Source organism: Bos indicus x Bos taurus, chromosome 1 (assembly GCF_003369695.1).
Source record: "Bos indicus x Bos taurus breed Angus x Brahman F1 hybrid chromosome 1, Bos_hybrid_MaternalHap_v2.0, whole genome shotgun sequence".
NCBI classification, from domain to species: domain Eukaryota; kingdom Metazoa; phylum Chordata; class Mammalia; order Artiodactyla; family Bovidae; genus Bos; species Bos indicus x Bos taurus.
Window position 1 is genome coordinate 99,506,407 of NC_040076.1, and position 288,358 is coordinate 99,794,764.

General features: G+C 37.6%; 1 protein-coding gene across 3 annotated transcripts; it reads left to right on the forward strand.

Annotated features, from left to right (window-relative positions):
* Positions 1 to 1,207: 1,207 nt before the first annotated feature.
* ZBBX (zinc finger B-box domain containing) lies at positions 1,208 to 125,859 on the forward strand. 3 transcript variants are annotated; one of them, XM_027542043.1, is made up of 21 exons: positions 1,208 to 1,278; positions 3,356 to 3,461; positions 10,645 to 10,758; positions 15,652 to 15,765; positions 17,197 to 17,287; positions 24,491 to 24,539; positions 25,420 to 25,529; positions 33,256 to 33,351; positions 59,100 to 59,258; positions 65,395 to 65,569; positions 80,792 to 80,912; positions 87,455 to 87,564; positions 87,925 to 88,025; positions 90,675 to 90,757; positions 93,058 to 93,197; positions 101,095 to 101,402; positions 105,211 to 105,364; positions 106,103 to 106,219; positions 113,570 to 113,827; positions 123,611 to 123,749; positions 125,581 to 125,859. In XM_027542043.1, the coding sequence occupies exons 3-21, from the start codon at positions 10,691 to 10,693 to the stop codon at positions 125,705 to 125,707; spliced, it is 2,520 nt and encodes an 839-aa protein (XP_027397844.1). In that variant the 5' UTR covers positions 1,208 to 1,278; positions 3,356 to 3,461; positions 10,645 to 10,690; the 3' UTR covers positions 125,708 to 125,859. The 3 variants fall into 3 exon arrangements, with proteins under 3 accessions (XP_027397844.1, XP_027397854.1, XP_027397865.1); XM_027542053.1 differs by having other exon boundaries at positions 90,678 to 90,757; XM_027542064.1 differs by lacking the exons at positions 1,208 to 1,278; positions 3,356 to 3,461 and having other exon boundaries at positions 15,588 to 15,765.
* The last annotated feature ends 162,499 nt before the right edge of the window (positions 125,860 to 288,358 follow it).

Consider the following 288,358-nt stretch of genomic DNA (forward strand, 5'->3'; position numbering starts at 1 on the left):
ACTTAACATAGTTTCATTCAATCTTTCATGTTACATGATATGTGGGTTAAACCAATAATTACCTTATGTAACCAGTTAACTGGGCCTTACAACTCACTCAAGGTCCCACAGCAGGTGAGTTATGGCAGGACCAGGACTCAGACTCAGCTCTGCCCTTATTTCTAAGCCCAGTCATAGCCGCATGGCTATCATTGTCCTTTCTCATCTATGCTGGTTATAATCTTATACAGTTGAATCTACCAGGTGAAAACATTTGATGTGTTCTTAAATAGGTATTGACAGGCACATTAATGTGGAAAGCAGTGGTGCAAGAGTTAGTATCTCAGCTATTGCTTAGCAGTTGAGATTATTAGTCCAGTAATAAGATTCAGTGTGGAGTCTTAGCTTAGACATTTTTTAGACTGACTGCAGAACAAACCCCTGATGGTTCAGACAAAAGAGTTTGCCTGCAATGCAGGAGACCTGAGTTCAATCCCTGGGTTGGGAAGATCCCTGGAGGAGGGCATGGCAACTCACTCCAGTATTCTTGTCAGGAGAATCCCCATAGACAGAGGAGCCTGGGGAGTTAAATCGTCCATGGGGTCGCAAAGAGTCGGACATGACTGAGACTAAGCCCAGCTCAGCAGAACAAAGCAGATATCCTACTTGCAGTGTAAGTAAAAACAGAGATTAAAAACTACAGCCTATTTAGGAATCCAAAAATAAGTTCACTACAGGTGACTCTCTGGAAGGGAAAAGTTGAGAAGTGTGAGTAGATTGTGAGAGAAACGTCTCTCTCAACTCTTACACCCCCGCCCCCCATGTGTCGTATATTTGATATAAGGAAAAGAGCGTTTTAGGCTTGTCAAAGACTTAGATTCTAGTTCTGACTGCCTATTGTGACCTTTGGTAAGCCACTGAACAGTATGTATGTGAGAGTTCTGAACTGCTTGGGTTAATTCTTCGTGGGTCTGCCATTTGCTAGCTCTGTAATTTTGTGTTGTTATTCAAACTTTCTAGAATATAGCAGGGGCTCAGTAAGTGTTAGCCAACTGTTACCCACTCGGGCACAAAGCTTCCAGCACCCGCCCTTTCCCTTTTCTCTTTCTCTTCCGCTCTCTCCTTCTTCCTCCCATTCTAAAGGGCTCCCTTGCTCCCTCTGCGGGCCGACGGCCACAGTACCAAGCCTTCTGGTTGCTATGGGTACCGAGGTAACGCGGTAACCAAGGAGACCAAGGCGGAAGCTCTGGGCTGCTGGCTGCGGCTTGCTAGAGTGACGCCGACGTCTGGGGGCTCCAGGTGGGTCGGCTGGTTGCGGTGGCGGCGGGCGGTGGGCTTCGCAGTCGGCTTAGCGGGCAGCGCGCTGGGTGTGGGTGGTGCAGGAGCGGGTGGGACAGCAGGAAAGGAGACTGGACTCCGGGGGAAGCTGGGGGTGCAGGTCCAGCAGGTGTTAGTTGAACACCTGCCGTGTGTCTTACACTGGGCCAGGCACGCGGGCTGCAGGAAGTGGCTTGACTTCCGGAGTTGAGCGTCTTTTCTCCAAACAAAAGACTTTACAGGCAGTGATGCTATTGGATTCATGAACGAGGGTGAACCCCAGATAGTGAAACGTGGGGCTTCTTCACATCACTTGTACCCTTTCTATAACGCAGACTTTTGGAAAGAAGTTTTTGAATCTTGAAAAATTTGGTGCCCTGACAAATCATTTTCACGCCCCTTTTGTAACCTTCCTTCTTCCCAGGCAGCCACATGCAGGCACTTCATTCTTAGAAGTCAACTCTTCCCAAGTAAAGATCTCGGTGAGGGGTGCCAGATTCCTGAGAAATCTGAAGCTGTGGGAGTTTTTTCTTCCTCGTCAGCGTTAGAGGAGCTCAGATAAATATTTCACTTACGTGTGTTTATATATGGAGGTAGCAAGACGTTAAAAAAGTACAAAGTTAGCTACCCAGGATTAGAACATGCTAACTGTATGTTTATGGAAGATGAAACACACACACACACAAACACACACACACACACACACACACACACACACACACACACACACACACACCCCTACCTCTACTTCCCTCTAGCACCTTGCCTAGAGTCTGCTAGAGGTCTGTCCTGACCTCCCATAGTATTGCCAGTTGTGTCACAAATTAATTATTTGAAAGAATCTCAGTCCTTTATTTCCTTGAAATCACTAATACTTCCCACAATTACTTGCTTTTAAATTTTTTCCTACCTCCATCAGAGTGTAAGTTTAATGAGGGTTAGTACTATCCTTGCCTGGTTCACTTTGTTCCTCAGTGCTTTACCTGGTATATGACACATGGAAAAAAGAAAACAAAATGGGTGTGTTTGGTTTAATTTTTTTTTTCCGTTGGGTAGATTGTTCATTGAATTTAAAGCAGTGGGAAAAAATTAAATACTAAAAACTAGCACATTATTGGAGAAGGCGATGGCACTCCACTCCAGTACTCTTGCCTGGAAATCCCATGGACGGAGGAGCCTGGTGGGCTGCAGTCCATGGGGTCGCTAGGAGTTGGACACGACTGAGCGACTTCATTTTCACTTTTCACTTTCACGCATTGGAGAAGGAAATGGCAACCCATTCCAGTGTTCTTGCCTGGAGAATCCCAGGGACAGGGGAGCCCGGTGGGCTGCCGTCTATGGGGTCGAACAGAGTCGGACACGACTGAAGAGACTTAGCAGCAGCACGTTATTACTGATAGTACACTGTGTGTGGGCACTGTACTAATTGCTGGGGATTCAAAATTCAATGGTAGGTCTGCCTTCAAATATTTGGGATACTTGGGGAAATAACCTTTATATAAGCAAAGCAGAAAATAAATAAATAAAAACACATGACAGCATATAGTAGTAGCAAATGAGTGTAATACACATTATTACACATGTTCTTACAGGAGAGAATCTCATTTCTAATGGAAGAAACCTTCATGATAGAGGTGGCCTTTGAACTGGGCACTGACAAAATAAAAGTTGGTGAGCTGAGAAAGTGGAAAATAAGGCATAAGGCTTAGGAAGATTGGAATGCATAATGCAGGATCTTAACTACTAAGCAGAGTAGCTAGGTATTTTTCCCCTGTGTTTAGGGGGAACCATTTAGAGACTAAATACATGGGAGCAATTTGTTATGCACTAGGGTTTCAGTGGTGTCTAAATAAATTGCTGTAAAATTTAGAAAATAGTTTTGGTCAAACAGTTCTTTTTATGACAGGTTAAGTGTACAACAGTGGGAAAAATCTGAATGATATAGATTAGTTATTTTAAGTTGTAGATTTTAAATCCAAAGAGGATCTAACAGGACTGAGAATAAAATCATAATTTCTGGTTTGTCACCAATCTTTGATGGGTGCCTTAATTTTTCCAGGCCTGAAAGATGTTCACAAGAGAACACCTTGGATAACAGTGGCATGTATGAGAACGGATGGGAGAAATAGACTATCAATATATAAAAGGACTTAAGTTTCTAAAAGGTATGGTTTATAAATTTAGAACTTATTATATGTAATCACATAAAGTTTTAGTTGATATAGAGGTAATAGTAATTATATATTACTTTATTATTATGCCTTTCAAATGACTTTTTAAGCTCCAGAAGAGTTTAAGTCTGACCCAGAGGCTCATTATGTTAAAAATAGACTTGAAATCAGAGCAGCTATGAATAAAGCAGAGCCTTGCTGCTCCCCTCACTTACTTCTCAAGGTAGTTTCTAAGACTACCCCTTTCCCTGAACCCTGAACTCTCTGAAGCCCTTTAGGAGCTCACAGCTTTATAGCCATGAATCAAAGACCTTTTGTTTGATATTCTGCAAATTAGGGACGAGGAGGCCCACAGCATCTTACAATGGATAAACAAAGAGGCTCAGACCCCTCTCACACAAAGGTCTCTTGAGTGTAAACTTGGTATCTTTTAATATTATCATTTTTATTTTATTGAAAAAATATATTAAAATGTAGTTCATTTACAGTGTTGTGTTGATTTTCAGGTATACAGCAAAATAATTCAGATATATATATATATATATATATATATATATATGCTGTTTTTTAGATTCTTTCCATTATAGGTTATTACAAGATATTGAGTATAGTTCTCTGTGCTATGCAGTAGGTCCTTGTTGGTAATCTATTTTGTATATAGTAGTCTGTATATTTTATCCTTTCTCCTACCCTTTCCCTTTTGGTAACCATAAGTTTGTTTTCTATGTCTGTGGGTCTCTTTCTGTTTTGTAAGTAAGTTCATTTGTATCATTTTTTTAGATTCCACATATAAGTGATATCATATGATATTTGTCTTTATTTTCCCCTGGTGGCTCAGACAGTAAAAATTCTGCCTGCAAAGCAAGAGATCCAGGTTCGTTCCCTGGGTCAGGAAGATTACCCCAGAGAAGGGAATTGCTACCCACTCCAGTATTCTTGCCTGAAGAATTCTATGGCCGGAGGAGCCTGGTGGGTTACAGTCCATGGGGTCGCAAAGAGTTACACACTACTGAGCAACTAACACTTTCAGTACTTCACTTAGTATTATAACCTCTAGGTCCATTTCATTCCTTTTTTATGGGTAGTAACATCCCATTGTCATTTTCACAGGACTACTTTTCAGTTTTAGTTAGAAATTATTTTAAAAGGGTATCTTACCCCTTGATGTAAAGCTGAACTTTTTCAGTTTTTTGTAAATGAACCTGCACATAGAAGGTAAAAAGTGGGTGACTTAGGTACCATTTAGTGCTGTGAGGGAGTGCTTAATTATCTTAATTGGCTGAAATATTGAATGCAGCCATGATATTAATCCCTGGTTTACTTTCAGGGCCTATGGTAGGAGAAAATGACATGTGCTTATTTAGTAGGCCACTCACAAGCACAAGATATTATGCTATGGATCATGTGTTTATAGTCCTTTCTTTAGCTTTTAAAAAAGATGTTAATTTTAAAATATTATATATAGCATAATATTATATTTTAATATTAAAATATATTGCATATGTAATACATATGCATTTAAAATAAGGATCATATCAGACAGATAAAATATTACCTTTTTTATTAATTTAAGCAGTTTTAATTAAATTCATTTTCATTTAACATTTCTTGCTTGGGTCTTTAATTTCTTAGTACAATGGTAAACATTTTAATCTATTCAAAATAGCTTGCTTATTAGACCCCTTTAGTATGTGTTAATGGAGAAGGCGATGGCACCCCACTCTAGTACTCTTGCCTGGAAAATCCCATGGATGGAGGAGCCTGGTAGGCTGCAGTCTACCGGGTCACTAAGAGTTGGACACGACTGAGCGACTTCACTTTCACGCATTGGAGAAGGAAATGGCAACCCACTCCAGTGTTCTTGCCTGGAGAATCCCAGGGACGGGGGAGCCTGGTGGGCTGCCATCTATGGGGTCACACAGAGTCTGACATGACTGAAGCGACTTAGCAGCAGCAGTATGTGCTAAAGCAAGGAAAAATCCTTATTTATTGACTTTTAAATCTTCAAGTCTAAGATTATCTGGATGGTTAGAAGAATCAACTAACCTTAGAAAAGATAAGTTTTCCATTACATGAAAACAGTGGTTTCCCAAATAGCGCATTCTGCCAATGGTGTGATGGTAAATTGTCTTTGCCTAGGGCAACTTTTGAATACTTTGAATTTCCATTAGTAAATTTCTTGTTTCCATTTTGTGATGGCAGGCCTCGATCTTTGGATTGCTTTCCCAAAGTGGGAACTTATGAAAAAGGATGATTTAGAACATCATAGGCTGGGGGGTTCCCTTTTCTCCACACCCTCTCCAGAATACATTGTTTGTAGATGATTTTGATGATGGCCATTCTGACTGGTGTGAGGTGATACCTTCACCGTTGTAGCTTTGATTTACACTTCTCTAATAATGAGCATTATTAATCATCTTTTCATGTGTTTATTGGCCATCTGTCTATTGGTGAGAATGTCAACTGATGCAGTCATTATGGAAAACAGTATGGAGATTCCATAAAAAACTAGGAATAAATCTACCATATGACCCAGGAATTCCTCTACTGGGCATATACCCTGAGAAAACCACAATTCTAAAAGACACATGTACCCCAGTGTTCATTGGAGCAATATTTACAATAGTCAGCACATAGAAGCAACCTAGATGTCCGTGAGAGATGAATGGATAAAGAAGTTATGATGCTTTTATACAATGGAGTGTTAGTCAGCCATAAAAAGGAAAGAGTTTGAGTCAGTTGTAATGAGGTAGATGAGCCTAGAGCCTCTTATACAGAGTGAAGTCAGAAAAACGAGTATCATATGATAACACATATATATGGAAGCTAGAAACATGGTACTGATGAACCTAGCAGAGAACAGACTTGTGGACACAACAGAGAAGGTGAGGGTGGGATGAACTAAGAAAGTAGTATTGAGATACATACACTGTCATGTGTAAAATAGTGGGAAGTTGCTAAATAACACAGGGAGCCCAGCCTGGTGCTCTGTGATGACCTAGAGGGGTAGAATGGGGAGAGGCTCGGGAGGCTCAGGAGGGAAGGGACATATACATATAATTATGACAAATTTGCATTGTTAGATGACCCAAATCAACGCAATACTGTTAATTGACTTTTCACCAATTAAAAAATAAAATGAGAAACAAAAACAAACAAAATACATGAGCCATTCTGGGTCATATTTTGTATTTGTATCGGGGGATAACAAAGTTGAGGACAGAAAAATGATGCAGTCTAGTAAATCAGGGAACAAGAAAACTTTCCAAGCAACTACTGAACTTTTGCTATTCAGTTATAAGAAAAAAAAAAGATCAAAGGACGTATGGAATTATGAGGTTTGCATAATAGTTTATCTGTATTTCCCTGGTTCCATTAGGAGACTAAAGTTTTGTGCTTTGGTAGTCTTCCTACTCGCGTTGTTATATCCTTATTGTCCAAAGAAAGGTGACTAATTCTCTGTTGGTTTTAGGAAAGGAAATAGGCAGAACAGCATGACTCACAATTATAATTTTCCTTTTTTCTTCATGCAAGAAAATTGACTCATGTGTGTGACTTGATAAAACCTTTAATTGAGAAGAAGCCTTACTAATTGCATTCAGTGAAGCAAAATGCCCACTGAATAAGACTATTTATTGGTTAAGTAACATTATCAGCAGAGCTGTAAATCTGAATTATCTCACCCTAATGAAATTTACAGATTTTTCTTTCATTCATTTCAGTCTTCATGTATCCATTCAGCTTTATGCATAATGTACATACACATATAAAATTGTATTGTATATATCAATGCATAAATGAAACTAAGTCAATTTAAGTTATTGTAATTAATCAGACATATTAATTTGGGGCATTCTTTTTTTTTTTAATGATAATGATAATGATTGCATTATGGAACTTTTCATGGAAAACTTACTGACAGTAGACTGAGGATCTGGCAGTTGGGTTTCTGATAAAAATCAAAAAGGGATACATAGACTATGTTACTCTATGTTCTAGAATTTTTTAAAAGGTATCTTTTGTAGCCTCTGTTTGATAGAAATGAGACGAAAAGTTTCACCTACAAAGAAAGGATAGGAGCAAACCAAATTTGGTTTTTCATTCCTGTGATTTCTTTAGTTCTCTTTGACACTGATTTCAGCTTTGAAAGACAGGACTGGGTGGTGGAGAAATGAGTCTGAGTTTGATGTCTCTCCTAGTACTTTCTCCTTTCAAAATGTCCCACGGTGTTGTCTTTATTTGTGTGATTTTTCCCTTTGATTGTGAGTTCTTTGAGGGAAGAAGCCATGTCTTATTTACCATTGTGACTTCAGGACTCGCAATATGCATCAGAAAGGAGCAGCTGAATAACTGTTGATTGAAGGCACAAATAAACCTAGTCTTATTATATAGCCATTATGTTACTTACAATGTAAAATTATTTTGTATAATTCCGTTTTGGAATTCTCTTCAAAGAATAAATTCCTTCAGAATTTTTCCAAAGTAGTAAAAATCTATCCTTCCAGGCTTGATTTGATTTCTGGAAGCAAGTAACTTGAAACTAGATTTGAGTGAACAGAACAGTTGCTCCTGCTGGACAGTATAATTTTTAGTTTTGAATGAGGAATAGCAAAGTAGATTTGTGTGTTTGTGGACTCAGCAGACAGTCTCAGAAGAGACATTCCAAAAATGTTTTATCAGTGGTTGCATCATTGAAATTATAAAATAATCCCCCAGAGATTTGATTCATTCGATTGTGTGGACAATAGATTTACACTTAATTATTCCTATTTTGTTATACTTGATAGTGTATTTACTCAGGGTTGGGAAGATCCCCTGGAGAAGGGAAAGGCTACCCACTCCAGTATTCTGGCTTGGGAAATTCCATGGACTGTATAGTCCATGGGGTCGCAAAGAGTCAGACGTGACTGAGCGACTTTCACTTCACTCACTCCTATTCTGATGTCGTCTCTCCTGAGTCTTTGAGCAAAGCTTCCAGATTTATTTCCTCTTCTTCCTTATAAAATTTTCATACTGAATTAAGTAAGTCAGACAAAGGAGAAATATCATATAACATCCTTTATACGTGGAATCTAAAAAGAAATGATACAAATGAACTTACTTACGAAATGGAAAGAGACCTACAGACTTGCAGAACTAACTTATGGTTTCAGGGTTGGGGAACAGATGGGAGAAAGGGATAGTTGGGGAGTTTGAGATGGATATATACACACTGCTGTGTTTAAAATTGATAACCAACAAGGATCTACTGTATAGCACATGGAGCTCTGTTCAATGTTGTGTGGTGGCCTGGATGGGATGGGAGTTTGGGGGAGAATGGTTACACGTATATATGTGGCTAGGTCCCTTCGCTGTTCACCTGAGGGTGTCACAACATTGTTTGTTAATCAGCTATTGAAGAAAGTGAAGGAAGTGAAGTCACTCAGTCGTGTCCGACTCTTTGCGACCCCATGGACTGTAGCCTGCCAGGCTTCTACATCCATGGGATTCTCCAGGCAAGAATACTGGAGTGGGTTGCCATTTCCTTCTCCAGGGGATCTTCCCGACCCAGGAATTGAACCCAGGTCTCCCGCCTTGGGCGCAGATGCTTTACTTCAGTACAAAATAGAAAGTTAAAAAAAAAAAAGTTTTGTAAGGAACTCTCATTAGCTACATTCTGTATTCTGCTTTCCAAATGCTTTTTAGGCACTTAAGTCACCCATACTGGGCCTCAGCCTACATTTCCAAATTTACACCTACTTTCCCCTCTCCATTCAAGAGCTGCTTTCCCCCCCGCAGTGAGGAAAGTTCATCCAGTCCACATGTTCATATATTAGCCTCCTTTCACATTAAAGCCCCAGGTTAAACGCTAGCCAGCTTGAATTCTCTTCTTTGGCTCCCTTCTTATATCTGTAAATTTTATAGCCTCTGTAATTCCTACCTTGTTTTATGGTGTTTATATATAGGTCTTTTGTGCCCTGTTTGACTCTACACTATGGGAGCCAGAAAGCAGATCTTCTCCTTGAGTCCTTCATATCTCTCAGTTTAGTGCTGTGCATATAATAGAGCCTTAATAAATATTTGTAGGGGTTATAGCACATATATAAAATGATGGTATCAGATAGTTTGAGTCTTTATACTATGGACTCCATGATATTGCCTCTTATATTTAAAAGTGTCTGAACTTTGAAAGTTTTTATTCATATAAAAATCTAATAATTGTGCATATGCTGTGATTAGTTTCTCAGTTGTGCCCAACTCTTTTGCGACCCCATGGACTGCAGCCCGCCAGGTGCCTCTGTCCTTGGGGATTCTCCAGGCAAGAATACTGGAGTGGATTGCCATGCCCTCTTCCAGGGGATCTTCCCAACCCAGGGATCGAACCCAGGTCTCCCGCATTGTGGGCGGATTCTTTACCAACTGAGCCACCAGGGAAGCCCAATAGTTGTGCATGCGATTCAGTAATTCAGCGTTACAGAGTAAATGATTCTAGAACCTCGAATAACTTGGATACTCAGGAAATAGGGTGTTCTGAATAACTTAATTTTCTGGTTAACTTGAGTTAGGCAAAAAATCTTTTTTTGTTTCATTTCTTGTTGAAAAATTCTTTCTCAATATGCTAATTTCTGATGGTAGCAGAGTATTGTTACAGTTTTTTGATAAATGAGATTATTAGACTGCCTTAGGGTAATTACTGCATACCTTAATTCTTATTTTACATTAATATATATATATATATATATATATATATATATATAAAGTTTTTGAGCTTGAATTGTGTTTCTAAGGTTCTTTTCACTATATTTAGCTCTGGATTTTATTTTTGGCTGGGAACAAATATCTGATATATATTTTTGTAATCTTAATCATAGAAAGAGTCAGAATATGTGCTTTTTTTGTTTTAATGATTTTATTCTTCATTTTCAGTTGAATGTTTCCGCAGTCTTGTGCTATGTAATTTTTGGTAAAATTTTTGTTCCATCAGATATGTTATAGCTATAGCTATATTAGTATGTAGTTATTTGTATAACTTATATATAGCATATATAATAATTTCTTGTTGCTTAACCTTTGATTTGACCTCTTCTCTTAAAATTATTTCTGGTTTAAAATTTTTCCTGAATTATATGTAGTTTCAAATCTTTAATGTAATCATTTTACCTCTGAAGTAATTCTTTTGCCTTTGTTACTTTTTCAGAAGTTTTCACAAATCACAATAATTTTTAGGTAATACTAAGAAAATCATGAACACCAAAGATTTTGTGGTTCTTCCATGGGGAAAACCTGGAAGTTCTGTAAAGCTAAAATATAAGTAAGTGCATATATGTTTATTACTTAAGTAGAAGAAGTTGCAAAAGTTTCTATGTATTATAATTTAAATACTTTTCATGTGAAGCTGTTAGAGTTGAAGTAAAATTTTGTGAATTCTCATCTCCATTTTCTTCACATTGCTATATTTTTATAAGAGAATAGATTTGAAAGATTATAAATCTATTATGGTTTAAAATGAGACTAAAAATATTTATGGCACAAGAATCTATGCGAATTGGGACCATCAACTATTGAAGCAATTTAACAGAAAGTTACTAATTTTACTAACACGTATTCAAAATTATAAAAGAATCACCCTGAAGAACTGAAAGCAATTGAAATTGAGAGAGACTGTCAAGGTGAGAAACCTTTAAACGGGGAAAAGAAATCACTAACTAAGCTGAGTTCCCTGCACTCTACAGCAACTTCCCTCCCATTAGCTATTTTACACATGGTTCAGTTCAGTTCAGTCGCTCAGTCGTGTCCGACTCTTTGCAACCCCATGAATCGCAGCACGCCAGGCCTCCCTGTCTATCACCAACTCCTGGAGTTCACTCAAACTCATGTCCATCAAGTCAGTGATGCCATCCAGTCATCTCATCCTCTGTCATCCCCTTCTCCTCCTGCCCCCAATCCCTCCCAGCATCAGAGTCTTTTCCAATGAGTCAACTCTTCGCATGAGGTGGCCAAAGTAATGGAGTTTCAGCTTCAGCATCATTCCTTCCAAAGAACACCCAGGGCTGATCTCTTTTAGAATGGACTGGTTGGATCTCCTTGCAGTCCAAGAGACTCTCAAGAGTCTTCTCCAACACCACAGTTCAAAAGCATCAATTCTTTGGCAATCAGCCTTCTTCACAGTTCAACTCTCACATCCATACATGACCACAGGAAAAACCATAGCCTTGACTAGACGGACCTTTGTTGGTAAAGTAATGTCTCTGCTTTTTCATATGCTATCTAGGTTGGTCATAACTTTGCTTCCAAGGTGTAAGCGTCTTTTAATTTCATGGCTGCAGTCACCATCTGCAGTGATTTTGGAGCCCCGCAAAATAAAGTCTGACACTGTTTCCACTGTTTCCCCATCTATTTCCCATGAAGTGATGGGGCCAGATGCCATGATCTTTGTTTTCTGAATGTTGAGCTCTAAGCCAACTTTTTCACTCTCCTCTTTCACTTTCATCAAGAGGCTTTTTAGTTCCTCTTCACTTTCTGCCATAAGGGTGGTGTTATCTGCATATCTGAGGTTATTGATATTTCTCCCGGCAGTCTTGATTCCAGCTTGTACTTCTTCCAGCCCAGCATTTCTCATGATGTACTCTGCATATAAGTTAAATAAGCAGGGTGACAATATACAGCCTTGATGTACTCCTTTTCCTATTTGGAACCAGTCTGCTGTTCCATGTCCAGTTCTAACTGTTGCCTCCTTACCTGGATATAGGTTTCTCAAGAGGCAGGTCAGGTAACGTAATGTATCTATTTCAGTGCTACTCTCTCAGTGAGTATACCTATGGCTAATTCATGTTGATGTATGGCAGAAACCAACATAACATTGTAAAGCAATTATCCTCTCATTAAAAAGAAATAAATTTTAAAAAAAATTATAAAAAAATATATCAATGACTACCCTTGCACTTTTCAATGTTAAAGGACATTACCTTGAGTCAGTTCTCCTAGGAAGGGTACCTTCTGTCCTAGATTGCCTGGAAGATGCATTCAGCCTGAACCAAACAATTCTGGGTATTGTGGGAATTTCAGGACTTGTAGGGGTACCAAAAGGTTCAATGTACTCTTTCCCTTTGAGGTCATCTAGAATCACTGGAAATTTCCAAGGCCTTTGTCTCAAATATTATTCAGAACCAGCCAGCATGGGCTAGGGGCAGAGTATTGATATTTTAATTTTAGTTTCTGAGTTCCTTGATCCAGATCAATAGTACTGTGGTTACTTAGTGTCTTCAGAACTTTCCTAACTGTCACTTCACCTTTGAGATATTGTGTGTAAAAGCGTTGTGTCAACTGGAAGATGTTATATGGCATTATCATTATTAGGTTTATTAGCTTTTGGTAGGGAATGGAGCTATCTAATTGCTAGTATTGCCAATTTTCCTTTTTTTAATGCAAAAGAAATGGGCCGTGCATTTTGGTGATATGTTTTAAGTCTGTGTGTATTTACCTTTAAACATTCATTCAACGTTTGTTAAGTACACATATTCTACACACTGTGCTAAGGAATGATGGATACAAAAGAAAGAAGTCACAGTCTTTGCCCTCAGGTAGCTTGTGGAGGATGCGAATATATAGAATTGTATCTACAGAGTCATATGAAACATGGTGTGATATTAAAGCACAGGCAGTTATGAGAATATAGCCCAAACTGCTAGGGCAGATGTGAGGAGGTCTTGTCTGAAAGATGCAGTTACTTGGGTGGTTACTGGGTGAAATGTGTGCAAAGGCACACAGACACGTAGTCTGGCGACTTTCAGGCATAGCCAGTTCGCTAAGATTTATAGAAAAAAATTGGAGAGAATTGCAAGTCACCTAGTTAATAAATTAATTTGTATGCCACACTAAGGAGTTTAGGATTTGTCTTGGAGATGAGGGGGAGTCACTGTTCCCTGGCCTGTATGTCTCCTTGATTCATCCATGATTCACAACCTATAGAAACCAGGCTTGGATCCCCCATTCTAAGGTCATTGCTCTGGAGTTTCTTTTCTTGCTCTTTCCTTGTTCCAAGTTTTTTTTATTTTTGTTTGTTTGACATTGTCTTCACAGGTGTCTTAATATTGTCTGACATGTTAGAGTTCTCCAACTCCTGTCTCTGTTTCCCAGCCTCCACACAGTTTTAGTGGGTTGTTTCTGCCTCTCAGATTTGCTGTGTTGACATGGTCTTTGTAGGATCAACTTCAGGGTCTGCCCTTCTGGGTCTGCTGTCTCCAGGAGGAATCTTCTATCTTGTTTCAGATCCACAGAAGCCCACAGAATCAATTTGACCACTTGGTCAGGAGGCTAGTTCCTTTTTTACCACAGTGAGATTTTCCAAAACATTAAGATTTTGTAAGCAAATAAGTGACACAGTCACATTTGTGCTTTTTGAACTCTTTCTCTGGAGGCCATGTGGAAAGTGTTGTAAGCTACTGAGACTTTGGGCCAATAATTCTGAACTGTGCCCACAGCCTACCCAAGAGTGACCTCGTTCAGGAAACAGCTCCTAGGGTTAGCTCAGGTTTCTTCCTTTTCCCTTCCCTGATCGGTTTTTAGGTCCAGTTAATTCTGTTTCCTTATAGTCCTCGAATGTTGCCATTTTTGTCCCCACTGTCTCCATCTAGTCAGACCAGCACAATATTAATAGTCTCTTAACTGGCTTCCTTACTCAGCTTTGCACCCTCTAATTAATATTCCATGTGAAGAAGGCTGAGCCCCGAAGAATTGCTGCTTTTGAACTGTGGTGTTGGAGAAGACTCTTGAGAGTCCCTTGGACTGCAAGGAGATCCAACCAGTCCATTCTGAAGGAGATCAGCCCTGGGATTTCTTTGGAAGGAATGATACTAAAGCTGAAACTCCAGTACATTGGCCACCTCATGCGAAGAGTTGGCTCATTGGAAAAGACTCTGATGCTGGGAGGGATTGGGGGCAGGAGGAGAAGGGGACGACAGAGGATGCGATGACTGGATGGCATCACTGACTCGATGGATGTGAGTCTGAGTGAACTCCGGGAGTTGGTGATGGACAGGGAGACCTGGTGTGCTGCAGTTCATGGGGTCGCAAAGAGATGGACACGACTGAGCAACTGAACTGAACTGAACTGAACTTTCCATTTATCTCCCTGGACTTGGGGTCATATCTTTGACTCACTTGCTCTTTGGTGACTCATCGCTATCTCTGAATTATTTCCCTTTCTTATCTTCTTTATTTTTATTTTGGTTCCTTGCCATAGCACACATACCCAAGTGGCCCACATTGCTTAATTATAATAAAGCACCAATGAAATAATGAAAAGATTTAAACTCATGACAGATAATGAAAACTAGAGAACTAGGTTGCTTTACTTCTACAAAGCAGAGAGAGTGAGTGACTAATGCTGACAAGAGAACAGAGTTGTAAGACAAAGGAAATCAAGCTGTCAAAAGCTTGATGAGACTCAGACATTATTACAGAATCTTCTGTACAGGAATCTGTTAGGGGGCTCTGCTCTATCCTCAGAAAGTTTTCTTTTTGTTGCTTTCCTTTGTGGAAACAATCAGTGGTGCTTGCCTCAGTTTCCATTTATCCCTTTGATGGCTCCTCAACCAAAACTCTTAACAGGTGCTTTTTGCCTAATAGGCCCCAAGCAAACTCTTCTCTCTTTCTTTCTTTCGTATTGTACATGCATGGCATAAAGGTAGAAATTTATTGAAGTTTTCCAAGATGATTTATTTAGCAAAAATATGTATTCTGCCTATACAGAATAGTTATTTTAAACACTGTGATTCAAACTACTTGAATCCTTTGAAGGCAGTATGAAAATTAGAAAATGATTTTTAGTTTATTTTCTATTTGTGTGTCATGGATATTTGTGCATATATAAAGACATAGCTCATGCATAAAGTGAATATAATTTGAAACTTCTAGCAATGTATTATGAAAAACAAAAGTCCAAGATTTGAAGTTGTACCTTGCTTGAGGAGAATATTAATTGATGGCAAATGCTAGCTTTAAAAACTGTATTTCAAAGACAAAAAAGGAAGTAGTTAAAATATGCTATCACATATTTATTACTCCTAATTTTAATTAAATTTTTTAGTAAGGACAAATAGGACTATAAAATTATTTTGCCTTTTTTCTTTTTTTTGGAAGGGTTTGTTTGTTTACCTCAAATGAAATTTTACATTTAAATCATCTGCACTTAAATCTTGTTCAGAAATGCTCAAGAACTGAGAATGGAGAAAGTGCAACTAGAGTTGGAGAACCAAGAGATGGAAAAAAAACTACAAGAGTTCCAATTAACAAGGAACAAAGAAAAGGAAGAACGAGGGTAGGTGACACTTTTAAAGAATTTTAGAGAAATAAACTGATCTCCTCATTATAAGCTGAGGTCCTTATGTCAACAACTGTTTTATGTTTATGTCAAGAACTTCCAGTTCTTCCCTGGTGACTCAGACAGTAAAGAATCTACCTGTAATGCAGGAAAGCCGGTTTCGATCCCTGGGTCAGGAAGATCCCCTGGAGAAGGGAATGGCAACCGACTCCAATATTCTTGCCTGGAGAATTCCATGGAGAGGAGCCTGGCAAGCTACAGTCCCTGGGGCAGCAAAGAGTCAAACATGACTGAGCAATTAACACGTTCACATCTAATAAGCAGAGCATTGGCTTTTTTTTTTTTTTTTTTAAGAAAAACTATTTTTATATTGGAGAGCATTGGTTTAATCAAAGATATTTCAATGAGGTACATCATCCCAGGTGACAAAGTTTATTGTGTGTCTTGGTGTTCTTATCCTAATGATCCAATGGCCAGTTCTCTCTTTTTTATTGTTGTTTTGGGGGTTTTGTTTTCTCTTGTCTTTTTATTGTTTTGTAAACTTCACTGCTTTGGACTTAGTTTGGGCTCCTCAGCGGACTATGAATATATCTGTGAAATGGAGTTCCTGAAATTAGCCCCCAAGAGTGGTTTCCATTAGTGGAGGAACCTTTTCTAGGTGTTTTCAAAAATGTTCTAAAGCTTGACTGGGTTTTCAGAATACTAAAATGCTTTTCTAAGGTCACATAGATAGTAAATGTCGTAGTCCAAATGAGAACCTGCCACTCACTGGTCAGGAAGATGAAAGTTTGGTTTTCCAGTCTTGGTTTTATTATTTATTAACTCTGTGATCTTGAGCAACTTTTTTTCTTATTATTATTTAAAATGGGACTTGAGGTCCCTGCTGTTGACTTCAGAGGATTTTGTGAGGCTCAAATGAAAGTGCCTTGAAACTATAAAATGAAACCTTTTGCCTTCTTAGCAATCTCTGTTACCTTTCACTGTGGGAACTAATTTGAAGTCTTAATAAGGCATTCATCACGTAGTCGATCTGCTGAATTTGGGTCATATTGCTTTGTTTCGTTTTTCTCTTTACATTTGTGAACACTTAGCTTTTAAAAGTACATGGCAATCTGTAAAATTTCTTATAAATCAGTAAAACTATCTTTAGTCATTGTAAATGTCTTTAAAAATGAAATTCTTCATCTGTGTTTGGACATTTCACTTTTATTCATTTCTTTTCAAATCTTCCAAATATAGTAGAGTTATATATTAGAATTACTGAGGCTATTGTGGCATTATTGATATTTCATTTTCATTTTGTGGTGGTCTGTTACATGTTAACAACTGAATTTCCATTTCCTGAAACAGGGAAAATATATTTGTTTTCATTAAAAGGAGAAATGTATTTAGTAATTACATTTTGTCTTCCATTGATATATATTGAAGGTCAAGTGGATACCATTGGAAATCTGGACAAGTAGGCAAATTGGGTAATCAATCATACACAATGTCACAAAATAAAGGAAATGTTATTAAGGTAAGAGAACACTATTTGAGTCTCAAGCAGTTTGCTAAGAATATATAAATTATTTTTTAAGATCTTGCCTTCCCTTCCATACTTAAGAACCTACAATTCTTATTTTTAAAAGCTTTACATATTATTGGATTTTGATTAAATTTTATGGGTTAATATGCAACTTTCACTGTTCAGATATGTTTTTGGTTTTCATCTGCACATTGAATTTTAAAAATTCACCTTCAGTTGAATTTTTCTAAATTCAGTTTCTCCTTTCAGTTCGGTTCTGGTTTTCAAGTATGGGAAGCAGAACAACATAGTTCTGTATTAAAGTGAAAGTGAGGTTATTTGATATAACAAATGACAGACTTTTTCTGCCTTTTTATTGTATCACATTTATTTAATATGTTCATGTTCTGCTTGAATAATAATTATTCTTAAGTTGTTGATTCCATGTGTGAAGATACCCGAGGGAAAACTGCTTTAAAATTTCCCAGCTATAGCATTTCTTTATCTTTACTATGTATTGTAAAATATAACATTATATTTAAGGTTAAAAGAATAGGAGTATCCTTATGTAATGAAAACTGTTTTGCTTCTCTATTCTTTAGTACAAGATCCGTGACTTTGTAAGTTTTAACTTATAGAGCTTTTTCCTTTTTATGTACCTATCATTAAACTTTCATTGGACCAGTTGGCATCTACAAATACCTTATTTGGCACTTCTAGCCTTTTTGGCTTTGAAAAAGCTTTTTATTCTTTACTGTCTTTCTCTTACTGAGATATGTGACTTTAATTTTTGAGTTAAAAGTTTTATAATCCACTTTGCATTTTTCATTATCTTTCTGAGACATTGTTCCAGGCTTTAGATGTTGTTGTAAATATATTAAAAGTGCTGACTCTTTGTGATTATTGATTTATTTATTCAATAGCATTTATAAGTTCCTTCTTTGTCTCATAGTGAATTGTCCTTGTTCTCAAGGAGATCCTTATGTAATGTAGAAGACAAGGCACATATGAAAATATCTACAGGAAAAGTCACTATGTAATTTTTGCCATTTAGTGTATGAATCCTTTGTGCTTGGGAAATAATAGTTTACCTCTAAAATATGTGAGAGTGTGCTAGATATATTTGTTAGGAAAATTGATGAATAAGTCATAATGCCAGTTCCCATAAACCTCATAATTGAGTAGGAGGGTGAAAGCCTGGGGTAGGGTGGGGAGGCACAGAAGGTGGGAGATAAAGGAAGATTGGACAGGATGGGAGGAGGACTGAAAACCAGACTCTGAGTCTTGACTTTTTTCACTGGGTGAATGGAATTCCCTAAGAGTTTTGAAGGCAAGTTTAAGGTAATGATGTGTACTGGCTGATCTTCTCAACATCCAGTGCATTTGGAGTTTGTAAGTAGAGTAGAGAGCAAGTGATATTCACATTCTTTTGATCATGTACCATATCAATAAAGAATTCATTTTGAGAATGAACTTGCTATCCACAATTTTTTATTTGCTTATAGATATAATCTATTTATATGCATACTAATTTACTAATATGTCATGTGCATTGTAAAACAAAATATGGACATTAATCAGGGATGATATAAATATGAAGAGATGTTTCTTTTTCTCTCTTTGGTCTTCTCCTGAGCTCCCTCAGGCATGCATGTATGCTACTTTTACCACTGGTACAGAGACAGAGAGACTACTTACAAGACTATTAAAAGGTCCGATGAGAAGAGTTTGAATTAGAATGTAGCGAAAGAAATATAAAGGAAACATGGAACCAAACACAGTGAGAAAGGAAAGGAGAAGTAAAATATATAAGTGATATTCCAGAATGAATTGCCTAGGAGATAGAATAAATGATGGAGCTGGAGAAAAATTTCTGGTGTTTACATTTAGGCTTCTTCCTTCCTTCCCCCTTTTTCTTTTCCCAGACCTATTGAGGTCTGGTTGGCTAATAAAATTATATTTAAAGAGTACAACATGATGGTTTAATATACATATACATTGTGAATGGATTTCCCCCACTGAGTTAATTAACATATCCACATTTGCTTTAGTTTTTATAAGAACATTTAAGTTCTACTTGTAACAAATTTCAAAGACTTAGAGTTTTGTTTATACTCTAATGTGCTGGCTGAAGCTGAGAGAGTAAATGTGCCACCTAAGAATTTATAAAAAAGGAGAAGAAGGGTGTGAAGGATAAAGGGCAGGTATGAAGGATAAAGCTCAGAAAATATGGAGGCAAATAAAACTTTAATATTTGCTCACTACCTGTTTTTTACCAACCAACAGTGCTTATCCTGTTTTATCTCTTTGAGTGCTTATATCACTCTTCAGAGACAGTTGCTCTTTTTTACAGTTCCACAGATGAAGTAATTTAACACCGAAAGTTGAATAACTTGCTCATGTCAAAGGTCAGGGCCAAGATTTGGAATGCAGGTTTTCAGGTGGCTAGTTTGGCATCCCACTCCAGTACTCTTGCCTGGAAAATCCCACGGACAGAGGAGCCTGGTAGGCTGCAGTCCATGGGGTCACTAGGAGTCAGACACGACTGAGTGACTTCACTTTGACTTTCCACTTTCATGCATTGGAGGAGGAAATGGCAACTCACTCCAGTGTTCTTGCCTGGAGAATCCCATGGACAGAGGAGCCTGGTGGGCTGCCGTCTATGGGATCGCACAGAGTCAGACATGACTGATGTGACTTAGCAGCAGCAGCAGTTCTAAGATAATTTGCCAGCCCTCTAGCGAAAGGAGCCTGAGAAGAGAAAGAATGGGAGAAATAGAGTCAAAGTAATGTAATTTCATAGGAGATAAAAGTCAAAGAGAACATCTTTAGAAAAAAATGGAGAAGTCAGCTTTGACTGATGTATTTGTAATGAAAAAAGTTGAATATAGTTTTATTCCAATGTTTTTCAGCTGGGGGCAATTTTGTCCCCCAGGAGACACTTGGCAATATCTGGACATATATTTTGCTATCACCACTGAGAGGGATATTTTTGGCTAATGGTGTGTAGTGGCTACCAGTCAGGAGTACTGCTGAACATTAGACAATGAGCTGGGCAGCCCTCATAACAGAGAATTATTTGGCCTAAAATAGTGGTACCAAAGTCACAGAATCCTGTGCTAGACAATATAGATTAAAATCCTGACTCATGTAATTAGTTTTGTGATTTTAGACAAAAATTTAACCTTTTTAGACAAAAATCTAACCTGTAACCTTTCTTGGTCTTATGTTACCATGTTTGTAAACATGTGTAACAGTACTTGCTGACTACTTCACAGAGTTTCGAGCAGTGCATGAGATAATATGTGTGAAACCAATGTAACATGAACTGAAAATCATGTTAAAATGGTTATTTACGGAGAGTGAGAATTTTTAAAAACAATACATTTGATTTGATGGTTGGGTTGTCATCAGATGTAAGAATTTATTTCAAGTTGTTGAAAAAGAAAGACAGGTGGAAATGAGTAAAGGCTAAAGTTTCAGTGAACATGAGAGCAGAGGGCGATCTGTCAAGGGTTTAAGAGGCTCAAGGAAATACTTTATTATGTGGAAGACGATGGAGCCAGTTTGTAGCTGAGGGATAGGTTGACTAGTGGAGGAAACACTGAAGATTAAATCAGAGAGGTGTCAGTTGCTTGGGGCTTTGAAGAGGTGGCTCCTTGAGGAGGGCTTGACCAAAGGAAAGAAGGCACATTTCCTTGAGACAGGAAAGATGGAAAACAGGTGATAGTAATGGTACATTTTTTAGAGGTTGCTTTTGACAGGCAGTTGGAGAAGGCAATGGCACCCCACTCCAGTACTCTTGCCTGGAAAATCCCATGGATGGAGGAGCCTGGTGGGCTACATTCCATGGGGTCACCAAGAGTCGGGCACGACTTCACTTTCACTTTTCACTTTCACTTTTCACTTTCATGCATTGGAGAGGGAAATGGCAACCCACTCCAGTGTTCTTGCCTGGACAATCCCAGGGACGGCGGAGCCTGGTGGGCTGCCGTCTATAGGGTTGCACAGGGTCGGACACTACTGAAACGACTTAGCTAGCAGCAGCAGCAGCAGCAGTTTGACAGGCAGTGAGGCAGGAAGCTGCGGAAAAAGTCTTTTATAGGAAAACCTCAACCTTCTTAGTAAATTTGAAGGCAAGATCAACTGTTCATATTAAGGAAGGGAAATGGGGGTGAATTTGAGTTATTGGGAATGGAGAAGATCTGGAGTTGCCACTGTGGGAATTACGTTTGAGGTTTAGTAGCAAATGAGCAAATAGGTTGCTGAAGAGCCATAGGAGCCCAGTAGGCTTGTTCAGCCTGGATTTGTAGAGGACCCAGTAACTTAATGGGGCTGCCCTGGTGGCTAACATAGTAAAGAATCTGCCACCTGTGTGGGAGATCCAGGTTCAATCCCTGGGTCAGGAAGATCCCCTGGAGAAGTGAATGGCAACCCACTCCAGTACTCTTGCCTAGAGAATTCCATGGACAGAGGAACCTGAAAGGCTACAGTCTAAGGGGTCACAAAGAGTCAGATACAACTGAGCAACTGACACTTTCAGTTGCTATTATTTCATCACAGTGATAGGTAGTTATGGGATGTTTAAAAGGGAGGAGGTAAGGAGATTGTGGTTAGCGCTCAAAGAAAGTCTGGGATTTTGAAGGTGTGGTCATTCAGCTTGCTGCTTAGGTCCAAGGTTTGGTCATAATGGTCAGGGGGCTGAAGAGGCACTTTAAATATGCATAGCAGTCAGCGTGTAGGAGGGTTTTCAGCATCAGGATGTTAGGTGAACACAGACATTGAGTCTCCAAGACCATCACCTTAGAGAAGTGATGGAGAGAAATACTGAGCATACTGCTGAGGTTCAGGTGGAAGAGGATTCTGGGTACTGGTGAAGGCAGTGAGTGGATGGTGGGAACTTCAGTAGAGGCAACTTGGCTGAACGATGAGAGCAGAGCAGTGTTCTGGAAGCAGCACCGAGGAGCAAACAGGTAGAACATTTTCCTTCTCTCTGGGTAAGTGCAAGGGAATAGAAATGTAGCTAGTCCCTCTGGAGAGTCCTGTGGAGAAGGTTGTGTGTGAGAAAGGTGGGTCCAGTTACTGTGACCTGTTGGAAGAGATATGTTAAGGAAAGGTTTAAGGCATAATACAGTTAAATGACTAGTTAATAAGGGTTTCATGGAAGGGTGGGGCATCCTGGATGGAAGGAAAAGTAGTGGAGAATGGCAAAGGTTAAATAGCTAATTGGATTAAGAATGAGACTTTTGGAAAAAGTGGCTTGTAGAAGGCGCGAGGACCCAGCATGGCAGTTTTAGGACATTAGTGGCAGTTTGCAGGCATTTGTGAATGCTAGGGAGGCGGATGAAGACAGCATAGTCTGACCCCAATGGCCCAGAGGATATGTCTGAGCCGCTAAGCTGTCCTGGCCCCTGATGGGACCCCTTTAGCATCTCTTGGTGGAGGCATAAGTTGGCTAATGAGGTATATAGCTTCAGTATATTGAATTCCTGATGTTTTATGTATATACACATATATATCCTGGATGTATACATAAAACATCAGGAATTCAGGATATATCCGTATATATATATGGATATATGTATATGTGTATGTGTATGTGTTCTCAGTCATGTGAGCATTGAGTCCTGTGAGCATATAGTCCATGGGGATCACTGTTTGTGACCCCCATGGACTGTAGTCCACCAGGCTCCTCTCTCCATGGAATTTTCCAAGCAAGAATACTGAAGTGGGTTGCCATTTGCTACTCCAGGGGATCTTCCTGACCCGGGGACTAACCCATGTCTCATGTACCTCCTGCATTGGCAGGCAGATTTCCACTTTGCTACCTGGTAAGCTTTTGGAGTAGGGTTGGACCAGGGATACACACACACACACACACACGCATGAACAGCATGTGTTTGCGTATGTGTGTGTGTGTGTGTGTGTGTGTCCCTGGTCCAGCCCTACTCCACCCTCATCTTTTTCCCCAATAGATAAAAATCAGACTTAGGAGGAAATTCTATTTACCTAAAAATAGCAAGCTAGCAGTTTGTTCATTGAAATATTGTATGCAGTTTGATTCATTTGAAGTAAATATGGCTGTATTCACAGAGCTGAAAAATATTCACAATAACAAGAACAAGTTACAATATGTCCCTAATAATGGGTTCATTCAGCTTTAGTATGTCCATTCTGCCCAGGTAGCCTATAACCACATTTCAGTATATCATTAAGGTAATAATATTGCAGAATTTGGTTATGAAAAATGGGATTAAATTATCTGTAACTTGTATAACACTGCCAGTTTACAAATAAAAGTGTTATTCACATTAAAAATGATTATTTCAATTCTATTTTCTAGTCTGTTGTGTTTGGTACATAGCATCTGAGCAGCTCTTTAAAGAATGTGAGAAAACAAATGCTCTTCTGAAGCAAAACCACTGGATTTACTGAGAATAATTAGGCCTAAATTTTCAAAGATAACTGCAGTGGTACAAGCTGTAGACATAGAGGCAACCATTGTTCTCATATTCTCATGTGTGAATTGGGCAATTGAGCATGGAAATTGAAAACTGAAAATAAGGCATGAATCGACAGTGTGTGTGTAAGTGTGCACCATGCTCTGTGAATGTCTTTGTACTTCAGGTGTTGGTTTTAATAAGACCGAAGCAGGTACTTGCAATCAGCAAGTCTGTTTCATTTCTTAAAATCTGAAGATCCAAGGATTTAGGGAAAGTCTGGGATAACAAATAATATATTTGAAAAAGGCTATGTCTATGATGCTTAAATGCATAGTTTTCTAAATTGGGCAAATACAGATAATAATGTTAGCATTTTACAGTTTTGTGAGCAGAATAGCTCAGTCAGAATTCAGTTTAGATTCAGTCTACACAAATATTAGACTTTGTGTGTTTCAGAAAGATCAGAGATGGAAAAGGCATACTGAGCCTTTATAATATTTAAAAGCTAGTGCTTTCCTAAAATCATTTCATAGAGATGTGTAACTTTTGTTTAAAGATAATTTATGACTTTTTTTTCTGAAAATATATTTTCCTTTTGTGAATTTTCTCTTGACTTAATATATATTTGCAGTAAAGATGATCTATTATATTATTCTTTGAAAATGTTTGTTTTGTTCAAGATGCAGCAAAATGTTATGGCTTTATAGTATTTTTGTTAGTCACTTAAGCTTTGAATTATACCTGAAAAATAGTATCTATTTTGTTAATACAGTTTTCTGCTGGAAAAGTGAAATTAAAATTACTGAAGGAGCAGCTTCAAGGTAAACAGTTTACACTGTATTATTAGGTATTATAGATATAATTATTTTTTAACCTTTGACTTACATAGAAAGTTGAAGTTCTAAGACTATTCATGCAGTATAATGACTCTAAACCCCAAAATGTTGACTCTTTATCTGTGATATTCAAAATATATTTTATCTGTGTTTTGGGGAAGGGCATTTATTTTATATCAAAAACCAACTTATGATATGACTATAATAATAGTATTTTTGAAAGATGAAGACTTACATAGCATTGCTCCTTAAACTTTATTAATATAATATCTTAAACAGGAAGAAAATCCTAGCAGTATAAAATTATAAACTGAAATTTTACTCTAGGAAATTAAAAGAACATTGAAAATTGCTTTTTAAAAGGAATTTAAAAATAGCAAAAACAAAATTTGAATTTATGGTAATTCTAAAAGAAATGAGATTTCTAATATAGAGGATAAACATTTAACTTGAATAATTAAGATAATTTGATAGAATATGTTCTAGAAATACATATAACATTTATTGTAGACATTGTTCTGTATTGGCTTCAGTTTCATCCAGAAATGGGACAGAACGCTATAGGAATTCTATCCAAATCACAGTTTTTAGCATTCTGTAATTTTATGTGTCTAGTTCAATTGAGCTTACAGCAGAATGTGTATGGGTGGCTGTTTGTGGCCCCTGGTCACAGGGGGTGGGAGGGAGACTGTGGGCTCGCCAGTACTGGGGAGATTAAACTTGGCTACATGCCATTCTTATTGGGCACCTGATATGTATACACTATTTGAGAATATAGAAATGTTCATAATTTCCTTACTTCATCAATCAGAAAACTGAACATTGTATTTTAATGTGATTGGTCTTTGTTTATTTTTCCTTTCAGGACCAGTGAAACAACCACTAAATTATAAAATGGCAAATTCTTCTGAAAGTGACAAAGCCAAGATAAAAGGGAAGGTTTGCGGGCAGTGTGAGAACAAAGCTGCTCTGCTAGTACGTACACTGGGATAAAATCTTGGAGCAGAACTCTCACATGGGCTCATACACTTGTCCCGGCTTAAGCTGCTTTGGTAGCCACGCACTTTTCCTTCATGACCCTTGCTAAGAGTGAATTGTGCAGGCTGCTGGGAAAGGCCAGTGCTAAATGATGTGCTGAGTCTCAGCTCCTCATTCCTGTTTAAGAACATGACCTAATTCTTGTCTCTCTCCCTTGATCAAGCCTATCAGCACACAAATATGCTGCATTATTTCCCAAACCAAAGAAGAAATTCTTCTTTGATCCCCAGATCTGCTCTTGCATCCCTTTCAGTAACACTTCTGAAGAGTTGTCTGCACTTACTATCATTGTATTCTCTCCTCCCATTCTTTTTTTTTTTTTAATTAAGTTATAATTTACCTACTCTGAAATGGGAAGATCATAAATGTATATGTCCCCATCAAGAAAATATAATACCCCAGAAGGTTCCTTTGTACCTTTTCCAATTAATTCCCTTTACAAAACCAACTACAATTTTGATTTTTAGCAGCATACCTTTAGTGGTGCTAAATTTATTCTTGGAATTTATATAAATGGAATGATATAGTATATTTTTTCTGTGTAAGGCTTTGTTAGGTTTTTTTGTATTCTTGACCGCTGAGTTTTTGGAGTGCCACAGGGCTTAGTCCACAACCTCTTCTGTAGTCTATTTATGTGGTTCTTTAGTCATTTAGTCATGTTTGACTCTTTAGCGACCTAGTCCATGGGACTTTCCAAGCTAGAATATTACAGTAGGTTGCCATTTCCTTCTCCAGGGGATCTTCCTGACTCAGAGATCGAACTTGTGTCTCCTGCATTGACAGCCAGATTCTTTACTACTGAGCCAGCAGGGAAGCCAGTCTATTTGTACTTACTGTTTGAATAGTTTCATCTACTCTCTTGGCTTTAAAGACCATCTCTATTTTGATGGTTCCCAAACTTATTAGCACATCTCTAATTAATATTTCCCCCCTGAACTTTCAACTCAGATACTTGGATGGCTAGCAAAAATCACTAATTTAACATGTTCAAAATTCAACTCTTCAGATCTCCCCAACAAAATTTTTCCTTACCAAGGTCTCATATCAATTAAGGTCAATTCAAACTACAGCCTTTTATAAAACACAAACAGCTGAGTTGTACTGTCTAGTTCTGTGAAGCTGCCTCATACATCAGTGCAACATTTATCACTCTTTCAGTTCAGTTCAGTTCGGTCTCAGTCGTGTCCGACTCTGCGACCCCTTGAATCGCAGCACGCCAGGCCTCCCTGTCCATCACCAACTCCTGGAGTTTACTGAGACTCACGTCCATCAAGTCAGTGATGCCATCCAGCCATCTCATCCTCTGTCATCCCCTTCTCCTCCTGCCCCCAATCCCTCCCAGCATCAGAGTCTTTTCCAGTGAGTCAACTCTTCGCATGAGGTGGCCAAAGTACTGGAGTAGTGTATGTTTATTTTCTGTTTACCTATGATGTAAACTTCATGAGCGCATGGACTTTAGTTTTCTTCACTGCTCCACCACCTAGAATTATGCCTGCCATTTATTAGGTACTCAGCCCATACTTGTTGAATGTGTTTATTTCTTTAGGGCTTCCCCAATGGCTCAAAGGGTAAAGAATACGCTTGTAATTCAGAAGACATAGGAGACGTGGGTTCAGTCCCTGGGTTGGAAAGATCCCCGGAGGAGGAAAAGGCAACACATTCCAGTATTTTTGCCTGAAAAATTCCATGGACAGAGGAGCCTGGCAGGCTCCACAAAGAGCCATGGGCCCACAAAGAGTTGGACACGATTGAATGACTAAGCACAACACACAAGCATACACATTTCTTTAAAACGTTTCTGTTATTGAAAACCTTGTTATCATTGAAGCTAACTGAAAGAAAGATATCCAATATCTTTTGCAATTAAAATATCACACACACTTTGGAAGCAGTTTTTTCTCCAAAGAATGTAATGGTTATAACTAATATTTGTGGGTTACTATAACTAATATTTATTATATTTTCAGAGAATTTAGCTGTAATCACTTCTGATTTAAGATTGTATTACTGGCCTTATTTCATGGCAATTTTAAGTGAACTCAGATTTAGAATTCTTTCTAGTAAAGAGCTAATAATACTAAATGTAAAACCCTGGCTCTTGGTATAATGCTGTTACTATTTTATAATACTTCTTTTCTTCTTACTGATGTAATGGTGGACAACAATTTGAGGAATTTTAGAAAGTTATACCTACCCAGAAATGTTTAGAAAATATAAGCAAGTGCTAATATTCCTGAAGCTTGAGATATGAAAGCTAAAAGGGACTTAAGGGCAGAACTGAATTGTTTGAATCCACTGTTCATGATCTGAAAATCATTTGGCATAGGAGCTATGAGTCAATATTTCTTATGACTCCTTTTCTATGTTGAAGAGTGTATAAATACCATGGAATTTGAAAAAAATGGCACATGTAGATAAGACTTGACTTGGAAATAAAAACTGTTTTTCCAGGGAGAAGGAAAAGCAAGCAAAGGACATTCCAGACAGTATAAATGGCACCTGCTTTGGCTGGAAAGCAGAGAGTGACAGTATACAGTGATTACAAAGCTGATCTGCCTGAAAACTGTTGTAAATAGAAGCCAGGATTTAGGCTCTAACTTAAGAAAGGATATTGTTTGATTTTAAATGAAAGTAACATCCCATCATGCTTTCTAAAGCACAATGCTATTTTTTTAAAAAAAATTTCAAGCTTGGCAAATGTAATGAACTCTATAGTGTTGAATTCTAAGGTTACTTTATGTTCTTAGCTTCCATCATTCTAGATGGTCATGGTGATTGGATAATCAGAGTCAACCTCTCTATATCTTATGGCATGACCTTCATCAGGGAAGATTGTATAGGGATGGGAGGTAGGGATTAAGAGCTTGCCTTTTGGAGGTTGGCATTTCAACTTTACCTGTTGTTAGCTCTGTGACCTTTAGCAAATGACTTAATTCTTTTATATTTCTGTTTTCTCATTTGTAAAATGGGATAAAACGGATAACAGTAGTCTAGACCTCAGAGTTATTGAAGATAATGGTTAATGCATGTGAAGTTTTTAGCATTGTGCCTAGCACATTAAGAGAAGGTACTAAATTGTATGCCTTTTTTTTTTTTGGCACATTTTATATATGTTGTCTTCATATATATTGGTAGTAAAAATAAACTCCTCAATTTGCAGATGTCTTATTTTGAAAATAAATTCCAGAGGCTTTTGGCTGTTTCTTTATGGCAAAAGGGAAATGGATAGTTGAAAATTACTTATTTGGCAAATGTGGATAATTTAATTAAACTCGGATTCTGAAGTCATAGCATAACTGACCCAGCCTTCATCAAATTAAAAAGTGATATGCTAGAACTGCACTTGGGTATTCCATCATTGACGAATCATCTGTGGTGGAATGAAGTCCTTATCTGTGTTTTTGCCAGCTATACAAACTGCCTAAAAAGATTTTCCAGTTGTTGGTCATTTTCTCCCATTTTTAAATCCATTGTGGATTTAAATTCATTATTTTAAATCCATTTTTTAAAATCCAAATATGCTTGTATAACAAAATATATAAGCTTGCTATGTGACTCTAGCTTTGATCTTCCAGTACAATATCCCTTTGGTTACTTTCATTAAAAATCTATTGTTAGCAAATATTTGGCCTAGAATTATATGCTCAAGGCTTCCCTTGTGGCTCAGATGGTAAAGAGTCTGCCTGCAATGCAGGAGACCCCGGTTTGATCCCTGAGTTGGGAAGATCCCTAGAGAAGGAAATGACAACCCACTCCAGTACTCTTGCCTAGAAAATCCCATGGATGGAGGAGCCTGGCAGGCTACAGTCCATGGGGTCGCAAAGAGTTGGACATGACTGAGCAACTTCACTTTCACTATATGCTCAGACTGACACTCAGTCGTCTATTGTAAAAATGGTGCCCAATATTTATGAGACATTAATTAAAATATCAGCTGGTATGTTGTAGAATACATTTTGAAACCATTAATACAATACTACTTCCATATGTGTATGTGAAATTATAGCTTTTAATTTGGTACTTAAAAATTATGGATTTAGTTGTATCTTCATTTATTTGAGACTATAGCTCTTGAAACAAGAATTGACAGGCTATAACCATTTCCTGTACCAGGGATAGTACTTATTTTTCTTCCACTAAAATTATAAATCCAATTTTGTGTAGCTATAATCACACTTGACAAATGCACTTGAATTTTGATAAATACGAGACCATGCCATCATTTGACATATTGGATTTATTTTATTGCAGATTTTATCAAGGTTTTCCCATAAATGATTAGTACTGCAATCAATGGTCAATGATTAATCATTAGTAATGTGGGTATGGGTAAGAGTTTAAGTTTTGAGTCAGACCCTGGGGTTGAAATCCTGGCTCCACTAGCTATATGATTGGACAAATTCTCAATCATTATGTTCCTTTGTTGCCTCATCTTCACAATGGAGGTACAATGGTCATGACAACCTTATGGGGTTCTTGTGAGAATTAAATGAGATGGAACACATGAAGCCCTTAGAACAATGAGTAAGTGCTCCCCAAATGCTGTGAATATTGTTATTTGATTTGACTCTTCCTTTTTAGTTTCATTTTAGTTACAAAAAATTAGTTGCTCTTTTAACATTTTTTGGGTAGTTTTCCTAACCATTTCATGTTTAATAAACATGGCTACATTATTGTAGGTAACTGCATCATCATATGGGAATTTGCAATACAATTTTAAAAAATTAATGGACTCCTTTTGAGTTTTATTTTACTTATTTTTCATTGAGGTATAGTTGATTTACAATGTTGTGTTAGTTTCAGGTATACAGCAAAGTGATTCAGTTAAATATATATATATATATATATATATATCGGATCAGATCAGTCGCTCAGTTGTGTCTGACTCTTTGCCACCCCATGAATCGCAGCGTGCCAGGCCTCCCTGTCCATCACCAACTCCCGGAGTTCACTCAGACTCACGTCCATCGAGTCAGTGATGCCATCCAGCCATCTCATCCTCTGTCGTCCCCTTCTCCTCTTGCCCCCAGTCCCTCCCAGCATCAGAATCTTTTCCAATGAGTCAAGTCTTCGCATGAGGTGGCCAAAGTAATGGAGTTTCAGCTTCAGCATCATTCCTTCCAAAGAAATCCCAGGGTGATCTCCTTCAGAATGGACTGGTTGGATCTCCTTGCAGTCCAAGGGACTCTCAAGAGTCTTCTCCAACACCACAGTTCAAAAGCATCAATTCTTCAGCGCTCAGCCTTCTTCACAGTCCAACTATCACATCCATACATGACCACAGGAAAAACCATAGCCTTGACTAGACGAACCTTTGTTGGCAAAGTAGTGTCTCTGCTTTTGAATATGCTATCTAGGTTGGTCATAACTTTCCTTCCAAGGAGTAAGCGTCTTTTAATGTCATGGCTGCAGTATCCATCTGTAGTGATTTTGGAGCCCAAAAAGAATAAAGTCTGACACTGTTTCCACTGTTTCCCCATCTATTTCCCATGAAGTGATGAGACCGGATGCCATGATTGTCGTTTTCCGAATGTTGAGCTTTAAGCCAACTTTTTCACTCTCCACTTTCACTTTCATCAAGAGGCTTTTGAGTTCCTCTTCACTTTCTGCCATAAGGGTGGTGTCATCTGCATATCTGAGGTTATTGATATTTCTCCCTGCAATCTTGATTCCAGCTTGTGTTTCTTCCAGCCCAGCATTTCTCATGATGTACTCTGCATATAAGTTAAATAAACAGGGTGACAATATACAGCCTTGACATACTCCTTTTCCTATTTGGAACCAGTCTGTTGTTCCATGTCCAGTTCTAACTGTTGCTTCCTGACCTGCATACAAATCTCCCAAGAGGCAGATCAGGTGGTCTGGTATTCCCATCTCTCAGAATTTTCCACAGTTTATTGTGATCCACACAGTCAAAGGCTTTGGCGTAGTCAATAAAGCAGAAATAGATGCTTTTCTGGAACTCTCTTGTTTTTTCCATGATCCAGCGGATGTTGGCAATTTGATCTCTGGTTCCTCTGCCTTTTCTAAAACCAGCTTGAACATCAGGAAGTTCACGGTTCACATATTGCTGAAGCCTGGCTTGGAGAATTTTGAGCATTACTTTACTAGCATGTGAGATGAGTGCAATTGTGCGGTAGTTCGAGCATTCTTTGGCATTGCCTTTCTTTGGGATTGGAATGAAAACTGACCTTTTCCAGTCATATATGTGTATATATATATATATATATTTTCAGATTCTTTCCCTTTATAGGTTATTAAAAATACTGAGTATAATTCTCTGTCTATATAGTAGGTCCTTGTTGGCTATCTATTTTATATATGGCAGTGTGTATCTGTTAGTACCAAGCTCCTAATTTAACCTCTCACCTTCTTCTAAGTTTAGTCTACTTTTTTTCATCCGTACACTCTAACCCCTTTTTACTCACTGTGTGGTCTGTATCCAACAGCTGGTGGACATCACCTGGGAGCTTGGTAGAATGCAGGATCTCAATCCCATTCAGACTTCCCAAACCAGAGTGTGCACTGTAGCTAATTCCCAGGAGATTCATATACATGGTGCAGTTTGAGAAGCATCATTGCTGAATTGCACATCAGGCTACCGCTGAACCGAACGAGGCAGAAGACCCTGACCTGTCACTCCCCAGTCTGCTCCAGCTGCTTTATGCTTATTGTACCCTAATACAATGAGAGAAGAAGGAGGGGAGAAGATTGGTGGGCATCCTAAAGGGGGAGGAAATGAAAGAAAGCTGACGGGAATGTGAGCTTCTTGACACAGGCTTCCTGACTATCTCCAAGTCTCGTGCTTTCTCATTTGTGCTATCAGTTATTCCCAACCTAGGCCAAACTCAAGGAAATGAGGGCTATTAGCCATTTGCACTGTTTTTTTTATCATACTGTAAGAGGTGTCGGGGTGCCTGTACATCTACACAGTAGTAATTACTCTTGCAGTAAAAATTTCATTTTCTTTCTTCACTTTCACCCTTGCTCAGCACCATCATAAGTAGAAGTATATCACATTTTCCGACTTGTCCACAAATTAAAAAAATTACATTTTAACAGCATATAGCATTTGCTAGACAAATACACATTTGTGCATAAACATTTCATCAGGCATAAGCATTGCTGACATGTTTTTTCTTGTACTTTTTTTTTTTTCCTTTGAGGAATCTTCTAAGTATGCTTTTAAAAATCACATTTTGAGAATCACCAGTGAAGCAGTGCCATTCAAAGAAGTCTGGGGGGATTTTTGGAGACAAATTATATATGCATCCTTTGAAACAAATTATGTCATGTAAATCCATACAGAAAGATAAAAGAACTCATAATGAAGTAGTTTTGACTCAGAGATAACACTTAATTTTTACCAGGTTAAGAAATTTGATCTGAGGTTGCTGGGTTTTAAAAATTGCACATATGTACATGCAACTAGCACAGAAGCCTACTTGCAGCTGTTATATTTATTTTGTCATGAGAATAGTTAAAGTTTTCAAGTTAATTTTTCTCAATTACAACTTAACTGGCACAAATGTCCTATTTCCTTGGGATTTTCAATTTCTTGGTGTGTAGTTGGAGAAATAAAGATGATAGCAATGAGTTCTTTACACATATGTTTTTTCAAAGTCATATTTTATGAGACTATGATTTTTCAATATTTTTTAAGGTATGCCTTGAATGTGGAGAAGATTATTGTTCAGGATGCTTTGCTAAAATCCACCAGAAGGGGGCACTAAAACTCCACAGAACAACTCTTTTGCAGGTATGACATCTTAAAATGCTCTACTTGTGTGTTTATAAAATGTTTCACCAGGAAGACATTTAAGACCTGTTTAATTATGTAGAATTTAGGATGATTTGCATTAATTTCTAAAATTCTATTATGTACAGTCTTTACATGTAACTTAAAATTACTTGACAATGGTAATCTGGATTTTATTTTGCTGTTTAAACTCTTCTTTAATATAGCTCCTGAAACACTTAGCTTGATTAGAATTTTTACGTTAGGCATTCTAACTGTGAACTTGACATTTAAAACTTAGACAATATTTTTTTCTATTGTGGTTTCAAATGAACATATGATTTAAGTATTATTCCTATCTAGTTTATAAATAGAAATCTCTTGCTTTCTTCTCATGTTTATTTAAAAAAATAGTCTTTTATTTGTCTTCCTTCATTGTTGTTTAAATAAGCTTATTTCTCATGTTTCTACTTTTCCTCCTACATATCACCAGCGTTTATTATCCTCGTGTAATCTTTTTTTTTTAATGCTTAAACTCAAACTCTGTCAGATGGCTTTAAGTTTCTAATACTTAAACAATAAATATGGCTAAATATAGACTTAACATTTTATGCCAGATACATTTGATGATGCACTGGTTTGTCAGATTTCACTTATTGTACAGAGTCAGTGCGAGGCAGTGACCCTATAAGATGAGTACTACTAGGATCCTGCTCCTAAGGACCTGGAGGTAAAAGTGAGAACCCAGGACCTTGGGGTTAAGGGATTTAATATTATCCTGTATATTTTATGATTGTCTATATTTGGAAACATCACTGGTAGACTTCAATCATTACATGTCATTCAACATATATAAATATCAGTAGCTCTCACAGAGGCTGAAGACCTGAGTCATAACGGGCACAAAGCATAACACTGACCTTCCTTTTATCAGTATTTACCAAAGTCAGTTACTCACTTACTTTTGAGTTTAGAGCCTTCTGGCAGAAGTGATGGAGGGAAAACAAAAAGCCACTGTCTATTCCCCTGCCTCAGGAAGTATCATACCACTGGACAGTTATAGGAAATTAAAATGAATGTACATAAAAGTGAGTGTAATAGTTAACAGATAAATCATATAGAATTTAACTAAAGGCAGTCCACTGTGAGGGTAAGGAGCATAATCACCCCACTGTGAATTCACATTAGAATTTTCCATTCAGCGATTTATTCAGCATGTTTTCCTAATTGTCGGTCAGTAAATTTAGGCACTGTGCTAGCTGTACGAAGTATCAGTTCACTTCAGTTCAGTCCCCAGTCGTGTCCAACTCTTTGTGACCCTATGGACTGAAACCTGCCAGGCTCATCTGTTCATGGGATTTTTCAGGCAAGAATACTGGACTGGGTTGCATTTTTCTCCTCCAGGGAATCTTCCTGACCCAGGAATCAAACCCCCATCTTGTCTCTGTGTCTCCTGCATTGGCAGGCAGATTCTTTACCACTAGCGCCACCTGGGAAGCCCTTCTTGCCTTTAATCAATTGTCCCATTGACTATCTGTCATTTTCTTACTTTTTCTCTACACTGTTTAGTTCTTTGATTTTTTATTTCCATCATTCTTCCCTGTGCATTAAGGTAATGTTTTTGATGCTGTTATATGTTGACCTGATGGTCATTGTTAAGCAGTGAGTATATATCTCTTTCTGCTTGGTGGTTTAGTCATATTAATCAGCCATAGTGTTTTTAGTTCTTTACCATCTTTGGTAAAAGTCATGAGACTCTTTTTGGTCATCTGTAATTCACATGCTATCGTACATCAACTGTATCTTAATTTAAAAATATACATATTGTGGAAACAAAAAGAAGTAATGAGATTTTTTTCATTGACTGTTGAATTCATACCTAATCTGAGAATATATCTGAATATTAAGCAATACTATATGAAAAGCAAGCATTCTAGGCTAATGGCTGCTGTACTTTATATTATTTAACCTATGTTGGCATTTAAGAATGACCTGTTTTGAGTGTTGTAAACCATTTCAACCCCAGCCTACAGATCAGTGAGTCTTTACAAAATTCACAGTCAGTAGGGACCATTTTGTTCTGGCCTATCTTGTTTCATTTAAGAGATAAATCCCTAAAAAATATCGAAGGCAAACTATTACGATTTCCATGTTGAATAAAATAGTTTCAAAGGGTCTGTCTTTTGATTTATGATTGATTTATACTTAGAAGTGATTTCAGCACAAGTTTATTTATTTTTTACCTTCTCCAAACCTATGTGAAATAGTTAATTATCTGCAAAATAATGTGTAAATGCATAGAGTTACAGAGGATGAAAATTCTACTTCTATATTTAGAATAAATTTTCAACAATAAAGGTTGAAATTAAAGATTTTTTCCACTGGGAAAGCCTCACATTGGTGAAAAATAAGGTCTTAATATATCAGGAATTTGTATTTCCTTTTAACAACAAAAGATCAAGCAGAAGAGAACAAGGTTAATTAGAAATAAAGGAAAATAGGGGGCAAAACAGATGAAAGGCATTCCATTTTGAACTATGACATGCACAAAGGGAGGCTGGATTGAGTAAATCATTACTATACTCTGGTATGTATATTTTAAAAATTGGAATGGAGATTTTCTTAACTGGAGGAGAAACCTTGGGAAGAGAGTTGGTTAGTAATGAGACAAGAGATAATTGAAGTAGAATTTCCATGTTTTCTAGTATGAAGCATTTATGTTCATCCTTTTTATCTACAAGATAAGGTATGCCTATATAAATATGGATTATAAGTGGGAATATTTGTTCGTTTGAACATACTTACAGGAGAATAGTTACCAGGAAGAACCTCAGTTGTCATCAGAATACTATATGTTTTCTGACTTAGTGGTAGAGTGTTTTCTTTCGTTTGACAATGACCAGTATCAGCTTTTAGATTCACACTATCATTATTTGTTAATGTTTAGAATAATACAGTATTTTTCGACCATAGCTAGTCATTTAGATAATAACATGGTTACTTACTTGATGATCTTAAGGTAGCAATTTTAAATGCTATGTGCAGACATACTGTAGATGCTATGTTGTGACACCCAGATCCTCCTCTTTAGAACTGAGAAACTCACTTCCCTAACCTCCTGGAATGCTGTCTACAGGTAGATCATAGCAGAGTTTCTTCCCAGGAATTGTCTTTGCCTAAAGAGAACTGCTGAGCTTCTCTTGTGGCTCAACTTGTAAAGAATCCACCTTCGATGAGGGAGACCTGGGTTTGATCCCTGGGTTGGGAAGATCCTCTGGAGAAGGGAAAGGCTACCCACTCCAGTATTCTGGCCTGGAGAATTCCATAGACTGTATAGTCCTTGGGGTCTCCAAAAGTTGGACACGACTGAGCGACTTTCACACAAAGAGAACCGCCACCTCCAAGTTTACACTCCATTTCTGGAGGCAGCCCATCCTCTGGTCAAATATCTGGTCTAGGTTAGGGCACAAATTCTCAGAAACCCATTGTCTCAATTGAGGACAACTCAGATGGACTATTATAGCTCCTCTTTGGGGGCTGACAATTGCATCAAATTCAGCTTTCCTCTTTGCCCAGTTCTGCTATCTTCACTCTCCCACAGCCCACAGGTATTATTCTCAGAGCACACCCCAGTAGAAGTCAGGCAGGCAAATCTCAGAATTTGTTTCTTGGTGAACTGGAAATGTGACAGTATGTAATGTAGAGTCAGATTATAGATGATTGTTGGCCAATTTTAGAATGTATTGAAATTTTTGAAGGGCAATATATCACATCTCCTTCACTTTCCAGATTCTAAACCACTTGAGAAATAGGTATTAGAGTCAGAACGTATAAATCAAAATATCAGTTCTATTGTTGATACAATCAGAATTAGTGGTTGTAGCACAGGTGTTCGGATAAATTCAGCTTACTGATGCTTCCTGAAATTTAGCTTTTTGTCCCTTCTCCCAGCCCTCATATTTTAGACATTTCCCTTTGGCAGGGCAGGCTCAGTCTCTAAGTCCTACTCTTTGTGACTCCATGGACTGTAGCCCACCTGGCTCTTGTGTCCATGGGATTCTTCAGGCAACATTACTGGAGTGGGTTGCCATTTCCTCCTCCAGGGGATCTTCTCCACCCAGGGATCAAACCTAGGTCTCCATTGGCAGCTGGATTCTTTACCACTGTGCCACCAGGGAAGGTGGCATCGCTGGATTCACCCAGAAAAAGCCCTTAGTGGAGATCTAGATTGGAAAACATCTTTCTCAGGGCAGGCAGCCCTTGGAGAAACCAGGATAGGCAGAGGTGAGCATGCTCTCTTTTTCTTCCCAAAGTCTCACAGACAAGAATAGAAATAGAAGGATGGGGAGTACATGTTCCCTCAAATTAAAGTCCAGGTAATGTCAATATCTTGACATTATATAGCAATATATACATTTGTTATTTATGACTATAGTTAGCACTATACAAAAGAAAAAAAATAAAATATTTAGAATGTATATATAAAAAACTGACTATTAGCTCAGTTTTTCTTTTCTTTCTTAAATATGAATAATTCCATATAATTTTGAACTTCTGTCAAAGGATTTTTTAAAGTGTTTTCCTATTGATCATTTTCTCCTCTATATCTTCTGTTAAATTTCAGATCTTCTAAGGAGAGGAACTATTTCTATCTTGTTCATCATTATATTCTTAGTGCTTAACATCATAGCTGGCATGTAAAAATCACATTTTTGAATGAATGAAATAAAACATGAATAAATCCTAATGGATACAATCAAGCTCATGAAATAATTTAAGACTACATTTTAAGTGGCACAGTTTCTTTTTCTCTGAATTTTGAAAACCAAAAATTGCATAATTAATTACATGGTACGTTAGTAAGTTATGTTGGTGAAGGGTTAAGAAAAGCCTTTCCTCTTGTGTCTGAGATTTGACTTTTAGTTACCTTTCTAGCTCTTCCCCCCACCCTATCCCCCGGGAAACAGATAAAAATCTTAATATCAACTATGTTTCTAGACCATATATTCATAGAATGACTCTGGGTTGGCAGATTGCTTCTAACAGGAGGGCTGTAGTTATTAATACCTGGGGTAAGCCACAGCTCTCCCAGTGCAGTGTGGGAAGCTCTGTTACCGAAGCCCCTGTGGGGCTTCAGAACCATCAGAATGGGAGGTCTGTCCCTCACCTCTCTGAGTGATACTTCTGTGTGAGCTATTGCAAGACTCCCACCAAAAAATAACAGCTGATGCCATCTCATGGGCAAACTGTTGTTCCTGTCCTTAACCTTCTGAGCAGACTGTTGCCAAGAGTGGTTTGATGACAACCTGGTGAGTCTGAAAGTTTAATTTACTCAGGTAGACTCCAGGAAGGATGGTCAATTAAGTCTTTGATTAACTGAAATTTCAGAAAACGGAATGATGCTATACCCAAAAGATAAATAAAGGACACATATATAGACATCACTGACAAGAATTTTTTTAAAAAGTTTTTGTTAAGATGTAACTCACATACTCTACAACTCCATGTGAAGTTTGCGATTCAATGGATTTTAGTATATTCATGGATGTGTGGTCTTTGATGACTAGCTGCTCTTTAGGTTCTATCTATGTTGTGGCATGTATTAGTGCTTCACTTATTTATGGCCAAATAACATTCCATTGTATGGATATACCACATTTTTTTTAAATTAATTTTATTTTATTTTTAAACTTTACATAATTGTATTAGTTTTGTTTATCCATTCATCATTTGATGGACATGTAGCTATTTCCACCTTTTGGCCATTATGAATAATGCTGCTGTGAATATTTATGCACAGGTTTTTATGGGGATATGTTTTAATTTCTCATTGCTATCTCTCTAGTATGGAATTTCTTGGTTGTAAGATAACTCTAATCTTTAATTGAGGAATGGCCAGAGAGTGACTGCTCCATTTTATACTCCTATCAACAGAGTATGGAGGTTCTGATTTCTCTATGCCCTAGCCAACACTTACATCTGACTTTTTGATTCTAGTAGCCTAATGGGCATGAAGTAGTATCTCACTGTGGTTTTCATTTGCATTTCCCCCAATTACTAATTATGTTGAACATCTTTTCATGTGCGATGGCACCCTACTCCAGTACTCTTGCCTGGAAAACCCCATGGATGGAGGAGCCTGGAAGGCTGCAGTCCATGGGGTCTCGAAGAGTCGGACACAACTAAGCGACTTCACTTTCACTTTTCACTTTCATGCATTGGAGAAGGAAATGGCAACCCACTCCAGTGTTCTTGCCTGGAGAATCCCAGGGACGGGGAAGCCTGGTGGGCTGCCGTCTATGGGATCGCACAGAGTCAGACACAACTGAAGCGACAGCAGCAGCAGCAGCAGCAGCAGCATGGCCATTTTATATCTTCCTTGGAGAAATGTTGATAAGGATTTTGTGAAGACAGTTTCAGAATACAGGGCATGTTTTAAATATGGGTACATTTTAATACCCTCTACCTCAGTGAAGTTGTATCTGTGATGATGATATTTTTAGATGCCATACTAAGAAAAGCAAGGGAAAGGGAAGAGACTAAATTTGAAAGCGGTGTGAAAAGTGAGAGTAAGACTTCTGCTATCACCAGGGAAGAATTGGAAGAACATGAGTGGTTTAGAGAGTATATTACAGAATAAAGTGACAGAGTAACAGATGTAGTGGAGAACAAATAAGCAGTGCAAGGGTTTAATGCCGTGATGGCCCAAAGCCATCTCAAAGGGAAATGAGGGTGTTTCTATAATATTTAGGCTAAAAGAATCTGTAAGATAAAACTCATATATGCAAGCTCAGGAACTTACAAAAATATTGGGAGGATCAGATTAAATGACAACAAATATGAAAGTATCCTGTTCATAGGAGGTGCTCCATACATTCGGTTTTATTAGTCAGGATATAGTATTTAAAGAAATTCAATGTTAATTCTTAGACCATCCAAATTTAGAACCTAGGAAACAAGGTATATTAATGCTAACAAGTCAAAAGAGGGATAGTTTGAGGGACATTTTCAGAAGTATTAGAGTAATATATATCTTGGAAGACTTTTATGGAAATACAGTGAAGTAAAATTTTAGAGAAATACAGGCTTCCTCCATATCCAAACAGAGAATAATTAATCTCAATAATTCGAGGGGGCGGTAAAGATCATTAATCTGAGAACCCATGACTTACCAATAGAATATGACCAAGGTGGAGGGGTTTTGCAAACATAATTATGGTTCCAGATAAGTTGTTGTTGAGTTATAAAAAGAGAGCTGATTTTGGATGGACCTGACTTGGTCAGATGAAAGCCCTTAAAAGGGAAACTAAGGCCCTTCCTAAGTCAGAGAGATCCTCTTGTTGGCCTTGAAGAGTAACTTGCCCTGGAGTGAGAGGGTCTGGGAGAGGCCTCTCCCAGTGACAAAGTATGAGCAGCCTCTAGGAGCTGACAGTAGCCAGCCAGAAAATGGAACTTCAGTTCTGTAGCCTCAGGAACTGAATTTTGCCAACAACCTTGTAAGCTCAGAAGAGAACCCTAGACTCAGGAAGGAACGTGTCCTGGCCCACACCTTGACTGCTCTCTTCTGAGACCCTGAACAGAGCATCTAGTTAAGCTGGACTTAGACTCTGACCCATGGAACCCATGAGATAATAAATGTGTGTTGTTTTTAAAAAATCATTAGTCTAATCATATGTCTGAACCTTTAGCCAATCACAATGATGCTGATTATTTGAGGAGTCTTTATAATTTGCAAGTACTACTTATATTGTCTTAGTTTTTTCATGGAGTCTGATAAATTTTACAATAATTTTTTAATTTTTACTCTATTTTATGTTCATTTGTATTTATAAGATAAAAATCATCAGTTGTGAGGTAACAGTATTACTATTTACAATAAAACAAGTGGACAATTATTGATTGTTATTTATTGGTGAGTTTATTCTGATATGCCTAAGTGTGTTAGTTGCTAGGTCATGTCTGACTCCTTGCGACCCCATGGACTGTAGTATGCCTAAAAATCTGTTTTTCAAAGTATTGCATATTAAATCACTTTTTCTTCATGTATCTCAAATATGCATAATTGCTGAAAGCAGCTAAGTCATCTGGATGCATTGTACACGTAATATTAGTTGAAAACAATAGTACTTGCTAAGATAATTAATATAGTGCATAATTATATGGCATTGAAACTGCAAATAGAAAGCAGATTGCAGGTGTGACTTTCCTACGTTGTTTTCTTGTTGCTATTCTGGCTCTTTTAAGATTGCTCTCTAAATAGAATTTTTAATGTTGCAATAAAATTTGAAAGGCTGAGATCACATTTTGTTATTTTTTTTAAGTGTCAAGTGATTTAAAATTTTTGAAAATATATTATCTTTCGTGCTATTACGTTTATATGCTATATTGTCTTATTTTTAAATAGTTTAACTGCATTTAGTATTTTATTTCATTATTCTCACACTTTATTATAGTACTAAATATTGAGTCCAGATTACTTTTATTTGACATTTACTGTCTACTGAATAGTAAATTGCATTTATAATCAGAGGCATGTATCCAGGTGCTTGCTTATTTTTTATTATGTCTTTATGTGTCAAGGAGGAATAATAATACATAAATCTTTGATTAATAAAACCTATAGTTTCCATTAGACCTTTAGAGGAAAGGAAAATCTAAGGGTTCTTTAAGTTCTGCTTAAAGTTATACCGAAAGAGTGCTAGAATAAGCAATAAACTTCAGTCACATGAATGTCACACTTTCAGGATTTGATTCCTATCTAGCTTGCACTAAGTAGTTCTTTATACCACTGACATTTTTGTACTACTCATGCAAATTCCATATCTGTTTTTAGAAATATGATGAGCAGTGGATTTGAAACATGATTCTGTTGTGAGTCCCTCTGCTGCAGTTTTCTTTCATCCTACAAATAATTTACTTTTCTCCTACATATATTTCTACATATATTTATATGGGGACTTTTATTCAAACTCTGTTCTTCTTTCTGGTGTCTGCTAAATGGAAATTCTTTTCCTTGTTTCTTTACCTTTTAGCTGGCCTGAAGTTGACCCTTTTCTCTCTTTCTTTTGATCCTAACAGTAGATGAAAACTTTGCTCAAGCCATTTATTTAGGTATCTTTTATTTCAAGTTTCATAGAAAATTCAGAATTGACCCTATGGCAAAGCCTATTTTTAGGAGAAGACTCTTGAGAGTCCCTTGGACTGCAAGGAGATCCAACCAGTCCATTCTGAAGGAGATCAGCCCTGGGATTTCTTTGGAAGGAATGATGCTAAAGCTGAAACTCCAGTACTTTGAACACCTCATGCGAAGAGTTGACTCATTGGAAAAGACTCTGATGCTGGGAGGGATTGGGGGCAGGAGGAGAAGGGGACGACAGAGGATGAGATGACTGGATGGCATCACTGACTCGATGGACATGAGTCCGAGTGAACTCCGGGAGTTGGTGATGGACAGGGAGGCCTGGTGTGCTGTGATTCATGGGGTCGCAAAGAGTCAGACACGACTGAGCGACTGAACTGCACTAAACTGAAGACTACCTGTAAAGATGGATTCATTAAAATAACAGTTTTCCCTAAGAAAAGAGTATATATTTTAATTGAAAAGACTGGGAGATAAATTTCATCTTGATCTTGGAAAAACAGCAACAGGGTCTTTGTTCCCTGCCCAGGAATTGAATCTGGGTAACCTGAATGAAAACTCGGAATCTTGGCCACTAGACCACGACGGGCTAGAGGCTGGAAGCAAAGTTCCCCTGGCTCTTCTTGCCCTGTTTGAAAAACGAATTTCTCAAGGAGGCAAAAACTGTAAAAACAGGCACAAAGTTTATTACTAGAGACACAGCACAACATGGGGGGAGCTCACAGAGAAAGACTGTTTATTTAGGACAGAAGCAAGGCAGAAATAACACCACAGGAGAGAAAGGGTGTGGGCATCTTTCCTAATGAGGAGAAGTGTAGTAAAGAAGCAGTTAGATCATTGATACAGGGCAGTTCTTCTGGGTCTTTGCTTACCTTTGGCCAGTTATCTGCATTCTCTTCTCACATCTGACCTGCTCTAGGACATGCCCCAACATGAAAAAGTGAAAGTGAAAATGTTAGTCACTCAGTTGTGTCTGACTCTTTGTGATCCCATGGACTGTAACCTACCAGGCTCCTCTGTCCCACAGGATTCTCCAGGCAAGAATACTGGAGTGGGTTGCCATTCCTTTCTCCAGGGATCTTCCCAACTCAGGGATCTTCCCAACTCAGGGATCAAACCCGGGTCTCCCACATTGCAGGAAGATTCTTAGGACACTCCCCAACATGAGTGCGTGTCTTTTTGCCAACATGGATTCCAGCATAGAGGGTAGTGGAGGTTTGACAGCACCTATTATGGGTTGGTGCCTCCTCCCTTTTGACCCCCAAGGAACCTTTCTACACAGATGCAGTCCAGGAGGTCTCTTTGACCTCAGGAGTGGTCGTCTTATCTCTTTACTTCAGCAGCTCGCAGCTCCTGTCAGTAACTTGGTCCTTAAAGTGTCTAGCAAAATCAAAGCTCCAATTTTCCTCTGTTTGACAAACAGCAGCTGTCTAGCCCAGGGGCCCATTTACCATCTACCTCAAACTTTTTCATTCCTGTTTAATGGTTAGGATGTTCATAATTATGCATTTTTTATAAATAATTTTTACTTTGCAAAGATATTTTTACTAGGTGGAAATTTAATGGGCTTGTTGCATCTTATTATTGATACATGATAATTTGAGAAAATTTATCTGCTTGATGTGGTTAGTAGTCCTTTTTTACGTAGCTCCTGACTCAGAGAGGTTTAGTCTGGTTTGATAGTGTTGATTTTAGATAACAGGATCCTTATACTATCATGATGCACTGTATTTAATGTAATATATAAATATAAATATGCTAGCCACATTAATCTGTGGAGGAGATTTCTTTGGGTAAATATACCTTGAGCAAATACTTTGATGATTTTTAATAAAAAGTATATTTTACTCTAAAGCATAATTCTTCAGTGTACATGTATTACTGCCATAACACAATATATGATTTCTTTTTTTTATTATTTTATTTTTAAACTTTACATAATTGTATTAGTTTTGCCAAATATCAAAATGAATCTGCCACAGGTATACATGTGTTCCCCATCCTGAACCCTCCTCCCTCCTCCCTCCCCATACCCTCCCTCTGGGTCATCCCAGTGCACCAGCCCCAGGCATCCAGTATCGTGCATCGAACCTGGACTGGCATCTCGTTTCATACATGATATTTTACATGTTTCAATGCCATTCTCCCAAATCTTCCCACCCTCTCCCTCTCCCACAGAGTCCATAAGACTGTTCTATACATCAGTGTCTCTTTTCCTGTCTCGTACACAGGGTTATTGTTACCATCTTTCTAAATTCCATATATATGCGTTAGTATACTGTATTGGTGTTTTTCCTTCTGGCTTACTTCACTCTGTATAATAGGCTCCAGTTTCATCCACCTCATTAGGACTGATTCAAATGTATTCTTTTTAATGGCTGAGTAATACTCCATTGTGTATATGTACCACTGCTTTCTTATCCATTCATCTGCTGATGGACATCTAGGTTGCTTCCATGTCCTGGCTATTATAAACAGTGCTGCAATGAACATTGGGGTACACGTGTCTCTTTCCCTTCTGGTTTCCTCAGTGTGTATGCCCAGCAATGGGATTGCTGGATCATAAGGCAGTTCTATTTCCAGTTTTTTAAGGAATCTCCACACTGTTTTCCATAGTGGCTGAACTAGTTTGCATTCCCACCAACAGTGTAAGAGTGTTCCCTTTTCTCCATACCCTCTCCAGCATTTATTACTTGTAGACTTTGGATCGCAGCCATTCTGACTGGCGTGAAATGGTACCTCATAGTGGTTTTGATTTGCATTTCTCTGATAATGAGTGATGTTGAGCATCTTTTCATGTGTTTGTTAGCCATCTGTATGTCTTCTTTGGAGAAATGTCTATTTAGTTCTTTGGCCCATTTTTTTGCCATTCTGGATAATCCCCTACCTAACAGGGCTCCACATATAATTAGATTTAGGGAAAGGCCATTCAAATTCTATGAGACTCTGTAATCAAAGCCCTAACAAAAACAGTAAACTCTCCGTATAAAACCACTGATGCATGGACCTTGAGGACTTTTGCTTCTTTTTCTGTGATACAGGTCCTGGTAGCAATTCACATCTAATGTCATCATTTTGCTTAAATGAAAACTCTGAATCAAACTGTTGTCTCCTTTATTAATCCATTATTTAAAATCAGAGAGTATCTTTATAACATCTTTACCTGATCAGTTGTGTCTGACTCTTTGCTACGCCATGGACTGTAGCCTGCATGGAATTCTCCAGGCAAGAATACCAGAGTGGGTTGCCATTCCCTTCTTCAGCGAATCTTCCTGACCCAGGGATCAAACCCAGGTCTTCCTGCATTGCGGGCAGATTCTTTAATGTCTGAAAGTGAAAGTGAAATGAAAGTCGCTCAGTCTTGTCTGACTCTTTGCGACACCATGGTCCAAACAGTCCATGGAATTCTCCAGGCCGGAATACTAGAGTGGGGAGCCTTTCCCTTTTCCAGGGGATCTTTCCAACCCAATGATCAAACCCAGGTCTCCCGAATGCAGGTGGATTCTTTGCCAGTTGAGCCACAAGGGAAGCTCATTTCAGAAGATACTGTCTGAAAGTATCTTTATAACTTCTTTATCTGCACTCACATTCTTTCCAGATAGCTTAACTTAGTGGAATGTATGGTCATTAAAGTCATTAAAATAGTCTGTATTCCCACTGTGGGGGGAGGTATTTTTATAGATTTTCAGCTTTTTCCTAAGGTCTTTATATATTGTTTAGATTTTGGCTTTAATTGTGAGACAGCTTGCCCCTGATTACTTCAGAACAGTAATGTTGCTGGAAAGGAAAACTTAAGAATCAATACAACTCCACAGTTATACTGACATCATTCCCCTATTTACCAATTGCATATGAGGTAATTCACATCAAAGAAACCAGAACAGACTGTACTTTTGAAAAATATTCTCAATGTGGGAGAAACATGTTTTCTCAAAAAGTAAGGCCAATAAAACCAATATGCATACACATATTCCCTTAAAAAATTCCATTAGTGCATAATTGGATCTTCCTGAAGTGATTTTTATAATTAAAAGCTATCTGAATTCCAACTGTGTTCAACAATCCTTGTAACCAGTGAATCCATAATGTTTTATTGGGTTCTGTGCATTTGGAACACGTGTTTTCCCCCTGTGTTTCTGCATATGTGTATATTTCTGTCTCTACCTCTATTTTTTGCTTCTATTGTGCTGTACTCAGTTGCTCATTCGTGTCTGACTCTTCTCACTCCCTGGACTGTAGCCTGCCAGACTTTTCTGTCCATGGAATTTTCCAGGCAAGAATACTGGAGTGGGTTGCCATACCCTCCTCCAGGGGATCTTCCTGATGCAGGGATCGAACCCACCTCTCTTGCATCTCCTGCACTGGCAGGCAGATTCTTTACCTCTGCGCCACCTAGAATACAAATGACATAACATCTCTTCTGCAGCTATTAGAGTTTTCGTTTTTAATACAAGGCTGTGGTTGCAGTAAATCTCTTCTAAAATTTTGGAACTGGAAAATCAATGAAAGTTAGCACCATGAAAAGAGAAATTTGAACATTTTTTTTCAAACTTAGAAAGTAACATAGATCGAAACCATGTGTGAAATTCATTGACCTGGAACTTCTGGATCATATAAAGAGGCCTGGCTATGTCAACATGATCATTAATATTTATTGCTGGAGAGATGATGCTGGTAGTTAGAGTTCTGAAGCACTGACACTACATAAAGTATATCATTTTTCTAACTAAACTAAAACTTTTACTCTTGTACCTTAACTTCTATAAGGTGCCATCCATTCTAAAATGCTGTAAAATATCAGCCCTCTTTACTTTGATTAATGATACATTGTCAGAGTGATAAATTCTTCTAGAGTGTAATTTGAAAGATAATATCATTCTCGGGAGAAAAAAAAAGTTCAAGTAAGAATTTAGAACAGTTACCAGATGAAATCCTTACCATCATGGAGTGTAGCGAAGGATGTGGGGGAATCTGGAAATGCTGGCAGTAAATCACATTCTTTGGCTTTAGTTTAAGCTTCCATCTTAAAGTGAGATATATGATTTACTATGTGTCCTGAAGGCTGTTTTAGTCTGATTTTTTTTTTAACATTTTTAGTATGTGGAGAAGTTGCACAGATAAATTTATTCAATTTCAGTCTCCTCTGCCTCCTGTTGCTACCTATTAGTACTACTGTAGGTAAATTTCCATATTTAAAAGATGGAAATACAATTATCTTTGAGTTTTAAAATGTGAAAAGACCTTAATAGATATCTGATAGCATTATGACACTTGATATTATAGTTATCTATTTTAAATATTTTATAATAGTAACCTTTACATTCTTATTCATTGGTTACTTATTACATAAAATGATAGTTGTCATGTTGTTAAATGGAAGATAATGTGTTTTGTGTTGCAAATCTAGATATATCCTTGTAAGCAGAGACAAAAGGCTGCAGGATATATGTGTGTTCTCAGTTGCTCAGTTGTGTCCAACTCTTTGAGGCCCTATGGGTTGTAGCCTGCCAGGTTCCTCTGACCATGGGTTTCTCCAGCCAAAAATACTAGAGTGGGTTGTCATTTCCTTCTCTAGCAGATCTTCTCAACCCAGGGATCAAACCCAGGTCTCCTACATTGCAGGTGGATTCTTTACCACTGAGGCAGTCAGTGATGCTCTCAATGATTGCAAAACCCCAAAACACCTCCCATGTTTCCAAATCTCCTTGCCTCAGTTGGGAAGCACTGGTCTTTGTATTAGTTAGGTCTCTTTACACTAGCTTGGGCAGAAAAGAATTTTTTATTGTTGCTAATGACCTCACAGATGTCTTATTATGTGGGAGTAGGGGTGATGTAGCTGAGTCATGATAAGAACCAAAGCTGATATTTTAAATTGCTGAAGGCTCAGGCAAACTCCTTCTTCCACCTTTATTATTTTTTCTTGTGTGTCTTCTCTAACTTTTAATTGTAATTAGCAAATTACAAAGATACATAATTGAGGATCAGTGACAGGGAGAACAATGTTGCTTTCTTGATTTTTAGATCTAAATCTTGATGAGCTCAACCTGGTGCTCATTTCTTGTCCAATGAACCATGGCCCAGAGGGCAGAAATATGTTGAGTGATTGTAACCTCCTTGCTGGGACTGGTGATGATGAACACTGCTATGGGTCAGGAAGAAATTGTGATAGAAGGGGACATGACAAGAGATTGAGCATTCACCCTAACGCAAATCTCTGATGTAGTCAGCCTAGTGAAAAAAGAAGCTTCCTGTCTGTTGATTTATTTTTTAGTCCAAATTCCATTTATTGAAATTTAATTTACAAGCTATGAAATTCACATTGTAATGCACAGTTTAATGGTTTTTAAAGTAAATTTACAAGTCTGTGTAATAATCACCACAATTGAGTTTTAGAAAATTTCCGTCACACCAAAAATTTCCTCGTTTTTTTTTTTTTGCAACCAACTCTTGCTACCACTTCTTGTCCCTGGCAACCACTGGTCTGTTTTTTGTTGCTTTAGATTTGTCTTTACTATAAATTTCATAGAAATGGAATCATTCCTATGCAGTCTTTTGTGTCTGATTTCTTTCACTTAGCATAAGATTTCCGAGGTTCTTTGGCAGGGTAACGTGTTCATTGTAATGGTTTATTGCATTCTGACTCTGAATGATATTCCATTGTATGGATGTATCATATTTTCTTACTGCAGTCATCAATTGAGGGGCATAGATATTTTAAAGACTTTTGGCTGTTAGAATAACGATGATAGGGATATTTGTGTACAGGTCTTTGCACAGACTTGTATTTTTATTGCTCTTGTATAGATACCTAGGAGTGGAATAGTTGAGTTCCAAGGTTAGTATTTGTTAACTTTTCAAGAAACTACCAAAAGAACAGAATACAGGTATTTCCTTCTCTGTTTTCTAAAAGTGTTTTTTATTGGATTGGTTTAATTTCTTAACTGTTGGATAGAATTTGCAGGGCAAGCAACCTGAGTCTGGGCTTTTTTAAATGGGAAAATTTAAATTGCTAATTCAATTTCTTTACCATATTATTCTATTTTTTTTTCCTTGAGTCAGTTTTGGTAATTTATTTCTTTCATTGAATTTGTCCATTCAGTGTAAGTTGTCCAGTTGTTGGCATAAATATTTCAAATTCTATTATAATCTGGAAATTAGTGTAGGTCTATAGGAATGTTTCTTATATCATTATAGATTTGTTAATTGATATTTCACTCTGTCCCCCACCCCACCCCTTGGTCAGTTTAATAAAGGTTTACAAATTTTTATAAATTTATATTCAACATTGATGTTGGAGAAGATAAATTTATCTCCAACTGTGGTGTTGGAGAAGACCCTTGAGAGTCCCTTGGACTGCAAGGAGATCCAATCAGTCAATCCTAAAGGAATTCAGTCTTGAATATTCATTGGAAGGACTGATGCTGAAGTTGAAGCTTCAGTACTTTGGCCATCTGATGCGAAGAACTGACTCATTGGAAAAGACCCTGATGCTGGGAAAGCTTGAAGGCAGGAGGAGAAGAGGACACAAGAGGATGAAATGATTGGATGTTATCACTGACTTGATGGACATGAGTTTGAGCAAACTCTGAGAGTTGGTGGTGGACAGGAAAGCGTGGCATGCTGCAGTCTATGGGATTGCAAAGAGTTGGACACAACTGAGTGACTGAATTGAACTGATAAAGTTTTAAGTCTTTTCAATTTTAGTTGCATTGATATTTTGCAATTGTTCTTATTTCATCGATTCTGCTCTGATCCTTATTTTCTGAATTCTACCTCCTTTTGGACTTTTTTCTTTTCTTTTTCAATCTTCTTGAAGTGAAGCTTAGATTGTTGATTTTAGATCTTTATTGCTTTCCCAAAAGCTGTAACTTTCACTCTAAACACTGCTTTTCCTGCATACCATACATTCTGATATGTTGTGCTTTTATTTCCAGTCAATTTTCTAATTTTCCTTGTGATTTATTTTTCATCCAGAGTTTATTTAGAAATAGGTTGTTCAGCTTCTAAGTATTTTATGATTTCCCCAAGTTATTTATTCCTGATTTATATTTGTTTGTTGAGATCAGTGAACATACTTTCTATTTCAATTCTTAATGAATTATTAATACTTATTTTATGTGGAGCATATGTTTGTCTTGGAAAATGTGTCACATGATCTTGAAAAGAATTTGTGATCTGATGTTGTAAGGTTGAGGGTTCTTTAAATGTCACTTAGGTCAAGTTACTTGAGATTATTAAAGTTTTCTAAGTACTGATTCTCTGCCTAGCTGTTTCATAAATTTATGAAAAGGAGATATTGAAATTTCTAATGAAACAGCTCGGCAGAAAATCAGCAAGTCCATAGTGTTAATTACAGTGTTAATAATGTTGCTATATATGATTTTATGCTTTCAAAAGAAAGACAATAAAAGACAAAAAAATTAATGCATCTTTTCCATTTACTCATATATTTATGCTTCTGGGTTGCTGTCTTTCTTCTGGTAGATTTAATACCTTTCAGTCTTAAAACCTTTCTTTAGTATTTCTTGTCAGGCTGATATGCTAGAAATGAATGATCCTTTTACTTTATCTATTGAGAATGTCTTTATTTTTGCCTTCATTTTTAAAGGACAGTTTTCTGAATGTAAAATTATCTTTGGCAGTTTTTTTTTTTTTTTTTTTTCCTTTTGCAGTTTTTCCTTTCAGGACTTCATATCATTCTACTACCTTCTGGGTCTCCATTTTTTCAGATATGAAATCAGCTTGTTATTCATATTGATGCACCCTTATATGTAATGAGTCCCTTTTCTCTTGTTCCTTTCAAGTTTTTCTGTTTGTCTTTGGCTTTCATAATTTGATTATGGTATGTCTTGGTGTAGATCTCTTATGTTTGTCTTTCTTGAAGCTTGTTGAGCTTTGTAGATTTTTTGCAGTAATAGTTTTTCATCAAATAAGAGAAGTTTGGGGCCCTCATTTCTTCTTATTTTTTAATGCTCATTTCTTTTCCTCTGATATTTCCACTAAATGTATGTTGGATGCTTGATGCTGTCCCATAAGTCTCAAAAGCTGTGTTCATTTTCTTTTCAATTTAGGTGATTGATCTTGTTTGGTCTTCAATTTAATTGAGTTTTTCATTTCGAATCTATTGTTAGTTTATATAGGTCATACTCAAGAATTTTCTTTTTGTGTGTGATTTCCATTTTTAAGTCAGCCCTTGTATAGCTCTCATTTCCAGGTTTATCCCATGTAATGTTTACTATCCACTCCTCATCCCAACTGGGACCAAAACCTCAGGTTGTTGGAGCCATAGGTTTTCCTCATTCATTTATAACCAAATGTTCTAGTTCACTGATAATGCCAATGTAACTTCAAGACTCTCTCCTCCACTGGAATCAGGCACACTCCCTGTTCGCAAGGCCAGTCTTGACTTAGGAATAGACAAACCTGGGAAGGAACATTTAAGATAGGAGCAACCCCATGCAAGTAAGCCTTACACTTCGGAAAATTCAGAGTAGTTTTTTAATTTTTTTAAATAAATATTTATCAGTTTGTTCACTTTTGGTTGATTTCAAGAGTTCTGAAATAGTTTTTTTAAACAAATTTATCCAGTTTAGTATTTGTTTTATGGTTGTAGAATTATGTACTGACTTCTTCTTTATTCCATAGCCAGAGATCTATTGAATTTGGCAGGAATTCTATTCTCTGGATATTTGAATTATATTTCTTATTTACAGAAAAATAGTTTGCTATTGTGATCTATAAAAAGACAGCAGTCATTTGAATGTCCTGTTTTATGCCATCCCTTCTGCTAAGTGTTTTTCATATAAGATATGTATTCACAACAGCTATCCTAGGTAGAGACTGTCTTCATTTTACAGTGCAAACATTTAGGCTTAGAGAGGTAAATAATTTGCCCTTTTCTGGTGTTATTAAAAGTGCCACTGATTTTACCTGTATTGACTTTGATTCAGGTCGCTTGAGTATAGACATGAATGTTCAAATGGAATTTTTAGTCATTTTTATCTCAGTGAGTCAGTTAAATTAGACTCAACCACCATTTCTCAAGTATTTGTTAGCATCAAATGATGTCCTAGTTGCAAAGCATGAAGGACAGGGCAGCAGAAATATTACATGGTCCCCTCTCTCAAGGAATCAAGGGATTCATCATCACAAAAGAGAAGATAGATATTTTCAAATAACTGTAACACAATTGACTGATAAGTGTTCTTACACAGTGATTGTCAAACCTAATGTATGTTCAAATTACAGATTAAACTGTAGATTTTGATTCAGTGAGTCTGAGTAGGGCATGAGATTTCATATTTTTAGCAGGTTTTCAGATGATAGTGATACTGCTGATATATAGATCACAGAGTAAACAGCAAAACTCTAGCATAGATGTAAGCTGGGAGTTATTAGAGCACACAGAATTCATGGGTTTTAAAAAAAATTTGCTGTGGTTAGTTGAGGAAGAAAACTTCATCTCTGAATGATAAATAGTTTGCTCTTGGAGTGATGTCACCATCATGGTAGCAAAAATCCACAACAAAGTATTAGCAAACCAAATATAATGCATTAAAAGGATCATGCAGAATGATGAGCTGGGATTTATTCCAGGCTTGCAAAAATGATTCAACATTTTCAAATCAACCAACATGATACAACAGAGTAACAAAATGAAGGATAAAAATCAAATAATCATCTCAGTAGACACAGATAAAGCACCCAACAATATTCAACATCCATTTATGTTAAAAAATATTTAATAAAATGGTGAAGTGGGAAATGGGTACCCACTCCAGTGTTCTTGCCTGGGAAAATCCCATGGACAGAGGAACCTGGCAAGCTATAGTCCACGGAGTCTCAAAGAGTCAGACGTGACTTAGTGACTAAACAACAACAACAAGTAATATACTTCAACATAATTAAGGCCATATATGACACATCCACAGCTAACACCACATTCAATGTTGTTCGATCACTCAGTCGTGTCCAACTCTTTGCGACCCCATGGACTGTGGCATGCCAGGCTTCCCTGTCTTTCACCATCTCCCGGAGCTTCCTCAAACTCATGTCCATTGAGTCAGTGATGCCATCCAGCCATCTCATCCTCTGTTGTTCCCTTCTCCTTTTGCCTTCAATCTTTTCCAGCATCAGGGTCTTTTGCAGTGAGTTGGCTCTTAACGTCAGGGGTGTGTGTGTGTGTGTGTGTTTGTGTGTTAAATTGCTTCAGTCATGCCAGGCTCTTTGTGACTCTATGAACTGTAAGCCCACCTATGGGGCTCCTCTGTCCATGGGATTCTTCAGGGAAGAATACTGGAGTGGGTTGCCTTGCCCTCCTCCAGGAGATCTCCCTGACCCAAGGATTGAACTCGGGTCTCTTAACGTCTCCTGAACTGGCAGGCAGGTTCTTTACCACTACTGCCACCTGTAAAGCCCTTTTCACATCAGGTAGCCAAAGTATTGGAGCTTCAGCTTCAGCAGCAGTCCTTCCAATGATATTTAGTGTTGATTTCCTTTAGGATTTACTGGTTTGATTTCCTTGATGCCAAGGGACTCTCAAGAGTCTTCTCCAACACCACATTTTGAAAGCATCAATTCTTTGGCGCTCAGCCGAAGAATTTCATACTCAATGATAAAAACCTAAAAGCGACCCCTCTAAGATCAGAAACAAGACAAGGATGGCCACTCTTACTACTCTTATTTAATACAGTATTGGAAGTCCTAGTCAGAGCAATTAGGTAAGAAGAAGAAATAAAAGACGTCTAAATTGGAAAGAAAGACATTAAGCTGTCACTATTTGAGGATGACATGATTTTATTCAGAGGAAACCCTAAAGACCTCACTGAAAAGCTATTAGAATAGTAAACAGAAAACATGCAGTAAATTTGCTATCAGTATAAAAAAGTTGTGTTTCTATACACTAACAACAAAATTAAAGAGAGAAATTAAGGAAACAATTCATTTACCATTGTAAGAACAGCAAGAAATACCTGTTGCTGTGAAGTTGCTCAGTCGTGTCCGACTCTTTGTGACCCCAGGGACTGTAGCCTGCCAGACTCCTCCTTCTGTGGGATTTTCCAGGCAAGAATACTGGAGTGGGTTGCCATTTCCTTCTCCAATTTAACCAAGGAAATGAAAAACCTGTGTATGAAAATTATGAAGATCTTGTTGAAAAAAATTGAAGAAGACACACCCCAAAATTGGAAAGGTATTCTGCACTCATTGGAAGAATTAACATTATTAAAAATAACATACATATGATATATTTTTCACATAGCTAGGAACTTTGAAGTATTATGGTGAATTTCCAAACTTAATGATTCTGTTAAATTTTTCACCTCTTTAGGAGATAGATAGTTTAGGTTTGTTCTATAATTCTGCTTTTATAGAATATTTTTAACTTTGTTGCTAAAAATCTTGTGCTTTTTTCCAAAGTCCACATTACCTTTCAACTCTCCTCTCCCCTGCAATATGTAGGTGAAATGAGCAAAAGGAGTATGTCTGTTCCTCTCTTCATTATGCTTGTGCTTGGTCAAACATGGAAATAAATAAGTACAATAAAGAAAAAACAAAACCTCAGTCTCACACCTCCCACTCCATCCCACCCCTCTAGTTTGTCACAGAGTACTGGTTTGAGCTCCCTGAGTCAATTATCCAAATAAATTAATTAAAAAAAAAAAAAAAAACAAACCAAACACTCACATTGAGTTCTAACCACTGGGATGCTAGGGGATTCATCAGTTTTTGTAAATAAAATTTTATTGTAACACAGCCACAAGATAAAAAAAAAAAAAAGCCCAAATTCAACCTAATCTCCACACAAGTGATTGTATATATGTATATTATATATGAAAGTTGTTAAGAGAGTAAATCCTAAGAGTTTTCATCATAAAGAAATTTTTTTTCCTATTTCTTTAATTTTATATCTACATGACATGATGGATGTTCACCAAACTTATTGTGGTAATCGTTTCATGATGTGTGTAGTTTTGTTTAATGGAAGGAACAATGTTCATGTCTATTATTAGAGATACAATTTAATAATTTAAGTTTCAGGAAACCAAAAATAAAGCACATTTTCTGTGTAAGGTGGTCTCCCCTGATAGTTCAGCTGATAAAGAATCTGCCTGCAATGCAGGAGACCCTGGTTCGATTCCTGGGTCGAGAAGATCCGCTGGAGAAGGGATAGGCTACCCACTCCAGTATTCCTGGGCTTCTCTGGTGGCTCAGCTGGTAAAGAATCTGTCTGCAACGTGGGAGACCTGGGTTGGGAAGATCTCTGGGTTGGGAAGATCCCTGGGTTGGGAAGATCCCTGGTTGGGAAGATCCCCTGGAGAAGGGAAGGGCCCCATGTATAGTCCATGGGGTTGGAAAGAGTAGGACACAACTAAGCAACGTTCACTTTCACTTTTTCTGTGTAAGGTAAGACATTGTGGGAAAGAAAATTTACATTGGCATTTTGTTTATATTGAATTAACAGAATTTTAAGATGTTTAGATGTAGGGTTCCAATGTTTCAGCTATTCATGACATTTACTTTATCTTTTAGCAGTAAATTTAACTGAAAAATAAAATTATTTTTTGGCCATTTTGTGATCTCTTAATATGTTACCTAAAAATATTATAAAGGTTGTTGAATTATTGTTAGCAAGATTCATTTTAAGACAGGAATAATCTTTGTTCTGTGTTACTTAAATATATATGCTTGAATGATAATTCTGTCTTGGTAATTTTATATAAAATTAATACTATTGCTTTCTGATATTTTAAAGAATATAAGGTATAAACTATAAATTTTAACCACTTTTGAAATAAATAATATTTTGTTATAGGGAATTTAAAATTAGGTTAAGTTGGATTACTTTGCTTAAAAAGATATTTTTAAAATACAGGTGTTTCTGGAAAAATGAAACATCACCATTGGCTTAATTTCCTTTTTCTTTTTTTTGATAAATCAATGTTATTCAGGTTTAATTTATGAACCACAAAATGCACCCATTACTTCTGTGTTCACATTGTTTAAAAATTGTAACATATAAACAATATAAAATGTTACCATCTTAACCATTTTTAAGTGTACAGTTCAGCAGTGATCAGTATGTTCATATCATTATGTAAAATGCACTCTTTTGAAGTATGGAATTTAATTAGTTCTGTGTTTGTCAATACACTTGTGTAACCTTCAGTATAAATTAATACACAGTCTTTCTATCACTCCCCCCAAATTTTCCTTTGTGCCTGTTTATGATCTTCACTAACTGCAAACCAAGTAATAGCATCAAGAAGGCAACAGGTCCTGGCAAGGATTTGGTGTAAATGAAACCATTGTACACTGCTAGTGGGAATGTAGATTGGTTCAACTACTATGGAAAATAATATGAGGTTTTCTCAAAATATTAAAAATAGATCTACTGTTCAATTAGACAGTTCTACCCCTGAATATATACCCAAAGAAAATTAAAAGAGGGTTTTGAAGAAGTAGGTACAAGCCTATGTGGCATCACTCACAATATGGAAACAACCTAAATGCCAGTCAGTGGGTGAATGGATAAAAATGTTGTGGTTTATATACACAATGAAGTATCCTGCAGCCATGAGAAAGGGGGATTATCCTTTGGCCACTGTGACAACATGGATGGACCTTGAACAGTTTACGCTGATATATGTCAGACAGAGACAGAAAAATACTGTGTGATATCCCCTATGTGTAGAATCACAAAAGTCAAACTCATAAAAAACAGTGAGTAAGGTGGTGTTTACGAGGGTATAGTGGAGTGGGAGGATGAGTAGTGTTGTTTAAGGTACAAGCTCATAACAAGCGGTGAATAAGCCATGGAGATCTAATGCACAGTATAGTCAATATAGACAACAATTGTGTATTATAAATATGAATTTATTTTAAAAAATGAGGACTGCTTAAGTCTATAAAGGCTTTTTGATAATCCTTGGGAAAATTTAGAGCTGGTGTCATAGGTCTGTATATGGCCAGTAATATGTGTGCATAGGTCATATTAGTCATTTTTCATAGATAAATTTATTCAGTGTGAAATAACACTGGTTAATTTGATGTTCACTGATTTATTCCAAAGCCAGATTGCAATGAATCTTAATAAATTTACAAAAGGTCATAACTGGAAAGTGTCAATGTAGTCTTAGCTATTTAAATAGGTAACTAGATGAAAATTTTAGAATAGGGATATTTCCATGGGAGAGTATAAAATAACCATTTCTGATCCCTGCTGAAGTTTGCTTCTGTCTTGAGAACATTTGTTTAAGAAGCAAGACCTATTCCTTGTGTACCTAATACCAGGTTTTCAGCAAGTCTCTGAAGGGTTTGCGTCTTCCCTCGAGAGTTTATCTGGTTCAAGCTCAGATGCGATCCAGACTCCTGCAGTGTCCTTGGGCAAATCAGGGTTATTGCAGCTAGAAAGCCCTTCAGAAAATAGGACCTTCCTGGGATTTGCCTGTTTTATTCTTCCAGCCATGTGAAGGCATTTGACAAGGTCTTTGAATTCTTTTTTTCCCCCTTGTTATTTATTTTAATTCTGTAGCTCTCTCTGTCCCCTGCAATGCCTTATTTTTATGTTATTTTGCTCTATTACTATTTGCCAGGCACTGTAGTAACTGTACAGAGACTTAAGAAGACATGATGTTTTTTCTTCTGTGAACTTTTATGGTATAGATAGACATCAAAAAATGATTCAAAATCAATATTTGTGTGGGGTTGTAAAGATCTCAGAATAAGAAGAGGATACAAAGAATGGACACTTCATGCAGCTAGGGGAGGAAGGCAAAGAGGGGTTCCTGAAGCTGTGGGAGTAATCTGGGGTGAATCTAGAAGGGGAGGTAGGGGTCTGCCAGGCAAAGGAGGTAATAAAGGAGGGAGGGCCTTCCTGGTATCTTATGAGCAAAGGCATGACAAAAAGAACTTGGAATTTGATAGGGCACTTCCTGATGTGCACTTTGAGTAGTTAATACTTTCTAAAGATATTTTATCACCAAGAAAATACTCACTACTGCTTATTCAGACTCCCTCTACATCAACTATATTTAGTTCTTTAGCCATGATGTGCACAAAATAGCTCATCTATCTATTTGGGGTCAATATAATGGAAAGGCTATGAATTATTAGTGGAGAAGGAAATGGCAACCCACTCCAGTGTTCTTGCGTGGAGAATCCCAGGGACGGGGGAGCCTGGTGGGCTGCCGTCTCTGGGGTCGCACAGAATTGGACACGACTGAAGCGACTTAGTAGTAGTAGTAGTAGTATGAGTTATTAGAATTATACACACCTGGGGTCACTTCCCAGCTCTGCCACCCACTCACCTTGTAACCACGATCAAGTTATTTAAACCCTCAAAACTTTATCACTAAAACAATGATAAAAATAGTTAACACTTTAGAGTTGACTTGAGGATTAAAAGATATGTTTTTAAGATACTTAAGATAATGTGAGCCCAAACTAGGCATTCAGTAGATGGCAACTGTCACTATTATATGGCTGATATAAATAGCAATTTATATTTTTAAATATTGAACAAAATGCATTGAATTTTGCTAGTCATAGAATAATGAAAACATGATTTAATATATATAAATTACTTAGGCTGACAATGGGCTTTTTATTCCTATCTTCTTTTTTTTTATAGGCAAAATCGCAATTACTATCCAATGTATTGGATGCTGCCCATCGGTTTATAAAGGAAGTTAATCCAGATGAACCCAAATGGAAGAATTGTTCTACAAAAGAGATTAGTAAAAGCCAGCAGAAAACCAAGTCTCCTATTCTGCAGGGGAGCAGCTCTCAGGTAAATGGAGAAAAATACAGTAGACATTTTCTGTCATACATGATCATGGAGACTGTCATTCACATACTAGAGGTTTAGAGTTTTAAAGATTATTTGATCACATTATTGTTTAGTATGAATTTGTTTTCTTATTAATCAAAAGCATTTTTACTGTAAAATCCTTTTGAGGAGATTGCTTTGATTTCACCGGCTGCTGGTTTTTTGAGGAATGATCTTTTGACTATATTGCTTTCCAGGCATTTTCACCACATCCGGAAATGAATATTTGAGAGAAACATAAGAAAATAACACAATGCAATATGGCAATTTTATTTTAATCAGAATCTCAGGGAGACTAAAAGTACAAAACCTTTCCAAGTGTTTTAAGTGACAGGCAATTTCACAGTTATTTAAAATCAGATTTATAACAAATTTTATGGTTATTCAAATTGATTACTGATCCTAGATAAGCTTATATCTACTCATGTTGGTATTTTAATAATAGACTTGTATTGATTCTTTAGCAGGAAACAAATTTCCTCAAATTTTGATCCTTGTAATAATTCTCATTCTTTTAGATGTCACTCACCTTTTCACATGGGCTTTCCTGATAGCTCAGATGGTAAGGAATCTGCCTGCAATGCAGGAGACCCAGGGTTCAATCCCTGGGTCAGGAAGATCCCCAGGGGAAGGTAATGGCAACCCACTCCAGTATTCTTGCCTGAAAAATTCCACGGACACAGAAGCCTGGTGGCCTAGAGTCCATGGGAATACAGAGTCAGACATGACTGAGTGAATAACACTTTCACTTTCACCTTTTCAGTGTAGTTCAGAAATAGTGACTTGACAAAAGTCACACACACACAGCTTGTTACTTTATGACAGAGTCAGGCTTGAACTTCAGTCTGTTGAGTTTCAAACCCTTGCTCAGAGAACATAAAAGAAAACTATCTGTGTTAGTAGGGTCCCTTTACAGCAGAGAAACTATACTTGAGTTGTCTAGAAAGAGTAGCATTCTGGTGGGGATTTTGCTTAGTAGACCTGCCAAGAGTGCTTGTGAAGAATCATTGAATGAGTTACAGCCTTATGATTAGAATAATAATATGCTGAGGACCTGGAGAAGGCAATGGCACCCCACTCCAGTACTCTTGCCTGGAAAATCCCATGGATGGAGGAGCCTGGTAGGCTGCAGTCCATGGGGTCGCTAGGGGTCAGACACGACTGAGCGACTTCACTTTCACTTTTCACTTTCATGCCTTGGAGAAGGAAATGGCAACCCACTCCAGTGTTCTTGCCTGGAGAATCCCAGGGACAGGGGAGCCTGGTGGGCTGCCGTCTATGGGGTCGCACAGAGTCAGACACGACTGAAGCGACTTAGCAGCAGCATGCTGAGGACCAACCATGTGCCAAACACGGTTCTATGTATTTTATGTGTATTATCTCTTTTTTCATCCTTTTTTAATTGTTTCTTTTTCTCAAATGAGAAAATTATGTCAAAATATAGTTTTTAAATTGCCTGAGATATCATTGATTGTGCAACTTCAGTTTCAACTCAGACCTTATAACTCCAAATTACCTGTTTTTAATCACTACCCAGAGGCTGAGATTTTAAGGGTTTCGCCTTCATGCTTGTCATTTTATCTAACTTATCCTACCAATAAAAATAGTAATAAATCAATATCCTCACATTTATTAAATATTATATGCTAGGCATTGAGCTTAATCCTTTAGTTTCTTTATCTTATCCAATAATGACAATAACCCTATAAGTTTTGTATTATCATTATCTCATTTAACAGATGAGAAAGTCAGAGAGGATTTAAGTTACTAGGTGTACTAGAAAGCTATAGGGCTTACTCCTTTGCCTGAACTTTTAATCCCTAAATTAAATTCTGCCTCTTGTCCCCATCAGTAACTGTGTCTGCTCTATAGACCCTCCACCTCTGGTCTTAACCTAGAAACTATTAATTCAGTGGTTTCATCCAGGATTGCACAGTAGAATCAACTGGAGAAACATTAGGGAAACACCTGTGACTGAGTTCAGCATCTCTGTGGGTGGTCCAGTCATGTGCCTTTAACACCTGCTTATTCTGTTGAGTACTCCTGGTTGGGCATTATTTCTGCTGTCAACCTGTATACAGTGCACATATTAAGAAGTACCCCTGTCGAACGCTTGGTACTCCTCTGTGCTGAAGAGCAGAGTTTTTCCAACTGCAATAAACATCACAAGTACTGCGTGAGCTTTTTGAAAATGTGTACTCCTGTCTTGCCACTCAAATTTGGATTTTTTTACATTTAGGTTAGGGCCCAGGAATCTGATTTTTTATTTATTTACTTTTTAGAACTAAACGTTTTAATTTTTTTTAAACTTTAAACTTTTTATTTTGTATTGAGATATAGGCAGTTAATAATGTTGTGGTAGTTTCTGATGAACAGTGAAGGGACTCAACCATTCATATACACGTATCCATTCTCCCCCAAACTCCCCTGCCATCCAGGCTGGCACATAACATTGAGCAGAGTTCTATGTGCTATAAAAAAAGGTCCTTGCTGGTTAACCATCTTGAATATAAGTGTATACATGACCTTCCCAAAGTCCCTAAGTATCCCTTCCCGCTGCCCCGGACAACCATAAGTTCATTTCCTAAGTCTATGCGTCTCTTTCTGTTTTGTAAGTAAGTTCATTTGTATCACTTCTTTTTAGATTCCACATATGAGGGATGTCATATGATATTTCTCCTTCTCTGTCTGACTTATTTCACTCAGTATGACACTCTCTAGGTCCATCCATGTTGTTGCAAATGGCATTATTTCACTCTTTGTAACGGCTAATAAGGAATCTGATGTTTAATTGGCTTACCCAGCAACTTGAATGCCTGGAAGAATCAAGATAGTGGATTCAAGCCAGTGGATATCCTTGGAAGGGAGTGCAGTTCATGAAAGCTTTCATTTTAGACTGAAACCTGAGCTTGAAATACTGACTCTGGTTTTCTTACAGCTTATAGTTTTGTAACATTGGGCGATTTGCTTAGCTTTCCTTTCCTTTTCTGGAAAGTGGGGATATTAAAACATATTTTGCAGTGGTATATTTGGCCTAGAGGGGCCACATATGACAGCTGAAACATTTAAGAGTGAATATACCATCCTCTGGCTTTTTCCTATCCTGTCACTGCTGTGTGGAAACCAAGTATTCCATAGGCATAGCTGTGAAATGCAAATGTCTTATATCTCTTATTCACTGCTTGAAAGGGAGCTGCCCTGGAGAGCGTCTGTAATCATTGGAACACTCAACTCATTTTGTATAAAGCACTGAGTTTTTAGTGCTTCTTCATGAGTGTAGTGTGCACGCGCGCACACACACACACACACACACACACTGCTTACTACTGAATACCTGTAAATACCTTCTCACATACTTCTAAGGCTCAGTATTTCCAAGCTAAATTCATCACCTCTTCTCCCAACCTGTAGATATTACTGTTGGTGACAGCTCTCTTCAAGCTTTTTAAACTGGCAAGAACAGTTATTTTCTATAATCATTTATCTTCTTCCTTTGTACTTCCAATCAGTTACCATATCTTAAAACCATCCGAAAACCCTTGAGTATTTGGTCACTTCTATTCTTACTGCTCTTCCAGATAGTAAAATTAACAATTTCTTAAAGAGCAAAAGGTTTATAAAGTGAAAAGGGCATTTAATTCTCTCCCCTAAGTTAATAATATTTTCAATTTTGTAGGTATGCATTAACAGAAATACTAATATGTTGTATGCTGCTATGCAAACAGACTTTTTACCCTTAACAATATACTATTGTTATTCATATATCCCACAGCCTTCTCATTCTATATGAAAGTGAAAGTTGCTCAGTCCTGTCCCACTCTTTGTGAGACTTTTTGCAAAGCCCTGGATTGTGGCCCTCCAGGCGCTTCTGTTCATGGAATTCTCCAGGCAAGAATATTGGAGTAGGTAGCCATTCCCTTCAGGGAATCTTCCCGACCCAGGGATTGAACCCAGGTCTCCTACATTGCAGGCAGATTCTTTATTGTCTGAGCCACCACGGAAGCCCAGGAATACTGGAGTGAGTAGCCTATCCCTTCTCGAGGGGATCTTCCAGACCCAGGAATAGAACCGGGGTCTCCTGCATTGCAGGTGGATTCTTTACCAGCTGAAATACTCCATTTATTAGATATGAGATAACTTTTTAAGCTGTTTTCTGTTGCTCAGTATTTACACTGTTTCAATCTTTTGCAAGTATGAACTATAGTATAAAGAATAATTTTGAAAAATATTGTTTTGTATATGTATGTGTGTGTGTGATAAAATCCTAAAATTCCTAGGTGAAGAGGGTTATGTGTTTGTAATGCTGATACTGACAAATGGATGTGGATTTTAATTGGTTTCCTTGCATTTGAACTCACTATTCTCCAATTTCTTTCTCTCCCACACTACTGTGTGGGATTCTACAGTAGCTTTGCATTTCCAATATACTTAAGTGTAATTTTCTCTGGATAGTGGGGGGATCCTTCACAATCTGCCTCTGTTCATCTTTCTACCCTTAATATTTTCTCATATCTCACTTTTTGCTCTGTGAATTTCCCTGGTGGCCCAGATGGTAAAGAATCTGCCTGCAATGCAGGAGACCCAAGTTCAATCCATGGGTTGGGAGGATCCCCTGGAGAAAGGAATGGCTACCCACTCTAATAGTCTACCCACTCTATCATTCTTTTGCTCTAGAATACTGCCCTTGCCACTTTTTGCCCATGGGATTCTTGTTTCTCTGAGTTAAATTTTTGTTCTTTGCTTCTGTTTCTATTGTGGATTTAGTAACCTGTGTTTCATGGCAATGACTAGCATAGTGTTTGTAGGTTCCAGACGGTTTTTGTTTATGTTGAATTTTATATATGCACATATTTAACAATCTTCTCTCAATTGTTCTCTAACAATGTGCCTATTTATTTTGCAAATAAGTGCTGAACATAGTGGATTCTACTGTTGTATCTAGAAGGTACACATGGAGCTTTAGCAATTTGATCAGTGTAGGTAATCCACACTTTATAATTCAGAACTGTTGTGGAACTTATTTTGCTTTAGTTCCCCAATTTTGCTGTTTTCTCTGATTCACTGGATAACTGCCAAGCCGTACCTTCATTTTCTTTTGTGTATTCACAGTAAATCTATATTTTGTACTGCATTCTCCTTTCTCTCCAGCATTATACTGAAAAGCAGACAATGTTTCATATACATTAATTGATATGTCCATTCATTCAACTGACTTTTAATGAGCACCTGCTTTGTGCCAGTTACTACTCTTGGCCCTGAAGAAACAGTCAACATTCTTGATCCCATTACATTCTAATGGGGAGAGATCAGCAGTAAACACACATGTAGAGTAAATTCACATGGATGTAAATTACTGGGAGAAAAATAAAACAGATAAGGGATCTGAAAGTGGGGGAAATGACTTTGTTTTTATGTCATCAGTAAGGTCATTGCTTATTCTCTGAGCAGGTGACATTGATCCAAGACTGAATGAAATGAGTGGAATGACTGTATGAAAATATGGAGAAGGATCATTTCAGGCATTAGCTACAGCTAGTATGAGGCCCTCGAGTGGATATGCTTGATGGGTTCCTAGAATTGCAAGAAGAGAAGTTTGGCTGGAACACGGTGAATGAAGGGGAGAACTGGAGGAAGTGGAGTGAAAGGCAGGGGAAGACAAGCTTGTGTACAACCTTGTAAGTCCTGGTAGGAACTGAGGGTTTCAGTCTTGGAGGGTTTGGAGCAGAGGAACCATCTCAGATTTACATGGTAATGAAACTGCTCTTTCTGCTGTGGGGAGGTTGCAGGGAGCAGGAGATTGGAGAAGTAGGGTTAAATGCAAGGCTGTCACTGCTTTCCAGAGAAAACCCTCATGAATAACATAGTGACAAATCCTCAATCCTGTAGGCTTTAGGTTTAATATTTCCAAAGATACCATATATAACTGTCTGTAGAGTTTTAAAGAAATCAGAAAAGCACATAAATAAGTACAAATAAAAAAACATTTGAAGTAAAAAAAAATGTGTGATTTCACAATGCTCAATAATTAGTGTTACCTGTATTTTAAGATACAGAACATTTGGTAAAGCACACTTAGATATACTTTTAATTGGTTTAGGTAGAAGATCCAACAACAAAAAAAGAAGAATGTGCGAATCCAAGAGACAAGCCCTTGAGTGAAGTGCCTTTCAATGAAGAAGCTTCTGCCCAATCCTTTCAGAAAGTTTTAAGTCAGTGGAGAACTGGACATCATGATGACAAAGAGACACAGAACTTACATGCAGCAAAATCAGGTACAGTTTTTTTTTTTTTTTTAAATAAAGTGAATGCTGTGATGTATGTCGGAGAGTGTTTTGCCTATGTTCTCCTCTAGGAGTTTTATAGTTTCTGGTCTTACATTTAGATCTTTAATCCATTTTGAGTTTATTTTTGTGTATGGTGTTAGAAAGTGTTCTAGTTTCATTCTTTTACAAGTGGTTGACCAGTTTTCCCAGCACCACTTGTTAAAGAGATTGTCTTTAATCCATTGTATATTCTTGCCTCCTTTGTCAAAGATAAGGTGTCCATAGGTGCATGGATTTATCTCTGGGCTTTCTATTTTGTTCCATTGATCTATATTTCTGTCTTTGTGCCAGTACCATACTATCTTGATGACTGTGGCTTTGTAGTAGACCCTGAAGTCAGGCAGGTTGATTCCTCCAGTTCCATTCTTCTTTCTCAAGATTGCTTTGGCTATTCAAGGTTTTTTGTATTTCCATACAAATTGTAAAATTATTTGTTCTAGCTCTGTGAAGAATACTGTTGGTAGCTTGATAGGGATTGCATTGAATCTATAAATTGCTTTGGGTATTATACTCATTTTCACTATATTGATTCTTCCAATCATGAACATGGTATATTTCTCCATCTATTAGTGTCCTCTTTGATTTCTTTCACCAGTGTTTTATAGTTTTCTATATATAGGTCTTTAGTTTCTTTAGGTAGATATATTCCTAAGTATTTTATTCTTTTCATTGCAATGGTGAATGGAATTGTTTCCTTAATTTCTCTTTCTATTTTCTCATTATTAATGTATAGGAATGCAAGGGATTTCTGTGTGTTGATTTTATATCCTGCAACTTTACTATATTCATTGATTAGTTCTAGTAATACATCACAGCAGGATTCTCTATGACCTATCTCCCAGAATATTGGAAATAAAAGCAAAAATAAACAAATGGGACCTAATTAAACTTAAAAGCTTCTTCTGCACAACAAAGGAAACTCGAAGCAAGGTGAAAAGACAGCCTTCAGAATGGGAGAAAATAATAGCATTTGAAGCAACTGACAAACAACTAATCTCAAAACTATACAAGGAACTCCTGCAGCTCAACTCCAGAAAAATAAATGACCCAATAAAAAAATGGACCAAAGAACTAAATAGACATTTCTCCAAAGAAGACATACAGATGGCTAACAAACACATGAAAAGATGCTCAACATCATTCATTATCAGAGAAATGCAAATCAAAACCACTATGAGGTACCATTTCACGCCAGTCAGAATGGCTGTGATCCAAAAGTCTACAAGCAATAAATGCTGGAGAGGGTGTGGAGAAAAGGGAACACTCTTACACTGTTGGTGGGAATGCAAACTAGTTCAGCCACTATGGAAAACAGTGTGGAGGTTCCTTAAAAAACTGGAAATAGAACTGCCTTATGATCCAGCAATCCCATTGCTGGGCATACACACTGAGGAAACCAGAAGGGAAAGAGACACGTGTACCCCAATGTTCATTGCAGCACTGTTTATAATAGCCAGGACATGGCAGCCACCTAGATGTCCATCAGCAGATGAATAGTTAAGAAAGCAGTGGTACATATACACAATGGAGTATTACTCAACCATTAAAAAGAATACATTTGAATCAGTTCTAATGAGGTGGATGAAACTGGAGCCTATTATACAGAGTGAAGTAAGCCAGAAAGAAAAACACCAATACAGTATACTAACGCATATATAATGGAATTTAGAAAGATGGTAACAATAACCCTGTATATGAGACAGCAAAAGAGATGCTGATGTGTAGAACAGTCTTGTGAACTTTGTGGGAGAGGGAGAGGGTGGGAAGATTTGGGCGAATGGCATTGAAACATGAATAATATCATATATGAAATGAGTCGCCAGTCCAGGTTTGATGAACGATACTGGATGCTTGGGGCTGGTGCACTGGGACGACTCAGAGGGAGGGTATGGGGAGGGAGGAGGAAGGAGGGTTCAGGATGGGGAACACGTGTAAACCTGTGGCGGATTCATGTTGATATATGGCAAAACCAATACAATATTGTAAAGTTAAAAAAAAAATCACATCTGCAAAAAAAAATAAATAAAGTGAATGCTTTAAAATAAAACTGATTTTATCTCCATTCTCTGTGAATATAAATGCAGTGTTCAGAAGCTATTAACATTGGGATAATAGTTTGATATAACTCTTAAAGTAGTCACACAGTAGTCACTGTGTGACCATTGGTTTAGTGGTTTAATATTTATAGAACCCTGAGTGGGCTTCTTTGCCTTTTCATAAGTGTTTTTTACTTATGGCAGAAATCCAAGAACAAAAGAGCCTCTTGATGAAAGTGAAGGAGGGGAGTGAAAAAGTTGGCTTAAAACTCAAAAAACTAAAACATTCAGAAAACTAAGATCATGGCATCTGGTCTCATCACTTCATGGCAAATAGGGAAACAATGGAAACAGTGGCAGACTTTATTTTTCTGGGCTCCAAAATCACTGCAGATGGTGACTGCAGCCATGAAATTAAAAGACGCTTCTTGGGGAAAAAAGCTATGACCAACTTAGACAGCAAATTAAAAAGCAGAGACATTACTTTGCCAACAAAGTTCTGTCTAGTCAAAGCTTTGGTCTTTCCAGTAGTCATGTATGGATGTGAGAGTTGGACTATAAAGAAAGCTGAGTGCCAAAGAATTGATGTTTTTGAACTGTGGAGTTGGAGAAGACTCTTGAGAGTCCCTTGGACTGCAGGGAGATCCAATCAGTCAATCCCAAAGGAAATTAGTCCTGAACATTCATTGGAAGGACTGATGCTGAAGCTGAAACTCCAATACTTTAGCCACCTGATGCGAAGAACTGACTCACTCGAAAAGACCCTGATGCTGGGAAAGATTGAAGGCAGGAGGAGAAGGGGACGACAGAGGATGAGATGGTTGGATGGCATCACAGACTAGATGGACATGAGTTTGAGTAAGCTCTGGGAGTTGGTGATGGGCAGGGAGGCCTGGCGTGCTGCAGTTCATGGGGTCTCCAAGAGTCGGACACGACTGAGTGACTGAACGGAACTGAATTGAATGGGCCTTGGGGATATATTTGCCTTTGTTTCCTGCATAAATTCAGACTGTCAAGTGAATAGAGAATTGGATTCTTTCAGCTCCTCCTGTTCTAGCAGAAAGTTTTTGTTAGAACAACTGTTCCTTTATTGAACTGTAATTACAACATATAAAACAAGAGGATCTATGAGACAGTAAAGTAAATAACTTTTTTTTATATGTGTCTTGAGAAATATATTTCAAGGACTGCTGTGAAGTTCAGGGGGATAATTAATTTTTCTTGTTTTTCTTTCTTTTTGAAGAAATATTTCTTGTTTTTATTTTTCCTTGGTTATTTTTACAACCATATTCTAGACACTGAAGACCTGGATGACTGAAGTGTGCAGAGTCTTTGCCTTGTTTGCCAGGTTCTTTTGAGGGAAATTATACTTTTAGAGTATTTAATTTATTAATTTTATTACTCAGAATCTTTTTGAGCTTTCCAACTGCTTTTCATTAAGGACAAAATGCTAGATAATAAATTTAAATCATGTAGCTTAGTTGAAAGTGTTTAATTTTGTGGTTTCTATTTTCATTCTTTTTTCCAATGAGGGAACTCTCCTGTTTACTGCTCTTTTGAAACATAGTTTAATTCCTAATGTCAAATATCATGCACCTTCTTCACAATTAGAATTTGATTTTCTTCTTAATGATGTTCTTTCTTTCAAATATATTCCCTATGTTGTTCATGATACATCAATTTTGTTAATATTTCCAAGATTTTGTTTGAATACCCTGTTTTAGTATGTACCCCAGTATTACTCTCAATGACTCTTATTTTATGTGCCCTTTTTTTGTGTTTTCACATTTTTATTTATTTTTTTACTCTTCTACTTTGAAAGGGACTAAGTCTTCTATAGAAATACCTTTATGATTGGTGCACTTTGAAGACATAGTATTTAAAAAATGATAGAAGAACTGATGTGTTGTAGCTTTCCTCTATAGGCTAAAGATTGCAGATGGAGATACTTAGATGGAATTGACTGCCTAATTTCAAAGGAATCATAGCAACCTGGAATGGTAGAGGCCAGAAGTTGGTATATAATTATCAAAGTTTTAGTGAAAAAATTACCAAAATAAGGGGTAAGGAAGACTAGTAATTGATTGTTTCAGTTCACAGAGATCTGTGATACTAATTGGGGTACATAGGAATGAAAAAATTTTGTATACTCTCCTGTTTTTTTCTGAGTAGAAAATTTCTATCTGATGCAGAGACCCGTCTTAAGCTACTGTATTGGGAATTCAGAGTTTTTATAAAGTTCCCAGCCCTAAGCCAGGCCACAGATCTGAGGCCCCTTGAGATAGATGCTGGGTCCTTTTGCAAAGTTTTGTAGTGTAGCCACAGGGTATATGATGCATCTTCCTCTATAATTTCACTACAGAATTTACAGCTATTTACCAGGAAAGTAAAAGTGTGAAAGTGAAAGTGTTAGTTGCTCAGTTATGTTCGACTCTTTGGACTGTAGCCTGCCAGGCTCCTCTATCCATGGAGTTCTCCAGGCAAGAATACTGGAATGGATAGCCGTTACCTTCTTCAGGGGATCTTCCTGACCCAGGGATTGAACCCTGGTCTCCTGCATTGCAGGCAGATTCTTTACTGTGTGAGCCACCAGGGACACCACCAGAATAAACATGCAGTGAGGAAAGACAATGCCCAAACTTCCAGAGGGTTTATTAGACCCTGGGTCTGAACTGACAGTTATCTCTGGAGACCCTTAGTACCATCATAATCCACCAGTCAGTGTTAGAGATTTATAGAAGTAGAGTGATAGATGGAGTCTTGTCTTTATTCTGTCTTGTCCATGGGCCAGTGGGACCATTATGTGGTTATTTTCCCAGTCTTGATTATATAATGGGAATGGATATACTTAGTAACATTAATAATGCCTATATTGATGGTCTGACCTGTGGCATGGCGATTGTTATGGTTGTACATAAGTAGAAGACCCTAGAACTGTCTTCCTTCTTTGTCAGTGTGCATGCTAAAATACCATGCTGGAAGCAAAACCAGGGGGTTGCAGTTTCTGGGAATTGCAAAGATTAATGGCAACATCAAAGACTTGAAAGATGCAGGAATACTGCTTTTTATTATGATGGTTTAGTCGCCAAGTTGTGTCTGACTCTTGGCGACCCCGTGGACTGTAGCCTGCCAGGCTTCTCTGTCCAGAAGAATTTCCAAGCAAGGATACTGGAGTGGGTTGCCACATCCTTCTCCAGGGGATTTTCCCACCCAGGGATTGAACCTGGGTCTCTTGCATTGTAGGTGGATTCTTTACCAGCTGAGCTAGCAGGGAAGCACATTTCCATTTAACTTGTGTATTTGGTACAAAAGCCAATGATCTTAGAAAATGACTGCAAGTTAGAGTAAACTTGATCAGATGATGATGATACAGGTCATAGTTGCTTTACTGGATGCAGCATCTTTACTGGAGAAAACCAACACATTCTCTATGGTTGGAGGAGAGACAGCTACTAACCTAACCCAGCGGCTAATTTTTCTATAATTTTCTATATCCGTCACTTTAAATATTTTAAGCTTTGAGGTCCACTCATAAGGGTCATACAACTCTGCCATTGTAACATGAAAGACAATATATTAAGAAATGAGTGTGACTGTTTTTAAAAAGAATCTTGTCTTTGAATGCAAATTTGAATTTTATGTAATTTTCACATGTTGCAATATATTATCTTTGTTTTGACTTTTTTCAACCATTAAAATATGTAGAAACTACTCTTACCTTGAAAGCCATACAGAAATGGTGGGCCACATTTGGTGCAAAGGTTGTAGTTTGCTGCTCCAATATCAAATATTATTCTTTTCTGTTTCTATCAATAAATATAATCAGAAATAGTTTGATATCATATGGTAGATGTCATGGTATACATTCACAATCTAGCTCCAGACCTCCATTAATTCTCCAGCTTTCTAGCATTATATAGTCCCAAAGAACCTTGATTGTCTTGCTATTGCACAGAAGATAATGCTTGATTATTAGATTGATGTCATGATGCTAAGTGGATTTGGTGAACAGGGAGTATCTGTTACAGAATGATTATATTGGACCCTTTCCATCATGGGCAGTAATTTGTTCTCACAGAAAGAAGCTATGTATTTCAGAAAAAGATTTGCCTTCTCTTCCTGTAGTGTGTCTGCCAGCAGAAGCTTTGTCACCATGGTATCTCACACAATGAGTGTCTGAGAGCAAGACACTCATTTTGTTATGAAAGAGGTATAGAAATAGGCTCATACCCACGAAATTCACTCATCTTACCATGTGCAGCACTATCCAGCAGGCTTGATAGTTTTATAGAACGGCCTGTATGGGTTCAGTATGGGTTCCAGTTGAGAAACAACATCTTGTGAGTTTGGGGTGTTTTTCCTTCAGGGTACCGTGCATTACATGAAACTCCAGCAGAACCTCCATTAAACAGGAAGCTGAGACTACCCCTTGCCATTGAGGGCTCATCACACTGAATTAATAGTCAGCAAGTGTCACTGTACTGACCATGTTGTTTCAGCACAAGCATGAAGGAACGCTTGGATTGTTATCATATAGTCAAGAAAAGGTAGACTTTATCTGCAAACAAATCAGCAGCAAACTTAATTGTTTTCCTGTGTTCAGTAATAATGTTCATTGGGAAAAAAATGTGGTAGCCCAGTGAAAAGAAGGGTATGGTCTTGAATCTTTGGCAATGAAGATTTGAGACACTCCACCAGCTAAAAGTTATCAGCAGATAGGAAGGTGAACATCGAATAGGTGGTGAAAGAAGGAAGCTATGGTAATCAAATCAAGGTAGGATTCAGTTGTTATTGTTTAGTTGCTAAGACTCTTTTATGACCCAATGGATTGTAGCCTGCCAGGCTCCTCTGTCCATGGGATTTCCCAGACAAGAACACTGGAGTGAGTGCCATGTCCTTCTTCATGGGATCTTCCCAACACAGGGATTGAACCTGAGTCTCCTGCATTGCAGGTTGATTCTCTACAACTGAGCCAAAACCAGCTACAAAATGAAGAATGATGGCAGCTATGTTTTATGTTGAGTAATTATTTTTTTCCCCTGTTTTTCCTCCATACTAATATGACACTTACTGATGGTATCTAACATTTAAATTTAGTTGGAATTATCACTACATTGAAATCTGGTGGCTCAGCTGGTAAAGAATCCGCCTGCAATGTGGTAGACCTGGGTTCGATCCCTGCATTGCGAAGATCCCCTGGACAAGGGAACAGTTACCCACTTCAGTATTCTGCCATGGAGAAGTCCATGAACCATATAGTCCATAGGCTCACAAAGAGTCAGACACGACTAAGTGGCTTTCACCATGATACCCAGTGAAAACTTTGTATTTTCTATGCGCTTCATACTATAGAACTTTGTGTTTTCTATGTGCTTCAGACACGACTCAGGTTTTTTGTTGTTTTGTTTGCTTTTTTTGCTGGTGGTAAAGAATCCACCTACCGATGCTGGAGACGCGAGACACGGGTTCTATCCCTGGAGTAAGAGGCGGCAAACCACTTCAGTATTCTTGACTGAAAAATACCATGGACAGAGGAGGCTGGTGGGCTACAGTCCATGGGGTCTCAAAGAGTCAGACATGACTGAGCACACTACTGCTCTTCCTTGCTTTTTGCAGAGAAACAGACATACAAATGGAGGTTTAGATGCAAACTTCGTAGACTGTCTCTCTGCATTCATTTTCTCTTATTTTTACCTGATTCTATGCCTCTTAAATTGAAGAAAGTAGGGAAAACCACTAGACCATTCAGGTATGACCTAAATCAAATCCCTTATGATTTGTACAGTGGAAGTGAGAAATAGATTTAAGGGCCTAGGTCTGATAGAGTGCCTGATGAACTATGGACTGAGGTTCATGACATAGTACAGGAGACAGGGATCAAGACCATCTCCATGGAAAAGAAATGCAAAAAAGCAAAATGGCTGTCTGGGGAGGCCTAACAAATAGCTGTGAAGAGAAGAGAAGCGAAAAGCAAAGGAGAAAAGGAAAGATATAAGCATCTGAATGCAGAGTTCCAAAGAATGGCAAGAAGAGATAAGAAAGCCTTCCTAGCAATCAATGCAAAGAAATACAGGAAAGCAACAGAATGGGAAAGACTAGAGATCTCTTCAAGAAAATTAGAGATACCAAGGGAACATTTCATGCAAAGATGGGCTCGATAAAGGACAGAAATGGTATGGACCTAACAGAAGCCGAAGATATTAAGAAGAGGTGACAAGAATACACAGAAGAACTGTACAAAAAAGATCTTAATGACCCAGATAATCACGATGGTATGATCACTCACCTAGAGCCAGACATCCTGGAATGTGAAGTCAAGTGGGCCTTAGAAAACATCACTATGAACAAAGTTAGTGGAGGTGATGGAATTCCAGTTGAGCTATTTCAAATCCTGAAAGATGATGCTGTGAAAGTGCTGGACTCAATATGCCAGCAAATTTGGAAAACTCAGCAGTGGCCACAGGACTGGAAAAGGTCAGTTTTCCTTCCAATCCAAAAGAAAGGCAATGCCAAAGAATGCTCAAACTACTGCACAATTGCACTCATCTCACACGCTAGTAAAGTAATGCTCAAAATTCTCCAAACCAGGCTTCAGCAATATGTGAACTGTGAACTTCCAAATGTTCAAGCTGGTTTTAGAAAAGGCAGAGGAACCAGAGATCAAATTGCCAACATCCGCTGGATCATGGAAAAGCAAGAGAGTTCCAGAAAAATATCTATTTCTGCTTTATTGATTATGCCAAAGCCTTTGACTGTGTGGATAACAATAAACTGTGGGAAATTCTGAAAGAGATGGGAATACCAGACTACCTGATCTGCCTCTTGAGAAATTTGTATGCAGGTCAGGAAGCAACAGTTAGAACTGGACATGAAACAACAGACTGGTTCCAAATAGGACAAGGAGTTTGTCAAGGCTGTATATTGTCACCCTGCTTATTTAACTTCTATGCAGAGTGCATCATGAGAAACGCTGGGCTGGAAGAAGCACAAGCTAGAATCAAGATTGCCAGGAGATATACCAATAACCTCAGATATGCAGATGACACCACCCTTATGGCAGAAAGTTAAGAGGAACTAAAAAGTCTCCTGATGAAAGTGAAAGAGGAGAGTGAAAAAGTTGACTTAAAGCTCAACATTCAGAAAACTAAGGTCATGGCTTCTGGTCCCATCATTTCATGGGAAATAGATGGGGAAACAGTGGAAACAGTGTCAGACTTTATTTTTGGGGGCTCCAAAAATCACTGCAGATGGTGACTGCAGCCATGAAATTAAAAGACGCTTTCTCCTTGGAAGGAAAGTTATGAACAACCTAGATAGCATATTCAAAAGCAGAGACATTACTTTGCCAACAAAGGTTTGTCTAATCAAGGCTATGGTTTTTCCGGTGGTCATATATGGATGTGAGAGTTGGACTGTGAAGAAAGCTGAGCACTGAAGAATTAACGCTTTAGAACTGTGGTGTTGGAGAAGACTCTTGAGAGTCCCTTGGACTGCAAGGAGATCCAACCAGTCCATCCGGAAGGAGATCAGCCCTGGGTGTTCTTTGGAAGGAATGATGCTGAAGCTGAAACTCCAATACTTTGGCCACCTCATGTGAAGAGCTGACTCATTGGAAAAGACTCTGATGCTGGGAGGGATTGGGGGCAGGAGGAGAAGGGGATGACAGAGGATGAGATGGCTGGATGGCATCACTGACTCGATGGACGTGAGTCTGAGTGAACTCCAGGCATTGGTGATGGACAGGGAGGCCTGGCGTGCTACAATTCATGGGGTCGCAAAGAGTCGGACACGACTGAGCGACTGAACTGAACTAATGCCTCTAGAGGCTGACTCTAGAGACTGCATCACATAGCTCCCTTGTTCTCTGGCTTCTAGTTGGGTTTGGCTAATTGGAGACACTAGCAAAACATTGAAGGTGAGAAGAAAAGGGAGAGGTATCACTCTCCCTCTATTTGTTGATGTACTCAGATTTTGCAGTCACTGCCTTGTCCGCCTATGTTATTAGCAACACTCAGATTTCCTTTTGTTCACAATTATTGCTTTCCATAACTACTTACACTTTGTCCTCTCAAGCCTAAGGTTGGTAACAGCTTTCCACTATTTTTGGTCTCTGAGTGCTTCAACATCCCTTGTTTCCTCAGCTCTACTCCCTGATTATAAGTTAGTTCCCTCATTTGGCCTTCTTCTAATTACCCCTTTGAGTTTTCTCTTTCCTGTTAGGACTTTGACTTATACTAATGATCAAAAAAAGGATTTCTAAGAAGCCAAGGTTCAAGTTGAGGTCTAGAAAATGAGTTGAAATGTAGAGACAGATTAACATGTGCAAAGCGCTCCATGACAGAGAGTTCCATATTGTGTTAATGCAACTGAAGGGAGATGTGTGTGGCTGGATCTTAGAGAACAAGGGAAACTGTTGTAGCACAATAAGCTAGAGAGGAATCACAGTGTGGTTGTTGTGGAGAAATCATCAAGATGAGAACTTCTGTTGATAAAATATGTGATTATTTTGCCTCAAAGTATTATAAATATTACTGTTTTTGTGTATGTATATTGTATGTATACGTTTATAAATATTTTCCTTTTTCTAAGATAGTAGATAAAAAGAATATTTATAAAATTTATATACTTTATAGAGAAAAACAATGCAGTAAGAATCTCTTCTCGCCCTCTTCCCTCCCTCTAAGAGATTATCACTAGCTTGGATTTTGTATTTCTCATTCCCTTAATTTCCTGTGGTTTATTGCATGTATGCTTCTCTAAACAATATATTGTTAAACTAGCATGTGTTTAAACATGGTGGCAGAAAGTGAAGAGGAACTAAAAAGCCTCTTGATGAAAGTGAAAGTGGAGAGTGAAAAAGTTGGCTTAAAGCTCAACATTCAGAAAACTAAGATCATGGCATCCAGTCCCATCACTTCATGGCAAATAGATGGGGAAACAGTGGAAACAGTGTCAGACTTTATTTTTCTGGACTCCAAAATCACTGCAGATGGTGACTGCAGCCATGAAATTAAAAGACGCTTACTCCTTGGAAGGAAAGTTATGACCAACCTAGACAGCATATTCAAAAGCAGAGACATTACTTTGCCAACAAAGGTCCGTCTAGTCAAGGCTATGGTTTTTCCGGTGGTCATGTATGGATGTTAGAGTTGGACTGTGAAGAAAGCTGAGTGCCGGAGAATTGATGCTTTTGAACTGTGGTGTTGGAGAAGACTCTTGAGAGTTCCTTGGACTGCAAGGAGATCCAACTAGTCCATCCTAAAGGAGATCAGTCCTGGGTGTTCATTGGAAGGACTGATGCTGAAGCTGAAACTCCAATACTTTGGCCACCTCATGTGAAGAGTTGACTCATTGGAAAAGACTCTGATGCTGGGAGGGATTGGGGGCAGGAAGAGAAGGGGATGACAGAGGATGAGATGGCTGGATGGCATCACTGACTCGATGCACAGGAGTTTGGGTGAAGTCCAGGAGTTGGTGATGGACAGCGAGGCCTGGCGTGCTGTGATTCATGGGGTTGCAAAGAGTTGGACACGACTGAGTGACTGAACTGAACTGAACTGATGGGCTTCCCTAGTGACTGAGCAGGAAGGAATCTGCTTGCAATGCAGGAGACAAAGGAGACACGGATTCAGTTCCTGGGTCTGGAAGATATTGATGAGGAGGAAATGGCAACCCACTCCAGTATTCTTGCCTGAAAAATTCCATGGACAGAGGAGCCTGGTGGGCTACAGTACAAAGGGATACAAAGAGCCGGACATGGCTGAGCGACTGAGCACACACACAAACACTGTGTAAATGGAAAGCTGTATATTATTCTTTTACAACTGGTTTAATATTTTCAAGATTATTTACTGAGATTTACCCATAAAGATGTGCATAGCTGTGTTTCATTCATGTCACTGCTTAACAGTTCTCTGCTTATACCACTGTTTACCTGTTTAAACATTGACAATTGTCTGGGTTGATTCCCGTTTGGGGGAGGAAAGAGGTTGAAGTATTTACTCTCCCTCTTCTTCATGTGCTGAGATTTTTGCCGTGACTGCATTCTCTGCTTATGTTAGAAAGAAACACTCAGATGACCTTTCATCCACAGCCATTGCTTTCAGTTATTCTTACAAAGTTTTCCTCCATTGTTCTCTCAAGTCTAGGGTTGGTAACAGCTTTTCATAATTTTTACTTTCTGAATGTTTCAACATCACTTGTGCCCTTAACCCTACCCAGCAAACACTGCTGTTAAGAATATTGTTACCCAGGTCCCCTAGCTCTCATATGCACACTTTTCTGGGTTCTTTTCCTAGGAGTAAAATAGCTGGATTATGGGGGTATCCATGTCTTCACCTCTACTAGGTAAACTTGAATTATTTACCAATGTATTAGTACTCCCTCTTGCAGTGTATAAATAGTCTGGCTGCTTCCCATTATCACCAACACAAATTGGCAGCTTAAAAAAACAATTGCTGGCCTGATACAGATGAAATTGTATATATAATTTGTGTACCTCACTACACATGACATTGTGTTTTCCCATGTATCTTGGTCATTAGCTTTGAGTTTTCAAGTTTCCTAGTTATTTGTGTTATTGATTATGTTTTAGTGAACTCCAAAATCTCATTTCCTTCAGTGTGAAAGGCAAGTACTTACAATGACCTAGAAGGTTCACTAATATTACGGCTTCCCTGATGACTCAGTGGGTACAGAATCTGTCTGCAGTGCAGAAAACCTGGTTTGATCCTTGAGTCGGGAAGATCCCCTGGAGAAGGGAATGGCTACCCACTCAAGTATTCTTGCCCAAAGAGTTCCATGGACAGAGAAGTCTAGCAGGCTACATTCCAAAGGGTTGCAAAGAGTTGGACACAACCGAACAAATAAACACACACACAACTGGCCTCTTGGTTGTTCCTTAAACACTTTGGGCAAATTTGTTATCTTAAGGCTTTTAAAAGTGTTGTCTATTAAGCAAAGTACCTATCATTCCTTCAGTATAAACAATGGAACATCTCACACTAAAGGTAGCCAGGGAACCATTAAACAAGGGAGCAAACCAAAACCTAAGTTACAGAGCTTGCATGGCATTGTTCAGGGAGGCATGCCTCATAAATCCATGTGTTCTAGATTTGTTTTCTGTAAGCAACTTCAAAGATTATCCTGCTTAATGCATTACATAGCTAAAGACTCTTTCTAGAAAATATCATTAATCCATTTGCCAGAAAGTCTGCTGCTACTGCTAAGTCGCTTCAGTTGTGTCCGACTCTGTGCGACCCCATAGACAGCAGCCCACCAGGCTCCGCCGTCCCTGAGATTCTCCAGCCAAGAACACTGGAGTGGGTTGCCATTTCCTTCTCCAATGCATGAAAGTGAAAAGTGCCAGAAGGTCTAGTTAGCATATTCACAATCAAGTTAACCCAGGCCACCTGCCATCTTATTTCCTGGGAATGTGCCATTGTTGATGGGAGGAGAGTGGGGCACAGGCCAGCTGCTTCATCTCCTTCCTCCTCATCACCCTCCTAAACTTGGGGATTATCGCTCAAGTCAGTGGCTTGACTTGGCCAGAAAAAAAAAAAAAAAAAGTCCTCATTGTTTTACTTTCAGCTTTCCTGTTGGGATTTTTTTTTTTTTTTTTTCCTCATGAAAAGGAGGACTCACAGTGGAGGGCTTTTCTTTCTCCTATGACTTGTTCTCCTTGACTCCTGCTCTTTTAGTTCATGTATCCTGGTGGTGCTTCTCAGTTGTTCAGTTGTGCCCGACTATTTGCGACCCCATGGACTGCAGCATGCCAGGCTTCCCTGTCTTTCACTGTCTCCTGGAGTTTGCTCACATTCATGTCCATTGAATCAGTGATGCCATCCAATCATCTTATCCTCTGTCGTCCCCCTCTCCTCCTGCCTTCAATGTTTCCCAGCATCAGGGTCTTTTCCAATGAGTCGTCTCTTCGTATAAGGTGACGACTTTATAGCTTTAAGTATTGGAGCTTTAAGTATTGGAGACTTTAAGCTCTAAGTATTGGAGCTTTAGTTTCAGCATCAATCCTTCCAATGAATATTCAGGACTGATTTCCTTTAGCATTGACTGGTTTGATCTTGCAGTCCAAGGGACTCTCGGGTCTTCTCCAACACCACAGTTCAAAAGCATCAATTCTTTGGTGCTCAGCCTTCTTTATCAGACAGGACTGAGTGACTTTCACTTTCACTTTTCAGTGACTTTCACTTTCTCAGCCTTTATGGTCCAACTCTCACATCTGTACATAACTACAGGAAAAACCATAGCATTGACTATACAGAGCTTTGTTGGCAAAGTACACCTTCTAATTGCTTTATTCAGCACTCTTCTATACTGTGGGAAGAGCGGGAGTAAATGACACATTCTTTTGGTTTATTTTCATAGTTGGCATTTGGCTGCTTCTAAAAGCTATTTATTAAAACCTGCAGTATGCACTTTGGATTATTCTGTAGTTTCAGTCTATGAAAGAATAATTGTTTCCCTCTTTACTGCTTCTCTATTTTCTCCAAGATTTTTCCTGCTATTATGGTCAGTTTGGAGAAGGGTCTAATATTTAGGAGGGTGGAGAGATGAGAAAATCTGGATTTACACTGCTCTTGTTTTTTTTTTTTTTTTTCCCAGAAATCTCCATCAGTTTTAAATATGTCTGAATGGTGCTTTTAATTTAGTAGTACTTCAGAAACATCCTAAGCATCTGGAAGTAAATTGCCATGTAGATATAAATTCATGAGGACAGTTGTCTCCTCCAGGTGCCATTCTGAGTTATTTATTTTCTATTTCCCATAATGTGTAAATATTATTGTCAGTGGCTGTAATACATGCCTTTCTGTGTGTATGCCTTTATAGAATATATAATGAATCTATGTGTTTTTATCTTTGTTGTGTAAAATAATTAGCTGCTTTAAAAACATTCTGAATCATAAGACTTCTTTCCCAAGAAATTATTGAAGAAAACTATAAAAATATAATACATCACTAATATTTGGCATTTTTACAGCATTTAAGCCTAGAACTATTGATTGTATAGACAAATATCAAGGCACCTTTGCCTCAAAAATGATGAGCTCTGTATCTTGAGAGATATGGTAATTTGTATCCTAGGTTATATTAATTATGCATATTATGGTTTTTTTTTAAGATTCATTGGAAGAATGTGAAGTACAAACTAATCTGAAAATTTGGACAGAACCACTTACTATTGAATTTAAGGAAGATAGTCTATCCTACATGGAAAAATTATGGCTTAAAAAACATAGAAGGTATTTTCTGATTTTTTTTTTTTTTTTGCATTATCAATAAGAAATGTAAAAGCTATTTCTGTTTCTTTCTTGTGTGACATGCTTTTTTTTGTAGCAGTGTTATTTATGTACTTTACATCTGTGTAAATAATTTTAAAACAATATTAAGTCCCTGTGAAGCTTCTACCATACTGATAAGAATTTTAATTCAATTTATGTATATAATGCATGATTGATTTAGGGTCTGTCTAACTGAAAATATGTATGTGGGGAAAAAAAGGCACAACTACAGTACATAGTTTTTAAAAAATAGCAAAAATAATGCAATACATGAAAGCTTACTTTGAAAGGTGATTTTTGAGGCTATACTCTTCAGAAACTTTGAAAGTACTTTTAAGTTAACCAGACTTTTAATTTTATAGTTTTATTAATAGTATTCAAATGTATTTTATTCAAAAACTGTATCATTAACTGCACCATTTCATAAATTTTTCGAAAGTTAAACTATTAAATATCAAACCAAAACGATTGGGTACATGTTGGAGTCGTTCATAATTTTACCATGATATAAGAACCATAGCGGGAGGTACCTTTAAAGGCCAGGAGCTTGGTTTGCCCTGTAGCAGTGAGACTCACACTTGCCTGTGAGTCAGCTAGAGACTATGGCAAAGCATAGATTCTTCTTCAGTAGGTATGGGCCAAGCCTGAGATCTTGCATTTCTGAATTTCTAACAGCTCCAATGTGATATTATTATGGATAATGCTAGTCTCTGAACCGCATTTTGGCATGTAAGGTGTTAGAAAACATGTCTAGAATATACCAGAAGAGTGGTTTTCAAACTCTTGTTTCACTTCCAGTAATGCAAAACCATCTCCTGAGATGGCTCCCTCCATCTTTGGAACATTCTGCCTGCTATAATATCTCCTAGTGAACTGTCACTTTTTTCTGATTAGTTGCTAAACTTGGGCCCAATTCTGCCAGTTAAACCAGTTCAGTCCAGTTCAGTTCAGTTCAGTCACTCACTCGTATCTGACTCTTTGTGACCCCATGAATTGCAGCACGCCAGGCCTCCCTGTCCATCACCAACTCCCAGAGTTCACTCAAACTCACGTCCATTGAGTCGGTGATGCCATCCAGCCATTTCATCCTCTGTCGTCCCCTTCTCCTCCTGCCCCCAATCCCTCCCAGCATCAGAGTCTTTTCCAATGAGTCAGCTCTTCACATGAGGTGGCCAAAGTACTGGAGTTTCAGCTTTAGCATCATTTCTTCCAAAGAAATCCCAGGGCTGATCTCCTTCAGAATGGACTGGTTGGATCTCCTTGCAGTCCAAGGGACTCTCAAGAGTCTTCTCCAACACCACAGTTCAAAAGCATCAATTCTTCAGTGCTCAGCTTTCTTCACAGTCCAACTCTTACATCCATACATGACCACTGGAAAAACCATAGCCTTGACCTTTGTTGGCAAAGTAATGTCTCTGCTTTTGAATATACTATCTTGGTTGGTCATAACTTTCCTTCCAAGGAGTAAGCATCTTTTAATTTCATGGCTGCAATCACCATCTGCCGTGATTTTGGAGCCCCCAAAAAATAAAGTCTGACACTGTTTCCACTGTTTCCCCATCTATTTCCCATGAAGTGATGGGACCAGGTGCCATGATCTTCTTTTTCTGAATGTTGAGCTTTAAGCCAACTTTTTCAGTCTCCTTTTTCACTTTCATCAAGAGGCTTTTGAGTTCCTCTTCACTTTCTGCCGTAAGGGTGGTGTCATCTGCATATCTGACGTTATTGATATTTCTCCCGGCACTCTTGATTCCAGCTTGTGTTTCTTCCAGCCCAGCGTTTCTCATGATGTACTTTGCATAGAAGTTAAATAAGCAGGGTGACAATATACAGTACAGACCAAATTGACTTTCTCCTCTTAATGATATCCTTTCCTATTTTAAAATCATATTTAAAATTCACATCATATTTCAAATCATATTTAAATTCATATTTTAAAAATCAGTCTTCATGCCTTTTTTGAAGCTTTTATTTGACAGATTACCATATCCCTTCAACTGTTTTTCATGGATGTATTCCTTTTCTTTCAATTTTCTTATTTTGAAATAAGGCATGCAATTAAGAGTTACAAAGCAGTATGAAGAATTTCTACATATCATCCATTCAGCATTCCCTAATGGCAACATCTTATATAATCACAGCATATATCAATACCAAAAAATTAACACTGGTACAATATGAATCACTAAACTACACACTTTATTTGAATTTCAGCAGTTTTTCACTAACATCCTTATTCTGTTGCAGGAGTCAATTTAGGGTCTCAGAGTGCAGTTTTGTCCTATCTCCTTCTCCATTGCAACTCCTTGCTCTTTCCTTGTCTTGCATGATATGGACATGAGTACTTGTCAGGTGTTTCATAGAATATACTCACTGTGGGTCTGGCTCCTGTTTTTTCATAATAAGATTGAGGTTATACATTTTGAGGAAGAATGAGAGAGGAGGTGCCTTTCTTACTGCATGATATCACATGACTGTACTGTCGGTAGATCTCATCACCAGATTGTTAACCTTGAACACATAGTTGATGTGGGGCTCACCAATATTCTCTGCTATAAAATCACTCTTGCCTTAATACGAATGTCGTGGTCTGTTCATGCTATTAGAATAGCATAGACTGGGTGGCTTATAAAGATGTTTGTTTTTCACAGTTCTTAAGGCTGGGAAGTCCAAGATCAAAGTGCCAGCAGACTTGGTGACTGGGTTGTCTTCTCACTGTGTCCTCAAAGGGCAGAAGGGGTGAGAGGTCTCTCTTGGGTTTCTTTTATAAGGGCACTAATCCCATTCATGAGGCGTCTACTGTCTTGAACAAATCGCCCCCCAAATGCTCACTACCTAGTACCATCACTTTGGAGGTTAGAGTTTCAATGTACAAATTTTGTGGGGACACAGACATTCAGAACAGAGCTTTCTGCTCTTGGCCTTCCACAGTTTATGACCTTCCCATTTAAAGAATATTTTCATTCTGTCCCAATAGACTCCAACGTCTTAAGTCGTCCCACTGTCACCTCAAAATTCTACTCTTAATTCTAAAATCTTATCTAAATATCATCTGAATCAGATGTGGGTGAGATTCAATGCATGATTCATTCTGAGATAGATTTCTCTCTAACTGTGAATCTGTGTAATCAAATATGTTCTGTGCTTCTGAGATATAAAGGTGGGACAAGCATAGGATAGATATTCCTATTCCAAAGGGAGAAATTAGGAATAAAAAAGGAACAAGTCCTGAGCAAGCCTGAAACCTAACAAGACAATGCTGTTAGACCTTAACTCTTGAGAATTTTCCTTTGTCAGTCCTCTGCTGTCCAGGCCCACTGGGTGGAAAGCCCTCTTCTGGACACACTGAGGCAGTACTGCTGCCTTGAGCCTTGTGTGGCAAGGGCTGGGCCCCCAACGTTCTGGGTGGCTCTACCTGTTTTGCCATCCCCATGACTTTGGGTGGCCCCATTCCTCTGATGACTCTGAGATGGGTCACATGGTTGTAATTCCCCTGGCCTGGAATTATGACTGTTCTAGTCTGGGATCATAAGGGCAGCCTTACCCTCAGGGTTTTACTGGACATTACTGCATTGGAGATTCTGTGTTATGGGAAGGATTTTTTATTACTTAGTTGCTAAGTTTTGTCTAATTCTGTTGTGACCCCATGGACTGTAGCCCACCAGGCTCCCCTGTTCATCGGATTTCCCAGGCAAGAACGCTGGAGTGAGTTGCCATTTCCTTCTCCAGGGGATTTTCCTGACCCAGGGATTGGATCGAGCCCACATCTCCTGCCTTGGTAGTTGAATTATCTACTGGTGAGCCACCTGGGAAACCCAATGGGAGGGATAGCCTTGATAATTTCTGAAATAACTTCAGGACCACTCTTCCATTTTCTTGGGTAATAGCTCAGGTCTTCTGTTTAGATGAATGAGTGATCTCTCTGTTAGATGATCCTTTGGACATATACTGGTACTTCCTGTTATACCTTTTAAAATTAATATTTTCATTTCCTTCAAATAAATATCCAGAAGTGGAATAAGTAAATCATATGGTAGTTCTATTCTGTTTTCCATAGCAGGTGCACCGTTTTTCATTCCCACCAACAGGGTATAAGTTTCTTATTTCTCCTTGTCTTCTCCAGCATTTGTTGTTTTCTATTCTTAATGACAATAGCCATTCTAGCAGGTGATATCTCATTGAGATGGTATCTCATTGTGGTTTCAATTTGTGTTTCCCTGATGATCAGTGATGTTGAGCAACTTTTCATATATCTATTGGCCATCAGTGTGTCTTGTTTGGAAAAATGTCTATTCAGATTCTCTGCCTATTTTAAATTGGGTTGTTTGGTTTTTTTTTTTTTTTTTTTGGTGAGTTGTATGAGTCATTTGTGTACTTTCAATGTCAATTCCTTATTAAATATATGATTTACAGATATCTTTTTTCATTTGATAGGTTGTCTTTTCATTTTCATTTCGTCAATGTTTCCTTTGCTGTGCAGAAACTTTTTAGCTTGATGAAGTCCCACTGGTGTAGTTTTCCTTTTTTTCTAGTGGATCTTTTAAATGCTAGGAAAGTTTCATGAAAGGGATCATACAATTTGTATTTACAGTATTTTAAGGATGGATATTATCAATTAGTTGCTATTTCTACTCCAGCCCCCCTATTTTAATTATATGTGCTTCTCAGGTCTAGCTGATCATCAGAAGTATGGGGGCAAGTGAAAATGCTGATTTCTCTACCCAACCTCAGACAAATCAGTGTTTTTAAGGATCGTCTGAGGCAAACCTAAAAATCAATGTTTTTAAGGATTGTCTGAGGCTTTGCATTTAAAAAAAGATTTTCTCTGGTGATTCTGAGGCTAACAGGCCTGTAGTGATTCACAGAATAAATTTAGAACACTCATTTCAAGAATGATTTGGTCAGTTTAGTTTCCCCAATGAACTGGTCAATGCTGGGTATACATTTGTTTAAGTTTTAAAAAAAGGAAAATCTGGTGAGGTAATCCTGTTTTAAAGCGTATGTCGTCTTTTATTTATGTGGCATGATCTTTTAACAAAGCAGTGGTGCTAAGGTCTTAATATCCAGAGTGCAGACTTGGTTTGTTCACTAGCTAGTTGTTTGTTCATGGGCAAATCACTTTAATTCTCTTGGTCCACATTTTCTCACCTGCAAAACACTAAGTTTGAAATAGATCTAAGGGGCCCCTTCAGCTCCAGTACTCTATTATCTGGACTGTACAAGGCTTTGGTTCAGAGTTTTGCCCCTAAAAGTTGATGTTTTAACTTCATGAAGGAGTATATAGATATTAGTACATGTATGTGTATCAATAATTGAATTTTTATAAAGTATTTTCACATCAAACTGGAAAGAGGTTTCCAGTGGCCAGATGCCAGTTTGTCTTTGACCTTTACTCTCTAATATTTTCCATCACTTAATTAAATTGTGGATGTAACATGACATGCTCTTCAAATCTGGATAATATATAAATATTTTGGAGTGTACTGACATATACATTGCATATATTGGGAAAATTCACAGTCACAATTTGCCAGGAGATCATTAAATTTTTGGTGTCTTTGCAAATTGTGAGAGAGGCAATATAGCAAAATGATTAAGAACATGGGCTTGGGGAGACAGACTGCTTGGATTCAAATTCTCTTTGCTGCATTTACTCACTGAATGACTTTGAACAAGTTGGTTAATTTCTTTGTGCTTCAGTTTTCTCACCAAATTAAGATAATAATAATGCCTATTTAGTATTCCTATTAAGATTCAGTACCCCAAATGGTTTAGAACATAGCTTGGAACATTTTTTTTTTTTAAATATTGATGTTACCTGTGGATATTATTAAGAAAGCCCTGACTTTTATATGTGGAACTCCACAAGCATTATATAATCTAGAAGAGATGTGCAGCTACTTACTTTCTCAGTTAAAACGTGACTCCCTTCCCCACTGCTTTGGAATATCCTTTGGGATCAAATGCACAAGACCTCTAAAGATTCCCATGCTTCATTGCCTTGTATGTGAGACAGGCCACATCAGACCTCATTGTTAATTAGGTGAAAGATGCTTCAGCCACAGCACCTCATGTTCATAGAGTGGAAACCTGTTTTATCACCCTGTCGGCTTAGTGGACGTTTAGAAAAATATCTTCAGTTCCCTGTGTGAGATGCAGCACACCTTTGTAAATTAGCTTTTTGAACAGCGTGATGTTTCATGGACTCCATGTGTTTTTTGCAAGAACACTGAATTCTATCATAACTTTGATTTTAATCCTAAACAGAAAAACAGTAGGATATGCAATTAAAAATCTTGTGTGATGTTAATTTGATTTACAAAATTGTTTTAGTAGACTAAGATTATGTTATACAGTTATACATTTCTTCTGTAAATTAGAGGTATAGCTATATTTTCCTTATTAATTTTGTAGACTCATTTGTTTGTGAAATAAATTAAGATCTCATCCAAAGAAATTTTAGATAATGTACTTTAGGCTTTTAATTGCTTTTTGTTTTGTAGAACTCCACTGGAGCAACTTCAGAACATGCTACCAGACACCTTCACACCTCAGAGTAAAACCACTAGTGAGGCACAATGTTCTCAGAATGAAAATGATGAAGATAGTGATGGTAAGTTCAGCCTCGATGAGATATTTTTGAATTTACTATTTCAACTTATATACACTGAGCATTAATCAGCATCTTCTTTTGGTTTCCTTTACTGTATCATTCTCACTACACTGTACACTATTTCTAGATCAGAATGACACACACTTTCCTTCTTATTCTCTAGATGTAGCTTTTATTTTAAATAGCTTCATTTAAAAATTGAATGCTAAATAATTTACTTGAGCTGGGAAAATTGAGAGTGTTTATACCTTTGAGTGGCTGCACAGAAGAACATTCTTCCATTGTTGCCTATGTTATTTGAAGATGAATTATCAGGTAAGCTATACTCTGGATGATATTATTTTTAATCTTATTTTCTAGTTGAAGATATCAAGATACAACCCCCAGCTCTTTTTCTGCCAATAGAAGAATTAAACATAGAGAGACCTGAACCATCTCTAAAAATAGTTGAACTGGATGATGTAAGTGCATAATGACCACTCATATTACTTAACAGAGAGGAAATTCACAACACATAAATTATATGTACTTACCAACTACATATTATTTTTAGCAAGATAATCTTTCATAATTAAGCATAGTTTAATAGTATAAATTTACAAGTGTTTTAACTTAAATATGCTGGTAGGAATACAACAGACTATTATTTTAATGTAAACAGTAAATTTGTGAGCTAAATTTATATTGTGTCATAGTATGGGAGATAAGAAGATATTTCAATCTTCTAACTTATAGAGATGGTGTTTAATGTTTATTTTATTGAGTGGCCAAAAGGTTTGTTCCCAGAAGAACTTTTTGACCAACCCAGTATTTAGTTTTCTACGTTATCATGCTTTTAAACAAAGATTATTCTCATTATATGATATTTATTTAATAAAATTTTTATGCATTTAGTTTGTTGAATGTCATTTAATACTTTTTATTTAAAGGGAAAAGAGTTTTAAGATTTAATGGATTTAGTATAATAATAACTTGAATATAAGCCTCTGGAAAACACCAAGTAAAATCAGCTGGAGACAGAGTAAGTCATAGCTCCAGCTCCAGGATGAATGCATTTCTGACTTTCTCATCCTCTAGTAACAGAATATACCCACTGTCCTCAATATTGCTCTTTCTATGGTTGTCATAGTGAAGAAATACAATAGAGGAAGTACTTTTTGACATACTACTTTCTTCTTTAGGTTAATAGCTTCTGCAGTGTGCGTGTGTGTGTGTGTATGCCTAGTAACATATTTATTTCTGCTTTGGATAAATTGAAGATTCTGAACAAATTAACACGTCAGATAAGACCAGATCAGATCAGTCGCCCAGTCGTGTCGGACTCTTTGCGACCCCATGAATCGCAGCACACCAGGCCTCCCTGTCCATCACCAACTCCCGGAGTTCGCTCAGACTCACGTCCATCAAGTCAGCGATGCCATCCAGCCATCTCATTCTCTGTTGTCCCCTTCTCCTCCTGCCCCCAATCCCTCCCAGCATCAGAGTCTTTTCCAATGAGTCAACTCTTCGCATGAGGTGGCCAAAGTACTGGAGTTTCAGCTTTAGCATCAGTCCTTCCAAAGAAATCCCAGGGCTGATCTCCTTCAGAATGGACTGGTTGGATCTCCTTGCAGTCCAAGGGACTCTCAAGAGTCTTCTCCAACACCACAGTTCAAAAGCATCAATTCTTCAGCGCTCAGCCTTCTTCACAGTCCAACTCTTACATCCATACATGACCACAGGAAAACCATAGCCTTGACTAGACGAACCTTTGTTGGCAAAGTAATGTCTCTGCTTTTGAATATGCTATCTAGGTTGGTCATAACTTTCCTTCCAAGGAGTAAGCATCTTTTAATTTCATGGCTGCAGTCACCATCTGTAGTGATTTTGGAGCCCAGAAAAATAAAGTCTGACACTGTTTCCACTGTTTCCCCATCTATCTCCCATGAAGTGATGGGACCAGATGCCATGATCTTTGTTTTCTGAATGTTGAGCTTTAAGCCAACTTTTTCAGTCTCTACTTTCACTTTCATCAAGAGGCTTTTGAGTTCCTCTTCACTTTCTGCCATAGGGTGGTGTCATCTGCATATCTGAGGTTATTGATATGTCTCCCGGAAATCTTGATTCCAGTTTGTGTTTCTTCCAGTCCAGCTTTTTTCATGATGTACTCTGCATATAAGTTAAATAAACAGGGTGACAATATACAGCCTTGACGTACTCCTTTTCTTATTTGGAACCAGTCTGTTCCATGTCCAGTTCTAACTGTTGCTTCCTGACCTGCATACAGATTTCTCAAGAGGCAGATCAGGTGGTCTGGTATTCCCATCTCTTGAAGAATTTTCTACAGTTTATTGTGATCCACACAGTCAAAGGCTTTGGCATAGTCAATACAGCAGAAATAGATGTTTTTCTGGAACTCTCTTGCTTTTTTGATGATCCAGCGGATGTTGGCAATTTGATCTCTGGTTCCTCTGCCTTTTCTAAAACCAGCTTGAACATCAGGAAGTTCACGGTTCACATATTGCTGAAGCCTGGCTTGGAGAACATACATGCATGTATATTTGTGGCTGCTCTTCATTAAATTGTTGCGGCATAGAGTAAGCTTATGACATGCTGGTCAGAAAACTAAAAACATCTACTTGGCACTGAGGGCTTCCCTGGTGGCTCAGTGGTAAAGAATCTGTCTGCAATGCAAGAGACCTGTGTTTGAACCCTGGTTGGAAAGATCCCCTGGAGAAGGAAATAGCAATCCACTCCAGTATTCTTGCCTGGGAAATCCCATGGACAGAGGAGCCTGAACTCCATGAGGTTGCAAAGAGTCGGATACAACTGAATGACTAACACTCGCACTTCACTTGGCGCTTTGTAGTTACAAAATAAAATCTAAGTTGTTATGTTTGGCTTTGGGTGTGATAGTAGTGGTGATAAGATGAACTATACAGCAAAAGCCCTCAACAATTATCTGTTGAATTTGTTTAGTTCTCTTGGAATTCATGTTCTATGGCATATAGTCAGCGAGTTTATGACATTTTTTGTGAGAAGAAAAATTCTCTAAATGCTGTGAATAAGTTAGCTGGTTAATGTATCATAAATTAGCTGAACATACTAATATTATACAACATCCGTTTAAGAAGACTTATGAAGTGGAATTTGAAGAACCAGGAAATGCCGTGCCTTATAAAGTTGAGTTAGCAGATGCAGACAGTTCACAAAGGTAAGATATTTCTAATTCACTTTTGATGCTTGTTAAACACTCACAAAAAATTTCCTATCTTTTGAGAAGTTCACAACATAAAAAGCATATGAATTTAATGTTAGAATATATTTTACTTAAGCCGTCTTTAAATTTGGGTACAGTATTACTGGGCTTTCCTGGTGGCTCAGTGGTAAAGAATCTGTCTGCAGTGCAGGGGATGCAGGAGACATAGGTTCAAGCCCTGGGTCGGGAAGATCTCCTGCAGAAGGAAATGGCAACCCATTCCACTACTGTTGCTTGGGAAATTCCATGGACAGAAGAGCCTGGAGGGCTGTAGTTCATGGGGTTGCAGAGAGTCAGACGTGACTGAGCATAGCACACAATATTACTAATATTTATCAGCATTCAATAATTAGAAAATTATCTATAATCATATGTTTATGCTTTACCTAACATCTGGATTATTTAATAGATGCTTTCAGAATTTAGGAATTGTCATTATTTGAAGTGACTGACCAAGTCTTATATATTTCATATAAACTTTCTTACTTTCTGCAAAGATACTCTTTGGATTTTGCTTACTTCAGTTTGTTATGAACCCTAAATAAAAATGTATACTAATGATTAGGTTGAGAGACAAAAAAAAAAGCCTCCAAACTATAGATTACTTCTTAGTTAGATTTTACTGTGTGATAAATAAATGAATTATAATGATTCAGGTTGTAACTTAAAAAAATTTTGTCATTTTGAATGAAAAATAACATCTTGTTGTATCTACTAGTAATATATAAATTATTCCAAGTCCTCTCTGCTGTTGAAAACTTGGCTAGGATTTCAGGTGTTTTGACTGCAAAGTGTTAAGTTGGGTAAACAGCAGAATGAAGCTTCTATTAGGTAGCCCCTACACCGATTCTTTGTTTATATGTTCAGATCACCTTAGGCCCCTGTCAGTATTTTGGAACAGCAGTGGGCCTAAGTGATGCCCTTGGACCTGAAAGTATTCTGGCCTGGAGAATTTCATGGACACAGGAGCCTGGCAGGCTACAGTCCATGGGGTCGCAAAGAGTTGAACAGGACTGAGCAACTTTCACTTTCACTTTGGACACATAGACCCAGATATCTAGCAGCAAATGTGCTTTTGGCAGGAGACAACCAGATTCTGGTCAGTAGGTAAGAGGTTTATACTTATACGCACTACTGTAAACCAAGGAAGTACAGCATTTCTACTCTCTAATTTGCTTCTTTCGTATATTTTATCACAAGCCTTTCCCTTGACCTCCATGTTAGACAAGACAGAGAGAGTTACTGATTATGGTTTGGCAATAGTTTTGCATATTGTGTTTGGAGGTGCCCATAGAGCTTCTTTTCTAGAAAAATCATAAAGGATCATAAGTGACAAAAGAACCTTTTTGGTCAAGCATAATCCATGAGTTTTTATGGTGGTACTATGTAGAGCTTGCAGCTTCCCTGGTGGGCTCAGCAGTAATGAATCAGACTGCAATGCAGGAGATCAGCTGCCAAACAGGAAATGCCGCTTCCCTCTCTGTGTGGAGTAGATCACCTAGTGAAGGAAATGGCAACTCACTCCAGTATTCTCACCTGGAAAATCCAGTGGACAGAGGAGCCTGGCAGTTACATTCCATGGGGTCACAAAGAGTCAGACACGAATTAGTGACTAACCCACCCACTACCATGTAGAGCTTACATAATATCAAGTATTATTAAATTCAACTCATAGAAAGTGTTGTTCAATTTTAACTATGCTTGTATATGGTAATCATCATTAAAATTGAGATATAAATACCACATAAGGCTTTTGAACCCATATAGTCATGATGAACAAATAAAAAGTTTATTTAAGCAATAAAATCTTATTTTCATCAGCTTGATGAGATTGAAAGATATCTCTTCATTTTTAGAAGAAAGACCATAAGAAATTAAACTTACTTTAGACTATTTTTTAAAAAAGAAACTTTCAATGAAAAATTTGCAGCTAAATCAGGTTTGTTCCAGTTGCCTATTTCTTTTAAATTCATAATACAGTTAAGGTACTTGCTGTTTTAGAATGCATCTACAGTATGTTGAGAAAAGTATTAAATTAATGTGAATAACCTTATTTCCTTAAGGTTTTACTATATTTAGTTTAATAAGCTGTTTTAAATTTTATTTATAATTTATTTTTATTTATTTATAATTTAAATTATTAATTTATAATAATAAGTAAATTACTATATTTATTTCAATAAGCTGAGTGTTTTAACATTTTTATGTATAATTTCTTTCAACTATATTCTCTTGTTTGTCCCTAAACATGAAAGTCACACATTTCGTGATTATCAGAATGCTTTTCTGTATGAAAATGACATCCATCAACATCATGTATTTACCAACAGAAAATCTGACCTCTTCCACCTTCATCTGAGTAACAACTCTTTTTCTTGTAAAGACAACTCAAAAGGTAACTTTTTTCATTTTTGCTTAATATTATTAACAGTGAATATAAGTAATTTAATAAAATCAATAAGTATTGCAGATTATATAAAGCTTTGCCTATTTTGCTGTTCATTTTAAACCCAGAAAATTTGATACTCAGAACATTGGTTGAAAATATGTAACTTTCTATCAAATATTCTTTTTAGTTAATGGATAATGGTATTTGTATTCAGAGAAAAAAAACAGCCAATATAAAACTACTCTGAAAGTTATACCTGAGCTATCAGTTAAAAGTTTACATGGCTGGGCTCTTCGGACAGAAGTCTGATTGGCATGCTTTACTTTGTTCTCCCTTGCACTATTTCTTTTCCCAAAATATTTGAGTTGTAAAGTTTCACATAAGTGATAAAACCAAACCAATACAAATCATCTCTTTATATAGCTACATTGTTATCACTAGTTGTACCCTGGGGATCTATAGATTAGAATACTGTGTATGTACTAATGTCTGGTTTTAATTCCCAGATGCTGAGATCATTTTAAAGACAGTCATAGCAAAGTATCCTGGCCTGGGAATCAGATTTTGTTTTCATTTCTGCCTTAAATCATTGTGTGACCTTGAACATATCACTTCCTTTCTTAAGTCTCATTTACCAAAACTAAAATATAGGAATTAGATGATTTCTAATCAGCTTTTATCTATTTAGGATTTTATTTTATCTACTTAGATTTTCAGAAAAACCAATAAATATTTCTTATGTGAAGAATTTGAGAGAGACCAGAGATCATTACTTAAAATAACTCATAGTAAAACTGATGATTACCTTTTCATTGGGTAGCAGATGGTAGAGAACAGTGATTTAAGATAATCCTGCTGATTTTAACATCTTTGGCTACTAAGCTTCTAAATCATATGACCATGAACTATATCCATACGGGAATTTAGGCCTTTGCAGGGCTCCAAGTCTAGGCCATAAGCTATTTTTAACCTTCCTGGAGCATGGTGTTACAACTGTGTTTGGGAAAATGCTAAATACAAATGGCCATTAAGTGTTACTTTAAAGATTCTTGATTTATTTAAATAGACTTTATTTTTTAAAGCTGTTTCAGGTTCATAGGAAAATTCAGCAGGAAGTACAGAGTCTCCATATACTCTCAGCCTCCACAAACTCATAGCTTCTTCCACTACCAGCATCCCAAACCAGAGTAGTATCTTTGTTATGTATCATTTTTACTGAGAGTCCCCAGGTTACTTTAAGGTTCTCTGTTGGTGGTGTACATTCTGTGGGTTTGGACAAATGTATAATGACTTGTAACCAACATTATAGAATAATATAAAGTTTATAAAAACTTTGTATAAAATTTGCACAAACTTTGCCATAAAAATCCTCTGTGCTGTGCCTTTTCAAACAACACTCCTTCCTAACCCTTAGCAACCACAGATCTCTTTACTCTCCAGTTTTGCCTTTTCGAGATGGTTATAGCTGAAATCATACAAGTCTTTTCAGATTGACTTCTTTTACTTAATAAAATGCATTTAAAGGTGTCCCCATGTGTTTTTGTGGCTTGATGGCTCACTTATTTTTATTGCTGAATAGGATTCCATTGTCTGGATGTACCACAACTTATTTATATGTTAACTTATTAAAGGACATCTTGGTTGTGTTCAAGTTGTGGTGATTGTGAATAAAACTGCTACAAAAATCCATATGTGAGTTTTTGTTTAGACATAAGTTTTTAACTTATTTAGGTAAATAACAAGGAGCACAGTTGTTGGATCATGTGGTGAGAAATATATTTAATTTTGTAAGAAACCACCAAACTCTCTTTCAAATTGACTTTATCACTTTTCATTGTCACCAACAATTAATGAGTCTTACTGTTCTTCACATTCTTGCCAGTATTTGGAATGCTCAGAGTTTTGGATTTTTGTGATCCTAATAATTATATGGTTCTTTTCAGTCTGTCTGCCCTCTGATGGAGAAGGATAAGAGGCGTGTGGAAGCTTCTTGATGGGAGAGACTGACTGAGGGGGAAACGGTCTTGCTCTGATGTGCAGGGCCATGCTCAGTTCAGTTGCTCAATCATGTCTGACTCTTTGTGACCCCATGGACTGCAGCACTCCAGGCCTCCCTGTCCATCAACAACTCCCGGAGTTTAGTCGAACTCATGTCCATTGAGTCGGTGATGCCATCCAACATCTCAGCCTCTGCAGTCCCCTTCTCCTCCTGCCTTCAAATCTTTCCCAGCATCAGGGTCTCTTCAAATGAGTCAGTTCTTCACAGCAGGTGGCAAAGGTATTGAAGTTTCAGCTTCAGCATCTGTACTTCCAATGGATATTCAGGACTGATTTCCTTTAGGATGGACTGGTTGGATCTCCTTGCAGTCCAAGGGACTCTCAAGAGTTTTCTCCAACACCACAGTTCAAAGGCATCAATTCTTCAGCGCTCAGCTTTCTTTATACTTCAACTATCACATCCACACAGGACTACTGGGAAAACTATGGCTTTGACTAGATAGATCTTTGTTGGCAAAGTAATGTCTCTGCTTTTTAATATACTGTCTAGGTTGGTCATAACTTTTCTTCCAAGGAGTAAGTGTCTTTTAATGTTTTGGGAGCCCCCCAAAATAAAGTCTGTCACTGTTTCCACTGTTTCCCCATCTATTTGTCATGAAGTGATGGGACCAGATGCCATGATATTAGTTTTCTGAATGTTGAGCTTTAAGCCAACTTTTTCACTCTCTTCTTTCACTTTCATCAAGAGGCTCTTTAGTTCTTTTTCACTTTCTGCCATAAGGAGGGTGTCATCTGCATATCTAAGGTTATTGATATTTCTGCCGGCAATCTTGATTCCAGCTTGTGCTTCATCTAGCCCAGAATTTCTCATGATGTACTCTGCATATAAGTTAAATAAGCACGGTGACAATATACAGCCTTGACATACTCCTTTTCCTATTTGGAACCAGTTTGTTGTTCCATGTCCAGTTCTAACTGTTGCTTCCTAACCTGCATACAGATTTCTCAAGAGGCAAGTCAGGTGGTCTGGTATTCCCATCTCTTTCATAATTTTCCACAGTTTATTGTGATCCACACAGTCAAAGGCTTTGGTATAGTCAATAAAGCAAAAATAGATATTTTTCTGGAACTCTTTTGCTTTTTTGATGATCCAGCGGATGTTGGCAATTTGATCTCTGGTTCCTCTGCCTTTTCTAAATTCAGCTTGAACATCTGTAAGTTCATGGTTCATGTGTTGTTGAAGCCTGGCTTGGAGAATTTTGAGCATTACTTTACTGGCATGTGAGATGAGTGCAATTGTGCGGTAGTTTGAGCATTCTTTGGCATTGCCTTTCTTTGGGATTGGAATGAAAACTGACCCTGTGGCCACTGCTGAGTTTTCCAAATTTGCTGGCATATTGAGTGGAGCACTTTCACAGCATCATCTTTTAGGATTTGAAATAGCTCAACTGGAATTCCATCATCTCCACTAGCTTTGTTCATAGTGGTGCTTCCTAAGGCCCACTTGGCTTCACATTACAGGATGTCTGGCTCTAGGTGAGTGAGATGATACCACCCTAATGTCAGAAAGTGAAGAAGAACTAAAGAGCCTCTTGATGAAAATAAAACAGGAGAGTGAAAAAGTTGACTTAAAACTCAGCATTCAGAAAACGAAGATCATGGTATTTGGTTCTATCACTTCATGGCAAATAGATGAGGAAACAGTGAAAATAGTGACAGACTTTATTTTTTTGGACTCCAGAATCACTGCAGATGGTGACTGCAGCTATGAAATTAAAAGACACTTACTCCTTGGAAGAAAAGTCATGACCAAACTAGACAGCATATTAAAAAGCAGAGACATTACTTTGCCAACAATGGTCCATCTAGTGAAAGCTATATTTTTCCAGTAGTCATGTATGGATGTGAGAGTTGGACTATAAAGAAAGCTGAGCACTGAAGAATTGTTGCTTTTGAACTGTGGTGTTAGAGAAGAGTCTTGAGAGTCCCTTGGACTCCAAGGAGGTCCAACCAGTCCATCTAAAGGAAATCAGTCCTGAGTATCCATTGGAAGTACTGATGCTGAAGCTGAAACTCCAATACTTTTGCCACCTGATGCGAAGAACTGACTGATTTGAAAAGACCCTGATGCTGGGAAAGACTGAAGGGAGAAGGAGAAGGGGATGACAGAAGATGAGATAGTTGGATGGTATCACTGACCTATTGGACATGAGTTTAAGTAAACTCTGGGAGTTGTTGATGGACAGGGAGGCCTGGCATGCTACAGTCCATGGGGTCACAAAGAGTCGGACACGACTGAGCCACTGAACAGAACTGAATTGAATAACTGTGTAGTGGTATCTCATTTTAATTTGAAATTCTGTAGTGACATATATTGTTGAACATCTTTTCGTATGCTTATTTGCCAAATATGTCATCTGTGTTATCTTTTAAGGTTTTTGGCCCATTTTTTAATCGGATTGTCTATTCTTTTACTTTGAAAGTTTAGAGTTCTTTTGCATATTTTAGATTGCAGTATTTTATGTATGTGTTTTGCAAAAACTTTCTCCAAATATGTGGATTATCTCCTCACTCTCATAGCAGTATCTTTCATAGAACAGAAAAATTTCATTTTAATGAAATTGAGCTTATAAATTATTTCTTTCGTGCATCCTGTCTTTTGTGTTGTATCTTAAAATGTCATTAGAATAACCAAGATCTTCTGAATTTTCCCCTATCACCTTGGAGTGTTATAGTTTTGCATTCTAATGCTACTGCTACTGCTAAGTCACTTCAGTCGTGTCCGACTCTGTGCGACACCAGAGACAGCAGCCCACCAGGCTCCCACGTCCCTGGGATTCTCCAGGCAAGAACACTGGAGTGGGTTGCCATTTCCTTCTCTGATGCATGAAAGTGAAAGGTGAAAGTGAAGTCACTCAGTCCTATCCGACTCTTAGCGACCCCATGGACTTCAGCCCACCAGGCTCCTCCGCCCATGGGATTTTCCAGACAAGAGTACTGGAGTGGGGTGCCATTGCCTAGTTTTATTATTCCTTTGTGTTAACTTTTATGAAGAGTACGGTCTGTGTCTGGATTTATTTTGGGGCATGTGCATATTCACACGTTCCAACACCACTTGTTGGAAAGGCTATCTTTTCTCCATTGTATTGCCTTTACTCTTTTGTTAAAGATCAGTTGATTATATTTATGTGGATCTATTTATGGATTCTCCTTTTCATTCCACTAATCTGTTTTTATACTTTTGCTCATATCACTTTGTCTTGATTACTGTGTTGTTTATTTGCTAAGTTGTGTCTGACTCTTTTTTAACCCCATGGACTGTAGCCTGCCAGGCTCCTCTGTGCATGGGATTTCCCAGGCAAGAATACTTTAGTGGGTTGCCATTTCCTTTCCAGAGTATCATCCTGATCCAGATATCAAACCTGCATTTCCTGCATTGGCAGGCAGATTTTTTACCACTGAGTCACTAGTGAAGCCCCTTGCTTAGTATAACTGTATGATAATTTTTTCAGTTGTGTAGTGTCAGTCCTTTGACTTTGTTCTTTTCCTATATTTTGTTGCCTGTTCTGGGTCTTTTGCCTCTGCATATAAACTTTAAAACCAGTTTGTCAATATATACAAAATAGCTTGTTGTGACTTTGATTGGGATTATATTGAATCGGTAGATGAAATTGGGAAGAAGTGACATCTTGACAAATTGAGTCTTCTTATCTATGAATGTGAACTAGTGTGAAAAAAATACTTATTTAATTTTTTGTATTTCTTTCATCCAGTTTATTTTTTTCATCCAGTTTTCCTTATATAGGTCTTTTTTGTACTTTTTTTTTTTTAGGTTTATACCTGAGTATTTCAATTTCATGTGCTAATGTAAATGGTACTGTGTTATTAATTTTTAATTTCACTTGTTCATGTTAGTGTATAGGAAAGCAAATGACTTTTGTAAGCTCAACTTGTATCTTCAACCTTGCAATAAGCACTTATTAATTCCAGGAGTTTTTTTGTTGTTGTTGTTGGTTCTTTTGGATTTTGTACCTAGACATTCTTGTAATCTATGAACAAAATCAGGTTTATTTCTTCCTTTTTGGTCTGCATACCTTTTATTTCCTTTCCTTATCTTATTGAATTAGCTATGACTTCCAGTACAGTGTTGAAAAGGAGTGGTAAGAATGGAGATCTTTGTTTTGTTCCTGATATTTGAGATAAAGTTTTTAGTTTCTTATTATTAAGTATTTTGTTAATTGTAGTTTTTTGTAGGTAGTCTTTATTAAGTTGAGAAAGTTTCCCTTTTTTTTAGTTTGCTGAGGATTTTTTATCATGAATGAGTGTTGGATTTTGTTGAATGCTTTTTCTGCATCTGTTGATATGATCCTCTGATTTTTCTTCTTTAGCCTCTTGATATGACAGGTTAGAATAATTGATTTTTGAATGTTGAACCCAGACAACTATTTTTTATGACTTAACAGGGCTTCTAACGAATAGACTAAATTAAATCATATCTGTACTTTCTGCATCACATAGTATGCATTATTAAAATGTTGTGTTCTCACTTTTCCAGCAGCAATAAATCCCTATAATGGAATTTTACAATCTAGCAAAAATACTCTAGAGGTTAGTTGTAGACATTTACACTTAGGAAATGACATCTCCTTCCACACACAAAAAAAGAAAAAAACCTAGATTCAGATAATTTATTTTCAAGCTTATTAGGAAAGTACAGCATTTTCATAAAAGTTTTATTACATTGAATAGGTTTCATAAAGGTTTTCTATAAAATATTTTTCTGACATACAACTTATTACATTTCTCATAGTACTTATGCAATTTAGAGGTGATAATTGAAAATGGAAGTTCTAAATAGTATGTGCAATTGCTGAGTTATATAAACATTTGATTGCAGCAATGGGCTGTAAGACAGAGTTTATTTCATGGAAGACTATTTTAGTTTATAGCTTCTACTATTTTACACAGTCTATTTATACAGATAAGATATGCATATTGGAAAGAGAATATGGGCTAATCAAAGGAAGCTATATTTAGTTTGGATAAATATGTGTATGTGGTAATGAAAGCAATATGGTGTACATTTTTTTTTAAAGAATTTTATTCTTAAGAAAATCTAGACTACAGTTTCATAATCCTAGTTTCACATTATAATCACCTGGAGAGCTTGGTGGGGGAGAGGGGGAAAGAAACAAAAAAGCAAAATGCTTGATTCCCACAGTCAGTGTTTGATTTAATTGGTTTGGGGTCAGGCCCATACACTGACAGTTTTAAAGAGTAACTTCAGACGACTCCATTGTGCATCCAGGTTGAAAACCAGTGATCTACCCCAAATGATTTATTTAAAGCAGACATAATGAGGTGGGTGATTAATATAATCTAGCTCATCTTGTAGTTTCCAGAGGCAGGTGTCTCAGCACAAACATTCTCTGTGCCCCTAACTGCTGCAGTTCTTTCATCTGGCAGACTTCCCATGGCCCTCTCCTCATCACTAGTTATGCTAAGCAAAAGAGGTAAAATGTGGAAAGTAAGGTTTTCTCTGCATTGTTTCTCATAAATTATTGATATAAAACTTGAGTGGGACAGAGGGTAGAAAAGTAGAAATTGAACCTCAGGCTGAAATGGAAACTTGTGTCAATTTCAAGATTGCATCATAAAGTAAAACCTTGTCTCCCTCAGTTAGTCTAAATCATTTAAGTCTGAATATATAGGTAAATTAGGATTGTCATTTATGAACATAAGCTGTATAAAAGTCTTTAAAACTAAGGACTCAGTAAAGAAAATTGATTTTAAAAATAGTGTTTAATGATAAATATTTACACCACAGAAGTGTTGGTGAACAGTTTAATCCATTTATTTATTTATAATTATTTACTTAACTTTTGTAAATATGTGTTTTCAACAGCAGGAACTTCACACGCAGATTTTGATACCTTTGTGGATCCTGATGCATACTCTCCTGCTATTGAAAAATTAGAGGAAAACATTTTTTTTGAGAGAAATTTGAAAGAGGAAAGCATAGATATAGAAAGTAATAAAAAGCATGAAGATTCCCACATACCTCTTGAGAGCAAGGATTCTTTGCCAAGTACAGATTTAGAAAAGCCCTGCATTAAGGAGAAATTATCTGAAGAGGACAAGAAATCCTTGGAATTCAGCAACCTGCATGAGAGGCCAAACTTTGAAGATTCTAAAACTACAGAGTCACCACTGGTAAATATCTATTATCTTTATTGTATTAAAATTTTATAATTATCATCAGAAAAAATTTATATTGACACAGAATATTCTTAAATGTTACTTCCTATTGAATTTAAAATGTACAACCTTATAGTTGAAGAGTAACTCATATGGGAAAGAATGTAAATGATTTACAGAAGAAATTCTAATATGGTAAATGCCATTATAACAAATGACTTTCTATGACAAATAATTTAAGGCCCACCTCATGCACCATAGTACGAGTGCTGTTACTTTCCTAAATGAAATTCATTATTATGAATAATTTAGTGTAATAAATCCTCTCTAGCTTTCTACTCTATAGTCACTGGTTAAAATGAAAAAAAAAATTGCAGTTTTGTAGATAAAACTAGTTTTGTGGCTTAATGTAAACATAACATTTAAAAGGTAATTCTTCAGGAATATAGCTAATAAAGAAATAAGATATAGTTTTGTTTCTTCTTAGAGGAAAAAGATAAAGTAGTTCATTATTGCATTACTGCCAAATTTAAAAACTATATTTGAATCTCTGTTCTATGTACTAAAATCTTAAGTGATTATAATTATTAATAATAAGTTATTTAAAATTTGGACAAATTAAATGTTAAATTCTTTGGAAATTGGGCAAGTCAAATATTTTAACAAGATTTTAAAGTCATTTGCAATGAATTGCCATGGTACTTAAACTGAAGATAGGATCAAAGAGTTACAGAATGAGTATTGAGCTGCTGCTACTTCTGCTCAGGGGATTGAATTTCTATACCTACTTAGTGATAGGCCTTGTTCCTTTTCAAAGTGAGAAATTAGAACTGAGACCTCTGCAGAAGCCTTAGATCCCTAAAAGTCTGCTCTGTCTCTGAAGGAATACACAAGGAGACATACTCACAGGTGCAGGATGAAAGGAAACTACTTTCTTCAGGGGATCAGGCCTAAGTCAATAAATACCTTATCTGAAAAATGGAAATCTTAGGCTTTCATCTAGTTTTGGTTTAGAGTTTGACTATACATTTCTTGGAATCTGAAAGTTCCAAGTAAGAAATGTTGGAATCTGCAACACTAATGTTGACCTGTGTCTACTGATGCCCTGATATATCTGACAAAAGTAAGCCTCAGCCCCTGGTAGAAAGACATTGCCACAATTTAGCCAATAATCAGTTCAGTTAGGTTCAGTTCAGCCTCTCAGTCGTGTCTGACTCTTAGCTAATAATAGATTCCCCCAAATCAACCTCCACTTCAGCTGAACTTCTCCCCTTTCCAACAAAGAAAACAATTGATCATGGAATGAATTTCAGCAAATAGAACAAATAAGAACTCTGATTTTCCAGTTTCCAAAGGGCATCGTGCCTAGAGCTAAGTGACACACACACTGTGTGCTGTGTTATCCAGAGGAATTTTGGATACACTCAGATGTAATTATAGTAAATAACTTACATTGTAATAGTGTATGTCAACTTCAACACAATAATACAATTAATTCATTGAAGGCAAAAGGAGAAGGGAGGTGGCAGAGGATAAGATGGTTAGATGACATCCCTGACTCAATGGACATGAATGTGAGCAGATATCAGGAGATGGTGAAGGACAGGGAAGCCTGGCATGCTGTAGTCCATGGGGTCACAAAGAGTCAAACACTACTTAGTGACTGAACAACAACAGCAATTAATGTTACATATAAAGACTAACATATGTACTGTAGTATAGATACCTGAAGCAAGTCTTTTAAATTACTACTATTGTGTGATAAAGTTATATTATCTGTTGTACACATCTATAGAAAACATTTCATTATTAAAATTGAAATGTTAAAAAACTACTACTAATTTTGATCCCTTATACTACTGTTGTAAAAAGAAAAGTGGTAAATGATTGCATCATAGAGCACAATGCTTTACACTTAGTTGTAGAATCTACTTTCCTTTCATCCCAAATGACTACGCATGAACTTTTTACTTTCCTCCGGCCCTAGGAGAAACAATTCCCTGAGCGGAAACTGTTTAGAAATCTGCTGTGATCCTGTAGAAAATTCATTAGTGAGCAGTAGGGGCAGATTTTAGCAGTGGCATTCCTTCAGAGTTTGAGACAGTACATTTAGCACTTCAGTCTCCAGAAACTGAGTTCTTCATAAAAGTATGGAATTGTAGTTAGTTGCAGAGCAGCAGCAGTGAGGTGGAGACACGTGCAAGGAAGAGTATGAACTAATCAGGACCTCTTGGTTTTAAATGTGGAACTACCAGTTGTTAACTAGATGAGATTGGGCAAACAAACAAATTCACTCTCATTGTTCTCTGTTAACCTAAGCTTTAAAAAAAATTTCCGTATTTTCAAATGTCTGATCCAGATATGAGCTCCATCAGAACGGCTTCTGTGGATTGGCGATCAGTGTCTGGGAGAGCCGGTGCAGATGTCATGAGTAGGGACTTGGACTTGCCTTTGAAGGAAGGGCTCTATTGGTCCCTAGCTTCAATTTGTAATGGTTTCTCATTTATATGACTTATCCATTTGAATTGAGTTATAATAATTTTAACTGTGTGATTAGCACCTTGAAACAGACTGCGTTTGGGCATTATTTAGATACATGAAGGAACTGTTAAATGCTGATGGCGACTCTAATGGCATTTTAAGCCTCTCTAGAGCTCTCACTGGGCTTCCCCAGTTGCTTAGTGGTGGAGTCCGCCTGCAATACAGGAGATGCAGGAACACAGGTTCAATTCCTGGGTCCGGAAGATCCTCTGGAGGAGGCCGTGGCAACCCACTCCAATATTCTTGCTGGGAAAATCCCATGGACAGAGGAGCCTGGAAGGCTACAGTCTGTGGGATTGCAAAGCATAGGACACAACTTAATAACAGCACAGCACAGCAGCACAGCCTTCTCACTGGTACATCTCTAATGTTTTCTACCAGATTCATGTACTTGATAGGCTTCCCAGGTGGCTCAGAGGGTAAAACATCTGCCTGCAATGCGGGAGATGGGGGTTCGATCCCTGCGTCGGGAAGATCCCCTGGAGAAGGAAATGGCACCGCACTCCAGTACTCTTGCCTGGAAAATCCCATAGACTGAGAAGCCTGGTAGGCTACAATCCATGGTGTCGCAAAGAGTCGGACACAACTGAGCGACTTCACTTTACTTCATGTACTTTATAAATCTCATTTATATTCTTCCCTAGGATGAAAGCATATCAAAATAAGAGTTCACACAGTAGTAGGGGAAGCCTAGGCTTCAAATCAACGAGATCTATATATAGAATCTAGGTCTGCTAGTTTTTTAGCTGTATAAAGTTCACAAATCACTTAGCTCACTCTTGACTCAGTTTCCCCTTGTATATTTTCTTCATAGTGAATGTTTTCTTAACTTGGATTTTCTCTGTGACCAAGATCAGATCAGATTTGTTTCCATCCAGTATTTTGCTTTCATCTTTGAATTTATTTTACATATAGTCAAAGACACTAATCAAAAGCATAGCATATGAGAAAGACTCTATTTTCCAGAGTAATTTATGTGCAAAGACACTGAGGGAAGAAAATAAGGAAAGAAAAGATAAAACTTAATTTTTCTTTTAAATGAATTTCAATCCTCCTTAGATTTAATGGCAACTTTCAGATCATTACCATAATTGTGGTTTATACATTTTTCCAAGCTTACTCTGTATAAATGTTGTGTAACAATTTGTCTCCACAACTAGAACCTAAACTTGATGTGGGCAAAATCCATGCTAAAAACATAGTGGGTGCTCAATGAGTGATTTGCTACTTTGTGTGGATAAGATAAAATAAACTTAATTTTGTTGAATATTTTGTTTCCTAGTTGTTACAAGAAATAGCCCTCAGGAGTAAGCCCATAACTGAACAATATCAAGGACTTGAAAGATTCTTTGTTTTTGATAAAAATGAAAGACTCAACTTACTTCCTTCTCATAGCTTAGAATGCAGCTCCTCCAATACTAGGATTACAATTGCAGGTAAATTCAGACATAAAATCAGATGGCCTGTGGACCGAGCTAACAACTTTCTGACATGTTTTAAAAAACAGTTTGTCAACATCTTAGGCAATACTGAGTAATTCTGTTTACCAAATGTAATTGTTTTCTTATTTTATAGCTGAAATTATTGACCCTATGAGAGTTACCAAATATTAATATTTATATTTAAGGCAACTGTCAGAAAACATGGCTATAATGAGACTGAGAGAGATTATTTTTAGATATTAGAAGTGTGATCCTTAATCAACTAATAGTACATCTTCAAATCACTTGATTAACTGTTAAGTGTTACAGTTCTTAGATGCCATCTTAAAAGCAAATCTTAAAATCTTAGGATTGTGGAAATTCACAGACATAGCCATCATTTCCTTTAAAACTCAGGTCTTGGTATCATGTGGAGTCTTAGATTTCTTATGTATTCAAACATATTTTTTCACATGCATACTATTATATTTTATGTTCTATTGCATGTATATTTTTAAAAATATTTATTTCTGTTCACACTTGTACGTGTGTATTTGTGCAACCTCCTTGCTGTTTATAATTCACTTTTATTGTATAATTATGAGATTTTTATCTTTCATAATATACACCTCACGGTCATAAATGTTTTCTCTTTAGCTAAATATTATCCAGTAAGACAATATATAATGAATCAACAACATGAATGTCTCTTCTTTTTCAACTTTATGTAATTTTATCATTTTACCATTTTAGGAGACAGAGAATGGATCCCAGACCATAGTGTAAGTGCATATGCTGATAACACAGTTGCCTTAGGTGTTCTGAAGTTTGCCCAGAAAACATCAGCAAGGAGAACACAGCAAAAGACTGGTAAGATTGACTGTAAGGCTGCTGTGCCATATTGTAGCTCAGTATGTTTATTAGTTTATCTCTTAGTACTTTACTAGGCGCCTGAAGATTAATTTTGTCAGTTATTTAATTTAAACTTATTCATTTAAACTGTCCTGGACTTTTCTTCCAAAGCCAAAAAACCAAGAATAGTCATTACTCCTCTCAAAAACATAAATTTTACACTTAGCTATTTTCTGTCACAATGTACTAGAGAATGGTATTTTTAAAATGTAGCTCAGGATAAGGCATATATATTTTGAACAACCCTTATAAAATACACACTGAGTTTCATTACACTTTCAAGAAACAGTATATTTATACTAGATTTTGTTTCCTCCTCTACTTGATTCAAATTATGATCACACAAAGCCATGAGATTGCTGTTTGCTGCTGTGGTTAAGACACTGCTGGTTTAAATCTAATGCTTAATATGTTGGCCCTGAAATCTTGATTTCAGTCTATTAATTCTATTTTCTAGCCAAAATAATTTTGAGATTTTCTATACGATAACTTTTGACATATTGAATGGTCATTGCAGTATTTTTCTAGTAAGTGCATGCAGAGAACTTTAACATCATTAAAATCAGTAGTGTTACCGGTTATTGTTATCTGAAAGTACCTGATAAAGTAGGTTTGCTTTGTGCTCAATTTCATATGAAGTTGCAGTTGATGACTAATGAATTAAGACAATTCAACATGCACGGTGAGTATGACGACACTGTGCTGGGTCCTGGGGAAAAGAGTTGCCTGAGTCATGTTCCTGGATCTTGGGAGCTCATGATTCAGGAGAAACATTTGACAGAGGGGATTGTTTGACTTCATCTGAAGGCCAACTTCAAGCCAGAAATTTAATTACGTATGATTTGCCCATATATGTAAGATTTATATTTCTCTCTTGCCTTAAATCCTTTGATTAAAACAACTTGGCCAGCTTAGATTCTTTCCATATGCATTTATGTTGAGAAACTGTCAGATTTTAATAGGTTTTTTTTTTTTTTAGTGGAAAATCCATTCATGTATGACAAATTTTTTTTTGGCTCTATAATTAGATATATCAAAGGCTGGGGCAGCTTTGAAAATCCTGGCTTCTTCCTTCTTAGGCAGTCAAAGGAACTTTTTAAAGTCACCATAGATTGATAAAAACAAATTCTCATGTATGCCATGAGAATTTGTTACTTGGGCAAATCTTTATAAGTAAGTAGCCAAATGCCTTGAAGTATCCATTTGCCGTGATCTGTTGAAGTCAATAATTTGCTATAAAAAACATTAGAAGGAGCACCTACTTGAGGCATGGTGATATAAAATAAGCCACCTTCCCAGAAGCCTGAGAGCTTACAGTCCAGTTCAGAGGCTCTCAAATGTCAGTGTGAGTGTAATCACCTGGGAAACTGATGTGGCATTCCTAGATCTTACCGTTAGAAATTTTGGGTCGTTAAGCTGAGATAAGGTTCAGGGATTTGCATTTATTTTATCAATGATTCCACTTCATGCCAACGTATAGTCCAAAAATCATACTTTGAGAAAACTGCTGTATAGATATGTTGACTATGTTGACTGACATAGTCAGTCACTACGTCGCATCTGACTCTTTGCCGCCCCGCAGTCTGTAGCACGCCAGGCTCCCCTGTCCTTCACTATTTCCCAGAGTTTGCTCAAACTCATGTCCAACCATCTCATCCTCTGTTGCCCTCTTCTCCTCTTGCCTTCAATCCTTTCCAGCATCAGAGTCTTTTCCAATGAGTCTTCTCTTTGCATTGGGTGGCTAAAGCATTGGAGCTTCAGCTTCAGTCCTTCCAATGAATATTCAGAACTGATTTCCTTTAGGATTGACTGGTTGGATCTCCTTGCAGTCCAAGGGACTCTCGAGTCTTCAAGAGAGTTCAAAGACTTCGAACTTGGAGAATTCGAAAGCATCAATTCTTTGACACTCAGCCTTCTTTTTGGTCCAACTCTCACATCTATACATGACTACTGGAAAAACCATAGTCTTGTAAATACATAAATTATACCATATGTAATAAAAGGTCTATAAAAAACATGAATAACATGCTTCTGGAGACTGATAGGTAGCTAATAATAGTACATATGTTCAGTTATAATAGAGGTTGATGCATGTGCAGTTTTTAGGAATGGAAGTGGTAAAATAATTGCTTTGCCATTGAAACCTATCTGTATGCATGATTTTAGATGGTAGGTGAGATTTCAGCCAAATCTTAAAGAATTGTTAAGACTTCCCAGTTAGAGGTAGAAGGAGATAACTATAGAGATAGTGACCTGAAATAAAAATGAAAATTTCCTGACTATGCCACTAGTTACGGAAATCTTATATTCTGAGTTGGTGCCAGTATATAAATGAATTACTCTTTCTGTAAGACTTTAAATTTGTGAATGTAAAAACATGATAGCTATGAAATACATGTGTGTTTTGCAGCAAGTCCATTGATTCTGCCCACCCACTGCCAAACCTATGTTCCCCCACCCCAGCTTCCTCTCTCTGTAATCTGAGGAAATTATAGATTAACCCTGATCACAGTTATACTATAAATATAACAAAAGAAATTGTCCTTGGCATTAGTTCAAGAATAATATGCTATAATTACTAATAAGACCAGCAAAATATTGGGATGATAATGTAAAATAGTGGTTTGGGTTATCTTAATGGGTATAAGAATGTCAATAAAGATATAAAAAATATTAATCACTCACTGAATAGACTTTAATACAATAGTAATTATTACTGTTCTAAATAAAACATTAGAATTGGATGAAATATAAGCAGAATAACCTGCTTTTTGCAGAGTGTTTCAATAGTAAATAACATTCTGACCAGAGGACTCAATATATTTTCCCCTGGATAAAGGTCACAAAATATATTTGTCTTATAATATTCTTGCTCCACTGTGTAAATTACTGAGAATTCATACATTAGAAAATGTATTTTCTAAGTGCTCCTGAAACATTTATGGAAATATTATTTACATTGCCAGTGATGACGTAAGTTATTTCCAAAAGGTTACTTCCAAAAGATTATGTTTATAACCTACAAACTTGGTTTATAAAAAAGAAAAAAATATAGGATGATCCCTTTACTCATGGCATTTTTCATTTGTGCCTGTCTTAACCATGTCTCTAATCTTAACCCTAACAATAATATTAATAATCTTATATAGGAAACATGAAAGGAAATGACATATTCATCTAAATGAACAAAATAAATAAAACCAGGACCAAACTGAAGCCTCTCTGTCTTTCTATGGCTTATGTGCATTAAATTACACTTTTGAGTAAGAAAAATAGTCTCTTTCTTTGCTGTAGATGGGTTTGATAAAGGACAGAAATGGTATGGACCTAACAGAAGCAGAAGATATTAAGAAGAGATGGCAAGAATATACAGAAGAACTGTACAAAAAAGATCTACATGACCAAGATAATCACGATGGTGTGATCACTCACCTAGAGCCAGACATCCTGGAATGTGAAATCAAGTGGGCCTTAGAAAGCATCACTACGAACAAAGCTAGTGGAGGTGATGGAATTCCAGTTGAGCTATTTCAAATCCTGAAAGATGATGCTGTGAAAGTGCTGCACTCAATATGCCAGCAAATCTGGAAAACTCAGCAGTGGCCACAGGACTGGAAAAGGTCAGTTTTACTTCCAATCCAAAAGAAAGGCAATGCCAAAGAATGCTCAAACTACTGCACAACTGCACTCATCTCACACGCTAGTAAAGTAATGCTCAAAATTCTCCAAGCCAGGCTTCAGCAATATGTGAACCGTGAACTTCCTGATGTTCAAGCTGGTTTTAGAAAAGGCAGAGGAACCAGAGATCAAATTGCCAACATCGGCCGGATCATGGAAAAAACAAGAGAGTTCCAGAAAAACATCTATTTCTGCTTTATTGACTATGCCAAAGCCTTTGACTGTGTGGATCACAATAAACTGTGGAAAATTCTGAAAGAGATGGGAATACCAGACCACCTGACTTGCCTCTTGAGAAATTTGTATGCAGGTCAGGAAGCAACAGAACTGGACATGGAACAACAGACTGGTTCCAAATAGGACAAGGAGTTTGTCAAGGCTGTATATTGTCACCCTGCTTATTTAACTTATATGCAGAGTACATCATGAGAAACACTGGGCTGGAAGAAACACAAGCTGGAATCAAGATTGCCAGGAGAAATATCAATAACCTCAGATATGCAGATGACACCACCCTTATGGCAGAAAGTGAAGAGGAACTCAAAAGCCTCTTGATGAAAGTGAAAGAGGAGAGTGAAAAAGTTGGTTTAAAGCTCAACATTCAGAAAACGAAGATCATGTCATCCGGTTCCATCACTTCATGGGAGATAGATGGGGAAACAGTGGAAACAGTGTCAGACTTTATTTTTTGGGGTTCCAAAATACTGCAGATGGTGACTGCAGCCATGAAATTAAAAGACGCTTACTCGTTGGAAGGAAAGTTATGACCAACCTAGATAGCATATTCAAAAGCAGAGACATTACTTTGCCAACAAAGGTCCGACTAGTCAAGGCTATGGTTTTTCCTGTGGTCATGTATGGATGTGAGAGTTGGACTTTGAAGAAGGCTGAGCGCTGAAGAATTGATGCTTTTGAACTGTGGTGTTGGAGAAGACTCTTGAGAGTCCCTTGGACTGCAAGGAGATCCAACCAGTCCATCCTAAAAGAGATAAGTCCTGGGTGTTCTTTGGAAGGAATGATGCTAAAGCTGAAACTCCAATACTTTGGCCACCTCATGCGAAGAGTTGACTCATTGGAAAAGACTCTGATGCTGGTAGGGATTGGGGGCAGGAGGAGAAGGGGACAACAGAGGATGAGATGGCTGGATGGCATCACTGACTCGTTGGATGTGAGTCTGGGTGAAGTCCAGGAGTTGGTGATGGACAGGGAGGCCTGGTGTGCTGCGATTCATGGAGTCGCAAAGAGTCGGACACGACTGAGCGACTGAACTGAACTGAAGCATATCTGACCCACAGCTGTGTACTTTTTTTTCTCAGTTGAGATCTTAACCTCTAATACTGTGGCAGCCAGATGTTGTTATAAGAGTTCAGCAAATGTTCGTAATCTCCTGAATTTTCTGAAGGGCATATATATATTATGTTAAAATTTTTTCATCTCATATTTCTCTGTGTTGGCAGAAGTCCAGTTCTTCTTAATAACATCTTTCATTTGTTTTATTTTAACGAGATCTAAATTCCTTTCAATTGTGATTGAGATGTAGCACAGTAAGATAGAAGGTGTGGTTTTCTCCATAGATCTAGAAGTTTCTATTTTTATAGCTGAATTACTGTATTACTGTTTATAGCTTAATTATATACTCTCTTTCCTGTACTTCTACCATTACTGTTTCTACTGCTGGTTTACTTATAAAAATGGCAGATTTGTTATTCTTGATGGCTTTAAATAAAATATTGATTCCTTACAAGTAAAATAATTCCAAATTCTAGTCATTAAAATAAATCTTAGGGATATTTACTTTTTTAAAAATACATAGGCACATTTTTGTTAGTTGTTTTTCTTTACAATTATCTGAGTGCAAATAGATGCAAAAAGATTAGACTCTTTATTTACAATTTCATTTCAACAAAAATTGTTTTCAAACTTGATTTCTAAGACATGTATTAAAATTGGTACCCTTTGGGACTTACCTTAGTTAGATTTAATTGCTTAAATAATTACATACTGCATTAGGATTCTTCTTAGGGTACTTAGCTACCTTCAAAGTAGATCTTAAAAAAAACGACAAACTCAATAATCATTGACTGTTTATTACATAACAATTGCCTGTAGCCACTCTTCTGAATTTTACATTTTTCTAGAAGTCAATAGAGTGGGCATAATGTTGTATGACATATATTCAGTCAAATAATAATTTTAATGATAATGGCCATAGCACTTCTTTAAAGAATCCAACATTTTACACAAAGGCAATTTGTATTAAGGGAATACAAGATTATCTTATAAATTATTTATATTTAATATACATGTATTTATCTAAATCAAAACAATGATTCACTATATTAAAAATACACCTGTGCTATGAATATATAAATTTGTGCCTTTAATATTCCCTTCAGTTCAGTTCAGTCGCTCAGTCATGTCCGACTCCTTGCGACCTCATGAATTTCAGCACACCAGGCCTCCCTGTCCATCACCAACTCCAGGAATTCACTCAAATTCATGTCCATCGAGTCGGTGATGCCATCCAGCCATCTCATCCTCTGTCGTCCCCTTCTCCTCCTGCCCCTAATCCCTCCCAGCATCAGAGTCTTTTCCAATGAGTCAACTCTTCGCATGAGGTGGCCAAAGTATTGGAGTTTCAGCTTTAGCATCATTCCTTCCAAAGAATACCCAGGACTGATCTCTTTTAGGATGGACTGGTTGAATCTCCTTGCAGTCCAAGGGACTCTCAAGAGTCTTCTCCAACACCACAGCTCAAAAGCATCAGTTCTTTGGCACTCAGCTTTCTTCACAGTCATTCCCTTGGCCTTTATTAAAGAATCTTGTGAGCAATACCAAATGATATATATAGTTATGTTTTGTTAGTATAAATTTTGAAGGGATTTTTTTTTCCTACTATGAAAGAACCACACATATTGAAGAAACCAACTAAGTCAGCCTTTGAAATAGATCAAGACAAAATGGTGACTGCCCTGGTGGAACAGAGTACTAACCTGACTCAGATCTCTACTTCTGGAATTTTTCCACTGAAGTGCCCTATAAAGCAGCTGAGAGTGAACTCATATTTAGGAAAATTAGAAATGTACTTTCAATTTTCTTTAAATCCTTTGTTTTTCCAAAAGATTTTGCATACTGGTCTATTTTGTTTCCATATCTGCTTTAATAGATGAATGTACACACCATCAAATAAAATGGGATCATTAGGAAGTGGTACATGTTTATCCTGTGGGGTTTTTTCTCTTACAAGGCACAGTGCAATATTGTCCTAGAATTTAAGAAACACAGCACAGTGGTTGGCCATGGAGTAGATGATAAGATTGGTATGTTGAATTGTTCTGGAATTGACTGGGCTTACAGATTTTTGTTTTACTTAATATTGAAATTAGCTTACCTTTCTCTGAGTGTAGACAAAATGAGGGAAGAATAACCCAAAGTGTTCTTTATAACACAAAGAAGGTAATTTAGGATTCACAAATGGAAGTAAAGCAAAATACATGATAATCTAAAGTTCATTTTCTCATAAATTCTGTTGCATGAATTTAACTGAGTTCAGGAGGCTAGTATTCTGTATCTTTTAAAGCATTCATTCAGAATTTTAAAAATGGTTGATTAATTTATTTTTTATTTTAGGCCAGATATCACAGAGACCTTCAACAGCAAATTTACCACTTTCCAACTCTGTGAAAAGACGTTCCAGCTGCTTTTCTTCTTCTCATCCCCGGTCAAGAAGTGCAGTTGCTCAGTCACTCTCTAAAGCTGCTTCTGAAATTTCAGAAATTGAATATATTGACGATACTGACCATGATGAGCCTTTCTTAGATGACACTGATGATCAGCAGACCTTAGACAGTTTGGAAAAAGAATTAAATGAGCTGAGAAATCTTGCAGGTAATGCTATTTTTTTTTTCACCATAAACAGTATTTACTTTGCCTTCTGCCTGATTCTCCATGTCATGCTCCAAGCAAACAAACTTTTCCCTTTTCCTCTTTAAACCATCAACCTTTGTGTTTGTTTTCTTGACTATCCTCTGATGTCACCCTGAAAATGTTATAGAACTTGTGTGTGCCCAGCCATATCAGAGATTATCCCCTTAGCTCATATAATTCACAGTTAAGTGGTCTTAAGGTCCTTCATGTGGACAGAAAAAAAAATGTTTTTCTCCTTCCTACAAGCTCACTGAGTGACTAATCTCTTATAAGAACCACTGCCCAATATTGTTGGAGACAAGAGCTATTCCATCTGATCTTTTGAAGCAGTATTTCTCAAGTTTCAGTGTGTACATAAATCCCCCAGGGGTGTTGTTATAATGCAGGTGTATGTCCGGGGTGGGATGCAAGATTCTGCGTTTTTACTAAGATGTCCCAATTTTGAGCCTTTTATTTTCATTCATTTCTAGAAGTTTTGATTGTGGCATTCTTGTCTGTTTTATCTTTAGAGTCCATTGGCAAGTTAGATTAATTTAGCAATTTTTTTCCCTCTGCACTTAGTAGGCATTTCTCCATTGTCTTCCGTCCCCGGATAATGTGCTAGTTAGTACTTTGGCACAGTTTCTCCATTTAACTTTTGTTTGGTTGAATTTAATTGTCAATTTTTTTTCCCACTGGTAGAGCTTGCGGTAGCTCTATTAACTGAATCCTGTCATGTTGGAGAATGCCTGCTACCTTTGTATTTGAATGGCAAATTGACTGTGGGTATTCTCCTTGTGTCTGGGCTTCCCAGGTGGCTCAGTGGTAAAGAATCTGCCTACCAATCAAGAGACATGGGTTTGATCCTTGGGTCAGGAAGATCCCTTGGAGAAGGAAATGGCAACCCATTCCAGTTTCTTGCCTGGGAAATCCCAAGGACAGAGGAGCCTGACAGGCTACAGTCCATGGGGTCACAAAAGAGTTGGACATGACTGAGTGATTAAACAACAAAAAAATCTCCTTGGGTCATTTTTCTCTTAAACTTTGTACGCACTGATTCATCCTTTCCTGGATCTGAATTCTGCTGTAAAGTAGTTCAAGGTTTCTCATTTTTACTTCACTCTCTTTTGCATGTGACATGCTTCTTTCTTGATTGGATATTTGGAGAATTTTTTTCCTTAATATTTGAAATTATTGGACCAGGATTGTATTTCAGTATCAGTAATTCAGCATTTCTTAAAGCACAGAAGTTCCTCTTTGTTTTCAGAGAAATTTTCTTCTGTCATATATTTGAGTTGCTATTCTGTTCCATTTGGCTTTTTGCTGCTGAGAAACCTGTTTTGTTTATGTTGGATCTTTTTACGATGTTTACTTATGTTTCTTCAACTGTTTTAAGCTGCTTTTATTTTGCTTTTTATTTACTGTGATTATCTCAAGTTTGTCTCTTATATCAGCATTTCAATTTTCAGCTGGTTATAGGCCATTCTTTATGGATTGACCCAGTAAATTACCTCTTTACAGGCATTCTTTTTTGTGTGTGTAATTTTTACTTTGATGTAATTTAAACTTAGAGAACTGCAAGAATGCAAGAATAGTACAAGGAACTTCCATACACATTTCACCCATTTCATGACCTGTTTGTCTTACCTCATTTGAATGTATGTACACACACACACACAAATACAACTCTTTTTCTGAACCATTTGAGAGAATGTTACAAGATTCATGCCCCTTTTCCAAAAATATATTTTAGTGTATTTCCTACAAGCAACAGCTTTTTCTTGTGTAACCATAGTACAGTGATCAAAATCAAGAAATTAAACATTAATACATTGTAATTCTCTAAACTTCAGTACATATCTAATTTTTTAAAATTGTCTCAGTGATGTTCATTGTAGCATGTTTTTTTCTGGTGCAAGGTCCAATCCAGGAACAAGTTTGCTTTTCCTTTTTGACGTCTGACATGTTGCTGTTTGATCTTTTAGGTTAGTTTTATTCTTTTTAAAAATGTCATTCTTATTACTTATTTTGTAACCAAAGGACTTATGAGGGAATTTTCATAGGGTCTTGATCTGTTATCTACCAGATTGCTCTTTCACGGAATCGTTTTTTGTGTGCAGTGGATTCTTGGATTCCAGTTTGTTTGCTGTCATTTCCTCACGTCTTACTTGTTCACATGTGTTGTGAGTGGCTTTGCTCATATCTTCTGTCTTTTCTGATACAGTGAGACTGCATTCCTCTAAAATCTACTCTCTCCTCTCTGCTTGTGCTAGATGTGTCAGTCTTCTCTATGGGGCTACTGTTTGTGAGTTGGCTATTGACTCTTTTCTGTATCCCGCTGGCTCAAAGGCACAGGGAGAATAGATGAAGGATTGAAGAGTTCAGCTTCCTTTATTGGAGGATCTGGGCTCTCTTGTCTTTTTCTGGATTTTATTGAATGCCAAACTTCATTGGACCTGATTTGAAGTGTGTTTTGTCTCTGTTGGGACACCTGCGGGTGTGTGATTTTCTTGCCTCCACTAAGATATTATGGTGGATGTTCAGGGCTTAAAAATATTTTCAACATTTTCTCCTTGCTTTCCCCTTACCCACTGCTTTTCCCAATTTCTTGTGGTACTGGTAAGACTTGTGAGCCCTTTAGATGCCTCTCCTTTTCCTGTCACTAGTTTGTGTGCACACTGAGTGGGAAGGAGAAAGGGTGTGGACAGAGTAGGCCCCCAGCTGTACCTTAATGAACCTTCTGTTTATTCCTTTGTTGTCCCTTATCAAGGTTTATGTGAATTTGTATCTCTTCCTTTGGTTCCATTTATGATTTTATTTTATTTTTAATTTTTCTCCCTTTCCTATTCACTTCATTAGGGATTGGGGAAGAAGAAATTGTGATTCATCTTTACCTATCACTCACTTGCCTGACTCTGCTTTACTAAAAATCAAATATAAATATGCTTGGAGGTAATTCTCATGTCAAAAGTCATTTCTAGGGACTTCCCTGGAGGTTCAGTGGTTAAAACTTTGCCTTCCAATGCAGAGGGTAGAGGGTTCAATCCTGGCTGGGGAGCTAAGATCCAACATGCCTAGTGGCCAAAAAACAAAACAAAACCAGAAATGATATTGTAACGAATTTAATAAAGGCTTTAAAAAAATGGGTCACATAAAAATACCTTTGAAAAAATTAATTCTAAAATGAAGCATATCAGATCTGAACTAGATCAAAAGGATAGTAATACAATTTTTAATCAGAAGATGAAGGTTGTCTTATTTGGTAAATTGGTCAATTTCATTATTTACAAATGAAATACTTTACAAACATACTTGTTTGTCTCTAACCTCTCAGCTTTTTTATTTTGTTTATCAGGTTTTCCTTATGTGCTTCACCTTTCCCCTGTCACTCATTTCCTCATACACCCACACCAGTATTTTCACCAAAACACATACCTTTTCATACATTAAAAGCAAGTACACACTACATAGCCTGTGAACTACCAGAGCTTTTTCATGGGTCAGGAGCAGAATGTAATCACTTACACACAGTCCACTGAGGAATGGCTCTCTTTCTATTTGGGAAGATTGGCCTTGGATGAATGCACAACTTTGGAGACATTCACCTGGAGCTGAGGAAAGAAGAGGACTGCACATCAGCTAAATTGTCCCAACAGTCAGGGAGGTGACAGCTGCGGTGGTGCAATCAGGCTTTATTCTAGAAAATTCATTGATTCTGCACAGTCTTTTATATTCTGTTCAGCATCAATGGGTAGAAAAATTCCACCCACATGTCACTACTCATGATGAGTTCTGAAACAACTCTCAATGAAGTCTGGTCTCACACAGATACAGCTACACAACTGTATTCATACAAATGTAAATGGGTGTGCATTCCCATGAAAGCTGCCTTTTTTGTAAGCAACAAACCTTATGACTAATTTTATGTCAGCTCTAGGATACCTCCACTTCCTCCAAGTTCTAGGAAAAGAGCCCTGCCAAAGAATCTGGAGAAGAGGACAGGAAATAATTACATTGAGTAGTGTTTCTCCTTTGACTCCAATTGCTGAAGCTGACAATAGAGTCATTTCATAAGGAGACAGACCAGTGGGAGCTGAGGATATGTGTGTGTGTGTATGCAGGCTGAATCAGGAAACAAAGAGCAGCAAAGCAGGGTGGTTGAGAGCCAGGCTCTAGGGCCAGGGGTTTGGCTCTGAAATGTGGAGCTACAAATTCCCAGCTTTGTGACAACAGACAAATTATTATACTTTCTTAATCTCTCTCTGTATCAGTTTCCATGTATGAAAGATGAGTATGAGAATAGGCCCTATCATAAATTGTTCAGTGATTGAATTTGAGTATATATTAAATACTATATTTATAAAAATTTTGCACATACACACACACCTACACTTTACCATTGAAGTGCTTAGCACATAGTCTGTGCTGAAAACACTGTTAAATTATATAAGAAACCAGTGGGCAGTGCTTTTGACGTATAGTAAGTTAAGGTGCTCTTGGCAAGTCCAACTTTTAGTCAAAAGCATATAAACTCTGTTTCTATTCTAGAACCATGTTTTCTTCTGGGCCACTTTGAGAATTATAGTTAGCTCTAGTTCATGCTGTATAATTATTCCTCCACAAGTACCTTTGTAAATAACACTAAATTCTACTTATGCTTTAGTATCTCAGTCATGTCCGACCCTTTATGACCCTTTGGACTGTGGTCTGCCAGGCTCCTCTGTCCATGGTATTCTCCAGGCAAGAATACTGGAGTGGTTGCCATCTCCTCTTCCAGGGGACCTTCCAGACGCAGGTATCAAACCTGTATCTCCTGTGTCTTCTGCATTGCAAGTGGATTCTTTACCATTGAGCCATTACCAAGGCATTTTTTGTCAGTTTTTGGATATTGTTATAGCCTGAATGGAGAAGACAATGGCAACCCACTCCAGTACTCTTGCCTGGAGAATCCCATGGATGGAGGACCCTGGTGGGCTACAGTCCATGGGGTCGTGAAGAGTCAGACACGACTGAGCGACTTCACTTTCACTTTTCATTTTCATGCACTGGAGAAGGAAATGGCAACCCACTCCAGTATTCTTGCCTGGAGAATCCCAGGGATGGAGGAGCCTGGTGGGCTGCCATCTATGGGATCGCACAGAGTTGGACACGACTGAAGCGACTTAGCAGCAGCAGCAGCATAGCCTGAATAATTTGGAAATATCAGAAGATTTGCATTATGAGAAAATATCAGTAATCAAATGCAATAAAACATTCACTTCTTCAGTGATTAAAAATTATTGTTTGGGGCCTTCTCTGGTGGTTCAGTGGCTAAGACTATGTTCCCAGTGCAGGGGGCACAGCTTCAGTCCTTGCTCAAGGAACTGAAATCCCACATGCCACACTATGCAGCTAAAAAGAAAAGCCTTATTTGTTTTAAACTCATTCTTACTTGTTGTTTGAGTTTTTGTGGTCCTTAAATTCCTTTGGCAATCCTATGCTTGTACGAGTCTGCAGGTACTCAGCTGAGTAATTAAAGACAGAGAACTTTTTCTTAAATAAGAAAGAATAAAAATCTACCTGATACTAGTACGAACTACAGTATGAAGTAAAATAGTGAGGCAGTGGTTTCCTGAGTAATTAGAAGGTTGACCATCAAGTAAGATATTAAACTGTAAAATGGCTAGTCAGAATTATAGTCAGCTAATTAACTAGATAACCCTTGTAAAGACAGTCAGGTGAAATTGAATTAGAATGGCAATTTTTTTTTGCTTTAGAGTATCTTGGAATTTTAGGAAAAAAAATTGGGTGACATATAAAAGTGAAAGTCAACATATTAAAAACATTCTGATGTGGGAATATGAAGCCATTCAATGAGTCGTAATAATCACTGTTTGTTCTTATATGAACTGTTGCTCCATTTGATCTTCATAGCTATCCTGTTGGTAGATGGGTGAGGAAGTGATACTTTTTGGTCTCCCCTGTGTGGCTATAGTAACTGAGACTCTGGATGGTGCAGCGACTGCCTCCCTTGGGTGCCCAGAGGCACCCATGCACAAACCCAGGCAGATCTGCCCCACGTTCCTTTGTCTGACCACCAGACCTGTGTGCCACTTAAATAATTTGAGATCTTTCCTTCAGATCACTACTGTGATCACTTGAGAGGCAGAGGGTGTTGGGCAGAGTGAAGGCAAAGGAAAGAAGGGTTGAAGGATAAATGAGGCAAGACAGTGGAGGAGGGGAAACAGGCTGGTGGATTGGGCGTGGGCTCACAGGTTACAGGGGGAGGGTCCTGATGGTCATATCTCCCGAATATTGGGATGTGTTTTGTATGTGTATCTAATCCTTTAGAAGTGGTGCTTGTTTTTGTTGTTGGTGGTGAATTATTTACTGGGAAATTGCCTGTATACTTTGTTTCTGTTCCTTGAAAGGGATTAACCTGTCATTTGGTCCTTCCTTTCCTCTTTACTTCATTTCTTTATTCATGTGTGTTTATTTCCCTGTAGAATAAAGTTTAAGTGACCCAAGTTTTAGAAATACACTGTGGAACTTTGTATATAGTCAATGTTCCCTCTTTGCCATTCTTTATTATTGCATTTAAGAGATTCTTCAGTGATCAAAGAACATACACATATCCCATTTATTCCAGGGATAGGAAAGATTTAACTTCAATCCACTCTCAACAATCAGCTGGTTTGACAGTTATAAAGTAAAATCTCCAATGGAAATATCAATGCAATCTTCCCTGGTCCCATATGAGAAAAATCAGAACACTTGGGTTTTTGTATAGTTGACCTTTTAGGTTTTAACACTAACCTGCAGTAGGGTTTTTGTTAAAGTTTTATTTTTTTCTGCCTTGAAAGTCAAGTGATGTCACCTCTGCTCCTGTTAACTGAAATTAAATAACTCTTCCTATTAATTCTGAAATAAAATTTTGAGACTGAATAATTATACAAAAATAGTCCCATTCTGTTTGTATAATTTGAATTAGCTCAGTATTCATTCAGTTAGGACTTGAAAGACTAATAGAGGCTTGAAAGACTAACCTCTCCTGGTGGGATTCCTTAGATCTAAGCATCACTATTGGGTTAGCAGTGTGGTTCTACCAGTTCCAAATCCTGAGCTGACTACTTTCCCACAGGTAACATTCTTTTTCATGTGGTATGTAAAAGGATCTTGTATACCTGTTTTATTCACCTTGTGGGGTGGGGGGCGGGTAATACCACCTTGTGGAGAAGATAATAGCCTAATGCTAAATAATTAGATTCTGGAACATAGTGATTTATGACTGTGGTGAGCTGAGAGAGCTTAGGTTGAGTTCCAGGTCTTCTACTTGTAGTTGTGTGAACAAGTTATCAGTCCCTAGTGGGCCCTCAATTTCTTAATCTCCAATAAGTGGGATGGGACAAAAATTTTCACTAAGGAATCTTTTGTTTTTCTCAGAAGTAATCTTATAGAGAATTCCCAAACATAAACGAGACCAATGAAAGCTGTCTTGCTTGCTTTGGGGTGGTGGGAGCAGAAGCCTCAACCTTCAGCCTGCAGGATTTCTCCACGTATTGTCATTGTGAATGTTCTGGACTTTGAAGGACACTTACAGTTGTAAATGTATGGATGTCTATCTTCAGTTCAGTCGCTCAATCGTGTCCGACTCTTTGCGACCCCATGGACTGCAGCACTCCAGGTCTTCCTGTCCATCGCCAACTCCCAGAGCTCACTCAAACTCATGTCCATTGAGTTGGTGATGCCATCCAACCATCTCATCCTATGTGGTCTCCTTCTCCTTCTGCCTTCAATCTTTCCCATCATCAGGGTCTTTTCAAATGAGTTAGTTCTTCACATCAGGTGGCCAGAGTATTGGAGTTTCAGCTTCAGCATCAGTCCTTCCAGGACTGACTTCCTTTAGGATGGACTGGTTGGATCTCCTTGCAGTCCAAGGGACTCTCAAGAGTCTTTTCCGACACCACAGTTCAAAAGCAGCAATTCTTCGGTGCTCAGCTTTCTTTATAGTCCAACTCTCACATCCATACATGACTACTGGAAAAACCATAGCTTTGACTAGACAGACCTTTGTTGACAAAGTAATGTCTCTGCTTTTTAATATGCTGTCTATGTTTGTCCTAACTTTTCTTCCAAGGAGTAAGCATCTTTTTATTTCATGGCTGCAGTCATGTGATTTTGGAGCCCAAGAAAATAGAGTCTGTTACTGTTCCTACTGTTTCCCTATCTATTTGCCATGAAATGATGGGACCAGATGCCATGATCTTAGTTATCTTGCAGGAAGGATATTCTTAGTTCATTTTTATAGGGGAATCTCTGCTTGCTCACAAACTTCAAGTTAATACTAACCACCCCCAATTATCTTCAGTCAGGGATTTAATACATGCATTCTGGTGTTTGGTCCTTCTGATCCTGTCACTTTCATTAAAGTGAAGGGAGGAATGCGTGCTAAGTCTGACTCTTTGAGACCCTGTGGACCGTAGCTGGCCAGGCTCTTCTGTCTAAAGGTTTCTCCAGGCAAGAGTACTGGAGTGGGTTGCCATGCCCTCCTCTAGGAGATATTCCCCACCTTGGGATTGAACTCCCCTCTCTTACATCTCCTGCATTGGCAGGTGGGTTCTTTCCCACTCACACCACCTGGGTAACACCAGGAATAACAGCCAGTAATTTTTATAGTTTTAAAAGTGACCATAGCATAACCTCATGTAGAAGTTAGATGTCTCTGACAACATTATGTCTAATGTAGTAATCATATTTACTTCTATACTTGATATTTTGGTAGTTCATGTAAGGAAGGTATTGCTTACACATTTGCTTATTGAACTTGAACTACCTGTCCTTACTCAGGCTGAATTGGGAGAAGGCAACGGCAACCCACTCCAGTACTCTTGCCTGGAAAATCCCATGGCCGGAGGAGCCTGGTAGGCTGCGGTCCACGGGGTCACTAAGAGTTGGACACAACTAAGCATCTTCACTTTCAGTTTTTACTTTCATGCATTGGAGAAGAAAATGGCAACCCACTCCAGTGTTCTTGCCTGGAGAATCCTAGGGATGGAGGAGTCTGGTGGGCTGCCGTCTCTGGGGTCGCACAGAGTTGGACACGACTGAAACAACTTAGCAGCAGCAGCAGAAGGCTGAATCACAGGCCAACTTCAGGAAAAAGAAGATTTAAGGCTTTTCCCCTTTCATATACACATGCTTATTATCTACCCAAATAAAGCAAGGCAGTCTAAAAGAAAGAGTAGCTTTTCCAAAACTAACCTTTGCCTGAGACTGTGTGGGGGCAAACCTTTTATTTCTTAGAAGACAAAAAGATATAATAAAATGTTTAACATTCAGGCAAGTTGAGGAGTTGCACAATATTGTAAGTTTAAAAAAGATTGCTTGTATTTCCTTGGAACTTTGTAAATTTTCAGAGCATTTGTCACTTAAGTATAGTGTATGTTAAAAATCAATGTGGCTAGGCAAAAGAAGTCAGACTGCTGTTTAGTTGCTAAGTCGTGTCCAACTCCTTTGAGACCACATATACTGTAGCCCACCAGGCTCCTCTGTCCAAGGAATTTTCCAGGCAAGAATACTGGAGTGTGTTGTCATTTCCTACTCCAGGGATTGAACCCCAGTCTCTTGCATCTCCTGCATTGCAGGCAGATTCTTTACCACTGAGCCACCTGGGAAGCCCCTATCCTTGTACTGCTTGAAGTTTACTGAGTAAACTTTCAGCACCATATGCTCTGTATCTGTTTCTTGAATTTATGTGTTGACAATGCATGAAATAAAATATTTCAGATCCTTCAGAAAAACTTTACAGCCTAACCTCAGAAGAGTTACCAGCCTTCAACAACCATTTGCTGAATATAAGTCAGACTACCCTGGATTTCCTTAAGACCTCATGTGGGAGGGGTCTCTGTGGATTTGAGGAACAGAGGTAGGTTAAATATGGTGCTTGTATGTACAAAGAGTGCATTGTAAAATTTTTGACAACCCCCAACTAGTTACCTTTACTACATAAATAAAGATTGTCCTCATGTGTGTACTTATATGGCTATTCTTTATAAAATGTTTAAGTGCTTTGCTAACCTAATATCAGGATTTAGTGAAAGGCTTATGAAGTGGTTGCTTTAATGTGAAGAGATAATTCTCTGCTGCACAATGTGTGTCAGGAAAATGAAAAGACATTTGGAATTTAATAATCCTTCACTATTTCTTCTTATATTGAAAAACAGTTGCCTTACTTGCCTTCATTAACTTACTGAATTTCAATATTTTGCATTCATAGACTCTTACTCAATGTGAATAAAGTTTTTAGAATAGAATATTGAGAAGTCTCCTTCTTGGAATCAAGTCTAGATTGTTAATGATATCATTTTAATCTATATGATTAAATTAAATTAAATTTATTAAATTAAATTAAATTAAATTAAATAAAAATTAACTCTATATCATTCTTCCCTTACACAGGATAAGAGCATTTAGAGATGGTGATCAGTTTATAAGGAACATTGGTAAAACTAATAAATCTTCAGAAAAGTAGTCTATCATGTCAAGGTGTTATGGTCATACTAGAATTCCCTGAAAAAGGAAGAGTGGTTCTTCTAAACAGACTGAGAAAAAAGTAAAATAAAATCCCCTTGAATTGTAAATTCTTTTGACTTGCTGAAGTCTAATATTGTAGTAAAAAGAAATCAAGAGTTCATATTCTGTCTTTCTAAAGGAGAAAATCATCTGTCTGTGGTCCAAGGATTTTTCCATTTCTAACACCACTTACATTTCTTTTTTTAAAGAGATCAGTATAAAGTTGCTATTTTTTTCCCTAAAAATAAACCAAAGTTACCAAGCCAACTTCATAAAAAGAAGGACATTTAGGACTAAATATAAGGGGATTATATTAATAGAATAAAGCACAGTTATTTAAAATTAAAAATTTCCTGAAAAAGTTATTACCTTGTCCTTCTTTTCTCTATTTAGACCAGTGAAAGGTTTTTTTTTTTTTTTTTTTTTTTTGCTTTCGTTTTTAATCACATTTAAGATCTGAACTGGACCACAGATAAGAGCTTACAAAATGCTGGTTTAACCTGTTTGGGGCATAAAATCCAAAAACGAGTTCTATCCATCACAGGGTGAAATATTTTATATTATTTAATAGTGTACATGGGCTGAAATTTTTAATAACTTGGACCAAAATATCTGATGGGGTCTCCTCTCTGTGCCCCCATACTACTACTTACCCCTAGCCTCAGACAGCAACACACTAGAGTTTCCATGAGTTCCTTTTCACCATAAGATGCAACAAAGTAAAAGAACTACATAGTTGCTGTCATTAATTTTGGCTTTGGCATATCTAGACTGGCTATCCACATGGTCCTAAGTGATTTATCTGGCAGCTTATTCACTGGGATTCTGTTAAACAACCAGCGTAATGATACAGGTTCTTAACAAGAACCTGGAGGCTCTGCAAGTTTCTGAAGTATTCTTCTGAGGTATCATCAATGAAAGATGCAGCCAGAGACCATGAAATCTTCTCTCCTTGGTTCCACTGTGGCTTTATCTCTTGAGAGAGGGAGAATGATGAGAAGAACGGAGGCTTGGTTTATTGGGCACATTGAGAATTATGGTCTCAGTCTGAAACAGCACCACCCCCCTGCCCAATGTCTGCCTGCCTCCAGTTACTTCAGTGTGTGTAGTATTGATCAGAAGATAAATGAAGAGTTGAAACCTGGTTCTGTATATTGTGTATTGACCTTTTAATGTATTTCCAGCTCTTCTGAAAAGGATACTGGAATCCAGTCTTTGCTGACAGTTTCTGAAAGCAGTACGGATGAGGAGGAAGAAGATTTTCTTGACAAGCAACATGTCATTACACTCCCGTGGTCAAAGAGTACCTAGTGATCATTCATTACTTTTTCCATTTTGTACCCAGAGTAAAGCAAACCTGAAAAAAGTTATCAAATGATTACCTGTCCGGGTGATAGAGATTTTTGATTATTGTCTCTGATATTTCAAGGTTTACAGACTAATAAAAATTAGTGAAATTATAAGTTTAAGGGCTTTTTCTTCCAAATTGCAGATTATATTAGTAACATTCAATGAAATTTTTAAAATAAGTTGTAACTGTGTCTCTAAGAACTTATCTGAAGGTAGTACTGTTGCATGTAGGGGGACCCCTTCCAGGGCCCAAACTGGGCTCTTGTCTAACACTCAGAAATGAATTGTCCTAGGAGACACATGTGCTGACAAAGCAAGAGATTTTATTGGGAAAGGGCACCCGGGTGGAGAGCAGTAGGGTAAGGGAACCCAAGAGAACTGATCTGCCACGTGGCTTGCAGTCTCGGGTTTTATGGTGATGGGATTAGTTTCCGGGTGGTCTTTGGCCAATCATTCTAATTCAGAGTCTTTCCTGGTGGCACACGCATTGCTCAGCCAAGATGGATGCTAACGAGAGGGATTCTGGAAAGTGGATGGACACGTGGTGTCTCCTTTCAACCTTTCCCGAACCCTTCCGGTTGGTGGTGGCTTATTAGTTCCGTATTCCTTTTCAGAATCTCCTGTCATAAAACAACTCATGCAAATAGTTACTATGGTGCCTGGTCAGGGTGGGCGGTTTCAATCTGTGTACTTCCCCTAACAGTACATGATTATCTTTTTAAAATTAATTTATATTTATTGAAGTATAGTTGATGTACAGTATTAAATAAGCTAGTACATGCTTCGAGAAGGCAATGGCACCCCACTCCAGTACTCTTGCCTGGAAAATCCCATGGACGGAAGAACCTAGTAGGCTGCAGTCCATGGGGTTGCAAAGAGTCAGACATGACTGAGTGACTTTCCTTTCACTTTTCACTTTCATGCATTGGAGAAGGAAATGGCAACCCACTCCAGTGTTCTTGCCTGGAGAATCCTAGGGACGGGGGAGCCTGGTGGGCTGCTGTCTATGGGGTCACACAGAGTCGGACACGACTGAAGTGACTTAGCAGCAGTAGCAGTAACAGTACATGCTTATCTTTAAAATAATGTTTAATTGTTAAATTATGTTTTAAATAATTGTGTCACCAATGTACATTTGATGGCCTAGTTATACTTGGCAGTATCACTGAGACTGGAATCCATTTTTTACTTTGATTAGTTTTTTTCTTCTTGTTAGGGTTTTTGACATTTACAGGTGTTTTGGTAGCATCAAAAGTTGTTGCTAGAAGAGAAAAAGAGGACCTGAAATAAAATGAACATGATACTTGCCATTTTCTGTTATGGTAAAACAGTGGAAAGATCCCTTAATTATCTAATTTTGGGATGGCCAGTGTGATGGTTCATTTTATGTAGCAACTTGGCCAGGCTAAAGTACTCAGATATTGGCTACACTTTATTTTAGATCTTTCTATAAAGGTATTTTTCAGGTGAGATTAACATTTAAATCAACAGACTTTGAGTAAAGCAGATTACTCTCCATAGTAGACTGAGGTCCTCTAAGGAAGAGAGAATTCTGTCTTCAGACTACCTTCAGGTGAAGCTAAAACATCAGCCCTTCCCTGGTCCCAAGCCTGTAGATTTTGAATTTGCTAGCCATCACAACTGGTTCTGTTCCTATGGAGAAGTACAAACTGTGTTTCCCTGACTAGTACAAACACAGTCAGTATGGAGGATTGTTGTGGTAGGTTAAAAAAACACCCAAAACTACATTTCAAAGTGTTTTGCTAGTCCTGAGTGGTAGTGGACCCTGAGGTTGGTTTGTATTCAAGATTTCACATAATTTTATAATGCAAGAGCTTCAAAAGGGACAGTAGATGAAAGGAGAATAGTTTTATGGATGTCACTTTGCAATGTCTTTGGACAATTTCTCCTTAAAGCATTTGTTGACTTACCAGAGAAACATCCCTACAGCTTGGCAAAACCATTATGTCATCACCACAGCATAGACATATCTCAGGATTCAAACTCTTTTTAACCTGGATAGTATTCTAAGATTCTAAATTCTGAGATTCTGGGTAGACCCCATATAGACTGATGGTTGCTTAGTGTAAATCTATCTTTAATACTTTTTTCATGGCATCAATAAATTGTACTGGCATTCGCACACACCATCTACTTACAGGGTAGAAAAGGACGATACAGAGATCTATCAGCATTTCTATGTCTTTTAGCATACAAATGCCACTTATAAAAAGTGACTTACATAAGTGAACATGAAGTAACCAGGAAAGCCAATCATACTATCAGAATATAATTTTTCAAAAGAAATAACTTGAAGAATGTGAGTCCTCAGCATTGTTATTGTTCTCTTAGCACTTCTTCTACCACAATCCCAGAGAGAGACAATAGCGAGTCAGCCTTGAATCTTTATCATTTGTGTCAAAAGCCCTTGTGGTGTCTTTACCCTGAGGCTGAATTTTAGTATCTGTAGTTTAGTATCTGTAGGGGATTTCCTCTTCACCTGTTCAGATAGGAAGAGCTGCTATTTTTCTTTTCAGTGTGTCTGCTCAGGTTTAAAGTTTCTCGGCTTTTCTTCTCCTCCTTTGCTCTAAGACATCTTCCTCTCCCTTTTAATGAAAAAGAAAATTGTTTCTCTGGGTGCAATTTGTAAAACTCTTTTTTTTTTTTTTCTCGGACGAAATGGTAGGAGATGTTATCCTATTCTCATTAGGAAAGTAGGCCCACTACTTTTCCTTCTGTGTATTCAGTCATGGCTTGAATCTTTTATTAACTAGCTCAGAAGGAGATTTTATAATATTCTATTACTTTTTATAATGTAAGAATTTTGAAGTAAAAATTAAGATGATAATTAGTTGTCATTGGTGTGTTTCTGGCCAGAATTTGAAATAAGGAATGAACCATTGATTTTGTCATTTGACTTTCAATATAACATTGAAATTAAAAATGAGGGTCCTCTGGGGCAGAGCAGGCCCCCTTCTGCCTTTATTTGCTTCCCATAACCACATATTTAGAAAAGTTCCTAATTCATTCGTCATTAGTCTAATGAGGAAATAAAAAACTAAATAAGATTAGAACCTTTGCCTGAAGCAACTTCAGTGTGTTCTCTCATCTGGGAGATCAAGCTTAAAATCATTGTTAAAGGCATGAGCCTAGTTCTCACTGTGGAATTGAGAGAGTTACAGACATTCTAGAAGAATCACAACCATATTCCCAATTCTGGAATTAGTACAGTGTGCCTCTAGAAACTCCTGGACAAGTGATAACATGATTTTACATGCATATTGGGATTTAGCAATTTGTATTCAGACTTGCCTCTGGTGTACAGCCAGAGTAAATCCTGTAATTTTACAATTCTGGCAATACACATGATGGAAACAAAATTAAATTATAGTTGATAATTTAATATGTCTTTTGATACTTGTTGAAGTCATCCGTATTTGGTGCACTCTGAATGTGTCACACAACGCAGGCCAGTGGCGCACCCCACGCTTAAGACCACTTCATTCTGTGTTTATACAGGAGGGGCAAGACAATTTTTTCTGGAACAGATGAAATACACAATGGCTCCATCTCTATAATAAGGCACTGAAATATTTTAAATAATGCCTTGATTCAGAAAAACCAGTCCTCTTTGTCCCTATGATTCAGTTGTTGGAAAGATCTTGAGCAATGCTTATCTCATCTTGACTTTGGGCACATGCCATTTTCTCATCTCCAAGGTCTCAAAATGTACCTTCTCAAGAGACTCTTAACTTCTATCTAAATTAATTCCCATTATTCATTTTATTCCTTCTTATAGTGTCCTACTTTTTCCTCTGTAGCACTGATAATTTTTAATCTATTTGTGTGTTTTTTTAATGTATATCTCTCAACTAGATGATACAGTTCAACAGACCATGGAGTTTACCTATTTTGTTCACCACTCTTAAGTTTAGCCCCTATCTTATGCCTGGCTGAGATTGAGTGGTCATTAGTAATGAATGAATGAATGAAAGGAAAAATGTGCAGGATCCAATTGATAAGCTGCCTCAATCCCTAACTTTTCCCAAGGAAAGACAGCATAGTATATATAGTGGGAGAAACACAGCTTATCAGGTTACACTGTTTACTAGATGGCAGATCACTTAGTTGAATGTGATCCTTTCTGAATTGGAGAAAAAGATACTGACTGGCTTGACTTAGCTCAAAAGATGGTGTGAGTATAAAATGTATTGAGTGCAGAAACCCTTTGGGAACTAGAAAGTGCTGTGCCATGCTAATTATCATAATTTCTCATGTGTTTACCCTACAATCATTGAATATACAGACAAATTAACGGGTGGATTAATTAGTGAATTTAGGACCAAGTTGACATAAATGATCTATGAAAATCACTCAGTATCAAAAATGAAGACTGCATGAGTGAGTTGGACAATTAGATTGAATATTGTATAAAGCTGGCATTAATGTTGAAATCTAAATATCTGAATTTAATTAAAAATATTTCTGAAACATTATTCTCTGTGTTTATAGATTTCTTCTATCATGTGTAAATTCAGAGTTTTTAAATATTAAAATTTCACTGGTACTTTATAAACACTGTGCATCATACTTCCAGAAAAGGAGAAAATTTGAAAACATACTATTTATACCTCCCCAAATCTGTTTTTATAGAGCATTCTGTTTCATCATAATTTTCATCCATGGTTATTTATTACTAGCCATATTTGCATGAAAACAATCTTTATTTCCTCAGAGTTCATCTGTGCCTGTAGTTTATCCCCCACCTAAAGTCATAATTCTTTGTTAGTGACACCCTGATTGTTTGCTGGGTAAATGATTATGATGTTGCAAACAGGATTATGGCTTTAGCTGGGGAATAACCAGCAGGCATAAAGGAACTTTAAGGAAATAAAGATCCTCCTCTTTTAATGCAAATGTCTTTCATAGTTAAGGAAAAGGAGAGAATGTTCTTAATGTTCTCCATGAGGTGACAGTTATGTTTAAAATGAAAAGATTTAATTGATTGATGGGATTATCTTCTGTTTCTTTTTTTCTTTTCAGATACATATACAGTACAATAACATTTATGGAAATGTAGGTGTGAAAGGGCTCTTTTTATGCCCTTATTTCTGCCAGAAGGAAGCAATAGGTGAATTGTTTTCTATTCAGAAACAAATACACATTATTCTACATATAAATGCTTAGCAAAGTTTCTAGGAGGGAAATGTATTTCATCCCTATTTATAATTAACTGAACCTTATATATTCTAAATAACTCTGAAAGAGATGTTTTAAGGTAAGTTTTGATATAATTTCGGGTTATTTAGGTAATTGTCATACTTTTATCAGATAAGGTTTTGTCCTTGTTTATTCAAACGACCAGAGTTCTTTGACAGCTTGTATACTAAAAAAATGAAAACTGCAAGTGGAAGCATGAGACAAACAGATGCACATTTTAGTTTTCAAAAGTAATCATCGCATCTTTCTCCTCTGACCTTTGTGCCATAGCTCTGGAAGAAAGGTAGACTACTGAATCTGTTAGGATTTTGTTTAACTTTATACTACAGGAAACATCAAAGAACAGTGGAATAACATGGTATTTACTTCCTTGTATGTAAAGTCTGGGATCAGGCAGTCGAGTTCATCAGGGAGATACATCTTGCTGGGTTGTTTCTATCCTCAAGGTCCCCTCATGCTAGGAGATGCAATTTTTAGCCATCACCAGCTGAGTTTGAGGCAACTAGAAGTAGGGCAGTGGGAGAGCAAAATAGGCGCTTCCTCAATGAGGCAGCTTTCTTGAAATTAGTCTCTCTGGAAATCTCACACAATATCTCATTGCTTATATCTCATTGGCCAGAACTTAGCCATGTCTAGATGCAAGGGAGCTTAGAAATGTAGCTGCTTAAGTGGTTGTGTTGCTGCTCAGAATAAAACTGGGGTTGTGTCACTGGGGAAGATGGGGAGAGCAGATACTAAGGCAACTGGCCTCTCTGTCACAGAATGCTATTCTCATCCTTGATCCACAGCTTCTGTGCTATTCTCATCCTTGATCCATAGCTTCACGCTCTCAGAATATATGGATTTTGACATTAATGTGATTTGAAAATACATGATAGAAACCAACCTTTTGGGATTTAAATCACTCAAATTTAAGAGACACAGACTTAAATCATTCAATTTCTTATAGAAACCATACTTATTTTTTTAGTCTGAAAGACATACTGGAGTTATACAAACAGAGACGTCATCATTATTCAGCTTCAAGTTTTCACCTTAGGACTTCTTGAAACACATTCTACATCTCTTTAAAGTTCAGTCTTTGGGCTGGTGCCCAAATCCAATCTGCTTTGGCAAAGACTCAGTGCACTCTGTTAAAAATACTGTGATAGGAAATATTTGTCTCAAATGAATGTTCCAATAGTAAGCTATTTTGAAACCTATGATGGAAATTTTCATAAGAATACACAGAGAACAAATATAAAATAATTTCTTCTTAGAGGACTGTTGAATATTTGTACAGTGGAGCCAGAGATTACAGATGCTCTCAGAGATAAATCCTCAAGGTTATGTTCCTATAGCGCACTGCTGAAATCCTTTAGAATACATATAAAATGAGAGATTAATTGCTTTCAAACTGAGTTCTGGGGACTCTTAGTGTTTCTTGATCTGGTTGGGGAATATAAGTGGGATTGAGTTGCCCAACAAAAGCATCTATAGTTGGATATTTTTTATATGAAGGGGTTCTTTGTAAGACTAAAGAAAGAATTCTGTGAGAAAATTTAGAGATCATTGGTCTAGGGTCTGGGAAGATCTCTGAACACCCTTTCAGGCTGGTATTCTGGGATTTATGTTGTCACGGAATATTAGATGTTAAGACACATGACTGGATTTATATGTCTTTGGTTTAAGACTAGACTCTAGAGAACTATGGAGGGAAGACAGTTTCTCCTGCTCAATTTACTGGAAGGATGCAAACATTGGAGAAGGAAATGGCAACCCACTCCAATATTCTTGCCTGGAGAATTCCATGGACAAGAGGACCTGGCAGCCTCCAGTCTGTGGGGTCGCCAAAGAGTTGGACACAACTTAGTGACTAAACAACAATCCAAACATTATCCAACCTTAGTCAGCTGCCTGTATTGCTAACTGACTTCTAGTTAAAATTTTTTTCTTCATACACAAAAGCCCACTCAAAATACTGAAAGTAAAATGGGCTTATTTAATGAGAAGTGGAATTGTGTGGAAATCCAAGAACAGGAATTGTAGAAGAGTTGACCTCACAGGGGCTTAGACTTGGACTTGAGACAGTTCTCTTTCCACATAGTTGTGGACACTCATGGGTCCCTGATTTGAGGCGGGGGGGAGGGGGATGGTGGGGAGGGGGGAGCACATTAGCTTTGTTTCTCCCTACTGATTGGCTTCTTACTTTTATTTGTCCTTTCTGCTTATGCCCAAGGATTTACTTTATTAATTACAGACCTCTCACTCTTCTCACAGCCTCCCTCAGCCCTATTCAGACAGCTAACAGTTTCAGTCTTTTGAGTTGGATTTTCAGTTCTAAATCTAGAGAGAGAAGCTAGATTGGTCCGGTTTATATTTTCAAACCAGGTAATGTGATAGCCTAAGGAGGGCCCTGGGCTGGGTCAGGCTCAAACAATTATTTCCAGACCTTGGAGAGGGAGTGGAGAAAGGGAAGGACAACTTGTTATAAAACAAGGACTCTGCACTCAACAGGCCCAGGGCAATGATTTAAGGCTGTTTTGAAAAGGGAAGTGAGTCTGGTATGCCACAGACCTCCCTGAAAGGCCCTCAGGGAAGGAACGCAAAGTCAAAGAGAGGAGGTTTGTAGGACAGTTGTAAAAATATGAGAGTGGGTGTGAGGAGAGGGACAGTAAAGGGGGGAAATGAGGGGGCTGGTGGCAGGTCAGGACCCTGATGTATGGGAACAGTGCAGGCAGTACCTGGTCTCAGACAGCAGCAACCTGCCGTTCAGGGGCTCTTCCTAGACCTCCTCCAGGGCATGTTCCCAAACATGACCAGAGTATAAATATTACTCTATTCTGGAAGAACCATTGCTGAAAATGAGTAATCTGGACCTTTGGTCTAAGTTTTTTTCCCTGATGTCCTCATCACAACACTTTTTCATTTCCAGGACTGATCTACTTGACAACTATGAAGTGAAATTTCACACCGAATCCTCCTTGGGGCACAGTATTCTCTGGAGGCCCCAGTGGACTCTCAATAGCAATGTTACAAATGTGGCAGGTGCCTCTCCTTGGCCTGCCTGCCATCCAGAGCCAGATGAGTCTGACAGCCTGTCTCACACAGAGTCCCCTTTATTGGTTTTTGAAATAGTCCCTTTTTGTTCTTTATAGAGGAGGAATGAAACCTCAACCAGATGCTTGTGATTGAAATAAGGGATAATGATGATATGTCTCCTCCTGTTATCAGATAAATAACAAGGTGAAAATGAGCCGTTTAGCCACAAACAAACATTGCACCAGGGGTAAATGGTTTATTTTCCAAGTTTGAAACAATCATACTTTGACAGCATCACTCTCAAGATTTTAGGTTTATTATAACATCATTAAAAACACATTTATTTGGTATTAGTGGAACATAGTTCATTGCACTGTTACATAAAAGATAGATTTGACATTAAGCTAGTTAAAAGGTCTCAATTTAATTTTTCATATTTCTAAAAATATTTTCTGACTCACTGAGACTCTTTAAATGAATAAAATTTTATTTTTCTATAAATAAGATTGATAGATTATAATTGTACCAAATGGTCAATTTTTTATTGTATGGTATCTTCTGTTCTAGAAATAGAAACGCTTCAGTTTCTCAACTAGATTTAGAGAAATTATTCAGCTTGATTCTACAACACCAGTGAAGGTAAATAGTACTTCAGAAGAAGTGTTTTTGCATTTTCTTAATGGAATCCCAACTGTACAAAATTTAAATTGAACTTAAGCTATTTTTTTTCTCCCTGGAATGAATACCCATTTCAATACTCACCATGGATTTAGTAGGAGATTTGTTAATAAAGCGGCTTCCCTGATAGCTCAGTTGGTAAAGAAACCAACTGCAATGCAGGAGACCCCGTTCAATTCCTGTGTCAGGAAGATCTGCTGGAGAAGGGATAGGCTACTCACTCCAGTATTCTTGGGCTTCCCTGTGGCTCAGCTGGTAAGAAATCTGCCCGGAATGTGAGAGACCTGGGTTGATCCCTGGGTTGGGAAGATACCCTGGAGAAGGGCAAGGCTACTCACTCCAGTATTCTGGCCTGTGAGATTGCAAAGAGTCGGAGGACTCCGCGACTTTCACTTTGTTAATAATGGAGACAGAATTCCTATCTCTTGTTCAATTCAAAAAGTTCCTTTTAGAGAGGGGACAGTATATTGTTATGACTTCCATTGAAAAAGAGACTTCTTTGAACCCATATCCTCATGAGCCATTCCCCTCATAATCACTTTTGCTCCCTCTATAGTAAAATTTCTCAAAAGCAGTATCAATGCCTCACCTCCTGTGTTCTCTTTGACCTATGAAATTAGGCTTTTGTTCTCGCCACCTAATCATAGTGTTCTTGTCAATAACAACCTTCATTTCTCTCAGAGCTCACCTTAGCCTCTCAGCATCATTTGATGTGGTTGACTCCTCCATCCTCTTTGAAACTGTTCTTTACATTATCACTGGGGACACCACAGTCTCATGAGTTTTTTTTTTTTTTTAATCTTAGTGACTGTGCCTTTATAGTGTTGTCTGAAATTCCTTTTACTTTTCTCAGCATCTGAATATCATGGATATTCCCTGAAATATCAGGGAAAAATCTGTGGCCTCCTAGATCTATATTTTTTAAAAGCGATCCTTTCCATTCTGAAATACATAATTTCACCTTAAAAATCATCCCTTAACTCCGAATTAGGATATTGGCAGATCCAAAAGAGAACTGTTGATTTTTCTTTGCAAACTGGCTCCCTCTTCAACTCTTATTTTTCAGTGACAGCACTGTTCACCTAATTGCTCAAGCTAAAGACACTAGGAGTCACCTTTGAATTTTCCTTTTCTTTTCAGGCATTAACCTATTCTACAGTAACTTCTGTTAATTCTGTCTTGAAATATGCCCTGAAAATTTCCCATCCAACTACCTCCTCCATCACTCCCACCCAATCCACTCCTCTCGCACTGGACCCAATAGGGCCAATAGCTTGACTTCAAAAATGAAAATTAGATCACATTGTCTCCTCAGCTCAAGCCCCTCCTTGCATTACAGTTAGAACTAAAGTCAAAGTTTTGCAATGTCCACCAAAGCTTCATAAAATCAGGCGCATGCCTCACTCTACAGCCTCATGGCTTACCCTTCCTAGAGCTGCCTGTGCTCTGAGCTGTTATTTAAACTCAAGAAGGTTCTAGCTTTAGGACCATTATACTTACTCTTCCATCTGTAACACTGCCCCCCCACCTCCCCTAGATCCTTGCAAAGTTTCCCCTTTCAGTTCAGATCTCATCTCAATTATCAGTCGGAGTAGTTAGTTTCTGCTGCTGCTGCTTAGTCCCTCAGTCTTGTCTGACTCTCTACGGCCCCATGGACTGTAGCCCACTAGGTTTCTCCATCCATGGAATTTTCCAGGCAAGAATAATGGAGTGGGTTGTCATTTCCTACTCTAGAAGATCTTGCCAACCCAGAAACTGAACCTGTATTTCATATCTCCTGGATTGGCAGGTGGTTTCTTTACCACTAGTGCCTCCTGGGAAGCCCAGAGAAATTTCACTGGTTTCTTTATATAAAGGAGCCACATATGTCTTCACTCTACCCTCTTATATACTAAACATTTTTCCTACTATTATACAGAAAGCATTGATTCACCTTTTTACTGACATTCTCAGAATGTAAGTTCCCTGAAAGCTGTCTCATTCATAACTGTGTCACCAGTGTGTGTCTGGCGCAGAGATCATTAATTGGTTAATATCATCATTAGTGAATACTGATTGAATTAAAGATTTTTTTTTTGGTTGGCAAAGATCTGTAGATAGGTGTTGAGAAGAAATTTTCTATGGCAACTTTCTAACATACATTGAGCATCATAATGTAAACATTTTCATTGCCTTACAACAAGGATACCTGGTAAGTACTACCAATATTCCCTATTTTGCATATGAAAAAATAGACTTTCAGGATGATTAAATAATGTGCCCTCGGCTACTGAGCTAGTAAGTGAGGGTGTTGGATTGGAAATATAGGTCTTCCCATTCTGGGAGTCTATACTTGCCAATGTGTACAATACTTCCTTTCTACTTTTTTTCCACTTTGCTGCTGCTAAGTCACTTCAGTCGTGTCCGACTCTGTGCAACCCCATAGACGGCTTTTTCCACTTTAGTGAACTTTTAAAAGAGAGTTTACTATTGATTTATGGAACAGACCTTAATTTCAGGTGCTGGGATTGGATTTTTTCATAGTAAAATATTTGAATGTAGCTTTATTATAGTTTAATTCTTTAAAATGTGTATTCTTGAAAAACAACAACAACAACAACAAAATCTCCTCAATTGCCTTCAATAGATCTTGGCTGAATAAAATATCAATAGCAAAATTTAGATGTTTGGAAATATTTATACTCTTGGCATCACAGCGGTCATTTTTCTCCTAAAGGTTGTGTATGTAGTTTTGTCAGTGGTAAAAGGTGGTTGGCAGGGGAGCTAAAGCTAGTGTCTGGCTTTTTTTGTCCTTGGCTGTAGGCTCAGGTACTACTTGTATCATCAGATTTCCTAGTATTCCTGACCACAAAACAATTCTGTGAGGCACCTCATTTATATCAGTAGTCAGTATTAGCCACTTAATAAACATTTTTGACAATCCATTATGTGCTAGGCCCTGAAGTAGGCTCTGGGGCTAAATGAATAAAGTATGAATCCTGCCTCAAGGAATCTGTGGTCTGATCCAGAGAATAGACACATGAATAATTGCACTAATGAATGTAGATTGACCTCACCTCTCTGAGATTTGTGTTAAGGACGTCTTCACAGATGAAGTGATCTTCAATTTGGGTCTTGAGAATGATTTAGATGTTGTCATCTCAGCCAAGACAGTTGGGTGGAGGTTGAAAACTTTCTTGGTAAAATTTATGTGACAGAAATATTCCTCCTAGAGAGGACATCAGTTGCCTTTTGGGGTTTCTCATTAATAAGTTCAGTAATTATCATTTAGTTATGTATTCAGATAATTTATAGCTTGAAGATGGAAGATTCTGCATTTCCATGTACTAAGTTTATCTTAAGTTTTGACATCAGGTATCAGTATATTCTATAAGCCCTAGGGATTTGATATTCTGCCCTAAAGGAACAGGAAACAATAGAATCTATTTTCCAATTTATACATTAAGTACTGATGACAGTATGGAAAAAGAGCAAGGGAGACCTTCACTTATACACGAGGACAAGATGAAGGCAGTCATACATGGCAGCATGGCTAGAATATGTCACATAGCAGAACATTAAGGCACTGGATTGTCTTCTTGTATTACCAGAAAAACAGACATCACCAGGGAACTCTAGCAAAATGGGCAATGGAGTCCTGAGCTGTCTCCCTTTTTTTTTTTTTTTTTAATTTTATGGAAGATGGGAAGCAGCATCTGTACTATTTGTTGTAATATTTATTCCCTGCACTGTCATATGCAACTTAGATTCAACACATGAAAATATTTTATGTCAATATGTTTGAAACTCTGCTCCATGGAGCACTGGTAGTTCTAAGAAGACCTCTCAGGGTGGAGGACGTATGGACAGGGTTGCAACCCTTACCTGAGTTTCAGTGCAAATACTCGACTTCTGTCTTTTCCCTGTCACTAACAAAGTATAAGATTTTTCTCCACTGAAGATTTCTCATCTAAAATATTTAAACAATACTGTTCTAAGTGCTCTCTGATGAGAAAGGAGCCCTTATGACTGCTGTTCTAATTCAGTGGAATAGTACCCTGTACATGCTTAGAGTAGCATAATGCACAAATCCCTAAGACGGACTGCTGAGCACCTTGTTTTGGAAAAACTCAGTTTGACTCAGAAGCTGAGTCATTGTTCTAATGATCTACTTTTATCAATTGAAGAAGCACTTTAACTCTGTAGCCTCTGGTTCTACCAAAAGGAGTTTAAGCAATAACCTCTTAATGTGTAAAGTGACTCTACAGCCTATTTTTATTCACTTCTAGTTGTAAGAAGCTGAAGAAATAAGAGAGATTTTTAAAAGTCTTTTCATTTAAGTGATATCCAATATCAGAGGGTTTTTTTTTTTTCTTTCTTTTTTTTTTTCTTTTCTACTTTTAGAGTCTTTGAAAGCGTTTTGGAAATACACCTGAAGATACTGGAAGCATCCAGGACCTAGACCAAAATCATATTTCCTCTGTGGGACAGGCACTGGAGCTCAGGGAAGGTACCTTATCCATCTATAGGCAAAAAGAATGAGCCAGTCTTACACAGACACACAGGAAATAAAAGGCAGGAACAAATAGCTGAGCTCCTGCTGACCCCTGGTATTTAGGACAGTAAATGGAGTAAGATGAAGGCAGAACGACAGCAAGAGAAGATCCAGGATGTTGAACAGATCATCAGAACACAGGGCTCAGCAGCAATGGGATACATGGAGGCTTGATCAGAGAATTAGATGGAGTGCATTTCTTACCTTGAGGTCTCTGGAATATGGTAGAAGGGGTCCCTGAAGAAGCTCCAGGGAGTCTGTGAATCCTATGAAATTGTAAACTTGCACACATTTGTACTCTGGAAAGAGTCCATGGTGTTCTTCAGAGTTTTAAAGTAATCTATAGTGTCCTCTTTGATTTCTTTCACCAGTGTTTTATAGTTTTCTATATATAGGTCTTTAGTTTCTTTAGGTAGATATATTCCTAAGTATTTTATTCTTTTCATTGCAATGGTGAATGGAATTGTTTCCTTAATTTCTCTTTCGATTTTCTCATTATTAGTGTATAGGAATGCAAGGGGTTTCTGTGTGTTGATTTTATATCCTGCAACTTTACTATATTCATTGATTAGCTCTAGTAATTTTCTGGTGGAGTCTTCAGAATGGCTGTGATCCAAAAGTCTACAAGCAATAAATGCTAGAGAGGATGTGGAGAAAAGGGAACCCTCTTACACTGTTGGTGGGAATGCAAACTAGTACAGCCACTATGGAGAACAGTGTGGCGATTCCTTAAAAAACTGGAAATAGAACTGCCTTATGACCCAGCAATCCCACTGCTGGGCATACACACCAAGGAAACTAGAATTGAAAGAGACACGTATACCCCAATGTTCATCGAAGTACTGTTTATAATAGCCAGGACATGGAAGCAACCTAGATGTCCATCAGCAGATGAATGGATAAAGCTGTGGTACATATACACAATGGAGTATTACTCAGCCATTAAAAAGAATACATTTGAATCAGTTCTAATGAGGTGGATGAAATTGGAGCCTATTATACAGAGTGAAGTAAGCCAGAAAGAAAAACACCAATACAGTATACTAACGCATATATATGGAATTTAGAAAGATGGTAAAGATAACCCTGCATGTGAGACAGCAAAAGAGACACAGATGTATAGAACAGTCTTTTGGACTCTGTGGGAGAGGGAGTGAGGGGATGATTTGGGAGAATGGCATTAAAACATGTATAATATCATATAAGAAACGAACCGCCAGTCCAGGTTCGATGCAGGATACAGGAAGCTTGGGGCTGGTGCACTGGGACAATCCAGAGGGATGGTATGGGGAGGGAGGTGTGAGGGGGTTCAGGATTGGGAACACGTGTATACCCGTGGTGGATTCATGTTGATGTATGGCAAAACCAATATAATATTGTAAAGTAAAAAAATAAGAATAAAAACGATAAAAGTAATCTATATATGAAAACGTTTCACAATTTCTGGATGGTCCCCAAGGGTAGATTGGATTACGGTGAAGGTAGACTTGATGATGAGGTGTCTGAATAACAATCTGCTTCTTAAAGAAGGATGCAGAAGGACTTATAATGTGTGTAGAAGTCAGCCTACCAAAAAGGTTAGCTGGCCCTTGCTATGAGAGAGAGAGAGGAAATTAGGCAAAGTGTAACTGTCTTTCCTGAAGGTTCTCCCTCTAGCCAGAGTTAGGGAAATTAACAAAGAGTGCCACTCCCAGCTCATCAGGGGAGATCTGAATGGTTCCTCCTTTCCAGTATGCAGCATCTACAGTAACACAGGACTTAAGTTCTCTTCTGTGGTCATCAAATGCTTATTTAGTTCCTACAATATATTTGACCCTGTGTAGGCATATAATGGATTTTAGCTCTCGTGAAACTTATATTCTAGTAGAATAGATAAGATAATAAGTAATTATATAGATTGTTGTTAGAGATATAAAAGAAATAAGCAGAGTGCTGAGACTGTTAATTTGGACAGACTGAGTTATGCAGCAATAGCAACTGCTGCTGCTGCTGCTGCTAACACGCTTCAGTTGTGTCCGACTCTGTGCGACCCCATAGACAGCAGCCAACCAGGCTCCTCCATCCATGGGATTTTCCAGGCAGGAGTACTGGAATGGGGTGCCATTGCTTTCTCCACAGCAATAGCAAACAAACATCCAAAATGAGTGGCTAGTTCACTGAGGCTTTACACGGTCATTTGAAGAGCAGGCTGATGATATTGCTTGCATCTGGGACATTATCAGTTAATATAGCATAGGGAAAGAGAATGAGGTAACCAGACCCTGCTTCTTTAAACTTTTAATCAGAAGTGACACGTCACCTCCATACATATTTCTTTGGCTGAAGAAAGATAAAGAGTGAAGATCATTCATCATCATCTGGTCACTCAGTCATGTCTGACTCTTTGCAGTCCTCCAGGCTTCTCTGTCCATGGGATTTCCTAGGCAAGAATACTAGAGTAGGTTGCCATTTCCTTCTTCAGGGGATCTTCCCGACCCAGGAATTGAACCTGGGTCTCCCATACTGCAGGCAGATTCTTTACCATCTGAGCCACTAGGGAAGCCCCCTATAATTATATATTTATGTATTTGATCTATTATATGTTTAATCTATACTATAAAATTTCCCAAATATATATTTTTGGTTGGGGTTAAAACTAGCTAGCTACCTACAGTGATTTTTAACTTTTATAAACTATGAAATTAGACTGATTTGAAATTCACACCATTTTGTGGTTTGATATCATTCTGTGATTTGATATTACTCAAAAGTGATGCCCATCATATCTGCAGAACAGCAAGGCCTTTAAGTATGCCAGTTGATACAAAATATATTGAATTAAACAAATGTAAATTAATTTGCTTATGAGAAATCTGAAAATAATATAGTGAATGTCTTCAATTGATTGGCATTGGAATGTGATAGTTGGTTAATTCAGAGGCTTACTGGGTGACCAATCTAGCCCTGAGGTGGAGATAATGGACTGCTAATTGCATGCATTTGAGTCTGTTAATTTCCTGTTTCCCACCCGCTTTGTTCCCTCCTTTTGGCATGTCTGCCAAAGCAGATCAACCTGAGTTGCTGGGTAAGGGTAAAGAGCTTAAGGCATTAAAATCTCCAGCCATTTCCCTCTCATATACTGCTAAATTTTTTTTTTTTTTAGTTCTTCATAAAAGAAACATTGGAACAATTAGCTATCATAGCAAAATCTTTCTCTTTTAATGCCACATAGTTTACATGGAGCCCTTAGTAATGAGGACATACAAATTGGATCATGGGAATACCTAAGAACACATTTAGCAAGAAAAACAGAAGTTATGAAGTCTCAAGGGCTGTAAATACTTGAACTTGGACCAAGAAAAACATAAAATAGTGATTTAAAGGCAGACCTCTTGCCTGAATTTTCAAGTTGACCAATAGGTTATAAGGGGCATTTGGTCATTAATCATACTTCTGACAGAGGAGAAAGAGTGTTAATAGAAAGTTAAGAGCGAGGATTGACCTGAAAGATCAACTTAACCCAAACCAACGATTTTATAATGGAAACTTGAAGACCAGAAAGGTTAAGTAACTTGCCCAAAGTCATAGAGCAAGTTAGAATCAGAGCTGGAACTAAATTTTAATTCTGGATTCTTATACAAAATCTCTTCCAGAATTTATGACTTATGATTTCTTAGCATATTTCTCCCAGGAAAAATCCGTTTGGTTTTTACTCCTTTACTGAAAAAAACTTTTTTATTGAGGACCTACTGTGTTTGGAAGTATGAATCAATACGCTCTTGACTTCAAGAGGCTTACATACGAGGGAGGTTGGGAGGATAGTATAGAGTAATGGTGAACTCAAGCAGAATGCCAGGTATGAGTGTGGAGTGAGAAGTCTAAGGGGAAGGCCGTATTAGGGGTGGAGAGTTAGTTTAATGATAAGTAGATGATTGTTAGGTTAAGGAAAAAGGAAGTGGGACCTACTCTGGATGACAAGCACATTCGTGTAAGATTTCAAAAGGTGTCCTCTTTGAGAAGTTACAGCCCAGTGGGCACATAGCTTGAATAATGAATAGAGGACTGGGTTTCAGCCCCAATTGCTCCCTGTGCCTAACTTCTTATGTCAGGCACAGTCACCACAGCATAAGCAGAAGGATATTCCATGCTGAGAGATCATACTAGGAAAAACTATATGACCTTTCATCTGTGAGGGCATTATTAATTTAAAAGAAATAGGAAAAATCCTACACCTTTCTCCTAGTCTTTCTCTTCCTAACTCTAACTCTCTGATCTGTCTAAATGCCAGAGAATGATATTTTGTATTGCTTATAATATACCTTAATTTACATAAATTAATATTCTGGGCTGTAAAAGTGTACTTATTACAAGTTTTGAATCTTGGCTCTACCAATTACTTATTAGCTATGTGAAATAGGGCAAATTCCAGTTCATTCTCTCAGTCATGTTCGAAATTTTGTGAACTCATAGACTGCAGCACGCCAGGCTTCCCTGTCCATCACCACTTCTAGAGCTTGCTCAAACTCATGTCTGTTGAGTCGGTGATACCATCCAACCATCTCATCCTCTGTCATCCCCTTCTCCTCCCACCTTCAATCTTTCCCAGGATCAGGGTCTTTTCCAATGAGTCAGTTCTTCCAATCAGGTGGCCAAACTATTGGAGCAAGTTATTTTTGTCCCATAAAATGCAGACAAAGCATGCAGTAAGATTCTTCTGCAATTTTTGTGAGTGTGTAAAGAATAATAATATCTAGTGTGTGCATTTTCAGTCATGTCTGACTCTTTGTGATCCCCTCAGACTGTAGCCCACCAGTTTTTTCTGTCCATGGAATTTTCTAGGCAAGAATACTGGAGTAGGTTGCCATTTTCTCTTCCAGGGGATCTTCCCGACCCAGGGATGGAACCCGCATCTCCTACATCTCCTGCATTGGCAAGTAGATTCTTTACTACTGAGTCACCTGGGAATCCCAATAATATCCAGAGTGCTTCTCAAAGTGCTTGGTATAGAGGATGTGTGCTAATAAGACACTTCAGTTGTGTCTGACTTTTTGTGACTCTATGGACTGTAGCCCACCAGGGTCTTCTCTCCATGCAATTTTCCAGGCAGGAATACTGGAGTCAATTACCATGCCCTCCTCCACAGGATCTTCCTGACCCAGGGATCCAACCCACATTTCTTAGGTCTCTTGCATTTGGACAAGTGGATTCTTTATTACTAGCACCAACTGGCATATAGTAAATTGTGCATAATGTTAAGTATTAACATTACATTTGATTGATATAATGATTCTGTAAAGTCAGCAGAAGTACATGAATATTCCGTTTAACACATGATCCACATATCACTCAAGCTCTCACACCCAATTAATATCTTTTTAAGATTGATCATGGGTTGTAGAAGCTCAGCACCCTTCTAACAAGTTGTTTGTGGTCTTCATGGCTTGCACTGTCATGGTTGCCTTGTCTCCTCACTCTACTCTTGAAGAGGACTCACTCTCACTGAGTCACCCCTTCTTCTGCATCCGCTACTATTTACCATCAACTATCAGTATAATGGAACTATATTACTTTTCAGTGTAATAGAACTTCTTCTGAAATTTGAAAAATTTGGTGAGTGATCAAATTGGACCTTATACTACTGCACAATTATACTCATCTCACATGCTAGCAAAGTAATGCTCAAAATTCTCCAAGCTAGACTTCAGCAATACGTGAACCATGAACTTCCAGATGTTCAAGCTGGATTTAGAAAAGGCAGAGGAACCAGAGATCAAATTGCCAGCATCTGCTGGATCATCAAAAAAGCAAGAGAGTTCCAGAAAAACACCTATTTCTGCTTTATTGACTATGCCAAAACCTTTGACTTTATTTTTTGGGCTCCAAAATCACTGCAGATGGTGATTGCAGCCATGAAATGAAAAGATGCTTACTCCTTGGAAGGAAAGTTATGACCAACCTAGATAGCATATTGAAAAGCAGAGACATTACTTTGTCAACAAAGGTCCATCTAGTCAAGGCTATGGTTTTTCCAGTAGTCATGTATGGATATGAGAGTTGGACTGTGAAGAAAGCTGAGTGCTGAAAAATTGATGCTTTTGAACTGTGGTGTTGGAGAAGACTCTTGAGAGTCCCTTGGACTGCAAGGAGATCCAACCAGTCCACCCTAAAGGAGATCAGTCCTGGGTGTTCACTGTAAGGACTGATGTTGAAGCTGAAACCCCAATAATTTTGCCACCTGATGCGAAGAGCTGACTCATTTGAAAAGACCCTGATGCTGGGCAAGATTGAAAGCAGGAGAAGAAGATGACAGAGGATGACATGGTTGGATGGCATCATTGACTCAATGGACATGAGTTTGGGTAAACTCTGGGAGTTGGTGATGGACCTAATGTGCTGCAGTCTGTGGGGTCACAAAGTGTTTGACATGACTGAGCTACTGAACTGAACTGAACTAAACAGCCCTTCTCCCTCTGCATCCGCTACTATTTACCATCAACTATCAGTATGGTATAACTATATTACTCTTTAGTGTAATAGAACTTCCTCTGAAATTTGAAAAATTTGATAAGTGATCAACTTGGACCTTATACAGCTAACAGCTTAAAATTTATATTAACCACTTCTCCTGCCTCGTTGCAGAAATTTCCAGTGCTGTGACATCATATATTATGTCCCAGACTCTTACTCTTGCTATCTTGCTGTCATATCTTTCTTTCCTTCTATTTCCTCCTTTGGAGAAGGCAATGGCACCCCACTCCAGTACTCTTGCCTTGAAAATCCCATGGATGGAGGAGCCTGGTAGGCTGCAGTCTGTGGGGTTGCTAAGAGTCAGACACAACTGAGCGACTTCACTTTCACTTTTCATTTTCATGACTTGGAGAAGGAAATGGCAACCACTCCAGTGTTCTTGCCTGGAGAATCCCAGGGACGAGGGAGCCTGGTGGGCTGCCGTCCATGGGGTCGCACAGAGTAAGACACGACTGAAGGGACTTAGTAGCAGCAGCAGCAGCAGCATTTCCTCCTTGATTTTTATTCCTCTTTGCACTCTCCCTTCAAAATTAAGAATGAAATTTTCATTTTCTCATGTGAAGAAACAACTAAGACTTATTTATTTATTTATTTTGGTCTTGGCTCCTATTCTCAGAACCCTATCTCTATCCCAAGTATCTTATCATAGACCTTTTCTAAATAAAGACAATTCTCTTTCTGGACCTAGACCAGCTGTTAAGAAAATTGATTTTTTTCTTTTGTGCTACCACCACACGAGGAGACTGAAGCACAAAAAATTATGTGGATTGATGAAAGTTACCTGTATGCTATTTAGCAGAAGAAGGACTTGAGCTGAATTGCTTTGACTTAAATCCAGTACATTTTCTGTTGTCTTCTTATTTAAGAAATATCTGTGAGATACTTCAATGTCTTGTCTTTTGACATATTTATTGAGTATGTGTTCAGTTGAAGGCACTATGCTAGGTATTAAAAGTTTTAAAGATGAATAAGATTTAGTCTGTGCTCTCAAAGTACTTAAAAATTTACTGTGGGCAACAGAATTCTACAAAGAAAATGGCCTTGCATTAACTAGACTAGTTTTGCTCTTTCCAATATTACTTCTTGGGTGACTAAGATTTTTGCTGAAGCAATAGTTTATAGTTTTAAAAAAAGAAAAGGAAAAGAAATAAAAGAAAAAAAAGATAATTATGTATGTAGACAGATTAGTGTAGAAGTTCTTTGGCTCACCATTATAATACTTTCTTAAGCAGATGCTCTGATATTTCATGACTAATAATTTGATTCCTTTCTCTTTAAATTACCATGTATTGTTTTAAAGTTTAGAAGAATGTAAGGTGAAAATAAAATTAACCTCATTTACCTTACTTATTAATTTCTGTTAATTTTTGTCATATTTCCATTTAGTTTTGTCATAACATATACCTATACATATAGCCAGAGGAGAATCTTTCTGCATATAATTGGTGTAATAGACTAAATTATGTCCCTTCAAAATTCACATGCTGAAGTCACAAACCCCAGTATCTCAGTATGTGACCTTATTTGGAGACAAAGTCTTTAAAGAGGTGATTAAGGTAAAATGAGGCTCTTAGGATGTGGTCCTATGACCATGTCCTTAAAAGCAGAAGAAGACACAGGAGCAAGCATAGGTAGGAAAAAGCCCATGTTGGGAGGTAGCCATTTGCCAGCCCAGGAGAATGGCCTCAGGAGAAACCGAGTGCCAATATCTTTATCTTGGACTTCTAGTCTCTAAAGCAGTAAGAAAATTAATTTCTGTTGTTTTTCATGGCAGCCCTCACAGATGAATTCAATTGGTATCATGTCTTTTCCACAACTAATATTAAATCATGGGTGTTTTGCCATGTCAATAAAAATTCATGATGAGCTAATATGCCACTAAAGGGAAACATCATAATATAGTTAACTGTTCCCTATTGTTGGATAGTCAGCTTTTGTTCCTGTTTGCTAAGGAACTCTCAAATTAATGAAACTATGGGTCCCTTAAGGTGATCCAAATGGGACATTATTTGGGGTGATTTTCTGTCCGTTTATTTAAACTAAGAATGGTAAAATAGGCATTCCACTTTCTACTACAAACAATGTTGTTTGATTATAGAGCCATCTCATTGCTGAAACAGTTCAAGGTCTGTCATGTGAACCTCCATACTCAGGGTGTTAATGACTATTAAGACTTGATATGAAATGAAATTTTGCAGAATCAGTTTTCATATTTTCTTTTTAAACCCTTCATTTCTCAGCTTTTATTGTGATTTGAATTTCTTCAAAATGATAAAGAGGATTACCAACAGCTTACATTTTCAGATTTTATCTTTGGATTTTTTAATCTAACAGCTTTGCTTTCAAATAGAATTTCATAGACTGTTACTTGATCATATTGATTAGTTCAGCTTACTAAGTTGCTTTAAAACCAAACCACAGAGATATTACATCCTAATAAAGGTTGCATATCTCCAATAGCTGCTTCTCAGCTATTTACCCCACATCCTGATAATACTTCTCACAAATCAGAATCGAAGAGAACAATTGCCCATTCTCTGCCCTGTTGCAGTATTTCATGCGGACAAGCTTTTCCTGAAAAGTTTGAAACGTCATAGCATGATAGGAAGGCCACTAGACTGTTCGTCACAGTTGTGCATTAAGTTCAACCCTGCTTCTCTCACTAAGAAGCTGTGTGGCCTTGATATCTCTAGGGACATCCTTAAACCACATACTGATTACCTGGATGGTAAAGGTAGTGCTTACAGTAGGCTCGGTCTCTCCCCTCCCATCACAACTGTTAGCGACCAAATGCGACTGAGGAAGCACAGGTGCTTCACAAATCACAGATGTTAGTTATCATTATTTCCTCGTATGTCGATGACCTACATTGACCTTTACAAAGAGAGAATACAGTGTTCGTGTGTGCACACTAAGTCCTTTCTTACAAAGAGAGAATACAGTGTGCGTGCATGCGTACTAAGTCCTGTCCACTCTATGCGACCCTAGGGATTGTAGCCCACCATGCTCCTCTGTCCATGGGACTCTCCAGGCAAGAGTACTGGAGTGGGTTGCCATGCCCTTCTCCAGGGGATCATCCCAACGAAGGGATCAAACCTGCTTCTCTTATGACTCTTCCACTGGCAGGGAGTTCTTTACCATTAGCGCCGCCTGGGAAGCCCAGCACAATGTGCTTGATATTTAAAATTGGAGGACTTCCTAAAATAAAGAGAACAAAACCTTTCCTTGTTAAAGACTCTAAGCATTTTTCATGCTATCAGGGAACAACTCTCTGGAAGTTCATGTTCCTATCTGGAGAGGTGCATATTTTTCCTGTTTTGATGATTTTTTTTTTTTTTAATTATAAACTATTTGAAATGCAGAGACACAACAAGCAACAGACTGCATTTCTTAGAGTTTGACTCACACTGTTATTTTTAGTTATTTAAACTTATTTTTAGACAATTTTGTTGTTGGTTAGTATGAAAACTTAGCTATACCCTTTATTTTAGTGCAATTTTTACCTCATGAGCTCCTGGTTCATTTATATTGGTAATCTAAAATAAATTATCAATCAGTATAGGTTTGCTCCTGTTTAGAACTGAGGATGTCCAGTCTTCATTTAATGTCACTAATTGGAAACCATCCATAATGGAGTACAAATTATTTCAGGATGGAAAATATTCTTTGACTTTTCAACTGTTTAATGAGAAATAAGTAACATTTTTTACTCATGAGAAGATTTTTTTTTCTTTTTAGTATTTGTGAAAGGAAGGAAAAGGGACTTGTATTAATGAAAATTTTTCCTGGTGATAAAATTCTCTATTCAGACCACTGAGTAGATCTAAAAATAACTTCTGCTTTGGAAATACGCAATAGTGTTCCCATTTCAATCTACTTTTACCAAACCCAACCCTATTCTACCATAGTGACCTTGAACGGATATGACAACCAAATATAAATTTAGGTTGTGTTTGAGTTATTGCACAGTAGGGTCTAAATTGTACACTGTGATTCTTGTGGAGGTTTTTAAAAAATTAAACCATTCTGGGCCTGCTAAATCAGCACCCTTTGGGATGAACTATAGACATTCAGAACATGGGACTCCTGATAGACAGTAAAGTTAGAAACCACTGAATTACGTGACTCATCCTTAAATGGGCTAATGATGCCTTCCTTTGGTCAAGTTCTTCTTTCTACTTAGAACATATCATCCTTTCCATCTTCTAAGGCCCAATTCAAAAGCCACCTTTCCATGAAATCAGACCCGAACCTTCCAGAATGGGAGGGATACCAATGATTTCACGTTCCTTCCACTTTGTTCATACATCTTTGGTGGTACATATTCTGTCTTGCAGCAGTTACAGGAGAGGTCTTTCTCATCACTCTAACTAATGTAGGTTCTCTGGGGCAAGGAGCACACCTTACTTCTCTTCTTCTAGCATCTGACTGAAGGTCCATACTCATTTTTCACGTTATCCTTATATATTGTGAATAATTCAATAAATATTCATTAACACAAATTCATCAATACTTCAGACTTCAGGAGAAATTGGGGCAAAAGAGGAAGAAGGTTACTTATGCAATTATTTAGATAAAGTGGATGATAATTAAAGTAAAACTGAGTTTTTTTTCAAAAGGACTGTGGAAATGAGGTGATAATGAAGATCCTGAGTAGCCTCTAGGAATAATTTTTCCAGATAAAAATTAGAGCATCCAATTAAATTTTAATTTCAAGTAGGCAGGTGATTTTTAGTATGAGTATTCTCCTTGTAATATTTTGGGACAATACTCATTGTTCATCTGAAAGTCAAATTTAACTGGGCCTTCCCAGGTGGTGCTAGTGGTAAAGAACCCACCTGCCAATGCAGGAGATGTAAGATGTTTGGGTTTGACCCCTGAATTGGGAAGATCCCTCAACTGGGAAGATCCCTTGGAGGAGGGCATGGCAGCCCACACCAGTATTCATGCCTGGAGAATCCCATGGACAGAGGAGCCTGGCTGGCTACAGTCCATTGGGTTGCAGAGTTGGACATGACTGAAGTGACTTAGCACACATGCACTGAGTTAAACTGTGAGTCCCCAAAATGTGTGCCACCTGGAACCTGTGAGTGTGATCTTGTTTGTAAATAGGGTCTTTGCATTGTAATCAAGTTAAGATGAAGTTCTATTGGATGATGGTGGACCTTAAATTCAATCACAAATGTTTTTATAAGGAAACACAGACACAGAGGGAAGAAGGCCAAGTGTAGATGGAGGCAGAGATGGGAATGATGATACTTCTACAAGCTAAGTAACACTGAAGAGTACTGGCAACCACTAGGAGCTGAAGAATCAAGACGGGATCCTTCCCCTGCAGAGCCTACAGAGACAGCCTGGCCCTGCTGACATGGTGATTTTAAGCTTCTAGTCTCCTAACTGGGAAACAATACATTTTTTGTTGTTTGAAGGTGCCCAGTTTGCGGCACTTTGTTATGACTCTTGAGAAAATGAATACACTGCGTGTCCAGCATTTTTATTTGCCGAATCTGGTAACCCTGTGGAGGATCTCTTCAGCATCCTAAGAATATTCATTGATCATATTACCAGGCACCTCACAATAGCAGGGTGTGTTGTGACTATAGCTCTATATTCACAAAACATCTCTAATAGGCCATAGTTTCAGTGGAAATTTGATTATTGGAAAAGATGAATTTTTGAAGGATTCTAACACTAAACAAAAATCCACTGGTTTTGTCCATAATTATGTGCATATAACAAAATCTTTTAGAAATTTTACTGTTAGCACTCCTCAACTCACTGTATGATGAATAGAATATGAGAGGCATGATGAAAGAATATGTTTTTATGTGTGATTCCCTAGGTCAAAGGGCATAGCAGAGGGCAACAGTGGCCCACCTCTCATCCTCTTTGCCTACCCAGAAAGTCATCTGCAAACAATTCCCATACAGCCTGATGGTTTCCTGAGTTCTTCTGCCTGAAAGTATTCTCTGAATGCTATAGTTAGCCTACTTGGCAACATAAGGCCAGATGCAAGGAAGTTCATGCCCATGAAGTGACCTTCTATCAATAAAAGGTGAGAGTTGGTGGGTAAATCTTCCAGCTTCATCAGTTCTCAGTGGTACAATCATGAAACCTGTCTTATAGTCTCTCAAATGGTCCCCAATGTATTTGGGGCCAAGTTGCCCACAGAGGTAAACTGCTTATCAGCTCACACTTCATTGGCTTCCCCTGTTTCCCTGTCCTACTTCTCTCGAAATTACATACCAATTTGTGTCTAAAACTTTACTTCTGTGTTTTTTTTTTTTTTTTTGGTTGGTTGTTTTCTTTCTCTTTCTGCTTTTAGAAAACTTCAAATAAAAACTAAATGAATGCTCATTTAAAAAATTTTATGTTTAAAAATAGATACTGTTAAATTGCATTCCAGAAAGATTAAATCTGCATGCACTCCTACTATATGGCCTTTACTTTCATTTAAAAAAAACAAAACAAATTAAAGGCTTGCCCAAACTTCTCAGTCCTGTGTGACAAAGATAACCCTTGGCTGCCTGATAAGTGTGGGGTGCTTTTGAAGGTACATTATGCCATTAATGAGTCCAGAAGCTGAAATTTTAATGAATTGCTCAAAAAGCCTAAGTCGAAAACTGGTTAGCTTTTGCCCAGTGGTTTTTAAAGTTTTGTGTCTCCATTCTGATCTGATAAGTATTTCCTCTATCATTTGGCTGGAAACCTGACACAATTTTAAATGGGACCTTTTAGACAAGACCCTTTCCATTTAATCTTTCAACTCTTAAAACATAACCTCACCATTTTATGGCTTCCATTTTTAAGCTTTTCTCTTTAGAAATAGTCACAGGATCTATGCTAACAAAATTTTAATTGACCTTTAAAAAAGCTATGCCACCTTCAAATATAAATAGGTGAAAGTACTGTTAATTTTCTTGTCATAACCATACTAATACATTTCAAGGGTGTTATAAATAAATAACTTTTACATTTTAATTTTAGATACTCATGTGCTGTGACGATAAAATAGGAAAGGAAAAGGAGGTTTCCTTTTAATCTAAAGGTTATTATTAACCTAAAGGTTAACTTTAGGTTAATAATGCCCTTATATGAACTCTACCCACATTCATTGCCATATGTAAAAAATACAGCAAACAAAAAGAGGACAGTATAGGAATGATTCTAAGAAATTATTTCAGTAAGTGGAGATAGACAATCCAGACATTCCTATTCAAATAACTAAGATGTCTAGAAAAGGGTTATTATATTTCTTTCTCTCTTGGGTCTTGTATAATTCTCAAACAAAATGATAGAAAAATAAATGTCAATCTTCTAGAAGAGATCCTTCAAATGACTCTTTTTTTTTTATCAAGCAATGAATCCTGGAAATAATTCCTTCAAGGTTGATTAATGAGATTTTTCTAAAATAGCCTATAGGTACCTATACACACTGAGCTGCAAGACTTGTGTCATGAACACAGACATTTACCTTGGTCCAGCTCCAGCAGTTCTGGAGAATGAGAAAAGATTAAGTGTTAGTCTCTCAGTTATGCCTGACTCTTTGCGACCCCATGGACTGTAGCTCACCAGGCTCCTCTGTCCATGAGATTTTCCAGGCAAGAATACTGGATTGGGTTGCCATTACCTTCTCCAGGAGAATGAGAAAAGATTAACTCTAATAAAAAAGACAATGACAAGGAGTAAAGAGATAAACATCTAGATGTTTATGTTTGTGTTTTTGTGTGGTATGCACAACTGCCTTTATTTATATATATGCTATAAAGCCAGTTCAGTCTAGGTACAGATGATTGAGGGAAACATTGAGATATCATTTGACTAGTTATTCGGTTGGACCAATTAGGGTAACTGAACAAAGAATGATATGTTGCGAGATGGAGAGATGATCATTTTTATTGGTTATTTCATCCAACAGTGTACCTTGCCTTTGTAGACTGCTTTAGATAAATGAGCCTTGATGGTGATAGCTTAGGTAAGATTTCTTATGTTAAAAATGTCTTTATTTTAATTGTGGTAAAAGCAGTTCTATTACAAATAATGTGTAGAAAACCATAGCATGTTTATAAGAATCAAGAATTATTTTTGTTTGTTTTAAGATATCAGATTTGTGGTTACCAGAAGTGGGGATGGGGAATGGGAGAATTGGATGAAGGTGGTCAAAGATGGGAACTTCTAGTTATAAAATTAGTACATACTGGAGATAGAATGTACAACATGATGACTACAGTTAACATTCAGTTCAGTTCAGTCACTCAGTCATATCCGACTCTTTGCAACCCCATGACCTGCAGCATGTCAGGCCTCCCTATCCATCACCAACTCCCGGAGTTCACCCAAACCCATTACCATTGAGTCGATGATGCCCTCCAACCATCTCATCCTCTGTCATCCCCTTCTCCTCCTGCCCTCAATCTTTCCCAGCATCAGGGTCTTTTCCAATGAGTCAGTCCTTTGCATCAGGTGGCCAAAGTATTGGAGTTTCAGCTTCAACATCAGTCCTTCCAATGAACACCCAAGACTGATCTCCCTTAGGATGCACTGGTTGGATCTCCTTGCAGTCCAAGGGACTCTCATGAGTCTTTTCCAACACCAGAGTTCAAAAGCATCAATTCTTCAGCACTCAGCTTTCTTCACAGTCCAACTTTCACATCCATACATGACCACTGGAAAAACCATAGCCTTGACTAGAAGGACATTTGTTGGCAAAGTAATGTCTCTGCTTTTGAATATGCTATCTACGTTGGTCATAACTTTACTTCCAAGGTGTAAGCGTCTTTCAATTTCATGGCTGCAATCACCATTTGCAGTGATTTTGGAGCCCAGAAAAATGAAGTCAGCCACTGTTTCCACTATTTCCCCATCTATTTGCCAGGAAGTGATGGGACCAGATGCCATGATCTTCGTTTTCTGAATGTTGAACTTTGAGCCAACTTTTTCACTCTCCTATTTCACTTTCATCAGGAGGCTCTTTAGTTCTTCTTCACTTTCTGCCATAAGGGTGGTGTCATCTGCATATCTGAGGTTATTGATATTTCTCCTGGCAATCTTGATTCTAGCTTGTGCTTCCTCCAGCCCAGCATTTCTCTTGATGTACTCTGCATATAAGTTACATAAGCAGGATGACAATATACAGCCTTGACGAACTCCTTTTCCTATTTGGAACCAGTCTGTTGTTCCATGTCCAGTTCTAACTGTTGTTTCCTGACCTGCATACAGGTTCTCAAGAGGCAGGTCAAGTGGTCTGGTATTCCCATCTCTTTCAGAATTTTCCACAGTTTATTGTGATCCACACAGTCAAAGGCTTTGGTATAGTCAATAAAGCAGAAATAGATGTTTTTCTGGAACTCTCTATCTTTTTCCATGATCCAGTGGATGTTGGCAATTTGATCTCTGGTTCCTCTACCTTTTCTAAAACCAGCTTGAACATCTGGAAGTTCATAGTTCACATATTGCTGAAGCCTGGCTTGGAGAATTTTAAGCGTTACTTTACTAACGTGTGAGATGAGTGCAGTTGTGCGGTAGTTTGAGCATTCTTTGGCATTGCCTTTCTTTGGGATTGGAATGAAAACTGACCTTTTCCGGTCCTGTGGCCACTGCTGAGTTTTCCATATTTGCTTGCATATTGAGTGCAACACTTTCACAGCATCATCTTTCAGGATTTGAAATAGCTCAACTGGAATTCCATCACCTCCACTAGCTTTGTTCATAGTGATACTTCCTCAGGCCCACTTGACTTCACATTCCAGGATGTCTGGCTCTAGGTGAGTGATCACACCATTGCGATTATCTGAGTCGTGAAGATCTTTTTCGTGCAGTTCTTCTGTGTATTCTTGCCACTTCTTCTTAATATCTTCTGCTTCTGTTAGGTCCCCACCATTTCTGTCCTTTATTGAGCCCATCTTTGCATGAAATGTTCCCTTTTAACATTAAATGTTAATGTAGTTAACATTACTGTATGATATATTTGAAAGTTGCTAAGCGAGTAGATCCTAAAATTCCTCATCAAAAGGAAAATCTTTCTTTTTTTTAATCTACATAAGATGATGGATGTTAACTACACTTATTGTGTTAATCATTTTATGGTATATATGTCAGTCATTATGCTGTCCTTAAATGAGCTTGCAAAGAGTTGGGCACGACTGAGCAACTAATGGGGTCAGGGTAAATGTAGAGTGCTGTATGTCAATTATTAATACAGCGCAATAAAAGCCAAAAGAAAAAATTCAAGTAAAAATGAGGTGAAACCTAAATTTAAAGAAAGGTGGAAAACAAATTTAAGCTAGCTAGAATGTTTCTAAAACAAAAAAACGTAATTAATCATAATTAAATATATTAGTATTTCCTTATCCATATATTTAAAAATTAACCGTTTCATAGATATGGCTGAGATAAACTAGAAAATAGCAGTTCATATAAAAACAGCAAAAGCTCAAGTGATATTACTTGACTCCCCTGTTTAACATGTGACTGTGAAAGAAAACAATGCCATAAAAAAGGAGATTTTTGGAGAGGTCTAAGGTGGCAGCAAAAGAAGATCCTGTACTCCCTTCCTTCCACAGACACACTGAATCTACACGTATACACAGTAGTTTTTCCTAAAGGAGACCTGAGGACTGACTGAACAGCTTCTGAACATAGAGGGACTCCAAAGAAATGTGCAGGAAAGATGGAGACGTGGCATCCACCGGAAGCCCACCCCTGACATAGTGTCCTGCAGTAAGTAGAAAGGGAATCACTGAGGAATCTAAGTGAAACTTGCCTGCTGTGGGACACAGTGAAAAAGCATCAGTTGTTAGGGCACCTAGACTAAATGGAAAGGAAATTCAATTAGCAAAATGCTTGGGCAACTCCTGGGACTCTCTCCAAGGTTGGAGGCACTAGGCGAGCACCATTGTTTGTGTACCCTTAGGATGGACCCCATCCTGTGCCCAACCCAGGTCCTGCCAGCCGGCCAAACTGACATAGGTGTAGCAGTCCTTGGACTTCCTCTGGTCACACACACTCTAGCTCAAGTCATCTGGTACACGCAGTCTACACAAGGGATGCTTACAAGTAAGGGCACACCTGTAAGCCTGGGAGAGGTAGCTGTTTCACCCAATTCATAGAAACTATTCAGAAAGTGTAACAAAATGAAAAAATAAAAGAATGCGTTCCAAACAAAAGAACAAAATAAAACTCCAAGAAAAAAAATCCAAATGAAATAGAGATAAGTAATTTACTTAATAAGGAGCTCATAGCAATGGTCAGAAAGAGGCTCAGCAAACTTGGCAGAAGAACGAACGAACTCCATTTCTTCAGCAGAGTTAGAAACTGTAAGAAAGAGCCAATCAGAGCTGAAGAGTACAATAACGACATGATGGAGGTCATTGAGAAGAATGTATAGCAGCCATAGTAACTTTAACAAGTGGGTGGGAAATGATTGAAAAGTGGCTTTTGTGGTTTCAGATATATCACAGGCTTTGTAGTGTACATGTATCCTTTTTTACTGATTGCATACACTGTGGAAATCCAAACGATTTAGAGAGAGTGAAACTCCTGAACTTCAATGTTAAGTGAAGTCTTGGGTTTATGTGATGCCAGATGGTGTAAACTCTTGTGACAGCTCTTGATTAGTTTATATTGGAAACTGCTGCTTTAAATTCTTTGGAATGTAGCGATAGCTTGAGGCTTTCTGTAGGCCATTATAAACATCAGATTTGATGCATTTTAAGGATGCCATTGCAGCTTCAATTTTTACAGCATGCATGACTATTTTTTCTCTAAGAAATCCCCAAAATATTATTGTCACAGCAGATGGTGTGACTCTACAATGTAAGAATTACTACGTATACCAGGAAGAAAATTAGTTTTATTAAATTTCAGTCTGATTAATACTGATGGTGATTAAATGTATACTTTCAACAGGGCCAGGCAACTTGAATTTCTATGTAAAATATTACTTGGCAAAAGATTAGTTTGGCCTGTGTTTTGTTTTCACATTATTAAGAACATTCATGATTATTTTGAGGATTCTTCATATTATTTTATGCTAGATAAGAAGGAAGGCTCTCAGTTTATAATTACTCAAAAGCAGATTGACTAACACCAATCTCTTGTTGCCAAGTTCTGTATCAATTTGAATTATTAACCTAAGAGTTAATAATGAATTTGCATTCAGTGACATGGATCAACTGTATTCCTAATAGAATTCTTTTCTCATTGGGAAAATTGTGCTATATTAGGAGAAATAAATACTAGGGGGAAAAGAGTTGTCAAGTTGTTCTGAAGCTTAGGAAAATATTCTCTAGTTCCTCCCAAGATTACACAATTTCAGGCAGAATCAAAGACAAAAGAGGAAAGCCATCTACCTAAGAATCATTGACCTCACATAACAATCATTATCTGGGACTTTAATGGTAAATTTTGGGAATCTGGTACTGCGTATCCTTGTGAGATAGATTAAAAATAGGTGCAAACTATTTGTCACAAAAACTTTCCATTGAGTGATTGACTACATTTCCCCTTAGAATATGGCAGGAATGGTGGTGTGCTAGTTCTAGGTCAAGACTTTATGAAGACTGGACATTTCTGTTTCTTAATCTTAGAATTTCACTCTTAAGACACTCCTTAGGCTCTGAACCCCACCCTGAGAACTCAGCTTATGGAAAGAAGCTCTGGTTAATAGGCCAGGCGAGCTGTGAGTTGATGACCATGGGATGAACCATCTCAACAGTCCAGTCTAAGCAAGTTTTCCTAGGACTAGAAACCAGCTCACGCTGCCTGGCATAGAAGAATCACTCAGTTAAGCAGAATTAACCCACAGAAATGTGAAAGATAAAATGGTTATTGTTCTAAGCCATGAAAAAAGAAAAAAAAGGAAGCTATACAATTTAAAAAGCTGAGAGAATCATGACTGTCACCAATCCAGTAAAAGAACATATTTAGTGACTACTTGGTAATCTCCAAAATTTATTTTTTTACAGTATTTGGCATATACTATAATTGCCTCTTCATCTAACAGTGCTTTTTTAAAAATAAGGTTTTCAATATTGAGAAGTAAATTTATTATAGCTTAGTTAATCAAAATGTGTTTATTATCACTTTCACATCTCATTATTGGTAGTCCTACATTTGTAACTTCTATAATTGCTTGCACTGGGGTTTCTTGTCCAGGAAAAACCCTCAGGGAACTTCAGGCCTTCACTTTTCCCTAGAATGACCTCTGATTCTACAATTGGCCCAGCTCAACTAGTTCCTTGTAGCTGATAACTCTCTGAACACCATCACCTCCCCATCTTGGGTCATCCTTTAGGGGGAACGCTGCCATGGGACAAACAGCATCTAATTTCACATTCTATTCTTTGGGGCCAAAGTTCGAATATAGTTACTTAAAGAGGTCACAGGGGCAGGTTGTTGCTGGGGACTGTTACCTTTAAGGATTTGTCACTTTTGAGCCACCATATTTATCTTGGCAGCCACTGTTTTCAGGACAATTCTGGGAGCTGTGTAATACTTAAAGTCTGTTACTCTGCTTTCAAGCTGAGCCAAGCCTTCATGAAGACCTGTAGCTAATCCAGAAAGCCCCAGTAGACTGCACTGGGATGTTCTGAAGTTCACTTCAAAGGCTGACCAGCTCACAGGCATTCTCCTTTCAGTGTTCTGCACACCCACCCCCAGATCTTTATAGTGTGAATTTCAGTGAATATTTCTGTTTCAGAGAAGTGATAACAACTGACAAGTTGATAATCTCACAGCTGCACAAAACCTGTAGCAATAAAACCATGTACACTATTTGCAGTTTTTAAAACAAACTATATGATTTACCTCATTCTATCTTCAGAATCCTGTGAGAAGGTTATTACTAACTCCAATTTATTGATAATGAAACTGTGGTTTCAGTTGGTCAGAATTGCTTAAATTTCAAATGATACAACTGTAATTAAAACAAAAATGTTTATGGTTCCAAAGACAATGAAATTTTTCCCTGTACTATCTAGACATTATGCATACTATCCCAGAAATTTGTACATGAAATGGCAAGGTAAATGAGTAAGAATATTCATTGTGTACATTTTATGGTAAAAAATAGTAGACTAGAAAACTAAACATCTATCAATAAGGTTTTTTAATTAAATTAAAGCACATGCTCATGAGATTCTATAATATTATCAAAATGTAAGGTGAGTCTCTATGGACCTAATCAAATATTTAGTGAAAAAGGCAATTACAGATTATTGTGCAAAATAAGGAAATATCTGTTAAAGGTATACATCTGCTATAATGGACACATGTCATTATACATTTGTCTAAATTCTTAGCATATACTAGAATGAACTCTAATGTAAATCATGGACTCTGGGGTACAAGGGAACTCTCTGTACCTTCTACAATTTTTCTGTGAACCTAAAACTGCTCTAAAATATAAAGTCTTTGCTTAAAATTATTTTAAATATCTATATATATCTTCATATATTTATATCTTTATATATATGTATAAAATGGACAATATTCTGGAAAGATTTGTACCTGTTTATTGGTATTTCTCTGGGATATAGAGGGGGATTTGGTATGACATTTGCTTATTCAGTTCAGTTCAATCGCACAGTCGTGTCCGACTCTTTGCGACCCCATGAATTGCAGCACACCAGGCCTCCCTGTCCATCACCAACTCCCGGATTCACTCAAACTCACACCGTCCATTAGTGTATATTAAAACTGTGGTCAAATAATAGTTGATTTTTATGTTTTTTTAATGTTTTATTGTTTTGAAACTTTTGAAGAGTATGGCCCATTCCTCCTGGGCTTGTTGACAGCTTTCAATTTGGAAAGTTGAACTAGGGTGAGCATAAAGAAGAGTCTCTAGGTGTCAACATGGAGAGAATTTGTTTTTAAAGTGGCTGCATTGTGTTCAGATCACAAGAATCTGTTTTCTCTTCTAAAACCTGAAGTCTTTCTCTGACTTCCAGTCTTCTCGAATAATGTAATCAGAGACTGTAGGGGACAGGAATTTTGCCATGGTACAAATTGACATCTTAATTGGATTCACAACATGACATTGGCCTATCAGATTATGAGATGTGAAAGTGTTAGTTGCTCAGTTCAGTCTGACCCTTTGTGATACTATGGACTGTGGCCTGCCAGGCTTCTCTGTTCATGGAATTCTCCAGGCAAGAATACAGGAGTGGGTTGCCATGCCCTTCTCCAGGGGATCTTCCGGAACAAGAAATTGAAGCCAGGCCTCCCACATTGCAGGCAGATTCTTTATTGTTTGAATCACCAGAGTATCCTAGATCAAACTTAATTCTAAGAAACAGACATTTAAAATACCTTATAATCTCCCCAATTGTAATATTCCAAGTTTGCTCCCATTCTTCAACACATCTCTCAATCCAAAAATGTAACAAACACCATCATAAGATTGAGAGAATCACATTTGTCCAGCAGATCCTTAATTTGTCCCTTCAAATTTCAAGGGGTTCCTCAACAACTTTTTGGGGGTCTTTTGTCAAAAATCAGCTGCCCTTACCTAATATGCCAGATAGCAAGAAGCACACTCATGTCACCCTTTCCACTACTGTCTTTTTTAACTTGGAGACACTAACATGGGCCGTGGCAGTGAAGGCACCAAGTCCTAACCACTGGACTGCCAGAGAATTCCCAAGAATCACTCTTGTTTATACAGGGATTCTAACTCAAACAGCCAGACAGTAAATGAGTGAAGGAAAGCCATCCTGTAGATGAAAGGTTAAAGTCATCTGGTCTTCCGTCAGCTGAAGGATGAGGAAATATTTTGTATTCTTAATATCTCATTGTAAATATTAGATGTATGTCTGACTCAGTATCATAATAATGAACATTTAAAGTTACTTTATGGATCTTTTTTTCTTGTGCTGGTCACATTTATAACATTTATTCATCCTTTAAGATTTTGACGTACTCACACTGCCATGTGTAAAACAGATAGCTAGTGGGAACCTACTGCATAGCACAGGGAGCTCAACCTGGTGCTCTGTGGTGACCTAGATGCGTGGGATGAGGAGAAGGGGAGGGAGGTCCTAGAGGGAGGGATATAGGTATCCATACAGCTGATTCACTTCATGGAGCAGCAGAGACGAACACAACATTATAAAGCAACTATACTTCAATTAAAAAAAAACAAAAGGGTTTAGTTTAGGCATCACAGTTAACCAAAGAGGTTAGTGGTGCTCTTAATAACAATTTCCTTGTACATAATTCCCTTTCAGGACTTTCACACTGTTTTACTCCTTCTCTCTCTCCATGCTGTCTTCTCCAATGACTTATGAAATCTTTTAAAAATGCATATTTTATAATATTTACCTGTTTATTTCTAACTCTCAGATGGATCAGAAGCATTAGATACTCAATAAGTGTTTTGATAAATGAACAAACTAAATCTTCCTCAATACCACCCTACTTTCTTGTGTCAAAAAGCTTTTTGCTCTCTTCCCACGTGTGTTTCCTCCAAATAATTGATTTTAAGGTAGGTAGTTTCACTTATCCCAAAGAGTTTAACCATACTGTCTTTAACCTCATGCATATTTTTTTTTCTTTACTATAATCCCAAATTTTCTTCTTTATATTTGAGGTAATATATGGAACATATGTCATTCTGGAGATCCCTGGGATTCTCTCATGCTAGTTTACTATTTTGAGACAACCTACCAGTTATTATAATATTGAAATATATTATTGATATTAACTGTTTTTTATAAGTTCCTGTTTTGTTATTCAATGCAAGAAATTGAAATCATAAATCATTTGCAAATTTTCATAAATACTGGTAAATGAAATACTAGTCAGTTTTATGCAGAATTCCAATATTCATTTGTATCCTTTGCCACCTCAGATGGTAATATCCTTTAGTATATATTTTTCAATATTAGTCTGCTGCAGACTTGGTGTTTGTTGGGCTCATTTCAATTTATTATTCAAATGCAAATTGGAACTGCCGAATTTTACATGACTTATAGCTAATATTCCAAATAATGTTTGCTTTCATTTTACTAAGCAGCAGCACAAGGGGATTTAGTGTGACAATGGAACGCAAAGCTCCATCATTCACAGTCAAAGAGAGATGTTTGATTCTGGCCTCTCTGAAAACCTTCACTGCCAGTCACCAATTATCATTTCCCAACTTGTCAGGATTATTCCAGCTTTGCTCTGATGCATACACCATCCTCCTGCATTTAGCAGAATTGGCTCTGAGTAATCCAGATGGGCCACCAATATCCAGGAACTATTCATTCTTCTGGGATTGGGGTGGGAGAAGGTGTTTTCATGTAGTAAAATCCTCACATGGGACCAGAAATCTGAGTGAAAATTTGCTACTCCTTTTCAAAGACAGCTTTCTCACTCTTGCCATGATTCTGCCAGAAATGTACTTTTTTACATTTGCCATCTCACTTGGCAAACAAAAGTGTCTTTCTGAATAAGAGTGGTATCGTATATAGTATTGTGACAAGAGAGGGGCAGTTAAAAAACAAAACAAAACTGCATTTTTCGTCTAGTAGAAAACCTCCCCTACTTTAGCTCCTTTTCACTTCTACAAAATAAACAATCAAACCCCCAAAAGACCAATATCTTGAGAGAGGTCACTTTTTGCTGAACAGAAATGTAGTATTCTAGTTAGAAGATAATACTTCATCCTCATGCTACAATAAAAAATACATTTTAAGTAGGTAAATATTTCAAAGGCAGTGGGGGGTGAGGGGGATGTGGCATCCCAATTCCTGTAATGAAAAGAAAACTCAAATCAGCAACATATGATAAGCTAGAGGAAATTTTGTGACTATGGCAACTTTGTCAAAGGGACTTTACTCCTCTATCTGTATCAGTGATATATTTGAAGGTAGGTACTCTTTTTGATTCTTCAGTTCCAAATTGTCTGCTTCATTTTATTGATATTGTTGGCTGAGAAAGCCTTTTGTATGTATTTCACTGATAGAATGAAAATTTACTGGGATCAGTAATTTAGATTACATCTGTGCTTCTGTTTGTAACTGTTCCTCTGCAGCAGAGGAAAGTAGCAATATAGTTGTAGCTATGTAATAGAAACATGGCATTCAAGGCAAGAGGACTCAAGAGAGAACAAGGACCACATAACTTTCCCAGGTGGCTCAGCTGTAAAGAATCCACCTACTAAAGCAGGAGATGTAAGAGAAGAAGGTTAGATCCCTGAATTGGGAAGATTCCTTGGAGTAGGAAATGGCAAGCCACTGCAGTATTCTTGCCTAGAAAATTCCATGGACAGAGGAGTCTGGCAGGCTACAGTGCATGGGGTCGCAAAAGTCAAGACATGACTGAGCTCACACACGTACAACTTTAAGTGTTAGGGATAATCTCAGAAAGACTTCTCCCAGGCCTGCCTGCAAGATGATTGGTTCTTGTTTATAACTTTATTTCCTTTCTTTCAACAAATATTTTTTGAGCATCCAGTATATGACAGTGTTATGCAGGTAACTGATGACCCCCATCTTCATTTTATTTAGTAGAATTTCCCAGTGTAATTTGGCAAAAATCCAGAAGTGAACATTTAGGGAAAGACTACTGATTCATGGCAAAACTGCTATGCTTATATATTAAAAATGTATATGAACAAAGAACATGGATAAATTATACCTCAAATAGATAAAAATTTGAAACAACTTTTGAAATAATGTAATCAGTAATACACAAGAAAAATGAAAATTAAAGCAAAATACTCCATTTCATATATATTAAGTTAAAAATGCTATATATAAATAGATGCTATATAAAAATGTTTTATGTAATATGTAATGTTATCTATACATAGAAAACATTTATATATACCAATGAGTATGAGCAATTCTAAAATTGTTCCAGTTTCCATTGTGAAGGAGAAAATAAGTAAAAATCTTTTTATGAGAAACAAGCAACACTCATGAAGAAAAATTAAGGGCACATTGATATAATTCCATGCACTGAAATTTACCCTGTGTGGAAAAATCAAAAGAAAAGTTGGTTATGTGCATCAAGATGTTCAATGGATTTTTGCTTATAATACTAAAAAAAAATTTAATGCAGCCCAAATGTCTATTACTAAGGGAAGGTTAAGTCAATTATATTTTAACTAGATAGAACAATGTACAGATGGAAAATGATGATTGCAAATATGTTTGACTTGAAAAATGCTTATTTCTATGTAGGAAAAGCAGAATAAGTGTTGAATTCAGTTAAAGAATTCTAGTATACATAGATGATACATGGAAAAATGAAAGAATGTGACACCCTGGGATGGCAATATTTTGGATGATCTTAAAGAATGTTCTGATTGTAATTTTAATGTTTTTACAGACTTCATAATGGGATCAAACTTTATGATCACAACCAGTATTGAGTATTCAAGGAAAATTAGTGTGGCTTCTTTTGTTTGCTCCATTTTCTTTACTGAACATAAAGTTTACATATAATAAAATCTACCCTTACAGAAAACAGCTCAGAAAATTAAAAAAAAAAATGAGTTGTGTAACCACAATCACAGTGAAGATGGGAAATAAAGTACAGAAAAAATTCTATACCCCCAAATTCTATCCTGCCCCTAGAATCAACCCTGCTCCCATGCTGAGCTTTGGTTTGTTATTTCCCATAGTTTTGCTTCTAAAAGGATGATATGTAGGTAGAATTATAGAATATGTAGTTTTTTTGAATCTGGCTTATTTTACTCAGCATAACACATCTGTGACTTTAAAATGGTATTGTGTGTATTGGTAGCTTTTCCTTCTTGCTGCTTATTGATTTCTCATTGTATAAATGTACCACTGTAATTTTATTCATTCCTTAGAGGAGGGACATTTGGGTTAGATGTAATTTAAGGGCAATCACACATAAAGTTGCTACATAAACATGTATTTATAGGTTTCCTTTCTGTATTCTAATAATTTTGACATATTATTAAATTAACATGTATTTATAAGAAATAATACAGATAAATCTTGAGTTGCTAATAGATACATTTGCAGAACTATAATATAACAGCACGACCAGTGTATTAACAATGACTTGGGGTCCTTTTTAAAACTTCTATTTTAACAGGTAATTAACCTGTTGTGTTTAGCATATAAGTCCTGGCCTATTGCGGGCTGTGTTTCCAAAGCATCATTAAAAGTGCTTATTTCACATCTTTATATCTTTTTTGGTGAAATTTCTATTTGAATCTTTTACCCATTTTTTTTTTTTTTTAACTTTACAATATTGTATTGGTTTTGCTATATATCAACATGAATCCACCACAGGTATACACGTGTTCCCCATCCTGAACCCTCCTCCCTCCTCTCTGCCTGTACCATCCCTCTGAGTCGTCCCAGTGCACCAGCCCCAAGCATCTAGTATCATGCATCGAACCTGGACTGGCGCCTCGTCTCATATATGATACTATACATGTTTCAATGCCATTCTCCCAAATCATCCCACCTTCTCCTTCTCCCACAGAGTCCAAAAGACTGTTCTATACATCAGTGTCTCTTTTGCTGTCTCATATACAGGGTTATTGTTACCATCTTTCTAAATTCCATATATTTGTGTTAGTATACTGTATTGGTGTTTTTCTTTCTGGCTTACTTCACTCTGTGTAATAAAAGGAGAGATCACAACAGACAACACAGAAATACAAAGGATCATAAGAGACTACTATCAGCAATTATATGCCAATAAAATGGACAACTTGGAAGAAATGGACAAATTCTGAGAAAAGTACAACTTTCCAAAACTGGACCAGGAAGAAATAGAAAATCTTAACAGACCCATCACAAGCACGGAAATTGAAACTGTAATCAGAAATCTTCCAGCAAACAAAAGCCCAGGTCCAGACGGCTTCACAGCTGAATTCTACCAAAAATTTAGAGAAGAGCTAACACCTATCCTACTCAAACTCTTCCAGAAAACTGCAGAGGAAGGTAAACTTCCAAACTCATTCTATGGGGTCACCATCACCCTAATACCAAAACCTGACAAAGATGCCACACAAAAAAGAAAACTACAGGCCAATATCACTAATGAACATAGATGCAAAAATCCTTAACAAAATTCTAGCAATCAGAATCCAACAACACATTAAAAAGATCATACACCATGACCAAGTGGGCTTTATCCCAGGGATGCAAGGATTCTTCAATATCCACAAATCAATCAATGTAATACATCACATTAACAAATTAAAAAATAAAAACCATATGATTATCTCAATAGATGCAGAGAAAGCCTTTGACAAAATTCAACATCCATTTATGATAAAAACCTCTCCAGAAAGCAGGAATAGAAGGAACATACTTCAACATAATAAAAGCTATATATGACAAACCCACAGCAAACATTATCCTCAATGGTGAAAAATTGAAAGCATTTCCCCTAAAGTCAGGAACAAGACAAGGGTGCCCACTTTCACCATTACTATTCAACATAGTTTTGGAAGTTTTGACCACAGCAATCAGAGCAGAAAAAGAAATACAAGGAATCCAAATTGGAAAAGAAGAAGTAAAACTCTCACTGTTTGCAGATGACACGATCTTCTACATAGAAAACCCTAAAGACTCCACCAGAAAATTACTAGAACTAAACAATGAATATAGTAAAGTTGCAGGATATAAAATCAACACACAGAAATCCCTTGCATTCTTATACACTAATAATGAGAAAATAGAAAGAGAAATTAAGGAAACAATTCCATTCACCACTGGAACGAAAAGAATAAAATACTTAGGAATATATCTACCTAAAGAAACTAAAGACCTATATACAGAAAACTATAAAACACTGGTCAAAGAAATCAAAGAGGACACTAATAGATGCAGAAATATACCATGTTCATGGATTGGAAGAATCACTACTGAAAATGAGTATACTACCCATTTTGTTTTTTATTATTGACTTTTAAGAGTTCTTAATCTATTTTGGATATAAGCCCTTTATCAGTTTTTATCAGTGGTTTACAAACATTTTCTCTGGTTTATGGCTTGTCTTTTTATTTGCTTAATCTTGTTTCGAAAAGAAAACATTTTAAAGTTAGAGGAAGTTAAATTTATCAACCTATTCTTTAATGCAGAGAAGGCAATGGCACCCCACTCCAGTACTCTTGCCTGGAAAATCCCATGGATGGAGAAGCCTGGTAGGCTGCAGTCCATGGGGTCGCTAAGAGTTGGATACGACTGAGCGACTTCACTTTGACTTTTCACTTTCATGCATTGGAGAAGGAAATGGCAACCCACTCCAAGTGTTCTTGCCTGGAGAATCCCAGGGACGGGGGAACCTGGTAGGCTGCCGTCTATGGGGTCGCACAGAGTCAGACATGACTGAAGTGACTTAGCATAGCATATTCTTTAATGAGTCATTCTATAATCAATTTTTATTTAATTTTCATATAAGGTAAGTTGCTTTGGAATTGTGGTGCTAGAGAAGATTTTTAACACTTTCTTGGACTGCAAGGAGATCAAACTAGTTAATCCTAAAGGAATTCAACCCTGAATATTCATTGGAAGTACTGATGCTGAAGCTTCAATACTTGGACCCCCTGAGATGAAGAGCAGACTCATTATAACAGACTCTGATGCTGGGAAAGATTAAGGGCAGAAGGAGGAGGTGGTAACAGAGGATGAGATGGTTAGATAGCTTCACTGACTCAATGGACATGAATTTAAGTGAGCTCCAGGGATAATGGAGGACAGGGAAGCCTAGTGTGTTGCAGTAATGGGGTCACAAAGAGTTGGACACAACTTAGCAACTTAATTACAACAACAAAGTTGCTTAAAATGAAGACTCTTCATTGTTTCACTTATGGATATGCAATTTTTCCAGCTCCATTTATTGAAAAAAATGATTCTTTCTCCATTGAATTTTCTTGCATATTTACTGATAATTGAACATATATGTGTAAATCTATTTCTGTTTCTGAAATCTCTGGTTCCATTGGTCTATAGGCTTATCTTTATTTTTAAACTTTTTATTTTGTATTGGGGTAAAGCCTATTAACAAACAATGTTGTAATAATTTCAGGTGAACAGTGAAAGGACTTGGCCATACATATACATGTGTCTATTCTCCCCCAGACTCCCCTCCCATCCAGGCTGCCACACAACACTGAGCAGTTTCATGGGCTATACAGTCCTTCTTGGTTATCCATTTTAAATATAGCAGTGTGTACATACCCAAACTCCCTAATTATCCCTTCCCCATTCTTGTCCCCAGCAACCATAATGTCATTCTCAAAGTCTGTGAGTCTGTTTCTATTTTGTAAGTAAGTTTATTTGTATCATTTCTTTTTAGATTCCACATAGGAGAGATGTCATATGATACTTCTCCTCTGTCTGACTCCACTCAGTATGACTCTCTGTAGGTCCATCCACGTTGTTGCAAATGGCATTATTTCATTTTTTATGGCTGAGTAATATCCCACTGTATAAATGTACCACAACTTTTTTTAATCATAGGTTTACCTTTATTCCCAAACTATCCAAAACTAACCAAAACTATCCTGGAAGTTGTTACACATTTTTCAATAATTGAAATGTCAAACTTTGTTTGGTTTGTTTGTTTTAAATCATCTTGTCAGTTTCTAAAAAAAAAAGCCTATTGAGATATTAGATATCTAATGGTTGTCCAAGGACACAGAGCCCTAGTGTTAGAAGATTATTTTTTTGTTCCCTTTTCCCAGCTGTAGTGGTTCTTTAACAGTACTTTAAAGGCAAAATGCTTTACTGTCCTAAACCAAGATGTCTAAGTCCTTTACACAGATGAGTCTGGAGAAGGATTTTGTGCTTTTTCTACAACACTCCCTAACACCTTCACCTGGAAGGAGGTTTGCTAAGGTCTTTATCATTCCTACATAGTCTTTCTTGTGATAAAATTTTGTCTTTGAAGATTATTCATGAGCCGATGCGAATTCACCTTGTATCTGTGGCTTCAGGGATTCTGTACTCTCATTCCTGTCCACAATTGGCCTTTAGCTATTTTACCTGAATTCTTCTTACCATTCTCACTGGCAACAGACAGATTGTCCCCTGGGTAAACAAGTGCTCTATCCCCCCAAATTCTACCCTGCCCCTGAGAATCAACCACTACTCCCATGCTCAGATTTTGATTTTATTATTCTTGGAGTCAACTTTTCTCCTTGGATTTCAGGTCAGTGTTTTGTTCTGAGACCTCAGCTCTCTGATGGGTTCAAGAAAGATGTAGATTTGTTGATTATCTGGTATTTTTGTTTATTTCTGTTATAATAGAGGAAGCAATACTCTTTACCTTTCTGTATTTTAAACACAAGTTGTAAATCTCTCCAATTTGTTCAAATAGGAAAAGGAATACATCAAGGCTGTATATTGTCACCCTGCTTATTTAACTTCTATGCAGAGTACATCATGAGAAACGCTGGGCTGGAAGAAGCACAAGCTGGAATCAAGATTGCTGGGAGAAATGTCAATAACCTCAGATATGCAGATGACACCACCCTTATGGCAGAAAGTGAAGAGGAACTCAAAGGCCTCTTGATGAAAGTGAAAGAAGAGAGTGAAAAAGTTGGCTTAAAGCTCAACATTCAGAAAACGAAGATCATGGCATCTGGTCCCATCACTTCATGGGAAATAGATGGGGAAACAGTGGAAACAGTGTCAGACTTTATTTTTGGGGGCTCCAAAATCATGGCAGATGGTGACTGCAGCCATGAAATTAAAAGACGCTTACTCCTTGGAAGAAAAGTTATGACCAACCTAGCTAGCATATTTAAAAGCAGAGACATTACTTTGCCAACAAAGGTCTGTCTAGTAAAGGCTATGGTTTTTCCTGTGGTCATGTATGAATGTGAGAATTGGACTGTGAAGAAGGCTGAGCACCGAAGAATTGATGCTTTTGAACTGTGGTGTTGGAGAAGACTCTTGAGTCCTTTGGACTGCAAGGAGATCCAACCAATCCATTCTGAAGGAGATCAGCCCTGGGATTTCTTTGGAAGGAATGATGCTAAAGCTGAAACTCCAGTACTTTGGCCACCTCATGCGAAGAGTTGACTCATTGGAAGAGACTCTGATGCTGGGAGGGATTGGTGGCAGGAGGAAGAGGGGACAACAGAGGATGAGATGGCTGGTTGGCATCACTGACTCAATGGATGTGAGTTTGAGTGAACTCCGGAGTTGGTGATGGATAGGGAGGCCTGGCATGCTGCAATCGTGGGGTCACGAAGAGTCAGACATGACTGACCGACTGAACTGAACTGAACTGATGGCAAAATATTTGAGTAGAATTTCAACTTTCACTTGAATATGATTTTTGGATTAACCTGCCTGGCCAAACTGACTTGAATCATGGACAAAGTTATGTTGTTGTTGTTGTTTAGTTTCTAAGTCCTGTCTTACTCTTTTGTGACCTCATAGACTGCATGCCAGATTCCTCTGTCCATTGGATTTCCCAGGCAAGAATATTGGAGTGGATTGCCATTTTCCTCTCCAGGGAATCTTCTTGACCCAGGGATTGAACTCATATTTCCTGAACTGGCAGGTGGATTCTTTACTACTGAGCCACCAGGGAAGTCTGGACAAAGTCATAGCCACGCACAATTTATCCATAGCTTTATAATACTCATGGCAAGAATGAGTCATATCTTTAGTTGCTTTGGTTGGTTGTACATAAACATATGGTCAAAGTGAAACTACCTATAGATAGGGATAGAGGGTACTACCACAAGCAATTACTGGTTGAGAAACTACTGTCTACTTTATATCCTATATGCTAACATTTTGCATACATTAGGTCTAATTGTCCGCAACACCACTTTCAGGAAAAGGTTATGGTCCACTGTCTAAAGGTGAGCAAATTCAATCTAAGGAAGGTTAAATTTTTATTACTGTTATTTTTTGGCCACACTGTGAAGCATGAGAGATCTTAGTTCCCTGACCAGGGATCGAACCATGCGCCCTACAGTGGAAGCTCAGAGTTTTGACCGCTGGGCGACCAGGGAAGTCCCTAAGGAAGATTAAATTATGTCCTCAGGTACCAGAAGCAGTAAGAAGCAGGGTCCTAATTTGACTGTAAGTTTAGCTCCAAAACAAGTCTTTATCTTTTTCTTCCTCTTTAACATTCATGTAACCTTAGATTTCACTGTATGATCATACATTTTTGACACTTGGAAGGGCCTTTGGATTTTAATATCTTTGGTGAGATTTAAAACAAAACAAACAACAACAAATAAACAAAGTTGCGATTTGGTCTTCCCTAACCTAAGGATTCCAAAAGTGAGCAGTGACGGTTAGAGTGCTGATTATTTTTTGTTCATAATAAGGTTTTATTTTTCAGCATAATATTTACCTCAGGCAGCTCTTGACCTATTTTCCAGATTGAAATTGATTTTAATCCTTAATTTTCAATCTGTTGAAATGTGATAGGAGATTTAATGTAGATTTGGTGATTTTATCAGTTTAAAGTAAGTACATAGGCATGCTTTTAGTGAATCAGAGTCAGTTTGCCATGAACTTAATAAATATTAAGTTGGTTAATATTTGTTCGAACTGTATAGTTCTTTACTAGTTCATTCCTTGGCTTAATTTGTTGTTGTAAATTGTATTTTTTAGAGCCCCACTTCACCCTAATTATATATTTTCGGTTCTATAAAACTGATTTCTTCTTCCTTGGGCACAATTTTTAATCTCTCAAAGTTTTAAGTATTTGCTACAGTTTGGCTGAGAAAGGTTTGAGATATAGTTTTATTTTGCTTCTGCTAATTATAAAGTCTCACAGGAATCAGGCTCCTCTTTAATTAAAAGGAGATAGTATTCCAACAGGCTATCATTTGCAACAACAAAGCCCTTCTGAAAAATGACTTTTGGTAAGTAAATGCAAATATATCTTTTGGGTAATTACCTATCTTGTTCCATATTGAAAGCTTTGTGTTGCAAAAATTAAGTAAAACATCAAGAAATGTTCAGGTATATTGCTTCAGAGATAATATAGGAAATGAGGTCAGGAAAATCATCTGAATATAGAGGAATAAAAAACATAAATGAGCATCTTTTTAAGATTCTGAGTAAATGTGAATGCAATAAACTATTTTCTAGGTTTCATCTTTGCTAAAGGCTTTTCTTTATGAGTGACACTTTTTGGAAAATATGCTGTACAATTGATCAAACCTAATGTAAAGGTAATTGTTGCACATTACTTTGGTAATTCTCAAGAAGTGCATTTCTGACTATTTAAAAGACTGTTATGATGTACAAGACTTCAATATACAACCTTGTTTGCAAGTAAAATTCACTTTTAATACAAATTAAAATTATCCTAATTGTTTTAGATAAAAATCACCAACTTCAATTTTATATGCTGAATGAAATGTGTCTTTTTGAAAGTCAAATAACTTTACTCACTTTGCATTTTGAATGCTGAGTTTTCTTCACCTGAAAGATATTTGGTTCTATAATTTTAAAGACGTTGATCATATTTAGATGATTTTTGTGAAATTTATTGAGTATACCATTCTAGCTATTTATACCGATAAATCATCATACTATTCATTACATTCTTAGGGTTCAGGAAGAAAAAAACAACAAAAGGTAAAGAGTCCATAAAGCAAAAACATTCTGAATTTTAAGGTATATTGATATTCTTATTATTTACCACCAATAGGTCTATTCAGTTTTCATTCCAATCCCAAAGAAAGGCAATGCCAAAGAATGCTCAAACTACCGCACAATTGCACTCATCTCACATGCTAGTAAAGTAATGCTCAAAATTCTCCAACAAGGCTTTAGCAATATGTGAACCGTGAACTTCCTGATGTTCAAGCTGGTTTTAGAAAAGGCAGAGGAACCAGAGATCAAATTGCCAACATCCGCTGGATCATGGAAAAAGCAAGAGAGTTCCAGAAAAGCATCTATTTCTGCTTTATTGACTATGCCAAAGCCTTTGACTGTGTGGATCCCAATAAACTGTGGAAAATTCTGAAAGAGATGGGAATACCAGACCACCTGATCTGCCTCTTGAGAAATTTATATGCAGGTCAGGAAGCAACAGTTAGAACTGGACATGGAACAACAGACTGGTTCCAAATAGGAAAAGGAGTATGTCAAGGCTGTATATTGTCACCCTGCTTATTTAACTTCTATGAAGAGTACATCATGAGAAACGCTGGGCTGGAAGAAACACAAGCTGGAATCAAGATTGCCAGGAGAAATATCAATAACCTCAGATATGTAGATGACACCACCCTTGTGGCAGAAAGTGAAGAGGAACTCAAAAGCCTCTTGATGAAAGTGAAAGTGGAGAGTGAAAAAGTTGGCTTAAAGCTCAATATTCAGAAAACGAAGATCATGGCATCCGGTCCCACACTTCATGGGAAATAGATGGGGAAACAGTGTCAGACTTTATTTTTCTGGGCTCCAAAATCACTGCAGATGGTGACTGCAGCCATGAAATTAAAAGACGCTTACTCGTTGGAAGGAAAGTTATGACCAACGTAGATAGCATATTCAAAAGCAGAGACATTACTTTGCCAACAAAGGTTCAAGCCTTAGTCAAGGCTATGGTTTTTCCAGTGGTCATGTATGGATGTGAGAGTTGGACTGTGAAGAAGGCTGAGCACCGAAGAATTGATGCTTTTGAACTGTGGTGTTGGAGAAGACTCTTGAGAGTCCTTTGGACTGCAAGGAGATCCAACCAGTCCACTCTGAAGGAGATCAGCCCTGGCATTTCTTTGGAAGGAATGATGCTAAAGCTGAAACTCCAGTACTTTGGCCACCTCATGCGAAGAGTTGTCTCATTGGAAAAGACTCTGATGCTGGGAAGGATTGGGGGCAAGAGGAGAAGGGGAGGACAGAGGATGAGATGGCTGGATGGCATCACTGACTCGTTGGACGTGAGTCTCAGTGAACTCCGGGAGTTGGTGATGGACAGGGAGGTCTGGTGTGCTGTAATTCATGGGGTCGCAAAGAGTCAGACATGACTGAGCAACTGATCTGATCTGATCTGATCTGAATGAGAGTAATTACCCTCAAAGGAAAAGTTGGAGGATTATTCTAGTTTGGGATTTCATCCAAAATATGACTTTATTCAGAATTGATTTTATTTAAAAACAGAGAGACTTCTCTTGTGGTCCAGTGGTTAAGACTCTGTCTTCCAATGCAGGGGACACACGTTTAATCCCTGTCAGGGAACTAAGATCCAACATTCCACAGGGAAACTATGCCCCTGTGCCACAACTAGAGAGAAGTCCAAAACCTAATGCAGTCAAAAACAAATAAATATTTAAAAATTAAAAATTGAATAAATAAGATTATCTTACGCATTTTAAGTGACATTGTAAATGATAATGACTAGGGGGTTCTTGATGATGACTATAAGATGGCAACTTAAAAAACCACATTAAAGCATTTCCACTTGGTTGATAAAGGCGTAAGAATGTGTGGGTACTTGTGTGTGTGTGTATGTCTGTGTGAGTCATGTGTTTCAGCCACTCTGATAAGAGTCTGTCTGCTGACTCTTTCAAGAGCTGGGTTTCATTTTTTAAGAAAAGAGCATGCAGATTTGTGCATACTTCCCTTAATTAAGTGACTGCATTTCAATAGGGAAGTTAAACATACCTGATTTCACACACTCTTTTTTATAGGTGGTTTAACATAGGAGTTATATAAACCTCCCCAAGATTTGGTTGATTTCAAAATATGGCTATTCTAACGAAAAAACAAATAGACTTTCTGATGACTTTGTGTCCTCTATCTCTGAAATTGTAGACAGTAACACTCTTGTTAGCTCGCCCAGCTCAAAAGTATCTGGCTAAATAAGTCCGTTTCCAGTATTTCCAGTATCTGGATCTCAGCTTTATTGAAAGCTCACTCCAAAATGTAAGATGTACTTTTAGTGAACATCACTCTGCATGCAGAATCCCATGATGACTTTTTAAAAACTGGCAATATATATCCATTTTTTATGAAGTTACACATTTTCTATTTGGAGATTTCATTTTTCCTAGTTATGTTGATGGTGATTCTTTTTAAATTAGATTTTTACTATGTCATGTCTTATATTTTGGTTTTAAACAAATTTGAACTTATTTTTGCATATGATGTGAGAAAGTGTTCTAATTTATTGATTTACAGTTAGCTGACCAGCTTTCCCTGGACTGCTTGCTCAAGAGACTGCCTTTTTGTGTATTCTTGCCTCCTTTATCATAGATTAATTGACCATAGGTGTGTGGGTGTATTTCTGGACCCTCCATTCTGGTCCAGTGATCTATATGTCTGTTTCTGTGCCAATATCATGCTGCTTTGATACTGCAGCTTTATAGTATTGTCTGAAGTCTGGAAGGGTTATGGTTTCAGTTTTGCTCTTTTTCCTCAGAATTGCTTTGGCAATTTTGGGTCTTCTGTAATTTCATATAATTACGATTCATTTATTCTAGTTCTGTGAAAAATGTCATGGATATTTTGATAGGGATCATACTAAATCTGTAGATTGGCTTAAGAAGATGTGGTATATCTATGCAAAGAAATATAACTCAGCCATACAAAGAATAAAATATTGCCATTTGTAACAACATGGATAATCTGACATGAATTATCATACTAAGTGAAGTAAATCAGAGAAATACAACTACCATATTATATCACTTGTATATAGAATATAAAAATGTTACAAATTAACCTACATACAAAATAGAAATAGGAGGTGAGGAATGATAAATTAGGAGTATGGTATTAACAGAAGCAAACTACTGAACATAAAATAGACAAGCAACAAAGATTTATCATATAGAATAGGGAACTCTATTCAATATCTTGTAACAAACTATAATGGAAAATAATCTGAAAATATATGGATATAAACATATATGTATATATATAAAACTGAAAAAAAAAACTACTAATGTAATTAAAGGGTATTAATCCTTAAAACCTGGGATTTTGGGGCTCCAAAATCACTGCATATGGTGACTGCAGCCATGAAATTAAAAGACGCTTCCTTCTTGGAAGAAAAGTTATGACCACCTAGATAGCATATTAAAAAGCAGAAGCATTACTTTGCCAACAAATGTCCACCTAGTCAAAGCTATGGTTTTTCTGGTGGTCGTGTATGGATGAGAGGTGGACTATAAAGAAAACTGAGAGCCGAAGAATTGATGCTTTTGAACTGTAGTGTTGGAGAAGACTCTTGAGAATCCCTTGGACTGCAAGGAGATCCAACCAGTCCATCCTTAAGGAAATCAGTCCAGAATATTCACTGGAAGGACTGATGCTGAAGCTGAAACTCTAATACTTTGGCCACCTGATGCGAAGAGCTGACTAATGAGAAAGGACTCTGATGCTGGGAAAGACTGAAGGCAGGAGGCTAAGGCGATGACAGAGGATGAGATTTTGGATGGCATCACTGACTCGATGGACATTAGTTTGAGTAAACTCCGGGAGTTGGTGATGGACAGGGAAGCCTGGTGTGCTGTAATCCATGGGTTCACAAAGAGTCGGACATGACTAAGTGACTGAACCGAACTGAACTGAATCCTTAAAAAACTCAAGCCCTTTGTCATTGGCTAGCTGTTGATTACTGTTAATGTCTGAGAGACAGATATATTCTCTTTTAGCAAAAAGCTCGTCAAATGTCATAAAGTACATATAAGAAATCAAATGACAATTTACAGCTGATAGATAAGGCATATAACAATATTATCTTATCTAATTTTAGAGATGATAAAAAGGTATAAACATAATATTTTAGATGAGATGATAGTGCAGCATGAAGCAACTATTCAATAGTCTTAGGAGTTTGATAAAGTGAAAGAAAGTGAGTCAACATAATGGCCTGTGCTTACTGCTTAGTAAATAAGCTAGATGTTGAGGTTTTATAAATAAGTCTCTCCATCTGCCTTTCTATTGTCACTAAGGCTGGAACCCTATGAAGCATCTCTGCAGGTTTAGTTATAGTGGATAATGTAAAACTCGGTGGGCTGGTCATTAGTACATGTAAAATGGACCAATTTTTAAAAGACCTTTATAAATTACTATGGTATAATCACTATCTAGCTCCTAAATCCATCTTCCCAGGGATGTGAATTGGAAATAATGATGAGTTTCACATAGTGAGGAGCCTTAGTAGATAATGGTGACAGGAAAGAATTGGCTAAGCATGTGGAGAAATAACAGAATCTGGGAATATGGTACTGAATCTTAAAGATGAGACTCTAAAATAATAATTAAAAATGTTCCTGTGAGGATGTGCTTGACATCTCAGGGCATAATAATAGTACATTTTGATTGGTTTATTTAGAAATTTACATAGGAAGACTTTATAAATTTCTTATTTCCAAATGACATTTATAACTGTGAAAAATGATTTTTTTCTCTACCCTGAATGTGACATTACTACTATTCTGGGTGGCTTAGTAAACAAGGTATAAAATTTTGTTCCATGTCTGCATATAAGTGAAAGTCATTCAGTCATGTCCGACTTTTTGCAACCCCAAGGACTATATAGTCCATGGAATTCTCCAGGCCAGAGTACTGGAGTGGGTAGCTGGTCCCTTCAGCACATAACATGCTGTTTTTTTTTTTTTTTTTTTTTTAATGCTAGATAACCTGTTTTCAAGTTTTGGATTTTGGTTCTTTAAAAATAAGGTCATCAGAAATAGACCCGCAGACACAGAAAACAACCTTTATGATTACCAAAGGGTAAAGGAAGGAAGGATAATTTAGAAATTTGGAATTATCAGATACACACTGTGCATGCGTGCCTGCTAAGTCACGTCAGTCGTTTCTGATTCTTTGTGACTCTGTGGACTGTACATGCTCTGTCCATGGGATTCTCCAGGCAAGAATATTGGAACAGGTTGCCCTGCCCTCCTCCAGGGGATCTTCCTGACCCAGGTATCGAACCCTCATCCCCTGTGTCTCCTGCATTGCGGGCGTATTCTTTACTGCTGAGCCACCAGGCAAGCCCCAGATATATACTGCTGCTGCTAAGTCGCTTCAGTCGTGTCCGACTCTGTGCGATCCCATGAACGGCAGCCTACCAGGCTTCTCCATCCTTGGGATTCTCCAGGCAAGAACACTGGAGTGGGTTGCATTTCCTTCTCCAATGCATAAAAGTGGAAAGTGAAAGTGAAGTCGCTCAGTCGTGTCCGACTCTTAGCGACCCCATGGACTGTAGCCTACCAGGCTCCTCCATCCATGGGATTTTCCAGGCAAGAGTACTGGAGTGGGGTGCCATTGCCTTCTCCCAGATATATACTACTGTATGTAAAATAGGTAACCAACAAGGACCTACTGTGTAGCACAGGGAACTATACTTAATGTTTTGTAATAATCTATGAGGGAAAAGAATCTGAAAAAGAATTTATTTATATACATTATATATATATGCCCATATAAAAATGCATATATATGTATGTATTTGGATCACTTTATTGTATGCTGAAACTAACACAATGCTATAAATCAAGTATACTTCAATTTTAAAAATTGAAAAAAAGAAAAGAAAAACAAAATCGCACTCTTCTAATAGTGCTAAATGACTGCTTCTCCTATGTGGATTAGTGGATTTATGGAGATACTTGGACAATCTAGAATGGCATAAATTCTAGAGGCTTTCAGTTCACATGGTGTCATCACAGGGCCATTTTATCCTGCATGGCTGACTCGTGAAGAGGTGGAGGTTCTGCTTGATGTTACTAACCCAGTTAATGTGGAAAAATAACCTCTCCCTCTCTTCTGCTTGGCCTTCAGTACTTCCATGAAAGCATATGATTCTTGGGGTCATTTTACAGCTATGAGTGGAAAATTTAAAATAATCATAGAGATCTGGTGAAGTTCCCCATCCTGAAAGTGCCTACCATGGGCTATCTTGTTATACTGGAATTTGTTTATGCAAGTAGTCTGTGGCTTTCTAGCTAAATACATCTTAAATGATAGAATCTTTTTTGTTCAGTATGGTCCTATATCCTCACTGTATTAGGGTTCTCTACAGATAAAGACCAATAAGATACATAAGTAGAGATATATGGAAAGATATTTATTCTGAGGAATGGGTTTCCCAGATGGTGCTAGTGGTAAAGAACCTGCCTGGCAGTGCAGGAGAGTCTTGGGTTTGACCCTTGGGTCGGGAAGATTCCCTGGAGGAGAGCATGGCAACCCACTTCAGTATTCTTGCCTGGAGAATCCCATGGACAGAGGAGCCTGGTGGGCTACAGTCCATAAGGTTGCAAAAAGTTGGACATGACTGTTGTGACTTAGCACACACACAATTGTGGAGGCTGAGAAGTCCCACCATTTGCTGTCTGCAGGCTCCAGGAAAGCTGGCATTGTAGCTCTAGTCCAGACTCGAGGGCCTGAGAACCAAGGAGCCCAATGGTGTACATTCCATCTGAGTCCAATGGCCTGGGAACCAAGAACACTGATATCTGAGAGCAGGGTGTTCTAGCTCAAGCAGAGTGCAAAATTGCCCTTTCTCTGCTTGTTCTTTCTATTCAGACCCTAGATGGATGGGATGAAGCCCAATTGCACTGAATAGGATCTTTTCTACTTAGTCTAATAATTCAAATGCTGAGTTCTTTTGGAAACACCCTCACAGATACACCCAGAAATATCAATAATATTTTACCACCTCTCTGGGCAACCCTTAGCCTGGTAAAATTGACATGCAAAATTAACTTCCACATTGATTATTCTACTTTAGAGTCACACTGGTTATTAATTTTGCTAATGAAATGTGGAACCCCAAATTGAAGACTATATCCTAGACAGGATGACCAGTGCTGCTTGAGAGAATCTTTCTGTTTTTGCCAGTGCTCTAAAAAATTAAATTAGCATTCTAGGTAATTCCAATAAGCTGTTTGCTTTGATGTGGTTATTAGTAACAAATAAACAAACATAAAAATTACATTCCATAAAAACAAAATAAAACAACAAAACATTTTGCATCCACTGTGAGGCCAGACATTTGCCTTCTTATATATTGTTTAAAATAAAAGCACAACACTTGAATAATTCTCTCTGAAATAATTCAAATAAAGGTAAACTGAATACAAAAGAAAGGGTCTTTTTATTTCCATTGCTCAAACATGCATCCCACTCAAGAAATAACTATGGCAAATTCTTTTGGAATTTTTTCAAAGCATTTATTTTTATTGATTATTATTTACATGGTATGTATTTTTTGCAACTTTTTATTTTTTACTTTCAATATATATTGATAAATTTTTCCTATTGATGTTTGCCACTTATAGATCTAGACATATTTTTAACTGCTGCCAACATTCCATGACACAAGAATGTTTCAAAATACATTTAACTACTTCATTATTAATAGGTATTTCAGCATTTTCTAATTTTTGTTATTACAGTGAAATACTGAACAATGCTATCCATTTTCTTTATGTACCTGAATGGGTATTTTTTGTAATAGATAAATTTAAAAATAATTGAGTTAAAAAATTTGTGCTTTTAAATGTTGAATATTATATCAGTCATAGTTCAGTAAGGAAAACACAAATACCACAAGCATTATGAAAATAAAGGGTTCATTATAGTGATTATAGCTTATATAAATGTAGGATGGAATTTTTGTTATTCAGGAAAACGAATTTTGTTAGCAATGTGTACAGTTAATGTGATGGATGACATATATAGGAATAATTAAATGACCTTGCAAAATGGATCTAGGACTTTGATATTTTAAATTTGGAAAATTTATGAAGAATATATATCTATATATCACAATGGCTAACTTTGGCTCAAAGATTGATTTTGAACAAAAAATTATATAAAAATATATTGGATGGATTAATCATGAACAAAGGCATGGAACCTGGAATGTAGTGGATGTAACGAGGAATTAAAAATTATTCCACTTTGGATGAAGCATTGATCATTTGGATGCAAACAGTAGAATATAAAGCCGAAGATGAGCTCATATCATGAAAGACAAGATAGAAGGCTAGTTCTGTTTTCAGGCATAAGAAACAGAGGTAGAGAAACGTAGCAGTAATGGAAATGAAAAGACTAGAGCCAATTTGAGATCGTAGAGGTCAAAGCTCCACAGTTTAGCATGTGAAAAGAGTCAGAATGTGAAAGAAGAATCACATTTTTCTGTACATCTGTTGATGCAAATCTGCCTTAGCCAATAGTGGTTAGCCTGTAAGTGAGCATCTTAAAACATTACAAACCATTGCCTTCTGTTTATAAGTCTGCAGGCGCTATTGAAATAGTTGAGCAGAAACCAAATGAGAAATAAGGGTTAAGAACTTTATCTGTTGTCCAGACATCTGTACCCTCAGCAAGCTGTCAGAGGAAATGCTGCTTTGGAAGCCAAAGTCACCCAGAGGGCTAATCAGCTTAAACACATGACAAAAGTCATAGACAATTCCAAAGTGCTAACGACGTTAACTAATAGTGCTGCCTGCCAAGGAGTTGCACATCACTGCCAAAAGAAAAGACATGGTTCCCTCTGCTGAGCTCTTGGAATTCTTTTTTTTTTTTTTAATTCCCTGCCCCCCTGCCCTTTTCAATTATACTTGGAGAAGATAGTAGTAGAGAGGAACTTATGAACACTCCATCTGGTGAGAAAACTGAGATCACAAAGTTTGGCTGGTTTGGGTGCCAAAGAAAAGTGGTGTAAATGCAAGTCAATGAGTGTTTGGGGATAGTGTGCTGCTTCACGAATGTTTTTGCAGCCCCGGCTCACTTCTTAGGTTAGCCTTCTTTTCCATGGCTGGCAGTGTGAGGAATTAATGATCGCTCGGAATTATTTAAGGATCACTCTGCTCTCTGACTTTCAGTCTCTCTGATCATATGACAATAAAGGTCTTGTGTGGCTGGATTTCCCTCTTACTTTTCTCTATCAGGTTCCAGTGTGAAACTGCTAAAGAGCAAGCATGAATTGAAGTGTGTGTGAGTCATTACTGTGGAACTCTTATTCCCTTGTACTCTTGTCAGTCTGTTCACCAGATTCCCTGGTTAAATTTTACTTCATTTCCTACACTTCTCAACTGACAGGAACAATGAAGTAATGGCACTATAATCTTGATTTTTCTGAACATGACATTTTGTGTTGGTAACTTTATTAGTTACTCTGTTTGAGACACTTTCTATTTGGGGTATCTGTGTGGTTCATCTTATATCTTTGTTCTTTTGTGAACTCTCAGGGTGGCCATTTGAAAACTTTAAAATGTGGTCTTGAGAGATCTTTCTATCCTCTTTAATTTAAACTCAACTTAAGGTTAGTCTTTATTTTTACATAGATTTGTAGATCATATTTCTGGTTTATAGTTCAAATATGTATTTTTACACTTGCTAATAGAACATAGTCAAGAATGGTATTATAATGTGCATTGTGGTCTTGTACACACCACTCATTTATTCTCTTCTGTTTATTTAACAAGTATTCATTGAGTAACATGTGTTGTGCACTGTTCTAAGCACTTGAGATTCAACGACAAACAAAACAGACCCCAAATGGGCCTATCTTTCTGGGATCCTAGTTCCTATGGAGAGATAGATGGTAAGTGAAATATAATACTGGTTGTAAGTGCTGTGAAAAGGGTGCAGTGAATGCCAAGAGAAGTTAGAGAGGGACGGTGATTTTAACAGGTGGTCAGAGAAGGTCTCACTTAGAAAATTGTATTTGAGCAAAAACCTTAAGGAATTGAAAGATCAAACCATGTGATCACCATCTAAGAACATTTCAGTCTGAAGAAACAGAAAATTTGAGGGTCCTGAGGAGGGACAGTGTGTTTAGAGGACCACAGAAAGGTGACTGTAGCTCTGTGAAAGGAAGGAGGGAAGGAGAAGATGAAATTGGGGGTGGGGAGTAGAAGGTGTGGAGAAGACAGGATAGAGCTTCAGAGAACATTTTAAGGACTTCGGTTTTTATTCTGAGGGAGAAGACTTTGGAGATATTTGTGCCAGAGAAGCGATAGGATCAGAGTTATGTTTCAAAGGGTCATTTTGGCTGCTCAGATTTGCAATGGTGAAGCAGAAAGAACAATTAGAATCTCTGTGACCTCATTCTAACATGAGACCTCCTCTGAATTCACAACTTTCAGATCAGATCAGATCAGATCAGTTGCTCAGTCACGTCTGACTCTTTGCGACCCCATGAATTGCAGCATGCCAGGCCTCCCTGTCCATCATCAACTCCCGGAGTTCACTCAGACTCATGTCCATCAAGTCGGTGATGCCATCCAGCCATCTCATCCTCTGTCGTCCCCTTCTCCTCCTGCCCCCAATCCCTCCCAGCATCAGAGTCTTTTCCAGTGAGTCAACTCTTTACATGAGGTGGCCAAAGTACTGGAGTTTCAGCTTTAGCATCATTCCTTCCAAAGAAATCCCAGGGCTGGCCTCCTTCAGAATGGACTGGTTGGATCTCCTTGCAGTCCAAGGGACTCTCAAGAGTCTTCTCCAACACCACAGTTCAAAGGCATCAATTCTTCAGCGCTCAGCCTTCTTCACAGTCCAACTCTCACATTCATACATGACCACAGGAAAAACCATAGCCTTGACTAGATGAACCTTTGTTGGCAAAGTAATGTCTCTGATTTTGAATATGCTATCTAGGTTGGTCATAACTTTTCTTCCAAGGAGTAAGCGTCTTTTAATTTCATGGCTGCAGTCACCATCTGTAGTGATTTTGGAGTCCAGAAAAATAAAGTCTGACACTGTTTCCACTGTTTCCCCATCTACTTCCCATGAAGTGATGGGACCAGATGCCATGATCTTCGTTTTCTGAATGTTGAGCTTTAAACCAACTTTTTCACTCTCCTCTTTCACTTTCATCAAGAGGCTTTTGAGTTCCTCTTCACTTTCTGCCATAAGGGTGGTGTCATCTGCATATCTGAGGTTATTGATATTTCTCCCGGCAATCTTGATTCCAGCTTGTGTTTCTTCCAGTCCAGCGTTTCTCATGATGTACTCTGCATATAAGTTAAATAAGCAGGGTGACAATATACAGCCTTGATGAACTCCTTGTCCTATTTGGAACCAGTCTGTTGCTCCATGTCCAGTTGCTTCCTGAACTGCATACAGATTTCTCAAGAGGCAGATCAGGTGGTCTGGTATTCCCATCTCTTTCAGAATTTTCCACAGTTTATTGGGATCCACACAGTCAAAGGCTTTGGCATAGTCAATCAAGCAGAAATAGATGCTTTTCTGGAACTCTCTTGCTTTTTTGATGATACATTGGATGTTGGCAATTTGATCTCTGGTTCCTCTGCCTTTTCTAAAACCAGCTTGAACCTCAGGAAGTTCACAGTTCACATATTGCTGAAGCCTGGCTTGGAGAATTTTGAGCATTACTTTACTAGCGTGTGAGATGAGTGCAATTGTGTGGTAGTTTGAGCATTCTTTGGCATTGCCTTTCTTGGGGATTGGAATGAAAACTGACCTTTTCCAGTCCTGTGGCCACTGCTGAGTTTTCCAAATTTGCTGGCATATTGAGTGTAGCACTTTCACAGCATCATCTTTCAGAATTTGGAATAGCTCAACTGAAATTCCATCACCTCCACTAGCTTTGTTCATAGTGATGCTTTCTAACTTTAGTCTGGCTCTAATATTTTTGGAAGTGTCATAGAATTTGCATGTATATTTTACTCAAAAGAGAGAAGAGAAGAGCAATTGAGGACTTGAAATCAGAAAGCCAGTTTTGATCATAATTCCACCTTGGGCAAGTATCTAACTCCTCTGAGTCTGCATTCCTCTGGTAGCATTTCCTTTCTACATTATGGAGATGAATGACGCTAGTGGTAAAGAGCCTATCTGCCAATGCAGGAGACTTTAGAGATGTGGGTTTGATCCCTGGGTTGGGAAGATCCTCCAGAGGAGGGCATGGCAACCCACTCCAGTATTCTTGCCTGGAGAATTCCATGGACAGAGAAGCCTGGCAGGCAATAATCCTTAGCGTCACAAATAGACAGACATGACTGAAGTGACTTAGCACAAATGTGACAACACATGTAAAGTTATTTGTATGGTGAATGCAAATAATAGGCATTCATTAAATGTTGTCTATTATTAGTACTTGTTATTTTATTATTACATTTTCATACCATTTAGAAAAGAATGCATAATATTACATCCTTGATAGTTATTGAAGAGGTAATCATGAGCCCCCATTTCAACCAATTATGTAAATAGTGCAGTGTTCCCTTAAGGACACAAAGGAATATCCGTGGAAATTTCAAGAGTAGGATACTTATCTGTCAGCTGGTGGCCATACATCATTCTTAAAGCTCTGATTCTGCTTGAAAACAGACTGATACCCCAGATTAGCCTTACAAAGCCATTTTACCTTCTCACTGAGAGTGGATAATAAGCTGAGTAAAGTGCCTCAGAACATCAGTTTCATTCTTCCTGCTCTCTAAGCTTGGGGATGCATGCAGAAAAGCATGCACTTAGGGAAAAAAATGGTCATAGCACTGGTCATAGCAAATACCCTCTTCCAACAACACAAGAGAAGACTCTACACATGGACATCGCCAGAGGGTCAAGAATGAAAACAGATTGATTATATTCTTTGCAGCCAAAGATGGAGAATCTCTGTACAGTCAGCAAAAACAAGACTGGGAGCTGACTGTGGCTCAGATCATGAACCCCTTATTGCCAAATTCACACTTAAATTGAAGAAAGTGGGGAAAACCACTAGACCATTCAGGTATGACCTAAATCAAATCCCTTATGATTATACAGTGGAAGTGAGAAATAGATTTAAGGGATGAGATCTGATAGACAGAGTGCCAGATGAACTATGGCCAGAGGTTCGTGACATTGTACAGGAGACAGGCATCAAGACCATCCCCAAGAAAAAAAAATTCAAGAAAGCAAAATGGCTGTCTGAGGAGGCCTTACAAATAGCTGTGAAAAGAAGGGAAGTGAAAAGCAAAGGAGAAAAGGAAAGATATACCCATTTGAATGCAGAGTTACAAAGAATAGCAAGGAGAGATAAGAAAGCCTTCCTCAATGATCAATGCAAAGAAATAGGAGAAAACAATAGATTAGGAAAGACTAGAGATCTTGTCAAGAAAATTAGAGATACCAAGGGAACATTTCATGCAAAGATGGGCTCAATAAAGGACAGAAATGGTATGGAACTAACAGAAGCTGAAGATATTAAGAAGAGGTGGCAACAATACACAGAACTATACAAAAAGGCTCTTCATGACCCAGATAATCACAATGGTGTGATTACTCACTGAGAGCCAGACATCCTGGAATGTGAAGTCGAGTGGGCTTTAGGAAGTATCACTATGAACAAAGCTAGTGGAGGTGATGGAATTCTAGCTGAGCTAATTCAAATCCTAAAAGATGATGCTGTGAAAATGCTACACTCTATATGCCAGCAAATTTGGAAAACTCAGCAGTGGCCACAGGACTGGAAAAGGTCAGTTTTCATTCCAATTCCAAAGAAAAGCAATGCCAAAGAATGCTCAAACTACCGCACAATTGCACTCATCTCACATGCTAGTAAAGTAATGCTCAAAATTCTCCAAGCCAGGCTTAAGCAATATGTGAATGGTGAACTTCCAGATGTTCAAGCTGGTTTTAGAAAAGGCAGAGGAACCAGAGATCAAACATCCTCTGGATCATCGAAAAAGCAAGAGAGTTCCAGAAAAACATCTATTTCTGCTTGATTGACTATGCCAAAGCCTTTGACTGTGTGGATCCCAATAAACTGTGGAAAATTCTGAAAGAGATGGGAATACCAGACCACCTGACCTGCCTCTTGAGAAACCTATATGCAGGTCAGGAAGCAACAGTTAGAACTGGACATGAAACAACAGACTGGTTCCAAATTGGGAAAGGAGTATGTCAAGGCTGTATATTGTCACCCTGCTTATTTAACTTATATGCAGAGTACATCATGAGAAACGCTGGACTGGAAGAAACACAAGCTGGAATCAAGATTGCCGGGAGAAATATCAATAACCTCAGATATGCAGATGACACCACCCTTATGGCAGAAAGTGAAGAGGAACTCAAAAGCCTCTTGATGAAAATGAAAGTGGAGAATGAAAAAGTTGGCTTAAAGCTCAACATTCAGAAAACGAAGATCGTGGCATCCGGTCCCATCACTTCATGGGAAATAGATAGGGAAACAGTGGAAACAGTGTCAGACTTTATTTTTCTGGACTCCAAAATCACTACAGATGGTGACTGCAGCCATGAAATTAAAAGATGCTACTCCTTGGAAGGAAAGTTATGCCCAACCTAGACAGCATATTCAAGAGCATAGACATTACTTTGCCAACAAAGGTCCATCTAGTTAAGGCTATGGTTTTTCCAGTGGTTATGTATCGATGTGAGATTTGGACTATAAAGGAAGCTGAGCACCGAAGAATTGATGCTTTTGAACTGTGGTGTTGGAGAAGACTCTTGATAGTCGGTTGGACTGCAAGGAGATCCAACCAGTCCATTCTAAAGGAAATCAATCCTGGGTATTCATTGGAAGGACTAATGTTGAAGCTGAAACTCCAATACTTTTGCCACCTGATGCGAAGAGCTGACTCATTTGAAAAGACCCTGATGTTGGGAAGGGTTGAGGGCAGGAGGAGAAGGGGACGACAGAGGGTTTGGTGGTTAGATGGCATCACCGACTCAACAGACATGAGTCTGAGTCAACTCCTGGGGTTGTTGATGGACAGGGAGGCCTGGCGTGCTGCAGTTCATGGGGTTGCAAAAAGTTGGACATGATTGAGTGACTGAACTGAACTCAACTGAACTGAGGGAGAAAGCATTTTTGTATATATTGACATGCCTTAAATGTTTGACTATTTAAGATCCATTCCAGCCTGAGAACATTTGGGAGAGATAATGCTTAAATTCAAATGCTACAATTTTAAAGCAAGATGAAAGAGAGAAATGAATATATTAGAATAATACAGACACAATTTTAAAGGCCTGGAACTATTAGGAAAATTAGGTAATATGATTCTGCCATTCCAATGTGTGGATTTAGAGGAGGTAGACAGACAATAGATTCCTTGGAAAAGGAAGAAGAAGCTCATAGTGTTTAGATCTAGTGCATGCTCCAGATAGCGCTAGTGGTAAAGAATCTGCCTGCCAGTGCAAGAGATGTAAGAGACTCAGGTTCGATCCTCGGGCATTGAAGATCCCCTGGAGGAAGGCATGGCAACACTTCAGTATTCTTGCCTAGCGAATCCCCATAGACAGAGGAGCCTAGCAGGCTGCAGTCTATAGGGTCTCAAAGAGTTGGACATGACTGAAGTGACTTAGCATGCACTTATGCACTAGCTCGATATACTTATGTTAAAGGGCTTCCCTGATGGCTCAGTTGGTAAAAAAAAACTGTCTGCAATGCAGGAGACCCAGGTTTGATCCCTGAGTCAGGAAGATCCCCTGGAGAAGGAAATGGCAACCACTCCAGTATTGCCTAGGGAATCCTAAGGACAGAGGAAACTGGTGGCCTATAGTCCATGGAGTTACAAAAGAGTTGGACACGACTTAGCAACTAAAGCAAACCAAACAGCTACTAGAAACATCCAGGGCTTTTAAAATATTTGTGAGAATTATTTTCATGAGGTCTTCAGAGCTCATTTGGTTGAGAGCAGTAATTTGTGGGACGCCCAGTTGGAGAACTAGGACTGCATTCTCTTTCAGAGTTGGGTTTGGCACTAGAAAGTTAAAAGGCTAAAGTCTTAGAAAAAAAGCAGGGGACCATTTTTCCTTTTACAAGGCTAGCTTAGGTCAGAGGCTCTGTGGGAGAAAGATTTGAGCATACAACCTTATGTCTTTAATTATTCTAAGCCTTTTCAAAAGCTTTTTTATTTTTATTTATTTATGGATGCTCTGTGCTGGCACATGGGATCTTACTTCCTGGAACAGGGTTGGAACCTGCACCCCCTGCAGTAGAATGCACAGTCTTTAACCAGGGAAATCCTGAAACTATTTAGATTTTATTCTCTCATCACATTACTTTCAGTTGCATAATAGTACTTTCACCCATTTTATAGATGTTGAACAGGTCTCAAGGTGCTAAAGATTCTGCTGAGATCTGAGTGAGGTAGTAATAAAACTGGGTCTTAAACTTGGACCCTCTTCCAACAAGATCCTGTAGTTTCTTCTTTTTTGAAGGATATATTTGCTGGTCATTTTTTAGTGGTAGATTATATATTGCAGTCTTTCAAACAGGATGTTTACTTACCAAAAAAAGCCACGTTGCTGAATATTAAAACTGCTAACTTGGATATGTGGTGTGGCAGATGCTCTAAAATGATGATTATCATGACTGCAATCCTTAGTCAAAAGTGAAACTTTATGAATGGCAAGGCTGCAGTCATCCATATTTAAAAATAGAATTAGTAAAACAATATCTATATAGAAAGAAGTCTCATGGTCCACTGCTTGTAAGGAGAATTCTTGGACTTTATTACTGGACCAGACTCTATCTTGATATAAGACCTTTAACTTCACACTTGACTGACTTGTACCTCTGTCAATCCAGATGGAAAAATGGGGAAAAAGCCAGAAATCACTGAAAACCAGATGCTGCATCTGAGCTGTGATTTCCTAAGTAAATGAATTACAAAACATTGCAGAAAAAAAGTATGCTTTTGAAATATCTTGGTGAGACTCAGTCTTGTCCCATATTTAAAAAATTAAATTTAAATTAAAACACACACACACACACACATATATATATATATATATATATATATATATGTATATATGAGAGAGGTTATAAATCTTATATGGCAATAATTTGAACACAATGGCATTGCAACTCAGAAATGAAGTGATTTTTTCATTGTTCATGAGCTCCTTAGTGAGACAAGTGTTTAACGTTTGCTTTTGGGGAGAAGGGTTAATCTGTACTGCCAGAAATTGCCTTTGTGGAGATATTTAGCATGTGCTAACATATATAGAGGGCTTCCCTGGTGGCTCAGAAGGTAAAGAATCCTCCTGCAATGAGGGATTCTTGGGTTTGATCCCTGAGTTGGGAAGATTCCCTGGAGGAGGGCATGGCAACCCACTCCAGTATTCTTGCTTAGAGAATTCCCATGGATAGAGGAGCCTGGCGGGCTACAGTCTATGAGGTTGCAAAGAGTTGGACATGACTGAGCAACTAAGTACAAATGTATATAGAAAATAATAATTAAGGTAATAATAAAACAATAATTAAGGTATTTAACATGAATTAATCATTAAGAAGTGTATTTCCTAATAAGGAAAAAATGAGCCAATCATGTTCAGAAGAAAAAGGAAACCTATTATTTCCAACAATAGAACTTTAAGAGAATTTTGCACTTTCAGGTCACACAGAGGATAAGGACAAATACAACTCCAGAGTAGAAAAGTCTGTCATCAACGTGTGACCTTAAAATCCAGCTGCTCTTATCATTCTCATAAGTACAATGTGAACACTGGAATATCTAGTAGATGCAATTAGAAGAAAATTGTTGGATGCCATGGAAATTCAATCCACTTGTGTTCCAGGCCTAGAAGTGTGCTGACCGTGAAAGGCCAGATTGGACAAAAATAGTAATACCACCTACAGTTTGAATTACATGATGCCAACCAGAGATTCTGTGAGGAAAAAAGCAGGAGAAAATTTTGTCCTCAGGGCAGCCACATTTGGCTGAGTTCCAGTGGGAACTGATGTGGAAATGGGAAGCTGATAAGGGCTCAGGAATATTTTCAGAGTTCCTGAGAGATCGTAATATACTAGTTTATAGTAACATGCTATAGAAATTCTAAAATCACAAAACACAATTCTTTTTGACTTGTATTCTCTTTTTGTGTGAACTAATCTCCTTCAAGACACAGTTCTCCCTGCATCTACCCTGTCTGATATCTAAGTTATACTCTTCAAGTTAAATTTTGAAAATGAAAATCTGATATGTCATTCCCCTGCTTGCCATAGGGTAAGTTGAACTCTATTACCATGGCTTCTGAAGCCTGGTCTGGTCTCCTCTTACCTTCTCCATTCTCATCTATGACTAGACTGTCCCAGCTGCTTCCTCTTACCTTTCAACCACTCTGAGTTCCCCATCCATCTTCCTCAATTTCCCTCAGCCTCTTTCCTTCACTGGGCAGCACTTTATTCTCTGCTCTTGCACAGCACAAGGTGAAGGCTTCTTCTAGCCTCTTGAAAAGGGCCAATCTCTTTTCACAAAATCTCTTACAACACTTGGAAGTACTTGTCATAGATGTAAACTGAAATTCATTTGCCTGATTTAAGTAATAGATTTAGATTTAAGCCTCCTCTAGATTCTGTTTCTTTGAGAGTTTTGTCTTTGCTACCTACTCAGTGTTAGTCAAAAAATGCATGAATGAATACAACCATATGTAATATGATATACTTGAATAAAATGCAAATAGGTAATAGAACTGTAATTATGCAAGTCAGTCAATAAACATGATTTGGGGAGAATCTCTTTCTGAATAATTCTATTTTCCAGTTGATATATGGTTAATTACCTAGCACAAAGGAGGAAGCTAAATTGTTTGCTTATCAGTCAAAATCTATAGGCAGTGTTAGAGCACTGCTTTAGAAAACCCCTTTCTCCCTTCAAGTGCTTTATGTATGTGTAGTGATAAGATTGCAGCCCATTTTCATCTTCTTTCCAGACTGTGTTATATAGTAAAAATAGAAAATGCTTCATGCTTGCTGTTATGTCTTGTGGGAATTGTATTACATCTAAAACATACATGACAGTTCAGACACCAACTGTGCAAGACATATAATATACCTTCTCTGAATGGAAGATGTTGTTTGTTGCTTGAATGTATATATATCCCTCCATTCTTAGTAGTGTAGTCCCTCGGCTGTGTTCGACTCTTTGAGACCCCACAGACTGTAGCCCACCAGGCTCCTCTGTCTACAGAATTCTTTAGGCAAGAATACTGGAGTGGATTGCCATTTCCTTCCCCAGCGGATCTTCCCGAACCAGGGATTGAACCTGGGTCTCCCACATTGCTGGCAAATTCTTCACTGTCTGAGCCACAGGCTAAATGAAATGTGGGGTCCCTTGGTTACAGAGAGCAGATGACACTGACTTTCTCCCTGTGCCTTGCCTTACTTTCAAAGCAAAAATGTCACCAGTGGTAACCAGAGTCCTGACCTCCTTGGAAAGCTAGAAGTTATTTAGAAGGCTCTTTTACCTCAGCTTATGTGATCCTAAACCCTTGTAGCCAACCTAGTCTGAAGAATGAATGGATACTAAACTTACCTAATAATTATTTTTCTCCTGCCTTTTATAAAGGAGTGTATCTGTTGAGAAAACTCTTGGGATCCTGACAGCCATAATGAAATTCATTTTCAAAGGATGCACTGCCCTTCTTACCCAAGAACTTCTCTCTTCAATGGTCTTTATCAAAGAACCCATCAGCCAGCTGTCCTGTTCCAAGAATTCTTCCTTGTCAATAAGCCTGTCCTTTGCTTTATGTATGATCTTTACATAAGTGAGTCTCCTAGACAAATCCTTAGGTCTTGCATGTGTTCCTGCTCCATTAAATTCTAAGTGTGTACCTCACAATGGTGGTTAATGGAGAGAGGAGCATGGTGTGGTAATAAGACCACATTTCTGAGTTGACCATCAGAAATCCTGGGTTCCAGTTCTGGCTGTGGGAAATTCACTGGATAAAGGACTTATTTTGGTTCCTGACACACAGTAAGAGATGAATTATCATCAGCTAACATAAGTATCACATTATTGGTCTATAAAATCGCCAACTTTGTTTCAATGACTAAAATGCTGTGCTGTTCCATTGCTAAGTCGTGTCAGACTCTTTTGCAACCCCATGGACTGTAGCACACCCTGTGGAGAGTAAGTGAATTGTGCCAGCTACTGACAGCTAGAGAATTTGTAGATTACTATCACATGGAAAACAGAAGGGAACATCCTTCAGTCAGTTCAAGGTGACTTTTAAAATCAGTGAAATGAATAAGAGAAAATTATTTTGCCCATTCTGCTGCTGCTAAGTCACTTTAGTCATGTCCGACTCTGTGCGACCCCATAGACGGCAGCCCACCAGACTCCTCTGTCCCTGGGATTCTCTAGGCAAGAATACTGGAATGGGTTGCCATTTTGCCCATAGACAAATTAAATTAGGTGACATAATTTAATCTGGGGTTAAGTATCAGCATAAGAGAGCTATAAACAAATTTAGTAACTATATATAGTTACTAGTTGTATACAACCTGTGCATCTTCTGTCACAGGTTTTTATAGCCACAGTGACCAGGCATTTGTATTCCTTATGTTTGGGTCTTCAACACTGGGGCTGCAGACTGGTACCTTCTGTCAGATCAGTGGCAGCATTAGATTAGAAACAAAGTGCATAATAAATGTAATGCACTTGAACCATCCCCCCTCCGCAATCCCAGTTCATAGAAAAATTGTCTTTCATGAAATCAGTGCCTGAGCGCTAAGTCGCTTTAGTCGTGTCTGACTCTGCGACCAAATTTACTATAGTCCACCAGGCTCCTCTGTCCATGTGATCCTCCAGACAAGAATACTAGCATTGCCATGCCCTCTCCAGGAGATCTTCCCAACCCAGGGATTGAACCTGCATCTCCTGTGGCTCCTGCATTGCAGGTGGATTCTTTACCCCTGAGCCACAGGGGAAGCCCCCCATGAAATCAGTCCCTGGTGCCAAAAAGGCTGGGGGTAGCTTCCTTATGAGACAGCCTAGTCCCCTTGCATGTTCCAGGCACCCTGGTCATCTTTAAATTACTCAAAGGTATAGATCCCCTTTTATGCCTTTCCGCAAACAAATCTCCCCTGCCAGGAAAGTCTCTCTTCTACTCACAATCATTCTCCCTACCTAATTAAACCCTACTTAATCTTTCAAATCTCAGCAAAAAATGTCACTTTCCCTAGAAAGCCTTCTCAAATGACCTCAGACAAAATCAGGTCCTCTCCCTCTGGGTTTACAGCTCCATATAATTTTCCTTCACAGCAATTACTTTAAAATGGACACCTGATGACCATTTTATCACAGTCTATTTTCTACTCCTCTGGGTAAGACAGAGAGTTCCATTAAGGCAGGGCCCCTATTTGTCACACTCATCTGTTCATCCAAGGATGCCTACCACACAGGGCTGGTGGATAAATTGTACTGCATATGTATGTGCTGGGTGAATGAGTTTCAGAATTCAAGCTAATAATATTTGAGTAACTTAATATACGGTCCCATCACTTCATGGCAAATAAATAGGGAAACAGTGGCAGACTTTATTTTTTTGGGCTCCAAAATCACTGCGGATGGTGACTGCAGCCATGAAATGAAAAGACACTTGCTCCTTGGAAGAAAACCTATGACCAACCTAGACAGCGTATTAAAAAGCAGAGACATTACTTTGCCAACAAAGGTCTGTCTAGTCAAAGCTATGGTTTTTCCAGTAGTCATGTATGGATGTGCAAGTTAGACTATAAAGAAAGCTAAGCACTGACGAATTGATGCTTTTGAACTGTGGTGTTGGAAAAGACTCTTGACAGTCCCTTGGACTGCAAGGAGATCCAACCAGTCCATCCTAAAAGAGATCAGTCCTGGGTGTTCATTGGAAGGACTGGCGTTGAAGCTGAAACTCCAATACTTTGGCCACCTGATGTGAAGAGCTGACTCATTAGAAAACCCCCTGATGCTGGGAAAGATTGAAGGCAGGAGGAGAAGGGGATGACAGAGGATAAGATGGTTGGATGGCATCACCAACTCAGTGGACATGAGTTTAAGTAAGCTCCGGGGTTTGGTGATAGACAGGGAGGCCTGGCGTGCTACAGTCCGTGGGGTAACATCAGCGACTGAACTGAACTGAACTTAATACACTAGTGTTTTTGTATAACTACACACTGTCACATAGTACTTTCATATTTCAATTCTCAAATTGAAGAACAGCTAAGTGAAGTCAGAGGCCACAACCATTCCATAAACCAAATAGGGATGCTCTAGAAGTTCAGCAGGGCTTCCCAGGTGGTGCTAGCAGTAAAGAACCCAACCTGCCAATACAGGTAGACCTAAGAGAATTGATGCTTTTGAACTCTGGTGTTGGAGAAGACTCTTGAGATTCCCTTGGACTGCAAGGAGATCCAACCAGTCCATTCTGAAGGAGATCAGCCCTGGGATTTCTTTGGAAGGAATGATGCTAAAGCTGAAACTGCAGCACTTTGGCCACCTCATGTGAAGAGTTGACTCATTGGAAGAGACTCTGATGCTGGGAGGGATTGGGGGCAGGAGGAGAAGGGGACTACAGAGGATGAGATGGCTGGATGGTATCACTGACTCGATGGACGTGAGTGTGGGTGAATTCTGGGAGTTGGTGATGGACAGGGAGGCCTGGTGTGCTGCGATTCATGGGGTCGCAAAGAGTCGGACACGACTGAGCGACTGAACTGAACTGAACTGAAGAGACATCGGTTTGATCCCTGGGTGGGAAAGATCCCCTGGAGGAGGGCACGGCAATCCACTCCAGTATTTTTGCCTAGAGAATCCCATGGGCAGAGGAGACTGGTGGTCTACAGTCCATGGGGTCTCACAGAATCTGGCATGACTAAAATGACTTTGCATGCACTCATGTACAGGAATTCAGCAATGGGTTTCCATACAATGTGTATTAGTGGTAACTTGCATTGGCTTTTATGTAATTCAAAACTCTTGTGTTTTGAATATCTATGAAATATCAAAAAAATGGATTTTAGGATCATAACTGAGGAGCTCACAGAGGGATTTGCTGACTTTGTCTGATGAAACAACAATGTATAGGGCAGAGGTGAGAGGACACTCCGATCCCCCCAAGTCATTTCATATTGCTGACTTAGGCAGCCCCCAGCAGACAGAAGCCTGCTTGTCAGAGCCTGACTGCTGTGGCCCAAACCAGGATTGGGGTAGAGCTCACAAAACAGGCCTTTGACTGGAGAAATGCATGGGAAGGCAGTTCAGAGAAGAGAGCCCCCAAAACTTCCTGAGGAAACAAAATCTAAGAGCCAGGAGGCAGGATCTGTCATAAACTAGAAAGAGGAGGTTCAAGTATCTCGAACCAGGGTGCCAGAGGCGATAGAAATGAGAAAATAAGGGGTCTAAATAGACAGTGTGGAAAGGGCAGGCACAAGTAGGTTTTGGAGTTTGTAAATTTAAAATGTTGATTTCATTTGTTTCCTTGGGTCATATCTGTTGGATTTGCCTAGCTCCTGACCTGTCACACACTTGTGCAAAGCATGGGCTCAGAGGATCCTAGTCTTGTCATGTCCTAGAGCCCATTTTCTGAGTTATATGTGATGGCCACTGAAAAAAGAGAAGTTGAATAACACAGATAATTCCTAATTTCTGCATGATTTACCAGATCCTATCTCACAGGTATAAACCTTGCTTAGAATCTCAGATCCTATCTCACAGGTATAAACCTTGCTTAGAATCTCAGATTGGATTTATTATCTAGTGCTCTTTGAAAAAGAAGTTATATAAAGTCACTCCAAACAGGTTTTAAATTTTATAGTGAATAGGGAAGTAGATCAATTGTCATAGAATCAGAATCTTAGTAACTGATGTGAAGTTAATGTTCCTTTAATAAACATTAGGTAGTGAAATACATACTGTTACGTAACAGGTCCAATATAACAGTCTCCTCTTGAATCTATCTGAAACATCAACATTTATCATAAATGATAAATTTGTGCTTCATTCTCATTAACAGTTTCTCTGGGACTGCACTGGGATCTTTGCTATGACCAATGCTAAATGTGAGAGAAGCAGCCCAGTAAAAGATTACTTCTTCTGTATCGTGCAGAATGCTCCGGAAGAGTTATGGGAATGAGCACAGTGCCTCTTAGATGAAGGGAGGATTAAGGGATTTCTTAAAAGAAGGAGCCTCTCACATACTGAATCCTGTACTTTCGAAACGTGTGATGCCAGGGGCAGAAAAGGAAGGGTGTTGCTTTTGATGAAGCAATATCCTCTCTAATAAACATCAATTCTGTGCATGTAAAATAATAAAACAGTAGGAATCATACCTGTTTCTAAGAATTAAAGCTGTTCCTGCAAAGCTAAACACAAAATACAAAACTAATGCCTATTGTGGAGGAAAAAGGTTTCTTCTGCCTACTTATCAACTATATATCATCTATCCAATCAAGCATTCTCTCTCTCTCTAGTCATTTATGTCTAGCTATCTTTCAAACAGGCTTTCCAGGTGGCTCAGTAGTAAAGAATCCACCTGCCAAGCAGAAGACTCAGGTTCGATCCCTGGGTCAGGAGGATCCCCTGGAAAAGGGGATGGCAACCCACTCCAGTATTCTTGCCTGGGAAATCCCATGGACAGAGGAGCCTGGAGAGCTACAGTCCATGAGGTTGCAAGAGTCAGACATGACTTAGATACTAAGCAAAAATATCTTTCAGACAAATCTCTATTGAACATCACCGTTCCAAGGATTAATTTCCATGTTTGTGAATATGGCATTTCTACTTTCCTTTGTACCTTTTCCTGTGAACACAGAGCATGGTACATAGCAGGTGTTTGGTAAGTGTTGTTTGTAATAATTTAATTTGTTTTCTTGAACTGAAATTATTTTCTTTCTCAAATGACCCCTCAACACTAGTCAGACTCCTTACTACTTCATCAATCACTACCATACCATGCCCTTACATTCTCTCCCAAACAAAACATCGTGATGATGATAATGGTTGTGATAATGATGATGACAATGGCAATGTCACAATACCCTTTCCTCTTGATCTGATTTGTAAGGGAAGTACAGTTAGTGAGAAAGTATTCATGACACAGGATCTCTGAAAGATTCTTTCCCACTAATACAAAGCTTCTGCTGTATTGCTTTGCATAACTTTACCACCTCTTAGAAGTTACACTGAGATCTGTCACTGTGGGCCATGTTGAAGGCTCTGTAGGAAAGGGAACTATTTCAATAGGCTCCACTCAAAGTGACATTTTTCTCTTGAACATCGCTGCTGTGGTAGTGACCTTGGCAAAAAAAAAGAGAATTATTTTCTTTTGTGTTCTTTTTAATGAGGTGTAGGTGGAATAACTTATGGAGACTAGAACACAGGAATTAAGATCTTTTTCCTCTCGATCAATCTTTGTAGTCAGAGAAGGTAGATATTTGGTGAATGAGAAATTTAAGAAGTTCTCACTAATAATTTATTTGATATGAGATTGATACTTATATTGTCCCTGCTCTTACCCTACATCTAAGCACAAAAACTTGCTCAAATTATTTTTAAGTGGACAGGAAATTAAAAAAGAATTATGTAGTAATGGATTGCAAAATGTATGATGAAGCATTGTGAAAGAAGCTCTGAAGACAAGTGATTATTTATGCATGTGTGTGTGTGTGTGTTGCTTAGTCATGTTGGACTCTTTGTGACCCCCATGGACTGTAGCCTGCCAAAATCCTCTATCCCTGGAATTTTCCCAGCATAAATACTGGAGTAGGTTGCCATTTCCTCCTCCAAGGGATTTTCCCCACCTAGATATTGAACCAGCATCTCCTGCATTGCCAGGAGGATTCTTTACTACTGAGCCACCTGGAATCCGTGGTTATTTACACTTGACTATAAATACTGATCTTCTAAAAATTCAAGTATCCACTGATCCTCAAGAAGGAAATAATTACTTTTATTTGGAATTAACATGACTAACTTTGCTTGGAAAATTCTATTCCCTAGATTTTTCAAGAAGCACAAGTTGTAAGCTTCTATAAATTAGGCCTTCTGAGATTTTTAGGGTCTTTATAAAAAAGATTTTTGTGTTGAAACCATTAAATTTGTTTCTTAAAGCTGGGAGTTTTAATGTACTTTATGTTAGAATACTTAAAAAAACAACACGAAAGCTCTCTCCTTTCAATTTTTCTTTACTCCTTTCTGTAGATGTCACTGTAGTATAGGAAAAAGAAATAGCACTTTTCTTCTGAAAATATATGAATTCTATATGCAAATAAAAGAAAGTAGTGATTTGATTTATTATGCTAGGGTTGTCATATCAACAATAAGGTTTCCAAGCAACTAGCAGAATAAATTATTTTATGGATGTATTTGCTTAGCCTCATAAAATGGACCAAATGGAAGATACTTTTTTTCCACCTGTGATTATGTGGTAATTAAAAAATGTCATTATAAAGAAATTATGCATTAAATTCACATTATTAAGGAGAGTTCAAAATGAATCATGTGAATGCAATCAATGCCAAAAGACTTAATGAAGATTTGCTGCTTACAAGGAAGCATTGTTGGCTTATCTTTATCTATTTTCAATAATTGGTTTCTAGTGTCTGTAACCATGATTTGTATAAAGTTGTTCTGAATTTACTCTTCAAAGAGTCTAACACATGCAGCCTTGACTCATTCAGTGTGCCCTTTAAATACCCCTTAGAATGACCTGCTCACAGAACCCTGAGCTCCTTCTACTAGACAGAGTTAGAATCCTGTACATATGCAAACAGCCTGTGTCAGTTCTTTGAAAGACTTCCAAAAAGTTACTTGAACATACTAGAAAATGAACCCATCACTCTGGGGAATGTTAGAAACTTGTTAGACATTCACGATCTGTATTCCCCAAACATCCTTGTGTAGTTTAAACATTTTCATTGCTATTTTTGAGTTTGCTTAGGGATCAACTTGAAAAAAGCTTGGCCTCTATGTGATAGATCTGGTCTTCCTCCAACCTCTTAACTTTTATTAAAATTTTATCCAAAATTTTTGATTTGTTCAAATTGCTGATGTTATTGGGCTTGCCAGCCGGCACTAGTGGTAAAAAATCTGCCTGCCAATGCAGGTGATGCCAGAGATGCAGGTTTGATCCCTGGGTCAGGAATATTCCTTGGAGGAGGAAATGTCAACCCACTCCAGTGTTCTTCCCTGGAGAATCCCAAAGACAAAGGAGCCTGGTGGGCTACAGTCTATGGGGTCTCAAATGAGTCATATATGACTGAGCATGCCTACACACACACCACCCATGGGAAAACAAACAAAAAAGACATATCAAACTTCTCAGCTTAGGCAAGGGAAGCAAAAATCTGCCATGCTATCTGTCCCAGGATATGGTATTTTATATTTGTATCCACCTCCTGCAGATGCCTACTCCTTGGAAGGAAAGTTATGACTAACCTAGATAGCATATTGAAAAGCAGAGATATTACTTTGCCGACAAAGGTCTGTCTAGTCAAGGCTATGGTTTTTCCAGTGGTCATGTATGGATGTGAGAGTTGGACTGTGAAGAAAGCTGAGTGCAAAGAATTGATGCTTTTGAACTGTGGTGTTGGAGAAGATTCTTGGGAGTCCCTTGCACTGCGAGGAGATCCGACCAGTCCATTCTGAAGGAGATCAGCCCTGGGATTTCTTTGGAAGGAATGATGCTAAAGCTGAAACTCCAGTACTTTGGCCACCTCATGCGAAGAGTTGACTCATTGGAAAAGACTCTGATGCTGGGAGGGACTGGGGGCAGGAAGAGAAGGGGAGGACAGAGGATGAGATGGTTGGATGGCATCACCGACTCAATGGACATGAGTTTGAGTGAACTCCGGGAGTTGGTGATGGACAGGGAGGCCTGGTGTGCTGCGATTCATGGGGTCACAAAGAGTCGGACACGACTGAGCGACTGAACTGAACAGCAGATGCATTTGTTGATAGAGAAAATTATTACTTCTCATAGAAAGCACACCATATCCTTTGATTTACCAAGAATGGGTTTCCTTTCCCTTTGTTTGGATTCCTTGGGAAATATTATTCTTTTAAAACCTCATATATAGCCAAAGAATTGGGAGGGAAAAGAAAAAACTTATACTGAAAAATTACTAAGTAAACCACAGCATTCAACTGGACTTTTTTATTTGAAACGTTTAAGGAAAATATAGCTCTAATTCAGATGCATCTACTCCATTATTACCCACATCTTTCATACTCTTATAGACATTTCAGAGACTCAGCAAGTGGAAGGAAAATATTTCTCCCTTCAAATGACATTGTCCTAATATTATTAAGCTTGCAACGCGGTTGCCAAGTAGTGCTGCTTCAGTCCAACTTTAGACTACGGGTGTTTTCTTCCTTTTTATTTTGCTGTACTCAAGACACCATTGCTTCAGAAGAAAGGAAAATCAATTTTGAGATTCAAGACAGTGTTACATATACCCAGACATTACAATAAACAGCCTTCTGTACTGTGCTTGTTTTCTTGTTACCTGTCAATGCTCTGCTTCACTGCATCTGTATCTTATTTTCAATAGCATGCTCTTAGGCAAATTTTCCCTATTATCTTTCTGGAGAAGTCAATCTATGTTCATCTTCTCCTGTCACAAAAAACAAACGCACAAATTTTCAAAGAAACTTACTCAGTCTAGTCCTTTTTTTCCCTTTACTTTTTCTATAGAATTTTTGTTTGTAAAACCATGCCTTTGATTTCTTAATTGAACTCACAAGTGGCTGCATGTGCTTTCCCAGAAACAGACAACCTGGGGCTATAATTATTTCTGTGAAATAGGTGAGAGATTGTAAAGTGCAGAGGGAAAGTTTCCCTCTTTTTCTTTTTTTTTCTGGTACGATTTCCTTCGAGTCTTGGGGAAAAGCCATCATGATCAATGCTTGTCAAACTTGAGTGTAAGGAACAGTCACCTGGGGACCTTATTACAAGGTAAGCTCTGGTTCTGAGAGTCTCCGGAGGGTGGGGGCCTGAGTGTCTCTGCTTCTAAACAGCTTCCGGGTAATGACCACGGTGCCGATTTACAGAGTGCACGTCGTGTAGCTGCATTCTGGAACACTCCTGTCCTTCAGGTGAAGAAGCTGAAGCCTAACAGCTGAACAGATGTACCAAATGTCATTTCTTGGTCTGTTACTTGATCTGCTTAGAATTTTAGTGTTCCCAAACAAAAAAAGATGTATTTTCCTATGCAGGTTGCCTGAGGAAATGGATGCCAACTTGCCTGTCCTGGGAACCCTTTCTTTTTCCCTTCTCTGTATCTGTGGTTTAGGATTCTTTCCTCAGCATGAATGTTTCCATGTTTAGTCATCAATAGAATTAACATAGAAGAAAATCGAATTATAATATATTTGGAAATCAGTGCTATCATTTCTTTTAATCTGAGAGACAGAGGTTTGGGAAAAATAAACAAATTTATCTTCAGGTAATCAAGAACCACTTGATAGCAAAGGCAGAAATATTTTAACACTAAGACTTTATCATTATGTTTTAGTATAAGATTTTTTATTTTTAATATGAGCTTTCCAATAGTAAAATAAGTGCAATAAAATAGTTGAAATAAAACACTGATGGTGAAGCAATTAATTTTCTTTGATGATTCATTATTTTATCAAGGAAAAAACAGTAATTTAAAGGCATGGATATTGCTCTGGGTGTCAATTAAAAGAAACCTTGCCTTTTTGAAAAAATAAACTGAACTGAAAAGAATCTGCTTTTGACCCCTCCTTCCATCTCTAATATTTTCTGCTCTGATTACTTAGGCAAAGCTTTTTTATTCTTATGTTCTTCAATGAGTACCCCCTTTAGAATGTTATGGTTGGTCAATAGGACAGTTTTTTCAGATGAAGTGAAAATTCCCATTTTGGCTCTGTTTCATTGGTTACATTGGAACTTTGCACCCAGGGAAATTGGTAGTCTGCATATGTCCATTTATCAGTTATTAACATACAATTGCAGTTCTAAAAATGGAAAATAATAAGATATTACCATTGCCAAGGTAAATAATTTGTCATAGTGAATAAAAATTCATGCACCTAGATCCTGTGGGACCGTGAGCAAAGATGGAAGAAAAAGAGGATTTTGGTCAGTGGAAACCAAGACCTAAAGGTAAATACTATGAATGGAGTGCAATTCAAAGTTGAGTTGACAGCCTAGCAACAGTGCTAAAGCAGGGAAGTAGGGAACAGAATAACAGAGAAAACTCAAAAATAGGGCCTGTTTGAGCCTCCAACAGATTATGTTGAAACCTGCTTATTTAGCATTACAAATGAATGGCTTCCCAAGGTGGAGCTCAGGTCTTGACTTGAATATCAACTAGATCAGAAAGTGTCCCCTAACTGTATAAAAATTGTGTGTATATGTTTGGTTTGCCTTGGAGAAATCTATAATTTTCAATAGATCCTTAAAGGGACTCATGACTATCAGAAATGAAGTTTTAAAGCTTTATAGTAAAATACATTAACTCACAGCACGTGGTGAAGAAACTCTCCTTGGCCTCAGATGCATTTAAACTCCATGTTTTATATTATTCATCTATGCAAAGAATGCAGAAAGACATATCTTCTTTTACAAAGGTAAGTTTTACTTTGTGTCTGAGGCCATGGGCCTTTTCTATTTAACTTAAGATAAGCCAGGTCAACTTTTAAGAAACTTTATTTAAAAATGTTTTCTGCAGAAACTGTGGAAGTGTGAATTTTAGAAATGTAGAGACAATTAATTACTATTATGACCAAGTTCTATGAATATGAGACATTTTACTTGTTGTCCTTGTAAATTTACTGCAGTCAAGAAGGAAAGCTTTTTTTAATTCATATACAGTATTAACATAGAAAAATTAAAGCAGAGTAAAATATGATATTGAATAGTCTTTCCTAATTATAATTAATTATCTTGATTTACTTGAATAATTTAATTGCAAAAATATAGAGCTCTTTCTCAATCGTAATAGTTCTTTTTCTGGACAATCTGCTCCATGGTTTCTGTTTCTTTTTGCCTGGTTCAACCCAGTACAGTCCATTTTTAGACAATAGACAAAGAAAAAGTGCCCATCTGGCCTAAGAAATCCTTTTGTACACTGGTGAATAAATGTCAACATGAAATATATTTACTCTTTCTGAAAAATGTCAATGCACGTTATGTTGATTATCTTTACGTTTGATTGGATGTTTTTTGTAGACTCAGGTCATGGTTGCTGTGTGGAGTGTTTGCCTACTGATAAAACATGATTTTTGGTGCCTATTGTTTCATTGCAGTGGATTTTATAGTAATCATTGACAAATTACATCATGTCTGACAGGACAGATGATCTTCAAGACACTCAAGAGGACACTACTATGTCTTTTTGTAATATCAGAAGTTTTCTACTTGTGGAAGTTGGACAGAAAGAAACAGAAGATTATGGAAAGTCACATATTGAAATCTTTGCACAGAATAATGGAAAGATACAATGACTGCTAGATTACCCAGATTTTATGGATAACAATATTTCTAAGGGATTAAGGAATATGTAACATTTATATTTAAAACATGACTTTGCATTATGTACTCAATTTGTGCTAGATTTTTTCTGTTGAGCCATAGAGATTCAAGGAAATTGATTTTTCTATTTCTCGAAAGCAACAGAACAATGAACAGTTATACATAATCACTTTATCTCTATTCATCCCACCAAAGCATTTAATACTAGTTAGCTTAGAGTCAGTAATCAGAAATATAAGTTTATTCTTGGAAAAATCTAACTACCTATCATTTCTAGGATCATGTTTAGTGTTTGTATTAAATGTTTTTTCTAAGGAGACAAAATAAAATGTCATAGTTAATAACAGCTTTCCTGGAAACACATGCAGTAGTACTAGATACAAAGGTAGAGTATTAGTTTGAAAGATTATCTGCCTGTATGGGGTCAATACAGTGATATCCCTCTGTATGTTTTCATAGATAACAATGGGAGAGACATGTTACAACCACAGAAGTGAAGATACCTTTAGAACATTCCTGCTATGTTTCATCAGATATAACACCAAATTTTATCATTTAAAAGCGAATCCCTATTTAATGGACAAATATGGCCACAGGATCAAGTCTATTTTGATCATTTCACTAAGACATTTCTTTATTTTAGGGGCAGTAAAAATTGAACATCTTTATTTGAACATTTCATCAGGACAATAAAGGGTTTTTGTTTCTCTAGGAATTCTCTGTAGATTAAAATACCACACCAAATTCTGCTTATATAGTAGAGTGCTTCTAATCTGTTGTTGAACACCTCTGAGATCCAAGGTTCTTTTTTTTCTATTTTAAAATAAGAAGATTAAATTCCTTTATTGCCCCAAAGTGCTACAAAACTATAAATGTCAACTGAAAGTAATGGTAATTTTTAGAAATATTACCAAGGAAAAATTTAAAATCAATATTTTTAAAATGCCTATATTCCCTTATAAATTCATTGAAAGATGCAGAAAATAAAACATTAGAGAAATTGTTGTCTTTCCAAAAATATTTTTTTTCTAGGTAGAAAGAATTTTCTATGAGGTAATTGTGATGTTTATTTTAAGTTATTCTAAAATTCTTTTTATGATCTTGACTTATTTAAAAGTCTGATTTAAAATTTTGGTAGGATAGATAATGTCATGGCTGTTTGAACCAGAAGTGTTCCTCGAACATATTCTGTTGTAGCAATAGTTCTGAGAGGAATTCATGTCCTGATATTGCTAGTAGGTTATCAAAGCTCGGAGAGGTTAAGGGACTGCCCATGGTCATTTAAGGGGCTTCCCTGGTGGCTCTGATGGTAAAGATTCTGCCTGCAATGCAGGAGACCTGAGTTCGATCCCTAAGTTGGGAATATCCCCTTGAGAAGGGAATGGCTACCCACTCTAGTACTCTTGCCTGGAGAATCCCATGGAGAGAGGAGTCTGGTAGCCTACAGTCCATGGAGTTGCAAAGAGTCAGACATGACTTAGTAACTAAACTACAACAACATAGTCACTTTAAATGAAGGTGAGGAAAGAGAGAATTTCGGCTGCCTGATTTGATGTTCCACCTGTCAGCCAGACTGTTTCTCATAATGAATAATTTATTCCCATTAAGAAGTAAGAGCAGATAGTTTGTATAAATGTTGAGAAAAGGAACTGAAGAACCCAATAATAACATTCTTAATTCAAATACTTAAGTTACATGTATTTGATAAGAACATGACTGAGCAGCAGCTCTGTTTGGAGAGGAAGGCTATCCTTAACTGACTGGAGAGGAGTGCAACTATAAATGTTGTTACTTTCTGCAACTGAATATGTAGTCCTGGTTTGGTAGTAAACAGTCAATCTTTGAGAAGATGTATGCAAATATTACAGAGACATAACAGTCAGGTACAAAGACTTTAAAATTATGATAGAACTGATATACGCCAAATTGTACACATTTGAATTACGGAATTTAAGATGTTTTGAATTATGTATACCTCATAAAACCATCATGATAATAAGGGTAGTAAACACATTGATCATCACCAAAAGTTTCCCATGCTCCTTTATAATCCTTGCCTCCTCCTGCTCTGTCAACTAGGCAGCTGCTGGTCTGCTCTCTATCATTAAAAAGTAGCTTGCACTTTCTAGAATATCAAATAAATGGAATAATAGAGTATGTGTTCTTTTTTCCCTTTTAAAAATTTAGCATAGTTATATGAGATTCATTTACATTGGAGGTATGGATAGTTCATCACTTTTTATTTTTGAGTAGTATTTCATTGTATGCTGCTAAGTCACTTCAGTCGTGTCCGACTCTGTGTGACCCCATAGACGGCAGCCCACCAGGCTCCCCTGTCCCTGGGATTCTCCCGGCAAGAACACTGGAGTGGGTTGCCATTTCCTTCTCCAATGCATGAAAATGAAAAGTGAAAGTTAAGTCGCTCAGTCGTATCCGACTCTTCGTGATCCCATGGACTGCAGCCTACCAGGCTCCTCTGTCCATGGGATTTTCCAGGCAAGAGTACTGGAGTGGGGTGATTCCATTGTATAGATACACCATAATTTGTTTTTTCATTCATCTATTAATATTAACAGGCATTTAGGTCATTTCCAGTTTGGGATGTTTTACTAATAAAGTTTCTGTAAACATTTGTGTATAAGTCTATGTATGAACATAGGATTGCCTTTCTCTTAGGTAAATAAATACCCTAGAAGAGAGCTAGCTGGGTCATGAAGTTTAATTTTGTTAAGAAAGTGCCAAGCAGTTGTGTCAATGTACATTCTCAGGAGTAACAGTGCATGAGTATTTCATTTGCTTCACAAACTAGCCAGTGTTGTATATATATTTAACTATTTATTTTTGGCTGTGCTGGGTCTAAGCTGTGCAGGCTTTTCTCTAGTTGCAATGGGTAGGGGCTACTCTCTAGTTGTGATGTGCGGTCTTCTCATTGCAGAGGCTCATCTTGCTGGGAAGCACAGGCTCTAAGAGTGGGGGCCCAGTAGTTATAGCTCCTAGCCTCTAGAACACAGCCTCAATAGTTGTGGTGCATGGGCTTAGTTGCTCTGAGGTGTGTGGGATCTTGTCGGATCAGGGATAGAACCAGTGTCTGCTGCATTGGCAGGCAGATTTTTGACCTCTGAGCCAACAGGGAAGCCCATCAGAGTTTTTAATGGAAATATGTAGAGAAATCCATAATAGGTATATAGTGATGTTTCAATATGGTTTTAATTTGCCTTTCCCTAATAACTAATGATTTTGAACATTTTTATATGCATATTTGTCATCAGTATATGATGACTCAGATGGTAAAGAATCTGCCTGCAGTGCTGGAGACCCAGGGCCAGTCCCTGGGTTGGGAAGATCCTCTGGAGAAGGGAATGGCAACCTAGTCCAGTATTCTCACTTGGAGAATCCCATGGACAGAGGAACATCCAACGGGTCACAAAGAGTTGGACATGACTAAGTGACTCACACACACACACACACACACACACACACCTTCTTTGGTGAGTTGTTTAACTTTTTGGGGGTCATTTTTTTTGTTGTTGTTAAATTAGTTTGTCTTTTGTTAGTATTGAGTTCTAAAACTTCTTTATATACTCTAGAAACAAACCAACTTTTAGATATACAGGTTTTGAAAATATTGTTTCCCTTTCTGTGAGAATCAAGAGTCTCTTACTAGTGTCTTTTGAAGAGCAGAAATTTAAAATTTTTTTGGTAGTACTATTTAACAATTATTTTCTTTTAGGTATTGTGTTTGTTGTATCTAACCCAAACTCAGAAGAGTTTTATCTTATATTTTCTTTGGAAGTTATGCAATTTTGTTTCTTATTTTGGATTATGGTCAGTTTTAAGTTAATTTTTTTTAATGTGAGGTGAGAAATGACTCAAAGTAATTTTTTAGCATGTGTAGATACAATTATTCCAGCACCATTTGTTAAAAAGGAAAAAAAGAGATCTGTCCTTCACTGAATTGTCTTTATTGGTCAGAAATTGGTTGATTGCACATGTTCAAGCCTATTTCTAGACACTATTTTTTCCTTTGATATATTGGATGCCAAACATCTATCTAAAGATAGTACTTCTTGATTTTTTATTGGGATTATAATAATATAGTTGACTTGGGAAAAATTGACTCTAATATTTATTATATTAATGTAATTAATCTTGACATTGACATTGAGATATACCCTCAGAACAGGTATATAGAAATGCAGGTAAATTTTGTATATTGATCTTACATCTGGAAGCAAGAAGCCCAGTGACACTTGCTAAATAAGTATTACTGAACTCACTTACTAGTTTGAGTAGCATTTTGGGGTCTTCCTGCATGTGTGAGTACTCAGTGACTTCAGTCATTTACGACTGTTTGTGACCCCATGGACTGTAGCCCGCCAGTCTCCTCTGTCCATGGGATTCTCCAGGCAAGAATATTGGAGTGGGTTGCCATGCTCTCCTCCAGAGGATCTTCCTGACCCAGGGAGTGAACTTCCTTTCCTGTGTCTCCTGCATTGCAGGCAGATTATTCACCACTGAGTCACTGGAGAAGCTCTGCATATTGTGGTAGTTTTTATCAAAATTTCCACATACATAATCATGTTGTATATGAATAAAGATATTTTGAAATCTGTCTTTATTACATAATAGGGTCTTATATTTTTATTTCTTCCCCTATTATACTGACTAGACCCCCTAGTACAATGTTGACTAGAAGTGTGATAGCAAGAATCTTTACTTCCTAATCTTAGGGGGAAAGTTTTCAGTCTGTCATCAAGTGTAATGTCAGTATTAGGTTGATCACAGATGCCTTTTAAATATCAGACTGAGAAAGTTTTCTTCTATTCCTAGCTTCCTGACTGTTTTTAACAGGAATGGATGCTAGGTTTTGTCAAGCACGCTTTCTAGTGGTAGGTTTCGGATTTATGGAATACGTCTTTAACCTATCACAAACCACCTTGGAGTGATACACTATTTCACATGTAATGTAAGAACTGTATTTTGCTTCCCAGGGTGGTTGTAATAGTGCCATAAACTGTGTGACTTTAAACAAGAGAAATTTCTTCTTTCACAGTTCTAGAGGTTATAAGTTCAAAATCAAGTTGTCAGCAGGGCCATTTTCCTTCTGAGACTCTGGGTACAATTTTTCCTTGCCTGTCCTTGGCTTCCGGTGGTGGTTGCCAATCTTTCATGTTCCTTGCTTATAGCTGTCTCACTCCAATTTCTGCTTCTGTTGTCACATGTGTCTCTTCTGCTTGCTTATCTGTGAGGCCCTTCTCCTCTTCTTGTGAAGGCAAAAGTCATATTAGATTAAGATCCCACTTACCTGACTTATTTCAGTATGATCTCATCCTAACTAATTAAATGTGTAACCACCTTATTTCCAAACATGTTCATATTCTGATCCAGGAAGAACATGAAAATTTGAAGGACACTATCCAATCCAATACAAGAAACTATGAAGAGGGTACTTCCATTTCTTTCCTCTAGAACTATATAGGGCTATTGTTTATATACTGGTAGCTCTCAGTACATAAAGATAGCAACTGTCTTACTCTTGGTACCTCCCCTGCTGACCAGTCCCTGCCTTGCCCACAGCCTACTCACCCTACTGATATTTCCTCTTAATCACAGAACCTAATAGGTAAAAGCTTACATACTTGCCCCAAGCTCCAGCTAGTGATTGTTCTCATCTTTACACCAGAACTATTTCTACTGTGATAGTGTGTCAAAGAGGTGTGCCTATCTGCTGGTTTTCCTGGTAATTGATGAGCCAACCTGATGTTAACTCCCTCTGTAACTAGTAACCTTCCCTCCCCATCATACTGTCGCATCCTGCCAGTCATCTGCATTGTGGGGTGTATTAGAAAAGATCCTGATGCTGGAAAAGATTGAGGACAGGAGGAGAAGGGAGAGACAGGGGATAAGACGGTTGGATGGCATCATCAACTCAAATGGACATGAGTTTGAGCAAACTCCAGGAGACAGTGAAGGACAGGGAAGCCTGGCATGCTGCAGTATATGGGATCACAAAGAGTTGGACATGACTTAGCAACTGAAAAACAACAACAATATACATACACATATGTACTATATATAAGCTCTTTGTTACTTATATGTATTGCAAATGTTTTCTCCACTCTGTGGTTTAACATTTTCTCTTTCTTAAAAATAGTGCTTTTAGGTGAACAGATATTCTGACAAGGTAATTTAATTATCAGTTTTTCCTATTATAGTTAATGATAATGAAAAAAGATATTTTTACCTATTTTGAGTTCATGAAAATATTCTTCTCTGCTACTTTCTGGAAGATTTAATGTTTGTTAGAGTAAAAATCCACCTGGAATTAATTTTTGAGCATGTATGACAGTAGGAATCAATTTTATTTTTTTCCTTTTATATATGGATGTATAGCATTTTTTAAAAAAGATCATTTTTTTGTCATTTCCTTTTCAGTCAAGCCTTTTCTTTGTCATTTATCAACCATCTATATATGGGAAGGGAGAAAGGGAAAGATATACCTAACTAAATGCAGAGTTCCAGAGAATAGCAGAGAGATAAGAAGGCCTTCTTAAATGAACAATGCGAAGAAATAGAGGAAAACAATGGAATGGGAAAGATGAGAGATCTCTTCAAGTAAATTGGAGATATCAAGAAAATATTTCATGCAAGGATGGGCACAATAAAGGAAAGAAAATGTAACAACCTAACAGAAACAGAAGGAGAAGGCAATGGCAACCCACTCCAGTACTCTTGCCTGAAAAGTCCCAGGGATGGAGGAGCCTGGGAGGCTGCAGTCCATGGGGTCTCAAAGAGTCAGACACGACTGAGCAGCTTCACTTTCACTTTTCACTTTAATGCACTGGAGAAGGAAATGGCAACCCACTCCAGTGTTCTTGCCTGGAGAATCCCAGGGATGGGGGAGCCTGGAGGGCTGCTTGTCTATGGGGTTGCACAGAGTCGGACATGACTGAAGTGACTTAGTAGCAGCAGCAGCAACAGAAACAGAAAATATTAAGGAGATGTGACAAGAATACACAGAAGAACTATACAGAAAAAAGGTCTTAACTACCTGGATAACCACAACCATGTGATCACACACTTAGAGATAGACATCCTGGAGTGTGAAGTCGAGTGGGCCTTAGGAAGCATTATGACAAACAGAGCTAGTGTAAGTGAGGGAATTCCAGCTGAGCTATTTCAAATATTAAAATATGATGCTGTTAAAGTGCTGCACTCAATTTGCCAGCAAATTTGGAAAATACAGCAGTGGCCACAAGACTAGAATAGGTCAGTTTTCATTCCAATCCCAAAGAGGGGCAATGCTAAAGAATGATAAAACTATGGTACCATTGTGCTCATTTCACATGCTAGAAAGATTATGATCAAAATTCTTCAACAGGTTTTTGCAGTACATGGAATGAGAATGTCCAGATTTACAAGCTGAGTTTAGAAAAGGCAGAGGAAACAGAGATCAAATTGCCAACATTCATTGAGTTATGGAGAAAGCAAAAATTCCAGAAAAACTTCTACCTCTGCTTCATTGTCTATGCTAAAGCCTTTGTCTGTGTGAATCACAACAAACTGTAGAAAATTCTTAAACAGATAGGTGTACTAGACCACCTTACCTGCCTCCTGAGAAACCTGTACGCAGGTCAGGAAGAACAGTTAGAACTGGACATGGAACAATGGGCTGGTTCAAAATTGGGAAAAGAGTACATCAAGGCCGTATATTGTTACCCAGCTTATTGAACTTGTATGCAGAGTATATCATGTGAAATGCTGGGCTGGATGAATCTCAAGCTGGGATCAAGATTGCCAGAAGAAATATCAGCAACCTCAGATATGTAGATGACATCACCCTTATGGCAGAAAATGAAGAGGAACTATGGAATCTCTTGATAAGGGTGAAAGAGGAGACTGAAAAAGCTGGCTTGAAAACATTCAGTAAACTAAGATCATTGCATCTGGTCCCATCACTTCATGACAAATAGAAGGGGAAAAAGTAGAAACAGTGAAGATTTTTTGTGGGGGAGGTCTCCAAAATCCCTTCAGACAATGACAGCAGCCTTGAAATTAAAAGATGCTTGTTCCTTATAAGGAAAGCTATGACAAAACTAAACATCACTTTAAAAAACAAAGGCATTACATTTTCTGCAAAGGTCCATATTGTCAAAGCCATGGTTTTTCCAGTAGTCATGTACAGATGTAAGAACTGGACCATAAAGAAATCTGAGCACAAAAGAATTGATGCTTTTGAACTGTGGTGTTGAAGAAGACTCTTGAGAGTTCCTTGGACAGCAAGGAGATCAAATAAGTCAATCCTAAAGAATATCAACCCTGAATATTCATTGGAAGGACTGATGCTGAAACCGAAGCTCCTCTACTTTGGCCACCTGATCCCAAGAGCTGACTTATTGGAAAAGATCCTGATGCTGGGAAAGATTGAAGACAGGAGAAGTGGTTGACAGAGCATGAGATTGGTGGATGGCATCACAGACTAAATCAATGTGAGTCTGAGCAAATGCCAGGAGATAGTGAAGGACAGGGAAGCCTGGTGTGCTGCAGTCCTCTGGGTTGCAAAGAGTTGGACACAACTTGGCAACTGAACAACAACAAATATGTATATGTCAGTTGTTGAACCTACTTTTTGTTTCACAGGCTTATTTATCTGTTTTGCAACAATGCCACACATATTGCTTTAGATTTATAATCAATCTTGATATCTGGTAAAGTCCTCTGTTTCTTCTTAATGTTAATGGCTTACAACCAAATTGTTACTTTTTGCAGAAGCATCGCATTGATTGTATAGCACTTGTTAAAACTAAGCGATAGCATTTAAACTCATATTGAAAATGTTTTTTTCTTCTTAAAATATTTTTCTAAACTTCTGAAGGTTAATTTTTGTTTCTTTTCTCACCAAGAATATATCAATAAAATTCTTGAACATTGAAGATTGAAAAATTATCTATTTTTGTCCCATGTTGCTCATGGCATATTATAAGTAATTAATCTTCTCAACAATTTTTACTTTAGCAATTGCTATTAGCATAATTTCTTATTAGAATATTCATAAGAAATATCTATTTATTCAAGTACCTTTTATGGATTTAAAAATCCATTATTTCAAAAGTAAATGGACTCTAAATTCTTAATCTTTGGCAGTAAGTTATGTAGTAGGAAGATAACTAAATCTTTTAGATGACTGTGAATTAGCATAAGAGTAGTAACAATAGCGATCTGTGCACCCTCATGCAAACAAGGCCATACACAGGTTTATAAGTTCACATTAATATGTGGAAGTTGCTTAGAGACAAACTTTGGTGACTGTTTTCTCAGTCTCTGACATATTCCAGTGGACTCATAATAAATCCTAGTTGTGAGGAAAAGGAGTGCCACATGTCTGAGAAAAATAAATGGAGGTGATGCCAAGTCATCATACATCCTCCAACTCTGCCTCATAGTCTCTGCTCACTGTCTTGTGGGTGAATTCACATATAGAAAGAGGAAAAATTGAATAAAGACATATCTGGGAAGTTCCAAAACAGAACTGTCTAAAAGATAAGAAAGTCTGGAATGTATGTGGTTTAGTGGCCAAGTCATGTCCAACTCTTTTCTTCTACATTTCAGGAGAATTCTTTACCACAGAGCCACCAGGGAAGCCCTCTGGAATGTGTGTGTGCAGGTGTGCATACAAGCATGTGTGCTAAGTTGCTTCAGTTGTGTCCAACTTTTTACGACCCCGTGGACTGTAGCCTGCCAGGCTTCCCTGTCGATGGGATTCTCCAGGCAAGAATACTGGAGTGGGTTGCCATTTCCTACTCTAGGAGAATCCTCCCGACCCAGGGATAGAACCTGGGTCTTATGTTTCCTGCATTGGCAAGCGGATTCTTTACCGCTAGTGCCAATACTAAATAGTAAATCAAGACTATTGTCCATGAATGAAAAGATTTTAAGTATGTCTTTTCACAAAAATGGAGCTGCCTGTTAAGACATTCCCAAGCTATAAACTTCCCTGTAGTGGCTTTCTTATTCCTTCAAGATTTTGTGTGTATGTGTGTGTGTGTGTGTGTCGCAAAGAGTCAGACACGACTGAGCAACTGAACTGAACTGAACCACACTTAAAGAATTTCCCCAGGAAAATAAAGGGAACATATAGGCATTGAAAGGGAAAAATAGAATGCCATTTGTTCTCACTATAATTTCATAACAAAAATGATATTTTAATAGCAAAAACACAGGACAGAGATAATTTCAAATTATAATTCTTGAACCCAATTTTTATAAAACTTACACAAATATGAAATTATCAATTATTCTTCTTCTGCCACATATTAATAAAAACTTAGTTGTAGACCAGCTTTCATCTATATAACAACATCTGGGAACTGATGCCTTAGGGAAAAATCTTTGCATTTGGTGGCAGCCTTTGTACAAAACTCTTCTCCCTTTTGGTAAATTTAGACTGTCTGCTAAGTCAGTGATATGTTCAAAATGCTTGAGTATTCTTAACTCAAACAAATTATAACATATTTATTCAATGTTAGTTCTGTGCTACCTGGTAGAAATAAAAAACAAGATATGAAGGAATGCCACCATTTAGTTGGGAGTTTGCAGCAGAGTCCCACACATATGTTCTTGGCACCACCATTCTGTACTTTGCAGGCTCAACTTCCAATGGAAGCTACTGAAACCTGCCCTATTTGCATGACTAGCAGAAAAGGCCAACTAATAAAAGTCTTCAACCTATCACCCCTTACCAGGGGCATTTGTGTTTAGTAGCTCAGTCCTATCTGACTCTTTGTGACCCCATGGACTGTAGCCCACCAGGCTCCTCTGTCCTTGGAATTCTCCAGGCAAGAATACTGGAGTGGATTGCCATGCCCTTCTCCAAGGGATCTTCCCAACCCAGGGGTTGAACCTGGGTCTCCCACATTGCAGGCAGACTCTTTACCGTCTGAGCCACCAGGAAAGACCACCAGGGGCATTTAGTAATTAAATATCTGGACTTCTTTGCTCACTGATGATGGCACCCTACTCCAGTACTCTTGCCTGGAAAATCCCATGGATGGAGGAGCCTGGTAGGCTGCAGTCCATGGGGTTGCTAAGAGTTGGACAGGACTGAGCGACTTGACTTTCACTTTTCACTTTCATGCATTGGAGAAGGAAATGGCAACCCACTCCAGTGTTCTTGCCTGGAGAATCCCAGGGACGGGGAGCCTGGTGGGCTGCCGTCTATGGGGTTGCACAGAGTCGGACACGACTGAAGCGACTTAGCATTAGCAGCAGCAGCAGCTCACTGATGAAGTGAACTCTAAGGTTTGTATTTTACATCTTTTCCTGGGTCCCCCAAGGACCCATTTCAGTTTTCTGTGGTGGCAACTTTCTGATTTACACATCTTTTACTTTTCTGGATTCTTTCCCCTGTCTCAGCACTGCTCCTGAGGACTACTGTTTTCTGATATTTCCTCTCTAAGAAACTACTTCTGCTTGAAACCTTGTCTCAGAATCTGATTTTGGGAGAATTTGAATAAGACAAAGTTGCTATGAATTATGCTGTAAATTAGAAACAAAATAGTAGAAACAATAAAACAACTCATTTAAATGGTACTTGGTTAGATTAATATTAAAATTGCAAAAAATAATTGACAACAAGAGACTTCAGCATTATCATTTAATAGCTGTGTGACTGGGCAAGTCAATGATATATATTTTTTTCCGAACCTTTTTTTTCCCATGTCTTTGTTTTCCTTTGTAATTATTGTTATTATATTTTGTTTGTTAAGAATACAACATGAGATTTACCCCCTTAACAAATTTATACATAATGATACAGTATTGTAAACTATAGGCACAATGTTGTACAGCAGATTTCTGGAATTCATTCATCTCTCATGACTGAAACTATATTTTTTGAATAGCAACTGTCCTTTCCCCTTCCTTACAGCTCTCACTGACTGCCACTCTATTCTCTATTCCTGTTTTACTATTTTAAATTTCTCATACAAGTAGGATTGTGCATTATTTGTTCTTCTGTGTCTGACTTATTTCACTTATTATGATGTCCTATGGATTCATCCATGTTGTTGTATGTAGCAGGGTTTTTTTTTAAGCTGAATAATATTCCAATGTGATTATGCACCACATTTTCTTTAACCATTCACTCCACGGTGAACACTTAAATTTCCATGCCTTGGCTACTGTGAGTAATGCTGCTGTGAACGAGAGTGCATATATATCTCTTTGAGATACTTATCTTAGTTCATTTGAATGTATGCCCAGGAATGAGATTGCTGGATCTCACAGTTGCATCATTTTACATTCCCATCAACAGTCTACAAGCATTCCAATTTTGCCATATCTTCATCAACAATTGTTATTTTTTTCCTCACTTGTACATAAGAATAACAACTTTTTCTTGACATTGTGATTTATAATGTTATATACCTTATTATCATGCAAAGCACCAATGCATTAGAAAAGACCCTGATGCTGGGAAAGACTGAAGGCAAAAAGAGAAGAAGGTGGCTGAGGATGAGATGGTTAGATATCATCACTGATTCAATGGACATGAATTTGAGCACACTCCTGGGGATAGTGAGGGACAGGGAAGCCTAGCATGCTGCAGTCTGTGGGACTGCAAAGAATTGGACACGATTTAGTGACTGAACAACAATATATGTATATTTGGTTATTGTCTCTGTTTCTGGTGCAGAGCTCCTAAAAGGCTTAGTACTTCCTGTGTTAAGAGCAATAAAGTTGACTTGTTATGTTAATGAATTGACCAGGAAAGCACCTAAGGAAGCAAGCTGGTTGCCAGTGGAAACACCCTTGAATAGAATGTTGGAACTTTCAGTGCCTGGTTACTCCTCCTCAGGGGTAAAGAACAAGCCTACAATGCAGGAGATGCAGGAAACATGAGTTTGATCCCTGGGTTGGGAAGCTCCTCTGGAGGAGGAAATGACAACCCATTCCATATTCTTGCCTGGGAAAATCCCATGGACAGAGGACATAGGTTTACAGAGTCTGACTTGACTGAATAACTGAGCCTGCAATGGCAAGCCACTCCAGCACTCTTGCCTAGAAAATCCCATGGACGGAGGAGGCAGTAGGCTGCAGTCCATGGGGTCGCTAAGAGTCGGACACGACTGAGCGACTTCACTTTCACTTTTCACTTTCATGCATTGGAGAAGGAAATGGCAACCCACTCCAGTGTTCTTCCCTGGAGAATTCCAGGGATGGGGGAGCCTGGTGGGCTGCCATCTATGGGGTCGCACAGAGTCAGACATGACTGAAGTGACTTAGCAGCAGCAGCAGCAGCACATGGATACAGGAAGACTTGGTGATTGAATCATTGACCAATTATTTCATCAGTTGTCCCTGTGTATAAAGAAGTTTCTGGAAAAACCCAAGAGGAGGACGTTTAGAGAGCTTCCAAACCAGAGTGCTTCCTTGTGTCACTGTGCCAGGCCCCAAACCCTAAGAGCACAGACGCACCTTTGTTCAGAACCTCACCTTCTGTATTGCTATCTCTGCATCTGGCTGTTGATTTATACTTTCTACAATAAACAGTGAATATAGTGAGTAAACTGGTTTCCTGAATTCTAGGAGCTGTTTTAGCAAATGAATTAAACCAAGGACAGGGTCATTGGGACTTTCAATCTATAGCTACACAAGTCAACACTGGACTTGCAGTGGGTGGCTAAAGTGTGTGTGTGTGGTGGTGGTGGTGGTGGTGGGGGCAGTCTTACAGGACTGAGCCCTAAACTGAGATATCTGATGTTATCCCTGAGTACACAGTGTCAGAATTGAGTAAAATTGTAAGATACTCAACTTGGTGTTAGAAAATTGCTTTGTGATGTAGGGAAAACCCACACACACTGGAATTGGTGACAAAAATTTTACTTTCTTAATAATTGTTAGACACAGATAGGACAATACATATGAATATATTTGTATAAGTAATTGACCAATATAAGCTATTAATATTTTCCATGTCACTTTACACTTATTTTATAACAAGGTATTCATGAAAAATATTATGAAATAAGGTATGTTAAAGAAATATCAAATGATATAAAAGTGTATAAATTATTAATTAAAATTTTTTCTTTGCTCTGCCCTGCATGGGATCTTAGTTCCCAGATCAGGGGCTGCATCCATGACCCCTGCAGTTGAAGCTCGGCGTCTTAACTACTGAACATCCAGGGAAGTTCCTAGAAGTGTATGAATTAAAATGACCTCACTCTCCACTTTCCCACTCAAGTCCTTTTCCCCAGTGCCCAGAGCAACCGTTGAGGATTTCTGAATTTGGTTTTTCTAATGATTATCATTAATTTGATACTATGTGTCGTGCTCAGTTGCTTCAGTTGTGTACGACTCCTTGTGACCCTGTGGACTGTAGCCTGCCAGGCTCCTCTGTCCATGAGTTTTCCCAGGCAAGAATACTGGAGTGGGTTGCCATGCTTGCCTCTAGGGGATCTTCTTGACCCCAGGAATCAAACCTGAGTCTCCCACATTAACCAACTGTGATCAATTCTATTGACTCCTCACCCTGATGTATAAGAAATTTGGTATCATTATTATATCCTGCTGTTGTTGCTCAGTCACTCAGTAGTGTCTGACTCTTGGGACCCCATGGATTGCAGCACACCAGGCTTCTCTGTCCTTCACTACATAATTTTTAACAGTTATATTTTTATTTAGGTTTTTTTTTGATGGTTGTTTACCTGAACTTTCTTAGATCTATGCTTCTTGACTTAGCAAATTTAGGCAGTATTTATTGACTTTTGTTTTGAAACAAGGAAATTAGCACATCTGCCTTTCTTTCTGCCTCCTCTGCTTCTCATTTTTGTTTCTGTTATATTATTATTTTTACAAGGTCAGAGTTGAAGACAGTACATTCTGTTCTGTAACTCTAATTCATTATCCTATCCTTTGTCAATTTGTAGATTCTAAAAACAGAAAACCCCAATACCTTGTTTGCAATTTATGATTACATAAATACAACACTGTAGTAGAACAGTCAGAACAACACCTAAGAAAATAAATTCTTGTGTTACTAATTCTTTTTCTTCAAAATAATATTCTAAGCGTTTTTCTTTTTTTATGATTTCACTTTATGCATTTATTTTTGGCTGTGCTGGGTCTTGTTGTTCTGGGCTTTTCTCTAGTTGTGGCGAGCAGGGGCTGCTCTTCATGGCCCTGTGAGGGCTTCTCATTGCAGTGGCTTCTCACGTTGCACAGCATGGCTCTAGGGCTCACAAGCTTCAGTAGTTGTAGTTCTTGGGCTCTAGAGTACAGGCTCAATAGTTGTGGCACACAGGCTGAGTTGTTCTGAGTCATGTGAAATCTTCCCAAACCAAGGATCAAACCTGTGTCTCCTGCGTTGGCAGGCGGATTCTTTACCACTGAGCCACCAAGGAAGCCCTCTAAACTATTTTCTAATAGAATCTGTTGATCAGGAAAAACATTTCAAAGAAATGAAACTTTCTGCAGTTCTTCAGGATCATACTGCCACTGATTTTTATGCCTTATATTGTACCTATTTCTAGATTCCTTATTCTTATCCTGGAACATCTCTTTGAATAATTTATTGCTATAGGGGATTTTAGGATTATTTTACATGCCTGTAAACACCTTTGTATGTATCTGATAATTTCCCTGGTATAGATTTCTAGTGATATAAGATGATTTATGTATCATTTTGAATGTTATTTTGGGGATATACAATAAAGTCAGTTAATTTTTTTTTTTTTTAATTTTTTTTGTACTTTGAATTGTGAAATTTTACCTGAAAATTTCCTGGTATGATTTTGTTCTTACTGTTTTCCTCATTTAGTCTGCCTGGTACTAGGCAAGCTAATCAGGAGAAGGAAATGGCAACCCACTCCAGTATTCTTGCCTGGAGAATCCTTTGGACCAAGGAGCCTGGTGGGCTGTCATCTATGGGGTCACACAGAGTCAGACATGACTGAAGCAACTTAGCAGCAGCAGCAGCAGGTAAGCTAATAAATCTGAATACTTGAGCCATTTTTTGGCTCTGGACATTAAAAAAATTATTTAATTAACATTATTAAATATTTACTTATTTCTCATTATAGATTAAACTTTTGCTGCATGCTGGGGTTAGAGACAGAAGCTGAGGTAAAATGACACCTGGAAAAACATCCCTGGACTTTGATACCAAGTAAGGATTCAAGATATGCATACCAAATTTTCAAATAGGTAAAAAAGTAATAGTTTGGGGAGTGGGGAGATGGAATAAAGTAATTCTCTTCTTTAATAATTTTTTTATTTTATATATAATGTCCTTTTGAAAACGTTATGCTTTTGTGAATAGAACATTATCTCTAATATCTTTAAGTCCATTAAACTAAGATTCATGAGAATCTTCTTGAATCTTCTTCTGCTCCCTAAATTAGCATTGCTTCCTTCAGTATCATGAATTGTATTGTTTATTCATCTTGATCTTTGACTAACCTGATACGGATTTTTTTTAAAGTCCGGTGATCTCTTTTGGGTCTGTTATGATGAATTAATTTGATTCATTTTTTTTAAATAATTAAAAAAAAATTAATTATTTTCCTGTGGACCATGATGATTTGTTTCTCTATTGGGTCTTTCCACCAAATGTGAGGGGAATTGTAGGCTTGGTGTGAGTGAATGGGTAGATTTTTCTGAAGGATACATGGAAGAAGAGCGGACTGGTAGCTGTTGTTTATTCTCAGGTGGTAAAATAGCTAGACTTTTTTTGGTCTTGTTTACGCCTAGAAACATCATCTGTTTCTGCTGCATCAGTTTTTTCACTGCTTGTATTTTGGATACAGAAAGAGCTTCGTTGAAATTTCCTTATTTTACAGGTCAGGAAAAAGTGCTAGAAATTGAATGATTTGCATAAACTCAGAGGATAAATGGTGGCAAAGATGAGTTAAATTAAATAATTTAGAATTCCTGATTATAAATCCTAATATTTCCCATAATCTCAAGACTTCAACTCCATTTGGGAAGTATATGTTTTCATTCATATATAATCTTCTAGGGAAGCTTGACAATAGCAGAATTATTACTCCAATGTCAGTTAGGTATTCAAAGCTATTTAAGAAGTGAAACTGTCTGTATAGGATAGGGAGATGTTAAAATGTATTTGACCTAAGAGGCTGAATGTCTATCTTGTTCTTGAACAATTTTTTATCGGTCTGAGAAGTCCCAGAGAGAAACATATAGACAGAGTATAAGTCTATTTTGAACAGTTATTCAAAAATAAAACATTTGGTAAGGATAGTAACCTTCTGAAAGGCATTGTATATCAGCATCCTCAAAATCTGAAGAAAATTGGGAAGAGAGAGCTCAGAAAAGCAACAATATCTATATGAACACTGAATAGATATACAAACTGAATAGATAGAAGAGGGAATTTCTACTATGTGTTAAATGCATTTTATACCTTATGCCAAGTTATACCATCTTCAGGCAGCCTTATGTAATCTTCACCTCAAAGAACTTCAAAGAGAACAATCTGATGACCTTTCCACTGCTCATCCCGTCTTCTTACATGCAGGTGATACTAATTTGCTATTTGGTATGCTGAAGTTTTAAAAAGAGTTTGGGGAATAAGGAAATTTCTGTTTGTCTTTGAAAATAAAACTAATTCAGGGTAGTCCTGCAAATTGTAAAATGATGCTCTTTGTAGACATTGTGAAAAATGCCTCTAATACCATGAGAGAATAAAATCTACTAGTTTTCAAGAAATTTAATTCACTTCTCAAGTTAATTCTTTATCTATATTTAACTTAAAAGTAAGGAAGGTAGTTAAATTAAAATTAACTTTTAGCATGCTAGAAGTAGTTCCTGCTAATGACATGTATAGAGAAAGAGTCAGAGACTTTTGGTGAGCCATTTGGGTCCGAAAAGTGTCTCCCAAAGTAACAGGATCAAAAAACAAACAAACAAAAAAATATTTTGTTTAAGTATTCTAAAGGGACTGATTTATAAACTAGAAGATGAAATTATTATTGTAATGAGAGATACAGCTTAGAAGATTACCAACATTTGGCATTTGCAAAGAAAATCTCCCTTCTGTTGGGGCAGTATACTCAGAACTCCTTGAGTCTGTGAGTTCAGATGGACAAATTTCAAGTTAGGATTTTTTGAAAGGAATATTTCTCTCAAACTACAGTACCTGAAAAATTATTCTTTATGCTAGCAGTATTATAATTAATAACAATTTTCTTTTGCAATCAGCTCCCTTTTTCACATGGAGAAAGTAACATGAAGGAACTTCTTAAATGTTTAATAATTACACTAAGTGAAGGAAAGAAATTTAAAAAGCTCAAATCTTTTCTTTCTTTTTTTTTTTGTTGCCTCTAAATTCTTTGGCTGTGATTACCCAATTGTTTCACAATGTTATGATATGCTTGAGCAGAATAGAACTTTATTTCCTTTAGTTACTTTCCAGTCACCTTTTTGTTGTGTTGTTTTTGTTTCTGGTTTGAGACTACAGAGACAGTCTGATCCCAGAAGCAGTGTGTTGAGCTTGGATTCAGAGCGCTTGGATTCAAATCCCCTTTGGATTTCTTGCTAATTGCCTATGTCTCATTTTTTCCTCATCTGCAAACCAGAGATAAGGCAAAGGAGCCTGTGGTGAAATGGGATAACATATGTAAAAACAAGTGGCATTACTCCTGGCACATAATGGGTATTTAGTAAAGTGCTGATTGAATCCGAGTTCATGCTGATCACCTTTACAGGATGTGGGAAACATCCTATTTCATTTTGAATGTATTTAAGAAAACTTCATCAATTCACTATCTCAAATGGAACACACATTCATAACTTCTCAGTTCCTTAGACAGTGTTACCTATGAAGATGTCTAAGTTCAAGTCTATGTTGAATATTTTTTACTTCAGTTTTATAGCGCAATATTTTCTGCCTCTGTCCCTAAATTATAGGTATGTCTTCTTTTAGAGCTTATTGTGTGTTCTAGACATGTTGTATACTGGTTAAGAGTTCATTCTGCTCACGTCTTCCTATGTCACCATTCAGTAACTTCATGTTAGCTTGAAATCAGCCATGCTGAGAATATTCACAACATGGCAATTAGCAAACACAAGTCAAGATTTCAGGCTGATGAAAGTTTTGTCATCTTGTATCTGCTTCGTGGTACCTTAATCATGGCAGAGAAAGAACAACCGGGAGGTTGTGTGTTACTTTTCTATGCATTAACTTCCATTCACAGCCATTGTCCAGAATTAAGTAAATAGCTGAGCTTAAATGCAAGAGAGCAAGGGAATAATGAGGATTACATGATATGTTTTGTGAGCACCGTAGTTTATGCCATGGATAGTGCTTAAATGTTAAATTTAATAACTGTTAATTCTCAGTTATAGATTCTGTTACTTTTGAGAAAATCATTTTGCTAATAATCAATAATGCTTATTCTGATGCAGTAAAATTATCTTTATTCCAACTTATAGCTATTCTTGGATGAAGTTGGCTGGTCAAACACCCAGAACTGATGAGGTAGGTCTACTGGGATGATGTTTTTCAGAGGACCTGGGAGCCCTGTGAGAAAGAACTTATCCTATGGGAAGAAGAAATGAATCTACAAGTTTGGCCAAATATAGAAATCTTTGATCCCAAATAAGTAACTTTCAGAGGAAGAACATGGAGCTTGTTCCTCAGGTATGATTGTCATCTCAGGTCTACCTGTACTCATGTTTAGATTTGCAGAAAGGAGGAAGAAGAATAAATAAAAGCCAATAAATGCTATTTTGTGTCTAAAATGTATAAGATATTGGAGCACAAACTATGATGCCTTAGATTACTGATAAGGGAGTACAATGAAGAACAAGAGAAGAGAATTTTACCCACTTTCCCCAATACATCTGCAATAATTCTTAACCTTTGGTAAAAGTAATATACTGATGTTAGAATAATATACATACAGATATATTTAGAAACACATTCAGCATATGGATTCTAGCAGTCCATGTGGTCCCATGTGATATGTCCCTGTTAACATTCTCATGGAGTGAGCAGTGACAACACAGGGGCACTGGTGTCTGGTAGAGGTGATAATCTTAGTGGAATTAACTGTAAGAAGGAGATAAGTAGAACATGACTGGAGAGTGATGCACAGCAAGTGAGAGTATTACCACAGGAGTGAACCATTAGCTAGTAGCAAGTAGCACTACCCAAGATAGAGTGATACCTTTTTAAAACTGCAGAGCCAGTTGAAGTCTCTACTGTAGGCATTGCTTTGAGTAGTGAGTTTGTAGAAGAAATAGAACCTGTATTGTTGTAGGGCTTCCCAGGTGGTACAGTGGTAAAGAATCTGCCTGCCACAAATGGATAAGGAAGTTGTGGTACATATAAACAATGGAATATTACTCAGCTATATAAAAAGAACACATTTGAGTCAGTTTCAATGAGGTGGATAAAACTGGAGCCTATTATACAGAGTGAAGTAAGTCAGAAAGAGAAACACCAATACAGTATATTAATGCATATATATGGAATTTAGAAAGAAAAATTAAAAGACGCTTGCTCTTTGAAAGGAAAGTTATGTCCAACCTAGATAGCATATTCAAAAGCAGAGACATTATTTTGCCAACAAATGTCCGGCTAGTCAAGGCTATGGTTTTTCCTGTGGTCATGTATGGATGTGAGAGTTGGACTGTGAAGAAGGCTGAGTGCTGAAGAATTGATGCTTTTGAACTGTGGTGTTGGAGAAGACTCTTAAGAGTTCCTTGGACTTCAAGGAGAAGCAGTCCATTCTGAAGGAGATCAGCCCTGGGATTTCTCTGGAAGGAATGATGCTAAAGCTGAAACTCCAGTACTTTGGCCACCTCATGCAAAGGGTTGACTCATTGGAAAAGACTCTGATGCTGGGAGGGATTGGGGGCAGGAGGAGAAGGGGATGACAGAGGATGAGATGGCTGGATGGCATCACTGACTCGATGGACGAGAGTCTGAGTGAACTACGGGAGTTGGTGATGGACAGGGAAGCCTGGCGTGCTGCGATTCATGGGGTCCCAAAGTGTCGGACATGACTGAGCGACTGAACTGACTGATGGAATTTAGAAAGATGGTAATGATGACCCTATATGTAAGACAGCAAGAAACACAGATGTAAAGGACAGACTTTTGGACTATGTGGGAGAAGGCAAGGGTGGGACTATATGAGAGAACAGCATTGAAATATGTATATTACCATATGTAAAATAGATGACCAGTGCAAGTTTGATTCATGAAGCAGGGCACTCAAAGCTGATACTCTGGGACAAGCCAGAGGAATGGGGTGGGGAGGGAGAGTGGAGGGAGTTTCAGGATGGGGGGACACATATACACCTGTGACTGATTTATGTCAATGTATGGCAAACACCACCACAATACTGTAAAGTAATTAGCCTCCAATTAAAATAAATAAATTAAGTTTTAAAAAAAGCAGATAAAGCACATATTGTTAATACAAACTGCAATGATAAAATGAGCACAAAGTTGCTAAGATGTAAAGCACAGGAATTTGATAATGTCAAATGAGCCACTTAGTAGAACAACAATGCCTATATATGATTTAGAAATGTAGATGATTAATCATCTCTTTTCCTTTACAAAATTGCTAAGTCTTCTTCTGTGACATTTGATTAAAATAAATTATTTTTGTCTGCACACACACACATACACACACAAAGACTCTGCCTGCCAATGCAAGAGATGCAGGAGATGTGGTTTCAGTCCCTGGGTTGGGAGGATCCCGTGGAGTAGGAAATCATAATCTATTCCAGTATTCTTGTCTGGAAAATCTCATGTGTTGGGAGCCGCATTAAGCATTACTGACAAAATGGAGGCATGGCCCCAGACCCCTCTCCTCATTCCGCAGGCACGGCCCTGGGATGAAGGAGTTAGGCCTTGTAATTCTGACTTGTCTTTTCCTCTCCTCGGCTGAGTTGACTGAAAAGGAATATTAAGGTGCTTATTGTTCTTGAGAGGAGCATGAGAAGGCACAAAACCTTCTGCAGCTGTGCTCAGAAAATAATTCATAAAGTTAATCATTGACATTTGTTCAAGGACTTTTACAAAAGAGTGTTCCAGGATGAGCACATAGGCCGTAGCTTGAGGCCATGGGAGGGATTGCTATCTGAAGCCTATTTGTGAGGAGAATGTTTATGGCAAAGGAGTTTACTGAATTTAGGGCTTAGAAATAATTAAAACAGTTAGAAGTTAAAGATTTAAGGAATGTTGTAAAGTTAGCATATTTTACTATAGCTTATAGAAGTTAGGAATTTTTAGAGATACTATAGCTAGAAGCCTTTTTAAGAGATAGTGAACTCAGGATGTTAGGGGCAAACAGGATTTAGGAAGATAAGTAGTAAACTGAGGAATGCAGCATGAGGTACAACGTGATCACAAGTTAACTATAGGACACATTAGAGGAGGTAGGTAATAGATGATAAGGCTGATTCGGAGAGAATCACTGAAACAGGAGCTCTGAAGAGCAACAATGATTTGTGGAGATAATAAATCTGGGACAGGAGGAACTGAAAATGTCAAACCTCTGGCCTAATGTTTTTGTAAAAGTATAAAAAAGAATCTTAAACTTGAAATAAACAGGCAGTCCAAAAGAAAACTGAGAGGCTGCCTCATTGCCGACACTGTTCATCTCTTCAGGTTGAATCCCTGGCTGCTGGAGCTGGACTCCGGCACTCATGGACAGAGGGGCCTGGTGGGCTACAGTACATGGGGTTGCAGAGAGTTGGAGATGACAGACAGACAGATATTATTATGAGTTTTCAACTGTTTCACCAAAAAGGAAATTTGAATGGGAAACTCTAGAAGATCTGTGGTACCAACCTTATAGAAATAAATGAGTTAATAGATATGTAAAAGGCTTATATAAATGCCTGGCACATAGTCAATGCTACATAAGTGTTAGTTGCTATATTATTACTGTTATATTTCCTGTACCAAAATCATCTTATTCCTATGTATTTTAAAATTAAACAGCATTCTGTTTAGAAGTAAAATAAAAACAGAATGAATAAGGTTTTGGAGTTTAGGGCACCATGGATGTTCATGAATGATTACTAGTAATAAGGAAATTAGTACAGAGAAGTAATGCTAAGTTCATTTTTTCTGCATGGAAGTGTACAGTAGAAAATAAGGATATACATTTTACATTTCAGTTCTTTAAGTCTAACTTTACACCTTATCTATATGAGAGTTAGATTCCTACCAAATTTCAAGCTGTAATTAATTTATACATTGGAGAAGAATTTAGAAAATACAGACATTACCCTTCCCCATAATGATGAGGTGGAAGACAGTACAAGGCACATGCCATTAGATACTGAGCATGGAATGATGCATGGGAGCTTATGTCAATCGTCTTGAATAAATAATGCTCTTAAATATAGTGCCTACTTTCCCCACAGATGTTACTAGAACAAGGACATTTTGAAAGCATTTGCCTTTAAGTAAGGCATTTCTGCTTCTTTGGAATATATTTCTAATATTAAGTCATTAATGGTGCAGCATGATGCAATTGCATTTTCATACATTTTGCAATGTATGAAAGGTGGTGTGACCATAAAAACAAAGAAAATATCATCTAGGTCTTTTTTTGTGTGTGTGGTAATAAGCATGTCCCATCATGTCTGAAGGATAAAACTGGCTTTTGACTATAATGCTTACCCACCGCAGAATGCCATGATTTATAAATTTTAAAGCAATCTTGGAAAGAGAGCGTATTGAAAATAGAAAATTAAAAGCAGAAACTTAAACTCAGAAGAGATAAAAAAGTAGGAAAAACTTGAAAATGTAATAAGAATACAAAGGTAAGTGGTAAAATAACAGAAAATCAGGCAATATCATCCTGCCATTGAATGTTAATTTGCCAGATTTATTCACATTATACAAGTTCAAAGTAAAGATGAAATGGGTAATGAAGAGGGGTTGTTCCCTTTTCTTGTCTTTCCCATAATGTCCCTGGGGATGATATGAACATTCTCATATATTAAGCTAGGAACTTAAAGTACAAAACTAATGAGGAATGACTTTTCTTTCATATTTCAATTTGATATGAAATAAAATCATGCATTAGTATGCATGGACTTTCATGGAATATACTTACAACAGTTTTTTTTTAAGGTGTTATTCAATTGTATATCCACATTCCTAACTCTAGAACAGTTTATCTAGTTGGAATTATTTACTTGGAGAGGAGGAAGAAGGTGAGAAATCTTGCATGTATGATCTAACTTTTTTTTTTTTTTTTTTTAAATGACCTAGTCCTTTGTTTTGGTCTTTTGTATTGATACACACAAAGATGACTCTTATAGCTGGCTGCTTATAACAGAGACTGTGGAGGGAGTCTTTCACTGTCTGCTGAGTTCAGCTATTCTGGGTAATTGGAGGGAGCTGTGGCTGTCTCATCCTGACCCTTTAGAATCACCGAACCAGCATAAATGCCAATATGTCACTTCCAGTGGGAAAGGAAGGAATAACTCTGAGACCTTCTGTTATACATACAGGGAGCAGATAGGCACACAGGAGACTGAGGTGGCTGACTTCTGGTTAATTTTCTCTCATTGGCCTAGAAAGGGAGCACTCAGGTGTATCTCCTGAGAAATGCCGGTCCAAATCAGACTGGTGCCAACCCAATTAAGGAAACTGGTGTTTTCCCCTGAGGAAGAGATGTAGGGGAAAATGAGAAGCAGGTTCCTTGAATTTATTTGGTGGTTATAGTGTTGATTTCAAATGCCTTGGCTTGCTAATTTGCATACCCTCTCTTCAGGAGTTCACACTCTTGTTTCTTCCCTCTTTGCCTTCCTTTCTCCCTCTAACCATGCAAAAAATTTAGCTGGATCCATGGTAGAAATGGAGGAGGAAATGGCAACCCACTCCAGTGTTCTTCCCTGGAGAATCCCAGGGATGGCGGGGCCTGGTGGGCTGCCGTCTATGGGCTTGCACAGAGTCGGACACGACTGAAGTGACTTCGCAGCAGCAGCAGCAGCAGCATGGTAGAAAAGGACAAACCAACTACATAAACACAGAAAAGCAAAGGGAATGATTCCCTCCAGAAGTTCAGTCTTTACAAGAAGATACAGGTTGGTTAGAAATATGCTGGTTAAACTCCTTGGGGGGTTGTGTAGGTTGAGAATTATAGGTCAAGGGAGCAGCCTGTGCAAAAGCACAGAGACACATGCTTCCTTGTTATATCACATGTATTGAACATCAGTTCAGTTCAGTTCAGTCACTCATCATGTCCGACTCTTTGTGACCCCATGAATTGCAGCAAGCCTGGCCTCCCTGTCCATCACCAACTCCTGGAGTTCACCCAAACTCATGTCCATTGAGTCAGAGATGCCATCCAATGATCTCATCCTCCGTCATCCCCTTCTCCTCCTGTCCCCAATCCCTCCCAGCATCAGGGTCTTTTCCAATGAGTCAACTCTTCGCATGAGGTAGCCAAAGTATTGGAGTTTCAGCTTTAGCATCAGTTCTTCCAATTAACACCCAGTACTGATCTCCTTTAGAATGCACTGGTTGGATCTCCTTGCAGTCCAAGGGACTCTCAAGAGTCTTCTCCAACACCACAGTTCAAAAGCATCAATTCTTTGGCGCTCAGCTTTCTTGACAGTCTAATTCTCACATCCATACATGACCTCTGGAAAAACCATAGCCTTGACTAGACGGACTGGAAAAGTAATGTCTCTGCTTTTGTATATGCTATCTAGGTTGGTAGATAGATTCTCCTTCCAAGGAATAAGCGTCTTTTAATTTCATGGCTGCAGTCACCATCTGCAGTGATTTTGGAGCCCCAAAACATAAAGTCTGACACTGTTTCCACTGTTTCCCCATCTATTTCCCATGAAGTGATGGGACCAGATGCCATGATCTTCGTTTTCTGAATGTTGAGCTTTAAGTCAACTTTTTCACTCTCCTCTTTCACTTTCATCAGGAGGCTTTTTAGTTCCTCTTCACTTTCTGCCATAAGGGTGGTGTCATCTGCATATCTGAGGTTATTGATATTTCTCCCAGCAATCTTGATTCCAGCTTGTGCTTCTTCCAGCCCAGCATTTCTCATGATGTACTCTGCATAGAAGTTGAATAAGCAGGGTGACAATATGCAGCCTTGACATACTCCTTTTCCTATTTGGACCCAGTCTGTTGTTCCATGTCCAGTTCCAACGGTTGCTTCCTGATCTCCATATAGGTTTCTCAAGAGGCAGGTTAGGTGGTCTGGTACGCCCATCTCTTTCAGAATTTTCCACAGTTTATTGGGATCCACACAGTCAAAGGCTTTGGCATAGTCAATAAAGCAGAAATAGATGTTTTTCTGGAACTCTCTTGCTTTTTCGATGATCCAGCAGATGTTGGCAATTTGATCTCTGGTTCCTCTGCCTTTTCTAAGACCAGCTTGAACATCTGGAAATTCATGGTTCACGTATTGCCGAAGCCTGGTTTGGAGAATTTTGAGTATTACTTTACTAACGTGTGAGATGAGTGCAATTAAGCAGTAGTTTGAGCATTCTTTGCCATTGCCTTTCTTTGGGATTGGAAGGAAAACTGACCTTTCCAGTCCTGTGGCCACTGCTGACTTTTCCAAGTTTGCTGGCATATTGAGTGCAGCACTTTCACAGCATCATCTTCTAGGATTTGAAATAGCTCAACTGGAATTTCATCATCTCCACTAGCTTTGTTCATAGTGATGCTTTCTAAGGCCCACTTGACTTCACATTCCAGGATGTCTGGCTCTAAGTGAGTGATCACACCATCATAGTTATCTTGGACGTGAAGATCTTTTTTGTATAGTTCTTCTGTGTATTCTTGCCACCTCTTCTTAATATCTTCTGCTTCTATTAGGTCCATACCATTTCTGTCCTTTATCAAGCCCATCTTTGCATGAAATTTTCCCTTGGTATCTCTAATTTTCTTGAAGAGATCTCTAGTCTTTCCCATTCTGTTGTTTTCCCCTATTTCTTTACATTGATCAGTCAGGAAGGCTTTCTTATCTCTTCTTGCTATTCTTTGGAACTCTGCATTCAGATGTTTATATCTTTCCTTTTCTCCTTTGCTTTTTGCTTCTCTTCTTTTCACAGCTATTTGTAAGGCCTCCCCAGACAGCCATTTTGCTTTTTTGCATTTCTTTTCCATGGGGATGGTCTTGATCCCTGTCTCCTGTGTAATGTCATGAATCTCCATCCATAGTTCATCAGGCACTCTATCTATCAGATCTAGTCCCTTAAATCTATTTCTCACTTTCACTGTATAATCATAAGGAATTTGATTTAGGTCATACCTGAATGGTCTAGTGGTTTTCCCTACTTTCTTCAGTTTAAGTCTGAATTTGGCAATAAGGAGTTCATGATCTGAGCCACAGTCAGCTCCAGTCTTGTTTTTGCTGACTGTATAGAGCTTCTCTGTTTTTGGCTGCAAAGAATATAATCAATCTGATTTTGGTGTTGACCATCTGGTGATGTTAATGTGTAGAGTCTTCTCTTGTGTTGTTGGAAAGCAGTGTTTGCTATGACCAGTGCGTTCTCTTGGCAAAACTCTATTAGTCTTTGCCTTGCTTCTTTCTGTATTCCAAGGCCAAATTTGCCTGTTACTCCAGGTGTTTCTTGACTTCCTACTTTGCATGCTAAAAGTTGAGATTTTATCTGATCTCATCTCCCTACAAGAAGGAGTAAGTTATACTTCTAAAGTGGAACATTGAGAAGTATATCGATTCCAAGGGTGAGTTCAAATTCTAGATGGCTCCATAGATTAAAAATAACAATAATATAATCTCATGGTAAATCTAGATGTGCATGGGGCCAAAAGTGAAGTCCAACCAGGAGTCCTAGACCTGGATATCATGTAGGCAGAAATTGAGAGAAGAAGAGAAGAGATAAAGGGAGAACATCTGGGATTTCTGAACCTCTCCCTGTCCAGTTGCCATCTTCTACCCTTCTCAGACTGTCTGCTGCTGGGTCTACTGCCCAGAATGTTTTTCCCCCTATTCTCTGTTAACTTTTACTTGCTTTTTCATGTTTTTTAATTTTATTATTGGAGTATAATAGCTTTACAATGCTCTGTTGTTTTCTGCTATACAACAACATGAATCAGCTACATTGTTGTTCAGTCGCTCAGTCATGTCCGACTCTTGCGACCCCATGGACTTCAGCACACCAGGCTTCCTTGTCCTTTACCATCACCCAGAGCTTGGTCAAACTCATCTCTGTTGAATCAGAAATGCCATCCTACCGTCTCATCTTCTGTCGTTCCCTTCTCGTCCTGCCTTCAATCTTTCCCAGCATCGGGGTCTTTTCTAATGAGTCAGCTCTTTGCATCAGATGATCAAAGTATTGGTGCCTCAGCTTCAGCATCAGTCCTTCCAATGAATATTCAGGACTGATTTCCTTTAGGATTGACTGGTTTGATCTCCTTGCAGTCCAAGGGACTCTCAAGAGTCTTCTCCAACACCACAGTTCAAAAGCATCAATTCTTCAGTGCTCCACTTTTCTTATGGTCCAAATCTCACATCCATACTGACTACTGGAAAAACCATAGCTTTGACTAGATGGACCTTTATTGGCCAAGTAAAGTCTCTGATTTTTAATATGCTGTCTAGGTTTTTTATAACTTTTCTTCTAAGGAACAAACATCTTTTAATTTCATGGCTGCAGTCACCATCTGTAGTGATTTGGGAGCCCAAGAAAATAAAGTCTGTCACTGTTTCCATTGTCTTCCCATTTATTTGTGATGAAGTGATGGGACTGGGTGCCATGATCTTCATTTTTTGAATGTTGAGTTTCAAGCCAGCTTTTTCACTCTCCTCTTTCACCTTCATCAAGAAGCTATTCAGTTCCTCTTCACTTTCTGCTATAAGGGTGGTGTCACCTGCATATCTGAGGTTATTGATATTTTTCCCAGAAATCTTGATTCCAGCTCATGCTTCATCCAGCCCAATATTTCACATGATGTACTCCGCATATAAGTTAAATAAGCAGGGTGACAATATATAGCCTTAACGTTCTTCTTTCCCAGTTTGGTACCAGTTCATTGTTCCATGTCCAGTTCTAACTGTTGCTTCTTGACCTGCACACAGATTTCTCAGGAGGCACGTAAGGTGGTCTGGTATTCCCATCTCTTTCAGAATTTTCCACAGTTTGTTGTGATCCACATGGTCAAAGGCTTTAGCATAGTCAGTAAAGCAGAGGTAGATATTTTTCTGGAATTCTCTTGCTTTTTCTATGATCCAGTGTGTGTTGGCAATTTGATCTCTGGTTCCTCTACCTTTTCTAAATCCAGCTTGAGTATGTGGAATTTCTTGGGTCATGTACTGTTATAGTCTGGCTTAGTTAATTTTGAGCATTTCTTTGCTAGCATGTGAAATGAGTGCAATTGTGCAGCAGTTTAAATATTCTTTAGTACTGCCTTTCTTTGGGACTGAAATGAAAACTGATCTTTTTCAGTCCCATGGCCACCGGTGAGTTTTCCATATTTGCTGGCATACTGAGTATAGCACTTTAACAGTATCATCTTTTAGGATTTTAAATTGCTCAGCTGGAATTCTGTCATCTCCATTAGCTTTGTTCATAGTGATGCTTCTTAAGGGCCACTTGGCTTTGTACTCCAGGATGTCTAGCTCTAGGTAAGTTATCACACCATCATGGTTATCTGGGTCATAAAGAGCTTTTTTGTATAGTTCTTCTGTGTATTCTTGCCATCTCTTCTTAATATCTTCTGCTTCTGTTAGGTCCATACCATTTCTATCCTTTATTGTGCCCTTCTTTGCATGAAATGTTCCCTTGGTATCTCTAACTTTCTTGAAAAGATCTCTAGTCTTTCCCATTCCATTGTTTTCCTCTATTTCTTTGCATTGTTCACTTAGGAAGGCTTTCTTTCTTTTTTTAAATTTTATTTATTTTTTATTTTATTATTATTATCATTATTTTTTTACTTTACAATATTGTATTGGTTTTGCCATACATCAACATGCATCCACCACAGGTGTACCCATGTTCCCCACCCTGAACCCCTCTCCCACCTCCCTCTTTCTTATCTCTCCCTTGCTCTTCTTTGGAACTCTGCATTCAGATGGGTATATCTTTCCTTTTCTCCTTTGCCTTTAGCTTCTCTTTTTTTCCTCAGCTAATTGTAAGGTCTCCTCAGACAACCATTTTGCTTTTTTGCATTTCTTTTTCTTGGGGATGGTCTTGATCACTGCCTCTTGTACAGTGTCATGAGCCTCCCTCCGTAGTTCTTCAGACAGTCTGTCTATTAGGTCTAATCACTTGAATCTATATGTATACATATATCCCTTCTCTCTTGAGCCTCCCTTCCATTTCCCCACCCTCCAATCCCACCCGTCTATGTCATCACAGAATGCTGAGCTGAACACCCTGTGTTATACAGCAACTTCTCACTAGCTATCTATTTCACACATAGTAAGGTATATATGTCAATCCTACTCTCCCAATTTGTTTCACCCTCCCCTTTCCCCACTGTGTCCACGTATCTATTCTCTGCATCTGCATCTCTATTCATGTCTTGCAAATAAGTTCTTGTGTACCAGTTTTCCAGATTGTATATATATGTGTGTTAATGTATGATATTTGTTTATCTCTTTCTGACTTTCTTCACTCTGTATGACACTCTCTGTTCACATCTAAGGAGATGCTTTCCCTCAAATCCTTCTCACAGTGAGGCCCCTGAGTTAGGATGCTGAAGGCCTGAACCATGAAATTTGGATAAAGAACTGGTAGGTTTTAAGTTAGCTTAGGAGGTAGAATGGACAAAGTCATGGCTACTTTCACTTGATGAATGAAAGGCCAGGCTGGCTAAGTAATTTGTGGGGCCCAGTGCTAAATAGAATGACAGGCTTCTTTGTTTACAAATGATGAAGTTCTAAAGGTGAGACTGAAGCATTTGATCAGATGTGAGGCCCTTCAATGAACAAGGACCAGTGTACCTGCACAGATCACATACTCCTGAAGCTAGCCCTGAGGAAGGAAGGGAGAACGTGGAGAGGAGGGTTATTTTTTGCACACGGGGTGAGTTGTGATAGTTGTTTATGACACTTTGATCAGATGATGTCCACTGGGCATATCTGCCTATAAAATAATCTGTTTTTATTTTCTTCATTACCTATCTGCTCCCTCTTAGGTCCAACAATCCACATTCCCTAGAAACTTTTATATTTTAGGATGGAACAAAATTTTAAACCAAAAGAATAATTGAATCTGCTTAAAAGTAAAAAAAGAGAAAGCTTTGTCTCCACCTGGATTATAAGGTATATTGTGCTAAACACCGGGAAGGAAAGAATCCAGTTGACTATTTAAGTGCACTGAAAATAGTGACTGATTTCCAAGCTGAATCCTGGAGACTTTAAAGCAATAATAATCTTCCAAAGGTACCTTATTTATTGACCTTCCCACCTCAGAGATTTTTATTTATTTTTTACTTTATATTCCTTGTGGTTGACTTCCTTTTAGTAAGCCATTTATTTCCCTAACAGTCTTAATGGTGTTTGTTTCTGGAATTACATGAAAGTCAATTATGAGGGCTACAATTTAAAACCATTCCACGCCACCCAGCTTCCTAGTTTTTGACATGGGTCTTTGTGGAAAAAAAGGTGACTGATTTTTAGCTATTGTGTTCAGTCTGTTGAAAGATGACACGGATGATGGTGCTGCTGACTGCTCTCCCATGACTCATAGATGGAGTTGCCTAGTAACTAACCCAAAATAACATAGCTGATGCACATCAAACCTGAGAAGCATGGGCTGCTGTGACACCTTTACAAAGGTGTCTCAGTCAGCAGCTAACTTTACTTCTCATTCATGGTTTTAATTTGGAAATTCTGTGGCCTTTGGTCAGTGATCCATAGAGTGAATAAGAACTTCTGGGTATATAACATCAAATCTAGTGGCTTTCTCTTTTTTTCTTTACTGACAGTGGTATATAGGCTTCTTTGAAGGTTTATTCCAATCATGAAAGATATGGGGGTCAGTTCAAACTAAATAGAGTAATAAACCAGCTCAGTCTTCAAAGTAGATCACACTTTTCTGGGATTTGTAATCTGTTTGAGTTGCTTTCTATTTTTATTTTTTAAATATCAGAATTAAGATATACTCCTGCTTCATAATTAAAATTTAAAAGCCCCCTTGTTATATGTTCTTCCAAAAACATATGTATATATTTTAGTGCAATTAATTTTAATTGTTAAATTCAGTCATTTTTACCTTGCGTAACTGAAGGCTTGAATGTCAACTATAAAAAGAATGATAACAAAAATGCAGATATGTGTGTATACATATATATTTACATATACATTCACATTGTGGAATTCAGTAAAGGATAAAACGAAATGAAGATGGAGAAAAGTTCATTGGATTTGCAACTTAGGTCAGCATTGGTGATGTCTGTCTAAACGGTCTCAATGAGCTTTGTCTGTACAGACTCTGATGGGGACTGAGGGGTAGAAGCTATGTATTGTTAAGGAAATATAGGTGTTATTGTGGATGCTATTTTTAGAATAGGTTGAAAAGTAAAAGAAGTATCTCTTGTCCTGATTGAAAAATTTGAGAATATCATGTCAACTCTTATCTCAGTGCTTTTCAAAATCTGCACACTCATTTTGCTTCTCTAAACTTGCTTGCTGCAGTTTATTGCACTTCTTATCATTACTACCTATCTTTATGCAGAGACTAAGGGTGTCTCTTTCTCCTAAAGCACTTACTGACTTCATTTCTTATTTGTGGAGGAATGTGTGTTTGTTGGGGAGGGGACTTTCTTCATTCACATTGTCTTTCACACAATCAGTTAGAGACAATTCTCTGCCTTTTGGGTTTGTAGGTATGCTTGGCTTAAGATATGTGAATGGTAGTGCATGCTCATGCACCTGCAACCCCATGGACTGTGGCCCGCCAGGCTCCTCTGTCCCTGGGACTTCCCCAAACAACAATACTGGAGTAGGTTGTCATTTCCTTCTTCAGGGGATCTTTCCGACCCAAGGATGGAACCTTCGTCTCTTGCATTGGCAGGTAAATTCCGTACCATTGAGCTACTAGGGAAGCCCTATGAATGGTAGTGAAAGTAGTGAAGTCGCTTAGTCGTGTCCAGCTCTTTGAGACCCCAGCTCTTTGAGTAGCCTGCCAGGCTCCTCCATCCATGGGATTTTCCAGGCAAGAATACTGGGGTGGGTTGCCATTTCCTTCTCCAGGGGGTCTTCCCGACCAAGGGATCGAACCTGGGTCTCCCACATTGCAGGCAGACTTTTTACCGTCTGAGCCACAAGGGAAGCCAAAATAAATTAGACCTCATACTGCTGTTTGTGTGCAGTATGAGGAGCCTTTCACCTAAAGCAGCATGGAGCCTTTCACCTAAAACATAAAGAGCCAGGTTGGAGAACAGTTCAGCTTCTCTCTTTAAGGTAACAGCTGCTGCTGCTGCTGCTAAGTCGCTTCAGTCTTGTCCGACTCTGTGCGACTTCTTTCCCAACTGGCTATGTCTCAATAGAGAAGGGTGTTGTAGTTGGCAGGATGGTAGTAATTCTATCTAAATCCTAACTGCATTTTTTTCAAAGGTGTAAAAATAAATAATTATCAAAATATCACAGTTATTTATACATTTTCAGATAGTATTTCAGCATGGAAAATAAATTAAGAAGAAACTAAATTTTAATCTATTTCTGTAATTTAAATGTAATATCAACTATTGTAGAAAATTTCTATAGACAGCAATAATGAGATATGTGATCTTAATGGGATTAACCAAAAGGGACAAGGACAGTTGACTTTCTCCAGCACTCTTGGAAAGTTCGAGTTTCCTTTCTACATTACGGAAATCCTGAGAAATGAGGAAATCTGAAAATATATGTTGTTAAAAATCTACCTCCTGAAGCCAGCACAACTGGTTATGAACAAACTGTTTCTTCAATTTTCACTTTAATTTTCTTAATGTTTGTGTTGGAAATTGTGATCAGGCTGTACAGGACTTCAGAATGATCATCTTTAGCATTTATCCCCGTTTTCAATTTAGGGTTTGGCTCTCATTAATATTATGCTAGGAACACTTTTAAATCACAATAACTATTAAAGTAAGGATGTTCTACCTCTTACGAGGTTGTAGCTGCTAGAATGCTCTACCCAGAAGATACTTTGGCACCTAGGTGCCCATTCTTTCAGCTGCTGCTAGTATTGACAGCTGATGACTCAAAGCTAAGTGCTTTACTAGAAATTGCATTACTAGAAGGAAGCTGCTTCACCCAGGTCATGTGTCTCCCCAGGGGCAGTCAATATTCAATGACTTGACCATGTTGAGGCACAAAAACTTGACCCCTCACCTCCATTATGGAAAACTTCTAAGGCAATTTTAGCTTCAAAACTTACTGTAAAGGATTGGCCACGGTTCTGATGCAACAGCTTCACAGTTTGACCTCTTGCTCTGCCTGATTCATCCTTCACAGGTATTATTTCCCCATTCCTGGTGACTTCTGCATGAAAATCTTAGTGTCACAATATATTGTCAACTCTTTTCACACTATTCATTTGAAGAATCTGCCTACAAATCAGGAGACCAGGGTTTGAATCTTGCATCGGGAAGATACCCCAGAGAAGGAAATGGCAACTCACACCAGTATTCTTGCCTGGGAAATCCCATGGACAGAGAAGTCTGGCAGGCTACAGTCCATGTGGTTGCAAGAGTCAAACACGACTCAGCTAAACCACCACCATCACCAGCAGCAGAAACATTAAAAAAATTTTTTTTTTTTTTCCGCTTTGAAGGGTCAGACAGAGTTATTTTCTAACAAAGGAAGACGAGTAAGATGGCTGATAATTCCCATGTGACTACTCTGGTACTTGGCCCAGTGGCACTTGGGGGAGGGGCAATGTTAATTTAATAACTACTACACTTTGCTTCTTAAAAGTCTATTTCCTTTAACAGTGTAGATGCAGCTGTGGGGTGAGCTGGGGTGATGTGTGTTCAGCGAACTTGTTTATGATATTGGGCAGTCTGAGCTCCCGTCCTGGCTTCTGAGGCTGGTGTGGGCACCACTCAGCTCCCACCAGCCCAGATGTGACCATCCATTCAGAGTGGTTTGGGGGCCCCAGAGCCTTCGCTCCTGTTGGTTTATTCCTGACAGCCTACAAAGCCTCACACTGCCCTCAGTTTTCCCCCTTTATTTCTTTTGAAGGACCAATTTTTTCATGGTACTTGTCCTGATTGTTTTCATAGTGTTCAAATCTGTATTTTTGTATGTAGAGGGAAATAATTTTCTCAACACTAATCGCTAATAAATATTGAATTGTCATGAAGGAGTTCTTGTTTAATAAACGGACGTGTAAAAAAAAAAAAGAGTGACATTTCCCTCAAGCCACGGGGCCCAGAAGAGTTCTCTGACACTTCTGAAATATTTTAAAGAGGAAGTAACAGAATATGATTTTAGAAAAATTATTGTGGCCACTAAAGGAATGAGGGATAAGGGAAATACAGAGGTATCAGTTCAGAGGCTGCTTTTGCTCATGTGAGAAATGGTGGCAGTAGAAAGACAGTGGATGTAGTAGTGCCTAGCCACTTTCCCGAGCCATGTGGGAGAGACAACCACTGCACTTAGCTGGTGGTAGGATGTGACATGTGAAGGGGAGAGAGGGATTAGAGAGGAATGAGAGATTTCCAAACGTGTTGGCTGGCTGAGTGAGTGGCTATGTTTTTCACCGGATTAGGATAACTAGAGGGGAAGAGAAGTAGGCTATAGAGGAAAGATAAATCAAGCTTTAGACCAACTGAATTTCAACAAAATGTACTTAGAATAGAGTGATGTCAGATGAGGGAGGAGAGGCTACTTTGACTTGGATATTAGAAACAGCAAAGTGTTTTGTACATTTTCTTTTGGTAAAAAATAAGTAGTATTAGTTAGACTTGATATAGTCAGATACCTTTCCTACCTTTATCTTTCTTTGTCCCCACTGTCTATGGTTCTCAAACTTGTTCTCTTCACACTAAACAACTCAGATGGGAGCTTTATTTGAGCATGTGCATCAATTTACCACAGCAAAAATGATTCTGGTCTGAAATGGGTCCCCCAAAAAGCATTGGGAAGACTGGTTATCTGGTTGCTGACAGTCACTTTCAATAGCATAACAAATTTCAGTTCCAAATAGAAAATGAAGCAGCAAGAAAGTTAGGGTATATTGACTGTCCTGCCTCGAAAAAAATATTATTCAGTCATGCCTTAAATTCTCTTTATTTTACTAAGGGAAACACTGAACAAGATTCTTTTTCTCTCATTTAAATTATAAATCTCTATATAATTCTTTTATAGTATATTACATGTATATTATAAATTCATATATATACATATATATGTATTTTATAACTTCACTTCTGAGAAGCCCCAGTAGATCAAGAGATAAAGAATTTGCTTGCAATTCAGGAGATGTAGGAGACACAGGTTTGATCCCTGAGTCAGGAAGATCCCCTGGAGAAGGAAATGACAACCCACTCCAGTATTCTTGCCTGTAAAATCCCATAGACAGAAGAGCCTGGTAGACTACAGTCCATAGGGTTGCAAAGTCAGACACAATTGAGTTTGCACAGGCATACCAGTAACAATTTCATATCTATCCACTTGACAAATATGGGCAATGTAATCATTCCTTCCTCATTTTGTAACCTGTCATATAAGTACAGAATAAATTACAAGAAAAAAAATTTTGGGGGGCAAATATCATACTTTAAAGGCATATACAAAGGGAAAGTTTATAGAATATGGATTACACAAGTAGAGACTTGTGTATCTGCCCTAACTGTGCTCTACTCAACTTCTGAAACTCAGAAGGACTTCCTTATTTCATAAAAGCAAGTCCTACATGCCCTGATAATGAAATGAGTCAGTTACTTTGGTATTTATAAATGAACTGTCAGCATATGAGTGCACCCTTCATTGGGATGGACTCAGGAATTCCTCTCTTGACAACTTTTCACACTAGAAAGATCATACCAATAATTAAAACAGTTTGCTTTGGATGAGACAACCTGCACATCACTATTAGTGCATGCAAAGACAATAATAATGTAGTTAAAATAATCAGTTTTACCATATTAGATACATTTCTCCAAAAGAGCTTAGACCAGATCATCCAGACATTATGTATTTTGATCATTTCTGCTTTGGATCATCTGTCATTTGTGTATGTTGACTTGTGATTTTTCTTTTGTCTTTTTAAAAGTACAAATAGACTCTGTGCTGCTGCTGCTGCTGCTGCTAAGTCGCTTCAGTTGTGTCCGACTCTGTGCGACCCCATAGATGGCAGCCCACCAGGCCCCACCATCCCTGGGATTCTTCAGGCAAGAACACTGGAGTGGGTTGCCATTTCCTTCTCCAATGCATAAAAGTGAAAAGTGAAAGTGAAGTCACCCAGTCGTGTCTGACTCTTAGCCGACCCCATGGACTGCAGCCTACCAGGCTCCTCCATCCATGGGATTTTCCAGGCAAGAGTACTGGAGTGGAGTGCCATTGCCTTCTCCAAGACTCTGTAAGTGCTTGAAAATATTAAAAATCAAGGAGTAACAAAAAAATAGTCTTCGTTTCTCTATGAGTCATATACTTTAAGTGTAATGATGAAAATGTGGCCTGAATAAGCTTGCTATAGACTGATGCCATCTGCTCACCTGTGGCTGTCTGTTTCATGGCACAATGCCTACTTGCAGAGGCATACTGGAGCTGTAGAACATGACATACTCCTACCTGTACCTACTCCTCCACTGCCCTTCTGTTCTCAGAAATATTTATTTATGCAGAATTAGGAGTAACTGGGAATAACATCAAAAGAAAAAAAAAAAACTCTGTTACTTGTAATTATTCATCGTCTCAGCCTCTCTAGAATTCATTTTTCTGCAGAAGCGTTATAAATCCCACTGGATCATATGTCAGAAAAGAAGAAAAATTTCTACCTATGGAGGGCTGAAGTATCACTTTAGTTTTAGATGAAGAAACATGAAGTAATTTCACTCCAGCCCTTTCAAAAGTTTCATGTATGACTTCTTTCAATTTTGACCTACTACCGGGGTAAAACCCATATCCATTTCATTAAAAGTCATGAGGGTTTATTTACTTTGTTTTTGATGAAAAGTAAAATAAATGTCAAAGTGTAATTAAAAGTGACTTTTTCAAGAGTGGGTTCTTAGTGCCATCAAAGGAACTTCTGTTAGATGGAGAACTGTTTCATCTTCCTGAGTCCTGGACCCTACTGCTGGACATCGAAGCCAGCAGTCCCCAGCTGTTTTGACACCGAGGACTGATTTTGTTGAAGGTAATTTTTTCCATGGACTGGGTCGGGAGATGGTTTTGGGATGATCCAAGTGCATTACATTTATTATGTCACTGCTGATCTGACAGGAGGCGGAGCTCAGGTGGTAATGCAAGAGATAGAGAGTGGCTGTAAATATAGATGAAGTTCTGCTCTCTTGCTTGCCACTCACTTTCTGCTGTGCTGCCAGTACGGGTCTGTGGCCAGTTGGGGACCCCTGATCTAAGCAAAGGCAATGAAGTTAATTGTTGAACATATGATGCTTAAGGCTGTAAAACCTAGAAAATATTGTTTTCTAATACATTTGGGATTTCATATGAGTTTCTAAAGTAGAGAACTGGCTCTTAAATTCAACCCATGAAAAGGGTAATCAGAGATTTAACCTCCTCCTAGGGGGCTTCCCAGGTGGCTCAGTGGTAAAGAATCTGCCTGCAGTGCAGGATATGCAGGAGACAGGAGTTCAATCCCTGGGTCAGGAAGATCCCCTGGAGAAGGAAATGGTAATCCACTCCAGTACTCTTTCCTAGAAAATCCCATGGACAGAGGAACCTGGCAGGCTACAGTCCATAGGGTCCCAAAGACTCAGACGTGACTTAGTGACTATGCAACAACATCAAGGAGACAGCAGTAGGTAGAGAAGAATTGGATCCAGTTGGAACTCCAGGTTCCTGACTTAGTAGCTGGGAATGAGTGCACGTTAAAAAAAATTTCTTTGTGTCTTGTTAATTTGATAAAAAAGTTGGGAGTGATTTTACTTACCTCATGTGGTAGGTAGTATAGGGAAATAAAATAGGGAAAGCTCCTGGCACATGGGAAGTCAATGTTTACTTTGCCTGGCGTTTTTCAGTTCAGTCGCTCAGTCATGTCCGACTCTTTGCGACCCCATGAATCGCAGCACGCCAGGCCTCCCTGTCCATCACCAACTCCCGGAGTTCACCCAAACTCATGTGCATTGAGTTGGTGATGCCATCCAGCCATCTCATCCTCTGTCTTCCCCTTCTCCTCCTGCCCCCAATCTCTCCCAGCATCAGAGTCTTTTCCAGTGAGTCAACTCTTCACATGAAGTGGCTAAAGTATTGGAGTTTCAGCCTCAGCATCAGTCCTTCCAATGAACACCCAGGACTGGTCTCCTTTAGGATGGACTGGTTGGATCTCTAGCAGTCAGAGGGACTTGCAAGAGTCTTCTCCAACACCACAGTTCAAAAGCATCAATTCTTCAGTGCTCAGCTTTCTTCACTGTCCAACTCTCATATCCATACATGACCACTGGAAAAACCATAGTCTTGACTAGATGGACCTTTGTTGGCAAAGTAATATCAAATCACACCTATTATTTGGAGAAATGTATTGTTAAGTGATCAACTTCTAAGTCCTGTCCAGCTCTTTATAACCCCATGGACTATAGCCTGCCAGGCTCCTCTGTCTATGGGATTTTGCAGGCAAGAATGCTGGAGTGGGTTGCCATTTCCTTCTCCAGGGGATCTTCCTGACCGAGGGATCGAACCCTCATCTCTTGCATCTCCTGCATTGGCAGATGGATGCTTTACCACCAGTGCCACTTGTTAAATACATATTTTTTTCTGTTAGTCTTTTTAACCCTCTTTTTGAGCTAACACAAAGGATTAAAATTTCAAACTAATACAATTATGTAAAGTTTAAAAATAAAATAAAATTAAAAAAACAAAAACAAAACAAAACAAAACAAAATTTTCAAATCTAACTCATGTGAACCAAAAGTATTGCCTGTTATTAATCTTAAAGGTATTTGGAAGGCTCAGACAAAGTAGGGACAAGTCTGGGATGTGAAGGGCAACTTCTGGGTCCTTTTTTTCCTTCATAAGACATGTGCTTTCTTGCCAGAGTAGATGTGGTTTTTCAGTGAGATTATCTCCTCAAACAGGAGGAGGATTTTAGTTCTCGCCATTGTATACCATGGTTTATGTAATAATGTCCAAGTTTCATAAATCTACAGATTTTGGGTTTATTAACTGCAAGGAATCCTAAGCCATAGTAATGAATGAAATGGCAACCCACTGAGTATTCTTGCCTGGGAAATCTCATGGACAGGGGAGCCTGGAGGATTACAGCCTGTGGGGTAGCAAAGAGTTGGACACAACTTAGCAACTAAAGAACAACAACAATCCTAAACAATGGGCACCTTTAAAGAATATCCCATGAGTAAGGATCCTCCTTTTACTAAATATTATTATTCTATTTGCCTAGAGGTCTAGAAAACTGTTGGCAAGGATATTAGAGTAGATGTCCTGACTTCTATTATTTCCCACAGCAGTATCCCACTGGTTAAGGGAGTCAATGGGTCACAGGTACTTTGATACCTTCCCTAGATATCTCTGTTTAACAAAAGGTTAACACAGCAGCTGGCACAGGGACACGTCAGCTTCCTCTGTTCTTCTCACTGTACCTTCATGTAAACTTCTGATAAACTGATCCTTGTGAAATAATGGAAAAAAGTATTGGACAAGCATTCAGGAACAGGAGCCCATGTGCTTGTCCTGAACTTGTGCATGTTACTAAAAGCCTTGAAGGGTTTTTTCAGGATTACACTAAGAAAGACAGTGTAATCTAAATATTTCTGAGTCATTTTTTTTTTTTTCTCTAATTTTATTTTATTTTTTAAACTTTACATAATTGTATTAGTTTTGCCAAATATCAAAATGAATCCGCCACAGGTATACATGTGCTCCCCATCCCGAACCCTCCTCCCTCCTCCCTCCCCATACCATCCCTCTGGGCCGTCCCAGTGCACCAGCCCCCAGCATCCAGCATCATGCATCGAACCTGGACTGGCAACTCGTTTCCTACATGATATTTTACATGTTTCATTGCCATTCTCCCAAATCTTCCCACCCTCTCCCTCTCCCACAGAGTCCATAAGACTGTTCTATACATCAGTGTCTCTTTTGCTGTCTCGTACACCGGGTTATTGTTACCATCTTTCTAAATTCCATATATATGCGTTAGTATACTGTATTTATGTTTTTCCTTCTGGCTTACTTCACTCTGTATAATAGGCTCCAGTTTCATCCACCTAATTAGAACTGATTCAAATGTATTCTTTTTAATGGCTGAGTAATACTCCATTGTGTATATGTACCACTGCTTTCTTATCCATTCATCTGCTGATGGACATATAGGTTGCTTCCATGTCTTGGCTATTATAAACAGTGCTGCGATGAACATTGGGGTACACGTGTCTCTTTCCCTTCTGGTTTCCTCAGTGTGTATGCCCAGCAGTGGAATTGCTGGATCATAAGGCAGTTCTATTTCCAGTTTTTTAAGGAATCTCCACACTGTTCTCCATAGTGGCTGTACTAGTTTGCATTCCCACCAACAGTGTAAAAGGGTTCCCTTTTCTCCACACCCTCTCCAGCATTTATTATTTGTAGACTTTTGGATCGCAGCCATTCTGACTGGTGTGAAATGGTACCTCATAGTGGTTTTGATTTGCATTTCTCTGATAATGAGTGATGTTGAGCATCTTTTCATGTGTTTGTTAGCCATCTGTATGTCTTTTTTGGAGAAATGTCTATTTAGTTCTTTGGCCCATTTTTTGATTGGGTCGTTTATTTTTCTGGAGTTGAGCTGTAGGAGTTGCTTGTATATTTTTGAGATTAGTTGTTTGTCCGTTGCTTCATTTGCTATTATTTTCTCCCATTCTGAAGGCTGTCTTTTCACCTTGCTAATAGTTTCCTTTGATGTGCAGAAGCTTTTAAGGTTAATTAGGTCCCATTTGTTTATTTTTGCTTTTATTTCCAATATTCTGGGAGGTGGGTCATAGAGGATCCTGCTGTGATGTATGTCGGAGAGTGTTTTACCTATGTTCTCCTCTAGGAGTTTTATAGTTTCTGGTCTTACGTTTAGATCTTTAATCCATTTTGAGTTTATTTTTGTGTATGGTGTTAGAAAGTGGTCCAGTTTCATTCTTTTACAAGTGGTTGACCAGATTTCCCAGCACCACTTGTTAAAGAGATTGTCTTTAATCCATTGTATATTCTTGCCTCCTTTGTCGAAGATAAGGTGTCCATATGTGCGTGGATTTATCTCTGGGCTTTCTATTTTATTCCATTGATCAATATTTCTGTCTTTGTGCCAGTACCATACTGTCTTGATAACTGTGGCTTTGTAGTAGAGCCTGAAGTCAGGTAGGTTGATTCCTCCAGTTCCATTCTTCTTTCTCAAGATCGCTTTGGCTATTCGAGGTTTTTTGTATTTCCATACAAATTGTGAAATTATTTGTTCTAGCTCTGTGAAGAATACTGTTGGTAGCTTGATAGTCATTTCTTTATCTTTTACATTGAGATTATACTTGTCCTGGATATTCAGAAAGATTTGGGGAGTAATATAGTACAGATAAATGAAAAATAATAGAAGGTGTAGGGGTGTAATATATTGTGCCTTTATCATCTCCTTTATTGTTCAATTTTCAGAGAGGTGTATACTCGATAAAAATCTACCTTTTCCACAATGAAAAAACTTGGGACGTATATGAACCATGCTTGTTGTAAAGGAGTTAAACAATTATAAGGATATATAAAATATATATGAAAAGAATATATAAAAATGTTTCTTAATTCTCTTCCCAGAGACAGCCAGTTGAAATCTACAGCATATCACTTTTATACATATCTAAAGTGATATGTATACATATATATATAATATATAATATATATATGTATACATATATATATTATACATATATAATATACATGCAGGCATGCAACGTATCTTACTCTTTATATAATTATCTATATGTATATAAATATTATTATATTATCATTAAAATTTGCAACTTGTTTTTCTCCTCCAATATTTTGTCATGTCAATATAAATTGATCTACATCATAATTTTTCATTCTTAGGTAGTCTACATTTATATTCATATATAAACTTGTTAAAGTGTTAGTCACTCAGTTGTCCAACTCTTTGTGATCCCATGGACTGTGGCCTGCCAGCCTCCTCTGTCCATGGCATTTTCCAGGCAAGAATACTGGAGTGGGTTGCCATTTCCTGCTCCAGGGGATATTCCTGACCCAGGGATCAAACACGCATCTGCTCTGTCTCCTGCTTTGGCAGGTGGATTCTTTATCACTGTGCCGCCTGGGAAGCCCATAGCAGTGGTAGGGGGATTATGTTTACTATCATTATCGATGGCAAAATGATTATGATGATATATTCATAACACATTTTATATACATGATAACAACTGATGGTGACTGAGAACAAATAAGTGCTTTGTATTAAAGTACATTATCACATTTAATCTTCACAATATTCCTAGAAAATAGGTACTATTAGTGTTTCTAGGTCACAATGAGGAAAAGTGATATTTATAAGGGTTTAAGATTGAGATCAAACAGCTAGTTAATGATCTGATTGAGTCCAAAGCACAAACTTAAGTACTATGTTAGACAACAAGAAAATCTAGCTTTCTCCGTATATTGTGATGGGAAGTTAAGTTTTCATTTTTCCCTTTGCCAAAGTTCCTAAGCAAATGTGAATGGGTACTTAGAGTCTCTGGTTCCTCTTAGGTAAAGAGACTTCAATAATTATCTTCTTAAAATAATTTAACTTGGGTTAGAGGGTAAGAGAGGGAGAGAGTGGCCATAACCAGTAAGCAAGTCATATTTTCATTTCATTTCCAGCAGTGCTGTTCTTCACAGCTCAACCAAACAAACTGCCAATATTTTCAGTTTACTCATAGCTCTATCTGGGCAGCAAGGTCATTATTACTTTAGGGACCCTTTGACTCAGCAGCCAAAGGCACATTGCTTTCTGGCTGGGGCTCTGGGCTTTGTCTTCACCTTTGGCTGTTGGGTTTGATTGGCACAGTGGTTATTTTCTTTTTAAAGAAGTCCAGTCCACCATAAAATTTGAGACATTTTCATTTTATCATCATGAGAACATGTCTTCAGTTATTGCCTAGTCTTTACATAAGGGTAACCTAAGATTTTCAGAGTGGTGAGATTGACAGCAAAATTTTATTGAGCTTCTTTTAGTCAGTTTTTCATTCTCTAGTGGGTCACCTTCATCTGCAGTTAAACTCAATCCAGAGCAGTAAGAGCTTGAATAGTATTCAGTGCCTCATCTACTGTTTACCATAGGGGTCTTTCTCAGGGAAATCTGAGGTTCAAAGGTTTCTTAAAACTGCCAATATCTACTGCAAAAGTGTTGGAGAAGTTTTGCTAACTTCTACAAGTGGATTGAAGATTAAGATGATAGACTGCAAAAGGGACTGAATCCTAAAGTACCCTAGCCATTGCCTTCTTGCATTTCACTCCTTCATTTTCCAAGCAAACCAACCAAAGTTCTAATGATTCACCTGGCTTCAGCCAGTCACGGTCATTGATTTTCCTTCTTGCACTCTTGGTTTAGGTGTGTTTCTCTGTAACTGTTTTCTGAAGGGCATCAGAAACTTCTACCCCTCACCCCTAGGACAATCTTAGTACTAATATTTACAATGTCTTGAGACTGACCACCATATTGATTAGGAAGTCTGCTGTCTGAAGGAGAGTTACAACAACAAGGTCAGCTGTCTTTGAACCCATTTATTTATATTGATTTATAATCACCTCCCTTATTCTTATTAACAAACAACGAGTTGGAAAAATAGTTATTGTCTGGTGACAGTATGATTTGGCCAATGTATTTGTTACCAATTCCCATGAGTTTGCCTCTAATCCCATTTATTAAGTTGAAAGACCCTCATTTTCCTTTTCTAGGAAGCCATACCTCTATCATCAACATCTCATCCTTGCTGATAAAACCGTTTAGAACTGGGAAGTGTCAGAAATATACTCTAGTTGCAAGCAAACAACTTAGTTTGCTTGTGGAAGTGGGCAGAAGACATCAGATTCTTGTGTCAAACACAAAGGCCTTATTTCTCACAACAATATTGATCCTTTGAATATTAGTGTTTTCTTCTTTTAGTCCCTCAGTGATGGGAAGAGGAACAGATGATACCTGCTCAAACAGTATCTGAGCTTGCTGCTGCTGCTGCTGCTAAGTCACTTCAGTCGTGTCCGACCCTGTGCAACCCATAGACGGCAGCCCACCAGGCTCCCCCGTCCCTGGGATTCTCCAGGCAAGAACACTGGAGTGGGCTGCCATTTCCTTCTCTAATGCATGAAAGGGAAAAGGGAAAGTGAAGTCGCTCAGTCATGTGCGACTCTTAGCAACCCCATGGACTGCAGCCTACCAGACTCCTCCATCCATAGGATTTTCCAGGCAAGAGTACTGGAGTGGGTTGCCAGTGCCTTCTCCTTAGGGAACCCAAATCATTCACGGCAGCAAACCAGATAACCGTTTGTTCTAGCAAGAGACATTAACTTTATTATTTGTTGTTGTTTAGTCACTAAGCCGTGTCCGACTCTTTGCGACTCCATAGACTGTAGCCTGCTAGGTTACTCTGTCCATGGGATTTCCCAGGCAAGAATACTGGAGTGGGTTGCCATTTCTTTCTCCAGGGGATCTTTCTGACCCAAGGGTCAAACCTGGGTCTCTTGCATTACAGATAGATACTTTACTGTGGAGCCACCTGGGAAGTCCAACTTTATCATACCAGATAGTAAGTATCCTTCCTTTTTCTCCCGAAGGAAAAACATCATCTCTGTCTTCTGAAATTGTTCACTATCAGATATCTATGGGAAAATAGTCTAGAACAAAAGCATTCAGTTTCTCTCCTCACAAGACATGTGCAAATGCAAGAGAATGATGGAAAATTGTCTCCTGACAGGGTGGTCAGTTATACCTCAACTGGCAAGGAACTTGCAAGATTTAGAATTTTGAAGTTTTCAGCCTTGTCTATGACTGCTCACATGTTTTTATCCATGTCTCAGCATTTCATTCATTCCCTACCAGTGCCTTAGCTGGCTGGATTGGCCATTTAATTGACACAGCAATTCTGTTATGATCAGGTGTTGGGCTTGGATCTCAGCCATATCTGCTTCCAGCTAGAAGAGATGAAAACTCTACAAAGCTCCCAGAGAAGCTTTCTAATTGTCCACTTGCATGTCCTGTTGAGTCACACATCTCAGTTTCTCCTTTACTTCTTGTACACTCTCCAGGACTTCAAAGTTAAATTATGCCACCATCTTTTATAATCCATATTTGGTTATTATTTTTGCAACTGCATTTGTTATATCAGTGCCACAGTTATTTGATTGCTTTTTGCCTTCACTCTGCATTTCACTAAGTGTTATGGACTAAATATTTATTAAAAAGGAAACTCAATTTTCCTCCTTCTCTGGAGGAAAACCCAGTTCTTCCCTACTGTGTGTTTCTTACTTGTGAATATCTTTGCTGCTGATGCAAAACAGTTCACTCTGGCCAAATGTGTGGAGAATATTCTCCACACCAACCAATTTTCTGTGAAAACCAGTTGGGTCTTTAATTCATAATCTAACTCAGTTCTGACACTACCTGGAAAAAGAGTAAGAACCCACTGGGTAAGGGCTCAGTCCCACAAAATTCCACCCCTTTACTGTCCATCATTGTTCCCCACTCTAGACACAAGCCTAGATTATCACTTCTGCTTCTTACCAACTGGCTATAAGTCAGAAATTCCAATGAACTCTTCCTGAGTGTCAATTAATTTGCTCGAGTGGCTCAAAGAACTCAGGGAAGTACATACATTTATCAGTTTATTAAATGATATAATAAAGGATACTGATGGACAGTCAGGTGACGAGAGACATAGGGTGAAGTCCAGGAAGGTCCTGAGTGTAGAGTTTTGTCCAATGGGTTTGGGTTTGTCACTCTCCTAGGGTATGACTTTTTGCCAAACTATAAGCTCTCAGAACTCTGTACTTCTCTGATTTTTGGAGGCTTCCTCAAGTAGGCATGGTCAATTATTTCCAGCTCCTCTCACATCTCTGGAGGATGGACGGTGGGGCTGAAAATTTCAAGCTTCTAATCATGGTCTTTCTGGTGATTAGCCCTCATGTAGGAGCCCACCCAGTCTCCTCAATAAAACAAAAGATGCTCCTAGTGTTCTTATTGATTAGCAAATTATGAATATTTTAGGAGCTCTGTACTGGAAACCAGGGAGATATATATATATATATATATATATATATATATTATATATATATATATAATATATATATAATTATATATATGACACAGTTGTGTTACCAAAATCCATATGTTGATGCCATAACCCTCCAATGTGAATATATTTGGATATAGGGCCTGTGAGGAAGCAATAAAGACTATATGAAATCATAAACTCTCATTCTATAGACTAGTGCTCTTATAAGAAGAGGAGAAAACACTAAAACTCTCTCTCTTTCCACATGTATCCACTAAGGAAAGGCCATGAGAACACACAGTGAGAAGGTGGCTTCTATAAGCCAGAAGAGAGCTCTTACCAGAAATTAATTATGCTGGCACTTTGATCATGGACTTCCAGTTTCCAGAAGTGAGAAGATACATTTTTTGTTGTTTAAAGCTTAACATCCAGACTGTGGTATATGCAGCCAAGCACACAAGATCCTAAGCCACAAGCAATGGTAATTTGAATTATTGTAATATTACCACCTGCTACAGATTACCCATTCTTTATTTCTTCCTGCCAAATTGATTATCCCTGTACTCATCAAATACAAAAGCAACTCAACCCCAGAGTTTCATTTTTGACAATATCTTTCCTGAAGCCACTGCTGGTTCTATATATATATATATATATTTATTATTATTTTTTTTCATCAGTCAGTACTAGAAAATACATACCATAAACTCCAATTGGGTAACTTGAGAAGAGTTTAATAAAAGGCCTGTTTACTGTCATCTGAGCAGGGTGTCTGGAGATCCACAAGATATACTACATGTCATCACTAGGGCTGAGGAGATAAGAAGAGACAACAGTTACTGGAAGCTGGGAACCGAGACATGACCCCAGGGCCTCAGGAGGAAAGGCTGGCCGTCCCACTCCAGTCCTCATGGGAGGATCAGGGAACTCCCTCCTCTCCTTCCTCAAGACCCCTTATCACTTATTTTCAGGCTGTGTTTTCTTTTCTTTTAAACTGCGAGTGCTTTTATTGTACTGAACCTTTCTATCATTTCAGGACTGGGTACACACTTTAGGTATGGAATCGGCTTTTCTGTATGTGAGGTTTCTTCCAGTTTAAACATTTACACCTTTTAAGAGTAACTTATCCTTCACTTTGGATCTCAAACAATGAATCTCATGTAGGTAAAGCAGTTGATGGGATGGTATATGATCCCTCTGCTGGGGACACACATTTTCATCAGTTGAAGGATGAAAGTGGATGCAAAAGAGCAAAGAAGATGAATTGTAGAATAACTTCCATCTGCTTCCACCCTAGGCTCCTTTTTGCTTTTCTTGATCTTTCTTCCCACTCTGGAAGCAGCCCTATATGGCTGTATGGATGGAAGGAACAGAGTGCTCCAGGGGTACTGGTTTCTTTTCCATTGGGTTGCCATGGTCTGGCTGCCATGTTTGGCAGAAGGGCAAAGTTGCTGAGAATCCACAGAGATGTCTCTGTTTCTGCAGTTTAGAAGCTGCACTCTCATATCTAGGAGAAATACTTGTGTCCTAATTTTTACTAGTCCTGCATTATTCTAGTTTCTTTTGTGTTTTCTTATACCCTTGCCACATTTTGGTAAATAGTTCTTTTATCAAATTACCCAGTTTGAAAGTGCCATCAGTTTCCTGTTAGGACCCTGAATATATGTCCACTCTGGACCATACTGCTTCCTTGGCTCCTTTAGTTCTCTGAGCAGTCTGATGAAATAGGTTATGATAACACTTTAAAGGTAAGGATACTGAAGTTATTCAAGAGGTTGGTACATTTCTTTCCAGGGCTTCCCAGGTGGCTCGGTGATTAAAGAATGTGAATGCAGGAGACACAGGGACTTTAGGTTCGATCCCTGTGTCAGGAAGATCCACTGGAGGAAGACATGGCAACCCACTCCAGTATTCTTTCCTGGAAAATCCAATGGACAGAGGAGCCTGGCAGGCTGCAGTCCATGAGGTCGGAAAGAGTCAGACATGATTGAGTACTCAAGCACATTTCTTTTCAGCTTTCTATGAATTGCACTTCAAAAAAGTTGAAATCAGCTTGTACAAATTGTATTTGCTTTTTTTTTCTCTTGTCATTTTCTCTTTGCTTGTGTCATGAAGTTTTCTTCATAAATATAATTTTAAGCACTGCATAACAATCTACTTTGTGGATATGACATGATTTATCAAACTCATTCTCTTATGCTGAACATTTGGATCATTTTATGTTTTTCACTACTCTGAATAAAACCATGATGAACATTTCTGAGAGTGGCACTATCTAATCTGATTTTCTCATCAGATACATACACATAAATATATATTATATGTATAAATATATACAATATATACAATATGTACATATTGTACATAATATATTCAATATGTACTTGATAAAATACATAATATATAATATATACATAGATTCAGTTTGAAATATTATCTTTCTCTCTATCTATATATATTTCCATACACACACACACACATATACGTATATGTATATATAATATAGTCAGTTCCAAGAATGAATTATTCTAGGAGTGAGCTCACTGCATGGACCCAGAATAAGAAACTCTCTGCACAACAAAACACACACACACACACACACACATACACACACATATATATGTAATATTCATTATAAACAAACATCTATATCTTTAGGTATTTATATGTCTATATATAGGTCTATTTATTCATTTATTTGGTACATGCATAAATGTATATGTGTGTGTGTGTGTATGTGTGTTTTGTTGTACAGTGAGTTTCTTATTCTAGTTTGTTCTGGTTCAATTTTTTTCTCTATTAATCTTGCCAAAGATACAGGATAAATAGTAGTGTTTCCAAGCAATGAGTTTAATCCCAGAATAAACTGTTCTTAGAGCTGACTATTTATTTTGAGCAGGTTAGAAACATTGGTAATGGTAATGTCTTATATTTGAACAGTACAGTAGAACTTACAAGGCAAATCTCACATGGTCAACCAAATTTCTCTGTATGCTAGACTGGACACATGGAGAAGAAACAAACCACAAGGTCTAAGATTTGCCATAATGTCAATTTGGTCACTTGTATATTGACACTGAGTCAGAAAAATTCTGAAAGCTCCAGAGTGGTTCTAATGAACACTAGCATCCCATTAACTGTATTTTTCATGACTGAGAAGGAGATGAATAGTCTAAGCTTGGGATCTGCACACTTAGCCCCTGCTCTGCTATTTACCAGCTGTACAAAAGATTTTATTTTTCTCAACTTCAGATTTTTCATCTGTAAATGGGGCTAAGAATACCTTCCTAACATAGCTATTGTTAAAATGAAATGTGCATTCATATTTAAAAATCATTTGATAAAATATTGTTGAATATCAGTGGGCTAGAGACATACTGGATATAGCAAGGGGTTCTATTTTTGGATATTACTAGGTTGTTCATTATTTTTCATTGATCATTATATAATCTAGAATAAAGGGAAACATATGTTGCCACTGCATTACATATTTAGTACTGAACCAACTGTCATATAGGAAGTTCTTTGTGTTTATTTTTTATGATCCTAGATGTTATTGCTTGACCTTGTCTCTGCTCTTACCTGGAGTAGGCTGTTGCCTCTTGGTGAGTCTTGAAATTTCACAGTTGTAATTACTTATTTGCACTAAAATCACTCTTACTTGCAAGAACAACATGGCATGGGATCTTTTAACATAGAAGAGTTGCCCTAGAAAGAATGTGAGGAAATATCCTATCCTTGTATTATAAATTCAAATTCCCAAGGAGGCATGAATGAATAATGATGAATATAGAGTCCTGTGACCCCCTTACCTTTAATATTCTCATGTGTGATAGAGACTTGAGTATGGAGATCTATAACTAAGTATATAACCACGAGAAAAATAAATATTACTATGAGGAAATGATAATGGGGGAGTGTTGATAAATAGAAATGGAACTTTAGTTTCTATAAATCTAGGAAAACTTAGTGTGGGATGGTAATTTGGGCAAATTGGAGATGCACACCTTATACTGGATCTCTGGAAACAGACTCTGAGGAACAGCATGACCTGTAGGCTCGTAGGGATGTGCTCTTAAGAGATGCATTTGTAAGAAAGTAAGGAAAGCAGAGTTGAGCAAAGATCTCATCTGACTTCATGGAGAACTCTAGAGCTGGAACGGCCCTTCAGAGTTGTCCTCAACTAATGGAGAGGAGCCACTCAATGGCTAAGGGCCCTCATTGGGAGGGAAAACAGTCTTGAGTTAGATAGTTTCTTGCAGCTGGTCAAGGTCCATCTCAATGTGGAACATAGCTATGAGCTGTCAGCAGTTGACATTTCCTGTAGAGACTGAATGAAGGGCAAAGGGATATGATGGTTACGTCAGCTCTGAAGAGAGAATTGGAGCAACACAGATCATCATAACCTTTCTACGCTGCTACCCAATTTCAGCTGGTTATTGTCACATGGAGAAACGAAGCTGATAAAGCCAAATCTTTCAGTGTTTCAAGGAAATAATCTAATTTATCTTACTGTGTTAAATCTACCAATTTAAAATCCTTATCAAATGTAAAATATTATAAAACACTCATGTAATCTCTGGGATCCTGGTTTGCTCCCAGTTTAATATTTAATTCCATCCTTTCATTTTACAGATGAGAACATTGAATCTTTGAGAAGAAAATAGAAAGTTCAAAGTCACAAAATTAGTCTGAGAACTTTGATTTCCTAGTTCCTAGTGCAGAGTTTCTTGGTCCTTTCTCTAAATCAAGCAAATGGATATTAGTGAAAATGTGCTTTTTCTTAAACAAACAGTTCTCATCAGGTCTTCATAGGGCACTACAGATAATACCTTGTTCATTAAAATTTATTTTTAGACAGCCCCAAGGGAAACACTTGGTACTAAACACTTGCTCAGGGAAGACACTTCATAAAATCAAGCAGCACATGGCTGACCTCCTAATTAGGAGATTAGGACAGATCTGTAAGTCTCTGGGGATCCATAAAAGATTATAAATAGTTGAGAAAGTCAGATTGTAAAGTACATTCTATAAGGGAGTTCCAGTGGAATGGATGTCTTTTTTATGCTCTTCTTAATGCTAACTAGGTGCCATCAGAGCTGGAAAATATTTTTTATTGAACTTTTAATTTCTTATAGAGACACTTGTTCAGTGTCTTCATTTTTAGGACAATGTGCATGCAATATGTGCTTAGTCACTCAAGCATGTCTAACTCTTTGTGACCTTATGGACTGTAGCCCACCAGGCTCCTCTGTCCATGGGATTCTCCAGGCAAGAATCCTGGAGTGGGTTTCCATGTCTGCCTCCAGAGGATCTTCCTGACCAAGGGATGGAACAGGCAGCTCCTGAGCCTCCTAAACCTCCTGCATTGGCAGGTGGATTCTTTTATCACTGAGCTGCCTGGGAAGTCTCTTAAGTGAAAGAGAAGTAGAAGTTTCAGGGAGTTTAGAGAAGACCTTTGATGGCCAAGGCCAGTAGAGTTGGTGAATCCTCCTTACCCTCAGATTGCCTACTTACTGCACATGACAAAGCCCCAGAGAAAATTCTGGGCTTGGGATAATCTATACCTATTTTAAAAATAATCTTTTAAGTTTAGAACAATTTTAGGCTTATAGAACTATTATAAAAATAGTACCAAGAGTTCTTTAAACTCCATACCCAATTTTCCCTGTTATTAATTTTATATTAATATAATACATTTGTCACAATTAACAAATATTACTACATTAACTAAAGTCTATATTTCATTCAACTTTCTTCAGCTTTGCCATATTATTTTCTATTTTAGGATTCTATCCAGTATTCAATATTACATTTATTCTTTGTGTCTCCTTGACCTCATCTTGGTTGTGATAGTTTTTCAGAATGTTTTTTGTTTTTGATGACCTTGATGGTTTTGAGGATTACTAGTTAGGAATTTTGTAGAGTATCCCTCAGTTGGAAATGTTCTAATGTTTTTCTCAAAATATGACTAGAGTATATAATTTTGGAAGAGAGGCTGCAAAGGTGAAGTGCCATCTCATCCCATCACATCACATCAAAGTGACCCCATGTCAATATGACCATTGATATCAACCTTAATCAGTTGGCTAGACACATTTGACAGTTTCTCTACTATAAAGTTATTCCCCTCTTTCCATACTGTACTATTTGGGAGACAGTCACTATGCATCATCCACGTTTAGAGTAGGGAGTTATATTCTTTCTAAGGATCGAGTATCTGCCTACATTATTTTCAATTTTTCTCCATGGGAGACTTAAGGTGTTTTTGCTGTGAATGAGAAGAGTAAGTTCATCTACCCCTGACTTACATTACAGGCATATCAACATTTTAAAATTATTATTTACTTCATTATTAAAGTTCTGCTATGACAGAAGAAATGAAAATTACAGGCTTTGATATCCTGCTGTGGTTGTGACATGGATTAGCTAAAAGGAATATTATTTTTTACAACTGTGGAAGGAAATTGAGATAAGGATAATTACTGAGTTTTTATGGGCCCTATGTTTTATTCTCTGATGGTACTGATTTTAAATACATTAAATTACTTTTTTGGCTTCTTTATTTTTTAAATTCTGAAAATATGATAACACTTTTATAGGAGACTTGGACAATACAGAACAAGTTTACATACAGTTCAACTATATATTACAATTATTTTTTATGTAGATAAATTAAGATTTTTAGTTGGAGTTTCAATATCAAACTCTCAAAAGTTAACAGAATAAATATACAGGGAAGTAGAAGGATATAGTAGACCCAAAAAGCACTATGAAACAATTCAACGTAATTATGATTTATACAATTTCACACAACAGTAGGATAATAAAATTACTTTTTAAAAAAGCACTATTACTTTTGACGTTCAGACCAAGAGAAGGACCAATTCAATCATATCTGCAATGTTTTCCTCACATTTTTTCCTTCTAGCTATTGTTGAACATGTGATTTCTGGAGGAATAAATATCGTGTGGATTCTATCCTATTGTGACAATCACACTTCCTGCTTCAAAAAGGACTGTCGAACAAAGCAAAGGACTCTCCTGATTGACTCTGGCTACTCCTGGTTCACTCTGGCTACTTCTGTACCGAATGTACCATTTTGATCATAACAAAATGTCATGCAGATCATTTCAGGCAAAACTCAGTGACAGTGTTCTGTGTTTAACATAGAGGCACAGCAATTATTAAAAAAATGGTTTGTGTGGTAGATGTGGCTCAGTGCAGGGGGTCTAGGCACAGAACACTTGAATTCAGCTAGGTTCATTTCTCATCAAGGTGGCACATTGCAGACACTGCATCATTTTTTCCTTTGAAATGTTCTATTTTTAAGGGAAATTTTAAGGAAGAATAGTGGTTTTATTACCATAACAAAACAGGATTATAACATCTGTTTCACAGCGTAGCTCATATCTTTTTTGACAGTTCTTACACATTTCTGAATATAACATTTCTTTCCATTCTGATGCCACACTTGTGGCTGACATCACTAGATATAGAATTGCACATATTTTAAGAAAAACTGCCCGGCTAGCCCAGTTAGTAGAGCTTGAGACTCTTAAGGATATATTTTCTTTCCTTCCTTTCTTTCTCTATTCTTTCCTTCCTTCTGGGAATATCCAGAGAAGATGATAATGATATAAGGGATTTGTCTGTGAATTCCAGGGAATGCATTGGAAAGTTCTGGAAATAGGAAGTAAGGGCAATGGGATCAGAAAAGAGGATTTTCAGAATTTTGTTAGGGTAAGATCCTGCATAGTGGTAACTTTGCTTGTTGACATAAACAGCAATAGAAATACTTCATCTCCCATCATTCTGAAATAATTTCTACTTGAAATGCATTTTCCCATTTTGCACCTAGACAAATACTGTTTGTGTGTCTTATCTTCTCATGTAATATTTTTTACTCAACTCAACTATCTCCTTTTTTCTTTCTTTGTAGAACAAACACGATCAACCACACTCTTTCTGTGAGGACATTTGTATAATTTACTCATTCAAATCCTTACTATTTACTATGTGTCAGTGCCCATGTAAGGAAGTATTGAACAGAAAGACATAGTCCCTGCAGCTGACATGAGTAAATGTGTCTGTTTGTATATGTTCGCTACGTCTCTTGTATACTCTCAAATGGTAAAGGTCATATTTTGTAATTATGCTATATCCCACTTAGCCCCTATATGACACAATCCTATAAAACTACTAAGTGTTTCATAGCTACATCACAAAAAAGATTGAATGAATAGTTTTTGGCTCTCTCTTGAAATGGATGTGTAGCAAACATAATATGCTTAGATAAAGAATATGACTATATGTTTAGATAGATATATGTTTAATGCTTTGCAAATCAGCCTTTTATCATCTGTTAGCATTTCCAAATTATCTTACTGCTAATAAGGGAAAATGCTTTATATACTACTTATTTTTTATTAATTTTTAAAATGGTTATTGCCATTTTGAATAAAAGACCTCAGGAAAATGATAATAATAGAAGCGGTGGAATCAATTTAAAAAGCTCTTGATTCAGGAAAAGTGTTTAGTAGGAAGAAATTTGAGGCAGGAAAAAAAGAGATTAAAGAGACACACTGTTAGGGAACAATAAAATGTAATTCAAAAGATTATCTGATTAATTGTTAATATCAATATTCTCTAACTTCTTAAACAGTTGGTGAACTCATTCAGAGAAAACTTGAAGAGGGAAAAATTAAAAAAAAAAAAAAAAGCAACACTGAGATCTTAATGTTTGAATTAGAACTCATTTTCTATTTTCTCAACCAAAGGATGAAAAAGAGAAAATTGCTCAAAGCCGCATGGTTAGTAAATATAATGTCAACCAACTGTCATTTAATACTGTTGGTAAATTCCATTGAAATTATTTTTCTTTTAAGCAGAAGGAGCAAGACAAATAATGAGTGGAATGTCTTCAGGATTTATGAATGCCTTAACTTTTCCCTCAGGATTAACTTAAGCACAGACCTATATAAAGAACAATGACAATAAAAGAGGAACTTCCATCAGCAGTAGAGGAGAGTAGAAAAAGACAAACAAATGGTGAGTCACAGCTGGGTTGTAAATCTCAGTTTTTAAGTATACTTGTTATTTCCTTGATCAGATGCTAGGGAATATATTACAGGGAGAAGCTCAGGGAGCACCACCCAACTCTCAGAACTGAAGTTTTCGGGTAGGATCACTATTTTGGAACCATCGAAGTTAACTCACTTATCATCTCTCTGACAAGTACTATAAAGACAGACCAGCAATGTGTGAACAAAAGATAAATAGCAGCAGATCTGTGGATGGGGAAATTCAATTCCCAATGAACTGAATAGAGTAGAGATGACCTTGGCTGTCCTTTCTGGAATATGTGGCATATGATTACTCTCCAGTGATCCATAAAAATGTGGTAACAACACAGCATTAGTATTAATAACTTGCATTTTTTCCATGTGCTTGAAATATAAAATACTTTAATATAAATTACCTATTTGAGTGCCGTATTTTTACTGTGATATAGGGAAGAATATATTTTCTAAGAAGGAAACTGATGTTCCTGACTGTGGAAAGATTGTTCAAGGTGATCCAGCAATTAAGTGGCAAAGCTGGCACTAGAGCCAAGGTGTGCAGCCCTTCCTCTTGTGCCTTCTCTGATAATTGCCATCAGGACCCAGGCCTGACATATGCTGCTGATCTGTCTTTGGATCAGAATCTAAAATACAGAACCTAGTTTATTGTAATCATGCCCTCACAAATTCAGCAAATTATTTAAAAAAATGAATCAATCTTAAACAAATATGGGCTTCCCTGTTAGCTCAGATGGTAAAGAATCTGCCTTCAATTGCAGGAGACCTGGGTTCTATCCCTGTGTCAGAAAGATCTCCTGGAGAAGGGAATGGCAACCCACTCCAGTATTCTTGCATGGAGAATTCCTTGGACAGAGGAGCCCGGTGGGCTACAGTCCATGGGATAGCAGAGTTGAACATGACTGAGTGACTAACGCTAAACAAATATATACATAAATTGATGGTTTGTAACTTGTGTTCTTGTTTCTTTAAGTTTTAGAAAAGCTTTAATATTATATATGTGTATTTTGTGCATTGGTCTTACAGTCACCAGCTGCTGAATGGACATATCAGGTGAGCATAACCAGACATTATGACATGAATAACGTATCCAAGAAGACATCTTTTAAGAACAAGATAACAGATCCCACACATTTATTTCCATAGGTAATGTAAAAATATTCTGTGGTAAATAAGACTTTCATATTTTTATAAAAATGAAGTTAGTTGTATCCATTGACTCTTCAGTTCAGTTCAGTAGCTCAGTTGTGTCTGACTCTTTGCGACCCCATGGACTGCAGCACGCCAGGCTTCCCTGTCCATCACCAACTCCCAGAGCTTACTCAAACTCATGTCCATAGAGTCAGTGATGCCATCCAACTATCTCATCCTCTGTCATCCCCTTCTCCTCCTCCATTGACTGTTGGCTCTTTTTAAATGTTACCTCACAGAATGTCATAAGGTTAGAAAAGATGAAGCCCTTTGAAAACGTAAGTTTGTCCTATAAGTGGCAAGTATTGCAATTAAAATTCATATTCACTCTCAAGCTCATTTGATGTCCTTCAGAAATGATGAGATTGGCAACCAGTCTGAATCAGTGTGTATAGATCTTAATGTTTGCATGAATGGCTCCCCTCTAATTATTTAAACCCACAACAAGCAACTTAGTAAGTGCCCAGGCAGTGTTATATCAATACAAGTGACTTTGTGACCCATGGTTTGTGTGTAAAATAAGCAACTTAGGTAGTTATAAAAAAGTTTACTGAAAATCTCCCAAAGCAACTGGTATGTAAACCTTTAAAATGTTAGAGGAGTTCAGGGAACCAAAGTTGGTATTTTTATGGAATGTTTAAAGCCAGACATAAATATTTTAGTGAACTGAACTGCTCACTCATCTGGAGTTTACGACTTGGTTCAAAACTATTTATCTAGTCAGAAGCTAGTCCTAAACTACAGTTTAATATTTCTGTTATACAATTGCAGCAATGAAGTATTACTGATTCTCCATTTAAAGAGTTCTGTATAGCTAAAGGAGTTAAGGAATGTGGAAATTGTTGGGTATGATTAGTAAAACCAGTAAAAAAACAATAAAAATATATGAATTTTATGGAAGAATAATCATTTACTTTTTAGCAACCTCAGGATTATATGCCTTGAAATATTTTTTCCCATGACCAAAATAAGGACCTTTGCTGAAACCTCATGAAACAAAGAAAGAAGGCAATAAATATTAATAGAGCTGTTTACATGGTTCTGTAGCTGAATTTATGCTTGCAATAATACAGGTACACTCTCCAAATTGCTAGCAAGAGGAAGAAATGGGCTTTATTAATGTCTACAATTTCAAAGTGCTGCTCCAGATTTTACTCAGGAAATTATTGCTTAAAATCAGTGGAATGTGTAAGACTGTTTTCCCTTAGTTTCTGTACTGCATCTTATTTGTATTACTCTTTCATTTTGAAATTTTCAAGGTTAAACAACAAGCTCGCTCATGGTATGACACAATAAAATGAAATTACATTAAAAAAGTAAAAAAAATTTTGAGCTAAGATATTGGATAATGCAAAGGTATCAATGCAATTACCATGCTACCATAGCAATGAGGAATTCTGTACAATGAAGTTATCTTCTTCAGGTTCTAGAAGGGAGCTAAATGTGTTTTTATTAGAATGAATCTTTTTGAGGACAAAGACACTGCTGTATCCCAAAGGCCTCAAATGATGTCTGGAATGAAGTAGGCATTTAATAAAAAATCCTAAATTAATTAGTCATAATTACAATAAATCAACTACAAACTAAATTTACAACATGCAGAAGACTGTGATATTTGCTTTCTATTTTCACCAAAATACTAATCCAGCACACCAAACTCAACATTTCTAAAATCAAACAATATTTTCTTCCACAACAGCTTTATAACTGATCATTCTCTGTTCTAATGAATGTCATGATATATTTCCTGACATTCCAGGTAAAGCCTCAGTCATGTATTACCCTATATGTATCCATATCATCATCTTAGCCCCTTCTAAGGCTAATGTTCTGCCTGCCTACTCAACCTTGGCAATATTTTTCACTTAGCCACAAAGTCTCCAATCTGATCGCAACTGGTCTGATTTGTTTGTTTAGGATATTTTGTCCTGACAAGTATAAGAATCTACAGCTTCTTTGCCTTCAATTTCAGTTCTTTTAAAATCACTCGGAGATGATGGGACTTGTAAATTGTATTAGCTTGCACCAGATTGTGCTGAATGTACAGGGACAAAAATTATCTTCTATAAAAAAGTCATCATCTTTACCCCTCAAACACACTCTATAAAGTTGTGTTAGTAGCCTGCTGCTGCTGTTGCTGTTGCTAAGTCACTTCAGTCGTGTCCGACTCTGTGTGACCCCAGAGACAGCAGCCCACCAGGCTCCCCCATCCCTGGGATTCTCCAGGCAAGAACACTGGAGTGGGTTGCCATTTCCTTCTCCAATGCATGAGAGTGAAAAGTGAAAGTGAAGAGCTCAGTTGTGTCCGACTCCTAGAGATTACATGGACTGCAGCCTACCAGGCTTCTCTGTCCATGGGATTTTCCAGGCAAGAGTACTGGAGTGGGGTGCCATTGCCTTCTCCATTAGTAGCCTAAAGAAGATGAAATAAACACCCATGGAGAGGTTAAATAACTGCATAACTTCATTGTTCTCAGCCCGCATTTGATGCTTTCTGCTACTTTATGCCTTCTTTTGCACATATGTTGCTTCTTCTGGCAGGGACTGGTTTGTAAGCTTTTAAGATGTTCAACAAAATGTTGATAAACAGATGAATCATTGGTCAAGCTTGAAGGGGGACAGTTTAATTGTATTTGAGAATCTCATAGTTTCAGTCTAGCATCAGGAAATAACCAGTTTTCAGAAATAATATGTATCTATTCATTTATACATCATTATCATGAAAGGAACACATCTAATATCCCAAATATTTCAATTGCCAAGTCAGAAAGCAAAAGATATACAGTACAGGAAGATGCTAAGGAAGAAAGGATTGTTAGTATAAAACATAATCTCCAATCAAAAAGCTATATATTAAACCTCTTTCCTTGATCAATTTTGATCTTCGATCAACTCCTCAGTTTGTGCTATTAAGAAAGGGAGAAATCACTAAAAAGCATATGAAAAGATGCTCAACAATCACTGATTATTGGAGAAATGCAAATCAAAACTACAACAAAGTATGACCTCACACAGGTCAGATGCTGCTACTGCTAAGTCACTTCAGTCGTGTCCAACTCTGTGCGACCCTATAGACGGCAGCCCACCAGGCTCCGCCGTCTGGGATTCTCCAGGCATCAAAAAAATCTACAAACAATAATTTCTGGAGAGGGTGTGGAGGAAAGGCAACCCTCCTCTGCTATAGGTGGGAATGTAAATTGGTACTGCCACTTTGGAGAACAGTTTGGAATTTCCTGAAAAACTAAAAATAGAACTACCATATGACCCAGCAATCCCACTCCTGGGTATATATCTTGAGAAAACCATGATTTGAAAAGATTCATACACTCCGATGTTCACTGCAGAACAATTTACAATAGCTTGGACATGGAAGCAACCTAAATGTCCATCAACAGAAAGATGGGTAAAGAAAATGTGGTACATATATACAATAGAATATTACTCAGCCACAAAAAAGAACAAAACGATGTCATTTGCAGCAGCAAGGATGGGCCTGGAGATTGTCATACTGAGTGAAGTAAGTCAGACACAGAAAGACATATATCATGTGATATCACTTACATGTGGGATCTAAAAAAATGGTGCAAATGAACATATTTACAAAACATAACTGGAGACACAAATGTGGAAAACAAATTTATTTATGATCATCAAGGGGGAAAGCCAGGGGGAGGGATAAATTGGGGGATTGGAATTGATATAAACAATTACTATAGACAATAAATTAGGACCTACCATATAGCACAGTGATTTTATACTCAGTATTCTGTAATGGCCTTCATGGAAAAGTATCTAAAAAAGAGTAGATATATTTTATATATATATATATATATATATATATATATATATATATATTTCACATTGTTGTACACTTGAAACTAACACAACATTGTAAATCAACTATACTCCAATAAAAATTTTTTTAAAAAGCTAGGTGTGAAGAAGTCCAACATTCGCAAAATAGAAGAGTAGCTGAGTAAGTAAGCATCGCTGAAGAAATCTCATGGTTCAGATAGTCACCTGGAACAATCAGAGCATTAGTATTTCTGTTTGATGACTAATTATAGTATCATTGAAAACTTGGAAGGAAGGATATTCAGTTGTAGCAAAAAATCATATAAATAAATTACATTTAGTTAAGTATTTTTTAGTTTCCTTCACCATTTACCTCCTGCCAAAGAATATGATAGCCTACCTTTTGATGAGTTGATTTGTGAAAGTTTCCAGTTCAAGGGCCTTTTTACCTAAAATTACTTACATTTCCAGCATTCTTGTCTGGGAAATCCCATGGGCAGAGAAGCCTGATGGGCTACATACAGTCCATGAGGTTGCAAAGAGTTGGACACGACTTAGTGGCTAAAGAGTAACAGCAACTTATTTCTCAGTCTGTGCTCTAGATGCTCCTGAAGACATTTACTCATCCAAAAGGAAGCAGTTTTATCTTCTTCACTAATTCACTGCTCACTTTTTTTGTCCAGAAGGAGTGACACTTTACAGTCATATTTTTTCGTATATAGGAGATAGATAATGGTAACACTTTAAGGACACAAGTAATTAAACAGCAGGGTTGAATACCCAAGTTGCTTAATTTACCAGGAATCATTAATGTATAGCATTGCTTTAATAGGTTATATTTCAAAATTATAAAATTGTGGCATTTAAAGTAATTGTTCCTGGGTTTTGTGATTATTCATTCCACTGTGTACTTGACTTTATATTTAATGGGAAGTACGATAGTTTGTTCTTTTTAGTCAGATAATCAACTTACATTTGTGTATTTCATTAACTTATTATTTCATGCTATTAATTTGTTCAACAAATAGTTTATTGGTGAGAGAAGAGTTCTGTTTTATTTTTCAACTACCTTCTGCAAGACATCATTTTAGATAGATTCAGAAAATGAATAAGGCAAGTTTTCTGTCCATAACTGGAGAATTGGGGAAAGACATAGAAATAATTAAGTAGGTACAACGTGATAAGTAGAATTAAAGGGATTTTAACAAATTACTCATGGAACACAGAGAAATAATGAACTTTTCCTGACAGTTCCTAAAATAGTTTCATTAAACAGACAAAATTTGATTTGGCATTGATGATGAGTAAATGTTTATTAAGCGGGGGATTTATTTTAACATTCTATTCAGAGATTGCTTAAAATGGACCTGTGATGCATTAGATACCCAGGGGAGAGGTCAATAAGGGTCAGAATGCAGGATGTGACAGAATAGACTTTAGACTCTAAAATAGGTCACTTTTTTTTGTATCGTATCTTGTGATCTCCCCTGGCCATCAATCAGAACTACCAAATGCTGTTATATCACAAATGCTGTTACTTTATATCAGTCAATATTGTTACTGTTACAGAAAAATGCCCTGATCCATTTGCTTTGCATTAGTCCTGCAATGGTTTTTCCACAGCCATTATTGTTCTGAACTGATGTCCCAGTTCAGCCTCTGGCTTCCAAGTCCTTGATCCCAGATTTGAAATGACATGCCCCTCCTCTCTTAATTAATTGAGCTTTTTTTGACCGACTACAGAAAATCTGGCCTCTAAGTAATTGGAGAAATCCCTTAAAAATTAGATTAATTCTCTCTATAATCTTTTGTAGCAGAACATGAATATATGACTTGAAATGAATTTGCCTGAGGTAGTCAGTATTAAAATCAAAATTACTTCTTCAAATTGATTCAAGTAAGTGTCCCCAAATAGGACATGCCCTTTTGACTTCAAGTGTGTTCCTTGAATTTTCATACTTCCATTCTCACAATCTCCAACTGGTACATCTTGCTTTCTCCAAACTTGGTATATATATTTACTGTGAAAGAAGCAAACCTTTTCATCAATATTTCTTTTATCCCTATTTAGTTCTATGGCATCATTTACAAAGCATATAGCCCTTTTGTCTTCCTTCTAATGGTGTCTTCCTTCGGAAGGAGAATGACATAATTTGGAATCAGGTAGAAGTGGACTTTAGTGTTAACCCTTCCACTTACTCACTTAGTGATTTCATGCAAATTATTTAAATCTGTGACCCTGTTTCCTCACTTGAGAAGTAGAGATAGTGATCCTACTTTGAAGCATTGTTGTGAAGATTTAATAAACAAACTCTTAGCCCAGTGTCAGCCATCAGTAGACATGTAACAGTAGAATAGCTCTTGTTTTGAAATTATGATTATTACTATATGCCTCCTGCTCTACTTTCAAAAAATCTACCATTGTCTTGTTATTTTCCACCAATAATCTCTTTACAACCTCAATTTAAAGTCTAGCCTCTCCTTTACATCAGCCAGGTTCTGACAGGAAAATAAAAACCACACTGGACATTTCAACAAAGGTCTTTGATGGAAGGAACTATAGAGGCATAGGTATGGAAAGCTGAAAGAAAAGAAAGTGTGGCATTAATAGCAGGAAGCAACTGTTACCCCAGAGGACAGATTAAATTGCACAGAACCTGAAAGCTGGGGGGAAGGCCCAATGAAGCTGGTTTTCGGACCTTTTAGAAAGGGTGTTGCCTTTGCTGCTGTTGCTATGTTCTAGGATAAGCAGTGAGACTTGTTCTGAAAGTATAAAAGAAGCTGGAAGATGTAGTCAGATGCTCTTATTGCCTTCTCATTTCTCTCCAGTGCCCTTGGTTGTAGGAACGCTGTAGGAACCTGATGGAAAATGAGCAGTCCAAAGAAAAATATATTCGGCAGAGTCCTAGCACCAGCCTAATACAGCCCAGTCTAGATGAATGGATTTATAGCTGAGAGATAATGGATTAATGGCCACTGTGGTCCAACTCTGGCTACTGAGCATCTTTAAATACCCCTCTACAGATATTTGAACTTTAATCTAACAGGAATTATAATACAAAGCTCTTGCCCGATAAGACATAACCTATCCCATGGCAAATGAAGATTCTTTAACTTACCCTTTAAAGGGAGATACAAAGTCCCAGAGGTCATGAATCTCCACAGTATTTAATAAGAAGTAATTTAGTAAAACAAAATAAAGTGGATCCTGAATCACCACAACGCGTATGAAGACTATATAACAAAATGTGAAAAGTTCATAGACAATAGCAGATTTCTTTGAAGGATATCCTTAGGAGCAGAAGGTGTCCTGGGGAATGGGATAGAGTAATTTTCCTGTGAAGTGAAGTCGCTCAGTCATGTCTGACTCTTTGCGACCCCATGGATTGTAGCCTATCAGGCTCTTCCATCCATGGGATTTTCCAGGCAAGAGTGCTGGAGTGGATTGCCATTTCCTTCTCCAGGGGATCTTCCCAACCCAGGAATTGAACTCCGGTCTCCTGCATTGCAGGCAGACGCTTTACGTCTGAGCCACCAGGGAACCCAGATCCAAATGAAGGGGAATTCAGACAGAAAACACTTCTAAATTCCAGTTCATACCCACTCTTTATTACTATCAGAAGCTTTATCTTTGGAGTACTTGGATTTTTTTCTAGTCAAATTTGACTATCAAACAAAAATTACAATAGTGAAGAATCTAACAAGCTTTGCAGTTTTAAAAAGTATCTCTTAAAATAAGCAGGCTTTTGTGATATCATCAGCAGCATACAATGCACTAAGCCAGGGAGTGGTTAGATTGGGAGAAATCAGTAGTTCCAATTTATTACCCACTACAGGAAAATGGCAGAGTTGCCAGCTTCCTAGACAATTTGCTTCAAAGTTGTAGAAGAGACTTTAGAGATATTTAAGTGGATGGCATTATAGAGTAACATAGTTGCATCTTTCTTCCTCTGCTCAAAACTACAAATGAGTTCAACCTTTTCCATGGTACATAATTTAACAATGACTGCTATTTATTTTGCTTAATAATAGAATGAGCAATGTAATAGGATGTTGTAATGAGGCTGCTTTTATTTTTGGATAAATCAAAGGTAAATCAAATCAAAGGGTAAAGTTCAAGGCTGTTTAATGTGAATTTTATAGTATAAGGTTTCACAATAGCTGATGCATGGATGTAAAGTGGTTCTTCATTTTCTTTTCTTCTTTTTTTTGTATTACTGTTTCATTGGAAAGGGCTTGCCTGGTGGCTCAGCTGGTAAAGAATCTGCCTGCAATTTTGGAGACCTGGGTTCAATCCCTGGGTTGGGAAGATCCCCTGGAGAAGGGAAAGGCTACCCACTCCAGTATTCTGGCCTGGAGAATAGTCCATGGGGTCGCAAAGAGAGTTAGACAGGACTGAATGACTTTCACTTTCATTGGAAAGGAAGTTCACACTCAAGAAGCAGTTATAAAAATAAGGGAAATGCAAAAATAATGAACAACAAGAAAACTGTAAAATATTTTATCACTTGAAGGAAATAGATTAATTGTTATATTAAAGTCAAATAGTTTGAAATTCTATATTGAAAGGCAGAGACTGTCAGATTGGGTTGAAAAATAAAACCTACAAATATAGTGCATACAAGAACACACTTAGATAAAATTTAAAAAGTAAAATACCTAAAACAAGAAATCAGGAGCTTTCCTGGTTGTCTAGTGATAAAAAATGCAGAAGGCACCAGTTTGATCCCTAATCTGGGAAGATCCCACATGTTGCAGAGCAACTAAGATTATGACTACTGACCCTACAACTGAACCTGTGCACTAGAGCCCAGGAGCCACAACTACTGAAGCCCACATGCCCCAGAGCCCGTGATCCGAAGCAGGAGAAGCCACAGCAATGAAAGTGGCCCCCACTCACTGTAACTAGGGAAAAGCCCATGCAGCAACAAAGATCCAGTATATCCAAAAATAAATGACTAAAATTAAAAAAAAAACCAAAAATCTCAAGCAATCAGGTTTCTGTGCCCTTTTAACTTTATTAATTAAAGAAAAGCTAGCAACGGACAAGCTTTGTCATACTTTTTTCTTCTGTATTTGTAGTTATTTTTGTTGTTAATTTGATGTTTTCTAACCAAATCTAAATACAATGTAAGGGTGTTTCTAAAACTTAATTTCTGGAGAGCAGAAAGTCTTTCAAGTGGTATAAATTCATGCAAATATGATTACACATTATTTTACCATGTATATAGCCAGGCATTTGTTTGGAGTAAAATATTAATGTTAATAACTTAATTTTACATAATATTTAAAGCCAGTTTTCTTAAAGCAACTTAAAGAAAAAATTTTTAAGAAAAATATTTTTATGACGTCTTCTGAATGATATCCAGGAGATTCATCAAGTCCTATTGCTGATATCTTGTTAGCTTATCTATGCACATAGTATATTTTTATAGATGTGAAAGAGAAATTAAGGAAACAATTCCATTCACCATTGCAACGAAAAGAATAAAATACTTAGCAATATATCTACCTAAAGAAACTAAAGACCTATATGTAGAAAACTATAAAACACTGGTGAAAGAAATCAAAGAGGACACTAATAGATGGAGAAATATACCATGTTCATGGATTGGAAGAATCAATATAGTGAAAATGAATATACTACCCAAAGCAATTTATAGATTCAGTGCAATCCCTATCAAGCTACCAACGGTATTCTTCACAGAGCTAGAACAAATAATTTCACAATTTGTATGGAAATACAAAAAACCTCAAATAGCCAAAGCTATCTTGAGAAAGAAGAATGGAACTGGAGGAATCAACCTACCTGACTTCAGGGTCTACTACAAAGCCACAGTCATCAAGACAGTATGGTGTTGGCACAAAGACAGAAATATAGATCAGTGGAACAAAATAAAAAGCCCAGAGATAAATCCATGCACATATGGACACCTTATCTTTGACAAAGGAGGCAAGAATATATAATGGATTAAAGACAATCTCTTTAACAAGTGGTGCTGGGAAAACTGGTCAACCACTTGTAAACGAATGAAACTAGAGCACTTTCTAACACCATACACAAAAATAAACTCAAAAGGGATTAAAGATCTAAATGTAAGACCAGAAACTATAAAACTCCTAGAGGAGAACATAGGTAAAACACTCTCCGACATACATCACAGCAGGATCCTCTATGACCCACCTCCCAGAATATTGGAAATAAAAGCAAAAATAAACAAATGGGACCTAATTAAACTTAAAAGCTTCTGCACAACAAAGGAAACTATAAGCAAGGTGAAAAGACAGCCTTCAGAATGGGAGAAAATAATAGCAAATGAAGCAACAGACAAACAACTAATCTCAAAAATATACAAGCAACTCCTACAGCTCAATTCCAGAAAAATAAATGACCCAATCAAAAAATGGGCCAAAGAACTAAATAGACATTTCTCCAAAGAAGACATACAGATGGCTAACAAACACATGAAAAGATGCTCAACATCACTCATTATCACAGAAATGCAAATCAAAACCACTATGAGGTACCATTTCACGCCAGTCAGAATGGCTGCGATCCAAAAGTCTACAAGCAATAAATGCTGGAGAGGGTGTGGAGAAAAGGGAACCCTCTTACACTGTTGGTGGGAATGCAAACTAGTACAGCCACTATGGAGAACAGTGTGGAGATTCCTTAAAAAACTGGAAATAGAACTGCCTTATGATCCAGCAATTCCACTGCTGGGCATACACACTGAGGAAACCAGAAGGGAAAGAGACACGTGTACCCCAATGTTCATCGCAGCGCTGTTTATAATAGCCAAGACATGGAAGCAACCTAGATGCCCATCAGCAGATGAATGGATAAGAAAGCAGTGGTACATATACACAATGGAGTATTACTCAGCCATTAAAAAGAATACATTTGAATCAGTTCTAATGAGGTGGATGAAACTGGAGCCTATTATACAGAGTGAAGTAAGCCAGAAAGAAAAACACCAATACAGTATACTAACGCATATATATGGAATTTAGAAAGATGGTAACAATAACCCTGTATATGAGACAGCAAAAGAGACACTGATGTATAGAACAGTCTTATGGACTCTGTGGGAGAGGGAGAGGGTGGGATGATTTGGGAGAATGGCATTGAAATGTGTATAATATCATATATGAAACAAGTCACCAGTCCAGGTTCGATGCACGATACTGGATGCTTGGGGCTGGTGCACTGGGACGACCCAGAGGGATGGTACGGGGACGGAGGAGGGAGGAGGGTTCAGGATGAGGAACACATGTATACCTATGGCAGATTCATTTTGATATATGGCAAAACCAATACAATATTGTAAAGTTAAATAAAATAAAATTAAAAAAAAATCTTTAAAAAATAAATTTTGAATAAATGGAAAATACTAGAATCTTTTACTTGGAACATTTTTTTTTCTTATCTATGGGAAACTAGCCTTGTATTTAGAACACAGTAAGAATTCAATATATTGTTTTAACTGATAAATTTGATTCAAAGGTGAAAAGCTAATTCACTGAATAGTTGCTCTAGATTTCTATATATTTTTAGAAACATGAAATGTCACCAATAATAAATGAAGCTTTTTAACAATAAATTTTTTAAGGTAATTTTAGTCTTTCAGAGAAATTATAAAAATAATACAGAGAATTCTCATATACTTTTACCCAGCCTGTCCTTATGCTAACACCTTACCATAACAATAAAAAATGATCAAAATAAAAAATTAACCTTGGCACAATACTATTGACTGAAGTACAGCACTTATTCAGATTTCACCAGTCTTTCTACTACTGTCTCTTTTTGCGGTTTCAGGATCCAATTCAGGATCTCACACTTTCGTCGCCTTGTCTCATTACTCCTCAAATCTATGATTTTTCCTTGGTTTTATTGTCTTTCATGACCTTTACAGTTTTGAAGAGTACTGGTCAGTTCTTTGTAGAATGTTCCTCAATTTGGACTTGTTTAGTGTTTTCTTATAGTTAGAATGAGATTCTGCATTATCAAGAAAGACATTACAGGGGCGAGGTGCATCATATCAGAAGACATCTGATGTCAGACTGTCTTCATACTCCTGATACTATACTTCATCCTTTGGCTAAGAGGGTGTCTGCCAGGATTTTATGCCACAAGTTTATCAATTTTCCCTTTATAACTACTAAGTATATTGAGAGAGTTACTTTGAGACTATATTAATGCCTTATTTCTGCTTAAACTTTTGCCAGCTTGTTCAGCATTTATCAGTGTATATTGTCAGCAACAATTATTACTGTGTATTCTAATGGATATTTTCTATTTCCCTCATTTCTTCTGTATTTATTAACTGGAATTTTTCTGCAGGGAAAAGTTGCCACGCATCTTCTATTTATTTGTCTATTATTCATGTATATCAAAGTGGGCTCATTTTTAAGCAACTTTTTGCATTATAGTCAATACTACAGGTACCTATTTTGTTGCTCAGATTTAAACTTTGATCATTGTGGTAAGTTCTTTCAGGTCTTCTTAATACTTCTTTTTTCCTTTCTTTCATTTTAGAAATTTCTTAGTTTCTGGTACTATAAAATGTTCCCAAATCTGAAACCAGCCATTTTTCCTAAGAGTTGATTTCCTTTTATTGGCAAATGGTATTTAGAAACAAAGATCTAGTCGTAAGATATAATTTTTTGAACTTTTGAAATTAACTGTTGAAGTATGGCTTATATACACTAAGACAATCCCATTTAAAATATCAAGTTCAATGAATTTTGACCAATATCATATACTTTTTGTAACCATGACTCAAATCAATATTTAGAACATCTCTATTATCTCCTCCCAAATACATCTGCCATTTTAATGCCCATCTCCCCACTTCCAGTCCCTAGACAACTACTTACCTGCTTCTGTCACTATAGATTAGTTTGCATGTTCTGGACTTTCATTTAATTATGCAGTATATACTCCTTTACATCTGAATGTTCTCACTCAACTCAAGGGTTTTAGAATTCATAATTTTAGAAGAATGTATCAGTAAGCTGTTTTTTTTTTTTTTTTTGCTGGGTAGTGTTCTATTGTATAAATAGTCCACAATTTGTTTAATCATTCATTTATCAGTGGGTATTTGGATTGTTCTTTATTACAAATAAAGATGCTATGAATATTGGTTTACAAATCTAAGTGTAGAAAGATAACTTTATTTCTCTGGGGTAAATTTTAGGGCTAAAATTGCTTGGTCTTCTGACAGATAATTTGTTTGACTCTTTAAAAACCTGTTAAAGTATTGTCCAACATGATTGTGCCATTTTATGCTTCAACCAAAAATATACAAGAGTTCTGAAACAGTTTTTGTTTTTATACAAAATATAGCCAGTCACTTTTATCCTGAAGTTGAGCTAACTTTGAGCACTTTATAAAGAAAAGCAATAAACAAGTAGATTGCTTACTTATTATAATGTAGTTATTTATTGCACTATATTCTGGAGATTTAATATATGGATAGGTGCCTAAAAAGAATGATTAGAGAGGGTGTTGTAAATTGTAGTTTTGTTTTTTTATCCAACTGATTCCCATTCATATTCAGGCCTTTCTATATTCACTCAAAATTAAGATGTTATCCTGCGGCCATGGGTGAAAATATAAACAAAACACAAAAATTAGAATGACATATGACACATGTAATAGTATCTGATACTAACAAAGAACATTAGATTTTCTACTTTTAAGAAACCTCTCATTACCATTTTCATTTATATCATAAAACGTACAACTTATGGGGTACAGTCCTATGGGATTGACAAACACATATAGTTAGACATCCGTCACTGTCATGATGCAGAATAGGTCTGTTTCCCCTCTAATTGCCTAATGTTGTCTTCTTGTAGTCAACCCTCATTCCACTCCTGATCCCTGACAACTATTGCTTTGCTTTCCACTCCTGTATTTTTTTTCTTTTTTGGGGGAGGGGGTACACATTTCTTTTCCATGAAATTCCCTCTATATCCAGATGTAATAATTTAGATGTGATCATGTACTCAGTCCTGTCCAACTCTTTGTGACTCCAAGGACTGTAGCTCACCAAGCTCCTCTGTCTGTGGGACTTTCCAGGCAAGAATACTGGAGTGGGTTACTATTTCCTTCTCCAGTGGCTCTTCCCGATCCAGGTTTCAAATCTGCATCTCTTGCATTGCAGGCAGATTCTTTACCACTGCACCACCTGGGAAGCCCCTAATTATTCATATAAGCCTTGGTAAATGCTTTATTTCCTAGGCTTTGGTTTTGAAATATTTAAAAATCATTATTTCTTAATACTTGACAAACTTCACTGAAATCATTTACAATGATTTACAATGTAAATTTGCATTTACATTGTAAATTTGTAAATTGTAAAATGTACATTGTAAATTGTAAATTTATATTTACAATGATTCCAATCATTTACAATTTACATGAACTCATTTGGAGAGTTATTTAATTTATTTTCCTTTTATTATGTATGTATTCACTGTTATGATAGTGCCTCTTGGCACAAATGTGCTTTAAAGTATTTACTGAGTCCCATGAAACACGCCCACAGAGGCTTGACTTACCACATTTGTGAAGAACTGAAACCTAGACCATAAAGGTCCATACTGTGATCATTTTCAGATAGGTCCGAGGAGATGTGAAGAGCTTGCCTGGTGACTCCGTCGGTAAAGAATTCCCCTGCAGTTCAGGAGACTGCCTGCAATGCAAGAAACCTGGATTTGAACCCTGGGTCAGAAAGATCCCCTAGAGAAGGAAATGGCACCCCACTCCAGTATTCCTGCTTGGAGAATCCCATGGGCAGAGGACAGAGGAGCCTGGTGGGCTACAGTCGGGTTGAAAAAGTCAGATACGACTTAGTGACTAAACCACCACTGCCACCAAGGAGATCTGAACTTTACTTTCCATGAGAAAAAAATAAAATAAAGGTCTCACAATAAGTGTGCCAAATAATTCTGGATTTTAAAAGAAATGTCCCTGGCATTATAAACTCTATAATTTTGGTAGTAGAGGAGAATCAAAGTTATAAGAAATGATGACTTTTCATTGGTATGCTTTTAGATGAAGGTGCCACAGAAATGTAAAAATACAAGCAGATCTCATGGAAGTATTTTGGAAATTGTATATAAAGATAAAATAAAACAAAACGAACTCATATCCAAATGTTAATTACTAGTACTGAGGCATTCACTATGATCAATCTAATTATATATTTTGAACTTAACATAATAGACAGTATTTTAAAATAAAGACATTTAAATTTGATCAGTTTAGCAAAACTGATTTTTAAATTTAATATGATGATAGCCCTTTATGATGACTCATATAACAGAGATTCTGTTCTAAGAAATTATGCATATTAATTTAAGCTTATAATTTACTTCTTTAATAGAAAGCAAAGCATGTTCAAGAGTCAATGCTTTTACCTACAAACATATTGGGAAATATTAAAATACATGTGTAAGAGATGTTATTAAAATAACACAAGTTCTTTGGAAAAATAATAAAGTAAATGAAGGAAAAAGAAAGTTATGCTCAGATTATCAATGCATTGTCCTTATGGGAGTTTCAACATTCTGTACTATAGGATTGTAACAGAGGTCAATACCAGATTTGTGTAGATTTGAATTTCCAATACCTAAGTATTTGGGAATCCTGGTATCCCGTGATTCAAAATACCAATTATTTGAAACTTGAGAAAACAAGTTCCTTTCTTGAAAAGGATGTCAATCAAGTGTCCAAGAGGAATAGCCAAAGGAAAAGTGAGCTTTGAAACATTCAGATGTGTAAAACTATAAAATAAAATTGCTGCTCTAGTGTTTTATTTACAATGAAGTATGAACAGGAGTAAAATTGTTAATTGCTTGCTGAAATGATAGACAGAATTTTTAATGCAATTGTACAGAAATAAATTTCTGAGACTACAGGGAAAAAAAAAATCTCAGTTGAGAAACAATTGATTCAATCACTATTTAGAGAGGTGGCCTACATTTTTTCCCCATCTGTAGCCTCCGTTTTCATGAGCAACACAATCCCACTGAATCTGTGTTTCATGAAAAAGAAGAAACGAGTTGAAGATTTGCTGAAAATTGTTGAAGTTAATAATGACAGTGAAGGCTTTTTATTTTTAAGCTTTTTCTTCTGTCCATTTTTGCTTTAAATTTCCTAATAACCCATTCACCTCAAAGAATGACTTTGGTTGTTTAAAAATGTATAGCCAGATATTTTCATGTCTAATTTGTTTTATCATTCACTCTGTCTCTACCGCTACCATCTTACATTGTTGTCTGTTGCTAAGTAGTTGTAATTACTTATAATTTAAAAAAATTTCTACTTCCTTGTTTCTTTTGGTTCTTGTATAAATCCAGTATTGCACAAGCCCTGACTCAAATTAAAATTCTTGACACTGTCCTGGATGACCTTAGCCTGAAGTGATAATTCCTTTCAATAATTTTTTAGAGCAATCTTTATCCATGCATTTCATGACATCTTTCCTACAGTTGCTTTGAATGGTTAAGTATTTTCTTGCTCAATTCTTATGTTCCATGGTGTCCTAGTGATAGATCCTGTCCATATCTCAATGATACCTGGAACATTGTGTTGGTATGGTAAATGCTCTGCATATATTTTCCAGGTTCACTTACTATTTTCTTGAGTATACTTCACTGTGAATTTAAAAATATGTTTGTCTACTTCATTGGATATTTACATTGAAAATATTATACATGTCCATTTAAAATAATATTGTTTTATTTATAGCTCTCTAATTACTTCTCCAGTGAAGAAAAAAATTGGTATAATAATATTTACCTTCTTGTCAAGGATGAAGAATACTTGCCTACTTTTCTGGAGAACATAATATTTCTTATATCATGACCACATCTCCTTTTTCTTTTCTTTTTTTTTTTTTAAATGAAGAAAAATTTTAGATGCTTGGGTTTGTTAACATTAATTAAATTATGGGTAAGATGTATGTCCAAAAGATATGAATATTAGGGATGTCCTGAAAGTATTTTTAATGTTAAGAAAATTAAACTCCTGTAGGGATTACAAAAGTATACATAAAATAAAAGGAAAACTGAAATGAGGAAATTGAAGGTGATATGCTATTTTCAGTATATTTTGGATAAAAATTTAAAAAGGAAACACCTTAGATTTAGAACATGAAAAAAAAACAAAAACAAAAACATTAAACTCCATGTTAGATCTTTAAAACAAATGCTTGCCAGCAAAATAAGCTGTACCTGGGGCTGTATCTACTCAGATCAAACTTTTACAATGAAGAGTTGGTAGAAGTGTGAAGGATGTTTAAACTTATTGATGCAATGAAAATGAAGTGACAGTGAAAGTTGCTCAGTTGTGTATGACTCTTTGCGACCCCATGGACTATACAGTTCATGAAATTTTCTATGCCAGAATACTGGAGTGGGTAGCCTTTCCCGTCTCCAGGGGATCTTCCCAACCCAGGTTTCGAACCCAGGTCTCCTGGATAGTAGGCAGATTCTTTACCAGCTGAGCCACAAGGGAAGCCCCTGGTGCAGTAAAGAGTAAAGGAGAAACAAAAACCAATCAGATATTTAAAAATCCAAGTCTAAGTAGATATTCATGACCTTCATGAGCATGGAAATAAGATGATAAGTATTCAAATAGAAAATAACTACTCCTACATACCTATCATGCGTTAGGGTCCAATGACTTAATCCTACCTCCATAGCTGCTGCCCTGGTCTCTTGCCTGCAGAGGTGCTCAAGAGATGTTCATGGAATACGTAGAACTCTGTGTCTTAAATGGGTTATGGGTTGAACCAATTCTAGGCTCTTAATTAAGATAGGATGACAAGAGAAGTAAATCTCATAAAGATAGTGAATTCTTTTTTTGAATATGTAAAATCTGATGCTCATATTAATGTGTCCAACCAACAGTTCAAAGTATGTATCTGAAATTTTATACAGAGTACCAGTAATCCAAAGATATCAACCCTGAATATTCATTGGAAGTTCTGATGCTGAAGCTGAAGCTCCAATACTTTGGCCACCTGATGCAAAGAGTTGACTCATTGGAAAAGACCCTGATTCCGGGAAAGATGGAAGGCAAAAGGAGAAGGGGGCAAGAGAAGATGAGATGGTTGGATAACATCACTAACTCAATGGACAGGAGTGTGAGCAAACTCTGGGAGCTAGGGAAGGACAGGGGAGCCTGGTGTACTACAGTCCATAGGCTTTCAAAGACTCAGCTATGACTTAGCAACTGAAGAAGAACAAGAACAGGTACATATATATTCTACTTTTCTTGTTGGTTTGTAAATAGCATCTTTATTTCATACTTGGTGGAAGTGGAGAAAAAAATTTTGAATCAAAATCATTTGATTTCTCTCTTGATGTAAAAAATCATTTCTATATTCATAGTGTCTAGCTTTGTTTCAAGATGATCTTATATCAGTCTTAAAGTTGATTTAATCTCTTCCCAGTGTGTAATATGATGCGTTTTAATGAAAACTAGAGAATATTGAAATCCTAATGAAATATATAATATAATTATTTTGTTTTTATATTATAAATCATCAGAATAAAATAACCAGGTTTAGATAGAAACTTTTTATTTAACATTTTGAGGAACAGCTAAATTGTTTCAACATGGCTGAACCATTTTACAGTCAAACCAGCAATGCATGAGGGCTTCAATTTTTTCATATCTTTATTGTATTTTTGTTTTTAGACATCCTAATGGATGTGAAGTGTTTTCATAGTTTTGTTTTTCTCTGGTAACTAAGGATATTTGAGAAGGCAATGGTGCCCCACTCCAGTACTCTTGCCTGGAAAATCCCATGGACGGAGAAGCCTGGAAGGCTGCAGTCCATGGGGTCGCTGAGGGTTGGACCTGACTGAGTGACTTCACTTTCACTTTCATGCATTGGAGAAGGAAATGGCAACCCACTCCAGTGTTCTTGCCTGGAGAATCCCAGGGAAGGGCGAGCCTGGTGGGCTGCCATCTCTGGGGTTGCACAGAGTTGGTCGCTTAATGAAGCGACTTAGCAGCAAGGATATTTGACATATTTCATATATTTATTCATTCATATATAATTCCTGGAAAAATGTCTATACAGGTTGTTTGCCTATTGACCATCTTCTCACTGTGTCTTCCTCACATAGTGGAAACAGGATGAGAGAGTTCTCTGGTGTTCCTTTTATGAAAACACTAATCCTGTTCACCCTCATGACCTAATTACATTCCAAATCCCCTACCATGGTGGTTAGGATTTCAACATATGTTTGGGTAGGACAAATTCAGTCCATTGCACTATTTTAGCAATCCACTCATTGAATGTCTTGCACATTGGATTATTCTGTAGATACTTAGGAAATTTGTCTATTCTCACCTATTCATTCATTTATATCTGTATGGACTCTTGGAATAGTTTTTGATATTTGGGTTATAATCCAATATCACTTTATTTATTAATATTTTGTGGCTTGAATTTTTTCAGGTTTGGTTGTTGGAAACTATTTTAGTTGAGCCCTATATCCCTTTGATATAACTCCATCATTGTAGGAATCTTTTAAGCACTTCCTTACTTTTTGGTATTATAAGATACTTCTGGCTCACCTTTCATATCTTGCGCCTGGTTTTAGAATCAGACATTTATCTAAAGAATCCTCATTCCTCATATTCAAAAATGATACTAGAAGCAAAGATATGGACACTAGGAATACTCTTTGTTTCTGGGATGTAATTATTGATACTTCCAGGATCTCTTCACTGACAGAGCAAGGAAATATATGTCTATTCTAACCCAATATCTATAAATATTTCTATCTTACTACTAAAGTAAATGTCATTCAGATTGATTTGTTTAACTCTAAACTATTACTGCTTAGATCATTATAACCTCCATCTGTTGCTTATCTATAAATTTCCACTCCAGCAATGAGAAGCGATCCCTTCACTTAATTTAATTCAACCGTGAAGGTATAGAGATTTTTGCATTGTTACCTTGTACCCTATGGAAGACAAATTTATTAACTAAGTATAAAGCTTATGTACATTCCTTTAGCCTTTAGTCTTTTAGACTACTAATTTCCTTAGTTAATTATGCTAATACCCTATTTCCCATCCTGTTCAGTGAAGTTATGTTACACATTTTTAATACTATTAGATTGTATTTTTAGTTTCTGCATTCCATTGATGGATTTACCTAATCTTTGAAATAATTTTTAAAATTTGTATATATTAAAATTGATTCCTCATGCTGTACAGTTAAACGGGTTTTAACAAATGCAAAGTGTTTTGTATTCACAATTAAAGTATCATGTTTATCCAATCATGTATTGATGAACATACATGGCTGCTCTAATTTGGGGTGATTATGAGTAAAACTGATATGAACTTTCACATTAAGTGAAAATGTCACATTTTCACCAATGGACACCAATGTCACATTGGTGTGCACATCAGTGTTCAAACGAATTGGGTAAATATTTAGTAATGTGATTGCTTGATGGTATGACAAGACTATGCTTAGTTTCATGAGAAAATGCCCAAATACCTTCCCAAGTGGCTGTACCACCTTGCATTCCCAGCAGTAGTGAATGAGTGCTCCTAATGTTCAATATGCATACCTTTGCTTTCTTTTTCCACCAAGTAGGACTCAATAAATTTAGTAAAAAAGATCTGCCCTCATCACTGTGTGTGGGCACCATCCAGTTTGTTGAGATCCTGAGTAGGACAAGCAGGAGATGGAAGGATACATTTTCACTTTCTCTTCATGAGCTGGGATGTTCAGATTCTTCTGCCTTTGGAAATCAAAACTCTTGGTTTTCAGGCTGTTGGACTGCAGGACTTAAACCAGCAGGCCCCTGGTTCTCAGACCTTACATCTCAGAATGAATTATGCATCTAGATTTTCTGGTTCCTCAACTTGCAGATACCACATCCTGGCATATCTCAACCTCCATAATCACCATGAGTCAATTTCCATTATAAATCTCCCTCTCTCTCTCCTCTCTCTCTCTTATTGGTTCTGTTTCTCTGAAGAACCCTGACTAGTATACAGAGTGTTTCTTGTCAGAAAACTAAAACCTGCCAACTCTTCTAATACATACACAACTAGTGAATCATTTCTGGAAACATCTGGAAAGTTTTTCTTAGAGAATTAAGATTAATGCCTAAGATATACTCTATATCTTTACCTCTATTTATCTATCTAGTTAACTGTAAACTTATAACAGTAGAAATCTGATGACAAAAATAGATTATTACTGCTGTTCTTTCTTTCATCAATGCCAGTTGGTGATAGTGGTGGGACCTGACCTCATGCTCACAAATGTTCACAAGAGACAAGAATGCAGATATTTGGTGTAGGTAGATTAATTTATGCTTTGGAAGGTTTGGAATTATTTCCTTGTGAACAATGAGTTGAGACACAATTTCAAGGAAGAGCCCAAATCTCTATATTTGGCAGTTCCTTTAACAGCTGAAGTAAACACCTCTGATCTCAGGTCTTTTCTTATTCAGTGTGGGAGATGTGCCAGGGTAGTTCATGTCCGCAGAAGGGAAATTAAGAGACTTGCTTCAGCAAAAGCCTATTTTGGTCTGTTTCTGGAAAAAAAAAATGTACCTACACATTTCAAACTGCTATAGCCAAAGGATTTGCTGACTTCTTTCTGGTCAGGCTTCACAGCAAACCAATCACCCAGAATGTGACACCCAAGGTACCTCCAATGCAATAGACTAAGACTGCCTGATAGGAGCCATTTTTATTGACCTCTCTAAGGCATTTGCTTTAGCAGGCCATAAATTACCCCTGCAAAACTTCAAAAATGTGGGGCCTTGTAGAGACTGCATAAAGTGCTTTGCATTAACTTGAAGAATTGTACAGGAAAGAAAGCCCCAAGAGCACAGATTCAAGGGAATTACAAATGGGACGCCTGAGGGCATATTTTATTTTCTCTGCTTGACGATTATCTTACAGTCTAATGTGTTTTCTCCCTTGCGCACATGTATGCTGATGATATAGTATGGTTTTCCAGAACAACACAGATGCCCCGGGGTAGCCCCCACAGCTTGCACTCCAACTTACTGAGCTGTTTTTCCTCCAGAAAGTTGATTCAAATGAAACTTGATGCCAAAATCTCAGTCTTCCCTTTCACTTCAAGGTTTCATAAATTTAGCATCTCATTAATGATTAACAACTAGGTAACATTTCAGAATAGGCTGAGTAAGCTTCATTTCTGGATTGTGACTTAGCCTTGCTTTGGATTTTTAAAAAGCACACTTTTCTGTCTTTTCAGTGCCTGTAAAAATGGCTAGATGGGAAAGGGTGCTCTCAATTAACTGTGATCACAACAGCTTTTTTGGGGGCGGGGGTGGGCGGGTAGAGAAGGAATTGGCTTTATGCCAGCCTAGATATTTCTTGGGCAATTGCTGTCCCAGTGCACCTGGCTTGACAGGTGTCTAAGCATCTCTTGGAGACTCTTAGGAGCTTGCATTATCCAGCAGCTGCGGAAGCTGATAAAGCCATCGTGAAGTGAAAATCTAGGATCCTCACAGGCAGAACACGTTTCTAAGCTCAATGGCTGGCAAGAGCCTGCTGGTGCATCCTCCCAAGCCAGAAGGTGAGGATTGAGAAATGTATTCAGACCAAAATGTGCACTTGCGAATTTTGTCTGTGATCATTACTTTGTCATAAAGTATAAATGGTGCAATCTGGTACTCAAAGGGGCAGCTGAGATTGTCATATTTCATAGAAGGAAGGTAAAACCTAGCAATTCAGAATCATGGAATGATGCATGGAATGGTTCATTAAGATAGTGTAACTTTATTTTTTTAAGTAGGAAAGCTGAGGCTCAAAAAACTTACATAACTTCTTGAGGTCATAGGGCTATTTTTAAATAACAAATTTGGTTTCAGGGAGATGGGATTATAATATAAGAATACACAGGTAAAGAACACAACACAGGCCCTCACATGGTTCACAGCCTTTACTGTTCTTACACCGCAGCTGCATCTTTAACTCACATGCAGCTCCAACACTGGAGTCATCAGAGAAGGACTGGAAAATGACTGTTTCTTAAACTGTTCTTTACCTGTCATTTAATCCTTGTAACGGCCAAGTGAGTCTGACAGGTTAGGTCATTGGTAGGAATACTGTAATAACACTTGTATTCATTCAAATCCAAAATGAGTCCAAAGGTCTGAGCTATACCACATCAGGAGAAGTATATGGAAAAGAACCTACAAATCTCTCTTGTGCTTTAATTTTCTTATCTGTAAAATAGAGATAATTATACTTTATGGGTTGTTGAATGGGTTTAATTAAATAATGCTTGGCAGAAAAAAAAATATAAGAATACAAACTATCTAATAGAAAATATATCTAATAAAATAAAAGATAAGGTAAGAAATGAGATAAAATTTAAACCTATTTGGAAAAGTAACAGTGCTTTGTCAATTGGCAATTTTTTGGTTCTCTTTTGAAAATTGAGTTGACTGTTAACATAAAAACAAGCCATCTTTATCATACTGATTTAAATGTCTTATAGTAAATAAATGTGATTTTTTAATTGAAATTCAGAACTATCTGCTGATTTGTGTCAAATTTATCAAGCCCTACTCAATCTTAAGGCTAAAATTAATGGTAACAGAGATATTGTGTGTGTGTGTTTTAAAAATCTGAATTGCTCATTGATAGTACTTTCTGCAACTAAGGCCAACCTCACCTGAAAAACAAGAGAAAATGCCAAGAGTTAGAATGAAAGATCCCTGTGGGAGATGTATCTTTGCCTCTCTTTACTTCACCCACCCCTGATCTTTTGCCTTCTCTCTTGGTTTTCCATCCTATGATGCTGGCTCTCCTTTCCTTCTTATCCAATCATAATTCTGGCTGCTTCTCAAATACTTCTTGTACTTTATTCTCTTTATGTATTGGTTGAAAATATTCCATTTGTCAGGAGTTCCTTCTTATTCGTAGGCTCTTATGGAAATCCTTCCCATTCATTAAGATTCAGCTTTTCTGTTTGAAAGTTTTCACAATCATGCTGCACGGCAAAGTGTTCTTGTCATTTAAACCTTCAGTTATTTATTTGCATCAATCATAATGTGGTTTTCCTTATAGCTTCTACTAGACTGTGTTGAAGAATGGAGATGGGGCTATATATTTTTAACTCATGCAAAATGTTCCAAAGAACTTTACACATAGTAGCCACTCAAAACTCCATTGAAAAGTAAATGACATTGATTCGACATAACAGTGTTATCAAATTCAGACTCTGAAGACAGTATTGTTTCCTGACTTTGAATGTTAAAAGCCTATGCAAAAGGCACATCCACTTCTATATTGTCACATTCTATAGAGATATGTATTTTATCTTTCATTATCATATTTGTTAAAAAAATCAATGTAACAAGTAAAGGCTATTTTCCATAATAGCAAACAAAAAACAAATGGCATTGTCAGGGTATGATTTAATAGATGATATCTCTAGCTATAATTGCTGCTTTATATTGTGACTATCAATTTGAAGAAAACTGTTGTTAACGTCAGTTAAAATATATGGCAGTATCTGGAAAATCATAATGTTGAGCAATTAAGACCTTAGAAGAGTCTAACTTTATAGTTTCAAACTATATTTTTGTTGTTACTGGGTTAGAAAGCAGTGCAAAGACTATATTCATCCCTGAAGTGAATGGGATATTGAGAAAAATTTGGCAGCTTCAATTTGTCTTGTGAAATTTCAGTGACAGCTAAGAGTTTTGATTCTGATGGGTGAGATGTTCTTGTAACTTCCTTTGAAATGTATCCAAAATGTTTTTTAGTAATCTTGCCATTTGCTGAAACTTTATATGTCTTATGTGTATGTGTGTGAGTGTGTGTTTAACTTCCTTGGGATTATATTGGTTAGCTTATACTCTTGGATAATGTTGTTTGTTTCCAGTAAGATACAACATGGTTAAATGGGGATTTGGGGGTTGAATCTGTACAAATGGAATACAGCAAAGCTTAATTAGTTCCCCTAACAATTGAGCCACTGCTTTGAATATATTTACAGATTGCTCCATTCAAAAAACCATGAACAAATATATCCTACATTGTGTTGTATACACTGTGAGTTCTGATGAAAATACTTGACAGAGGGATATATAAAAATGAAAATAATAACCAGCAGTCATTCTTACAATGACCCTACAAAGTAGTCATATGAATCCACAGACCCAAAGTGATAAGTTCTATGGGAATGTAGCCTTGTTGGACTCCTAATAAAGAGTAAAATATATTTCTGAATAGATGCTTTTCTTGGAATGTCCAATCTAATCAGAGTTTAAAATTGTTTCATAGAATGTGCTGGTTGCACTTGGTTTGGAAATTAGGATGAGTAGGTGTATGGTGTAATTTTATGTGTATAGCTGCACTCTTGGATCAACACAGTGGAGGAAGAAATGTGGAAGAGGGTAAAGGGTAAAAGTTGAGAGCTGGGATCTTTATTCTTGAGGGTGTAAAATTTTCATGGAAGTCCTCTACTTTAATGAATTACCTATGTAGGTGTTACAAACGGAATAGTGAACAGTTTTTCCTTATGCATCATATTTTAGCTCTTTATATTCCTTGCCAAGACTCTTAATCAGTCAATATCTTATTATTGATATTCTATTTTATCTGTTATTTGAACATTGTTAATCTGCAAGCAACAGTTAGAACTGGACATGGAACAACAGACTGGTTCCAAATAGGAAAAGGAGTACGTCAAGGCTGTATATTGTCACCTGCTTATTTAACTTCTATGCAGAGTACATCATGAGAAACGCTGGGCTGGAAGAAGCACAAGCTGGAATCAAGATTGCTGGGAGAAATATCAGTAACCTCAGATATGTAGATGACACCACCCTTATGGCAGAAAGTGAAGAGGAAGTAAAAACCTCTTGATGAAAGTGAAAGAGGAGAGTGAAAAAGTTGGCTTAAAGCTCAACATTCAGAAAAGTAAGATCATGGCATCTGGTCCCATCACTTCATGGCAAATAGATGGGGAAACAGTGTCAGACTTTATTTTTTTGGGCTCCAAAATCACCTCAGATGGTGATTGCAGCCACGAAATTAAAAGATGCTTACTCCTTGGAAGAAAAGTTATGACCAACCTAGACAGCATATTGAAAAGCAGAGACAT

Bases quoted from the DNA above. Each gene is read 5' to 3' on its own strand.
- ZBBX (XM_027542043.1), top strand. From the start codon at position 10,691: ATGAACACCAAAGATTTTGTGGTTCTTCCATGGGGAAAACCTGGAAGT. The intron at 17,288-24,490 runs GTAAGAGAACAC...TTGTTAATACAG, and splicing joins ATAAAGGAAATGTTATTAAG to TTTTCTGCTGGAAAAGTGAA. The intron at 90,758-93,057 runs GTAAGATATTTC...TAAACATGAAAG, and splicing joins GATGCAGACAGTTCACAAAG to TCACACATTTCGTGATTATC.